This window comes from Urocitellus parryii, chromosome 4 (assembly GCF_045843805.1).
Source record: "Urocitellus parryii isolate mUroPar1 chromosome 4, mUroPar1.hap1, whole genome shotgun sequence".
Taxonomy (NCBI): domain Eukaryota; kingdom Metazoa; phylum Chordata; class Mammalia; order Rodentia; family Sciuridae; genus Urocitellus; species Urocitellus parryii.
Genome location: NC_135534.1, coordinates 76149133 through 76437490, shown reverse-complemented (window position 1 = coordinate 76437490; position 288358 = coordinate 76149133). Strand labels below are relative to the sequence as shown.

Sequence of the window (288358 nt, the reverse complement as noted above, 5' to 3'; positions counted from 1 at the left end):
CCCTCTGATATGTTTTAGCATTAAGATTCTATTTAAAAAGAAGAAGGAAGAGGAAGAGGAGGAGAAGAAGGAGTATTGGAATAGAAAACCTGTGAGTGAATCTCAATTAATTCACTTAATAGCTGTGTGACCTTGGACAAGTCTCATTTGCTTTATATAACTTCATTTACTTACCTGTAAAGAGGAGATCAAGATTCTTACTGACTGACCTCTTATCCCTTGTCAAGTGAGAAATTATTTACATGCAATGGTATCTTCCTTCAAGTTTGCTACCAGACAAGCTGGTCATAGAATAGAAAGACTCACTGACCAAATTAACAGGTGCAAATCACAAGGAATCTAAAGCAAATTTAAATTATAGTGAGAAGCAAGGAGCAAGATTTGGGCATACTAGCACTCTGAGATAGGGTGCAATTAAGGTGGGAAGGACCATACTCTCTGAGTGCTAAAATAAGCAGTGTTCATACCGTCCTGTCTGCCACAGAGACCTTCACAGTGGATGACTTGTTTATAAGGCCAGAGATAAGATTTGAACAAAGGGTCCCACAGGCAAAAAGTGCCCTGGCCAAGAATACATACTGGCTGTATTGGAAAGATGCAGAGACAAGAACATCTGGCCAATAGCTGTAGCTTGCCAATTAGCCTTCTGAACAGCCATGAGTTTCATTTGTGTTTCTTGTACAGGATGTGGAACCAGATAAGGATGCCATTGATTTACAGTTGAATTAAAACCTCATGAACCCTGGCTGCTCATATATATTTAGTGCCTTATATAACTCATGCATATTTAAATATCATTTATGTTCAGTGCCCAGTTTCCTCATGAGGTACCTTGAGAATATCAAGTATCTCTTGTCCTTCTATCCCTTTCTATCTATGTTAAATATACACATGCATGGTTTCTAAGCTATGAATTTCATAATATAATTTATTTTCTTTTGTTCTATAACACAATTGAATATTCTTAAACACTACAACAAATATTACATCATTCTATTGGAAGGCTCAAGTGAGAGAAAGCCCTTTGTAAACTATAAAGTTTTACATAATTGCAAGGGAGAAAGGAATGATACTCAGTCAGCAATGATATTTCTTTCAATAGTCATGATAACCAAGGGAGGGAATATGAATCCCATTTTATAGAGAAGAAACCTGAAGCTCAGATCTCAAGGATTATTCAAGGATTATTTAAGATCACACATCTTCTGAGAAGCATACTTGATGTAATTCTTTTTTTTCTTTTTTTTTATTGGTTGTTCACAACATTACAAAGCTCTTGACATATCATATTTCATACATTAGATTGAAGTGGGTTATGAACTCCCAATTTTTACCCCAAATGCAGATTGCAGAATCACGTCGGTTACACATCCACATTTTTACATAATGCCCTATTAGTAACTGTTGTATTCTGCTACCTTTCCTATCCCCTACTATCCCCCCTCCCCTTCCCTCCCATCTTCTCTCTCTACCCCATCTACTGTAATTCATTTCTCTCCTTGTTTATTTTCCCATTCCCCTCACAACCTCTTATATGTAATTTTGTATAGCAATGAGGGTCTCCCTCCATTTCCATGCAATTTCCCTTTTCTCTCCCTTTCCCTCCCATCTCTTGTCTCTGTTTAATGTTAATCTTTTCTTCCTGCTGTAATTCTAAGTCCAATGTGCCTGCACATTCTTTTCTCTACACTGTGCTATTAAGAATATTCTAGGTTTCTGTCTTCACTCATTCATTCCTCAATTTTTTTTGCATATTTACCATGAATTCTGTGCCTTGCTAAGCACAGAGGACATACAAGGTCTTAACCTAATGGAGCTTGGGGCAGATAAATGAGAAAGCAGTTTCAAGTGGTGCATTAAATCCCATAATGGATGCAGTACAGAGTGCCAAGAAGATAGTGAAAAGAGGCATCAAATGATCTAACTTGGGGATCAAAGAAGGCTTTCAGTAGGAAGGGACTCTTGATATTGGTATGAAATAGCCACCTTCCTCCATTGGTCACTGACAGTTTTGGGAACTTCAGAGTAATGTTGTCAGTCGGGGACATTGGTGGAAATGCTTATGTGACTGGGCAAGATTTCAGGTGACCTTGACCAGGCATGGAGCTGATCCTGATGGTCCTCTGACCATACTGTCAATCCACGGTACAGTCCCTTCAGGCCCCTTTACTCATTCTCCAAAGCTGACTGATCATCAAGCTCTAGTAGGCTACAGGTTTATTCTATTTAGTCTTTGGCTCTTTGCAGTTAATGTGCTTCTAATTCATTGTGGGTTTCAAAAATTAAATTAAAAGCCTTTGGTTTATGTTAAAGATAGATCTGGATAACTTTCATTAAAAATTACCCAGCTCTCCTGTCAGGATGGAAAAAAAAAAAAAGATTTGAGAGTTTAAATCTCAGGCAAAGCTTTAATTAGATAGATTTCAAAATATCTTTTTTTTTTTTTAAAGAGAGTGAGAGGAGAGAGAGAGAATTTTTTTTTTTAATATTTATTTTCTAGTTCTCGGCAGACACAACATCTTTGTTGGTATGTGGTGCTGGGGATCGAACCCGGGCCGCACGCATGCCAGGCAAGCGCTCTACCGCTTGAGCCACATCTCCAGCCCTCAAAATATCTTAATGTTAACAGAATATAGACCATTTGTAAAACCCCTCTAAACTCCAGTCTCTTCACCAGAAAATAAAATAACATTAATTCCTACTTGAGAATGTAATTGTATGTGGGACTAAATAATGTGAATGTTCCAATCCCAGGTATACTTTCCCTTGGAGAGACCCTATGCCCCCCCCCCACCTCCGCTTGATATATCATGTGCTGCAAGGTACATTTCCCAGCTTGCAGATCTGTAGATGGTCAATGGGAAGCACTGATGAGAAATTATAGGGTGGGAAGAAGGGAGAAGTGGGGTACTCCTCCTGTTTCCTTCCAGCAGATGCTGCTTCTCCCCTGCAGGGCTGACTTCATGTTGACCATGGTCTGGTTTCAGCAAGTGAGCCCAGCACCTTGGCCCAGGGAACACCACCTTGCTTCCTGCTGAGGGTAAGTCTGTGCTACCCCATCACTTCCTCTTTGGCTTCTCCCATTTTCTATCTTTTTTAGCCATTTTCTAGAATAACATTCTTTCTTTTTTTAGTTCTTAAATATGATTTTTTTCCTTGTAAGACTCTAGTGGCCTCTGTAAGTGAAATGTACTCACCTGATGTGATTTATTTTCTCAGTGAATGATCAGGAAAGATATTAGGCAAAAGAACATAGGTAAAGTTTAGGGGAACCTGGAGAAGACTGGTTAAAGATGCCTTGTACTTTTATTAGTTTCTTGGCTTAATGCTGGTGACTAGGTGTTCAATAAGTGATGGCCATGGTGAGGATTGTTCCCCTTCTGCTTAAGGAGAATAGACTGTAATAAGCAACATGCCTTTAATGGGAATAAAAGGGTGGAAAGACCTGACAGTTGCTGTTGACAATTAACAGCCCCTCCAATGCTCTGGAGTCAGTTTTGAGTACTGGGAAGAGCTGACTTCAGCCAGTTAGCACCCAGACTGCAAGCTCTGAGCTGCTTGGAAGGGCTAGTCTCTCTGCACAGTGTCCCCATAATGAAGAGCAGATTTTTCCACCCCCACAATATGGGGTGAAAGCTCCTCCTCCTCACCCTAAGAACAGAGGAAGAATGTTCCAAGAATATTTGCCACGGCTATTCAGCCAAGATCTTATTTTCACATTCCTGTTGACAGCTTTCCAGCCCCACTCCAGTCTGCTGTTTACATCCTGTGGCCATTTTGCTTTCATTCCCAGAACAACCCCAGAATGAGGCATCCAGAATAGGCCCCTGCATAGAGGCAGTATGAGATTGTCACAGTCTGAGACACTGAGAAGGAAACTGGACAGCTGCTGTACTGAACTCCTGGCATGGTAGGGGAAGAGGAGGTGAGCATTATGTATCTTTATAACCAAACACTCAGCATGGTGCCTGGCACCGAGGCATTGAAGGAGTACATACAGTACTTGTGATGTAGAGTCTGAAATAAACTTCCCTCCCTGGATCCCAATACCACCACACTGCCTGAGCAATGACCACATCAGTCACCTTATATACAATCTTACTAATCTTTATGATAACCCCATGGGTTGGAGTTATTGAGTGCACTTTACAGATGATGAAACTGAGGTTCTGTGAGGTTAAGTGATTTGTGTAAGGCTGCACAGATGGTCAGAGATAGAGCTAGGATTCAAAGCCATACCTTTCAGGTTCCAAAACCTATAATGTTTCAACAATTCTGAACTGCCTCCCCGACATCTTTGTGGCAGAAGTTTAAGAATATTCTGTGTAGCCACACTGCATATTTTACAGCTGCCCTCACCAAAAGCCTGGGTGGACCCTAATTGGCAGAGAGAGAGAGAGAATGCCTCTGAGCCCAGTGGAATTCACTGAGGTCAATCCCCAGGGTCTTTCCTGCAATTCTGAAGCTAAACATCAGTTGTTACCCAGGAAACCAGAAGCCATCTGCAGAGGGCAAAGGAAAAGGTTCTCTTTGATATAATTTCCATCATCCTGAGATTGAAATTGAATGATGTAAAGAGATGGCAGTTGTGGGTGCTTCAGTGGCTGGGATGAGAACAAAACTTTATTTTGAGATCAGTTACCACTATAGTGCACAACAATTAGTTTAAAAAAAAACCCTAAAAAATCAAATGAACAGTCAATGAGTACTTATTTGATATGTGTTCTTGACCTCACATGTTTATTTTTATTTGTTCTTTTTAGATATACATAACAGTAGAGTGTATTTTGACACATTATACATACATGGAGTATAACTTACTCTAATTAGGATTCCATTCTTGGACCTCACATGTTTATGATCTAATATCACAGGCAATGCAAAGGCAATCACATTTACATGTAGTACCCAGATCTCTAGGGTATGAGCTGCCACCTACTTGAAGGTAGGAGGACCAGTCTGACAGAAACCTGCCTCAATAATTTCTGAAAAGCCCCAGGGATGTTTACACATTCCAAGAATCATTACTGGTGGTTTTTCACCTAACATTCATTGCAGCTGCAGCTAGAGGGTAGATCCTCTCTCACACACACAGAGAGAGAGAGAGAGAGAGAGAGAGAGAGAGAGAGCGCTCCTTGCATGTCACTCTTGACCAGGGGTCTACAGCTTCAGCCTTACAGAATTGGTGTGGCTCATGAAAGTCCTATTTAAGTTCATGCACATATTCCCTTTCCAGCTGTGCTTCGTAACTGGCAGAGGCTATGGCCAATTATCAACTAACATTGAATCTGGAATCATGGCTCCTCTCCAGCCCTGGCCTACACTGGACCTGGCTGCCTGCCGGACCCGTTTTCTCTGATGTGTCATTTAATTACAGGAGACTCCATAGTTCCTCTTGGCAAAATTGTCTCTTATCTGCAAGTCTGTGTATGTTGTATTTAAACTCCACTGGTAAACAAAATTCAAGTCCCCTTTTATTTATTTATTTCTTCACTCTCCTAGTAAACTCCCTAGTCCTTTTGCAAACCAGTGGATACAAATGAATATAAGGGAAAAGGAGAAGTGACAGTTGTTGTTGTTATTGTTTTTTTCTGGGGATGGGGTGTGGTGGTAGTCAGGACTATTTGAAGCAGTGGTTCTTACTCAGCCAAGATTTCTTATCAAATTTAAAACACTAGCAAAAGAACCAGTGCTTAGCCAACTAGTTATAGGCTTTCAATTAGAATGATAGATTATTAGTTATGAGGCAGGAACTTAAAGATCTTTAACAGATTAGTGGTTTCCAACTTGTGAGCTGCAATCCCAGGATCCTTTTGATTGTTATACCCTAGTGCAGAAAATGCCAAATATGACCTCAATTATGAATTTATGATACTTTTCCCTACATACATAGAATATTATTTTTCAAACATATATATGCTCCTGTTGAAATTAATAAACTACAAATCCTGGGGTTGGGGTTTTGGCTCCATGATAGAGCACTTGCCTACCATGTGTTAGGCACCAGGTTTGATCCTCAGCACCATGTAAAAATGAATAAATAAAGTAAAAGTATTGTGTTCATCTATAACTAAAAAAAATTTTCAAAAAAAGAAATTAATAAACTACAAATCCATCTCAAAATTTTTACTACATTCATGATAGTTTCTAGTTATTACATATTTCTTCAAACTACCAACATAAAATTGATCTATATTCAGTGAGGGTTTGTATCATGTGTGTCATTGTCATATTAAAAATATATTTGAAACTTTTTTGTAAGCCTGAATTTCCTAGAATCACTTAGGGTGTGTCTAGATCCAGGAACCTGCGTCTGGTAGTAGAATTCAGGGACTTATATTTCAGGTTCACTTCCATTAGGACTTATCTACAAAAGAGTGCAGAACCTCAGCTCAGGTCAACCCATTCAGTATATGGGTGAAGAAATTCAGACTCAGAGGATGGAAGTAATTGGACTAAGGTCATGAAATATGGGATCAGCAGAAGCTCAACTACCCCCTGTCTGCCCATAGACAGGCAAAGCAAACTACTCCTCACCTAGGTGGGGTTCAGCTGATGAAGCCCAGAGGACCTGTGGTCCATCGACAAGGAACTGTGTCCAAGGAACAGATGTTCTCTCTCCAAGGTTTTTACTGTTCCTCTGATCTCTCACAAACTCCCCAACTCCGGCTAGTAGACTCCTTGCTGACCTTGGTATGCGTCCAGAACTTTCTGTCCCTGTCCTTTTCTAGTAATTCTGTTTCCTCATGCTCCACCTCATCTTCCCTATTGGTAGACCTCACCAGTTCTCTCAAGTCCCAGTCACCAGTTGCTATGCTCTGAAGGTTTATGTCCCTCAAAATTCATAGGTTGGAACCTAATCACTAATGTGATGGTATTAAGAAACGAGGCCTTGGGGAAATGACTAGGTCATAAAGGCAGAACCATCATGAATAGAATTTACTGTTCTTATTTACAAAGACCCTCTAGATCTTGTGTAGTACCCTCCACCATGTGAGGACACGGTCAGAAGGTACAATCTGTGAATCAGGAAGAGGACCCTCACCAGACACCAATTATACTTGTGTCTCATCTTAGACTTCCCAGCTTCCAGAGCCATTCATATGCCACCCAGTTTCTGCTACTTTTGTTATAACACCCTAAATGAACTAAGATATAGTTCTACCTCCAGTGCTTTTTAGAAGTAGCCTAAACTTATTGGTCACTTTGTGGCCTTGAATCCTCTCTGCCCTTTAATCTGAGCTGTTTCTGCATTGCTTTGTGTGTGGATGGCTAATCTGCTGTAGAACTGTATATGCAATTTCTTGCTTGAAAAATGAAGTTTGTGTCCAAATATGCATGACACAAACTCTAAAATACACACCATTCAGCCTTTTATTTACATACCATCTCTTATTGAGTGCTTTATGTCAGGTCGTGAAGATATAAAATGGGCCAAATGTAGCCTTCTCTCAAGGAGTTTGTGTGCCAGGGGTTGTTTAGATCTCTGCTGTTTTGATTTTTTTAAAGAATATCTTAGCATAAAAAATTCTGCTACACCTTAAATAAACAATTATTTTACTTTGTAAGCAATTAGTAAAATTGTGAAGAAAGATAATTATCAAGGAAAATGCAATTCCTTAATGAATAATATTATATTTATTTGATTATAGAGCACATTCCACATTCTGGAATATTTATAAATGGTATCTCATTTATTCCTCCAGGCACCACTTCAGTTATGCTGTCATTTCTGTTTTCATGTTGGAATAAATGAAGTAAATAATTTGCTGAAGATACCATCAAAAGTGATGTTAGGTTTCAAACCCAGGTTTTTGTAATAGCCAAAGCTATGACCTTTGCCACTGCTCTATTATCACCTCCCCTGTCCCTTTAGAGTCATTCTGAATATGGTTTTCATAAACACCAAAATACAGGCAGTTGCCAGAGGATAATGAACTGGGATGAGTCACTAAGGGAAGTCAGCAGATCTAGGTAATTGATGGATTTGTTATCCGTAAGTAGGGTCAAGGATTGCAAAACTGCATTGGAAATCTACTTGCAAAGCCTCAAGCTCTCAGTGAGTTGTGCAAAAAGCCAATATACATCACTATCCTATTATGAGGGCTTTGGTGTCTTGTCGAGTCTTCCTACCCATTTACCTTGAAGCTTTCTCTCCTTCGAGAGTGGCTCTCTAGAAACAGTCTAGAGAACTCAGGTTTTAAAAGTTTGTCCCCAGTCCTCCTTTGCCTGACTCATTGTGTGGTCTCAAATCAGTGAGTCACCAATCTGTGACTCAGTTTTCACATCCTACGCAGAGCTCAGAGATTGAATTTTGGGATCTTAGGGATGGCTTTATATGGAGGTGACATAAAGCTAGTGATGTACTAGAGAGCCAGAAGTCCTGGGATAGCCTTTTCTTTGGATTGTAAGAGTTGCTCATGAATGGGCCAAACTGAAGTGTCCTCACCAATGAGGGAAATCTCCATTTCAGATGATGTTGTATAAATCCTAAGTTTGGATCCTCCACTCTGTAGGTGGTTGTCTGTGGCAATGAGTTGTCATCTACTGTGCAGATGAATAAATCCTCTGTGTGAAGAAACATGAATTCACTCCAAACCTATCTTTTCTCAAATTCTACTGAAAACTGGTAGAGCTCTCTTCTTGATACAGGCCACAAACCTGCCACAGTCTTCCAGGTAAACTCTGGGATGAAAAAATTCACCTGGGATATGAGTTAGAAGTTTAGCTGATAAGGACTATAGACTAGATCTTGGGAATAACTGGGTCTTCAAGAAGACTGTAGCCTCTTTTTGCTTATAAGAAGGGCATAGTTCATTTGAATATCCTGGGAGACACAATTCCAGGTTCACACAGGAACACAAGAAGATGCTAGGAATAGGATTCTTATTGCCACTAATTCATTTCAGTCTCCAATATAATAAATATCAAGATTCAGAAATCAGTGTGACAGCAAACCCCATGATGCAGACTTGCAATAAAAAGGCTCACAGATCTTCTGGCTCAGTCTTCAGCCAGATCAAGAATAGAGAAAAAAAATGGAGAGAGAAATAGAGAAGAAGTACCTTTGGAAAGAAAGAGCTGTTACTGCCCTCTGCCTGGGGTGGGGTGAAGGGGAAAGGTGACACAGGAGAATGTGGAAAGATATTCTTGCAGTAGAAAACACAGAGGACTAGTCCCTGAGTCATGCTTGAGGAAGTAAATTGTGACTGGGACTTGGTTCTTCTCCTAAGAGACAGAGGATGAGAGGGTGACTTGCTATCTAGGGGAAAAGTGGAGTTTGCTGGGTGGGTTTGGACTGAACTCCCTGAGAATTTTTTAGGGTTAAGCATGCAGTCATTTCCTGGGCACTATAAATAAGCAATATCAGAAAGAGAACCATCATGTGATTGGGTGATTTTAGATCTTTGTCTTAAGTGCCTGCTGGAGTGAGGGGATTTTGACAGAAAGACTGAGGATATGCTGCTCCTTAATGCCTCAGTGGCAGCAGGAATAGAAATGCATCTGTCAAGGTCAAGGGAACTATGGAATGGACATCTCAGAAGGGGATGTTGGAAGACCCCTTTCATGGCCCCAGGAGCAGAGTCCTGCTTTGGCCCACGCGGGGATGCTTTCTTTGGCTAACAGCCAGGCTCAGGTCAAAGCTATTCTGTCCCCTTCCCCTCCTGTCATTTATGGCTCTGACCATGATGGATCTGAAACAGGAGAGAGAGAGAGAGAGAGAGAGAGAGAGAGAGAGAGAGAGAGAGAGAGAGAGTCAGGTGTGGGGGAGGAGGAAAACCAGGACAGGAGTCAAAAATAAATTGCATTTCTGCCATGCCGTGAGTCATGCTTTTTCAACATATTGGTTACACAAACTATAATAGATTTTTGACTGATTTTTAGTCTGTATTCTTAATTACTAATAAACATTTTCACCTTTCTCTTGGAGCCTGACCATATACCTACCTTTCCATTCATTCTTTTTGTATCTCATACTTTGTATAGGCTTCTATGACAGCCCACCATTTTGTATTATAAATGGAAGTTTACCAGTATTCCCATATTAAAAAGATAATTTTCTTATGGCAGCAGCTATTTTATCCATATTAACATTCCATGTACCCATCACAGTAAAGCACATGACTCAAATCTTGTTAAATGATTGAGTGAATGAATACGGGCATGATCACAGGAAGGACTTGGCAAAGGGGGATATATTTAGGCCTTCTGAAGCGTCTTGAATCTCCCTGGCTGGACTGTCCATAGTTCCTACTTGTAGGTCTAATCATGTTCCCTTGGGGACCTGAGTAACTCTTTGCCCATTTGGATTGGAGGGGAATCCCTATTATACCCACAAGACAGCATGTCCCTGAGGGGAATGGAGACACTGAAGAAAACAAGCTCTCCATCAGGATAAATAAAAAATGGGAACTGAGCCATGACTGCCTGACTGCAACAGAACCCTCTGTTATGCAGGGAACAGTGGAGAATTGTTCATCTACATCTCATTCCTAATGGAAATCTTCAGGCTGCAAAGTCAGTGTCAGCTTTGATTTCCTGCCCTGGGAGGAAGCTTGGTCAAAAGGCACAAAGTGGGTCTGTGCAGAGTCAGAGGAATTAATTTGGACAAAAGGAGACCCTCACACTCCATCTTTGTTCAGTGGAGGAACTTCTAGCGCTGGGGTGGCCAACCCAACCCAGACCAGCCCTAGCCGTGGGCTCCTCAGGGACCGCATCTCCCTGTAGAACCACAACAAGATCACAGGCGGAAGAGCTAAGGTCAGACCCGCCTGGGGTGAGTGCCTCAGTCATAGGCTTCTTTCTTGAAAGGAGCAAGAAATAGTACCCCAGGGGTTGTGGGAGTCTGAAGGGTCCAGGGTAGGTGAGACACAGAATTCACTCAACTCATTCTAGGTCCCCTTAAAAAGGAGACAGATTAAAATAACCCGGAAAAGGCACTTGCAGCAAAAGCAAAGCCAGTTGCTGTCTCAAAGCTAATTTTAAGAATGTCCTTTTCTCTGAAATTTCATCACCATGACTCATTGCACCACAGGCCAAGATTCTAAAGCTCTGAGTCAGACCAGGCCCTGGGAGCTGAAGCTCAATGGGAGTTTTACCTAAATAAAGCCTGCAAGCTCAGCCTGCTGTGATACATGCATTAGAAACTTGCTAATTCAGCAATGCACATGTCCTTGCACCTCTGCTGTTCACACTGTTGCCCACATGTTCTTGATGCTGTTGGTGACAGAAACCTTCTCATTCATGTGGGACACCTTCTTTTTTCTTGTACCTTCAGCTGGTATGTTTCCATATATTCTATGCTATTTAGTTCCTTTTCCATATCTAACCAGCACTTCCAGTGGTACTGTTTGATACTTGTGGCCAGAACAGGTGTGATAAAGCACACTTTCAGAAGGATCCGGGGTCCTTCAAATAAGTGGAATGACACTTAAATTTGGATGTTAGAATGTCAAAGCTGGAAGGTGCCTTATACATGTCATCTACCTTCATATATATATATATATATATATATATATATATATATATATATATATAGAGAGAGAGAGAGAGAGAGAGAGAGAGAGAGAGAAAGAGAGAGAGAGAGAGAGAGAGAGAGAGAGAGAGAGAGAGAGAGAGAGACCAAGACTCATCGATGTTGAGCAAATTCTACAAGGTAACACAGCCAATTAGGAAAAGAATTTAGACAAGAAGTCAGGGGTTAGGGTCTTCACCCATCTTAAGATCTTAACTAACTGCCTATTTTTATTTATTATATGCCCAGATTAATTCCTAGAGTCTACAAACCACACATCACTGCATATAGGAGGAGTGCAGTCATTGTTTTGCGACCTATAGGAATGAGAATGGGGGCAATATTCAGGTTGAACACCTGCCCATTGGTGTCCCATGAGTTCCAGACCAGTGACCTGAAATGGTAACTATCAGAGCCTTAGAGGCAGGTGGCCTAGAGATAGGCCATAGAAGAGACAGGGGTAGGGATTGATCAGGAGGAGCCTGAAGGTAGAAACAGAATTTCTGCTCAGGATGGTGGCAGTGGGCAGGTTAAGCAAAGCAACAGAGACAAGAAATGACCCATGAGAATACTAGCTTGTCTACTATCCATGGGGCACTTGGTAGGTGTTATAGTTACTATAAATGAATGGGGAGACATGTAGCCAGGAAGTAAGATGACTCTGGCATTAGGCTGTTGAAATCAGAATGTGAGGGGTTACAGCAGAGGCCTACTCACTCAGAGCTCGGGGTGTATAGATTCCATCTTTGCTACTTATAGGACTTGTGACTTTGGTCAAGTCTTCTTATTTCTCTGAGCCTTAGGTTCTTCATTGGTAATATAAGGGAAAGAATGCCTACCACACAAGGTTGTTGAGAAGATCAGATAAACACCCATCTAATGAACTGATGCCTTGCACATTGTGAATACCCAGCAAGTGATTGCTGTCATCCACTAGTATTAATTCAAGAGCATCCAAGTCTCCGCATACACAGCATGTCCTGACCTATGGCATTTGGAATCCTTTTTCTTTCCCTTCCTGACATTTCTTCATTTGCCCCTTCTCATCAGGGCTGTAACCCAGTGCGTGAGGATTTCACAACAGGATGCACTGGAGCCATGGTTTGCATTTGGATGTGACTTATTTTGCTCTGCTGCTGTCAATAGCTTTAAAGGGGTAGAGGGTGTGGTTTACTGTACTGCCTAATGCTATGATCTATGCTTCTTAAAATTGCTCCAGCAAAAGAAGGAAATAGTCTATGATGACACTGCTGGCTTTTATCACATAAATATGAAGCTCTGTGTTATTGTTTGGCAAAAATCCCCAAATTTCCCTCAAAAAGCGCAGGACAAGTTGAGAACCAGAGACACAGCTACAGAAATGCAGAGATATATTTAATAAAAAGCAAAATTATTTTTAGATGCCAGAAATCATTATAACAAATGCTTGGCCAAACAAATGCTGTCTTCTCTTTCTATTTCTCCCTGTCCCGCCCCCCCCATCCCCTTCCCCCCACTCCCCCCCCCACTCCCGCGACCCTCCCCGCCATGTTCACCTCTCTCCCAGTCTATACATAATGCTAGGTCTCTGCCTGGAAAGCTAAATGGGAGAGATGTCTACAGGAAAATAAAAGCAAGAGGACTAGTCTCAAGAGGAAGGAGATTGCTGGGGCCTTGAGAAATCAGGGAAAGAGTTACAAATGGGGGAAAGAGTCTACAGATGGAGACCAGTTCTGGCAGAGCCATGATGTAGACTCGCCTGTTCCAGATTAGACCAAGGAGGGGTTGTCAGGGTGAGAATCTGTATTAAAACATCTGGGTCATCCCAAAATTTTCAATAAATCTATGCCAGGACCTGGACTGGCCTCATGGGTATGTGACCTGTTTAGTAGCATAAGGTCCCACATTCTGAAGACCCCCTGGCTGGGTTTAATGTTCTACTGTGGCCACTAAATTCTTAATCATTTTTGAACAAGGAACTCAACATTTTAACTGGGCCCTAAAATATATGTTACTGGTACTGGTCAGGGAGAATTTAATTAAAAAATGCATTTTTGGAAATTAAAATTAGAAGAAAGAATGAGGTAAAGATGAAGGAGAGGCTCCTCTGAGTTATTAGGGCAGGGAGCAGGGGCAGTCATCAAGTGATTTTGGAACCTCACAGAACCAGGCAGAGGTCCATGACTATTTTCAATGGTCAAGAACTACCTCAGCAACTGGCAATCCCTGTGCCTCAGAGTGATGTACTACAGAGCACTGGCCTTAGGAAAGTTTCTCTTGTGGCTGTGTCAATTCTTACCCAATCAGCTGTGGCCACAGTGGGAAGGTCTCATGAGCAATCTGCAGTGGAGAGACAGTAGTGGAAGCAAAGAACAGGCAAATGAGTGTTCTAGACAGACAGAAATAGAAAAATAGATTCCTGATTTACCGCATACACATGTTGTAGATTAAGACTTCAGATTTCTCTGAGCCTTAGCCACTTCTTCTGTAAAACAGGGAAACAATACTTAAGACTTTCATCATAAGACTGGTGAAAAGTTTAGATAAGTGATAGTATATAAAGTTCCCACACTTTGCCTGACATACTTAAGTCTTTAACAGTGTTTCCTACTATAATCTAGTACTGATTTAAGAGAACTTGGGTTAAGGAACGTAGGTTCTAATTTATTGACCTTGACCTTGGGCAAACTACTTTATCTCTCAGCCTCCGTTTCCTCATGAGTAACAGGGACAGAGAAATCCAGTGCCTAAGAAAATGTCTTGCACATATTAGATGCTCACTACATACACATTAAATGATGAGTAAAGCTATGTGTTCTGTCACACGATGAGATCAGAAAGCTATTTGCAAAGCTTCAAAGGGCTTTGCAACTGTAATAATTACCATTTTGTTGACATCACATAATCAGATTTATAATTTTGGAGGGCAAAGAATTAAATGTGTATGAAATTATCACACGCTGAAAATAAAATAATTTTCTGAGCTTTTGCCTGCTTGGGGATTTGGCATCATCACATAGCTAACTAATTCCAATGTAAGCAAACCAGACTGGAAGTTTGTATTGCTTTCTCCCATATCCCAGAGGCTTTTCTTCCTTGCATGAAAGAGAAATGCTGTTATTACAAATATGTTATTACAAAAATCCTGTTACCACAAATCAAAAAAATGTAATTAATGACAAGATATTCAATATGCATCACCCCCATCCAATGGATTCAGAGTATGTCATATCTTTTCATTATAGCTTGTGAAGCATGAAGTGTATTTAGGGAGGAAAAAAAATTTCATTCATCAGCCTCAGAGATGCCAAGAGAGGAAATGCCTTATGTACAAATGACATAAAGCACATACTTTTCTTGCTCTGAGTTTACATATTCCATATGGGAATAAAAGGAAACCCAAATGTCACAACAATACCAAGTGCCTGAGATGAGAAAATTTTCAGCCTTTAAGAACAGAATAGCAGCATGGACACAGAAAGGCCAAAGATGAGCCTTACCAAATTGGAGTGATCTTGAGATCAAATAGATTCTGAATGCATTGCATTACATATTTCCTTCTTTGAACGGTGGCAATATGTTATGGTTAACAATTGCTACACAGGCAGACCTGGATAAGTCCACACCAAAATCTCTGCTTCTCTTTCTGTGGCATACGGTTGTCTCCCAGTACTCTATGTAGTATAATCCCCTCTTCACTCCTGAATGTAGTAGTTTGGGTTCTCTCCCTCTTTCTCACCTATATTTACAAAATATACTGATTTGTAATTTTCTCTTCTTGTGATATCTTTTTCTGGTTTTGGTATTAGAGTGTACTGGCTTCAAAAGTGGTATGGAAGAGTTTGTGAGAGATCAGTGTTAATTGTTCTTTAAAGAAATTTTGACACCAGTGAATCTATCCAGTTTAGGGCTATTCTTTGAGGGAAGTGTTTACTACTAAATAATCTCCTTACTTCATGGCTTTCTAGGAATTTGTTGATTCCATATAGATATTCTACTTTTTTTAACATATGATTATTCATAGTATTTCTTTATCACTCTTTTTTATTTCTGTAAGGTTGACAATAATATCCCCTTTCACTCCTAAATGTAGTAGTTTGGGTTCTCTCTCTCTCTCTCTCTCTCTCTCTCTCTCTCTCTCTCTCTCTGTCTAGCTAATGGCTTGCCAATTTTGTTGATCATTTCAAAGACATAATTTTTGTTGTTGATATCCTTGATTGACTTTCTGGTTTCTATTTAATTTGTCTCCCCTCAGATCTTTTTTATGTTCTTCCTTCTGCCAGCTTTGGGTTTAATTTGCTCCTGACTTTGAGGTCTTTTCCTTTTATTAGGTTATTGATTTCAGGCCTTAATTCTTGTCTTACTACAGGGCTTTCTAGCTCTTGGAAATTTTTGTAGCAACCTTATAGAAGAAGAGTATTTCCTCTATTTCCAATGTGGAAACTGGTAGAGATTAAATTATTTATTTAAGGTCAATGGTAGGGTTGAAATTATAGTGTCCACCCCCTAAGTGGGATGCAAGAGATTCAAATTCAAATATATCCCACACTCCTCTCTGCTTCTACCCACAGTCAAGAAAAATATCAGCACCCACATTTTCTTTTCTTTTTTAAAAATATTTTTTAGTTGTCAGTGGACCTTTATTTTACTTATTTCTATTTGGTGCTGAGAATCGAACCCAGTGCTTCACACATGCTAGGCAAGTGCTCTCCCACTGAGCTACAAACCCAGCCCCATCACCACATTTTCTGTACACTGTCATACACTATTCTATAATCAGTGCAACCATTGTATGAATAGGTATGAGTATGTTTTGACAGATTTTATAATCTGTGTGTGTGTATATGTTTTGAGAACTCAAGAAAAACTCATCCCCTGAGGGCAGAAAGTGTTCTGTGAAATTCTGTATTGGTTGCACTCAGAACATTAAATGGTTTAACAATTGCATACTGTAGTAATGTCTACTCATTTCCTTTTCTCGTTGTGCTATTTTATTTTCACCAAAATCTTATAAATAGTGATTACTCCTGGACCCAGAAGCTCAGAAATGTTAGCATATTCCCTGTCAGTGTTAATAATAGATGAATTATGAACATAAAGCAAGGTTCCCAGTTCCAAATTTTATGCAGTTTCTCTTCCACATATTTATTACATTAATGTAGATGAAATGAGCTGCTTTAAAAAGTGTTTCATTTATTTATTCATGTATTCCAAAAATATTTATTGAACTTGCTATGTGCTGGGCATTGTGCAAAGTATTGGTAATAAGTGATAAGCAAAATTAGATCTGGTCTTATTACTCATGTTTCTTATAGTCTAGTATGATAGATGTTAGTGAAGTGGTCACACAAATAAATGTATCATTACAATTTTGATAAATCATAGGCAGTAGACTTGCATAATGATAAGTAAATAATGAGATGTTTTGACTGATAAATTAGGTCAGGTAAGGCTTCCCCAGGAAGTACCATTTCACTGATATCTAAAGTCAAGTAATTAGAGCTAAAGTAAAGAGCATTCGAGACAGAAATAACAGCCTGTAAAAATGTTCTGTGGTGACTTCAGCTCTGAGAAATTCAATGTTTTTCTGCCATCATGGCTTTAGACAACCCTGAGACATAGTGATTAAGCACAGGAATTCTGGGACTGCAAGGCTGGGTCTGTGTTTCAGCTTCTGACACTTTCTGACAGTGTGACCTTGGGCCGATCTCTGAACTTCTTTGTGCCTCAATGTCTTCATTGCAGAATGGTCACTATACCTCATAGAATTGTTATGAGCATGTAATGTGTTCTTTCATTTCAAATGCATAGTATAGCACCTGGCACCTGGAAAGAAGTTTTTTAATAAAACTGTTTACTTTCTATGTATGTGTGCTACTGGGAGTGACATTTTGATGTATAGCTTTGAAAAGCCTACTATTGTACAAATAAATTCAGATCCAAACTAGCAATCCATATCATCCACACAGTATGGATCCTGAGCTCTAGGGCAGAGGTTCAAGTCAGTAAATTTCTGTTGTTCTAGCCACCCAGTGTGGTACTTTGTTATAGCAGACCCAGCAAACTAATGCACTAAGAGAGATTCCCAAAGGTATCTTCCTCCCACGTCTCTGTTAGAGGCTACCCTCTGTGAGTTCAAAGTGATTTTCTGGTAGTTTATTTGCTGAAGAATAAAGTCAAAATGTGCCTTTAATCTCTAGTGGAATATGCTGCTACCTATAGATAGATGACTCCTGTAAGAAATGCAGGAAAGGTAAGCCTGTGACTTGGTAACATGGCTGTGGTCTAGAAAAGCTTTTGACCTCTGACAGTGAATAAGCCCCTCAGTGGGCACTAATGAGTCAGTCATAATTCTAAGCGTTTTGCAAGGTGTAATTTGACTTAACCTTTATGTCATTCTATGCAGTAGATAGTGTTATTCTATCTATAGAATAACATTATCCCTCCTCCCATTTTAAAATCAAGCTGAGACCAAGAACTGCTAAGTAACATGCTGAAAGTCTCAGAGCTAGTTTACTGGGGCTACTGTAACAAAGGACCCAGAAATTTACAGATTCACAATTCTCCAGGCTAAAAGTCCAACATGAAGGTACTGGCAGGGTTCTTTCCTTCCGAGGGCTGTGCGGGAAGACCTGACCCAGGGTATGTCTCTTCACATTGTCTTCCCCCATGTGTGTCTGTTTCAGATTCTTCTCTTTCTATAAGATGTGTTAGTCACCTTTACACCACTATGAAAAATACCTGAGAGCATCCATTTATAAAGAGAAAAGGTTGATTTGGGCTCACAGTTTGAGAGGTTTCAGTCTATAGTGGGAGGGCCTCATCACTTTTAGGCCTGTGATAAGGCAGCACATTATGGTGGGAGTGCATGGAGGAACCAAATCATTCATGACCTGGAAATGAAAGGGAGTAAGAGGAAGGGGCTAGAGTCCCACTATGTCCTTCAGGGGCATGTGCCCCCCAGTGCCCTGAAGGCCTCCTACTAGGTCCCAGCTCTGAAAGGTTCCATCGCCTCCTAACTCTGCCTTCCTGGGGACCAGGTCTTTAAAACACGAGGCTTTGGGAAAAATTTACAAACCAACTATCACAGAAGGATATTAGTAATATTGCATGAGAACCTAATGACCTCCCTTTATCTCTATAAAGATGCAATCTCCAGATGAGGCCACATTCCAAGGTAATAGAGGTTAATATATAAATGTCAGGGAAACACAGTTTAACCCATATCAGAAGGGAAGATATAATTTAAACCACAAAAGCTTAAAATATTGTTCTAGTCCAAACATTTGGAAGAGTGTATTGCTGTACATTAATATGTCCTTCCTAGCTGAGTTCCCAGAACTTAACTGCTCCCATGAAGTTAGAATTGGACTTGTAATTTGTTTTGGTCCATGGAATGCACGTGGAAGTGACACTGTGTCCTCTCTAGGCAGAAACTCTGAGCCCGTTTGGTTTTGTCATGCTACTGCCACTGCCAATGTTTCAGATGGTTTCTGCTCTGTTAGCCTGGATCTCGAAGTAAGGACAATATCATGAGCAAAGTCCATAGTGTGAGTGAAAAAGAAGTCTTTATTTCTATTAACCACTAAAATTTGGAGGTTATTGGTTACCTCACATAACCTACACAAGATGTATATAGACTCTGACCTTGGGGCCAATTCCTGCCTGCATCATTTTTGTAAAGTGTATTAGGAACATAACCACACTCATATTTTTGCCTATTGTCTCTGGCTGCTTTCAAACTATAACAAACAGCATCAAGTAGTTGTGACATAGATTGAATGATCTGGAAACTCTAAAATATTGTCACTTTATAGAAAAATATTTTCGAGCCCCTGGCCTCAAGAATTCTTACTGGTACAATATATTTAAGGCTTTAATTGTTTTGGAGGGGGGGGTTGCTTCTGCAACATTCTACAAACTTTGATAAGTAGTACAATAATTAGCATTCATTTATGCACAATTTTAATTTATCTTTAATGTTTTTTTCAATGTGAACTACTTAAAAAAGTAGAATTACTTTTGTACTTTTGTTACTATATAAATATTATCATAGTGTGGTCAAAGAATGTGGTATTTGTGATAGTACTTGGGGGAATTTATTGAGTATTTTTGTGGCCAAATACATAGTTTTTGTTTTTAAATGATCCACATATGTTTGAAAGTCAAGCATATTTTCTTTTGTTAAATAATAAGTTCTTTCTCTGCTTCTTTCTTTTTCTTTATAATATAATAAAGATTATTAATACTATTATTCAGATTCTTTAAAACCTTACTTTTTGGGTTTTTTTTTTACTCAATCATTTCTAAGATAATATCTTAATTTCTTTTATAATTGTTAATTTGTAATTGTTAACTATTGGCATGATATTTTCTTTAGACAATGTGACCTTATGGTATTATGTTGATGTAAGTATGTTGATACTTCTTGTAACTCACTGGTTGAATTATACATTTAAAATGAAGCTTTGTTCCTTCTAACATCTTGCTTTTTTTTTTTTTAAATGTGACTCATCTGGGATGAATACTGTTACACCTGCTTTCATTTTGTTAGCATTGTTAATTGTTTCATAACATTCCTAGCTTTCAAATTTCCGTGGTTGTTTGGTTTAGGAGTATATTTTGGATCTGTTTTTAAAACAAGGTGATTTTAATATGAATGGGTCTAATTTTGTCAAAGACTTTTTCTGCATCTATTGAAATGATTACCTGATTTTTGTCTTGATTCTATTTATGTGGTGAATTCCATTTATTGGTTTGCATATGTTTACCCAAACTTGCCTCCCTAAGATGAAACTCATTTGATCATGGTGTGCAATCTTCTTAATGTGTTTTTGAATAGTTTATTTTTTAAGGATTTTTGCATCATGTTCATCAGAGATAGTGGTCTGTAGTTCTCTTTCCTTGATTTGTATTTATCTGATTTTGGTATCAGCATGATACTGACAATGAGTCTGGCAGAGTTCCTTCTCTTTCTATTTCATGGAATTATTTGAAGAGAATTGGTGTTGTTTTTTTCTTGAAAGATCTGGAAAAACTTAGGTGACAATCCATCTGGTCCTATGCTTTTCTTTGTTGAAAGTATTTTTATTATTGCTTCAATTCATTGCTTGATATTGGTCTGTTTGGGTTTTCTATATGCTCTTGGTTCAATCTGGGTAGGTCATATGTGTTTAGAAATTTGCCCTATCTTCTAGATTTCTCAATTTATAGGGATATCAGTTTCAAAATAGTCCCTAATGATCCGCTGGATTTCAAAAAATTTTGGTGATATCTCCTTCTTCATCTTTAATTTTGTTGATTTGGGTCTTCTTTCTCTTTGTTAATTTGGCTAGGGTTTTATCAATCTTGTTTATTTTTCAAAGGGCCAACATTTTTTGCATTAATCCTTTGTATTGTCTTTCTATTCTTTATTTCATTAATTTTGGCTCATATTTCCTGTCTTCTATTGGAATTAGTTTGTTTCTGCTTTTCTAGGACCTTGAGATATAGTATTAGATTATTTATTTAGGATCTTTATATTTTTAACATTGGCACTGGATGTTATAAACTTTTCTCTCAGTGCCACCTCTATAGTGTCCCAGAGATTTTGGTAGATTGTATCACTATTCTCATTTGATTATAAGAAATTTTAAATTCTAATTTTTTCTCTGATGCATTCCTCATTTAAAAAGTATTGTTCAATCTTCACACATTTATGTGGTTTCTTTGGAAAGAAGCATGGAGATTCCTCAAAAGACTGGGAATGGAACAACCATATGACCCAGCTATCCCACTCCTTGGTATTTATCCTGAATAATTAAAATCAGCATACTATAGTAATACATGTATACCAGTGTTTATAATTGTACAATCCACAATAGCTAAGTTATGGAACCAATAGACAAATGGATAAAGAAAATGAGGTGTAAATACACAAAGATGTTCTACTCAGTCACGTAGAAGAATGAAATTATGTCACAGTTGGAAATGGATATGACTAAAGAACATTATACTACATGAACAAAGCCAGACTCACAAAGTCTAAGATCAAATATTTTTTATATATGTGGAAGATAGAAAAAAAATAAATAAAGATAGTGAATCTCACAAAAAAAGAAGGTAAGTCAGCAGAGTAGAAGTATAGGACCAAGGGAGAGGGGAGAGAGGAGAGAAAGGGGAAAAAACTAGGGAATAAAGTTGACAAAACTGTGCTACATGAATGTTCACAATGCATTACAATTTTATATATAACTAGAACACAGCAGTTAAAATAAATAAATAAAATAAATAAATTAAATAAATAAATAAATAACAAATTAATGGAAGATCACATAAAGTAGAGGAAGACAAGCAATGGGAGGGAGGAGAGCAAGAAAAGAAAAAAAAAACTGGGGATTAAAATGGAGCAAATTATATTATATGTATTTACTAGTATGTCAAAATGTGAACCCCACTTTTGTGTACAACTATGATACACTAATACAAATTTTTTAAGTAAATAAACCAACATGATAGTCTTTGTCTTTTAATGGGTAGATTTAATCCATTCATATTCATTACCATTATAAATATGTTAGGATTTTTTTATATGTTTTATTAGTCTTTATATTGCTTTTTTTTTAGTTTCCCTTTTTTTTTCTTTTAATTAAATTGTTAAACTTTTCTTCATTTTTTTCTTTCATTTTCCTTATAGTGTTTAGATTAGCTCAGACTCCAATTACATTTGTCTTGGTGATGGAAGTTAGAATGACACATTCTTTTTATAACAAATAACTTTTTGCCAGTAAAATAACTGTTAAAATATGGTTTGCAGTTAATAAGGTCCCTGAATACCTAAGGTATAAATTGTAAAAATAAAGAGATGTAATCTGTCTGTAAACAAAGTTTATGGAAAATTATAACATCTAAAATGGAGATAATAATTTATTTTGCTTCCCCTGAGTCTCTGGAGGATGAGAAAAGAGAAATAAAAGCTAGCTCTATTCTGTTGTCATTTATATTAGCTGGTTATAATTCTATTCAAGCAATTATTTAAACTAATTCTCAAAGCTTTATCCTGACTTATGCCTTTAACAAGATTGGATGAATTTCTAGGCCCAAGGACAAACAAGCCTATCTCTAGGTCAATATTGAATTTTCCCCAATTTGCAAAGTTTCCTTTCTACACTGCAGCCCTTTGAATATACAAAAGGTACAAGGTAAGATAAAGAGCATGGTATGGCTGCCTCCCTCAAGGATTCCAAGTACCTTTTCTAGCAGGATCCATGAGAATCTGTGTAATTTCTTGTAAATCACCAGAGGGATTCACATCTGTTTAATATTTGCTTTGGATTTTGTTTACACAGCTCAGACTCTTAGTTACATGTCCTGGCTTTTTATTTCTCTTTTTCTTCTCTATTCATGTCCAGTTCACTCTCATAATGTTTCATCTCTCACATTTCATTGATTAGTTCATTTATTAACTTATATGGTCAAGTGAATGTAAAAATGTATCAAGTGCATATAAAAATGGCAGGTACTAACAACAGAAAGATGAACAGTAAGTCCCTATTTCCTCCAAGGTGTAAGAGCTAGTTCCTAGAGGATGAATTGTAGAATTTAGGAGGAAATTCTAAGCAGAGAGAAAAGTATGTACAGAATTCCTCTCTCCCTCTGTGGTTCTTTTTTAATATATCTGACTTTCGGGCACTAAGTGATGACATAGCTCAGGAAAGTCTCTACTGAGGAAATTACAGGAAATTTATCCTTCATCTGACCCTTCAGTGTGGGAAAGAGCCTCCTGCCTAGGATTCATTTTCTTCTTAGGAACCCTGGCAGATAGTTCCTGAAATCAGCATCAGAAACACTGAAGAGGGTGGAGAAGGGGGAGATGGGGATAGAGTTAAATCATTAACTCCTGTATTATCTGGAAAGATTGAGCTATACCCTCCAAACCTAACCCAACATGTTTTTCTATGCAGAAAAATTCTTCCTAGAGTTGGGTCATACCCAAGTTCTTTGGAGCCTGATGTTTATACAGATTAGGGGAGAGCTCTTTAAGAAAACGAACACAAGATTACAAATTGAAAAGTAGAAGCAGGACCTTGGAAGGAGCTGATACAAGTAAGGGCCCTGAAAATTGCATTTCATTAGCTTCTTGGTAAATCTGCTACTGAACAGAGATTGATCTGTAGGACAGAAGGAAATATTTGGGATCTCTCTCCTCTCTCTCTCTGTCTTTGTGTATCTGTTTCTCTCTTTCTCTCTCTCTCTCCCTGTGTGTGTTTCTGTGTGTGTGTCTCTCTCTGTGTCGGCCATGAAGACACTAGGATTTATTTTTTTAACTTGACTTACTGGATAGAGCCCACCCAGGTATCTTCATGAAATATTCTTTAATATCAATTTTATTCAGTCCTATTGGGTACCAAAGATTTTAGAATCCTGGATTCATGTAAGTGATCAGGAAGGGTGTGTTTGTGGAGTGTTACAGGGACATAAGTTTTCTCTGTGACCGTTGTTAGTTACAGAAGAACAAGCATTGTTGTTCCTTGTAGACACTGTGAGTGCCATGAGCCACCAGGGCAGTCTCCACGGTCTTCTTTCTGCACAGTAAGCTGCTTTGCTGTGGGTATCAAGCGTGTCCTCACAAGTACTCATGTGCTAATCAACTTGAGTTCTGGATTAAAGGCAGTGATTCACCTTGAGGGCAGACTGTGCTGTTGATGCTTGCAGGAGCTTAGATGGGCAACTTGGTCCAACACCTTGTTGAATTTGGAAGTAAAAAAAAAATGATAAATAAGAAGGATGTTTCTTTCTTCTCACAAAGAAAACAGAGTTAATACTTATAAAGAAGGAGGAGAGCTGTGGTGACTGGAAGGGAAGGAATGTCTATGGGAAATAGTGATCTGGTAATTTACTTGAGATCTGTGAAGTGATTCTATTTAATTTGTTTCCTTGTTTAAGAATTTTGATTGGCCTCCTATGTGCTTAGTCATTTTGTCATGCCCAGTCTGAGGTGCATAAGTTCTAGGTATTGATGCGAGTTGGGGCCACACCAGAAAATAGGTCCAGCCTTATAAGGGTCCTGCATTACAAGGAGTGTCCAGCAGAGAATCTAACCCCAAGAGTACTTAATAAATATCCACTGAAAGCAACAGGATTGGATTAAGTTAAATGAACTCATGGTTTGGGGAAGAATAAAGAATAAAAAGTATAATATCTTTTTGTTGTTGTTGTTTAGAGAAATAGGATGATATAGAGATTAAGGGCTAAAGATTTAAAGAGATTGGCATAAAAATCCAGGTGCAAACTTAGCTCTGTCATTAATCACCAGTGTGACCTGAGAAAACTGCCCAATATGCCTATCTCCTCATCTGTCAGTGAGTTTAAGGATAGTATTCACCTTCAAGTCTTGTTGCAAATTTATGAGATAATATATGTGAAACATGTAACAACATACCTGATACCTATGCTCAATATTAAAAACATTTTTAGTTGCAAAGAATTTACAAGGGCTAAGGGATGGCAGAGTAATGGGAGAGAAGAAAATCTTGTGTGTGAATGTCTGAGAGCAAGGGTGTAGTTTGGGGTAGATATGACCATTCCTGGAGGGGATGGATAAATGGAAAATTAGGTGGAGGCCGGGTAATGGCAGGAGAAGGATTAATCCTCTGCTGTCCTATCTGACTTCGGCAGAAGTAGTTTTGATGTCCTATTGGCTCTCTTGTCATTCGGAGTATGGGCAAAGTGTAATGGAGTTCTATTATGAGGGCTCTCTTTCCAATTATGTACATCCCACTATGTGTCACTCTGGCACAGTAAGATGTTAACAAACCAGCATTTTGGGGTTTGGGGATGAAGAGTCAGAGAGAGAAATAGGATTGTGAGGGAACAGATTGACAGTGGAGGAACATTCAGGTGCCTTGGGTCAGTAGATATCAACAAGGAAACTTGAGACAGCGGGACAGACAAGCTGAACTTCTTCCTAAATACTGTGAGACAAAGGGACTCCCCAAAACCACTGGAAAGATCTTTGAAGAAGAGATCCTGCAGGTGGGGCTGTGAGCTTGCAAAATTTGGGTGTTAGTGAGAACTTATTCATTCTCTCAGGTTGATGGGACTGGAAACATTTGAGTTCTATTAAGTTTTAAGTGTTCATGATATTATTTCTTCCTCTTTATGATTCTGTGAATTTTAATCATTTGGTTCACCTTTTTTAAATGATACTTTTAGAAAGAAAAACTCATTAAAATACCTTCTCAGGTTAGGTTCAGTCACATACTGTAACCTTTCAGGTTATCCTAGAAGGTTTTTCTTTTTTTACAAACAAAAAATTGAGGGTTCAAATGGGTCAAAAGACTTACTCAAGGTTACAGATTCACAGCCCTTGATGAATAATATTAATGTGTGACACAATCCCACTGAGGACCAGAATATGGTACTCCATGATGTAGTGTGGCGTGTTGAATACTTGGAACCAAAGGAGATTGGAAGGGCCTCAGAAGCTGCAAGTTCTCTCTGGTTTAAGTCTCTCTCCTGCCCTCCTTTCTTCTTCCCAGAAATAGGCCATAGAAACTAGAATTCCTCTTCTTCAAAGTAAGTCATAAAACCTAGAGATGTCACTGTCTGATCTTCTCTATTCTCCTCTGAAGACTCTCACATAACATGTCTTGTTGTCAACCTGGAGAAGGAATGCTATGCAGATGGGCCGAGAAGAATCTGAAGAGTAAGTCTTGCTGAGTTACCCCTATTTGTTCTTCATCCGATCACATTTCTACATGGAAAGTATACATACTTTTCTCTGGGTTTTTTGAGTTTTCATTTCTGAAGTCTCCCCATGTCATATAAAATATCCATTAAATAATTTTCTCATACTTTTCTCTTGCTACCCTATCTTTTGTTACAGGAGTGTCAACTATTACCCTTGAGATATATGAGGAAAAAGTATTACCTTTTCACCCTACATCACCATGGGTATGATACAACTTTTTTCTTCTCAAAAGTCTATCAGTAAACAATCATGAAACAGTGAAAATTAATAAACTTGAAGCTACTGTATTTATTATGGATGTTTATGTACATATATACATATATATGTGATTAAAATATGCATAATGTAACATTTGCCATTCAAACCATTTTTTTTGTTCAAAGAAACTTTATTTGTAATACCCCAAACTGTAAACAATTTAAATGTCTATTAACCAGGTAAGTGGATAAAAAATTGGGGTATATTTATATAACGGAATATCATTCAGCAGCATAAAGATGTGAATTGTTGATACACAGAACAGTATGAATGAATCTCAGTATGATGACATTAAGTAAAAGAAGCCACACCAAAAAAAAGTACATATAGTGAAATTCCATTTATATAGGATTCTAGAAAACAATGTTTATGGTAAAAATAAATGACAATGTTGGCATGGGGATGGGATTTGGAGGAAAGGATTAGCAAGGAACATGAAGAGGGTCATAGATATGGTTATCTTGATTGTGGTGATGATTTTATGAGTATGTGTACATGCAAATTGTATACTTAAAATATATGCAATTTTGGGTGACAGATATACATCAGTAAAGTCATTTCATAAACAAAAAGGAAAGAATGTCTTGAATATATTTCAAAAAGTCAAAGAGTTTTAAGAGTATATTTCAGTGACATTGAGTAAATTCACATTTTTGTATAGTTATCACCATCATTCATCTCTAAAACTCTTTTCACCTTGCAATATTGAAACACTGTTCCCATTAAACACTGTAATACATTTTAACATTTTTTTTAGAGAGAGTGAGAGAGGAGAGAGGAGAGAGAGAGAGAATTTTTAATATTTATTTTTTAGTTCTTGGCGGACACAACATCTTTGTTGGTATGTGGTGCTGAGGATCGAACCCGGGCCGCACGCATGCCAGGCAAGTGCGCTACCGCTTGAGCCAAATCCCCAGCCCTGTAATACATTTTAAACAAAATAAACCAAGAACATTATTTACTCATTTTTAATTCTAATAAATCATTCATGATGACCTCCATGGACCACAATCCATTTCTGTATTATGATATCTCCGCTGAGAATGCTGTTCAGCCTCAAGCCATTCAAGGCATGTAGTAAAATTCTGAAAACTAAGTTACACATTCCATGATATAGAGCATTTAGGCATTGGTTTTTCTTTTGATTTTTTTGATTTGTTCTAATTAGTTATACATGATGGCAGGATGCATTTTGATTCATTGTACACAAATGGAGTACAACTTTCCATTTCTCTGGTTGTACATGATGTAGAGTCACACCACATGTACAGTCATACATGTACCCAAGGTAATGATGTTCATATCATTCCATTATTTTCCCTACCCCCATGGTTCCTCCCTTTCCCTCTCTCCCCTTTGCCCAATCAAAGTTCCTCCATTTTCCCCATGCTCCTCACCACACCATCATCCGTCAGCATCTACTTGTAAGAGAGAACATTTGGCCTTTGGTTTTTTGGGGACTGGCTTACTTCACTTAGCATGATATTTTCCAACTCTATCCATTTAACTGCAAATTCCATAATTTTATTCTTCTTTAAGGTTGAGTAATATTCCATTGTGTATATATACTACAGTTTCTTTATACATTCATCTGCTGAAGGACATCTAGGTTGGTTCCACAGTTTAGCTACTGTGAATTAAGCTGCTATGAACATCAATGTGGCTGTGTCACTATAGTATGCTGATTTTAAGTCCTTTGGGTATAGACCAAGGAATGAGATAGCTGGGTCAAATAGTGGTTTCATTCCAAGTTTTCTAAGGAATCTTCATAGGGCTGTCTACAGTGCCACCAGCAATGTATGAGTATACCTTTTTCTCCACATACTTGCCAACACTTATTATTGCTAGTATTCTTGATAATTGCTATTCTGACTAGATTGAGATGAAATATTAGAGTAGTTTTGATTTGCATTTCTCTATAAAAGAGAAGTTGATTTTTTTTATATATTTCTTGATAGATTGTATATCTTCTTCTGAGAAGTGTCTGTTCAGATTCTTAGCCCATTTATTGACTGGGTTTTTTGTTATTTAGTTTTGGTGTTAAGTTTTTTGAGTTCTTTATGTATCCTGGAGATTAGTGCTCTTTCTGTTATGCGTGTGGTAAAAATTTGCTCCCATCCTGTAGCCTCTCTGTTCACTTCATTATTTCTTTTGCTGAGAAGAAGCTTTTTAGTTTGAATCCATCCCATTTATTGATTCTCGATTTTATTTCTTTTGCTTTAGGAGTCTTGTTAAGGAACCCACTTCCTAACCAACATGATGAAGATTTGGGCCTACTTTTTCTTCTAATAGGCACAGTGTCTCTGGTTTAATTCCTAAGTCCTTGATCCACTTTGAGTTGAATTTTGTTCATGGTGAGAGATATTGGTTTAATTTCATTTTGCTGCAGGTGGATCCAGTTTTCCCAGCACCATTTGTTGAAGAGGCTATCATTTTGCCAATGTATGTTTTCAGCATCTTTGTTAGTTTGAGATAACTGTATTTATGTGGGTTTGTCTTATATTCTGTGCCATTGGTCTACATGTCTATTTTGGTGCCAATACAATGCCATTTTTGTTATTACAGCTTTGTAGTATAGTTTAAGGTCCGGTATTGTGATGCCTCCTGCTTCACTCTTCTTGCTAAGAATTGCTTTGGCTATTCTGTGTGTCTAGTTTTTCCAAATAAGTTTCATGATTGCTTTTTCTATTTCTATGGTAATGTCATGGGATTTTAATTGGAATTGCATTAAATCTGTATAACACTTTGGTAGTATGGCCATTTTGACAATATATTTCCATCTTCTAAGGTCTTCTTCAATGTATCTTTAGTGTTCTGTAGTTTTCATTGTAGAGGTCTTTCATCTCTTTTGTTAGATTGATTCCCAAGTTGTTGTTGGTTTTTTTTTTTTTTGAGGCTATTGTTAGTGGGTAGTTTTTCAAATTTCTCTTTATGAGGGCTCACACTGATGTATAGAAATGCAATTGATTTATGGGTGTTAATTTTATATCCTGCTACTTTGCTGAATTCAATTATTAATTCCAGAAGTTTTCTGGTGGAGTTTTTTAGATCCTCTAAGTAAAGAATCATGTCATCAGTAAATAGTGATAGTTTGAGTTCTTCTTTTCTTATTCATATCCCTTTAATTTCTTTCATCTGTATAACTGCTCTGGCTAGAGTTTCAAGGACTATGTTGAACAGGAATGGTGAGAGAGGGCATCCCCCTGTCTTGTTTCAGTTCTTAGCCTCCAATTTTTCTCTTTTTAGAACAATGTAGGCCTTGGGCTTAGCATAGATAGCTTTTACAATGTTGAGGTATGTTCCTACTATCCCTAGTTTTTCTAGTGTTCTAAATATGAAAGGGTACTATATTTTATCAGATGCTTTTTCTGCATCTGTTCAAATTATCATATGATTTTCCAGAATTTTATTGAGAATTTTCTTATCTATGTTCATTGAGAATAGTGATCTGAAGCTTTCTTTCCTTGACGCATCTTTGTCTGGCTTTGGTATTAGGGTTATATTAGCTTCTTTGAATGAGTTTGGAAGGGTTCTCTCCTTTTATATTTCATGGAATAATTTAAAGAGTGTTGGTATTAATTCTTCTCTGAAGGTCTTATAGAACTCAGCTGAGAATCTATCTGCTCCTGGGCTTTTCTTGGTAGGCTTTTGATGGCATCTTCTATTGTATTGCTTGAAACAGATGTGTTTAAATTGTGTATGTACTCCTGGTTCAGTTTGGGCAGCTCATATGTCTCTAGAAATTTGTTGGTGTCTTCATTATTTTCTATTTTATTTTGTAGGCATTGTTTAGACAACACAGGGACAGAACTAGCAGTAGACCTTTGTCAACTGATAGCACATTCACATTTCAGTCCCAGGAGTGTGTGGGTTCCTTTAGTGAAAGAAACATGGCTCACTTGATTGACAAATTCTCTCTTAGCAAGGATCCTTAAATCAGTTAGTGTAAATCAGGCGGTATAGCGATACCAGACTTCAAACTATACTACAGAGCAATACTAACAAAAACAGCATGGTACTGGTACCAAAACAGGCGGGTGGACCAATGGTACAGAATAGAGGACACAGAAACCAATCCACAAAACTACAACTATCTTATATTTGATAAAGGGGCTAAAAGCATGCAATGGAGGAAGGATAGCATCTTCAACAAATGGTGCTGGGAAAACTGGAAATCCATATTCAACAAAATGAAACTGAATCCCTTTCTCTCGCCATGCACAAAAGTTAACTCAAAATGGATCAAGGAGCTTGATATCAAATCAGAGACACGGCATCTGATAGAAGAAAAAGTTGGCTACGACCTACATGCTGTGGGGTCGGGCTCCAAATTCCTCAATAGGACACCCATAGCACAAGAATTAACATTTAAAATCAACAAATGGGACTTACTCAAACTAAAAAGTTTTTTCTCAGCAAAAGAAACAATAAGAGAGGTAAATAGGGAGCCTACATCCTGGGAACAAATCTTTACTCCTCACACTTCAGATAGAGCCCTAATATCCAGAGTATACAAAGAACTCAATAAATTAGACAATAAGACAACAAATAACCCAATCAACAAATGGGCCAAGGACCTGAACAGACACTTCTCAGAGGAGGACATACAATCAATCAACAAGTACATGAAAAAATGCTCACCATCTCTAGCAGTCAGAGAAATGCAAATCAAAACCACCCTAAGATACCATCTCACTCCAGTAAGATTGGCAGCCATTCTGAAGTCAAACAACAACAAGTGCTGGTGAGGATGTGGGGAAAAGGGTACACTTGTTCATTGTTGGTGGGACTGCAAATTGGTGCAGCCAATTTGGAAAGCAGTATGGAGATTTCTCGGAAAGCTGGGAATGGAACCACCATTTGACCCAGCTATTCCCCTTCTCGGTCTATTCCCTAAAGACCTAAAAAGAGCATGCTACAGGGACACTGCTACATCGATGTTCATAGCAGCACAATTCACAATAGCAAGACTGTGGAAGCAACCTAGATGCCCTTCAATAGACGAATGGATAAAAAAAAATGTGGCATTTATACACAATGGAGTATTACTCTGGATTAAAAAAAATGACAAAATCATAGAATTTGGAGGGAAATGGATGGCATTAGAGCAGATTATGCTAAGTGAAGCTAGCCAATCCCTAAAAAACAAATGCCAAATGTCTTCTTTGATATAAGGAGAGTAACTAAGAACAGAGTAGGGATGAAGACATGAGAAGAAGATTAACATTAAACAGGGATGAGAGGTGGGAGGGAAAGGGAGAGAGAAGGGAAATTGCATGGAAATGGAAGGAGACCCTCAGGGTTATACAAAATTACATACAAGAGGAAGTGAGGGTAAAGGGAAAAATAATACAAGGGGGAGAAATGAATTACAGTAGAGGGGATAGAGAGAGAAGAGGGGAGGGGAGGGGAAGGGAGGGGGGATAGTAGAGGATAGGAAAGGCAGCAGAATACAACAGACACTAGTATGGCAATATGTAAATCAATGGAAGTGTAACTGATGTGATTCTGCAATCTGTATACGGGGTAAAAATGGGAGTTCATAACCCACTTGAATCAAAGTGTGAAATATGATATATCAAGAACTATGTAATGTTTTGAACAACCAACAATAAAAATTTTAAAAAATTAAAAAAAATTGAAAAACCAACTGTCCATATATTTCTGCTCTGAGTAAGAGAGAAATAGATTCAATATTATATGCAATTTATATTCCTGCTCTAAAGTCAGTCCTAGAAAAATAATGCATAGCCTGTGAATATGAATTGTCTCACCCCAACACTTCTTTTCCTGGGTCCTTTATTCTCATATTAAGTTGGGTGGCTAGGAGTAAGGGTCTGTCTACAATTTTCTGATCAGCTTCTCACTCAGGGTTCTTTTGGTCTCTCCTTTTCATTCTTTTCTTAAAATACAGAAGAAATATGTTTATTGGTACATGTAATATACCAACCTTATGTGAAGTTATAGTTTGGATCTGTAATCTCCTCCAAAGACCCCTGTTTTGAAGGCTTGGTTCCCAGCTGGTGGTGTTGTTGAAAGGTGGTGAAAACTTTAAGGTATGGGGCCTTATTGAGGGAAGTAAATCACTGGGAGCATGTCTTTGAAAGGTGCATCTTGTTCCTGCCTCCCACGTCTCCGCCTTCTGGATGCTATAATGAGCAGTTCTGCTCCACCACCCTCCCTCTTCCATGATCCTCTGCCTAACTAGAGACCTATTGCAATGAAACCAGCCAACCATAGGGCTACAGTAATCTTTCCTCCTTTCAATTGATTTTCTTAAGCACTGGAGAGCTAACACATATGCCTATTCCCAAGCTAAATGAAAACTCTTAGAGGCAAATGCTGGTTTTTTTATTCCTATGTTTTCAATACACAGTAATATTTGATAACAAAGTATATTAAATAAAGAAATCAAAATAACCTACTTTACTCTTGTATAAGCAATCTCTCATTGCTGGTAAAAGATCATTTATAGTCATATAATAATAATAATAGCAGGCCTACATTCACAACTAACACCACATGCTTGGCACTGATATAAGGATTTTTTTAATATATTAGGGAATCCTGTGTTCCCAAACTTCACATGTGCCAACCATATTCTAGCTAATTTCATACCACATCTGTTAGCAAGGATGTGGAAGTTACCAGAAAAATGGGTTTAATCACAACACTGTTATCATTGTATCACCCAACTTCATTCTTGACATTGAAGTTCCAAGGTAAAAAAAAAAAATGGCTCAGGCATGTGAAAGACTTCTTTTTTCTATAGAAAACTAATCATCTGGCTCTAGTTAGGTCTTCTGATTTTATAGATTCTGTGTTTCTCTCCCTCCTAGGTGAATTGTTGAACTATTGAGCTGAAAAAGAATTGTTAATGGATACTAACACACAATAAAGGGTGAGGGAGGAAAAAATAGAAGGTCATCGGATTAGACAAAGGGAAGGGAGAGGGATAAGAATGGGAAAGGCAGTAGAAGGAATTGGACATAATTTTCCTATGTTTAAATATGAACACATGGCCCGTGTAACTCCTCATCGTGTATAACCATAAAAATGGGACGTTATACTCCATGTATGCATGATATGTCAAAATACAGTCAATTGTCATGAATAACTAAAAAAATGAAAAATTTTAAAAATCATTAACATTTAAATCAAACACATTGTAAAGTCTGGTATCACTCATGATGTTAATCCATCTGAACTTCATTATTGCTCCATGAGGAAGGTACTAACTAGTAATAACCCTATTTTACAAATGAGGAAACAAAGAAGCAAAAAGAGGTTAAGCACTTGCTCAAAAACATAAACCTAGATAGCGTAACTTCAGATCTGTGCTCTTAACCCCTACCCATTGCAGTTAGGTCCACTTATATGTATTTCAAAGATATCATGTAATTGGAGTGATTAAATAAAGTATTGTTCTTATTACTTTTCCCAGGTAGATGCAATTTACACATAAAATCTTTTAAAATTTCATCCCTCATCAAAAAAAAATCTTTCTTTCAGAAATACAGTGAATATACACATGGATTTCCCAAAGAGAGACCAAGCTTCAACTACAATGGTTGATCCTCTTGCTTTCCCCATCTTCTTCCTTCTCCATGAATTTTCTTTTGTCCTGTCAGGAGCGCAAATCCTTCCACTCCTTCTCAGGCCCTCACTCTTGTCCAGATCAGACCTAGCCCTCCAGAGTGAACCATTTACAATTCTGTCATGCCTTAAGCTTCCTAGCAGGCATATGATTTTGTTGTCTCCATCTTTATAAAACCTGACTTTGGCTTAAGCATATATATTTCACCTTCTCTGCTCTCCATATAGCCCTCTGAGTGACACTGGAGAAAAGGCCTCAAGCAAGCTTATTGATTGGTGAGAAACCCACAGCCTCTGGCCTTAACTGTTACCTTGGGCCTCAGAGCCACTCTACCATGCTTTCCTGGGTTTCTGTTTTTTCATGGGGCATATCCAAACACTCCCCACTTCTTTAAGCTTCTATTCTGAAGTTTCTAGTCCTATTCTCAGTTTTCTACTTGACCTTTAACATCAGTTATCATGTAGGTGAAGTAAGGATGGAGAGGTGAAAGGAGTTACAAAGAAAACCACCACAGAAGACACACAGAGAAGAAGCCATTTTATCTGACTGATCTGACTTTGAATTCTCTTCATTGCTCAGTGATAAGAAAATAAATTAAACGCTATAAACACATTTTCACAGTATTGTATCTTTTAAGATATGGAAAGATAATCAGGACTTTCCATAAATTTTAATTGGTTTTCACCTATACTAAAAGTTATTGTGTCATCTTGCTCTCAGTTTTTGATCTTTCACTTCTGTAGCCTGTTGTCCTTTTTTCTCCAAACTGTATGGGTCAAACTGTATCATAATTGTCCATCTGCTTCAAGACTGTGGGTTGTGAGAGAACTGACCTCATGTGTGACATGGTCATGGGTTATCCCTATGCTCAGTATACTACCAGGCACAAGAGGAAGAGAAAATTCTTTAGGATTTTCTATATAATAAATCATGTTGTCTAAGAATGAAGAAAAAATTTTTACTTTTACTTTTCAATCTTTAAGATATTGTGTTTTTTTTTCTTATGGCACTGGCTTATTCTTTCTGAATGTTTAATGAAAGTGATAACAGCAGACATATTGTGGAACACAGTGGTGCATGCCTGTAATCCCAGTGGCTCTGGAAGCTGAGGCAGAAGAATCAAAAGTTCAAAGCCAGCCTCAGCAACTTATCGAGGCCCTAAGCAATTTAGTGAGAACCTGTTTCTAAATTAAATTTTTTTTAAAAAGAGCTGGTGATATGGCTCAGTGGTTAAGTGCCCCTGAGTTCAAACCCTGGTACCAAAAAACAAAAAACAAACAAACAAAAACCATTGTCTTTCATTGTAAGGAGAAAATGTTTATTATTAGGAATCACGTTACTTACATGTAAGTTTTTTTAAAATATTTTTTTAGTTTTAAATGGATGCAATATCTTTACTTTGTTTATTTTTTTCTATGTGATGCTGAGGATTGAGCCAAGTGCCTCACATGTGTGAGGCAAGTGCCACTGAGCCACAACCCCAGCCCATAAGTTTTTAATTTTTTTTCCTAAATTTCTGTATCAAATAGAAATGGTTTTCTTCCCTTCCTATTTTGTGAAGGCTTTTTAAAAATAAATGGATGCTGAATTTTGTCAAAAAATTTAATACTTACTGATCATCTGGATTTTCTCTTTTATTTTTTTAATATGATTAATTACAATAATTGCTTTATAAAATGTTGATCTACCCTTACATTTCTGATGATGGGATTTCAAACCCAATTTTGATCATAATGTATTATCCTGCTGTGTTTTATTTGGGAATATTTTGCAAGTAATATTTTCAGGTATGTTTATGAGGAATATTGATGCCCATATATTTTTAAATGTGATGTCTTTTTTGTAATATCATCTGTCCCTTTAAAACAAATTGGAAAGCATTTTTGTCTCCTCTATTTTCTGAAAAAGAATGTATAATTTAATAACATTTTCCCTTAAATGTTTGATGGAGCTCACCTGTGAAGCAATATGGACCTGAAATTTTCTTTGTAGAGGTGTACAATTATGCATTAAATTTCTTTGATATAGAGCTATTAAAATGTTTTTCTACTTTTTTGTTCATTTTTGTAAGTCATGCTTTCCAAGGAATTTTTCTATTTCATTTTTATTACTAATTTAAATGGCAGAAAGTTTTTGTAGAACAGGTTGAGTTTGGATCCAAAAAAATCCAAAATCTAAATTCTCCAAAGTCTGAAAATTTTTGAGTGCTGCAATGATGCCACATGCAGAAAATTCTATACCATAAAACTTTGTTCCTGGCACAAAATTATTTAAATCATTGTATATAATTACCTTCATACAATGTGTATTAAGTGTATATAAAACATAAATAAATTTTAAGCCTGAACTTGGATATTACCCCTAAGATATTTAATTATGTATAGGCAAACATTCCAAAAATAAAAACACCTCTAGTCCCAAACATTTTGAATAAGGGATACTGAACTTGTACTCCTGTATTATCCATTTAATAACTGTAAGACCTGTATATATTTCATTTCTGATATTGGTAATATGTGGTTTTCCTCACTCTCCCTTTTTAAAACCATCTTGTGCCGCAACCCCGCTGGGCACAGAATCACGAGCCACTCAAGCAGGAACAAAACTTTATTTTTGATAATGCCGCCAATACCCCGTACTCCTCCTGCCAGCAAGCCGGTCCACCCATGCGGTTGCCTCTCCCAGAACGGGGGCCCAGGACCTCCCCCGGAAAACCCTCCTACTATCCTTCCCCAACCAATGGGAACTCTCCAGGAGTCCCATTCGTAGCAGGCCAAGGTGAACAGCAGGAGTCCAATTTCCATATGAATGTAAATCTTAACATAATCATATCATCTCAATGGCTAGCTGGGCTCACCTTAACCAAAGGTGCCATGCATCATAATACTTTGCTGTGGCTCCTAGCAATCTTGGATAAAATTTGATAATTTTGTCAATGTTTTCAAAGAATCAAATTTTGACTTTTTTCTATTTCCTATTATTGCTTTTCTTCTTCTTTGTGTTTTATTTACTCTTCTCTTCTCCAGCAAATTAAGGGAGAAACTTATGTATTTCCTTCCTTCCTTCTCTCTCTCTCTCTCTCTCTCTCTCTCTCTCTCTCTCTCTCTCTCCCCTCCTTTCATCCCTCCATCGAGTATTTAAGCTAAAAATTTCCCTATAAGTACTGATTTAACTGCATGCCAATTTAGATAGGTTATGTTTTTATTATCATTCAATTTGGAATATTTGCAAATTTCTCATCTGATTCTGTTTTTGAATTGTGAGTTTTTTAGAAATTTGCTAACTTATTTCCCAATAATTGGAGTTTTGGGGGGTGTTTTTAATTTGTTATTTTGTTCACTCCATTGTAGTCAGATTATATACTTAGCGTGATTTCAATCTTTTGAAACTTATTACTTATTGAGATTTGTTTTATAGCCCAGAATAAAGTCTATATTGGTAAATTTCCTGTACTATTGAAAAGAAGGTATATTCTGCAACTAACTGTTTTACTTAGATGTATTGATCTACTGTTTCATCTATTACTTATATTGAAATGTTAAAGTTTCCATTTATGACTTTCAATTTGTCCATTTGTCCTTTAATTTTGTTATTCTTAATACATGTAGTTTGAAAATCTGTTACTAAGTAAAATTTATTTCATCCTTATTAAATGACCCCTTTATTGCTGATATTCTTTCTTAACTAGATTGTTATTTTGTATGATATTACTACAGCCACACTGATATCTTATGATTAATATTTGCACTGTATACTTTTTTCCATTTTAGCTTTTAATCTACTTGAGTTTTCATATTTAAAGTGAGTTACTTATAAATTGCTTTAATTGCATCTTGCTTTTAAAAAAATCTAGCAATCTCTTCCTTTGATTTCAATAATCCTTTCCATTTACATTTAATATGATTATTGCTATGGTCTAAACCTGTAATATTTCTATGTGCTTCTTTTCCCTTAGATCTTCTTTCCTCTTTTTTATTTTGGGTTAATTCACAATAATATTTTTTAAATATTTCATTGTATTGAATTTTAGCTATACCTTTTTGTAGTTTTAAAATTACTTCTCTAGGGATTATAATATGTAGCTTGAATTTATTATTGTCTATCTTCAATAATTGTTACACTTCACATATTAAAAACTTACAACAATATAATCTTATTTATTTATATCTTCTTTTGACCTAGTGTTATAGTTATCATGTATTTCATGTCTATGTGTGTTTTAAACCCCATGATATATTTTATTATTTCTCTTTAAACTGTCAAATGACTTTTAGAAAGTTTGAGTAAAGGGGAAAAGTTATTTTATTAAACCTGATATTTGCCATTTATTTGTTCTTCATTCCTTCCTGCATATATAAATTTCTGTTATTATTTTCCTTTAATTTGAAGAATTTCCTTTGGCACTTCTTAAAATGCAAGTCAGTTGTAAACAATTATCTTGACTCTCATCTATCTGAATATGGATTTACTTTATCTTCAATTTTCCAAATATTTTAATACTGGCTATAAGATTTTTAAATTTTTTGTTTTATTTTAGCCATTCCATTATTTTTTAACCTTACCATTCTGAATCAACTCTCATGCATGTTATTAGTTTCTTGAATACAATATGTACTCACTTTCTCATATCTTTTGAGAATTTCTCTTTATCTTTTATTTTTTAGTTGCTTGAAATTTGCTGAATATTCTGGGTCTATGGATGACAAAATCTGGAAAACTTTCAGCAAGTATTTTTTAACAGCTTTAAAGAGATTTAGTTCATATGCCAGGCAATTCACCTACTTAAACTGCACAACTCAATGGTTGTTAATCTACTCACATCTTTGTACAATCATTACCACATCCTACCTTTACAACATTTTTATCATCACAGAGATCCCGTACTCTTTAGCAGTCATTCCCTTCTTCTCTATATACTCCAGCTCTAGATAGCCATCAATCTTCTTTTGTCCTATATAAATTTGCCTATCCTGGACACTTCTCAGTCAATATGTTTTAAAATAATTTTCTGCTTGATGTTGTTCCATACTAAGACTCTATTTTTATTCCATCCAATTTTCTCTATTCTTTAGGTGCAGTTATTTATATTGATGTATCTCAAAGTTTGCTAACTCTATTCCATAATTAAGCTGATCCTGAGACTTTTAAAATTAAGGATATTCCTCTTTGTAGTTACAGAATTTCCACTGATTTATTCTTAAGGGTATCTATTTTTTCTGCTAAGATTTCCCTTCTAATTATTCATTTTAATCATATTTTAAGTTCCTTAAATGTATTAATAAAATTTTCTTTAAAGGAGCTGGGGTTGTGGCTCAGTGGTAGAGTGCTTGTCTAGCACATGCGAGGCATTGGGTTCAATCCTCAGCACCACATAAAATGAATAAATAAATGTCCAACTACAACTAAAAAAAATATTTAAAAATTTTTTTCTTTAAAGTTTTGTCTACTAATTCCAACATTTGGGTCATCTTGTGGTTGGGTATTTACTGATTCTTCAACTTAGTATGGGTTGCATTTTTATTTTGTTTTTTATGGATTTAAAGTACACTGGTCATTGTGGATAGTATGTTGTAGAGGTTTTGGTTTTTATCATCTCCTTCTGGAGAGTGTTGAGTTTTGTTCTAGCAACAAGATGATATAATAGTTCACCTTGGTATTGTGGAGCTTTGGTCTTAATCTTTGTTAGAGCATGTCTTTTGGGGATTTGCATTTAGTCCTAGGTTAATTTCCCTAGTCCTAGCATATAATCTTTATCCCAGACCATTGCCTTTCTGTGACTTGGATGGGAAGCTGCCATGTCGCTCGTAACTTTATGAGACTCAAACTCCAAGATCTATCTTCCTTGTCCAGGCAGTTGCTATAACCTCTAATTGGCAACTTTGGCTTTCTAACTGCTACTTCCTTTCTGTTTTCCCCTAAACAGTCACAGGTCAGTGGTAAGCCAAGGACTTCAGGGGGTTTTATTTGCACGTTTGAGGATTCCTTTCTGTGGTTCCTTCCCTACTAGGATCTCCAACCTCAATTTCTTGCTCCTCTGAAAACACCAAACTCTGCTGTATGATTTTTAAGACTAATGAGACTGTCTTTCAACTGGAACTCCTTCTGTGAGTACTGCATGTACTCACTGCTTCTATGAGTACTGATGCCCTGAGATCTCTGTCAAGGGGTTCCTTCTTTCAAAAGTCAAACTCTTTCAAATTTATATTCTTCCCCCCCTCTTCATTCCTTGGATCTTTAAGCAGCTATTTTCTTTAAAGAGAAAGCGGGGGGGATTTTAATATTTATTTTTCAGTTTTCGGTGGACACAACATCTTTATTTTATTTTTATGTGGTTCTGAGGATCGAACCCAGCACCCGGCACATGCCGAGCAAGCACGTTACTGCTTGAGCCACATCCCCAGCCCCGCAGCCATTTTTAAATAAGTTTTATCTGTAGTTTTTCATTATTATTGGTAGAATTATCAGTTTGGTATAAACTTCTCCATATATCCTGGAAATATGAACTTAATTAAGTGTAGCCTTGTCCTAAAGAATATCCATGAAATAAGAGATTTGATGTGTTTGTTATTTTTTCTAATATACATTCAATAATAATTAAAGATTTTAACCTATTTACCCATAGACCATATAAAATGAGCACAGATACTGCCTTTCATACTTCTGAAAATACTGGGCTGGATGTTTCCAAAGAACTTTTAATTCTAAAATTCCATATTAACGTCTTTAACCTTTATTCCATGGAGCACTAATGTTCCATATTTAATTTACAACTCTGCCACGAACATTGGGGGGAAAAGTAACTAAAATAACTTAAATTTTACACTAATTACTAATCATTTATTGGTGCTAACTGTATCAGGTCTGTCTAGATGCAAACAGAAAATAATGTAAGCTAACATACATAAGCAGCTAGCACTGATCCTAATAAGGTCAGACATGAGTTGTGTATCCTACTCTCTGGAAGGAATTAGAGCCATGAGCCATTGAGCCCTCCATCTCCCTATGTCACTTTCCTTATTCCTCAGTTTGCTTCATTCTTCTCACTTTGAAGATTTGCCCTTTCTGCTCTGATTCATATGGCAATTCATGCGCTTATTGATAATAAACGAGTATCTAAGTCCAATCCAGAAAGGTTCAGGAACTGTTCGAATGCATCACCAGACTAAATAATGTCTTTTTTAAAATATTTTTTTAGTTGTAGTTGAACACAATGCCTTTATTTATTTTTATGTAGTGCTGAGGATTGAACCCAGAGCCTTGCACATGCTAGACAAGTGCTCCACCACTTAGCCACAACCCCAGCCCCTAAGTGATGCCTTTTAATCCAAGAAAAGGATGAAAATGAGTTAAGTCAATTGATCAAAAGAAAAATTCCATTAGTAATGATTATAACAATCACTCCCTGAATACATATAACATGCCAGATACTTAGTAAGTACTTAACTTGCTTCTCCATACTTCTTGGGTAGCAATTCAGATATTCATTTCACAAAGAAGCTGAAACATAGTGAGGTGAAATAAGTTTACATATTCCTTTCTGAAACAGAAATGTCAAAGTAAACATAGCTGAACCTAAATGCAGGGCAGGGCTCTGGGCAGAACACAAGTCATTTGAAATAAAAGGGAAGAAAACAGAACATTAAAACTATTAAATTTAGTATTGTGTATGAGTTTGCATTTACTATATATAACAGTACAAAAAAATTGCCAGCAATTTGATATATGGAGATTTTTTCCAATAGTACTATTACAAAGTCAAAATTATAAAATTTTTCTACAGCACACAATAAATAAGTTTTTATATTATCAAGTCAGCCATTCAATGCTATAGAAGAAGAATATCAGAAAGGAAAATAACTGGTACTATGGAGAAAATTTTATATCAGCAATAGCAAGATAACAAAGATTGTACTTTAAGTTTTTATTATGTGCCAGGTGCTCTGCTAAGTGCTTTATCCTTATCAGTTTATTTGCTGGTGGCAATGCCCCAAAAGATAAGTATTATTAGCCCCATTAGAGATGGAAAAATGGAAGCACAAAGAAGAACAGAAACTTTCCCAGGAATCACACTAAGTAAATGACAGAACCAGAAGTCTTGCTTGTGAAGTGACAGAAGTTATATAAGCATTGATGGGCTCTTTCTCTGGGATTGATGAAGCACAGTCATTATGGTTATTCTGAAAAGCAGTGTTTTGTGCCAGTGTCTCAGAGTTCCTTGCTGCCCTTCAGTAGAAGACCATACTGCAAATCTAGACATTCTGAGATGCTCATTCTGGCTCTGGACCACAAAAACCACTGTATTTTCTGACCACAGAAAACATCAGCTTCCACAGCTCAGAGGCCAAGGGCTGCTGTCTATTTCTAATCTTCCAGAAGTTCTGAAGGATAGAATGTAAATAGTCCTTTACTGTAACACAACAGGGCAAATACATACACAGGCATATGCAAGCTAGAAAATTTGTTCAACAGGCAGAACTCTAACGGCAAACACAGCAAAGTAAACATGGCAATGGGAAGAAGAAAGAGGAATGAGGCTAGAGCTGCTGAATTTCACACAGAGGTTTATCAGCCTGAACATCTGGTTCCCTGGAGAGAAGCAGGGAGGAAACTGAGAGGCCCAGATCTCCCTCCTTCAAATACTTGATGACCTAATTTTGACCTAACTTACAATTTAGGCAGTGAAAATGATTTGGAGAGGGCCTTCTCTGGTCATATCATGCTTTGGCATTCAGGATGAAAACATCTTGAATGTTGATGTTTGTCCCAGCTGAGTTATAAACAAAAAGGCAAATATTGGATTTAGGTGTTCTTAACTGCTGCAGTCCGACCACAGGCAGTGTTCAGAGTAGCTTGCTTTGAACTAATGAAAACGTAGAAGAATGAAATGTGGATTAATGAAAGCCCAGGGAAATATTTCCCAAGGGATGTGCACAATACTGTGTGTTGAAGGTACTTCCTCAGATAAAAGACTGCCTCCGAATAAGGCTCCTTGAGTAGAGAAGATCCTCAAGCCTGTTTACCTACATATACTACCAATGGTGCCACCTGCCTAGGCTAGCCACCTGCCCAAGCTAATCATCTCATAAAAAACAAGTGACTTCTTCATGATTGTTAAAGTCTTGGAGGGTAGCCAATTGGTTGTTAGAAGTAGGACCCTGGATCCTCCTGGCTTCTTATTTACTAAAATAGAAAATGGCATCACTATATTAGTCAAGTACATTTGTTGGCAAGGCTGGAAATGACCCTCAGGTGAATGTTTAATAACACAAAAAAGCTAATTCTATAGGGTATAAAGAGACAAGACCAATATAAAAAGCACTCTCTGCCTGTCCATTAATCTATCTCAAGAAGTAGTAAGTCTCCAGGAAAGGGAGAATGGCACATTATAGAGGGATCTAAGCACATGATGGGTGAGTGAACTGGTTGATCTTCAGGCATCCTGCCAGTTCTGAGATTCAGTTTTTCTAAATTGTTTTGAAATATTTCTTGAACTTCCTCTGTTCTGGGAACAGCACAGTTCTGGCTGTTGTGTGAATAAAGATGGAAGATAAAGACCCTCCAGATGCATGCAGGATGGCTGGAGGCGGTGGAGGTGGGGAACAAACACATTGACCATTTCTACTGGGCATTTAGATTCTAGACCAGAATTATGTGCAGGACATTGTGGGTACACAATGGAGGGGTCACTTAGCTCAGGAAAGGGGTATTGGCAATGGAAGTGGTTGAGAAGGATATGTGGGCTGAATCCTAAACAGTGAATAGGAGACAACCAAGAGGAGATGAGGAGCTGAGGACACCATAGCAGTGTGGTCTTGCCTCAATCTGACATGGGAGCCATCAGTGAGCTGGAAACGAAGAATCAGAGATGGCAGGGGCAAGGTAATAGAGAAGAGTGTGTGAGACAGACATGACCATCCCTACTCACAAATTACTTAATTGATGCTTGAAGAGGTTAGATCAAATGTCTCTCATTTGATGTCAGTCCTAAAATCAGGTCTCAGATCTGCAGCTTGCTCATTGAGGGAACCCCTAGAAAGTTATTTATATTCTCTGAGTCCCAATTCCTCATCTGAAAACTAGAGTTAATGGTAGCATCCACTTACTAGGATTGTCATGAGGAGAAAAAAGGTGGTATAATGTGAAATATTTAACATGAGCTCAGCGCATTCTAAGTACTTGATAATGGTAGAAACTGACTTTAAAAAAAATACATATAATTTTGTTCAAAATTGCACAGGAAATTTCACAGTGTGTGGATCTGAACTCACCTGTAGTGAACAACCAAGGTGACAGTGAAGTGATCTGCCCTGGGTGCAATGAATTTAAGAACCATCCTAACACTGAATGAGTATTTGTCTGCTTTTTATTACTTTAAAGTCTAGAGAATTGCAAGCAATTTTAGTGATAAAATATTCCTCTCCTAAATATTTTTTATTGACTTAAGAATTTCTACAATTGTGGTGTGAGTACTAGTGAGTTTTAATAATATATTTAAATAAATATAAAAAACTACCATTGCCTTTGACTCACATTGTAAATCAGAGAGAGCCCCCTGGATCATAATCAGCTGGACACAGTTTTCAAATGATCACTCCAACCATCCTTTCTTCCTGTTTTAAAATTTCAATAGAGGGGGGATCCAACATGGCGGCCGGAAAGCAAGCAGCATTTTCTATACCTCCGCAGTAACAGGATCAGAGAGACACATAAATACACTTGCATGGGACCTGCTGAGGATCTTCTAACAATATTCCACTGAAAGGAGACCTGCCGATAACTAGTAAGTCTGTGTGAGGGGTCAGTTTGTCCCAGGCGACTGAATCTCGGCAATGCGGATCAGGGACACAATCCCACCGGTCACGGCGGCAGCTGGACTGGGCCCCGCAGGGCTGAGTCTGTGAACGGCCTCAGGCAGTTCAGCGCTAGGATCCACACTCCTACCACCCCACCCCCCTCCAGCCGGTTCGGAGCAACGCGGAGCAGGGACACAATCCCGCCGGTCACGGCGGCGGCTGATCTGGGCCCTGTAGGGCTGAGTCTGCGAACTGCCTCTGGTGGTTCAGCGTTAGGATCCACACTCCTACCACCCCACCCCCCTCCAGCCGGTCTGGAGCAACGCGGAGCAGGGACACAATCCCGCCAGCCACGGAGGCGGCTGGACTGGGCCCCGCAGACCTGAGTCTGTGAACTGCCTCTAGCGGTTTGGCGCTAGGACTTTGGCAGCGCTTAGGGCTGAGTTTCAGCTTTGAGACAGAGGAGAGAAGCTGTCCAGTTTGGTTCCAGACACTGGTCGGACCACAGAGGAGGACAGCAACCGCCATTTAGGAGAGATGATGTAATCATCCCCATGTTCTACTGATCTCAGCTCATTCAGCTACGGAACAGGTGATTTCAGGCTGGTAAATTTCAAAAACACAACAGTTGCACCAAGCAGAAAGAAGCGCGTGCAGTATGAAAAGATAAGGAAAGAAAGGATCACAAGCAATGCAGGTCAACTCAACTTTAGAAGAGGTAATAGCTGCAAAAGATGGAATATCAGATAAAGAGTTCAGGATATATATGCTTCAGATGATCTGGAGTCTCAAGGAAGACATGAGACAGCAAAATCAGACAATGAAAGATCACATTGACAAACAAATCCAGGAAGTAAAAGATCAATTTCACAGGGAGATAGAGGTAATAAAAAACAAATAGAAATCCTAGAAATGCAGGAAACAATAAACCAACTTAAAAACTCAATTGAGAATACTACCAGCAGAGTGGATCACTTAGAAGATAGAACATCAGACAATGAAGACAGAGTATTTCAACTTGAAAAGAACATAGATAGCTCAGCAAGTCTACTAAGAAACCATGAGCAGAACATTCAAGAGCTATGGGATAATATCAAAAGACCAAACTTAAGAGTCATTGGGATACAGGAAGGCACAGAGCTCCAAACCAAAGGATTAAGCAATCTATTCAGGGAAATAATACAAGAAAACTTCCCAGACTTGAAGAATGAGACAGAATCCCAAATCCTAGAAGCCTACAGGACGCTGATTGTGCAAAATCATAAGAGATCCACACCTAGACACATTATAATGAAGATGTCCAACATACAGAATAAGGAGAGAATTTTAAAAGCTGCAAGAGAAAGAAAGCAGATTACATTTAGGGGTAAACCAATCAGGATAACAGCTGATCTCTCAACACAGACTCTGAAAGCTAGAAGATCCTGGAATAACATATTTCAAACACTGAAAGAAAATGGGTTCCAACCAAGAATCGTGTATCCGGCGAAATTAAGCTTCAGGATAGAAGATGAAATTAAAACCTTCCATGATAAACAAAAGTTAAAAGAATTCGCAGCTAGAAAACCATCTCTTCAAAAAATCCTTGGCAAAACATTACAGGAAGAGGAAATGGAAAATAACATTGAAAACCAACAATGGGAGGTAGGACAGTAAAGGGGGGAAAGTAGTCAAAGAGGATAACAAATCAGGTTTAGTAACATCAATAAACAAATATGGCTGGAAGAACAAATCATATATCAATAATAACCTTAAATGTTAATGGCTTAAACTCACCAATTAAGAGACACAGGCTAGTAGAATGGATCACAAAACAAGACCCAACAATATGCTGCCTACAGGAGACGCATCTGATAGGAAAAGATATTCATAGACTGAAGGTGAAAGGGTGGGAAAAATCATACCACTCATATGGACTGCGGAAACAAGCAGGAGTGTCCATACTCATATCTAATAAAATAGATTTCAAGCCAAAGTTAATCAAAAGGTATAAAGAAGGACACTTCATACTGCTCAAGGGAACCATACACCAACAAGACATAACAATCATAAATATATATGCCCCAAACAACGGTGCTGCTATGTTCATCAAGCAAACGCTCCTCAAGTTCAAGAGTCTAATAGACCACCATATAATAATCATGGGAGACTTTAATACACCTCTCTCACCACTGGACAGATCTTCCAAACAAAAGTTAAATAAGGAAACTATAGAACTCAATAACATAATTAATAACCTAGACTTAATTGACATATATAGACTATACCACGCAACATCAAGTAATTACACTTTTTTCTCAGCAGCACATGGAACCTTCTCAAAAATAGACCATATATTATGTCACAGGGCAACTCTTAGACAATATAAAGGGGTAGAGATAATACCATGCATCTTATCTGATCATAATGGAATGAAACTGAAAATCAATGATAAAAGAAGGAAGGAAAAATCAAGCATCACCTGGAGAATGAACAATAGGTTGCTGAATGATCAACGGGTTCTAGAAGACATTAAGGAGGAAATTAAAAACTTCCTAGAGTCAAATGAAAACACAGACACAACATATCGGAATCTATGGGACACATTGAAAGCAGTTCTAAGAGGAAAATTCATTGCTTGGAGTTCATTCCTCAAAAAAAGAAAAAACCAACAAATAAATGATCTCATACTTCATCTCAAAATCCTAGAAAAAGAAGAGCAAAACAACAGCAAAAGAAGTAGAAGGCAAGAAATAATTAAAATCAGAGCTGAAATTAATGAAATTGAAACAAAAGAAACAATTGAAAAAATCGACAAAACTAAAAGTTGGTTTTTTGAAAAAATAAATAAAATTGACAGACCCTTAGCCATGCTAACGAAGAGAAGAAGAGAGAGAACCCAAATTACTAGCATACGGGATGAAAAAGGCAATATCACAACAGACACTTCAGAAATACAGATGATAATCAGAAATTATTTTGAATCCTTATACTCCAATAAAATAGAAGATAGTGAAGGCATAGATAAATTCCTTAAGTCTTATGATCTGCCCAGATTGAGTCAGGAGGATATAGACAACCTAAACAGACCAATAACAATAGAGGAAATAGAAGAAACCATCAAAAGATTACCAACTAAGAAAAGCCCAGGACCAGATGGGTATACAGCAGAGTTTTACAAAACCTTTAAAGAGGAACTAACACCAATACTTTTCAAGCTATTTCAGGAAATAGAAAAAGAGGGAGAACTTCCAAATTCGTTCTACGAGGCCAACATCACCCTGATTCCGAAACCAGACAAAGACACTTCAAAGAAAGAAAACTACAGACCAATATCTCTAATGAACCTTGACGCAAAAATCCTCAACAAAATTCTGGCGAATCGGATTCAAATACATATCAAAAAAATTATACACCATGATCAAGTAGGATTCATCCCTGGGAGGCAAGGCTGGTTCAATATACGGAAATCAATAAATGTTATTCACCACATCAATAGACTTAAAAATAAGAACCATATGATCATCTCGATAGATGCAGAAAAAGCATTCGACAAAGTACAGCATCCCTTTATGTTCAAAACTCTAGAAAAATTAGGGATAACTGGATCATACCTCAACATTGTAAAAGCCATCTATGATAAGCCACAGGCCAGCATCACTCTGAATGGAGAAAAATTGAAGGCATTCCCACTAAGATCGGGTACAAGACAGGGATGCCCTCTCTCACCACTTCTGTTCAACATAGTCCTCGAAACACTGGCCAGAGCAATTAGACAGACGAAAGAAATTAAAGGCATAAAAATAGGAAAAGAAGAATTTAAATTATCACTGTTTGCAGATGATATGATTCTATACCTAGCAGACCCAAAAGGGTCTACAAAGAAGCTATTAGAGCTAATAAATGAATTCAGCAAAGTGGCAGGATATAAGATCAACACGCATAAATCAAAGGCATTCCTCTATATCAGTGACAAATCCTCTGAAAGGGAAATGAGGACAACTACTCCATTCACAATATCCCCCCAAAAAATAAAATACTTGGGAATCAACCTAACAAAAGAGGTGAAAGATTTATACAATGAAAATTACAGAACCCTAAAGAAAGATATAGAAGAAGACCTTAGAAGATGGAAAAATATACCCTGCTCATGGATAGGCAGAACTAACATCATCAAAATGGCAATATTACCAAAAGTTCTCTATAAGTTCAATGCAATGCCAATCAAAATCCCAACAGCATTTCTTGCAGAAATAGAAAAGAGAATCATGAAATTCATATGGAATAATAAAAGACCCAGAATAGCAAAAACAATGCTAAGCAGGAAGTGTGAATCAGGCGGTATAGCGATACCAGACTTCAAACTATACTACAGAGCAATAGTAACAAAAACAGCATGGTACTGGTACCAAAACAGGTGGGTGGACCAATGGTACAGAATAGAGGATACAGTAACCAATCCACAAAACTACAACTATCTTATATTTGATAAAGGGGATAAAAGCATGCAATGGAGGAAGGATAGCATCTTCAACAAATGGTGCTGGGAAAACTGGAAATCCATTTGCACCAAAATGAATCTGAATCCCTATCTCTCGCCATCCACAAAAGTTAACTCAAAATGGATCAAGGAGCTTGATATTAAATCAGAGACACGGCATCTGATAGAAGAAAAAGTTGGTTATGATCTACATACTGTGGGATCAGGCTCCAAATTCCTCAATAGGACACCCATAGCGCAAGAGTTAACAACTAGAATCAACAAATGGGACTTACTCAAACTAAAAAGTTTTTTCTCAGCAAAAGAAACAATAAGAGAGATAAACAGGGAGCCTACATCCTGGGAACAAATCTTTACTCCACACACTTCAGATAGAGCCCTAATAACCAGAATATACAAAGAACTCAAAAAATTAGACAATAAGATAACAAATAACCCAATCAATAAATGGGCCAAGGACCTGAACAGACACTTCTCAGAGGAGGACATACAATCAATCAATAAGTACATGAAAAAATGCTCACCATCACTAGCAGTCAGAGAAATGCAAATCAAAACTACCCTAAGATACCATCTCACTCCAGTAAGATTGGCAGCCATTCTGAAGTCAAACAACAACAAGTGCTGGTGAGGATGTGGGGAAAAGGGCACTCTTGTTCATTGCTGGTGGGACTGCAAATTTGTGCAGCCAATTTGGAAAGCAGTATGGAGATTTCTTGGAAAGCTGGGAATGGAACCACCATTTGACCCAGCTATTCCCCTTCTCGGTCTATTCCCAAAAGACCTAAAAAGAGCATGCTACAGGGACACTGCTACATTCATGTTCATAGCAGCACAATTCACCATAGCAAGATTGTGGAGTCAGCCTAGATGCCCTTCAATAGATGAGTGGATAAAAAAAAATGTGGCATTTATACACAATGGAGTATTATTCTGCAGTAAAAAATGACAAAATCATAGAATTTGGAGGGAAATGGATGGCATTAGAGCAGAGTATGCTAAGTGAAGCCAGTCAATCTTTAAAAAACAAATACCAAATGACTCCTTTGATATAAGGGGAGTAAACAAGGACAGGGTAGGGACAAAGAGCTTGAGAAGAAGATGTACATTAAACAGGGATGAGAGGTGGGTGGGAAAGGGAGTGAGAAGGGAAATCGCATGGAAATAGAAGGCGATCCTCAGGGTTATACAAAATGACATATAAGAGGAAAGGAGGGGTAAGACAAGATAATACAAAGGGAAGAAATGATTTACAGTAGAAGGGGTAGAGAGAGAAAAGGGGAGGGGAGGGGAGGGGAGGGGAGGGGAGGGGAGGGGAGGGGAGGGGAGGGGAGGGGAGGGGGGATAGTAGAGAATAGGACAGACAGCAGAATACATCAGACACGAGAAAGGCAATATGTCAATCAATGGAAAGGTAACTGATGTGATACAGCAATCTGTATACGGGGTAAAATTGGGAGTTCATAACCCACCTGAATCAAACTGTGAAATATGATGTATTAAGAACTATGTAATGTTTTGAATGACCAACAATAAATAAAAAAAAATAAATAAAATAAAATAAAATTTCAATAGATAAACACTCCAAATGAATACACAGGGTGATAGAATTCAAGTGACTCCAGTTCTGTTCCTTTATCTTTTCAATCACTGTGCAGTTATTGTTTATTCTAAATCTATCATTTAAACAAAGGAATATGTACTTCCATAGGAGCTGAAAACATGAACAGCACCCAAAGAATGCTCAAATATTTGTGAACCATAAGAAAACTGTAAGACACTCTCTGAACTAACTTCCATGTTTGCAAAATGTTTGTTATAGAATAAATAATAAATAGGCTAGCTTTAAACTGTTTGCTGCAAGTATTTTTTTTTCATACAAACTCTTAAAGAAATGATCTGCTCCAAGGGTCAAACACACTAGGATGCCTATTAGACTGCAAGTCTGTCAGGCTCCAATGCTTATGATAATGTTTCCCCTATTTCATCCCAACCCTTATAGAGTTCTAACTGTCCCTGTGTCTATTTCTTAATCCTGGAAACCTGACATTCTTACCAGTAGAGTTGGTTATTTGGATTAAATTGTGTCCATCTAAAGACTCACAAACTTATATTCTTCTCCTGAGGTGAACAGTACCTTAGAGCTTAGTGGCCATGGTTGCTTTAGGGATTGGTTCTTTCTGTAGTAGAGAGCTCTAGATGAGGCATTAAAATAGTGGATTGTGGGAAAAACCAATGTGTGGGGAACACTACAAGAGACAAATGACTTTTCCCTCCTCATAACTGAACCCTGTGTGCACAGGAGTTGATGTTATTCTCATCTGACAGGTTATCTGAAGTAAAAGGAACATTAAATCAAATGGTATTGAGATGGATTGAGTTATGAAATAGAATGGTCCAAATGACACTAGTGATAGGACAGTATGACTATGGGGACTGCCATTTGGTTGCAGCAAAGAGGAAAGGGTTCAGTTCTTTCAAGGGTTGGAAATTGTGCCAAATGGGATAATGGTGATGATGGACTACCAAGAGAGAAGCACAGAGGAGGCCTTTGTGCCATTTGCTTCAAAGGAGATAGCAGAAAATACTCTGGGGGAAACACAAGGAAAGAATAGGGCACAAGTATATTGAGATCTTCAGAAGTAGCAAGAGTGAAATCAAAGAATTTTATGACCCACCAAGAAGATTGCTGAGACAGCTACCAGAACTACATTATAGACCAATAGGAGAAAGAGGTGGTTATTATGGAGCTGGGTGTGGAAGTACATATGATAGAATGTGACAAGGAGGTGATGGAAATGATGTAGTTATGGAGGTGTCTATGACTATTGTGGCTATAATAATTAGGCTATGGAAAGGATGGCTTGGATGACAGAATGGGAGATAGAAGAGGTATGGGAGGTCATGGCTATTGTGGAGCTAGTGATGCAAGTTCAGGTTTTCATAGTGGCCATTTAGTACATATGAGAGGGTTGCCTTTTCATGCAACTGAAAATGATATTGCTAATTTGTTCTCACCACTAAATACAATATGAGTTCATATTGATATTGGAGCTGATGGCAGAGCAATAGAAGAAGCAGATGTAGAGTTCATAACAGAAGAAGATGCAATAGCTACCATGTCTAAAGATAAAAATAACATGCAACATTGATAATTGAATTTTTCTTGAATTTACTCCTGGAGGTAGCTCTGGAATGAGAGTTTCTACAATGGGAGGCTATAGCAGAGATAGAATGGATAATCAGGGAGGTCTTTCCATATTCTTGTGTGTATTTAGTCAGGATCCTCTAGAGAAACAGAACCAACAGGATATATGTATAGGTATGATTATCAAAAGGGTATTTATTAGATTGGCTTACACAACAAGAAGTTGAATAGTTCTGCAATTACCATCTGTAGTTCAGAGAGCTGCATAGTACAAGAAACTGAAGTCTCAGAAAAAGAGGGTTTACTGATGCACCCCAGTCTGGGACCAAAGGCCTGGAAACTATAGAGACACTGGGCAAAATCTGCTTTGGAAGAGTGAGGGAGCTAGTGTCTGATGTGCTCAGATGATTGCAGCAGTCATCAAGAACTTATTGAAGAATAATAGAGCTTGCATCTGCTGTTGTTTCCTTGTTCTTCTAACTTTTCTTCCATCCAAGCCTTCAACCTATTGGACAGTACTGCCCAGACTTATAGTAGGTCTCCAGTTAGCTGTCCTACATGCCAATCATTCATAGAAACACCCTCATTGACACACCCAAAAGACACTTAATCTTATATATCTTTTATTCCAATCAAGTCAATGATTCAGATTGATCATTGCATTGTTCTTCTTCAATTCTTTTCCTCCTTGTTCTTTCATGTGTTCTTTCATTTTCATTGTAGAGGGTCTTTTACCTCCTTGGTTACATTTATTGTTAGTTTTTTTTTGTTGTTGTTTCTTTTCTTTCTTTCTTTTGAAACTATTATAAGTGGGATTGTTTTTCTGATTTATTTCTCAGCATATTTCTTTCTCAGGTACATAGGAAAGCTATTGATTTTTGAATGTTAATTTTATAACCTGCTACTTTTCTAAATTTGTTTTTTAGTTCTAGAAGTCATTTGGTGGGACTTTTTGGATCTTCTGAGTATAAGATCATGTTATCTGCAAAGGATGATAATTCGACTTCTTCCTTTCCTCTTTTTATTCCTTTTATTTCCTTCTCTTGCCTAATTGCTCAGGCTACAATTTATAGTACTATATTAAATAGAAGTGGTGAAAGTGAACATCTTTATCTTATTCCAGATTTTAAAGTAAATATTTTCAATCTTTCTCCATTCCCACACTGTAGTTCTAAGGCTGAACGTGCCCACCTTTTCAGGAGATTAATAAAACAACAGATATCTTACTTTTCCAGAAATAAGCTGACTCTTATAGAAAACTAAAGAAAACTGAGGAGTTTAGTTTTGGACATGATGAGTTAAGGATCACCTATTCTCCATTCAGGTGGGGTATTAACTAGGCAGTTGGATATGCAGTCAAGTTCAAGAGAGAAAATGAGAATTGAACTAAAATGTGAGAAGACAAATAATATTTAATTTAGCTGAATTATAAGGTGTGGGAAAGGCAGCGGGAGAAGATAAGACTGGAAATGTAATTTAGGGATAAGATGTTCAAGGATTTAAGTCAAATATATACATTCTAAGGCTTTCAGATGAGGATGTGACAAATAACTTCCTGGCTGAAGCACAGCAATTATGAGGGTCAGTACTCACAGTTGAGAATGAATATCTAAGCCCACAAGCCTTCAGCACTGGCAAGTTCAAGCTTAATGATGCCTAGATGCCTATAGACCTGCCAACTCCCTTCTACTCTGAAAGAAAAAAGAAGGGAAACAGCAACAGCTGAAATGATAATACTCTGAAACTCTGCTTCTTCTACCTCCTGTTTCCAAGGGACAAGATGTGAAATGAATCATGTAAAAATGTACCACAAGTGATCTTAACCAGAATATGTAAATGTGTTCTCTCAACCAGGGATGTGGAGCTAAAGAACACTGATACCATTTGGTGTGTTTGCTGCTAATACCAAACACCAAGAAGTATGAATAAATCAAGCATTGGAATTCAGTGCTTTCTTTGCTTTAGTTATGGCAGTATTGGGCAGCTGGGCCACCAAAATTCTTCTGCAATGGTAGGCTCATCTGTAAAGCAGCAGCAAAAAAAGAGCCCTGTCCCTTTAAGAGAACCTCCTGGTGACTATTTATTAAACTTTTTCTGCCTGATACGTCTTGTGTTAAAAACTTTATATATAGGATCCCATTTAAAATCTATAACAAACATTTTTGGGTGGCAGAGCCAGTTGAGACATAATGACTTATCTTATAGTCAATACTCCAGAACTAAACTCAAGGAATATTTTCTGAAAAGAGGACTATAAATTTAACTTTATAAAACAAAAATTTTTCATTAAAAACTTCTATATTAGTGTTGGGAGGGGAGGGGAGGGGAAGGGGGGAAAGGAAGGACAGCAGAATAAAATAGACATTATTATTGCTGTATGTATATACGTGACTGCATGACCAATGTAATTCTGCAACCTGTACACTCAGAAAAATGAGAAATTATACCCAATCTAAATTCAAATGTATGATATGTCAAGATCATTGTACTGTCATGTGTAACTAATTAAAACAAATTAAAAAATTTAAAATAAAACTTCTATATTTAAATTCATTTCTACTACTGATATGTACTGCAAGTGATCCATAAACCTACAGTTTGCTTTAGAGTTCCCTAGGGTTATGGAACAAAGAGGTATGCATTTGAAAGCTTCAGGGAAATAATTAATCATAATACTAAAGATGCATGAATGTTATTTCACGAGTTTTTGGCCTGCTTCTACTTTGTGTGGGTAGGAAAAGACTACATGCTTTTGTTTTTCAATTACCTAGGAGTGCTAAATAGTCTTTCTTTGACTCAATGTGCTATATTACTAAAATACTGATTTTTATTTTACATAGTGCATAACATTTTTGAGTACTGAATAAGCAATATTTTTACCCAAGAACTTTCTCTTCTATATGTATATAGTAACATTATTATAACACAGGGAACTCCTGTCCCAAAGGCTATAATTCTGCCCATCAGTAGGAAAAGGGGGCTTTTTAAGGGGTGATTCACCGAGAAAATTTCAGAGAAAATGAGATTAGGAAGAAGAAGATCAGAGAAAAGAAGATTAGGAAGGAGAAATTCAGGGAGAAGAAATTTGAGAAAAAGAAGGAAAAAAACATGTAACTTTCAAAGCAACAAGGGCTACAGTCAAAGCATGGAGTGAACCCCTGTTATACCCTAAGTCATTTAAAAGTTAATCTAGCATGCAAGAGATTTTTTTTTGGGGGGGGGGTAGAGTTGGGGTTTGGGAAGATATTTTGCATTTGCATTTCATTTCTTTTGTCTCTGAAACTGATGTGAAGAAAAACATCACATTCATTTGAAATCTGAACATCAATTTAGATTATATCTTTCTTGATTAACTTGTCCAATTAAACTGTTCACACCTGATTTAATTTGTCAAAATGAACTGTTTATACATGTTAATCAATATATACGTGCTTTGGATTACACACACACACACACACACACACACACACACACACACACACACACAATTTTAATTGAACCAATCTTTCAATTTAAGTTTCCTGGTGGAGAGTCTGATCCAGGAAGGAAAATCTTTAAGCCCAGGGCAAATGGAGAACTGATTTGAGTAAAAGCATCCCAGTACCAGTGAAAGTTTGGCACCTTCTAAATTCTGAAAATGCTTAGCTTCTCTTTTATTTTGCCATTAAAAATTGGAAAACAAACCTCCGAGGAAAACATGATAGGGCACGTGGAGTCAGGCACATTGGGAAATGTAAGTCTTCTGTCTTTGTTCCCAAAGCAGGGGAGCCCTACATGCCACCTGATGTGAGGCTGTGGACATGCACATACATGGATTTCAGAATGTGCCATGCCATGCTCTCAGAAACCAGTAATCCCAAGAATGGTTCTTCTGAAGTCTGCTGGGTTTTAAAAGCAAAGAGAATAGCACAGATCTAAAAATATTCTTTGAAATTTTCCATTAGTAGTAAAAACTTTAACTCTTAAAAGTGACCTTGGGCAGGCTGAATTACAAGTTTCCCACTTAGGGCAGGAAGTTTATCAGGCCAGAAGTAATTGTCACCCATTATAAACAGATCCACCATGGATCTGTCAACAATGGCTTAACAGAGAGCCTCTCTTGGGTCACAGAAGTATCAGACACAGAGTTGGGAGGAAGCTCTTTTTCTAGCTATCATCAATTACTTGTGTGACCTTGACCTTGAAGAGAACTGCCAGGTCTAATATTCTCTAATATGAGCACTTTCATAATCCATGCTTTGGAACCAATGTGAACGAGAAAATTTTATACAAGAGAGTACACAATAAAGGTATTTCCTGGCTCTAGGCCTTGGCTTTCATCATTTATAAAATGAGTTGGCGTAGAATGGGGAACTAAAATTATCTCCTGAAATGTAGTCCAGCTTAACATGTGCTAGTTTTTACAAGGAGAACACCATGTGAGAAACTTTAAAAAACAGAAACAAAACTTCTACCCTCAAGAAGGTTCCAACCTAATTATCAAAAAAATATTCAGAAACACAAATAATAAAATAGTCTACAGATAGAAATTTGGCAATCTAATAGATTTCAATATTAGCAAGTATCTGACTCTTTGAAACACTAATAATAGCAATATATAAAATGCTAAAATGTGTAGCATAGAAAATAGTGTGAAAGGTGGTAATCCTTCATTCTTTTCTTGGCTCCCCATCCTACTGTGCATTGGGTCCTAACTTTTATAAGTAAATTCCACAACCTCTATTTGCATGTAGCTCTTAGCACTGCAATCAAACTTAGGGCTTAGGGAAATATCTTGCCCATTTTTTGTGGCTTATCTCAGTAAGGTATCAATCCTGCTACTTAAGTTAGTTTGGTTCCTTTGACTTGTACCTCATTCATTCATTCAACAGAGTAGCTAAGTACTTTGCTAGGTGTTGGGAGTGCAAAGGAAAATAAGCCCAAACTTAAACATCACTTACACAAGATCAAATTATGTGATTCTTCAGTGTAGAGTGCCTGACCTCCCTGCATCTCTCTTGAAGTTCTTACAAGTTGTTATAGGCATCAGTAGTTTATTCTTGTTTTATTGCAGAGTAGTATCACACGCTGTGAATGTGTTATGGTTTGGTCAACCTTTCACTTATTGAATGGCATTTGTTTTCAGTTTTTTGCTGTTATGCATAAAGCCACTATAAACATTTAACTATTCTTGGAGGTTTGTAGTGATGGCTTATTGTAATCTAATTGGTATTTGCCTAATGGGTAATGTTGTTTAATATCTTTTCATTCATTTTTTTTGCCATCCATGTCTCCTTTTATCCACTTCATTACTGATTTTTTTCTGTTGATTTCAAAAGGGTGTGTGGATGCATGTACAGTTGTGTGTATGGCCTTTGACCTTTGTCAGATACATAATTTGCAAATATTTTCTTCCACTCACTAGCTTGTCTTTTCTTCCTTTATTAAGATAATCTTTTTATAGAGTGGGGTTTTTAATTTCAATGAAGTCTAATTTGTTCATTTTTCTTTTATGGATTGTGCATTTGGTATTATCTCTTATATCCCTTCACTTACCCTAGATCCCAAGATTCTCTCCAGTTTTTCCCCCCAAGGGTTTTATAGATTTGTGTTTCACATTTAAATCCATTATCCATTTCTGAATTTATATTTATATATAATGTAAGGTTTAGGTAAAGTTCATTTTTTTTTGCCCAGAAATATCCAATTGTTCCCAGCACAATTTGTTGAAAATAAAACAGGAATTTTGAGATGAAACTAGATTCTCTGCCTCACCAATTTCTTTTTTTAAATTTTTTTATTTGTTTTACTTAGTTACACATGACAGTACAATGATTTTGACATATCATACATTTGAATATGATGGGATATAATTTCTCATTTTTCTGAGTATACAGGTTGCAGAAAGAAATTGATGATGTAGTGCATATATATGTGACTGCATCACCAATTTCTTTCTGGGTTCTTGTCACAAATTTGAAGAATAAAATCCATGGACAATAATGGAAGGGAAGAGTAAACAGAAGAGGATTTTATTTTAAGTGAGAAGAGAACAATGTGGGAGGGGACCTGATAGCAGGAAAATCCATTTTGGGGTACTAGCCTAAGGGCTTATATAGTTTTGGGGGGTATGAGAATTGATCAAAATCTGTGTTAAACAGGCATTGGAAAAATACCAAAGTCATTGGCTGTGTCCTTAACCTTTGAGTGTTAATTTTTCCTTTAACTCCCATCTGGTTCATACCCACCTTCCATTTCCTGCTCTAAGGACAAAGGAGTTGGCTCGAATGTTCTGGCTGCTGTGCTTCATGCTCTGTACAATGAATAAGGCCTTGATGGAGCCCATTAATGTTTCTACAGGTTAGTTTAACACGGTCTTTGCATTTGAACAATACCTTAATTGGGGCCCATTACTCTGATTGCCTAACCATTGTCTATTGTGATTCAAAAAGACACATACTTTCTCCACTGAGATTTCTTTCTTTCTTTTTTTTTTTTTTTTTTTAACATCCGTGATCAACATTTAAAATTGACTTGCATGAAAGCTGTGGTCCAGGCCCTCACAGAGCTCTCAGGGAAACAACAATCATAGCAGTTTAAGATACTAGAGGGAAACAACAATCATAGCAGCTTAAGATACTAAGTTAGGAGTGGGTATGCTCAGAGTACTGGGAAAGCAGAGGAGGCTGTGCCCCAGTGACTGGGTTCCTGTCCACATTCCTGTATTGCCCTGTAGCTAAGTGCCTGGGCCCTGAAGTCTGCTTACAGGTTTAATCTGTTGCATTGGAACACTGGCTCCTGAACTATACTCCCAGATTTTTTACCTCAGATCTCTGCTCCTCCCGCAACAGGGTAATAAGACCCTCATTCTAGGTTCACTTCAGCCAACCCAGATGCTATATTCCAATGCATACACCTGCAGTTTCTGCATTTTTGTTTGGAGTTTCCTACCCAGATCAGGGAAACTAGGGTTGAGTGACATGCTGAGTAGTTTGAATTAAAAGACATGAGAAAATGTCAGAAGTAAAGTCCCTCTCTGACCTTCTCCTGCTCTTTTTTTCTGCTATTCTCCTTTCTCCCCCAAGGCAGAACATAGAAAGCAGAATTCCCCAAGGTGGAATTCTCTCCCCCAAAGGTGGCCATAAAACCTAGAGCTATTACTCTAAACTTTCCCCTACTCTCTGTGTAAGAGTTGGCCATAAATAAATTCTCTCATTTACCTTGTCTTATAGATCATAGCAGCCTCATTCAAGAAGGGGTCTTGCCTTGTATCCCAAAGGAAGGAATGCCACATAGAAAGACCCAGAAATATTCTAACAGATAGGTCTTGCTGGTTTTTCTTCTCAGCCTATTGCCATGAGGTCAGACTCTTTTTGTTCAGTCACATTTCCACATGGCTGTCCATTCTTCATTAAATGGACAGTTTTCCCTGGGTCTTTTGAGTCTTCAAGTCTTCATTTCTTAAGGCTCCTATCTTTTCTTTACTTTCTTTCTTTTTTTCTTTTTTTGTACCAGAGAAAGAACCCAGGTGCACTCAACCACTGAGCCATATCCCCAGCCCTTTTTATTTATTTATTTTTTATTTTCAGACAAGATCTTGCTGAATTGCTTAGGGCCTCACTAAGTTGCTGAAGCTGACTTTGAACTTGCAATCCTTCTGCCTCGGCTTCCTGAGCCACTGGGATTATAGGCATGCACCACTGTGCCTAGCTCCTATGTCATTTAAAACTGATTAAATATATCTGTTATGCTTTTCTCTAGATATCCTGACTTTTGTAATAAGGTGTTGTCCATGACCCTTATGAATTGGGGTAAAGAAAGGTAATATCACAATATCACACCACTCAGTTTTATTCTGAGTCTGGATTAAAGAGAAAGTGGACAGAGAACATAATGGAATGTTTCTTGCTAGACTGACAGCCTATTCCATTTAAGCTTATTGGTCCTCAATGCATAAAGTATATATTAATAACAATACAAAATAATAATAGCATAATAATAATGATAATCCATTATGTGGCCTACATATCTGGAGAGCTGGTCTTCATGGTTAAGTGGGTTAGCCACAGAATTGCTTCACTTCTCCATCTGAGGGTTGGGCACTGACCTCATTTAGCAATTTTTGCATAAGTATCTATAAGGTCTGAACTCTGAATCAGTGTTTGAAGAAAATTCATCCTTGTACAAACAACTAATGATGTTGTTGGCATGGGGTAGTTTCTCTTCTATGGTGATAGTGTCTGCTAGAAACCAAAGCACATTTTTTTTTTCTTCTGTACTAATAGCTAGAAATGTGATTCATCAATTAAGGACTGAAAACACTGGCCTCTTTCATAAATTCAATGTTCAGATGTTATTCAACTAAAGCCATCCTATTCTGTGGAAGGCTTGGCATATAGTCAAGACTTGAAAGGAAAAATTCTAAGTATGACCTATTAGCACTGAAGAACTTTCTCTCTAGAAAGATTTATTCATTAATGAATGTCTCCTGTCTTGGGATGTGTGCTAATTAGTCATAAACTGAAGAGATGATCTCTATTAAAGTAATGTTAAGTACTGTAACACATAAATGTCAAAATATTAACAGCTGAATAAAATTGAGATGCGTTTCTTACTCACTCAAATGGGTGTTCCTACATAGTGACTGATTCTGTTCTAAGTAGTAATTAGAGAACCCAGGTTCCCTCCATCTTAGAGCTCCTCCATCTTCAATATTGGCTTCCAAGATTGTTAACTTGGCAGAAAGAGCACAGAGGATTCCAATTGGGTTTTTCCTAGTGTCCAGGTCGACAACTAGCTCATATCATTTCTGCTCACAGTCTATTGACCAGAACCTAATCTCATGGCCACACTAATTTTAAGGATTCTGGGAAATGTCATAAAACTGTGCCCATGGGTAAGAGTAACAGGTTTCATGAACTTCTGATGTCTTCCATTGTCCCTGAAGTCACTGCATATCAGTGGTCTAAAACTAAACATGAAATTTGCAAATATTTGGAAATCTTCCAGGGTATACAGCTCTATAGAGAGTAGCTTGCTGAATGTGATGATAAAAATGAATGTTGGGTTGTTGATGTTGCAGAGTTCCTGATGAGCTTGAGTTTGCCACCAAAATTTTTTAATATTGCTTTTTAAAAATCTATATACAAATGGTGTATAAATTGTTGATATCCTTCCTTTGGAAATATATAAATGATGAGTGGTCATGACTATAATTCACAAATATTCACTGATAATTAATACATTGTCTAAGAATTAAGCAATTATTTTCCTAGAGAGGATATATATATATATATAATGTGTATATATATTAGGATATTAAAGTGTATATATATATTAGGATATATATATATATATATTAGGATATATATATTAATGTATATATATATATTAGGATATATAATATATATTAGTAAATATATTAGGATATATATAATACTATATATATATATAGTATTCGTATATATATTATATATATAATATATATAGTATTAGCTCCAAATGTAACCTGGAATTATACCAGAGTTTAAATTATGTCATATTCTAACTTCATTAATTAAGACTTTTTAATTGCAAGTAATAGAGATCAACAAGCTAGTTTATGCTCAAAAGGGAAATTGTTATAAGGATAGAGAGGTTTTATGTAGAATTCTGGGGTAGAAATACAGGTAGGGCTCAAAAAAGGACAGAAACTAGGAGCTGGAAGGCTGTCATGACTGTCCCCTCTACTACTCTCATTAGGATAATTTCATAATTTTCTCTGCCTGCTACACTTCTCCAACCACACTATTGGAATCTGCCTCATAAGACTCTCAAGTTTATGTGTTTCAGCCACAAGCAGAGACTTGCAGTTTCTGAATCCCAGTTTCAAATTTCTGTGTTGGGGGAAAAAAATCTGGTTGTTTCAACTTGAATTCTATGTTCATCACTGGTCCCAATAAATAATGATAATGGAGACATATTCTGTCCAAAATTAGCTTCCAGGGGCCACCTCCCATAAATGTGGGTTTAGTTCCCAGAAAAGAGAGTAAGAGAGAATTCTGCTAACAAATGTCTTATCTCTCTGGGCCTCAGTTTCCTCATCTATAAAAACGGAGATAATGCTACCTAACCCAAATAGTTATTTTGAGGATTAAATGACACAAGATATATAAAGTCCAGTATTGGCAGAAATAAGATATTCAATAATTAATTAATACATGCATATAAATCAATATTATATCACTTCATTTATCAGAGGTTGGTTATAAGCTCAAGACATAAAGCTGGATGAACAGGTAGAAGCTTTAATACGGGGGTAATTAGATTTTTATTAGAGCACTGTAGTTATACATAGTAGTTGGGTTCTTTTTGACAAAATCTTACATGCATGAAATTTGATTTCAATCCCATTTGTCCCACTTTCCCACCCCTTCTACCTCCCTCTATTCTCCTTCCTCTACTCTACTGATCTTCCTTTTGCTCATTTATTTACTTATTTTTGGTTGATACTTTCTACATATACATAAAGGTGAAATTCTCTGTGGTATATTTATATATGCATATAATGTGATTTTGTTAAATTCTTTTCATATTTCCTTCCCTTTCCCATCCCTTCTCCCTCCCTCCCACTCAATCTCCTTCTGCTCTACTGATCTTCCCTATATCTTTGTGATATTCAGTTATGCCCTTCACCCTCCCCCACACACACATCATAATCAGATTTCAACTTTATGCAACTGCAATTTTTCATGATGTATCAATGAAAACTTGAGTTATGTGTGAATGATGAAAATATTAGGGTCTGAAACCCTAATATAGATTTGTAGGCTTTCCAAGTTCCACATCTTAGCTTTTAAACAAGCACTTATGGAAGTGAAAATATCCATATTATACAGTAGAAAACTATTATTGTTAGCTCATATGACTTAATATACAACAGGTAAAGCAGAGAAGGTTTTATATAAAGAATTATTTCCCTGGCTTCTACCTGTTACTGAGTTGGAAGTTCATGACCAGAAATAGTCTTTAATGCTGTATTTATTATTCTAAACCTCCTTGAAAACAAAACAGAGTTACAGGAGAAATCCATCAAACCCTATGCCAAACACTTTGTGGCTACGCTGTAGACAGATTAGGTTTTCCTTTGTTCCATCTACCATCTCTTATGGAAAACCAAAGGCAAGATCCTTTGAAGCTATTCAGGCTTTGCTTACAGACATTTCTGAGGTAATCTCTGCATTATTTTCAAATACAACATGGAGTATCCTTTCGGAAAACATATTCCTCTCAGGAAATATCCACTATGCATCTCTCTTCCATGAAACCGACATCTCTAAATTTCACTTTCCAAAGCCTAACAGAGAGGAAGCTGCCAAGAAAATCCTTCATTGAGATTTCAATGCCCAAGGAACTGAGGCTATTACTTTCACTCATCTTACCCCTTTACTGTCAATCTCCCCCATAGAGGGGCCCTATCACATCAGTGACACAATCATCACTATGTGAGATGAATGTATAAATGAGAAGAGAATTACAGATTCCAAATAATACACGTAGATATTTCTTCCTCAAGGACATAGTAAAAAATTGGCTAATAGGCTTACCATAAGAAAAATGTCGGGGCTGGGGATGTGGCTCAGCGGTAGCGCGCTCGCCTGGCATGCGTGCGGCCCGGGTTCGATCCTCAGCACCACATACCAACGAAGATGTTGTGTCCGCCGAGAACTAAAAAATAAATATTAAAAATTCTCTCTCTCTCTCTGTCTCTCTCCCCTCTCTCACTCTCTCTTAAAAAAAAAAATGTCTATAAATCATTAGAAAAAAATAACAATATAAATATGAATATTTAAAACAAATTGTCATTTTATAGAAAAGTAATTATGAGTAGACAATAAAAATATAAAAATATTTTCACTCTCATTAGTGACAAGGAAAGCACAAATTAAGATTACAATGTAGTATTATTATTTCCCATTTGATTAACAAAAACAGTGAAACTTATTGATCATTGTTTTGTGTGGGGCTGGAAAGAGGAATATTTTTGTATACATTGATAAGAATATAAATTGCTATAACTTTAGAGGGAGTAACTGAATAGTATCTATTAAATTTTTTAATGCAAATATATATATTTTTTCCTTTTTAGAAAATCATTTTATTTTTATTTTAACTGATAAGTAATAACTATATATTTATAAAGTACAATGTAATGTTTTGATACATGTGCACATTGTGGAATGATTAAACCCACTTAATTTCCATATCCATCACCTAAAATATTCATTACTTCTTTGTGATAAGAACACTTAACATTCTCTCTCATAGCTATTTTGCAATACAGCATCCATGATTATTAACTCTAGTCATCTTGCTGTAAAATAGAACACCAAAATTTATTCCTATTCACCAGCATCTTCCCTTTCTCTGTCCCGACCCCTGCCTCTGACAACCACTATTGTATTCCCCAACTTTTTTAGCTTCAAATGTGTATTTATTGTAAATCAACACTTTCACTCCTAAGATTTTTGTTATTCGTCAGTAAAACCATGTAAGCATGCTAATATAGTTTTTAATAGAAAACAATGAAAAATCTTCCATTTCTAATGGTTGAATGGAGGAATAAATTATATCCAACTCTACTGAGGAATACTATGCAGTTATTAAAGAAAAGAAGGTAGAGCTATATGTATTGTCTGGGGAAAAATATAGGACTGATTTTTAAGTAAGTCAGAGAGCAATTGTTTGTGACATGATTCTATTAGCAGTAATGACCTTATTGGACCACAAAATCAGTCTTACAAAATTATGTAATTGTCTTTATTTTTCTATGACTGAAATTGAGTCCTATCTTGAGTCACCATTCTGCTTGATGATGAAATCGAAATCTTGGTCAATTCAGAGTAAATTCAGTCCACAAGATTTTCCACCCTCCTCTCCTCTTTCTTCTCTGGAGAACGATGCAAGGAGAGCCAAGGCTTTGAATATGTGAGGGCGGCTGGTACAAAGCATCTGATACTTAGCCATCATCAGCTACTACGTCCTTCCTGCTCTGTGCCCACATCTTCAGGCCTGCCATTTGCTGGTGCTACCTCCTCAGTGGTCACAGCACAAGGGAGGGCATTTTGCTGCTCACCAAGGAACACTGAGGGGCACAAAGACTCCATGGGCATGCAGAAACCCTATTTTAAATAGGGTGTTGTTTTCTTAAGCCTTGCACCATCATTTCTACTTCATTATTTATTCTTACTTCCATTTCTGGCTACAACAGCACATCAATCCAGACCTCCTGCTAGAAACAATGGAAAGAACTGGATAAATGTTAAAAGAAATGAACACTATTTGAAGACATTAAAGAGCCATAAGGCACCAAGGATTACAATCCTAGAGCTCAAGTCCTAGAGACAAGGGAAATACAAATAAGGTGAGCAACATACCACACTGTATTTCCTATGAGGCATTCACTCATCAGAAGCAGTAAGACATGGAAAAGGCAGAGCAGAGGACAAGCAGAAAGCAGCAGTTGAGCAGGGCTGCAATAGGTATCAAGCTAATATTCAAAAGTTGAGTTGAGGGCTACCAAGTGCTATGGATTTATGCTTGTGTCTCCCTAAAATGCATTTATTGAAACTCTAATCCCCAGTGTGATGGTATTTAAAGACAGAGCCTCTGAGAGGTAGTTAGATCATGAGGATGGAGCTTGCCTGGTGAAATTGACACCCTTTTAAGAAGAGAAAGGAGAGAGCTTATGAATCTCTTTTCTTATACCACCTACAGATACAAGAAGGTGGCATTTGTGAAGAGGTCCCTCAACAAGAAACAAATCATGGTGGTATTGTGATTTCAGGCTTCCAGCCTTTGGAACTGTGAGAATAGCTGTGTTATTTAAGCCAACAGTCTGTGGCGTTTTTTTTTTTTTTTTAATAGCAACATGAGCTGATTCAGACACCAAAGCATGCAGGACTTGAGGGGCCAAGAACCTTGAGGAAAGAAGGAAAGTGCAGAGAAGTGAGCCCTTGGGGCATTTGCCATGTCCCAGTCAGCCCCAAACAAAAACTTCAGTCTCTGATAAAAGAATTGTCGATGTCTGGGCTTGCACTGAATCACGAGCCACCACACACCTTGTAGATTCAAACAGCAATTCTTTATTCCCGAACTCACAGCCGCCTCCACACACGTACAGGGGAAATCTAAATCTCCCCCACAATTCACCTACTCCACAAGGCTATTTCCAAATCCCATTTTACTCTCACGAGAACTCAACAGGAACAAGTAGCAGGAACACCCTAATCCCAGCAGCAATAATCTTCAACCTCAACTTCCCTAAAACCCCTATTGTCTTAAACCGGGAATCGCCTTAAACCGGGAACGCCCTAAACCCAAGGACTGGGATACTTCCTCAAACCTGCAGGATACTTCCTCAAACCTGGATCCACCCTCGATCACCTTGAGCAGGGTCATCTTACTAAAGCATACATGCAATGTCCCATCAAATGTCCTCTGAGCAGCATGGGGTACGCTGGCAAGGAGATTTTGATGCGTCATTCCTACTTGGCAATGGCCCTCAGCATCGAGTTACTTAGATGAAATTTTCCCAGTGTCATACACTCAGAAAATATGAATTCAGGGTCCTCTAAAGAAGATGAACACTAGATATTCTAGATCCTCAGTTGGGGACCCAAAGGACTCTACTGAGACTTAAGTGAACAAGAAATAAGGAAGTTCTTTTTTAAAAGGATGAATTTAGGAATCCTATTTCTTTCTTTCTCCTAGAACATTAGCCCAGAAATTTTTATGGTTTTTGTTGTAGTCAAAATTCATTTTGAAAGAGTTATTCCAAGACAATTGTTTAGGTTTTATAGGCAGAAATTGCATTATGTTGATCCTCTTTTTATTTCTGCTCTAATAGGCTTACTTTGGATAATTAGTGTCAAAGTTGTTTGAATAGAGGAAGGCACCAAGCTTAAAGAAGAAAAAAAAAATCAATTGCACAAGTATGCAAATCCCTGTGTATCAGATTGAGATGATAAAGCTCACAAGCAAAGCTCGCTCTTGGAGGAACAGTCCTCCAAGAAGTATCTAATTCAGTGCCTGTGGGACTACAATAAATTATTATGCTTAAAAAACTTTTTTATGGCTCTATAAGAGTAAAGATAAGATAAGTTCTTTCCAAACTCAACCAAGTATGTGTTTGAAAGGCAGGACTAAAGTTGATTCCAAAGCTTTTACTTTAACATTGCTATATGAAATTTTGAACAGTAGCCTATGAGGATTGTTTTCTGTAAGCAGAGCCTTTGAAGTGACCACAGTGTTAAACACAGCTAGAGCTTGGTCAAAGAATCAGGGAGACTTAGAAAAGAGGTTCTTCATTCTTACCATGGCCTCAGACCTTAGAGACTCTAGAAAGTGAAGCATTAGGTTAAAAAACGCTTTCAGCTTTACAGACACTGAAAGCTTATCACATAAGATATAAAATAGGTCAAGTTTCTTTAGGCCAAAATAATATCAACTCTGTGTTAACAGGGCTTAGTTCATGCTCACCAGGAGCTTTGATTTCTTGTCAATGACATCATTGGGATTTCTAGGAAACAATGAGTGGGTGACCGATGGTTTTACGGACAGCTTTGGTGGTTTCAGTACTCCCATGAAACATGTCCAGAACAGGCATGACCCTGAACACCAGATTAGCACAATAGCTGGAGTTAGGCCATCTGACTTAATGTTTCCTTCATTATTGTAATTAGTGCCCCGACTACCATGATGTAATTCATATGATTATGCGATTCATAATCCTAAATAAAAATGACATTATTGATAGTTGCATAAAAACTGCCCCCCCCAAAAAGCGTGAACTTATTCTAATGCCATTTACTTGAGTATTACTTTTTTTGTTTTGTTTTGTTTTCAAAAAATGGAATTCAGAGAAGCAAGAAGTCTTTGGAATGTGTGTCAAGATTTGGAAACTCACTTTCCTGAAGCCCAGTTCAAGACCTTGGAAATGCTGATAGGACAGATGTACTGAGCAAAGCTTGGAGGGTGAAGTGGCAAATAAACTAGAGCTTGGAGACATTCAAAAGTAAAGGGTGCTCCAGGAGCTGGTAACTGAGTGAACAAAAGGAAGGGGCAAGGTGAGAGCACTTTTGGTGATACCTAGAAGAGCGATCCTCAGTTACAAGTGGGAGAGGCAGCATCAGGGCATTCCCCAAGCTCTTGCCTCAGAGAAGAAATCCCATAAAAGCCATTTCAACATGCCCTTTCTCAATGAATCTAAATGACAGACATGGTGAAAGATGACTATGTATTTGTTAATGCCAAAGCGAGTAAAGGAGTATATTTCTTGTTCCATAAGAATATTTTTTATTAAATACATTTTTTTATCTTTTTCTGCCTATTTAAAAAGAAAAAGAAAACATGTAAAAATAAAAGAATATACAACAAATCTGTAATATACTATTCAGACATTCCAGTCCTCAGTAGCCTGATGCATAAAAAGTACTTGGTTTCACAAATGTTAGGGATGTGAGGACGGGAAAAGAAAGCAAAGAAAATCTCAAAAGGAAATTGAATGGTTGTTTCTGTTGGAGTTCAGTATCTTTCCTGCTTCCCTTCTCTTCCAATAGGTGGGGTTGTCTGGACTTTGCTGGTATCTCCACCCTAAGGATTGTGAAGGTTACTAAGGTGGGTGGCTTAGTCTTGGAGGTAGAACTTCTGGAGGCAGGGTAAAACAACTGCCAGTCCCTGTTGGAAGACGGTACCCCAGGAATCTCCTTTGGAGTCCATTCTGTGATGTGGGAGCCTAGTCTTAGCCCCTTACATTGCCTATGGATCCCACAGTTCCTGGTCTCTAAACTTTCTCTCTCACACCCCTTGTCCCTGCCCTTTCAACTTCCCAGTCAGGAACCTCTCTTTTTAGAGGTCCTGAGGACTGAGCTCTGGGACCTGTGCAGCTGTTGTGTAGAGCTGTTCTGTTTTTGGCAGATCAGGACCAGACATTGACAGCTTCAGGCCAGGCACTTAGCTGCATGGGTTGGTGGCTGGGTAGGGTGGGAGTCTGGGGGTTGGGGAGCCAGAGGGCTCTGTTGATTGCCAAATCATCAGGCCTGGGGTGATTGGTGGATGCTGGATTAGGGAGGGAGTCTGGGACCAGGCTGTTATCCAGTCCCAGCAAGTGCTGCCCAAGTTGGCCCTAGGAACCTGGTTGGTGCCAGGCTGAGTGGCTGGGCAAGCCAGGATCAAGATGCCTTCACAATCTCTTCCAATCTACTAAAAGCCCTTGCAAGGCTTTCCTCTGCCTCTGCAGCAATATGGGGGCTATTAGTACATCTAGCAGGGAGACTTCAGGTGTAACCAAGTCTGCAGGGACCTTGGTGATGGTCTACCAGGCCCTGGCTGTTGTCCCTAGATGGAAGTGGTCATGTCCCTACTTGGTGGTGGTAGCTGCATAGTTGCTAACCTGTAGATATCTTGATGTTGGGCTTCCAGACCCCGGCCGGTGTCCCAAGCTGGAAGCTGCCCCAACTAAAGACAGCCATGGTAGCAGCAGATGTAACCCAAGATGGTAGCAGAGGTGTCCCAAGATGGAGGTAACTGCTTTTAGAGATAAGGCAGTGAGGGTGGGCTGTGTGGTGGCACTGGGCAGACTGTTTGGAGATGCAGTGCTGTGGCAGGCAGACGGCTGCCTCCAGACCCTGTGTGGTGTCCTAAGATGGAAGCTACCAGGTCAAGGTGCCTATGGAGGCAGCCACAGTGTCCCAAGATGGAGGCGGTCAGGGGAGCCCCCCATTGGTAGATGGGGAGTCAGGGCGTGGGGGTCCCGCAGGCACAGCAGCAGCAGGGGCAAGGCCCAAAGTTCCTATTACTCCATTCCCAGAAGCCCAGTTTACCAAACATGCACAAGGTGCCAAACTACAAATGAGAGTTGACACACTGTATAACACAGCATTACAAAGATTGCAACTAAGCGGAAACCATCAATTAAAATGAATAAAATTATAATTAAAAGGTATGAAAGAACAGAGAGGCACTAAGGCTCACATTTGTCTATAATCTCAAGAAAAGCAACAGTTCAAGTGGACAACTGCCTCTTTAGTAGTTCACCTGACCTTCAGATTTCTCCTAATAACAACTCAATGTAACCAGCAACATGACAGAGCTCTGACAAAGCTGAAGTCACACAAGACTGCAATACTAGAATTTTGGTGGATTTGATTAGGTAATAGTTTCAAAGTACTTTCCTTGTTAGTTCAGACCTGGAATTGGTGGTCAGGCAGGTGGATGAGAACACTTACTATTAAAGAATCGCAAGTTCTCATTCTCTCTACTTAAGTGATTGATGTTTCATACCATCTGATAGTCTAGACTTCGATGGATATCTGTCCCAAACAACTAGCCCCTTCCTAATATTAATCACTGAGAACATATAACAGCTTCCCTCTAAATTGTGTTTATTAAGAAAAAATAATGGACATCTAATAGTAGAAAGCATAAACTATCATCTAACATTAGTGTAACTGGTTTATTGACTGTTCTAATTACAATGGATTACAAGAGGAGACACCTGCATTCAATTATACTTGGTCATCTCTGCACTTCACCACCTTTGAGAAAATTGCAGGCAGATCTCAAAATTTCTAAGTCACTTTGAGGCAATGGAAGCTTAGTGAAGTACAGTTTAAAATTCTAATCCAATCTCACATTCATTTCAAAGATTCCTCCCCAAATTTGGCCTGTTTCACCTGGAGTGAGAATCTCTGGGTAGGAAGTGAGGATGAGAAGTTTATTGCTTCCTTTCCATGCTCATGCCACTAAATCTGGCCCCAGCTGGCTGAAGGAGGGAAGGCAGACAAGGAATGCAATAAGTTGAATTTTGATCCCCCTCAAAACGTGCCCTAATCCCTGAAATTTGTGATTATGAGCTTATTTGAATAGAAAGAAAGGAAGGAATTTGCAGAAGAAATTAAGTTACAGATCTTGTGTTGAGGTTACTCTGGATTATCGAGGTGAACTCTATATTCAGTGACCTCTCATTACAAGAAACACACAGAAAAGAGGAAGAGGCCATGTGACCATGAAGACTGATTGAAGTGATGCAGTCACAAGCTAAGGAATACCTAGAGTCATCAGAAGGTGAAAGAGGCAAGGAGCAGATTGTCTTCCAGCATTTTCAGAGGGACAGGAGTCTTGCTGACACCTTGACATTGTATTTCTGGCCTCTAGAATTGTGAAAAAATAAGATTTGGGCTGGAGTTGTGGCTCAGTGATAGAGTGCCTACCTGCCAATTGTGAGGCCCTGGGTTAAATCCTCAGTACTGCATATAAATAATTTAATCAATCAATCAATCAATCATACATTGACAATTAAAAAATATTTTTTAAAATGTTTGATGTTTTAAGTTACCAAGTTTACAGCAATTTGTTACAGCAGCCCTGGGAAATTAATGTAAGGGGCCAAAGGGCAAAAAGCCTCTGTATTTAGATTACATTCTTTGTAGTTTTCTCATGACTTTCAATGCCATTTGTGTGGCAGGTGTCCCTAAACTGGCTTCGTGGTTGAATGCAAGAGCATGTTTTCTTGGAAGCTTTGGGGAATGAGGAGAGAATTGGTCTGACCTTGGGTAAAAAGCTCCCTGGTTGACCTCTTGTGGTTCCAGTGGGGTTGATAAACCCCCACAGTCTCTTAATTCTGTAGTTCTCTTCCCTATACAGGGTGAGGACTATGTGGGTATCACCCCCTCAAATTGCTCAGCTTCTTTCTATGATGTTCCCTTGGTCTTTAAGAATCTGCACTTATCTTGAGACTGATTACCTCCTTTCCCACACTGATTGCTCCAGTCAACCTCTTCTTTCAAATTTGCCACCTCCAAGGCTCTTTCCTGAGCTGCCTTATGGTTGTCCTCCTTGGCAATTCCAAGTTGGGCAGCTCAATAACCATTTAGTTGGAGACTGAGACAGTAGTCTAGACAGTAGTCTGTGCTCTTACATGGAGTCTGCAACTCCATGTGTAGTTACTTGGAGGCTTCTTTTTTGTCTACCAACTCTCCCCAGTAATGATCTCTAGCCTTCTGCTCATAGGGTGGAGGTGAAAGATGGAGGATCCCTTTGTCTACTCATCACAGCACTGGGGACCATGTATGCTAACTCTTCAGTTTCTTAATAGAATATGGGATACCACCTGTGGGCCTTACCTTGGGACTTAGGCTAAAACTCTGAGCTAATAAGAAAATCCCATTCTATGTACTGTCATATACTGTAGAACAGTAAGCAAGATTTTTTTTAAAAAAATGCAAACATATTGTTCTAATTGGATAGATTTTCTATTAATTCTTATCTATTATCCATCACCTCTCATTCTGTCCAGGATTTTCATCTTCTTGACTTGGTTAGAACTTGTTTGAAATTATGATTAGATTTTTTTAAATCCACAAATTAAAGTCTATGAATTGCCATGAACATTCTTTCTATTATAGCTCCAATGCTTGGTATCTGAATTATTTATCAGATTTTTAAACTCTCCTTTCTTATTTAAACTCCCTTTCCTCTCAAAAATGAGAAAATACCTATCTGTAACATGATGCTTCTTAAAAATAAGAGGGGGAAAAAATAAGGCTTCTGGGTGTGATCACCCTGTTTTAATCATAAGAAAAGGTTTACTTCCTCAAAGGAGAGGGCTCTCCATTTCATCTGGTATCCAGCCAGCACAGGGCTCCTGAGTGTCTTCTGGCATCCAGAAAGTTCTTCCTAGGAAGCAAAGTTTCTATTCTTAGCACTATCATGAATTTATTATAAAACCTAGATGATTTCTAAAGTTCCTCCCAACTTTAGAATTATGTAATTTCATATATTTTATAACTACCATGAGTTTTAGACTGCTTCCAACTAAACTTCAATACTTCTGATTCTTAAAGAAACTCCAACCTCCACCCCACATCTGTCACATACATCTTATTGAAGCAAATATTTTCAAAGATATGTGGCAGGGTATCTTGGCTGAGACTGTTGATCGTATAAATTCTTCCATGTTCAGAGATCCTGTGATTTCTCTTAAGAAAGGTCTTAATTATGACAGGGTGCTCTGTGACTTTTGCATGCTATCTGGGTACAACTTACATTGGGGACTTGGATCCTTTTGAAGAGGAACTTGAACTTAGTTACAATTTTCTGATATTTATGTCTGTTAGGCCTTATAAGCCTACCGAAGCTTGAACTCAGAGAGGGCAAATGCCAGTATTGCAGAAAAACTATAATGAACAAAGAACGTTTATAGGATAGACTAGAATTAGAAGTAGAAGCTGAAGGAAGCAGAGTTAAGAGTAGGCATAAGCTTGTTCTGGAATCCACTTTGCCAGGACCTTTTGTGTGCTCTGAGAATATGAGAGATGCAATAGCTAAATTAGTAGAGCCTGGTGACATTCGGCTGGGAACATGCCATCTTCCAATGTGGTAAATCCAAATAAGCCATGGTAAGAGGAGTTCTAGACATTTATTCCAAACTTCCTCTGCCACATTAGGAGAGAAACAAAGGGAATCTATGGAAATGCAGAGACAGGTAGAAACAGGCAAGTTTCAAGCAGTACTGGCTAAATACAAAGCTACCCAGAGGGCTTCCGAAATTATTATTATTTTTTTTTTTTTTGAGAGAGAGAGAGAGAGAATTTTAATATTTATTTTTTAGTTTTCGGCGGACACAACATCTTTGTATGTGGTGCTGAGGGTCGAACCCGGGCGGCACACATTCTAGGCGAGCGTGCTACCACTTGAGCCACATCCCCAGCCCAAGGGGCTTCTGAAATTATAGCTGAGATCTGAGCAGAGTTTCAGCAGTGATGAGAATTTGAACAGATGGTCCCAACCCCAGTAAGCAGAAAGTGAGCAGAAGAGTCACAGGTCTGGCTCAGATTATAAAACCTTCCTCAGCCAGTTGGATTCTAAGATGTGCTCAAAATTGAGATGAGCCAAGGTCCTGGCATCTGATAGGTGGCTGAGGCTGATTTAGGTGTGAGTGAACTTACCTTCAAAGCCAGACTGGTAGAGCCCAGGGAACTATCAAATGACTCCCACAGTATCTAAAATGGTGTGTATACCAACACATTTACAGAATACTCTCAGGAAAGAATTTGTAGCATATTTATTTCAAAAAGGAAGGAAGGGAGGAAAGTACTTTAATAGGCACTTGGAGAAAGAAGTGAGGTTGAGAGTGATCTGAATGAAAAAACTTTGTAATGAGGCAGACACATGATAGAAACTTCTGTGCTACATCATTCACAATCAGGCTAAGCATAATGGGTTTGTTTTTGTTAAAACCAATGATGACTTTGGCTTTCAGTCCCGCACCACGGCTGTAGAGATCACTGGTTAGAGTTTCCAGGGTAGGTCTCTGTGAAGCTCATTGAAATTAGAGTATATATGTATTCACATTTGTCTCTTGGTGTATTAGTATGAAATGAAAATTTGCAATTCTTGATTTTTTTCAGACTAAATTGTGTAAATTAAACAGCAGCCCCATTCTACAAATAAATAAATAAAATGGTGTGTGTGTGTGTGTGTGTGTGTGTGTGTGACCATTTAAATGCCAACTATCCTCAATGAACATTCAACCTTTCTGCCTCTGCCTCTGGTCATTATCTGCCTGCAAGATAAATCAATATTTCACATTGAGATTTTGAAAATTCAATCAAATGCAATTTAACCAATGTTTATTCAGCAATTATTACATGCCCAGAATTGGAATACAGAGAAAGGATTACAGAGAAAGTAATCTTTCTCTGTAAGGAAATACAGAGGGAATACAGAGAAAGTATTAAAGTGCAAGAACTTAATATTTATTGAAGATCAATTATATGCCAGGTACTTAATGCTCATAATGACCTTATGAGCTAAATGCTATTATTACCCCCCTTTTATAGATAAAACTGAGTTTCAGAAAGATTAAGGATCACCCAACTTTTGAGTGGCAGAATTGGGATCCAAACCCAGATTATCAGACTCCAAAGAAAACATTCTTAGCTGCTTTACAAAGAACTTGAAGTTTATGTTGGCAGAAATCTAAGATAAAAACCTTGGCTTATATCCCCCTCTTTTTTTTTTCTTTTTCTTTTTTCTTTCTTTCTTTTCTTTCTTTTTTTTTTTTTTTGTAAAAATTAAAGCATTAAATAACAGGCTGATGGAGTTCAAGTCTCAAAATGTGCTTTGAAACAGCAGCATCAAGCATGTCAAAAATACAAAAGGGAAAAATAAATGAGATCTGATTATGATGCCCATAAAGCATTAAGGTCTCTCTGCAGGCCACATCACTTGTATACTGCTTGATTAGTGCCCACTTTTACCCTTTGTAAGCCACTCTTTTAGATTTGAGACCCAGTCCACAGTTCAATCTGAGGAGAACTAAATATGCCTACTCTTATGAGCACAGATATTCCTTATAGTGAAGTGAAGTGCATGTGGTGAGCAATTGGCATGATCTGGAGGCAGAGACATTGGCCTTGTGGCCAGAATTCCATTGGGCTTCACAGCCCAGTGAATGCCTGCACTATGGGCTGCCTGATGGCACAGATAACATCCATTACAATAGTAAACTACACAGGCCAAGCTCAAGACCTGGGAATCCACAAAGGAAACAAATTACATCTCTTTGGAGGAAGGCTCAGTGAATCAGGCAAAGGGATTTTAGGCTGAATGCCAGCTAAGAGGAGGGGTCCTTTGGCTAAATCTTGTGAGAAGGAAAACAAAAACCAATTGAAGTGATAATGAGCTGAAGAGAACCCAGGTTCACCAGGAATAGCCCGTTCTAATCTCACCAATTATGTAGAGAGAAAACACACTTTAAAAACATGTAAAATGAATATAACCCAAACATGAATGAGAACCTCAAGGATTCCTCCAGATTGCTGATGAGTTTTGTCCCACTAAGAAACAAGACTGTCAGCAGGGAAAACATTTCTCCCCCATTATGGTAGTGTGTCGGGACTGTTGCAAAGTCAATTAGGAAACTGGGGGATATGCTCATTACTGTTTAACAAGCTGGAGCCAGGGGAAGGAGCCAGGGGAGCAGCCGGTGGCCTGGGTCAGCTGGTCCAGGGGATGCTGAATGGGCCAGATGGGCAAATCACACCATGGACAAAGAGCCCTCCCCTCATCCTGCTGGGCCACTGCCCTGACCTCCAAACAAACTCGGAGGGCACAAATTTGTTCCCCCTTATCAGCTGCTGAGCTCAGCAGCTGCTGCCATGAGTTTCTGTTTCCGAGTTCTGCCTTTTTCCAACAGTTGCCTTTTTGTCTAACTTTTGTGTGAGAAGGGAGGAGGCGGAGAGTCTCCGAGCATAATGGAGAAATGGCGCGGTGGCTATCAGAGGACCAAGTGCTTTGAATAGAGTGTTTCAAGCGGGGCAGAAAATAGATTTTTAAAACAATCTCTGGGAAATCTGGAGGCTTAAAAACACACAGAAATTACTGGTTATTAGTTCTCTCCCTATCACTGTGTTCAAGGACAACAATTTCTTCTTGCAGTGTAGAAGTAGGGGTGTGTATGAAATGGATTATAAATGGTTTGTGCCTAAACTAGCCATGAAAATAAGGGCTAGCCTGTCAGCCAGGCTAGGAAGAAAAGTGGACCTGAAGAGAATTAGCTGCAAGACTAAATGAGAATCAAGCAGGGAGTCTGGTGAGAAATGCAATATATTGTATTTTTTAAGCCTGGAAGCAATTATGTTTGGTGAAACAGCTGCTTGAATAGAAGGCTGAATGAGTTTGAAAACAAAGATTTCACCCGTGATTTTGTGACAACTGTATGCAGAGATGGTTAAGCTCTATTAGAAATGTGGCTATTTTAAAGAGATTCTTTTCTTGTTAAAAGTAGGTATTAAAATTATGACAATGAAACAGATGACGAGAGAAAGAGAATGTGATGATACACAAAAACAAGGAAATTGTTTTCTTCTGTTACCCAACAACATTGCTCTTTCATTTCTCTCTGTGGTATTTTCAAAATGTGAGAGAAGTGTCTATTCTCAGTGAATAGAAAGGAAGAAGTCAAGAAGCCAGAGTATAATGGAACAGGGTAAGGGCTGTAAGGAGGTGGGGAGAAGGAAAAGAAGAGGAGAAATCAGTTACCCTGGAAACCACTCAAAAGGACGTAGATCAGAGGGAAAGGAAGCAGAGGCTTTGAGTCCCCCACTGTCTCCTGCACATCCATTTCACCTCTAGTTCACTATGCCACTATGTCCTCCCATCGCCAGGCCATCAAACTCAATTCAGTAGGCATTCATGGCAAATACCCTGTGCAAAGCCGTCGTGCAGGACACAAGACTGAAGAGTGACAGTAAGGGTGCTGAAGACATAAATGGAGATCAGAGGGACACTGTCCATCTGGGGCTCTCCATGCAGCAGGCCTGGCTTGGCACTTCACAAGTGTGAGTCTTCAGTGTCCTGGGACCACTGTGGTATCTGGAGCCCAAATGTAAATCCGAATCCACTTCAGGCCATTTAACTTCTCTGGTTTTGTTTTCTCCTTTGTAAAATAGGGTTAACGATAGTACTAACTCTTATCAGGGTGGGTTAAGTAGAGAAAACAGACCCACATGAGGGAAATAAATATAAAAGACTGACATCACACATGCTAGAGGGGTGAATAAGAAGAAGAGAATGCTGAGACCACCACAAATAGTCACCAAAAGAAGCAGCTCCTGAAATCAAACCTTATCTCTCACCCTGCACCAAGTCAAATTGAAATAGATCAAAGACTTAGGAATTTGACCAGAAACCTTACAACTGCTCAAAGGGTTGTAATCATATAGGGGCTGGCACCAACTTCCTCAACAAGATGCCCAAAGAACAAGAAATAAAACTGACAATCAATAAATGTGATGCCATTAAATTAAAGAGCTTTTGCACAGCAAAGGAAATGATTAAGAGCTTGAAGAGAGATTCTGCAGAATGGGAGAAAATCTTGGCCAACTACTCCTCCATTAGGGGATTAGTATACAAAATATACAAAGACCTCAAAAAAACTTAACAAAAAAATAAAAACAAAAACAAATAACCCACAATAAGTGGGCAAAAGAACTAAATAGAAACTTCTCAAAAGAAGAAAAACAAAAGGCCAACAAATATATGAAAAAAAAATGTTCATCATCTCTAACAATCAGGGAAATGCAAATCAAAACTACACCAAGATTTCATCACACTCTAATCAAAATGGTGATGTTCAAGAATACAAACAACAGTAAATGCTAGCAAGGTTGTGGGGAGAAAGGAACACTTGTACATTGTTGGTGAGACTGCAGATTAGTATGACACTCTGGAAAGCAGTGTGAAGAGTCCTCACTATCATGTGACCCAGCTATCCCACTCCTGGGTATTTTCCCCAAAGATCTAAAATTGGCATAATATAGCCTCATCAATGTTTAGAGCAGCACAATTCACAATAGCAAAATTATGGAATCAACCCAGATGCCTGTCAATAAATGAATGGATTAAGAAATTCTGGTATATATACAATGGAGTTCTACTCAGCCATTCAAAAGAAAGAATATGTCATTTCCTGGTAAATGAATGGAAATGGAGAATATGCTAAGTGAAATTAGCCAAACTCAGAAACTCAAAGGTACAATGGAAGTTAGAGTAAAATAAAGGCAAGGGGGAGGGAAAATTAGGATAACATAAAAAAACCAATACAAACTAATAGATGAGTGAAAGGAAATTTAGTAAAGTAGAGGAAGGAGAATGGGAGAAGGAAGGGAAGACAGGAAGGAAACGGGAGAAGGAAAAGGGGGGATCATGAACTGAAATCGATTTCCATGCATGTCTGAGTTTGTCAGCAGAAACCCAACTACTATGTATAACCCAACTACGATGTATAACTACTATGTATAGTTTGTATATAATTAGTGCTCTAATTAAAAAGAAAAATAGCCGTGTCGTCACTGGGGTAGTGATAATATATCGATGAACCTATGTTTCTCCCTATTCCCTTTATTGATAAGTTGGTGATCTATAAAAATGGTTAAATTTTATTTCTTAATGTAATTACTTATTATTTAAAAACAACACATGTATTTAATTGAAGAAGAGGAGGAGGAGGAGGAAGAGGAGGAGGGGGAGGAGGAGGAGGAAGAGGAGGAGGGGGAGGAGGAGGAGGAGCTGCTAGAGGAACAAGGAAAGAGAATAGGCCCATCAGAAACTGGACATGTGGACAAGAGTCCTTCTGCTAAATCTGCAGGGGCCTGGTGAAGCTGGGTTTAGCACAGGGAAGAAGGTTACAGGCTGGGACCAATGGCTGATGCTGGGCAAAGTGCTGTTGCTGGAGGGATACAGACGAAACTAACAGCAAGCAAACAAACAAAAAAAATCGCTCCTCAAAAAAAACAAGGGGGAGAAATGAATTACAGTAGATGGGGTAGAGAGAGACGATGGGAGGGGAGGGGATGGGGGATAGTAGAGGATAGGAAAGGCAGCAGAATACAACAGACACTACTATAGCAATATATAAAACAGTGAATGTGTAACTGATGTGATGCTGCAATCTGTATATGGGGTAAAAATGGGAGTTCATAACCCACTTGAATCAAAGTGTGAAATATGATTTGTCAAGAACTATGTAATGTTTTGAACAACCAACAATAAAAATTTTTTAAAAAAATCGCTCCTCTTCAGCCTTCCATCTTCCTCTACTGCTCCCTGTTGACAGAGATTAACAGGAAATCTGTGGTCAAAAGGACTAGTTTGTAGGGTCCAAGTGCTAGCCATAAGTTGAAGTGTAAAAGGGTAGATTTGGAGCTGAGAAAAATCATTTAAAATCCAACTCAGTATTTATAGAAAAATTACAAGGTTATGTGAGTTAGTATATCTGCTCCTTGACTCACAATGAGCTTGTGCCCTGATGAGCCCTTTGTGCATTGACAGTAACATAAGCCAAGAATGCATTAATATACCTAGAGAAAACCCTAGCTTAGCAAATACAGAACCTTGCAGCATTTGGGTTGTTTACTCTTGTGGTCACGTGGCTGACTGGGAACTGCAGCTGCTGCTGATGCCCAGTATGGCAAGAGAGTTTCTTGCAGCACTTTGCTTATCCTGGAAAAGATCAATATTAGGAGTACAGTTTCTACTTAAATAAAATTCTACATCATAAAGTTAAGAATCTTAAGTTGAGCTCCATTATTTTATAAAGTGCTCAGAACAGTGTCTGGCATAGGGTGAGTGAGTGCATTATAATGTGTTTTAAATAAGTAAGTACACCAAAAACCAATGTGGAAAGTAATATTAGGTTCTCAGTTTCGTCCATGAGGATGGTGAGGATTAAAGAAATCACATAAAATGCTCACTCACAGTCACATGAGTTAGTCACTGGTGGATTCCTGAACTTCTGAATCTAAAGCTGCTTACTTTCATGGCCCCTGTGAGGCTCACAGAAGAGAGGCACGTAAATGAGTAACTTCCAAGAGAGACAGATTGTAAAAGTGCAATAGGAGAGATACAAACAGCATTTGGGGGGAGCATGGTGGAGGCAGAGTGAGCTGCTAACTGGGGAATGTGGAAGACTTGCAGGAGGAGATGGCATTTGAGTAGAGTTGTAAAGAAAGGACAGGGCTTTGACTGACAGATGCTGAAAGATATTAAGCAACGATCCAGAGTGCAGGGCACATATGTAGGGTGGAGAGTGTGCAGGGTGTTCTCCAAATGGTGGGAGAGGAAGAGAGTGGTGAGGATTAATAGTCCTCACCATTCTCCTTTAGTGTTAAAAAATAATACAGTTGAAGTATTTACATATATTAGCAAAAGTACAAATTAAAGAGTTCCATTTGGGGCCATCGTGAACATAAAATATTGTGCAAATGATTGTGAATAAATTTGTGAAGCAATGGGATTAGCTAAAAAAATAATGAATTTTAAATTCACCTTCTTTTTTAAGCCTTTATGTAAAGTAATTAAAATCTGTTTTCAGAAAACAAGATTTTGTTTCAAGATAGCTGACTGAACTAAAATGTTACTTAACTCTACTGTGATATCCTTTTAACAATGTGCCAAATTAACTTTCAATTAAGTCCCCTCATTAGAAGGTTGTGCACAAATTTGCTTTATATCAATTTTATTTAATTCAACAAGTTGAATGTGTTTTTAGTGCCAGGAACTATCCCAGATACTGGAGATGCAAAGAATTAAAAACATTGGCTTTAGTCTTTAGGGAACTCAGAATCTGATAGCTACAACAGATAGATATCCAAATCTCTGTGTTCACAATGGAAAGCAAAGGAATTAAATACACTTGGAATATGGAACCTTGGGCCAGGGAGGATGGAATGAGGTTCTTTCCCTTTTACCCCAAGAAGCAGTATTACACCAATGGCAGAAATCAGTAGATGGGATGTGAAAGGAGAGAAGCTAAGACAAATTATGGAGACTCATTAGTTTTAGCTAGTGCTGAACAGACCACCAGGTTGGCTGGCTAAGAAGTCAGAGTTGTACAAAGTTGGAAGAGGTTCTAGTATGTTCCCACAGTATTAAACTTGGTTTTGGGAATCCTATGTTCAGCTCTAAAAGCAAGTAAGTTACCTTGAAACCAGAGATGGAAATCACACATGCCAATAATAGCTTATAGTTTCTGAGCAACTACAACATGCCAAACACTTTAATATAAAATAAGTATTGTATCTGGACTTCTAGTTGCTAGTCCCTAAGAATTCTACTCATCTTTTTTGCAATAGTCTTCCCTACTGAGCTTTAGTAGAGCACATACATGTTTTTCTGCTAGAGTGAATAGTTTTCAGCCTTCCTTATAGCTTAATGTGACCATGTGACTAAGTTTTCACCAACAGAATGTGAATAGAAGCACTGTATACAAGTTCCATGTCACTTACTTAAAAGAAAATGTTTTCCCCTGCATTTCTTGTTTCCCCTTTCCACTGGTAGAATCAAGTTAGTCCAACTCTTCTATGTAGAGCTTGGGAACAGCTAGAGAAGAGCACAACAGATAGAGAGGAAGAGCCTGGGTCCTAAGATATTTCTGCTGGTTTGAGGAGCCACCTCCTCTTGCTACTATCTCCTGCCACTGTACCTGGTGAACCTGCCTTTAAGCATTTTATTGCAATCAAAGAACAACAAATACAAAGAAAAACAATATTATTAGAATAATGTCTGGCTTAGTGAACATAAGCCAAGATGAGACATGCAAGAGAGTATATTTGCAAGCTGTGCAATTTTAATGATTGATGTTGTAAAAACTATATTGGTTCTCTGAAACCTTTATGATTAACATTCTAGTTTCTAGCTAAGTTTCTAATGACTGAGGTTACCTATTAAACGTCCCAAGGTGAGGAAAAGCTCATTACACTGAGCAAGGGCAGACTTGCTTAACAGTTTCTGATAAGTTGTTATGGGTCAGGTACCAAAGATGGAAACACATACAATCTCTGCCCTCAAGATGTTTATAGACTGGTGGAAAGATATGCAAATATATGAGCAGCATTAAAAGGAATTAGTTAGTACTCTTGACTGCAGACAATAAAAAATCTGACTCAAACTAGTTTAAGAATTTTTTTAAAGATCATTTATAGTCTAAATACACAGTCCAAGAACAACCCTGACTTCAGGCATTTAAACTCTACTGAATGAGGCTCCACGGATGGGTCCTGGAAATCTATAATCTCACCCCTGCCTCTATCCCTTCATTAGATGATTTTGATTCTGTTTTGGAAAGCACACTTTTATATAGATCATTTAAATTACAAATAGGAGATTGGACCAGAGAGGGCAAAAACTGAAGAAGATAATGATGCCCAACGAGATGAGGAAATCCTGAACTCAGGAGCTGCCTGGACTAAGCACATTATGTATCACGATGTCTGCTTTGTACTTAAAGTATGTGATGGGTGGGCTTTGAAGGGCTGTCAGGAGAGACTTGTGCCATTTGCCAGGCACACAGTATGAGGGTTCACAATCCTTATCAAAGAGGCTCTTACTTCCTTTTGTTCACCTAAAATCAATTTTGTGATTATATGCTAGGCACTGAGCTAAGCAGTGAGGACCAGTGGGTTTACAAGCAAAGAGCCTCTCTCAGTGAAGCTTATATTCTGGGGGGACAGACAATAAACATCAGAAAAACAAGCTAAATATTTACAAACTGTTAAGTTCTGTGAAAAGGAAAATCTCTTCATTGTGTATCCCCTAGTGGAGGTCAACATTGGATGGAGTAGAAAAAAAGGCATTCAGGCTGACAAATCAGTGGAGACCTAAATAAAGAATGGGAATAAGCAATTGTTTGGAAGGTTGTAGTATGAACATTTCATCTAAAGGCAATAATAGCAACTGAAAAGCCCTCAAGGGAGTGAATTGAGTAGACAGGAGAATCAGGGAGGAGAAGGGAAACTAGAGCTCAATGAGAGGGAAGAGGGAGTGGGATGAGCTTGAAGTTAGCAGAAATGGGGGGCTATGGGATAACTGGTAGGCCCCCCAAAGATCTGGTTTTTATTCCACACACTATGAAATATTTGGTTAAAAAGGAATCTCCTCATTATTGTGTGGATAAAATACAAAAGCAGGTCTAGATGGGCATCAAGGCCCAGGTCTGGTCCCAATAATCCAAGACAGGCTTCATATGGTCCCTGAGTTCATCCTGTACCAGCGATATCCAATAGCACTTTCTGCAAAGATGGAAACGTCCTCTGTGTACAACAAGGGGCTCTTGAACACCAGAAATGCGGCTACTGTGACTGAGAAACTGGATTTTAAACTTTATTCTATTTCAACTAATTTAATTTATACACCCTCATGTGGCTGGTGGCTATTGTATTGAATGACACAAGACAACACTGAGCACTGCACAACACCTGAGGGTTTCTTGCAGCCAGGGTGTTCTCCAAATGGTGGGAGGGGAAGAGGGTATGCTGATCCCTAGATGCTAACCAGTCTGTGCGTTCAGTCTTGTCAGGATGGAGAGTCTCAGGAGCCACCCTGAGCTTCATCTTGTTACTAGGGAGGCTAATACACACGACTGTGAGGAGCCCCACGCACGCTCTTAGGGGAAAATTGGCACTGTGCAGAAAGGTTTCAGGAAGGCTTTTTCCAAAACGCAACAGCCCCGCGACCGCTCGGCCCAGCCACTGGCGAGAGAGGAAAGACAGACCCGCAGCGCCTCGCCCCGCCTGCCCCGCAGCCGGGCCCGGTAGACACTGGCTTCACTAACGACGCAGGTGAGCGGGAGGAGGGAATTTAGGCAAACCACCCTACAGGTTTGAGCGTCCAAGGACTTCTAGCTGCGCAGTCGCCTCTGCTTCCCTGGGGTGGGGGCGGGGATGGCGCGGGCTGTCACCCGCACAAGATCTGCTTGCTCTGCTTGCTTTCGCTTTGCCTTTGGCGAGGCCTGGCACACCGCAAGCAGAATGCAGAGCGGGTGGCCACTGAGGAGGGGTGAGGGTTGGCGCTTTTAACCTTTAGGGTGCCCCTTCACGCTCCCAGAGGACGTGTCCCTGGCTCAGGCCGATTGCTCTGCTGACGTGTGGGGTACTGGCTGGCTAGAAAGCGCCCCTGACCTTGGTCACTTTCTGGTCCAGGTTGGCGCAAGGACCATGGGCGCCGCGCTGGGCACGGGCGCGCGGCTGGCTCTCCCGCCCCGCAGGGCCTGCGGTGCCCTTCCACACTGGGCACCCTCCGCACCCGCCAGAGCCTGCCACTCCAAACCCGGCCCGGCGCGCCCGGTGGCCCTGAAGAAGCGTGGATACGATGTCACCAGGAACCCGCATCTCAACAAGGTAATGGTCTGGCTCTGGGAGGGTAGGACGCTAGAGCTAACCTTTGGCTGGAGGAAAAGGGCGCCCCGCCCCCTTGGCCTGGAAAGGATCCTACAAGCGCCCTTCCCGAGGTTTCTGTTTTTGCCTTGCAGTAGCTTAATGTATTGGTTTGGCTTTTTTGTTTCCCTCCCTCCCCCTCCTACATGGAGAGAGGTGACTAGTAATGCAGGGAGCTTAATTTTTTCAGCAAAAACAATGTGGACTCAGTTAAGATCTTCACGGTGAGTGTGACCTGGAGTCAGAAGATGTTTTCTAATCCTGTTGATCTTGAAGAGTTCATTTAACCTCTGTGAGTCAGTTTCCTTATCTGTCAAAGAGATATAATTGACATAGGAATGCTATAAGGCTTAAGGAGAAAACAGAGGCAGAGTTCTTAGCACAGTGCCTGGCACCTAGGAGAGAATAAATATCAGCTAAGGTTATGATTGTTATTCTGGGGAAAAGATTAATTTGAGAGTGGGGACAGAAAGGTCTAGAATTATAAAACTTTTAGAGCTTGAAGCAGCATCAGAGATCCTAGTTCAAAACTCTCCTTTAACAGAAAACAGACAAAGGGAACATGCCCAAGGTCACCACCTAGCCAGTTCTGGATCTGCCACTGGAATCCAGATCTTTAATGCTAGGATCAAGTTCATCCCACTGCTAATACCAGTACCTTAACCTAAGAGAAGACATATTTGTGTCTGGTGATGGAGTCAGTGTCTTTGGTTCAGAGGATCAAGTTGAGAGAGATACAAGCAGGAGACCTAGATTTGAGGCCTTTCGCCCTACCTCCCCACATTAACTTGGGCAATTCATTTAACTTTTTGGAGTCTCAGTTTTCTTCAGTCTGAAATGATTATGGCAGACTCACCACTCTTATTTAACTTGGTTATTGTGACAATTAAATGAATTAATGAATTCAAAGTCATATTTTTAACTACATGAAGTGTCCAATAAATAATTACTACAAAATGAAAATGTTAATAATTGCCTTGACTCAAGATTGTGATTTAAATGTGGTAATCTGTGTAGAAAAGATGTTTTCGAGAAGTAGAAACGACTACATTATGCTAAGTTTTGTGATAGTTTCCTACAGAATTACTAAAAGAAGCTAAGGAAAAAAATCTTTCTCTCAACCGTTACATATTATACTGACCTCCTGCTCTCCCCCAAAGAGCCCTTATATACTATCCAAAGTATTTAAGGTTTGTATCAGTTTAATTATTTTGATAGTAAGTGTTAGAAAATGCAAACTTACTTTAGCACACAAAAGTCTCTTTTAACTAAAAAAAAAAAAAAATAGAGAAGAAAGGGTGAAGGGTGCAGGCAAGGCATGAGTAAGAAGTTGAGATTCATTCCTAAAGCTGCAGGTTCTTTCCACCTCTGCAATGTCAGCTTCATTGTTAGGCTCTATCTGATGAAGTGTTCTCCTCAATATGACCTCATTGCCCTATTTACCATACCACACCCACCAATTGAAGCTCCTGTGAAAGAAAAAGAATGCTTTCTCTGAAGCCTCAGAAAGTGAATCTGTCTTATAGATCTGATTGGATTCTCTTCCCATTCACAAACCAATCACCAGCAACTTGAGACATTTGGAGCCTATTCCTAGAAGACAGGGTAGGACCACCTGTATCAATTAGCTTAAATTAAAGGGGCTATAGTTTCCCTAGAGTAAATCTGAATATTGCCATCAGAGGGAAGAGGGATGGATTCTGGAGAGCAAAACAGGAAGTTCCCACTGTAGGATCCAATCATTATGGCAACAATTGCCTTAGAAGTATGGACATATTATCAACCAGCACTTACCGCCTTGTGGATAGTTAAGAAAATAAAGGCGGTTTGGGGCACCTAAAAACATACTTGTCCTTAATATAAATTATTTCCCTTCTAAGTAATATAATTAGAATGTAATTCATAAATCCATGGGGCCTGATCTTTGTGTGATGTTAGATAATGTTTTTTATATATCCCTGAAGTCAGTTGATGCAGTTCTGGGTGTGAAGAGAGTATCTAGGGTTCTGCTGAGAACCCGCTGGAACCCCCTTTCACTGGTTCTTGGGAAGAGAGGGAAGCAGCCCAGGCAGAGATATACTTTTCTTCCCACTGGACTGCCTTCCTCTGGCTGTCCTGACCACCTCCAGTGCTCACAGTCTCCAAGAAAGACTTGAGGCTTCCTGAGTTCTGAGGTTAAACAGAGCTGAAGAAGCAAAAGAGAGGGGCAGCTTCTAAAGGGTCTTTGGTACTGTGGTTAGTGGGAAGTTGTGTGGGTAGATTTTCCTCCCCACTAGAATGTGAGCTATTCTAGGGCAAGGACTGAGTTTCATGCATCTGTGACAAGGTAGTTCCTAAAGAATCTAGCAGTTAACATTAAATTCTTGGAATGTGTTTAGTGGAGTTGCATCTTTCATTGATAGATCAGGAGAGGTATATAAGTTGAAGCTTGAGAGCAGAAGAGTAGTCAGAAGGTAGAATTCTCTGAGAAAAGATGAGCTACTAACCAGAGCAAGCATTGCTACTGCCTAGGTTCTGGACTCAGCTCTGTTGTGTCCTGGCTATGTGGTCTGTGATGACCCACAAGATCCTCTGCTTCTGTTATGCCCCTGCTATGAGGATCCTAGGGAATAACCCCTGTGAAATCACTTAGAAAAGTGTAATGTGTTAAATATTAGGTATTTGTATGAATGATGCCCAGAATTGAGGTTAGAAGGGCCATGAGAGGTGCTTGTTTGGAATTGCTTCGACTACATGGTCACAAAGGAGGGAACAGAATATTAGCTTAGTGGGTCTGTCAGCAATTCATTTTTAAAAAGAAATGGATTAGAATAGAAAAAGAGCAAATGCATTTAAAATTAATAAAATAGGTCTTTTACCAAGTAACCATGTAGAAGGTCTATTTCTACTATGGATTTTAGTAAAAAAAAAAAAAAGGGGGGGGTGTAATTTAGAAGCCATTGTTCTCATCTAACATCATCATTTTCAGAAGAAAAGATAATCTAGAGAGTGAAAGGACTTTACAGAGACAATCTTTGGTTGTAGAAGTGGGAAGAAGCAGAAAGCCTTAAAAATTCCAGTCCATTGTGATGGCAGTTCACATCTGCTCTGGCTGATTCATGCATAGTCCTATTGATGACAAAATTGGTACTATATGATTCCAAGTTCCCTCCATGGGGTCAGAGTTTCTAAATGATGCAAATTCATCCTAAGTCAACTTCTAATTCCTATTTTTCTAAACTAACATTCCACTTTTTATATAATACAGTGATGATGACCTGTTTTGTTGCAACAGAGTAGATGCTTGACATCAGCCATGTTTTGCATACTTAAATAGGCAACTAACAACCCCATTTTATAGGGTTTTCTTCATATGCAGATGTCACCAAAATTTCTGGCCTCAGCTTATCTATATCTTTGTCTTTTATCTTTTATCTTTTTTTTTTTTTTTCCCCAGAGCTGGGCATTGAATCCAGGGCCTCACACATGCTTAGTGAATGTGTCCTTAGCACTCTAGCCCCACTTATATCTTCTTTTAGGAAGGGTTATCCTATTCCCCACTCCCCAAGCTAGAATTGAGTCCCTGGCATTTGTCTTATCCCTCTGTTTCCTTACTATTATGACTGATTTTTTTTTCCACCCCAGACCCTGAACACATTGAGGATAGAGACTGACTTGTCGCATGATGTTCTCTCTGCCTGACTTGAGGCACTCAGTAAATATTTGTTCTTTATCTCCGTCAAGTTGTGGCCCTTTCCCTCTCAACCTCATTAGTATTAAAGTCACTACTTCACAGCTCATTGCCTAGATAATGCCCACATGCAGCCCATTTGGGAGGAAATGCCCCTACTTTGCCCTAATCTTTCCAGACTCTCAGTCGTTTTACCAGAGGATCATGTTATTTCCCAGAGTGCACCAGCCTCCCCCTTTGGCCCCAAAACCATTGCTGACCCTTCACCTGCTTCTCTGCCTTTTTTTTTTTTAATCTCTTGAGTTTGATGTTCAGAAAAATAATGAAAAGGGTGAAAGTCAAAAATCATGTGATTGTGGACCAGCATGTTTCGTGCAGTGGGCCCTCAGATACTTCCAAGCACGGCAGGTGACAGCCCTTCTATGTGGAATAGATGCAGTTTGATTGGGGAATGTGTGCAGACTTAGTGGCCCGCAAAGCAGCTTTGGCTACACATATGAGGTGACAGGTTTCAGCTGAATCCCTTTTGCATTCAGTGGTGGTTTTTTTTTAGACTCCCACACAGCCAGGATTTGTTGTTGAATGAACTATATATTTTTGTTCAGTGAAACTTGATATTGCCTCCTTTGGGTGTGGAGAATCTGTCAACACAGGCTTGACTCACCCAGGAGATGATGATGGGTTTTGTGAGGAATTAGAAGTTTATTGATGATGCCATTTTCTGCCCTTGAGGTACATAACATAATATGTATTCCTGGAATCTCTGCTTCAAATATGATATAAAATTGGAGCTCCTGATTGACTGGGAAACAATAAGTTGTTAAGTAAACATGACTTCCATATGCAGCAATTTACTCTAGACGTGAACCTCTTGTACAGTGACTCAGGACATTGAAGACCAAATAAAATTCAGATGTTTTAGGAAAAGTTGAGCAGAAGCAGGGTGGAATTAAATCCTTCCCTGTTAAATACAGTCCTAGCTTCATGGGATGGTAAGCATTTGGTGTTGGAGCTTTATTCTTAGAACAGCTAAATGAACTTGTATTAGTCAGGTCATTTTAGCAAAATGAACCCCAAATACGGAGAATTGAACAAAATGGGATTGATGTCTCTCCTATAAACAAGTCAGGTAGGCAGTCACAAGTTGGCACAGAGTTTGATTTTGTCATCCTCACTGTGCATTTTATACTTCATTGTCTAGGAGGGCTGCTCTCACCTCCACTGCAGATTCTATACAGGAGCCAGCAGGAAGGAGAAACGCCTTTTTTTTTTTTTAATTAGATGGGTTCATTTTTAATGACCTAAGGAACATTATCAAAATAGATTTTTTGGTACATCAGTTAGAAACTGATACTGATTCTATCTATTAAAGAATAATCCTAATATGACTGATATCTTTCAAATTAATCCCATGGAGAAACACCTTTTTAAAGGGTACCATTCAGGAGTCTTGAATATCACTTTTACTCACATCTAATTGGCCAAAACTTGACCATATGTACACTTAGCTACAACAGAACCTGGAAAATGTAACTTTTTGATGGGGGCACCCACATTTTCAACAAACAATTGTATACCATTAAAGAAAGGGAGAATGGATATTTGGGAATATTGACACAAACTATTATCCCCAAACTTGTCTTCTTTAGCTGTCAGTTTTAACCCAAGCTTTAAAATCCATCTCTTTCTCAACATCCCCAACCTTGTTCACACCCTCATCATTTCATACTTACCTGTGCAAAGATCTCCTTGTTGATCTCGAAATTTCCCGTCTTTTTCAATCCACTCCTGTGTCTTTCAACCACACCCTGAGTGGCTAAGACCTTGCACATATTCCTGACTGCTCTCTTTGTATCAGGTACCATATTCAATCCACCAGAAAATCCTTGCACCATCCTCAGACTAAATTTGAACCCCATTCCTGTCACTGCAGGTTCCACCTGTTTCAAGCCACCAATATCTCTCTGCTGTATTTAGGCAGCAGCCTCCCCACTGGTCTCCTTGCATCCGCTTTTGCTCCTCTAGTTTGTTCTTGACACAACAACAGGGTGATCCTTTTATATCGTGTGTTAAATAGACAAGTTTATGATCATTATGAAGACTTCAAAAATGTTGACTTGTGTTTATGAAAGTTAATTCATCAAATCACACCACTTTTCTGTGCAAAACTTTTCTAAGACAAAGACTACAATGCCTGGCATGATGTGGTTCTCTTTGATCTCATCTTTTGCTATTCGTCTGCCTCACCCATTGCTCCAACAGCGCTGGTTTCCTCGCTGTTCCTCAAACACTCTAGGACAGCTCTTACCTAGAGCCTTTGTGCAGGCTTATCCCTCTTTGCAGAACACACTTTCCCTAAATAGGCTAAATAGCCTAAGTGGCTCCCTCGTTCCCTTCTTCCAGGCTTCTCACTTTCTCAATGAGACTCACTCTGACCACCCTAAATGAAACTGACCCCCTTAATGTGTTCACCCTTCATCATATTTGACACTTTCTAACATATTATTAAACTCACTTATTATTTATGTTATTTATATTATTATTTATATTTCCTCAGTATAATGTAAGCTCCATTTAGGCAGGAATTTTTGTCTATTTGTTCATTGATCTATCTGAGGTATTTAGTTGGTGCTCAGTTAACAGATAGTGAATAAGCGAGTCATTCAGAGTCATCTGCTGAGGCTCTCTGTTCTCATCCCTTTCCTTCATCTCTCCTATAACCAAAATCTCCTTCTTTCACTCTAGAATCTCTCCTCCCTCAACATCCCCATTGGTGGTGTTGGCATACCCATTTAGGATATGAACAAATCTCACATTGGCCCTTTTTGTGTCCAGGGGCCTATCATAGAGTGAAGTGCTGAGCTGGGGACAGAAAAAAGATGTTTGTTCTGTGTATTTCCACTTTTGTCAGCATTAAACAGAACTCAGGGAAGAAAAAGACAAAAATGGTACGTTGGAATTAGAGATGGATGGAGACAATTCTTGAGGCTCATGGAAAAACTCAAAGAGATATCTAGGGAGTGGACCAGAGGTTGGGAGGCCCTAGCTTCTGTCAGCACCTCCAGATTCCTGGAACTCCCACCCCACCCTCCACTTTGACTTCTTGGAGTCTCTGTTCCTGCTCCAAACCTCTTCAGTTTCCCTGGCCCACAGGAGCCCTGATGAAGATAAGAGAGAGCCTCATCTCCCGGGATCTGAAAGTTAAGCCAAGTGTGGTGGGTGCCAGGAGCTCAGGAGGGAGATTTGCTGCTCCTGGATCCTGAGGTTGATACTCAGAAAGTATGTTCTTATAAACATGTTGCTATAAATAGTTGAATTGTTCTCCAGAGAAAGGGTATTATGTATTAAATAAGGATTTGTGTGATCATTATGAAGACTTCAGAAATGTTGGCTTATGTCAGTGAATGCTTAATTTAAAATGCAAAATGCTAAATGGAATCTAGCATGTGTTACTATAAAAAGATGTAACTCTGGAAAAATGGTTTGGAAGTAAATGTATGAAAATGATTGCATTAGGGCAGAGGGATTATGGGAAATTTATTTCCTCTTCATAAAATTTTTTTAAATGTTCCATTGTCATTTCAATTTTAGGTCACAGGTTTTTGTTGGGAGTTCAGTTTCTAGACAACATTCAGCTTTTGGAAGTTGACCCACCTGTGATATATGGGTGGAAATCTCTCTGAAGTAATCTTATTTCAGGCTTATAACCCCCTATTTTCTAGAAGCAGATACATTTAGATTCACGTGATAACAAAATGTTAACACAAGAACCTGCTGCCTGTTCTAAAAGCAACTGTAAATAGCAATATATAGATTATGTAAACAGCGGTTCTGGAAGGCAAATCCTGTACAGAAATATATATTGTCTGACTCCAACCTGGACCACCTGGTATTTTAAGTTGGTCCAAGTCTGAGCTGTACATAGAGTTTCTTTGGATGATTTTTCAGACTTAATAGTATCCCCCGTTCCAGTTTCTCTTGGTTGTCTTTGGCCTTTGTAGGCTCTAGGGTTTGTGACTTTATTTTATTTTGCATTTTTTGTCAGTTCTACCAAATATTTCTTTTATTATCTGCCTTCTTCTTTCCAGACGCCAGTCTTATAGGGGGAGGAAGGGCAAATCCTTTTGATTTGTATGGCAATTGCAAAAGGATCACTAATGTGCAGTACTTTTGTTTGCAAAGACATGGATTACTGTCAGCTTTAAAAACCTTCACTTTGATGTGTAGAAAGCACTTTGGGAAATCCTTTGGGTTGGTATCCAACTGCCTTTCTGATGCAGAACACAAAACATGCTGTATGATCTTGTGATGAAAATCTGACGGACGTCCTCCACTTGGGGGTGCCGAGGTCAGTGGTTAAAAGCATTCATTCATTTCATACCCAGAGGGTTGCCAGGCAGCCTAGTTAAAACATGGCTCTTACCAAAAGGAGACAGGAACAAGTAAAATGCACCCAGTCATTTGAGGAGAGGGTTTTTTGATGGAAAGATCATCAGCTTTTGAGGAACCTGAATAAGAGGAAACCAAAGCTGCATTTGCTTTTAAAAGTGGTTACGGAAAACTAGAGGGATGATAGGGGGTATAGTTGAATGATAAGCAACTTGGGAATATTATTTTTTAAAGCATTTAATCTCATTCTGTATTGTTATTTATGGTCCTGAAACATTCTCCCCTGGGTGAGGAATTCTGGAGAAAGCAGACTCAGTGGAGTCCTTTGTTTTGGTTAGCTTTGCTCTCTCAGAAAACAGAAGGAGAGAGTCCACATCTCTACAAAGTAGCCTCTTTCCTGAGGTGTGGGATGCCCAGTGACTTCAAACAGGAGTGCAGGTGTACAATAGAGCTAGTCTTCAGCCAACAGCTCACAGTCTCCATGCTGCTTCTCTAAGGTTTTGAAAAAAGTATTGAGGATTCCAACCTAAATCCCTATTATTCTGAATTTTCTTTGATAGTGTTATGGAGGGAATTCAAGTAATAACTATAACAGCATTTTTCTAGGATATACAGAGTGCCAGGAATTGTTCTAAGCAGTTGACATGCATTGACTCATTTGATACACTACCATAACTTTTTGAGATAAGCACAGTTATTATTCTTTTGTTATAAGTGAGAATACTGAAGTATGAGGAGGTTAGCCCACTTGCCTTTGGTCATGCAACCCATAATGGTGGAGCTGGATCCACCTGGGTTTAGGACCCACACTTACACCCACCATACCACCCTACCATTTCCAGTGTGCAAGGTCCCTCTTACCTGGGATGACTACATGAAGTCTGATGCACTGTGGCCTTTCCAAGATAGTAACTAGAGCATTCCCTGTTCCTGCCTGTGGGTATCTGTTGTTATCACTTCCACTGGCTCTGCTAAAATCAGGGTATCATGGAGTTGGAGGGAACTTTAAAAATTACAGGATGATTCATTTATTTACATATTAAATTTATCAATAGACATTTCTGAGTTCTGATTACATTTTTAGGCAATGGAGACCTCACAGTAAACACAGAATTTCTTCTTCTGCCTTTGAGGAGTTAAGTGTAACCAAGGTGACATGAGGATCAGTGAGTGAATAAGGAGGCAGTTTCAAGGCAGTGTGTAGGTATAATTAGAGGGTCATTCATTCAAGTGAAGAAAGATGGGAGAGAGGTGCAGATACATTTCTAATGGCAGTGTTTTCAGAGCCAAGATAAATGGAAGAATCAGAGTTGGCAGATGAAGGTGGCAGAGGAGAAGCTGTTTAGATCATGAAAGAGAATGAATTCCAAGAATAACCACCCATTAATTTTGTAATTAAATGTACAGAAATTGAGCAATAGAGCTCAACAAAAAAGTTAATGTCTTCCATACTTGGATGTGATCTTTCATGTTCTTCTTTTCCTTGATTTTATGTTGCAGAGAGAGTCATTCACACTGGGCCTCTCTTTTCAAAATCTTCAGCATGCCTCAGGATTCAACCTCTGCAGGGTCACCTCTGCCACACTGTCCTCTTTAATATTGCCACAAAGAAGCAACTTGTTCATCCCCTACACTCCTTTGGTGTGTATAGGTAGTCGTGGTTCTTTCTCACACTTGGTTTCAGTGTATAGTGTTTAGTGCGTGTGCCTGTCTCCATCACTGTGTCATCTTCAGATCCAGGAGACTCTCAGATGCTCCATAGCCAGCACAATGCCCTCCTCATAGTATCCCCTCAATAAAAATGACTACATGAACTACTTCCACATTCCCTTCTCCACAAATCAGAAACTACTAGAGTGAAAACCAATGTCACACCAACTGCCATCTGCCATCTCTTCTGAAAAGATGGTGAAAAGCTTGATTTGAAAATAAAAATTATTTTTAGATCTCTCCATGCACTTGGATAATTTCAAAATCCAAGAGACATCTTTCATTCTGGTCATATAAATTTTGGAAATACATTTCTTCAGAAGAGTTTTCTGCTCTGAAGCTGGGCCAGGTGCAGTTTATCTAAAGAACAGCATCTTTATGATGAGATTATTTATTCTTATCCTGGGGCTGCTTTCAAGACATTAAATTTGGACCTGCTGTAACTAGCAACAGGTTAAAGGATTTTGAGAATGAAGGAGAGTAGTGAGCTAGTATCAATTATGTATGATCCCCCAAGAGGCATGGCCAGTGACCAGATACTGGGCAGCAGAACACAATGCCTGGAAAATACAAGATTTAGAATCAGAAAAGCCCCTGCTTCCTGCTTTGGTTTGGATGTGGTTTGAGTGTATCCCCCAGGGGGTCATGTGTTGACATTTAATCTTCATTGTCAGGAACTAAGAGGGTGGAAACTTAATCCAACTGTGTTGTTCAGAGTTTGGGCCTTTTGGAGGTGATTAGGATTAGACAGGTTATTGGGGGAAACACAATAACTGAATATTGGTGGCTGTATAAAAAGGGGGAGAGAGATTAGAGAACACTCACAAACACACACACACACACACACACACACACACACACACACACCACTCATTCCCTCTCTCTTGCTGCATAATGCCCTGTGCCACCTTGGGACTCTTCCAGCAAGGAGGCCATCACCAGATATGACCCTTTGATCTTAGACCAGAACCATGAGCCAAAACAAAACTCTTCCCACCTCAGGTATTTAGTTATAGTTTAAAAAATGGACTAAGACAGTTCTAATACCAGTTCTGTCATTCACTGTCATTGCAAAGGTCACTTCATTTCTCTGAGCCTCAGTTTCCTTGTCTGCGGATGAGGATGACAATAAAATATACTTATTTGAGAGGTTGCTCTAATGATTAAGTGAAATATTGTATGTAAAACAAATTGTAGGTGTTTAATTAATTCTCAAGTTAATCTATATATCTAAAGCTTTTGTTCCATTTTGAAGCCCTGTTTAGCCATAAAAGTCACAGACACAGTAGAGTTTTACCTGGTTCATGCCCACTTAGAGCATGCAGGAGAGGGGAAGACCGAAGGATCAACCTCATTCTCTAAAGGCATGAACAACATCTGATTTTGGCAGACTTGATTGGAGAGGAGTGAGTCAGGGAAGAGACAGGCTGGATGGAAACCTTTTTGATAACTTCTCAGTACTCAATAGAGTTTTTAAAGCCTGAATAATCTAAACATTTGTCTGAAAGAACCTTAAGTAAAAAAAAATATATATATATATCTCTGGGAGCAGAAATTCAAGGGTCATTTAAAGAGCTGGTGCTTCTGGAAGTTGAAGCTGGAGTAAAAGATAGTGGCTACCATCAGGAATCTCAGAACTTTATTCCAATATTTTGGAAACCAAGGTTTTTAAAGCTACCTTAAAAAATAAATACAAATGTATCCATCATTATAGCACTCCCAGTCTAATGAGATTTTGATAGCAATATAGCAAGATAAGGAAATGTCTCCTTATCATTTAGCATGAAAGTTATGACATTGCTTCAGATTCAGCTCAGTGGGCCATTTCTGGGCCCAGCTTTCCCAACTAGCATTCAGACTATGAAGGGAATTTTACAATAGTCCTGTGATCTCCACAGACTTTGCTGTGAGTGATCAATATACTTGCACATGCATATTTTAAATGAGCATTTCTCCTCCATTGAATGAGCATTCATGATGAGCATTTCCCCCAAAAGACTTAGAGTTCATAGTTGTCTTTGGGTAGATAATGCCCTAGCATTTGACCACCATATTACAGTAGGGTTTTAGAGCCCCAGGAGTGGAAGTTCTTTCTGCCCATGAAATGAATGGTGGATAGGGATTCTGACTGTGTCTGCCTCTTAAATCTACTGCCTTTGAAAGGCACCGCTTTGCCTGCCATTCTGAAATAGTGCTTAGAATCAACCTCAGTTGATTAGACAGAAGTACTTTTGAATCTTTCCCCAGGATGGCAGAGGCGATGTTTTACAGTAAACATTGTCATATATTGTAAATCTGAATAAACCTGCAACGTAGCTCCTGCCATCACTTCTGTGTCCATTTCTCATGCAAGGACATGTTCCCAACTCCCACTTGCTTTTTAAGTTTCTATTTATTCTTTGCGGTGACATGATCTCAAAGACGGTCCACACACTGTTTGACAGAAAGCTCAGCTCCCATGTCATAGACTCCTTTCTTATCTCTTTTTCTTCTTGGTCTCTTCTGGTTCACAGTTATTTGTTTGACTGGTAAAAAAAAAATCACTTGAGATCACAAGGACAGATAATAGCAGTGCAGTTGCTGCTGATGAAATGTGAGTAGAGATTTAGAATAGTGTACAGAAAAACCTATTAATGGCCATTTTTAGAAACAGCATTGAAATCCACCCATCAGTGCTGAAAGATTTCCAATGATCTCACACTCTAAGAGCTGATGGCAGCTTCTCCTCATGTCTGCAGAGCCTGAGAAGCGGCCTGGCCATGCCGGTGGGAGATGATGGCATGCCAATGGAGCAGCTGGCCAGGGGGTGCCAGCTGGAAGGGCTGCCCAGCAGAGGAATAGTCCCCCAGTAACCTCCAGTGACCTCTAGTACTAGTTGCCTTATAATGCCCACCATGCCAGGTGCTTTTCTGGGGGAAAAAGGGTACCAGGGATTGAACTTATTGGCACTCAACCACTGAGCCACATCCCCAGCCCTGTTTTGTATTTGTATTTAGAGACAAGGTCTCACTGAGTTGCTTAGCACCTTGCTTTTGCTGAGGCTGGATTTGAACTCATGATCCTCCTGCCTCAGCCTCCCAAGCCACTGGAATTATTGGCATGTGTCACTGCACCCTGTGCTTTTATAGGTGTTTAGAGAGATTATTTCCAAGCAGAAGAAATAGTGTGAAGAAAGTGAACTTGGCCCATTGCTCCCTCACCTCCTGCTTCCCTGGCCCCTTCCTTCCACTTTGCTATACAAGGTATATCCTGAAAGTCTTCATGGTGTCCCTAAGCTGCCCAGGACTGTCAGGCCTAATGCCATACAGTATCCTGCTTCCTCTCCTGGATCTCATCTCTTCTTTGCTTTGTTTCCTGTGCATTCAACCATCCTTCATCCAATGTTTATTGAGTGCCTACTAAATGCCAGGCACTATTCAATATTAGGAATGGCATCAAAAACTTGACCATAAATTTTCTTATTCATCTTAGTGAGAAATATAATAAATAAGTAAACAAATTATAAGATAGTTATTGGTGGTTGGTTGGAAAAAAATAAACAAGGCACCAAGGGAAAGAATAATAGATGATGTACTTTGGATGGAAAGGTAAAAGCTATTTATTTATTTATTTATTTATTTATGACAGCGGAATGCATTATAATTCTTATTACACATATAGAGCACAATTTTTCATATCTCTGGTTGTATACACAGTATATTCACACCAATTCATGTCTTCATACCTGTACTTTGGATAATAATGATCATCACATCCACCATCATTAATAACCCATGCCCCCTCCTTTCCCCTCCGACCCCTCTGCCCTATCTAGAGTTCAACTATTCCTCCCATGCTCCCACTCCCTATCCCACTATGAATCAGCCTCCTTATATTAAAGAAAACATTCGGCATTTTTTTTTAATTGGCTAACTTCACTTAGCATTATCTTCTCTAACTCCATCCATTTACCTGTAAGTGCCATGATTTTATTCTATTTTATTGCTGAGTAATATTCCATTGTGTATATATAAAGATGATGTACAATCAATCAACAAATACATGAAAAATTGTTCATCATCACTAGTAATTAGAGAAATGCAAATCAAAACCACTCTAAGATTTTATCTCACCCCAGTCAGATTGGCAGCTATTATGGTAACAAACAACAATAAGTGTTGGCAAGGATGTGGGGGGAAAAGGTACATTCATACACTGCTGGTGGGACTGAAAATTGGTACAGCCAATATGGAAAGCAGTATGGAGATTTCTTGGAAAGTTTGGAATGGAACCACCATTTGACCCAGCTATCCCTGCCCTTGTTCTATACCCAAAGGACTTAAAAGGATACAGCCGCATCAATGTTTATAGCAGCACAATTTACAATAGCTAAACTATGGAACCAACCTAGATGCCCTTCAATAGATGAATGGATAAAAAAAATGTGGTAAGAGCTCTTTAAAAGGTTGTATTTGAGCATAGACCTAAAGAAAAAGGAGCCAACCAGGGGAGAAGCTGAGGAAGAGCATTTGGGGCAGAGGGAGCAGTTCTTGTGAGTCTGAAGGTAACAAATAGCTTTACACGGCAGGTTCTGGGAACTGACAGTAGGCAGGCCAATAAAAAGTGCAATACAAAAGAGGGGGACTGCACATAATCAGGGTGGGAAGAGCTGGGGGGCCAGATGGCAAAGGGTCTGAGAGTTTGTGATGTGAACTGGGTGTCATCTGCTATAAAACAGGACACTATTCAATGGCTCTAAACAAGGAGGTGGCATGATCTGATCTACATTAAGAAAAGATCTTTCTTTCTGCTGTGTGGAGAATAGGTTGGAGACGAGCAAAAGTGGAAGCAGGAGAACTGATGAGAAGCTGGGTCAGTAATAAGAGCAAGCAAAGGTGAGGACTGGAAAGTGGGGGTGTCAGGTGAGAGGAGGGAGAGAGGAGATGTCTTTTAGGAAATGGAGTCTGAAGGTAGAAGGAACAGACAGGCCCCTGTGTCCTTCTGCAACTCACCAGGACTCCATCTATTTTCTCCCTCTTCATATCCCCCATTCCCCACCTCTATGAAGCTACCACCACTGTTTATTGCAATTACTTCTCATTCTTTCTCAGCATATTTCATAATAATAAGGAAATAGACTGTTCATGTTTTACCCTTAGAGCTCTTGAAGTATCTCGTGATCTGTCCTCTCATTTGAGCCTCACGGAAATCCCTGTGAGTTGGGTGTTATTACCTTCATTTTATAGGAAAGTGCTCTGGGACCCAGAGGACTGAGCTGCCTATAGTCTCCCAAAGAGTAAAGGGTAGAGCAAAACGCAATTCCAGATTTCCTGAGACCATTGGCTGATTTATTCAACAAACTGTTGAGTACCTACTGTGTTCAGGAGCTGTGCTGGGTTCATGGTCATTGCTCTCAAGGAACTTGGAGTCCAGAGAAGACAGACAGATGTGTGAACTCACAAATGTAAATCAGTATAATAGGTTTCATGTTATATTAAAATATGGGATTAATAATGTGTCCAAGTTATTTTTACCTTAATGGGGAAAATGAAGGGTGAGAAGGTTTCTTAAAGGGAGTAATCTTTAGTCTTTATGCTAAATTATGTAATGTGTTGCATAGGCTAAAAAGAAAAGTCTTTTAAAAAGAGGGGACTACTTTTTTTTTTTTTTTTTTTTTTTTTTTGACAATGCTAAGACCTAAAAGGTGTACAGGGATTCTCTGGAAAAATAAACTGGGGAAAAGATGTCCCAATCAAATGAAGCATATCTGCATGGTGTGGAAGAACTGTGGATGATTCTGGATGGAGGACAGTAGTGGAGTGATGGGGTTGGACAGCAGAACATGGGATGGGGCATCAGGGGCAATTCTTTGGGTGAAGAGTTTGACCTTAGTCCTGAAGGTGAGAGGGACACTGAAAAGTGACACCATGAGATTTGAGCTTTAGACATATCATCTAAACCCAGACAGGAGACAAAAACAGAGACAGGAAATTTAGTGAAAAAAGAAATCTAATCCCCATGAGGGAGTTGAGAAGGACCAAATATGATTGGTGGTAAAGTGGATACAGATAAGAGAGGCCTGAGGAAGCAGAATACTGAGTTCTTTCCAGATTACACTGAGCTGCATAATAGAAAGTCCAAGAGTTATGGTCAAAAAAAAGTTATTGTTCAACAAATTAAAAAAATCTAACAGAAACCCTATATTTATTTGTCATTAATTTATACAACTCATCCAGAATGTCCTATTCCTTTGTCTTTGCCTAGAATTAAACAAAACTGTTGACACTGGTTATCTCATGCCAGTGTCTTAAGTTATTCTTGGCAGTTGTCTATCTTAAATATCGGAAAATAAACTAGTTATTAATAATGTAAGATTTTTCAAAATGTAAAGTTCCTTAAGAGGTACTTTGGGACTGGTGAATTTGTAAGGGTTATGGACTCAAGCCCTTTTAATTTCAGGTATTTTATTTGGAATATTGTTGTCATTGGCTTTCTCTCACTAACTAGCCTCATTCCGGTTCTATTCTCACAAAGCAGACTTATCACCCAAACTGTAGAGAAGGTGCAGCTTGGTGAGTACATGATTACATTCACCCATGGTTTTGTCATTGTGAGGACATTGTGCAGCCCTCCACACTGCCCAGAAAACAAAGATACAAGTGAGACTCTTTTAACACTACAAAAGCTCAAGGGATTTCCTTCTTTTTCTCAGGCCCCTGGAAAAACAATCACTCCTTACATTGAAAATGGAAAAAGAATGTTCATAGTTTGGAAAATATATTTTCTAGATAAGAATTTTCTTTAATATTCTTGTTTGTTTATTGGTTTGTTTCTTCCTTTTCTTTCTTTCTTTTTTTTTAGAGGACTTAAATAAAAATAAGGATTTGAAGTTCATGCAATACAAACCTTTCACAAAGTTGGCTGTCTATAGATGAAATGTTGTCACTTTCTCCATTGGACTCAGTTTTAGCGTGCCTATCTCTTTGCCAAGGCTTAGTTTGTCTTTATGAACCAGGATTCTTGGAGAACGAAAATAGAAAATCAGAAGCTTGCAGGAATGATTTTCTTGGCTAGTTTGACCAAATATCAGCCTCTTTTCTAAATAAAATGCTGTTTAAAGACTTTTAAAAGGTGAAATTTTAATAGAATCAGCAATAAGAATACCACTGTAAGCCTACTCTTGTTTCTTGTACATTTTGGAGGACATCATCTGAGCAAGGTTATTTGTCACATGATCTGACTCTAACTCTGAGGCCACAAATATCATAGAAAGTCCAATGATGAGAAGTTTTCTGGAATGAAATGTACTAAGGGGCTAGTAGCCTTAGAATTGTTTCACAATTGTAAAAGATCCTTGGTTTTACACCACGGATTTTCCAAGACTTTGATCTTGTGAAACTCGCTCTATGTATTTTAACTGTAGTGTTTGTCTTTAATTCACCTCCTCTTCTAAAGAGTAAATTTGTGTAATGGAGTCTAACACTGTAAACATTTTATGATTTTGTAGTTTCAAAGAAGGAAGGCCGTACGCACATTTGCATCCATTTAGCTGATGGTTTATAGATCTGAGGGCTCTTGGGTTTCTACTTTGCATGAGGAAGCATTTATTTCTTTGCCTTTGCCTCTGAAGTACAGCTCCCATCAGCCCACTCAGAGAGGAAGCACCATGCTAGCAGCTTTGATCAGTCACCTTCCTGTGGCACCTTCCTTTGGCTTTTGTGTTATGATTCCATTTCTGTTCATTTTGCTGTTGCCTTCTTATTTTCCTTACCAAGCAAGTTAGAAAAAAAAAAGGTTTTCTCTTACTTTCTTCTTTTCTACTTGATGGAAGTAGAAAATGTATTTAAAGGCATGGTATTTAGCCCAGAGAATTGCATTGATTACTAAAAATTATATTTAATATGCATTCATTTTTTTAAGATCTGCTCATGTGTGCCTTTTATTGATACCAGTGAAACAGAGAGCATGTCACCTGTGTGTGCTCAGCCGATTCCCCAGTTAGTGAACATGATAATGTTGAACTCTAGGGAATTTGAAATGCCTTCTTTCCAAGTTTTCTTTCTGTGAGGATGGAGGAAAGGGCAACATCCTGGATATAAGATCCGCAGGACTGGGTGAGAAGGATGGATGTAAATGGGTTTATCAGTGGGGGAAACACCAAGAAGGAGAAGAAGAAGAAGAAAAAACCTGAACAGAAAAGAGAATCAGTGATAGAGACCAAGAAATACTGTGTTGTGAATCATGTTGGAGAATATAACTGAAGGTATAGCATCCGAAGAGAGAGAAGAATGAGGATCAGACCTGCAAGAGGCAAGGTCAGATAGTTCAGGATCAGAATGAGTGAATGCTGAGCACCTATGGGGAACTGTTGCTTTAGTACATCTTGATACCTCTTCAAGAGGTATAACAGTTCCTTAAGAAAATCAAATCAGACTGCACCTTCCCAGTCAATGTGAGAAGATATATTTTGATCACTTGTTTGTCAGGTGCTAATGCTGTTGTCCAAACATTGGGGTCACAGCAGGTCAACCCCACAGATCTTGGCAATTGCTCTGTGCAGCTTGAATGACTTCAGGGCTGCTGAAGTTCAAGTAAATAAGACCCAGAGGCCTTCTAGCCTTGGGAAACCCCATGTCTCTCTTTCCCTACAGGGGTGGCCCTGTGTGCTCTGTGGATCTCACCAAGCTTAAACTCTCTTGCTGAAAAATCCTTTATACCAGAAGATCCCCTTGCAGGATTTCAGCTTAAGCACCAAACAACTGTCAGGCAGTCTTATTTTTGTTGTTTCTTCTTCCTATATCAAGGATTTCTTAAATGGTTAACCTTTTCCACTTATTACTAGTCGGGGAATTGTGGAACTGAGACAGAAACCTATAGGTGAGTAAGAATTGACCTGTGTGGTATAAGTCAGTTCCAACCTCACATCCACTCTTTCTGCCCAATGGTAGATGTTGAGATCACATGGGGCTTCTCATTCCCATCAGCCCTCTTCCCTCAATTCTCTCCACCTCCATCTAACTATACCTGCATCCATTAGTGCCAAACATAGTTGGAGGATCATGTCCCAATTATCTTTCCATCTTAGCGACTTTGAACCACATACCCTTAGAGAAAAACTTAGGTTCTTAGCTTAATTTGAAAGGATATTCATATTTCTTTAACCTTGAAGTTTTCTGTATTAATGTCAAGCTTCATTGTGATTCCCTATAGCCTCTCAGTTTGAAGAAAATCCAAAGGATTTCTGTTGAAGATATCATTGAGATCCACATAACTGAGCTTATAAATTATTTTTTTTTCTTTGAGAGAAAATTACCTTTTAATCCAGACCCCGTAGAAAGCTCAGGTCCAGGCCTCTTGGGCAGATTCTACCACACAAGAGCATCCTCTGAGCCCTTTTTATGGAAGGTATCCTTATATACCAGATGCAGATGCTCAGATGTGTTCTTTTGTGCCAGCAGGAACTAGTTATGGCAACACGTGGGGGACATGTTTATCCTCAGGATAAATATTTGGGTGGGAGTTTTGTGTTTCAAGACATGAGCACTAATTATAAATAAAACCATTTTGTTGTGATTTAATCAGTTCTCATTCATCCTCTTGTAGGATCTTGTGGATGCAGATATGTACAGTAGGGAGATTCAGCTCATTCATTTCCATTGACTACATCTGCCAAAGGAAAAGCTATTGCTTCCCCAGCTCCTTTTCAGACTCAAACAAGAATAGAAATCTCATGACTAAGAAAACAAGTATAGTGAACTTCTGTAAAAAAAAAAAAAAAAAAAAAAAAAAAAAAAAAAAAAACTCCTGAACCAGGAGAATGCAGCCTGAAGTAGCTGTAAGAACACTGGCTTGGGGGAGAAAAGACATTAGTGATCGAGTGGACTGACACCTCAGCTGTGCGACTTGGGGCTTGTCTTCAGTTTCTGAGGGTTTGGTGTTGACCTTTCCTTAGGCTTCTTCTAATCTAATGTTCTCTACAGATATGGAACTGGCACTCTTTCCAGCAAGGCTGTGGAGAACAGTCGCTTGCATTTTGATAAGTTGAGCAGGAGATGGCAATGGAAGGAGTACAGGCTTTGGAATTCAAAGGACTTGAGTTTTCATCCTGACCCTGCCACATACTAGCTGCATGAACTTGGGAAGACTACTTGAGCTTTCTTTCCCAAAGTTTCCTGTCTATTGAAAAGAATAACAACTCCATCCTACTAAGGTTGTTTTGAGGATTAAAAAGAGAATAGGACTATTTGAAGCACTCATTTAACACAGTGCCTGATACACAATGAAGAACTGCTTCAGATTACTAAAAATCATATTCCATATGCATTCATTTTTCTAAGATCTGCTCATGTGTGCCTTTTACTGATAGCAGTGAAACAGAGAGCATGTCACCTGTGTGTGCTCAGCTGATTCCCAGTTATTGAACATGATAATGTTGGACTTTTGGGAATTTGAAATGCCTTCTTTCCAAGAGAATAACAACTCCATCCTCCTAAGGTTGTTTTAGGAGGATTAAAAAAAAAGAATAGGCAGTAAATGTTAGTCCTTCACCCTTTTACTAACATTAACATCACAGTAATAAGAGTTCCAGAAACTTGGATGATAACGTGCCATCCACCTTTACCCTACACTCCACAAGAGTTTCTATCTATTTGAGTAAGAGTTTTTATTTTTAATGAAGGCACATTTAGTACTACTCATTTCTTTCAGTGTGTGCTGTGGGTTATGTTTTTATTGTTTTTCTTCAGGGGTTGGTTTGCATTTGTTTATCAGAATCCATCGTAAATGCTGATTTGTCATTCCCTGGGTGGATGTAATTGCTGTGTTAGAGCTCTGATTGCAGAAATGAATGCAGCTGTGCTGTCTTGAGCCGCACGGTCCTGGGAGTGCTGCATGTGTCCAGGCACGTTGCACATCCTGCACTTAAACGGTTTGGGAGGAAGTTTCCAGTACCACAACCTCACAAGCAGTGTTTAATTACCTCAAACTCTGAGTTTGAGGTTAGCTTGGAAATGAAAAACCATTTGGGTTTACCACAGAGGAGAAGTGAGAGGATAAGGCAAGGCAAAAGGAGCCAGGGCTGGCCTTGGGCACTCCTGTGGGGAGCTGGGAGCCCGGTGGGATTCAGGCCAGGTGTTACAGTAAAGACAGAACCAATCATCTGGTTCTGTGAGTGCGTGTACACTTGTGTGTTCGTGTATTCACAACCAAATATATATCAGATATAAAATTTCTATATCTTAAGCTCAGGCCCTATCATCATTGGTGATACTGAATCTCATCTTTACTCATCCAGACACTGCTGTAGTCTCCTATTGATTTCCTTATCTTGAATTTCTTCTACCCCCAGTCCAGCGTCTACTTCAATCTCTACCTGATGAAAATTTTAAAATAGGAACTCTTTTTAAAAAAGGTTTTTGTGGATCTCTCCCATGCCTAGAACAAAGTTCAAACTCCTTACACAATACACAGTGCCTTTTTGGGAACTGGGGGCAGTCTGAGTCAGGCCTCAGCATCTCTGCTCCCCAGTATGTGCCCCGTGCCCAGCCACATCAAAGTCACAGTTCTCAAATGCAGCCCAGGCTCTCTCTCGTTCTGTGTCATGATGTGCTTTTCTCCTGCTTCTCCTAGCTCTGACAGTTCTCACATCGATTCCTTGACAGCTCCAGACCAAATATGGACTTTTTCCATGTTCATTCCGTTGCCATGACTTATCACACCCTGTAGTGAATCTTTTTCTTTTATTTTTATCTAACGTACTGTAATAGGGTCCTCCTAGGACAGTGACTACTCCATCAATTTTTGTAGCACCAAGCACCTAGCTTCCCACAAACAGCAGATGCTTCATACTATTTTTTGGTTGAATGAGTTAATGAGGACTCACTAAAAGTCCATGTGCAGAAATTAGCTATGTCTACAACCCAACCACTGTTAATCTTGAGACCCTTTGGGGATTCTAGATACAGACACTATGACTGTATTTTTTTTTCTTGCTCTATTTTGTACTTTTTTCCATAGAAAAAATCCAAGAATGATAGGGAGCCAATAACAAATCCTTGCTACACCCCTGACCAGAACTTTAGCATCTCACTTTCTCTTTAAATACATTCCTGTGGTCTCAAAGCGCCCAAAAGTCTAATCTCAAAAGTCTAATCTTAGACCTCACTCTGCTCCTTACCAGTTACTGGGTAACTACAAGAAGGCACTTAGAGAAAAATAGACACCAACAATTTTAGGGACACTGTCACATGTCTTTCTCACTTAATCCCTATAACACCTTTTAAGGTAGTTATTTATCAATTCTTCTTCTTTTTTTTTTAGGATGAAGAAACTGAGGATCTGAGAAGTTAAGTAACTTGCCCAAGATCACACACACAGCATTCAGAAAAGCCAGAGTCAAATTCAGCTCTGATTCCAAAGCTTGTACATGCTCTGCTTGACTGTGTCCTCTCCAAATCTCAGTTTTCCCATCTAAATCTCACAGGAGTAGTGAGGGAAGAATGGCCCTTCAAGTGCTTCTCTCAGGTTGCCTGTGTCTCCAGGTGTGGGCAGTATGGTCACTCTGGACTTTCACCAGGATGACGTGTCTCCTGAACCAGTGCTGGCTGCAGTGGTCAGGCATTGCTCAGTCACTACTTCCCAGTCCAGGCCATGCCCTCAGTCCCTCTCTTTGCAAGTGTTTACACTATGCCATGCAATGTCCTAAAGCACTTTACAGACATTATCTCATTTTTATACTTTATAAAAAGCCTAATGGGCAAGTGCCATAATTATTACCCATTTTACAGGCCCCCAAGGCACAGAGAATATAATACATTTCCCTTGATCTTGTGGGGGATTTAACCCAGAAAGTCTAATGCCAGACATTCTTCACTCTATTCCCCAACCACTACCATGAACCCATTTCTTCAAACTCTCAGAAACTTCAGGCTTCTGTGAGAGCCCTAGGGTTCCTTTCTGTAATTTTCATGGACTGATGAGTGGTCTCTGCCATCTCTTCCTAATGCTGTGGGCACTTTAGCCACAAGTTTTCCCAGGACAAAGAGGACCAGGCTAAACAAAGCAGACCCAGAAGAACTAGGGAAGGAAAAGATTGAGCCAAAGACAGAGATCCAATCCTAGTTCTGCTGTTTAATCAGCGTGTGCTTGTTCATCAACTTCCATAGGTGTTTCCTCATCTGTAAGATGGGTATAACATCATTAAGTTGTTTTAGGAAATGACCCATGTTCTCTATCATATAAAACCTTCATCTTGGTCAATTATGCTACCATAACAAAATCTCATACCCTGGTCTGGGTGACTTAAACAATAGATGTTTACTTCTCCTGACCCTGGGAGCTAGAATCTGAGATCACAGTACCAGCAGGGTCAGGTTGTGGTTAAGGACCCTCCTCCTGGGTTGCAGGGGGCCACCTTTCACTGTTTCCTCACATGGCCTTTCCTTGGTGTGTTTGAATAGAGAGCAAACTCTGGTACCATAGAAGGACACAAATCCTGTTAGGAGATGCCTGCCTTTGTGACCTCATCTTAGCCTCATTACCACCTCAAAGACCCTACTTCCAATCAGGGGTTAGGGCTCAACATAAGAACTTGGGGAGAATAAACATTTCAGCGCACAACAGCCCTCAACATGGCAATATTTATCTTCACAATGTTAACGAGGAGTGGGCAGAGGAAGAAGACTGTAAATTAGAAGAGGAACATAGGGCCAGTTACTGAGACCTCCAGTTTTGGAGACATATTAAGGTCACATGCAAAATTCTTGTGCTTCAAGCCCATAGGAAATTCCTGATTTTTTTGACAGTGCATGGTGACATCCAGTAGCAAGAATTACCACTTGAGGTTTTTTTTTTGTTTGTTTCTTGGTGTTTTTGTTTTATCTCAATAAAGATGGAGAATTCTGTCTAAATTAACTGCTATTGTTCCTTATCAACAATCACAGCTTCAGCTTTTTCTAGGGGAGCAAGTCAAGGATAGTATTCAAAGAAACCTTCCAAAAGGTTTCCCAGAGAGAAGACAATATACAAACCAGCTGCTATCTATCCCCCCACCCTGGCAGCATCCTGCCATTTTCAGAATAAAAACCAAAATAGAAAGACCAAAAAAAAAAAAAAAAAAAGAACCATTTTCTATCATGGGAATGTGATCCTCTCTGACTTGAGCCTTTGGGCACAGTAGACAATGCCTCAGGTAGGGGACTAAAATGCTACCAGTCATTCTTTGTTTTTTGGATAGTGCTCTTTTGTAGGCACAATAATTTATTTAAAACTCATGTCTGCAGCTTTGCTGTGAGCTAAGTGCCAAGTAAGATGGAGAATCCTGTGATGTGATTGTGAACTAAGAAGACAGGGAGTCTAGGTTTCAAGATGACCTCCCAAGGGGTGGCCGCCCACAAGCTGATGCGATCCTCACGGTGAGGATGTCAGGATGCACTCATGGCTGCTCAGGCTGCTGGCAGGTTAGAGTAAGAAGACAGTCCTGGAAGGGATGACAGTGGTTCACACGGAGAGAGGAGACTTCTCTGAATACCTGTCACAGGTTTTCCACCTTTTTCTTCCCTCTTCTCTTCCTCCCTCTTTTTTTTCTTTTTCCTTTTTATTGGTGCATTATCATTATACATCAGAGTGGGATTCATTGTTAAATCTTCATACATACACACAATATAACAGTACAATTGGGCAATTTAATTCCCCAGTACTCCCCTCTTCCCTTCCCCACCTCCTTCCTCCATCTCCTTCTACTGAACTGGCCTCCTTTCTGTTTTCACTAGATTTCCCCCCAACCTTTTTGTTTTGTCTATCTCTCTCTTTATGTTTCTACATATAAGAGAAAACATATGACCCTTGACTTTCTGAGTTTGGCTTACTTTACTTAGCATGATTTCATTCTTCTTTATGGCTGAATGAAACTCCATTGTGTATGTATATATACCACATCTCTTTAGCCATTTAGCTGTCGACAGACAACGAGGCTGGTTCCACAGTTTGGCTATTGTGAATTGTGCTACTATAAACATGGGTATGCCTATATCACTATAGCATGATGACTTTAATTCTTTAGGATAAATACTGACAAGTGGTATAGCTGGGTTACATGGTGGTTCCATGCCTAGTCTTTTAAGGAATCTCCTTACTGATGGCTGCACTAATTTACAATCCCACTAATAATATAAAAGTGTTCTTTTTTTCCCCCATATCTTTTCCAGAATTTACTGTATTTGTATTCTTATGGTCTTCCTCTTCCTTTCCCTCTTCTTCCTCTCTTTAGGTTGAAATAAAAGAAGAAAGTGTATTTAGGAGAGATTTGGGGACTGAGTTGATGCAATGTGTGAAGTTGAATAGCTGAATAAGGAAATTATGGTTGCTTTTCTCTCCTCTATCCTGGACTTGAAAGGCAGTGAGGTGGCAGATCTGCCCAATGACGTGAGCCCATGGCCCTGCACTCCTCTCAGCTTGGCCACTGAAGATAGGCCAGTCACATAACTGCTTGGAGTCCAAGTTCCCAGCCTAGGTGGTGGACATGTAACCTCACAGCATCACCATGACAACCTAATCAAATGGCAAATGTAAATGTGGCTTGAAAGACATAAAAGTGTTGTTTATATTGACTTTAATTACACCATCCACTAACACTCTTGGAGCATCTCCTGTGTGCTGTTCTAGGCATTGTACATATATTAATTCATTGATGTCTCATACCTTTTGATGTCACTTACCTTTTGCTCTTATTCCAATTTTTTAGAAATTGAAACTGAGGCCCAAAGAAGTAAATTGCTAAAGTTGAGCTGGGAGTCACATCAGAGCACTCTGGCTGTAGATTCTGTATTCTTAATCCCTCTTCTATGAACAGTATTTAATTGCACAGAAAGAAGTATGGGTGCTAATACAGTAGACAATGCCTCAGTGGTATGTACTATTCCTTGGCTTCAGTCCAGTCCACTGGGAGCTAGAAGCAGCACACAGCCCACATTCTTTGCTGCATCCCTGGGATATCACCCACCTCCAAGATTCTAAACTGTCTCAGATAAAATTCAATTCCTTCCTGCCTATTCCCAGAGACACTCAAGAGTGAACACCTTGATGCTATAACTCCTTCTATCCCTTCCCACCCTCTTGTCCATGTCCTGTGAAGGCGATAGAATTGGGGGTTCCTCTGGGTGAAGTGGGCTGGCTGTGAAATAAAGGTAAGAAAAGAAGGTGGCAATTAAACCACATGACACAGAAAGTAATTTTAGAAAGTGAGGTCAAGTTCCACGCTGGAAAGAGAGATCAAGAGCCCGTGTTTGCTTTATTTATATATGGGAGAAACTTTAAAGGTTTTCCGTAGAATGTTCTTCTGCCAAATAAGGTAGGAGGTGGGCTGTCCAGGTCCAGGGACATGTCCAATCCCAGAGCTATGAGAGCAGCCTTCCTAACCCAGCGAAGACTGAAGTCGTGCATTGTGTATCCATTAAGTAGGAGGGACCACAAAATAGCGTGCAGTGCCAGACCAAAATCTTCTTGGCTCAAGGCCAAGTGAAGACACTAAATAGCTCAGGAGTGGCTTCCCACACCACCCACATGTTCTCTGTCCCAAAATTCTGTCAATTCTTCCTTCCCAGTGTTTTTCACTTTTTGCTTCCTGGAGCCATCATTGTGGTCCATGTGTCACTGCATGCTAATTGTCAGTCCAGAACTCTTCTATCTGGTCTCCCTGCTTGCTGCTCTGCTCCAGTATCAGTTTGGCCCCACACCCTATTGCAAGATGCTTCCAAAGGCTTTGCTCTGTCCTGGATTGTCCTGTTTGGAATAATGTACAGCTTCCATTGCCTGACAAATGAAATTGTCTTCTTAGGCTGTCATTGACATCTCCTGTGATCAGACTTCTCCAGCTTAGCTCCCCCATTACTTCCTTGATCCAAGAAAGTACAACTTCTCACTCTTACTGTCCCTAAGTTTTTGCTTTTGCTTAACCATTCCACCTTCTAAAAAAACCTTCCAAACCCCTCTATCCATTTGTGTCTAGAAAGCCCTAAGGTCCTTGGTCAATGATTCCATCACGCTTCATGATTTCATCTGATGTATATGCTGTCTTCCTCCTCTGGGATCCCCTAGCACTGTTCTTTGTTGCCATCTGGCTTGGGGAGGGCATGCACTTTGGTTTCAGCATCTGCATTTTTAGCCCAGATCACTGTGTAGGTACCTTCCTCTCCTTTGCTACCACCCCAACAAATCTCAACATTATTCAACAGCCTGTCTTCTCTCTTATATTCTACCTCCATGTCCTTACTTTCTAGTTATTTTAATGTAGACAGTGAAAGTTGGCTGTTTTAGTCAGCTTTTTCGCTGCTGTGACTAAAAGACCCAGCAAAACAATTGTAGAGGAAGAAAAGTTTATTTGAGGGCTCATGGTTTTAGAGGTCTTAGTCCATACACAGCCAGCTCCAATCCTCAGAGCTCAAGGTAAGACTGAACAGCATGGCAGAAGATGTGGCAGAGTGTCATGGCTCACATGATGATCAGAAAGCAGAGAGAGAAAGACTACACTCTCTAGATACAAAATATATACCCCAAAATCATGCCCCTAATACCTACCTCCTCCAACTACACCCTACCCACCTTCAGTTACCACTCAGTTAATCTCTATCAGGGGATTAATTCACTGATTGTGTTAAGCCTCTCACAACCGAATCATTTCTTCTCCGTATCTTCTCGCATTGTCTTACATGTGAGCTTTTGGAGAACACCTCACATTCAAACCGTAACAGTGGCATTTAACAGCAGGGTCCCTACAACAAGTACTATCTGTGAGTCAGTCAGCTTTGTGTTTCTGTGACCTCAACACCTGACAAGAACAACTTAAAGAATGAAAAGTTCATTTGGGCTCAAGGTTTCAGAGGTTCAGTCCATGATCAGTGGGCAGCTCAACTCTGCGCCCAAGGTGAGGCAGACCAAAGAGTTGGCAGAGGAAAGCAACTCAGAACCTGGCAACTAGCAAGCAGAAAGAGAGAAAGCACTCTGCTCACCAGGAACAAAATATAAACCCCAAAGTCTTGCCTGAGACTTTGTGACCCACAAAGTGACCCACTTCCTCCAGCCATACCCTACCTACTTATAGTTACCACCCAGTTAATCCATCCAAGTGGATTAACCCACTGATTGGTTGTAGCTCTTATAATCTAATCATTTCATCTCTGAACATTCTTTAGTTGTTTCACAAATGAGATTTTGGGGAACACTTCATATCTAAACTGTAACAACCTAGGTTTGAATTCAGGCTTTGCCTACCCAAACTATAGGACTTTGAGAAGACTATGTAAGCATGCTGTGCTCAGTTTCCTAACTTATAAAATAAGGTTAATAATAGCCTCATGTGGCTATTACAAGAAGTAAATGACCTAATGCACCTGAAGCTCTCAGAACAGTACCTAGTATATGGAAAGTGATTAAATATCAGTTTGTCACTATGTTATGCCTGTGGTCACATCTCTTTTGTGTGACAATAAACTAATTGGTGACTATAAAGCAGCTTTAGATTTAGCAGAGAGGAGTTTCTGTGGTCAAAGACAAAAAAAAAAAAAAAAAAACCCTCAGCCAGGCCACACAATGCTTGATGGTGACTCAGTGGTCATTACTGACATACTTATCAGAAACCCACAGAATTTTCCTGTGGGAACCCTCAACATCCCAACACTGTCCCTGGGCATGGGGCCCCATGTGGTGCTCTGAGAGGACAGTGACTAAGTGCTGCCTCTTAGCCGTGGTGACTGACTCACAAATGAGAGGGCTGAGGGAAGTGAACTCTGAAAGCCCTTCGTCCCTGTACATTTCCTGTCAATACAACCCTGCTGCAGGGCCTGGGCTTCTGAGAAGGAGGAACACACAAGAGGAATTTGTGCAACTGCCAAGTGCCAAGTCTCCCGAGGGGAACTGCTCACCTTCACCACCACTCATCACCTGTGCTCAACCAAGGCCTTGGGAGGGTGGCTCTGCCCCTGTGGGCTTCCTTCCTTCACCATGGGTAGATGTTATCACTGATTTGGCCAGCTGTCCAGCACATGGCCAGAGAATCAGTGCATGTGGTGCTGGAATGGAAAGGTATAGGGCAGCTCCTCAATCTGCAGATTTGGAGACTGAAAGTGAGCAGGATAGTGAACAGAGCAGTCAAGACTGGAGCCCAAAGACTGATGCCCAAGTCTCTGTGCTTTCTAGGAAGTCCTGGTAAAGTGAAAGAGTGAATCTAGTGACTGTGGTGTGAGGAATAGGCAGAAGGAGTGCAGGGAAGCAAGCCCCAGATATGCAGCCCAGCAAAGCCTGCTCTTCCCCGCTCCACACAGTGATCTAGTTTTACTTCTTGGTTCCTCCATTTCTGTCTGGGGTCAGTGAATTTCCCTACTATTTCTCCAACAAACTGTGAGGCCCAAGTAAAAATGATCGCCCAGAAAAGGCTCCCAGCATCTCTTAAACTCATCACTTTTCAAGGTACCAGTCTACACTACCATGGCTTTGGAGTTAGGCATATCTAAGCTGGCATGGTAGCCACTTTGGGTCTGTGGCCAAGGTATTTAAGTTCTCTGAGCCTCAATTTCTTCATCTGCAAAATTCTGCAGTGCAGTGCCTATTAGTAGTGATAGTACTCATTATCTTTTAAGAGTTTCAGAAGTATCAGAATTACTTGAAGAACTTTGAAAACAAAACATTCTGATTAGGTAGGTCTGGGAAGGGGCTGGGAAATCTTAAAAGTTTACAAGGAGATTCTGATCTACATTTTGACTTGGGAACTACTAACCCCCTCGTTGTCCATAGTATCATGAGTGTGGTTCTAGTTCTTTCACATTGTTTCATTACCTACAAGTTAGAGCAATTTTGTAGGTGGTCTGACCTTAGCTTTGAAAAATACTGACTCAGGTCTCTAAATTATCTATTCTTCTTAATGAGCTACATGCCACCAAGACTTTATTGTGAGAGAAGGGGAAGGCAGGAGGGCAAAAGGTTTGAGAGCTAGGATTCAGTATTGGAAATCCCTGTCTTCAAATCCAAGCTGTCAAATATAGGCTGTGTGACCTTTGGCAAATCATTGAATCTTCCCAAACCAAGCTAAAGGACCACCATTTTGAAACTGCTTGTTAAGCATTTTGTTTTATCCCAAACCTACAATTCAGTACATAACAGCCCTCCCCCAAACCCAATCTTCTTCTATTCTTTGTTTCCCAGGGCCTCAGGCCCCAAGTCTGGGCTCCTCTTGGTCAGTCCTTTACCCCAGTGTCTTCCCTATTCTTGCCCTTTCCACCATCCTTGCCACCTTCATTGGAAATGAGGCTTTCATGAGCACCTTCTCACCACCTGCAGGCTTTCACCTTGCTCCTTTCCAGGCCTTGGGTGGTCCCAGATCAGCCCGCCTGAGAAGATCATGATTAACATCTCAAGCTTCCTTTCAAACCTGCGTGGCCTCACCTTGCCCACAACCCCCAGCAGCATTGCATGGCACCAACCTCAGGTCTGACTCAGGTCATGATTATTCAAGAAACAATAGCCATTTCTGAAGAGAAATACTGGAGGTTGGTATTCCAAAAAGACGCCAAGGAGTGCATTTTCTCCAGGCCACAGGCCTGATTTGATCAAATCAGCTTCATCCTGTTGATTTCTTTTAGCATTTGGACTTTTTTGAAGCAAACACTGCAGGAGGCTTGGTTTTTACCTAAAATTATGTTGCTTTGGGGCTTGGAAGGTTTTGTTTAGAGTACCAAGTTGATATTTAAATTCTGTCTCTGGAGCAAAGAAAAGTTCAGGAACACATTCCCAGTGATCTGTGGAAACCCCCAAATGGCACAATCCATTGTATTATGAGAGTCATGGAAAACAAAATCGAGGTGTCCAGCTCCAGCCACTGGGGTGGGAGGCCTGAGCCTAGAAAGTCTAGCTGCCTTTGCAAAATATTTCAAGCGAGTGTTGTCAGCCAGGGCCTCCTGATAGAATCCATAGTCTTGCTGCTTGCTCTTTTTCCCTTTATTGATAGCAGAGGTAGCTCAAGTCTTTTGTTCATATGCTGTTAGGAGGGCCATGAACTCTCTTTTAAAATTGGTCAAGGCAGTGAAAGTTTCATCAGGAGACTGAGATCTTTATCGGTGGCGAGGAAGACATTGTTTATAGACCCTCTGAAGATTCCTCTGGTTCTGGAGTTCTGAAACAAGTGTTTCAGACTCAGTTGTTCAGACCCAGTTTCCTCTTCTATATGCTTCATACCACCTCATAGTCATGCTGCAGGTTAGCAAAATTCAACCTCAACAATTCTAATTTAAGCTGTTAATCACATGCAACTTCAATCAAAAATTTTCACCCATCAAAGCTGGCCAGTAGTCACCAGACATCAGTAGGTGGTAAGTCCAGCCAGCAGTTCTACAGGCTGCCTCATTAAATAAGAAAGATTGCCTTGCTTACAATCTCAGATGTCCCTGGCCTCTGTCTACAGGGCCACTCTTCACCTCTCAAGATAACTATTAGAACACAAGTCTCAGAAATCATCCAAGGCAGTAAGAACTGACTTTAATATGGGAAGACAGTGTAGACTGGAATATTTTTCTATCAAAGAGGAAAATTTACGGTAGTTTTGTCCTCACACAGTGCCTAAGGCTCCAACTGATGAAGGAAGTTAGAACCAGTAAATGCACCAGTGTTGGGTAAGAGGCATGTGATGCCTCTACCCATGGGGAGGCATCTTGTCCAAAGGGGACGATCTTGTCCAAAGCTTGACATTTAGTCAACCTTCTTTTCTCAGCTGAAAGAATTATTCATTTGTTTTTAAACTGTATTTTAAAGTTAAAGGTTTCTTTAAGAAAACAAATAAATGAATACAAGGCTGCCTCCTTTTCTCAAAATGTGTTTTGAAAACCCTACAGACAAAGCCATGCCTCTGGGAATAAATAATCCAGCTGCTTTAAATGTTATGACAAAGGAATACAAGTTCAGGGACATGAACTCAGAGACGCTAGACATTCTCATGACCCCAGTGAGAAAGATAGTGGGGCTCTAGTTTCCAGGGCTGGATTTTCTTTCCCCAAAAGACAAATCATCAGTCAGACCCATTGGATTCTCTGTATTACCAGTCAGCTTTTCATAGGAACAAGGGACATGCATGTGGCTCCCAGGTCTCTCTTTGCAGAGCCTGTGTAATTGGAAGTGTTAATGCAGGACAACAAGGATTAACAGCAGACTGGCTCCAGGTTTGGGGTAATCAGATAATGCCCCATCACCTCCTTCACGTTTGATTTTTTTTCGTCCCCATTTGCCAGTGGAAAAATACTAGACCTATAGTCTTCTCTCCATGTGAAGTTTTTCCTTTATCCTTATAGACTTTTCTATAAGTAGGACTGTAAAACTGAAGCTTGGAGGCGCAGTAATTTACAGTCTGGATTTCTGTTTCCTGACTTTGGTTACCAAGCTCATTTCCTTCAAAACACAGAGAGGTGACCAGAACAGAACCATTGCTAGGAGCTCTGGTAAGACTGATGTCAGGATTGAGAAATAGGCCCCATTATCCAATAGTCTACAAACTCAGGATAGACTCACTATAGGACAATGGGGCTCAATAGTGACTGCACCTCATAATCACTTGAGGAATTTAAAATAAATACTAATGAGGTCCCACCTCCAGAGATTCTGACTGGATTAGTCTTGATATATGGCCTGGGCATTAAAATTTTTTAAATTTTTAAAATATATAAATTTTTAAAATTTGAAAGCCATTGCTTAGGAAAGACAGACCCAGTGTCTTAAAATGTGGACCTCTGCTGTCCCAAAGGCAGAACCCTGTAAATGCTCCCATGGCACCAACAGTATTAGCAGAAAAGTGAAATGGGGACAGGGAATAGGGCTCAGCCACAGCTGGGAACCAAACCGCCACACCAACTTCCCATGGTGAATGTTGTCAGAGCCAAAAGGTTGACTCTTTCTCATATGCTGGCTTATAATTGAGTACTTAAATCTTATCTCTCCAACTGAATTGTAAGTTCCCTCAGAGATAGATGCCAGCACCCCAAAGATGCCCACCATCTTCCCCTTTAAACTATATGCCCTGGTGGGCAGGACCTGAGTTATTCTTCATCATCATAGAGCACAGGACTAGGCACATGGTGACTGGGCATGGAGAGGTTCTGGAGAACATTAACAAGAGGCATAGACATTCTGGAAAAGCAATATTTCCATGTTAATTCATCCCAGAAGCCATTCTGCTTTTATGTCTGGAGTTGGGAATGTGATTTTGTGTGGTGTAACTAAAGCTGCCCTTTACTTGCAAGTCCATAGGCTTTGTGCCACACATTCAGCCTCCTGTACCTTTTCTTTGGTCCAGGTACACAGGCTTCTGCTGTACATTAAATCTGTGAGTGAGAATGGCCTTGTTATAGGAGCCATGAGCATATTCACTGGGTCCTAAGGGTTGTGATTTTGAGGTTGATACTAAATCCTTCAGAGTCAGGAGAGGGGGCAGACTTTACAAGTCAGCAGAACTGCCAAGAATGTGCTTGCCAAATGGCTGTGTACATAATTCCCAGAATCTTGGTAATTTCACTGTGTCTGATTGAAAAATTATATTTGTGGTCTTGGGCAAGGAAGAATAAAAGAATTGCATTTAATATTTATATGCATATGGGTAGAGAGATTTTCACTGTTTGAAAAAGTCCTCCTTCCAAAGTTGAACACCATAAAAGACAAGCAAATGTAGTTAAAGTTTTTAGAAATCCAGCACAGTCCTTATAGCCATGGTAGAGAAAGGGGATAGAAATGGGAAATTGAAATTTGTTGAGCATCTATTAGGTTTATACAAGTCATTTTGCAAATAGTATATCACTTAATCCTTGCTGCACTCTATTTTATTCATAAAGATATTTTAAAGAAACAATTATGAGCCCATACTCTGTCTGCATAAAGCCCTTCTGTGGCTTTCCAGAGTTTTTGGAATAGAAGCGTGAATCCTTTACATGGCCTCCAAGGTCTTGCACGAGTGGTCACATGCTGCCTGTGGCTCTTTCTGCTCTGAGCATAGCAGTTCTGGAGGGATCCTTGCACTCTCCCACTGAGGGCATTAACACCTTCTGAAACACCGCCCGAAGTCCTCATTAGCCCTTTACTTCATTAGCTCCAAGTCATCCTTTAGATCTCAAGTGCATTAGTCAGGGTCTAGGCAGGAGACAGAAACCACACCACTTATTTGAGCAGAGGGGATATAATGAGATGAATATTAAAAAAGTGTGAAGTTACTAATAAAGTAACAGAAAGAGAAAAGGAAACTCTAAACTAGGGTTGGCAAACTATGGCTAATGGGTCAAATTCAATTGAGGGCCTGTTTTTGTATGACCACTGAACTAAGAATGTATTTTATATTTGTAAATCTTCTTAGAAAAAAATGCAACAAAGATAACATGTGGCCCATATTTACTATCTGGCCCTTTACAAGAACAGTTTCCAGACCTCTGCTCTAAGTCATCAGGTGGGGGACAACCACAAGAAGCAGCTACCACTATGGGAATGAGGAAACAAGAATTGGAATTATTGAAGTATAGAAACTTAGAGAAGTGTTCTAGAGACCTGGGGGCCTGACCTGTGAAGTGGGAGGGCACCAGCTGGCTGGTGCAGGTGTCTCTGGGGTAGAATATGGTGAAATGGATTTTATAAATAATAGAAAAACTGCACACTATCCTGAGATGCTGCCACAGGAAGGAAACTGCTGCTGTTCAGTGAAAAAGTACTGCCTAGGTGCCATTCACAGATATAGGAAGCCACAGAAATCTCTCAGGAGTAGACCAGAAGGAGCAAGTTCCTTCTCTCTCTCTCTCTCCCCCAGCTTCCAGTTTCCCTCTATTGTTTCCTCTTGGCACAGCTGAACCTAAAGGTGATTTGCAAAACAAAAGTGTGGTTGCAGGATCTGAACCCTTGATATCACAACACAGACAATAGAGAAGTAGGTCTAAAGCAAAAAGATAATAATTTAATAATGAGCAAAGGAAGCCATCCCTGAACATTTTGATCTAACCAGTGTCCTCTATCATGTCTTAGTACTTTTTCTCCATTTTATTTACTACAGTTATTGAAAATAGGGGCTGGGGATATGGCTCAAGCGGTAGCGCACTCGCCTGGCATGCATGCAGCCCAGGTTCGATCCTCAGCACCACATACAAACAAAGATGTTGTGTCTGCCGAAAACTAAAAAAATAAATATTAAAAATTCTCTCTCTCTCTCTCTCTCTCTCTCTCTCTCTCTCTCTCTCTCTCTCTCTCTTTAAAAAAAAGAAGAAAGAAAATAATAGCAAGCCATATGAGCTAGCATAGTTTTAAGCCCTTTTCAAGTTTATCTTCACAAAAACCCCGTGGACAAAGATACTCATATCATGCCCATTTTATAGATGATGAAATGGAGACAGAGAGTTCAAACTGTCTTGATCCAAGGTCTATGTTCTTAACACTACACTACAGCCTTCTATTTCAGTTTTATGTTTACTTGTAAATCCTGACCCAATATCTGTCTCATTAGACTGACTCCATAAGGGCATGGATTGGACCTCTTCCTGGAGACCATTGCATCCCTGTGCCAGCCACAAGTTCTGGCATGAAGGAGGATTTTAATAAATAGTTGCTGAAAGTTGAATAAATGGAGAAGGAATCTGAGTCACAGAAAAGTTAACTCAACAATTAACAATCTATTTGACCCCAAAGTCCACACTCTCCCAGTCACAAACAGGTATATTAGTGCTTTGCCAGAGTGAGGTTGCTGATGATGTACTTGAGCCATGTAAATCCATCACTGTTCTCCTTATTGTGAACAAATGATGATGTTTCTTACGGTCTTCAAATTATTCAGAATGCATAATCAGCTACACCTTTCTATTCCCTGATCATGATGCATTAAAAAAATAAATGAATAGACACTGTCCTGTAAATACAGTCATCAAACTCAGGGAACTGTATCTCAGCTACTGTGTTAACTATAGTTAATGTCTGGTGTTGAGAGCCACAGCCAAAGCGGCCCCAGCAAACTTCCAGCTGATTCATTTCTGCTTGACAAGTGGCTCATGAATTGTGCCCAGCCAGACTGCAGCAGTCTGGAAAGGGGTTTGTCAATGAGGGTAGGAATTCTTGTATTTTGTTCCATATACTGTTCAAGTATTTGGATTTCCAGTAACAATTATACTAAAGAAAAATTCTGATAAAATAAGTGTTTGTTTTAGACAGTTTGAACTTAGTTAAGTGGTACTCTATGACTTCCGGACAGCATTCTTGCTTGCTATCTTGTCATCTTCTAATCCCTGTCCACTTCTTCTCATCTTCTCTCTACCACATGGTCCATACATATGCAGGGCTCTGCTACATTTTCTCTTTTCTCTCTGCCTTATAAAGCCACCATTCCACAATAGTATCTGAGGCACTCCATGATCTGAGCCTCCGAGCAGCCCATTGGCCCTGTCTCTTCCACTGATACCAAAGTAGAAGTTCAAAGACATCAGAGGGAAATAGAGAAATTCAGAAGAGTGGTAGGTATCACAAACATTCGTGGATCCATTCATTTTACCTTCTAACCAACTTAAACAGCTACTAAAATCTAATCACTCAGCTTAACCAGCTGAGTTTTCCACATGGGATATTTTAAAACCAATGAAATCAATCTTAGGCAGTTTTCTATAACTAGATATTCCAGATGTTACTATGAACAACAGCAGCTCCAGAAACTCTATACTAGTTGTGGCCTAGAGCAATAATCTGGTTGGATGGAACATTGGGGGGGGGGGAGGAGAATGAAGGACTGGTTTCAAAGCTAAATACAAGATCAACATATTGTTTCTTCTTAATTTTATGTTTTTTGGTTTGGAGAGGTTCATCAGAAAATTGACAAATTTTACAGCCACTGTTGGTGAAAGTAAGTGCTAACTCTGCTGGTTAAAATAAAAACAAGCTTGGTCTAGATTAAGACAAATAGAAATCATAGAAGTATGTGGCAGACACAGTTAGTGGATTTGCAGGCAGACCCCAGGGAATATTAGAACTAGGGGCTGGAGAGTCCTCAGAATCCTCTGGATTCTCTTTTGCCAATACGCCAACTTCTACTTCTGGAATTTCTCAATGGCTGCCCCACAGCTCCAAGTTTATGTTAAAATTCTAGCCTCAAAGAGATATAAGCCCATCTCTTGGTCCCAAAACTAAACTACAGAGAAAAATTGGATGTGGGTAGCTTGAGTCAGGTGACCACTCCTGGCTCAGTCAACAGCATGTACACCATAGCCTCTGGGGAGTGATAGAGCCTATATATGTGGGCAGGTAGGTGGTGGTGGTGACTTTGAAGGGGAAGCTCTCCAAAAGAGCCCTACTATATTAAGAAAAAGGCATTTACAACCTCCAGAGGAGAAATGTGTGCTCCATAACACATCTGAGCATTAGAGAGCACTTGATTACTGCTTATTATTATTATTATTGAACTAAAAGGGCCTCTGAGGATCTGTGAAATAATAGATTGATTGGGAAGAGTGGTAAGTATCACAAACATTCATGCTGTTATATCTGTAACATTACCATTTTCTAAGTCAATGCCCTGGTTATTTGACTTTTGACTTTCTAGTAGCTTCAAACAGTATGAAACCAAAAATCACATAGAAAAAGATGTATAGATCATCTTATATAAAAGACCCTGTTCTAAGCACTTCACTTTTATTAACTCATCTAAATTAATTTCAAAACAATGCTATCAGGTATTTATAATAGGGTTCTTCAGAGAAACAGAACCAATAGAATATATATGGACATATATGAAGAGATTTATTATGAGAACTGGCTTATGCGACTGTGGAAACAAAAAGCCTCACAACTTGCCATCTGCAAGTTGAGGAACCAGGAAAGCCAGGGGAATAACTCAGTCTGAACACAAAAGCCCGAGAACCAGGGGAGCTGAGGGTGTAATTCTGCAGTCTGGATGCTGGAGAATCAGTAGCTCTGATATCCAATGGTAGGAGGAGATGGATGTCCCAGCCACAAAAAGCAATTCACCCTTCCTCTGCCTTTTTGTTCTATTCAAGCTGGCCCTCAGTGGGTTGGATGATGCCTGACCACAGTGGTGAAGACAGATCTTCTTTACTCAGTCCGCTGATTCAGATGCTTATCACTTTCAGACACACCCTCCAGTCACACCCAGAAATAATGGTCTATTAGCAGTCTGGGTACAGCTTAACTCAGCTTAACTTGGCTGAGCTTAACTTAGTCAAGATGGTAAACTTAACCACCATAGGTAGATATTATTATTTCCATTCTACAGAAATAGTAACTGAGGCACAAAGAAGTAAAGTCATTTACTCAAACTCACTCTGTTATTAAGAGCTGGAGGTGGGATTTGAATACAAGCAGCTTAGCTTCAGAGTCCAAGCTTTTAATGCTTTTCACAGGACATGAAAAAATGCTTTCAGGGGGAGTGGTTGAGAATAGCCAAAATGCTGCTAAGATCAAGTTGCAAAGAAAACTAATCAAACGATTTGGTGAATTAATTCACCAAATAAATAGAAGGACTTTTTCATTGGCTGATAATAGTAGCCAGAGCTACATGAAAACATGAGAAGAGAAAAAAGAAAACATATGTATACACACACACACATATGTATACATACAAATATACATATGTATTTTTTTCTTTATATGTGTGTGTGTGTGTGTGTGTGTGTGTGTGTGTAAATAGAGACTATTAATAGAAGAGCTGGTGTGAAGGTCAGTATGGAGTGGAAAAGCCATAGAACAGAAGAGTCAGGAAAAAAGAGCCCTACCAAGTCCATGTTTTACAAATTGTATTCCACAGACCTTCTGAGCACTGATAAAAATGCATTGCACCCCTGACTGAATCAGAAAACTCTCAGATCTACCAGAAGACATATGTTTCAACAAACACTATCAGGTATTCTCATCTCACAAGAACACTGAGTGTGTAGCAAACAGTCTTTTATTTTGTATAACACCCATGACCCATGTAGATATCTCTGGATATGGTATTGTGTTCCTTTAATCTATCTACTATCATTGCTGTGATTATCTACCATGGCAGAAGGATATGCATTACAGTTTTAATGATTCCCATTGATGGGAGAGTCTAAAATAAAAATCAAGACTGCTGAATTTCCTAGCTCTGTCACAAACTGTTCATGTGATCATTGGCAGATACTTAATTTCCCTGCCTTTTAAGGTTTCTCCTCTGCTAAGGTTGTCATAGGTTGGACTGAATCAGTGACAAGTATCTGGAACATGTCTTTCCACACATGTCTTCCCACAAGTCCTGCAACTTCCCACATCATCCCCTGACCATGAAAGACATCATTCATTCATCAATCATGACACTCCTTGCTATGTCCCAGTTGACTTCTCAATATAGCATTTAATGCAATACTCCAGACATCCACTAACAATTGCTTGAAATTGGTTATTATAGTTGAAACTTTCTAGATTAAATAATCCATAAATTTCCCGTAAGTATAAAAAATGTAGTTCTTTTAAAAATAAAATAATAATTTCATGTTCTGTTTTAAAGGTTTATTCTCATTGATATGAAAGTTCATTCAGCAAATATTTTTATATTCTGACTTATTTCAACTCTCATGCAGACCTTCTATCTCCCTATTATTCAGTCTAGATTATGATTTGAATGTTGCTTCTCCTAAAAACCCTCTAAATCTTTGTGATTAAATTATGCTAAGAGGTTGAACTAACATTACCTTAAACTTATGTCTTAGGTCAGCTTGAATTTTCATACAGCCCCATTCACAAAACTACGTTTTAAAGTTTGGGAATATGGTATAAAAGAAGGAAAGGAAAGGAAGGGAGGGAGGGAGGATAGGAGGGAATTTAAAAGGTCATTATGAAAAAAAAAGTAAATAAAAACTTGCTAAAATGATGAAACCAGTCCTGGCCTGTTGTACTCAAGAGAAATTCTCAGACCAATTGTAAATAATTCAAAGTCCTACATTTTTGTTTGAGAATCATGCTTACAAATTAGCAAAGACTAAGGGGAATTTTTTTTTAAAAAATAATATGGTGCAGTTGACCTTTATTGTTCTCATGAATTCTTTGCCAATAATAACAATTTTTTCTTTCCATTGGTCTTAGACCTGGATTGATATTACTGAAAATGGTGCTTTTCTTCTTATTAACCTCAAGGAACATTGTGTCAAGATGGGAAATGAATATTTTAAGCAGGCAAACAATTTTCTCAAAGCAATTATGGAGAAATTTGGAGATGGCACAAATAGGTGGGTTTTGATTTTCTGATCTGGACTTGATACAGAAACATTTTGGTCTGGATGCTCCCTTGTGAGGTCTGGAAGAATTCCTTGGACATCAACTGAACCCTGGATCCAAACCCAGGCCTTGTTCCGGAGGAGGCCTGGTCAGAATCTTGGACCATGTTCCATTATTTAACCAATCACAGGCATGAGAAACCTAACACTGATGGGAACATACATCAGGACAAATGCACAGAGGTCAGATGGAACCCGTTTGGTAAAACCTCAGAGAATTGGACAGTGGCCCTGGAGGACAGAGAGGTTAGCTGAACTAGCAAAGTGTCTGAAGTTTAAAATAGTCAAACAAGAAACATGTAAGGTATACAAGTAGCTGAAACTAACTTCTCAAAGTGGGTTATCTGTTAGAGGTTCCTGTATCTGAAGAAATAAAGGTGACCTCTTTATAGTCAGTGAGATCAATGTGCAAGTGAATCTCATGATGAACTTCTTTAAATGGCTGTTCCTTTATGTGTGATCAACATTTTCTCTACAGCCTTATGGTGTGGTGGAGAAAGAATAAATTTTCAATCCAAAGATCTGAATTCAGATACTTTCGGAAGTCCCTGCAGAAAGCCTATTTACTCTGATTTTTAGAAGTTGTTCTAACCATTTGCATCTCTGGTTTTCCATACACCATATTAGAAAAGGGTAGACCTTTAAAGGAGGTAAGATAATAGCAATGATGGCTAATGCCTTTTCAACAAGACAAGAGAGAAGACTTAAAAATCAAGCTGAAAAAATTCAAAAATCACAGATCTGAGACCATTTTACAGAGGCAAATTGAGACAGAGGACTTCCTTCACATGAGATGAGATACAGTTATTGTGCTCAGAATAATGACTGAGCACAGAATAAAACCAGATCACTTTCATTAACTATTCAAGGTTAGAAATATGCATCATAAAAATAGTTTTAATAAAACATTTATTGAACATCTAGTAGGTATCAGACATTGTGTTAAGTGCTATTGATTTGAAAGAAGATAAGTCATCTGTTTGTAATCTGGAGTATGAAACAGTGGAAACAATTTTATTTTTGTCCAAAAATATTGAAATTTTAGCACTAAAAGGGCAAAATTTATTACATCGGAAAATTGTTTAGGTGGAAAATCTCTTTCTCTAGGTAAAAAAATTTGTTGCTGTTGGAATCCTGTTCTTTTAATTCATAATTAAAAGAATGTTAGTCAGATGATCCGGTTCCTACCCCAAAGTTAAATTTGATGCCTTCATTATTGTATGATATTTAATCCAAACCCTTTCTTCTCTCCACTTCCAAAAGGGATCATGTTAACAAGTAAGGTAGAATTTAGCAGCCAAAAGGAAGTGGACGCTAATCAAAACCATGTTATTTATTTATTTATTTTTTTTTTGAGAGAGGGGGTTACCTGGGATTGAACTCAGGGGGCACTCAACCACTGAGCCATATCCCCTGCCCTATTTTGTATTTTATTTAGAGACAGGGTCACACTGAGTTGCTTAGCACCTCACTTTTGCTGAGGCTGGCTTTGAATTTGAATTCCTCCTGCCTCAGCCTCCCAAGCCACTGGGATTATAGGTATATGCCACAGTGCCTAGTAATACCACAGTTTTAATCCTCAATTTAACACTTTATTATTTTATAATCTTCATATGAATAGTGTTTTCAACCAAAAAGATTGAAAATTCTTTGACATTGAAAACAAGTTCATACATGTGAACAGCTTGATGCTGGATGTGTTAAGACCTAGACTAAGATAACATTTCTTCTTAGATTCAGCTAAGTATTCCCTCCATGTGCGCTATATGCAAGCATTTTTCACATACATTATCTCACGTAATCTTTGTATTAACTCCACAAGAGTCTTCAATAGATATTATCACATTTTTTTGGAGTGAGGAGACTAAAGTTAGGTGTTAGGTAGTTTATGATAATGTACCTCTTGGCTGGGACAGTGGACTTGAACTCAGAACCTAAATTCCAGGTCTAAAGGTATTGATAGCAGCTTCAGCCATATCTTTTCACTGTCTTCTACTGCAATATAATATCAGATCAGAATATTTTTCATATTTGAGTTATTTATTTTCCATGTGTCATTTAGAGATCAGGTTTTATTTACATCCGTGCTGCAGTTTCGCACCCAAAAAAGAAATTATATATATGAAAGAGCCAGGGTGTATTTTTCTTTATACTTTGGTTATTTTTCCTCTCCTGCTCACATAGCTTGTGGTTAAATTATTTTCCTTAGACTTTCATAGTAAAATAATTTGCCTTTGGATAGAGGCCAAGCATAGACCATTTTCATTTCTCTAAAAGATTGTTTTTCTAAGCAGCTCAGATGAAAGAATTCCATGTCTTACAATGAGTATCTGTAAGCTGGTTATTTTTGGTAATCATTGCTAAACTGTAGAGTGTCTTCAAAAGCTTGCATCTTCTCACTACATCTATCCTTAAGAAATGACCCCAAAACTACATAGAAAACAAGAGCAGCAATACAAAAGGACACATCAGTTACCATTTCCAGACTCATGTAACAGTTTGTCTCCTTAATGTTTTAATGAGGCTATTTATTTATTTTTATTTTTTTTTACATAGCCATGTATTTCTATTTTAAAAAATTCTTAATTACCTTAGAGGAAAACTAAGAAAGAAGCCTCAAACAAATAAAATGAGTGCTCACTTTATACCAGGAATAATGCCAAGTGCTTTATCTGTGTTGTTAAGACCTTATAACCTCCCCACCCCCTGTAGCCAGTAATTTTCTTCACATATAATAGATGAACTGAAGCTTAAAGAAATAATTTGTCCAAGGCAACTCAGCTATAATAAGTGCCAGACCCAGGATTCAAAACCAAATCAGACTGGCTCCAGAACCCTTGTTCTTCATCTTTTCTTTTTTTCTCTTTAAAAAAAAAAAACAAAAAAAACAAAAAAAACAAAAAAAAAAAAAAAAAAAAAAAAAAAACCTCTTACTTTGGACTATCTTAGATTTAATTAAAAAAAAAAAAAGTTGCCAAGATCTTCAGAGAGTTCACGTGTGCCCCTCACCTAGCTTCCTCACATTGTTATCATTTCCATAAAGCACTTGTTCAAACTAGTTGATACTGGTACATTGCTGTTAACTAAACTCCAAACCTTATTTGGATCTGACCAGTTTACTCTCTTCCAGGATCTCATCCAGGGGATACATTGCATTGTTTTCACATCTCCCTAGTCCATCTTGCAGTGCCTCAGTCTTTCCTTATTTTTCATGGCCTTGGCAGTCTTGAGTACTGGCCAGGTGTCCTGCAGAATGTCTCCCAACTGCATTTGCCTGATTTTTTTTTAAGAGAGAGAGAGAGAGAGAGAGAGAGAGAGAAGAGAGAGAGAATTTTTTAATGTTTACTTTTCAGTTTTTGCTGGACACAACATCTTTATTTTATTTTTATGTGGTGCTGAGGATCGAACCCAGCGCCCCAAGCGTGCCAGGCAAGCGTGTTACCGCTTGAGCCACATCCCCAGCCCCTGATGTTTTTTTCTAATGATTAGACTGGGGCTGGGGGCTTTCTGAAGGCTTATCACTGAGATACAACCTTTGTTCTTAACCACTTTGTGGTGCTGCCACTTTCAGACCAGCTCACATCATGACTGGGCAGGGTACTTGCCATCTTATTTCCTATCCTAACAAAGGACTAGACCTTGGGTACAATTTAGAAAAAAAATAGTTCTTGAAAAGAAAATGCATTTTAAAATCCCATGATAACTTGACAATTTCCATAATGACAATTAACAGCTTGAAACTTAATGTCACCATGTGAAGATAAGTTCTAGTACTTTCATGCTGAAAATTTTTCCAAGAAAAACAAGTAAATATCACAAAAAGGTATTTTTCATGGAAAAAAATTTATACTGTTATGATAATGAAACATTTAAAATAGCATAAATGCTAACCAGAGGAATGTTTAAGAAAATTATAGCATATGTGCATAATGGTATGTTATCAAGCTTTTAAAAGATATTTACAAAAGGTAGATCAAAATATAGACAATATTTAGTGGGAAAAGCAGGATATAACATTGCATTCTTTTTAGTCGTGGCTAACAATACCCATATTGTCCAAAAGTGACTAGAGGAAAATGTAACAAAATGTCAGTAGTGATTATCCTTGGGTGGCCAGATTATAAATTTTACTTTCTTCTATATTTCCATATATTCCATGCAATTAAGATGTTTGTGTTTTCTTTTTTGTTGTTTGTAAAAATTTTCTCAAAGGAGTAGGCTCTTAAACCACTGCAAGAATATTTTGTGACTCCAGGAGGTGGTGATACAAGAGAATCCTTGAGAGTCAGATCCATGAATTAGGGCTTCATTCTGTCCCAACCCCTAGATACCTGTCAGGGTCTGGATGCTAACATGTTCTGACTAGGGGAGTAGAGAAGAGGAAGAGGTGCTGCAAGACCTCACACTACCACCAACAGTCTGTGCACTTGTACACACTGCTCTGCTGCCACAGCCCTGCAAAGTCAAATGCAGACTCAGACCCAAGTGGATTCTTTCTAGCTCTGTGATCTGCACTGAGTCATCCCACCTCAAGGCTCTATTTGTGCCTCCTTCAAGAGGCACTATGAAGAAGTGAGCAAGTGGAGTGCTTCTATCAGGATTTGAACCTTGTGCAGTTCGTTTAACTCTGTATGCCTCTGTTTATTCATCTATAAAGTGGGAACAATAGAAGTATCTGCCCTGTGAGATTTGGGGAAGGGAGAAAATAAGTTAATGTGTGTAAAGTGCTTGACATAGTTGCTCATGTAGTAGGTTGGCAATGGATAAAACATGAGTGGTGCTTTGTTTTTGACCAGTCAATCCCTTGTTTTTGACTAATCAGTTTCACCAGGAATTTGAGAATCCTTTACTAAATGATTTATCAGGTCACCTCCAGCTCTAAAATACTACTCTTTCAATGACCCAGAGATGATAGCTTCTCAAATTGTGGCCCTAAAATATGTGTATAGGGTCCAAATGTAATCAGAAGCTCATTAACATTTAGTCATGTGGAAGAATAGTTCATAAATTTATTTTGTTTCCAGAAATTCAGAAAAGCATGTCCTGGCCATAGCTCTTGCCTTTTCATGTTGGGGATTATATATATATATATATATATATATATATATATATATATAGAGAGAGAGAGAGAGAGAGAGAGAGAGAGAGAGAGAGTTTGTGTGTGTGTTTGGTTCTACTAGGATGGGTGTATACTTACAGTGAAAAATCCTAGAAGTCCTCTTGTGGCCACATGTTACATGATTTAGCATTTTAGACATTTTATGAGGTAACTCAATTTAGTTGAAATAGGAAGTGGTATGTAACTGGGAATACCAAACGCTTAATATTTAATACAATAATAAGAATAAAAACAGTATAAAAGAAGTGACTAGACCTGTTTTCAGGTTAGAGGGATACAAAGAACATATTGAAAAGCTTAATTTCAAGAGCACTTAGCTCAGGGAAGTGTTTGGCAAATGGGGTGAATATTTGGGATTTGAGGACTTACCTTTGGGAGACCACACACACACACACACACACACACACACACACACACACACACAATCCTTAGGCACCTTATTAGTGATTATCACCAAGAAGCAGAGAAGACAGGAACTAAGAACTCCCTGGGGATCAGGAGACATGGGTGCCCCAGGAAGGCTATTTTTCCTTTGAGGGGCCCTTTAAAGTCTACTTGGCCCACTGAGAGTACAGTCAGAAAGGAAAAAAGATGTGTAGTCTGCTCATGGAGCAAAGAGTTCCTGGACTTAAAGCAAAAGTATCCATAGCCCATGATTTTGGGATTAACCTATCATGTTTAGGCTCAATTTAAATGCCCCTTCCTCCATGGAATCTTAGGCATGATGTCTCCTTCCTTTGAGCCCTCAGGGTATGTAGTTTCTGCTTATATATCACTTTCTTCGTTATGAAATATTTCAGATATAGAAAAAAATTATAATGAATGAAAAAATATCTATGCACCAACCATCTAGCTTAGGAAATGAAACAGTATAAATGCATTTGTTGCCCCTTCTATTCACCTCTCTGGTCACGTGTCCCTTCCTTTCATCACCCCTAATGTAATTACTATCATAAATTTTGTGTTTAATGATTCCTGTGCCTGTTTTTATAATTGTACTACATTTGCATATGGTTAAGCATTTTGGCAATTATATCAAATGTAGGTATCCTTATTTGATTTCCTCATTTCTGGGGTGGACTTGGTGATGATTCCTATACTTCAAGGTTGCTTCAAGGAAAAAAAATTAATTGGTTAAGACATGCCAAGCACACAAGTTAATGCCCTGTACACAGTTAGCGTTAAATAAGTATAACATCAATACATTTTTTGCTTATTGTGTTTTTAGAGTCATCCAAATTATACATTTAGTTTTAGATCACTTATTTTAATCATTATGTAACATTTACTGTGCCAGTATACTAAAATATATTTCTCCAGTCTTGTGTTGATGAACATTTAAGGTGTTGTCAATTTTCAGTATTATAAACAAATTTTCAATCAATATTCTTGTACGTTTTCTTGCACATGGGCAAATCTTTCTGTCTTATGTGAAAATGTGGAATTGCTTTATATATTTTTCAATATATTTTAACTTTCTTCTGACTATCATACTAGGGTGTGTGTGTGTGTATGTTTATGTGCACAAATTTTATCATTTCCAGAAGATCATAAGCTCCTTGAAGACAGGCCTAGTGGAATTCAATCTTTCTATGATTCAGCTGGCAAATATTCATTTAGCACTCAATGAAGGCAGCATACAGGTCTAGGTGACAGGATGCAAACGTTAAATGGACTGGGTTGTCTCCTCAGGAGTATTTATGCTATTGAAATCTCACTCAAGACACAGGTAGTCAGCATTGTTTTGACAGAGGGGGAGGGAGCTGGTTTTCACTGAATGTCCGTGATGGATCAGGTACCGCATATATATTTTCATTCACTTGCTAGTTTCGTGTCACTTGAAAGTTGTGTTCCTGGGACTACTCAGTAATCTTGCTGAATCCAGTTTCCTCTAGTGAGAAAACATTGTTTTGTATTTAACTTCTCTAAATCCCTGCTCCCTGGATTGTAAAATGGTGTTAATTGTAGAATTGATCTCAAAGGGGGTTTGTGAAAATTACAAGAGAAAATGTAAGTAAAGTGTTTATCCAGCACCTGACACATAAAAAGTACTCAATAATTGGTGACTATAATGATGATCATGTTGATTCTACCATCTACTAACCAAAAGATAATGTACATTTTTAGAAGTCATCATATCCAGGAAGTCATTATGATTTTTTTACATTCATTGCTGCTATAATCAAATCAGTTATAATCAAAGTATCTAATTTAAAGTTTTAGACTATTACCAGTTTACTACCTCTCTTATACAAGTGTATATTCACAATGCATTTGATCTCAGCCTTGCTATATTTACAGAATGGGGAAGTTTTGTTTTGCTTTTAATGTTTTCAACTAACAGATTTTGTTCGAGAACCAATAATTCATCTAGACTTCCCTCTGGACACTGGGGCAGGCTTCCAAGTCCCCTAGTTCCATTGGCAACTACACACCTCAACCTCTAGAGGGAGCTTAGAGAGTATTTGAGTCCAGTTGCTCTGACTCCAGGCAAAACCCCAACCTGAAAACATCACTATTGTAAGTGGATCCTCAGAGAAAAATTCCAAGATCATTTTCCAAACTCAACTCAGACACTGCCCAGACTGCTTTCTTCCCATGCATACTTAGTTTTACTAGAATTGGGTTTCATTCCAGAATGATCTCCAGCTCCCCATAGTGGCCCCTCCTAGGAATTTTTCCTAAATTAACCAAGTGTGGGTGGACTCATTATTTTTTGCCTGCCCCTTCGTCCTTCTGCAAGAAATAGGTATAATACTTCACAAATAATAAGCTGCAGCTGAACTTTAATCTTCAGGATCCATTGCAAGATGTTTGGAACATTCCCTAAGAAATACCTTCTAGGTTTTTTGACTGTTTTCTTTTGTGTTGCAATCTTCTACTTAAGCAATGTACTGCTTATTCTTGTACTGGAATCCATTCTGTAACAAAATGTATTTACCCTCTCTAACAACTTCTTGCTGCCAGACACTTAGGAAATACCTGATAGGTACATTTGGCATAATCCTTTTCCTAGCAGGACAGAAAGAATGATTCCAGGACTCTCATTGTCTTTTAGAAGGACAGAAGACAGATGAGAGCCTTTCTCAAACATCTGGAGGATCATCAATTAGTATGGAAACTTATTTTGCTTAGTTCTGGAAGTCGGACCAAGGACATATTAAGTGGAGATTATTTTAAGATCAATTTTTGCTCAATGTAAAACAAAACAACCCACATGCGCGTGCGCACACACACACACACACACACACACACAAACTTTGTTTAAAAAAAAACTAGCTTCTGTATCTCTGGACATGCATGCTTTGAAGCTAAAAAAAAATCTATTGAGGATACTACAGAAGGGGATGGGAATAACTTTCAACTTTTAGATTCCATAAATCTCTTATTAGAAGGACTTACTAGCTTGCCTTTTTTTTCTGATGATATTCACTTAGCTCTTTTTAGATGTGCCCCTTTAGTGGGGAAAAAAAAAAACCTATGTCTCTCAACTCATTGGTTTGTGTTCAGTTCTGTGGAATCAGGAGGGATGGATAGTAATGTGCATGATAAGGATAGGAGAAGATGAGGCTAGGGAGATTTCTCAAACTTGAGAGCATTGAAGGCTAAGAGGACTTAGAGAAAGTTGGGAGTTTCCAAAGGGAAGCTATGAAAAGACCAAAGAGCCTGGTTCATTCAAAATGGTAAGGGTAGAAGTAGAAGTTAATAAGAAAAGATGATATTCAAAGTATCTAAATGGCCAGTGTGGTATGGATCTACCAACCAATAATAGAAACCAGTTGATTCAGAGTGCTATGGAATAACAGCTAAATATCAGTCTGGCCACTAAGGCTAAAAAAGCAACTTGTGGTCAGAATATCCCAAATAAGGAGTAGCACAGTTACATTTGTATTCTACAAGGATCTCTCTTGGGGAGGACAGGTTTCTAATGGCTGTGAATGTATTAAGTCAATAGAATTTATTTAGCAAGTTGTTTCAAGAAATAATGCTGAGTTTAATCATAAACCCAGCTCTGAAAATAAGCCTGTCCTACATTCCAGAACAACAAGAATAACAGCAACAAAAACAAACCCCACAATGTGCCAAAATGAAAATCAAGTTGTTGGCTTCCAAGAAATGCAACCCTATCTCCTTTTCTTGCTGTTGGTGACAGAGTGGTTTTAGGGCAATGCCTGGTTTGGCATTGATTGCTGAGTGAATTTGCTGAAAACAGCAACCTCGCATATTTATATTTCCTTCTTCTTGTGACGCTTGGATTCGAAAAAGAATTGGGGTTGATTAAGACAGAAAGAGTAAGCATCAATTAATCCAAAGCCAGATTTTCCACACATAAGGCATCCAAATCAAAAACAGTGATCCAACCAAAGGCACCGTATCACTCCACTGAAATCCCTCTACTTCTATGTACTGGAAGAGTCATCAGCACTGAACTGTGGGTCACTTTCTAGTGTACGATGCAGGATTTTCCCATATCCACAGGAGAACATGAGTCCTAAGCCGCATCTGGTGAAAATCAAACATTGGGGTTGTCTGAGATATTTTGGGGGACTCTCAAGCTCATGGAACAGAGAAGAAGGCCTGCATAATGGATTGTGAGAGTACCCAAAGCTACCTGAAATAGGCCACCAATTGATTCTGTAGGGTCAGGGCTAATATTCTGAATGGCATTTGTGTGTATGGCTGTAAGTAGCACCCTCATCCCTGTGCTGTCCACAAAGAGAAACTTTTGCACGTTCCTGAGATATTTTCCCAAACTCCAGTTCAACCCGGCTCATCAAAGGCTCCAGAAGAAAATGGTATAAGCCAGGTATATGACCATGGGCAAGTTACCTCTCAGCCTCCTCACCGGTAAAATTAATCCTCAACTAATTTATAGAATCACTGTAACAAACCCATAAGATAATAGAGATCAATGGGTAGATAAACTGATCATGTGAGGGTCACGTGATATTGTTATCTGCTCAGGTAGCCTTGGGGAAGGAGGAGAAGTGAATTCTCCTCTCATGGATCTGATTCCCAGGTTCTTCAATGGGAGTGATGTATGTGGGCTTCAGAAGCTCTGGGAAAATAGGTGGAGTGGAGAAACAGTCAATTTTTATGGACAGACAACTTTTCTGGAAGACCCACAGGTCTGTATTAGGGGAAAATAAAATCAGGAAGAGAAAAATCATTGAAAAACAGAGACTCAAAAAAGAACAGAGGTTTTTGGTGTCCAATTGTCTGAATTTCAGTCATTATTCTTTCCCCTTTGGCTATATGACCAGGGAAGTTACTTGTCTCTTCCATCTATAAAGTAGGCATGATTTTTAATAAATATATTTTAAAGAATTGTTACCAAGATTTAAATAATATAGTTAAATAGAACCTAAAATAGACAGCAACAATGAATAACAATTACTGAAGACTACTGACTCTGATGTAATTCAGCAAAAAGTAATTTTCACAGAGAAAATGCAAGTCATTGATTGTTAGGACTAGAAGGGACTCAGACTTCCTCTGAATTAATAGGTAGCTGAGACCCAAAGAGACTGGTCCAGAGTCACATAGCTGTTGGAGGCAAAGCTAAACCCAAAAAAATCTTTTGCACCCAGAGTAATTTCTTCTACCACTTCTAAAATCCTTTCCAGGACCAATACCTGGTCATATTCTCAGCTTGAAGGCCTCATGACTCAGAAGCATATTCAGTCTTGTAACTGTGGAATAACAGCATGTGCAAGTGCTCCAATGGGTAACGAGTGATGCACATGAGAAACCCTGCAGGTACAGTTGGGCCTATGGTCCTGTCCATCAACAGATGGATAAACAGACCAAATGTCCATCAACAGGTGAATGAGTAGATAAATAATCTGTAGTATATATGGGGATATTACTCCACCATAAAAGTGAATGGAGTACTAGTGAATGATATGATATGGATGACCTCAAAAACATTGTGCTAACTAAAAGAAGCCAAACACAAAAGGTTACATATTATACAATTCCATTCATGTGAAACATACAGAATAAGTAAATATGTAGATACAGAAAATAGACTAATTGTTGGTAAGGGGTAGGGGCTGCGTAGAGCTTAGGAAATAAGAATCAGGAAGCAATTGATGACTAAGTAGAAAGTTCCTTTGGAGGGTAATAAAAGTGTTTTGGAACTAAATTGAAATTGTAAGTGCATTGTAAGTTGTACTAAATGCTACTGAATCATTTACTGCCGCAAGCCGGCTGGGCACAGAAACGCAAGCCGCCACAACTCGGCTGGGCACAGAAACACAAGCCACTCAAGCAGGAACAAAGCTTTATTTTTAAAAAAGCCGCCAGTCCCCGTGTGTGCCTTGCTAACAAGCCGGTGGACATACGTGTGTGTCCTCACCGGAACCGGGGGCCCACCACCCGGGGGCCCCTGGACCTCCCCCGGAAATTCCCTCCTACTATCCTTCCCCAACCAATGGGAACTCTCCGGGAGTCCCTTAACAGGAGTCCCCCCCCCCAGGTGAACAGCAGGAGTCCAATTTCCATATGAATGTAAATCTTAACATAATCATATCATCTCAATGGCTAGCTGGCAGTCACCTAAACCAAAGGTGCCATGTATCATAATACTTTTGCTGTGGCTCCTAGCAATTTACTTTAAAATGATTGATTTTAAATTAAAATACAGGTAAGTATAATAAATTGATTCAGTTTAAATTACAGTACCAGTATATAAATATTTAGCAATAATTTTCTAACTGCTTATTAAGATGTGGTTTCTAATCTAGAGGTTTGTATTCCAGATCACTCACACTCTGTGATTCAGTTTCCTGATCTAAAAGTGGAAATAATATCTGCCTCATTCATGTGTTGGAAAGATTAAATGGGTCATAGATTTAAATTGATGTGTATACGTTGATATCAATTTACATGTATATAAATATATTTATGATTAAGCATGCTTATATGATTGCTATTTATAATTTATAAATTCCCCACATTTATCCTGCTTGCAACAAAATAAGCACTTATAATAGGCAGAGAGCATTAGTTTTATGGGGAAACCTTCTTTGTTCTTGTTTTCTTCTAAAAGATAGCCCCTACATAGCAGGGTATACTTTCTTGCTCAAAGGCATTTCCCATGTAGTCAATTAAGCCCTCAGGTAAAATGAACATGCTGTGTCTAAGCATGCATATGTTCCATCACAGTGCTCAAGTAGGGTGGACAAAGAGCTGACAGAGATCTATTCTCTAGGACTTCTATTGTCGTCTTTCCCTCATGGTTGCTACTTCCCCTCATTCTTTTGATTAGTCACATGGCCCCAATCTATCCACAAAGCATATATGGAAATATTTGGAAGTGTGTGAATTTATTTAGATAGCTACTCTCTTCTACACTGTTTGGGGATAGTTGAAGGAACTCTAGGCCAGAAGTTCACTGCTAGTTGTGCCCTGACCTTGTAAACTTGTTCCTTGGTATTGAGCTCCATATTTTGATTTCAGCTACTCTGGGTCTGTCTGGCCACGTCTCTGCCTTGGTTCTATGCCTCAGGTTTTTAAGCTCTAATAAGTTGTTCTTGACAACAGAAAGCTTTTCAATTCATTGTACACAAGTGAAGCAAAATTTTTCACTTCTCTGATTGTACATGAAGTAGAGTCATAACGTTTATGCAATCATACATGTACCTAGGGTAATGATGTCAATCTCATTATATGTCTTTCTTATCCACCTATCCCCTCTCGTCCCCTCCCTCCCTTTTGCCCCTACCAAGATTCCTCCGCTCACCCCATGCCTTCCCCCATTATGGATTATCATCCACTTATCAGAGAAAACATTTGGCCTCTGGGTTTTGGAGATTGACTTACTTTGCTTAACTTGATATTTTCCAACTCTATCCATTTAACTACAAATGCCAAAATTTTATTCTCTTTTAATGCTGAATAATAGTTATATATATATATACCACAGTTTCTTTATCCACTAATTTATTGAATGGCATCTAGTTTTATTCCACAGTTTAGCTATTGTGAGTGGTGCTGCTATAAACACTGATATGGTTGTGTCACTATAGTATGCTTTTTTAAGTCCTTTGGGTATAGACTGAGGAGTGGGGTAGCTAGGTCAAATGGTAGTTTCATTCCAAGTTTTCTAAAGAATCTTCATACTGCTTCCTAGATTGGTTGCACCAATTTGCAGTCCCACCAGCAAATATGAGTGTGCCTTTATCCCCACATCTTCACCAACACTTATTATTGCTTGTATTCTTGATAATTGCCATTCGGACCGGAATGAGATGAAATCTCAGCGTAGTTTTGATTTGCTTTTCTCTAATTACTAGAGATGTTGAACATTTTTTATATATTTGTTGATCAATTGTCTATCTTCTTCTGGTGTCTGTTCAGTTCCTTAGCCCATTTATTGATTGGGTTGTTTGTTTGTTTGTTTGTTTGGTGTTAAGTTTTTTGAGTTCTTTATATATCCTGGAGATTAGTGCTCTATCTGATGTGCATGTAGTAAAAATTCACACCCATTCTATAGGCTCTCTCTTCACCTCATTGATTGTTTATTTTGCTAGAGAAGCTTTTTAGTTTAAATCCATCCCATTTATTGATTCTTGATTTTATTTCTTGCACTTTAGGAGTCTTGTTAAGAAAGTCAGGGCCTAATCCGACATGATGAAGATTTGGGCCTACGTTTTCTTCTATTAGGTGTAGGGTCTCTGGTCTAATTCCTAAGTACTTAATCCACTTTGAGTTGAGTTTTGTGCATATGTACTTCAGTTCTTATGATGAAGACTCCTACACTGAAATACAATTTCAGTGGTTTCTCTTACCCTTTGCTTACTTGATCTGTTGGCAGCACTTCTATGACCTGATGTCAAATTCTCTGATCTAAATATAGTATACAGACTCTGTATAAAGACCTTTTCTGGCTCTCAGTTACCAGAACCTTCCCTCTACTGCCTTTAATTTTGCTGTTCACAATCTGGCCTGCTCTGGTTTGGCCTATCCCATCACCACACAAGACCTGGTCTATCAAAGGAAGTGGAGAAAGTAAGAAAAAGACAGGAGAGTAGAGCAGAAAAGAGGCAAAGTTATATAATTAGTGGACATTACACAGAATGGGGATCAAGGCTAAACTCAGTCATTTCTTACCTACATGACCTTTGCCAAATCTGAAATTCTTTATTTCCTCATCTAGAACATGAAAAATTAGACCATATTATCTTTAAGGTCCCTCTGGCCCTGGCAACTTATGACTTTACATGAAGAAGAAACTTTCTTGAAGGCTCTTGGACTCTTTGAGGGTAATGGAGAAAGATACAAGCATGAGCACTGAATGGAGGTAGTTTTCTTCTTCTCCTTCTATTTTGAGTGGGAATTATTTAGGTGTAACTAGTCCGTATAGGTAAATATTTTCTTGGGCTTTCCTGAATAAATCCTGAAACCTCTACTTTCAAAATGGAAGAAGGGGAGACTTAGCTTTAAATATATTCATCTGAGCGTGATGAAAGTATTAAAATTTCGTAAGCAGGAAATTTATGGAGCACTTTTTCTTCTGCCCATTTTTGCAATGGTCAAAAGAGACTGAAATTCAGTATGTTCTCAGATTAACTAAAGAAACTCCTTGTCAAAGTCCTCTCAATCCATCTGGTTAGTATTATTAAAGCATTATGGGGTATATGTGCTTTCCATTGGAAAAGAATGAATAATCCCTTCAAATATGTCATTTCATAGGTTTGAAATATGAAGGCAACTGTTTAGGGAGCTATCAAAGCAGTCTGAAGTCCAGTGTGAATTATCAAGGGAAAAATATAAAAGAATTTTCAATAACTGGAGGTTCAGCAGATTCTAATGCCAAAGGTTGAGATTGTAAGAACATTTCTTAAAATCCTTAAAGACTATTATTTGTTGCATGGAGTCCTCTGAATCCAAAAGGTAAACTCTGAACCACCTGGACCATATTAAAGTGTCTGGGGCCTGGTGCAGGGAGGGAGCACTTGAAGGTGCCATTCAACATAACTGTCCCCCTAAACACAACACACTGGAAGCTTCTCTTCCCGCTGTGGCCTTTTGTTCAAAGAAATTGAAGCCTGTGCCAACTATGCCCCATGCACTTCAACCCAAGTGAGAAAACCCTTTCCTTTAAGCAGGATGTAGTAGAAAGGTGTACTTGAGTCCAGATAGATCTTAAGCCAGATTCAACTTCCTAACCCTCCCACTCACGAACTTGATGACGTTGGGCCACAACAGTGCCTATTTCATAGAAGTCAGTTGATACATTCCTCTTGATCTGACCTGTTGAGCCAGAGCAGTTACTATACCAAATCATCAGTTTCCTACTTTTATGATAGTGTTTAAGGGTGGACTCTAAAGGGAGACTAATTGGGGTTAGATCCCGACTTTACAAGTACTTTACTATGTTCAATTTCTTCATCTGTCTAGTGGAGACAACGATGGTATCTAGTCATAAGTTGAAAATGCTTAAAACAGTGCCTCATACATACTAAGCCATGTGTGTGTAGATAGATAGATAGACACACACATACATAGATATTTTTAAAATTAATGAGTATTCAGCAACTCAAAATGGATCAAAGACTTAGGCACTAGAACAGAAACCCTGTACCTAATAGAAGAAAAAGTACGTCCAAATCATCACCACGTCAGCTTAGGAACTGACTTCTTAACAAGGCTCCTAAAGCACACAAAGTAAAATCAAGAATCAATATATGAGATTCAAACTAAAAAGCTTCTCCTCAGTAGAGGGAGCAATCAATAATATGAAAAGAGAGAGCCTACAGAATGGGAGAAAATCTTTACCACCTGTACCTCAGATAGAGCATTAATCTCCAGGATATATAATGAAATAAAAAAAACTCAATACCAAAAAAACCAAATAACCCACTTAATAAATGGGAAGAGGAACTGAACAGACACTTCACAGAAGAAAAAATGCAATTGAGCAATAAATATATGAAAAAATGTTCAACATCTCTAGCAATTAGAGCAAATCAAAACTAAGATTTCATCTCACTCCAGTCAGAATGGCAATTGTTAAGAATACAAGTAATAATAAGTGTCGGCAAGGATATAGGGAAAAATGTTCACTCATACATTGCTGGAGGGACCGAAAATTGGTGCAACCACTGTGGAAAGCAGTATGGATATTCCTTAGAAAACTTGGAATGGAGGGCTGGAGATATAGCTTAGTTGTTAGAGTGCTTGCCTTGCATGCATAAGGCCCTGGGTTCAATCCCCAGCACCACAAAAAAAAAAAAAAAAAAAAAAGAATTACCATTGGGCTCCATTGTGGCTCAGAGGTAGAGCACTCACCTACCATGCATGAGGCACCAGGTTCAATCCTCAGCACCACATTAAAAAATAAAATGAAATAAAGATATTGTGTCCACCTATAACTAAAAAATAAATATTAAAAAAAATTGGAATGGAACCACCATTTGACCCAGCTGTCCCACTTTTCGGTTTATACACAAAGGACTTAAAATCATCATACTATAGTGATGCAGCCACATTCATGTTTGTGACAGCTCAATTCACAACAGCCAAACTATGGAACCAACCTAGATGCCTTTTCCACAGAAAATGTGGTATATATACATAATGGAATATTATTCAGCCTTAAAGAAGAATTAAATTATGGCATTTTCAGTAAGTGGATGGAGCTGGAGATTATCATGTTAATCAAAATAAGCCAATCCCAAAAGCTGAAAGTTTTCTCTGATATGCCAGTGGGAGGCAGGGGGTGCTTCTAGAGAAAATTTGAAGTAGTTTGGATTAGGCAGGGGGGAGTGAAGGGAGGGGAGGGGGTATAGGGGTAGGAAAGAGAGCAGAATGAATCAGACAATATTGTCCTATGTACATATATGATTACGCAACCAATGTGATTCTACATCATGTACAACCAGAAGAATAAGAAGTTATAGTACATTTATGTATGGTGTGTCAAAATGCATTCTACTGTCATGTAGAACTAATTAGAACAAATTAAAAATAAATAAATGAATATTCTGTAAGTTTCTAACACCTTGAAAATATTATACTCATGATAATTTTACACATATATGTCTTATTTTAACTTTGCTCATTCTTTACTATTTTGTTTACTTCTTTTTATATATTTTCCTATATTTTAAGTTTTCCTATATAAATTGCATTTTTATATATGTAGCCCTTTCATTATAAGCCTACATCAAAGTCCTCAACATCCTCCTAAGACCTCTTTGGAAACGCACAAAATTCCCTCTATTTATTGTTAAGTTCTTTGCAGCACCAAATATGTTCATGAGAGAGCCTCTTTGACCCCAACTTCAAGACCCCTGCAGAGATCACCTGGCTTGGCCTGCCTAACCCCCCAAAGAAATCTAGCATTTGGGTGGAGAAGCTCACTGCTCATTTTCTGACATGATGATCTTCTCTTGCTACCTTTGGGGACTACGTAGCAGGGTGTAGGAGGTGATTCCTCTGTTGCCCTCCCTGCGGTGGAGCTGGGATTGTTCCTCACTAGAGAGATAAAAAGTCTTTGAAACTTGACATTTGGAGAGCACACTTTGGATGAGAATTCAAGCATCTCTTCAATTTACTTGTGTTTTGTGAGTGGGTGAATATGTGGGAGAGGGAAAGGGGGAAATTCTTATGGACAACAACATCACCATTAAATATATGAAGATAGCCAAAAAAATTTTTTTAATTGCAAACTTGATGAAAATGTAGCAAGATGGCTACTTATGTGCTGATAGTGGAGTTGTAAATTACTCCTGTCTTAGTGAAAGTGTTTTGGCAACACCCAGAGGGACTTAAAATCATTTACATCTCTCCAGAAAGTAAGCTTTATGAAAGCAGAAATATTTCAATGGTTTTTCACTTTTTTGCTTTCTACTCTATTGCCAATTTGGAATGGTGCCTAGCACTTAGTGGGTGCTTATGAAGAATTTGCTGAATGAATGAGTCATTAGTCTCTTAAGTCCACTTACAGTGGTTCAACCTAAAAAAAAAAAATCACAATTGCAAAGTTTCCTGTGTGCTCATCACAACAGAACTTATAATAGTGAAGGTCTGGAAATAATTATAATATAGAAAATGGGAACGATCAGATAATAATTTGTACTATTTTTCAGTTTTTAAGAATGTTTTAAGCTGAATTTTTAGTATGCAGAACATGCTAATCAGATCATTATCAGTGGAAAAAAAGAAGCATATGACATTTTGTTTAAACAAAAATTTTCTACTTTTTTAAGCATAGAGAAAAAACTGAAGGAAATGGATCAAAAATGATACAATGATCATCTGTCTCTGGGTGACTTTAAGGTGTGATTTTATTTTTTTCTCTCAATTTTTGTGTGTAATGAGCATATATTAATTTTAAACTTGGGGGAAAGATGTTACAAAGTTCCTATTGAACTTAGGGAGATGGAGACCACTCTTGTTGGTTGTGTGTTAAGGTTCCAAAGCCTCTATGGGGCTCACATGTTATGTGTGAAAATATTGTTTGAAGAAGCATAAAACCAAAGTAGAAAGCGGTAGCTTTTATTCCTGTTCTTATTATTCTTGTGGCAGGTGTCACTTTCTGAGAGTGTCCAAAGCATCATCAGATCTTACTGTGACAGATTTAAAATCCCTAACAGGTTTTGGAATGACACTTTCAGTTCATGGAGGAGGGAGTCTGTCTGTTTTGTAGTGAGTGCCTGGCGTAGTGTAGGTGATTGTTCGTTTTTGCTGAGTGCATAAAGGAAGGTTGGGTAGTTGCTGATCCTCCACATTCATTTGTCAAGGTAACCATGAACTAGAGAAGAGAGTCATTTTCCTGGCAGTGCTAACCAAGCCACCATCATCATCTCTGTGCAGTTCTTTTGATCTTCTTTCATACACTGAATCCTGTGTGTCACCCTGTCAATGTTACACCGGGTATATAGAGAGGAAGCTGAGGGCAACAGAAAGTTGATTAGTGGTCTTAAGGTCATATATTTAGTAACCAATGGAGCCAATTCAAACTCAAGTCTGTTTGGCTTCTAAGCTCTGTGCTTTTCCCCCTCACTGTATCCCTTTCCGGAGGAGTGACTAGGCAGTATGTACCCCTCATCTGAATTGGGGACTTCCTTGGATATTTCATTTTATTAAATTAATTAATTAATTTTAATTAGGTATATATTACAGCAGAATGCATTTTGACTTCTTGTACCCAGTTGCAGCACAACTTTTCATTTCTTTGGTTGTACATGATGTAGCGTCACACCGTATATGCAGTCATACTTGTATAGGGTAATGATGTCTATCTCATTCTACCATCTTTCTTGCCCCTATGCCCATTCCCCATCCTTCCCCCCCCTTTGCCCTATCAAATTTCCTCCATTTTCCCCATGTCCCTCCATTATGGATCAGCATCAACTTATCAGAGAGAACATTTGGGCTTTGGTTTTTTTTGGGATTGGCTTACTTCACTTAGCATGATATTCTCCAACTCCATCCATTTACCTACAAATGCCATAATTTTATTCTCTTTTAATGTTGAGTGATAGTTCATTGTGTATATATACCACAATTTCTTTATCCATTCATCTATTGAAGGGCATCTAGGTTGCTTCTACAGTTTAGCTATTGTGAATTGAGCTGCTATAAACATTGATGTGACTACGTTACTATAGTATGCTGTTTTTAAGTCCTTAGTACTCCAGCACAGACACAGACATAGACCAAGGGGTGGGATGGTTGCGTGAAATGGTGATTCCATTTCAAGTTTTCTAAGAATCTCCATACTGCTTTCCAGATTGGTTGTACCAATTTGCAGTCCCATCAGCAATGTATGAGTGTGCCCTTTCCCCCACATACTCATCAATATTTATTGTTGTCTGCATTCTTGATAATTGCCATTCTGAGATAATTGCATGAGGTAAAATCTTAGAGTAGTTTTGATAGAGGAAAAAGTAGGCCCAAATCTTCATCACATCAGATTAGGCCCTGACTTCCTTAACAAGACTCCTAAAGAGCAAGAAATAAAATCAAGAATTAATAAATGGGATGGATTCAAACTAAAAAGCTTCTTCTCAGCAAAAGAAATAATCAATGAGATGAACAGAGAATCTACCTTTTGGGAGCAAATTTTTGCCACATGCACATCAGAGCACTAATCTCCAGGATATATAAAGAACTCAAAAAACTTAACACACACACACACAAAAAAAAACCAAGCAACCCAATCAATAAATGCGCTAAAGAACTGAACAGACACTTCTCATAAGAAGATGTATACATTCGATCAACAAATATATGAAAAAATGTTCAATATCTCTAGTAATTAGAAAAATGCAAATCAAAACTACTCTAAGATTCCTTAGATATTTTAGATTGTGCTCTTTCAGTGCTTTCTGTTGTTGCTATCCAAAAACAAGGAACATTTGGCATCTCCAAATCTGGAGGGGAACCGGTTAAAAGGTTCCTTTGTTTCGGGTTCAAGGAGCAATGCTTAGATAATCTGGTTAGATCTGGAGACAGACCTAGTCACATCCAGCAATTGTCTGTGAAAATCCTGTCTTCCCACTGCTTACAATGAGATTCCCAAACAGCAACTGCATGTTTACCTAATTAAGGCCACAGGCTCACACTTCTCTCTCTTTGGATGTAACAATGAAGTCATCACAGTTAAAGGGAAGCAGGTTTTATGAAGTCCCCTTGACCTTTTTGATGGCCTTTGCCTCCTTGAAGATGGATTTCATTTATGTATATTACTGTTATAAGTGGCATTTCCTCCACAAAGTTCAATAGTCATTCCAATTAAAACCAAAATACCCAGCCCTCTAAGAAACTGGTTCTAAGCTAGTACTAGAAACTGAGTCACATGAGTTTGTTTGTTGTTTTATTTTTAACAAACTGCTCTTTAGAAAAAAAGCAGCAGCCTAAATGTATTAACCCAGCCACATTCTTGTTTAAGTGACTGAATTCCCCTGGTTCACCTGCCCATCTTACCTACCCTGATACGATAATGATGGAATAGGCCAGTGGAGAAGCTGGATGATCTGAAGAAAAATAAAATTAAAAATTAAAAAAAAAGAACCATGGAACATGGTCCCAATTCCCAGGTGAATCCTTCTATCCCCTGGACCAGGCAGGGTACCCCAGGTGAGATTTAGTCACAGGGAGTGTATTGGTTTACTCAGGCTATCACAACAAAATTTCACATGCTTAAACAAGAGAAATTTATTTTCTCATCACAACACAATTTATAATAGTGAACTCCAGAGGCTAGAAGTCCAAATTCAAGGTGCCAGCAAGTTTGGTTTCTTCTGAGATCTCTCTCCTTGGCTTGCAGGTGGCCACCTTATCACATGCATCCTCATGTGCTCATTCCTCTATGTTGTCTGAATCATAATTTCCTCTTCTTAATAAAGACAAAAGTCATACTGGATTGTGTCACACAGACCAACCCATTTTAACTTAATTATCTTTTTTAAGACTCTATATCCAAATATGGTCACACTCTGAGATACTGAGAGGTGAGGACTTGAACTTATGAATTTTGAGGGTACACAATTTAGCCCAATATGGAAGCCCATGGAGAATCAGAATAGAAACATATTGCTACATTATGAACCATGAGGACTGATGTCAACAACTCCTCTGTACTGGGATGGTTAATCTCACCCCCAGGAAAGAGACAGCATCTTCGAGACCCTCAGTACTACAGCACAGACACAGAGCAGTGCTCAGAAACAAGGACCAGCCTCAGTCTCCTGGGCTTGAAACGTCCAAGGCCTGCACCACCGCTCAACACACAAGGAGGAATCACGTCTTGCTTCCCCTCCCTCTTATGTGGAATCTGAATCTATCCCTTCTTTCCACTGTCTCCTCTGCCCTGCCCTAATCTTCTTCCTTCACAAGGACTCTGGAAACAGCCTTGTGACTGCCTCACAGCCTCCAACCTCTGCCCCTCCCGCAGCTGTCAAGAACTCATTTAAGTGAAAATTGGGCCATCTTTGCCTGCTGGACTTCCTTCCCCATTGCCTTCAGGGTCATCAGTCTTTCCTTAGATTGTACATGAAGCCATGCCTTAATAGCTTCACAGGCTCCCCAGCGCCTCTAGAGTCAGATGGTGAGTGAGGCTTCCAGGGATCCTTTCCATCTGGTCTGACCTACCTCCAGCCTCCCTGCCTGACAGACATAGCCTTGTCAGCTGCACCTCCCAGATGGTCCAGCACCCCAGACCTCCTCTTCCAGGAGGTGCCCTGTGGCTGGTGCCTCTAGGCCGGTCCACTTTCCTTCTGTCTCCAGTCTTGCAGAATTGTCCAAGAATAGGACCCAGTTTTAGTGTTGCTTTTTTGCTAAGCCTTCCCTACGCTCTCCCAAGTCCTCAAGGAGGTTATTTCTCCTATTCCGCTGCCCACAGCACTTGTACATTGCTGACTGAGCTGCTCAGCATCTTGAATTACATAACCTTGTAATTTCTTCACCTCGCCTCACTAGGATGTGAGCTCCTGGACAAAACACTTTCTCCTACCACCTCTATTTGCCAGTGCCTCACAGAGCCCCATGCAGAGCAGGTGCTCAGTGGGTGGGCATGAAATAAGCAGGTAAAGGAAGTCATGGGAGTTCCTCTGCTACCTTGTAGATGGCCCATACTGTAGGATGGTCTGCACACTTGATCATCATACAAGGTCCACACACTTCAAAACCAGGACATGTGGATACTAAGCAGCATGCAGACAGTTAAAAGTGAAGTTCCTTATTCATATCATTGCTCTGGCAGCCTTCCAAGAAGAGATGCAGAAAATTTTCCAGCAATGGTCAAAAGCTGAAGCAATACAAGTACAAAAAAAAAAAATCTAGCCCAATTTTTTTTGAACAATTCTCTCAGACACAGAACAAAACAAGCAAACAAATTCTTTATTCAAACAAAATCACAAATAAGGAATCTGGTATATAAGCTGACATATATTATAAAAGCTGGGTTAAAGCACAGGTGGAAGAAGAAGACAGGTGTGTTACCATGACACACCTTTTCCCACCCCCAACCTGAGAACTCTGTGGAATATCTGAGGACCTACGAGATTTGTGAAGTCAAAATTGACATCTCCTAATCAATTTGTCCAACCTTGGAGCCAGTTTTGTTCATTTATTTATACTCCTTTCCTGCCTTCTATGTCTTTCTCTCTCTCTCTCTCTCTCTCTCTCTCTCTCTCTCTCTCTCTCTCTCTCTCTCTCTTTCTCTCTCTCTCTCCCTCTCTTTCCTTTTCTCCCGCCCCCACCGCCCCACCCCATCTTATTCAGCTCCTATGAGAAGCCAGGCACTACAGTAAAAATAAACAAGGCACAGTATCTGCCAAGAGTCTAAATGGGGACACAGACTTGTAAACAAACACTTGGAGTAAACCTGACAAATATTTTTAGAGCTCCAGGGCTGGGCAGGTGACAGCGAGGCTACCAAGAAGGGAGAGGGCAATGGATTCTCCAGTCCGTATCCAAAATAAGATTGACTGAATTCCCAGACAAGAGCTTTAGTCACCACCCTCTGTTGCTGCTAAAGGAATAACTTAGGAAGCTTTTCTGTTAAGAGCCTCTGCACCCGCTGGGGCCTTACCTCCTCTGTTGTCCCCAGCACTGCTAAGTGCACAGAGCAAGCCCTGGGAGGCGAGGGAGGCCTGGGGAGGAAATCCCTCTCCAGTGTTGTGGACACACAGCTGTCACCTCCCCTCACAATGCTCAGGACCAGCTCCTCAGCCAGATTCTTTTGTCCAAGGCCACTGGGGATTTAAGGAGGGCCTTGTGCCCAGTGGTCTTTAAATAATGTTGTCACTCATGAGTAAACCTTAGGGAAACCCAGGCCTTCTTTCACCAGAAATTAAATGAATTGAAGGCTTTCCTCTGCCTTTCATTTTTGAGTGGATGGATGGGCTGTGGAGAATGTCAGGCATCTGCACTCTGTAGCCTCCTTCCAGGCTCCACTGGAGGCTGCCCTGTTTTGCCTCCACACTGCCCAAGTCCTGGGACAATGGCTTGCCTGCCCTGCAGCTTGATGTGTTTGCACTTTCTGCTCCAGTGAGCCAAAAGTTTTGAGGTTTAAATGTGTGACTTGATGCTGCCATTTTTCTACTGGGTCTCCTTTGACTTAGGAGCCCCAGTAGGACATGAATTTAGTCACCTTGTCATAGTTTTCTCTGTGCACCAACTGTCATTGTGTGGGCCTGATATTGTTCCTACCTACAGTGAGAGAGCCCCTGGAAATTTCTGAAATAAGTTAACTAATAAGTGTTAGTGAACAGTGCTTGTTGCTTTACTTTTTGAGAGAACTTTAGAAAGGAAAGGGAACAAATGTGTGCCCGCGGTGCAGCCTGAACAAGGTGCCTGGCCTCCTGTAGTGCTGGCCTCCTGTCATGCTGACCATGAATTGTGATATTGTTTGTCTCTCTCGCTCTCTGGTCTGTAACTCCCATCTCACGCACTGTCATATCCCAGCTCTGAGCACAATACCTGGCACATCAGAAGACACTTAATAAGTATGTTGAATGAATCCATGAATGGTCTCAGGTGATCTCCTGATGACCTTGATGAATTAGTATTATTACCTCCTTTTTTACATGAATAAATTGAGGTTCTAAGAGGTTGAGACACTTCTTACAGCTACACAATCATTAAGGCAGACACCATTAAGCCATGGACTTCAAACAACCCTTGTTTCTGTTTGAACCTGGGGGCACTCATTTTTGACAGTAAAGCAGAGAACAGAAGGAAATCCTTTTTTCCAATGCTCGAGGAACAACTCAAGTCATGCTCTGTCTTCTTTGTAAATAAGAGAGACATTGTTCTCCCATAGTTATGACTGTGTGCCCCACCTAGTCTCTCTCTGGCTTTGTGAGGAGGATGCTTGCTGACTCAAATGATGGTAAATGGTGGCCATCCCACCTCCTTTGTAGCCCCATGCAATTAGCTCCCTTTCTCGGACCCTAACTCCTTTATTTGCACCCATTTCTCTATCAGACTTTCATGTCTGTACATCCTTGTCCCTGGCCTAGCCTTCCATTCCCTACCCCATTCCCCTCTACTTTTCAGAAAAATAATACTCTCCTGTTTATCTTCCATCCCTTCCATAATGTTCTCCTAACTCCATCCATCAACTAAAACATACTCTGCACCCTGAGTTTACTGCTGCATCCAAACCTCTCTCACGTGGAGGTGGTTTCTCTTTGCACACTCTTCGGCCCCCCAAGTCAGGGCACAGGTAGGTTTCCTTTCATTCCCCAAGGCCACATTTAGAACTGTACTTCCCATCAACTTCTGCCATAACAGAACTTGCATTTCTGTTCCTTTTTGGAGTTGTGCTATTTAGAGATACTGACATTTTGTCCTCTTTTATTCACTGACGATTTAGGTGCCAACAGATTGACTTTCCCCATCCCAATCCTGCCATCATCCTGAGTCACTACAGATCAAGATGACTGATTCTTCCAATACACTGGCTTCACCCAACTGTAATAATTTTCCTAAAGTACTCCCTAGTCAAACTCTAGACCTGAACATCATATGAAATTCCTCCAGGTCATAAATGAGTGACTTTAACACATTGTGACCACAGATGCTGCTTGGTCAAAATTGTCTGTCAGCTCATGATAGTGGTCCAGCCCACTCAGCCATCTACTTCACCCCTATGCATTCACTTAATCCAGCCATCATCTCTATCCACCCAGTCCATAACCACAATCCATTCTTCCCACTTTTCCTAATAATACCCTAAACTTTTTGCCCCTGTGTTTCCCTCATTTTTTGAGAGGTTGGGGGATACCAGGGACTGAACTCAGGGGCACTCGACCACTGAGCCACATCCTGAGCCCTATTGTATATTTTATTTACAGACAGGGTCTCCCTGAGTTGCTTAGCACCTTTCTTTTTGCTGAGGCTGGCTTTGAACTCTCAATCCTCTTGCCTTATCCTCCTGAGCCACTGGGATTACAGGCATGTGCCACCGTGTCTTCCCCTCTTGAGGACACATCCTATTAGATTTAAACCAGCTTAGTTCTCTCCACCTTAACCTACTCAACTTTAGGAACCAGACTTCTTGACTTACGTGCATTTGCTATTTCTATTTCCTCAACTTCTGCTCTTTCTTCAAATCACTCTGGTATAACTGCATCATCTTTTCCTGGTACCTTCATTTTGCTAAATCCAATAGAAAGTTTTCCATTCTCATGTTATCCTGACCTTCCAGAGAAATTCAGCAGGGTTATCCACTACTTCCTTCCTGAAACACTATCTTCTTTTGTCACCTGGTGACAACCCTTCTTATGGGTCTGCCTTGTGACTGTTTCATCTCAGTCTCCTTCATCAGCCTGTCTAACCTTGAAATGCTGGGTTTCTCAAAGTTCAGACTTGGGCTCAGTGCTCACTCTAAGCTCCCCTCAAAGAGTAATATGTCCCCACTATGGTTTCAATGGCCATTCCTTTGCTAACAATTATCAAATTATTTCTCTAACCCTAAGATTCAGACATATAGATATCTACTGCCTAAGTGGTATTTCAAATGGATGTCTCAAAGGCAAGCGCAATGTATATAAAGTAAAATCTGAGGTAAGTTTCTTTCCTTCTACTCCCTCCCAAAATAATCCCAGTTCTTATCATTAGTGTCCCATCTCAGTGAATGCCACCACCATCCATCCAATTATGATGGCAGCAATCCTTGACTCACTCTACCCCAAGTCTTATCTGTCACCAGATCCTGTGCATTTTATATCTCCATACATCTCTTATCCTATTTCTCTCCATCTGGGTTCTGCCATCCTGGCACAAGCTGCCATTACCCCTCACCTGGGCTATAGCAAGGAACTCCTAACTTATCAGCACATCCTTAGTCTCCTCCAAAAATTCTTTTACTGCAACCAAAGTTAATTAGGCATTTTCTGTTTAAAACTTTTAGAGACTTCCCATTTCTCTGAAGTTTCAAGCCTCAATCCTCAGAAAGTTTGCGCTCACATTGCACCTCTTGGGTTGGTCTGTGCTCCTTCCTTTTTCCAGAGCTTTAAGCAAGTTGTCTCTTCTCCAGCTGGAAAATTTCTCTGCTAGGGGCTGGGGTTGTGGCTCAGCAGGAGAGCACTTGCCTAGCACATGTGTGAGGCCCTGGATTCAATCCTCAGCACCACATATAAATAACTAAAATAAAAGTGTTGTGTTCAACTACAATTTAAAAATATTTTTTTTAAAAAAAAGAAAGAAAGTTTCTCTGCTGGACCTCTCCCCCCACCCCCCCCCCAACCACTTGGCCTAATTAACTTTGTTGTTATTGTTATTTTATCTAAATATATTTTATTAGCCTTCATCACAGAATTTTTATTATTATTATTATTGTTATTATTATTGAAATGAAAAGCACCCCGTTTATGAAAGACCCCCGTTTCCCTGTCCAAGGAGAATCACACGAAACACTGGCTGCAAAAGCACGAGGGGGTTTATTGGGACACAGGCGCCTGCGGGTGTCCAGCAGAACCTCAGCCGGAGCTTTGGTGAACTGGCACACCGGGCTTGGGGATACAGAGATTTTTATAGGGTTTGGGACAGGTTTCGCGCGCGCGGGAAGCAACAGGTTTCTTATTGGTTTGTTTAAATCTAGCATATAGGCCACCTAGGGGGTACAGGTCTGCATTCCAAAAACCACAGGTCTGCATTCTATTCTTTCTGTTCCTGCTTATCTGTTCCGGTTTATTCATTCATGCCTCAGGATGCGGGTGCTCTGTTCTTCAACCGGTTGTCCGGAAAGCATGCCAGGCGCCTGAACCTGTTTATGGCCTGCCTGATATCTTGGTTTCATATCTTGGCCTTAGGTAACTGGGCTAACTGGGCTAGGGTCTTTCAGAAAGAACACTCCATATGAGATCTACTCTCTTAGCAAATTTCAAATGTACAATGCTGGATGTTATTATAGACACTATATTGTACAGCACATCTCTAGAATTCTTCGTTGTGTGTAACTGAAATTTTATACCTATTGATTAGCAACTCCTCATTTTACCTTTTCTGCAGTCCCTGACAACCACCATTCTATTCTTTGCTTCTATAAGCTTGACTACAGGAGATCCTTCAAGTATTCCATGCCTATATTTATGTTTCTGTTACTGACTCATTTTGTTGAGCATAATGTCCTCGGGGCTCATCCATATTGTTCCATATCATAGGATTTCCTTTACTTTTAAGGCTGAATGCCATTCAATTGTATATACAAGCTGCATTATTTAATCCATTCATTTGCAAGGGATATTTAAATTGTTTCCATCTCTTGGCTGTTGTGAATAATGCTGCAGTGAATATGAAATGCTCATATTTCTTTGAGATCTTAATTCAACTCTTTGGCAAATAACTGGAAGTGGGATTTGGATTCCTGGATCATGTGGTAGTTTTGTTTTTAATTTTTTGAGGAAGCTCTATAGTGTTTTCCATAGTGACAGCTCCATTTTACATTTCCACCAACAGGATACAGGGTTCCAGTTTTTCCACATCCTGGACAGCATTTGTTTTTTTGTGTGTGTTTTTTTTTTTAATAATAGCCATTGTGATAGGTGTAAGGTAATATCTCATTGTAGTTTTTATCTGTGTTTCCCTGATGATTAATGATATTATCTTTTCATATGTCTGTTGGACATTCATGTGTCTTTGGGAAAATGCCTGTTCAATTTCTTAACCCATTTTTAAATCAAGTTATTAGTATTTTCATTTTTTTGTCATTGAGGTGAGCTCCTTACACATCTTGTTTATGTTCACTCATTCTCTATATCATCTTTCCATTATTTCCTTTGCTATGTAGAGTCTTTTTAGCTGATGTCCATGTGTCTGTTTTGGCTTTTGTTTCCTGTGCTTTTGACCCAAAAGTCATTGCCCAGACCAATATCATGAAGCTTTTCCTTGAAAGAATTTTATAATTTCAGGTCTTATATCTTAATTCTTTAATCTATTTTTGTGTATAAGCATTCAATTTCATTCTTTTATATGTAGATATTTAATTTTCCCAACACTGTTTGTTGTTTAAGATAATTAATTCTATGTTTCATTTCATTTTGAATGTGCCTTCCTCCAGGAACCTCTTCTAATCACATACCCACCTTGCAAAGAAAACCACATCAGGGCTCCCTGAGTTCTCTATAGACTATAGCCTCCTCTGTTACTATATTGTAATATTTCTTCCAATGACATAACTATTTGGGCAATTGTTTATTTTTCTTTAAACCATTTATTTATTGTCTTCCCTGTTAGGACGTGAGCTTCTATTTTTTTCCAGCTGTACTCCTGCCGCCTACCATACTGCAATATGCAAAGTATGTGTTCCACAAACTATGGAACAAATGGTATCCCTTAGTTTGGAATTTTGTTTGAATGGATGACAAATCATTTCATTTTGTATTTTCTATGTCAGTTTTCTCTATAAAGAGTGAGATTTGGGCTTTTTCATCTCTCTTCCACTGCACCCATGTGCATCCTGCAGTATGCACTCACTGAATGAATGGATGAAGAGTCATGAATAATGACTAGGAATGAATGACTTGGAATGAATAATGACTAGGCTGAGTGAGCAGGGCAGTCCCGCTCCACAGACACAGGGCAAGGAATTCATTCTAACTCCCTTATTTGCAACTTTCAGCCATAAAAATGCTTCAGGGGTAGGAGTGTGATTCAGTGATACAGCTTGTGCTGAGTGTGGATGCAGCCCTGGGTTCAATCTTGCGCGCGCTTATGCGCGCGCGCACACACACACACACACACACGCTTCAGAGATTTGTTTTCTATAAAAAAGTCATCCTATAGTCTTGGTTTCTCACCAAATTTTAACTAATCCTAATGCCCAGATCCTTAGCTAGACGCTTCTATTCTGCCATCTTCCTCCTCCTCCTCCTCCTCCTCCTCCTCCTCCTCCTCCTCCCCCTCCTCCTACTGCTTCCCTCCCTCTTCCTTCTCCTCCTTCCTCCTCCTCCTCCTCTTCTTCTTCATCTTCATCTTCTTCTGTCTTATTCTTTATTTCTTCTTCATTACTATGAAAAACAGAGAAAGCTGTCTGTTTCAGACTTGATGTAAACAGCCCCGCTTCTGTCTCCTCCATCAGTGCAACAAATGATTTTTTGTTATGACCATACCCAGAGTAGGACTCTTATCAGAGTTTGCAACTATAGATAAAAAGACCTTGCTACAGTAATGTCAGAGCAGTACCATTGTTGTGCTTTTGCAGTGTGCGGTTTCATATTTTAAGGCAAAATGTTAATTGATAATCATATTAAATAGTGGTATTTTACCTTCTCATTGCTGTTCAATAATAAAGACATAGCTTTACCAAGAAGTCAATGCTTCTCTTCCCCTTAGGAAAGATTTATAATTAAATCTCTATTGAGATATTTACCAAGGACCTTTACTCCTGAGTTTGTGTGTTAAGATTAGAGTTTGTGAAAACCTTTTGTCTTTCCTTTTAGTACAGTCTCTCATAATCACTGGGGTGCTTCTATAAAGCCCTGGTCCTGCTGAAATCAGCACTTAACAGATGAGGTACAAGCATTTCAAATATAAACCAGCAACAAAGGTGCTCCTGATGTACACTGAATTTTGAGAATCAGTGTTAAGTATAAATTTAAGTCAACATCCTCTTCACTCTTTAATCCACTGCAGTAATTCGAAGACAACCCCAGAAGTGCATTTCTAACAGAGGAACTCCCATAGCATGCTCAGAGGCATGTAAATGCCTGCTTCCTCTGGGAACTGGCGAGTAGTTTGCTATGTTGAAGGCTACCATGGTGGGGGTGGGGGGGTGCTACTTAAAGGAGGCTTTAAATATTGACTTTTTAATCTCAGAATATAGGTTTTAGAAGAGCCGGTAGCTAAATGGCACTAAATACAGTTTCAGGCATAGAGTTATGTTTATGTTGAGGCATTTGGAAGAGAGGTCACCCTGCAAGTCTCTGAGAATATCGACATGGCTTCCTTCAGAGTAGACAATGTCAATTTAGAACAGCAGAGCACACTTGCAGGGATTCCAGTAATTTTCCTGGAAATCAAGAATGGAAAAAAATGATTTAACTAGATGCAGATAGTCCCTAAGCATACAGGTCCCAGGGTTAATCGTGTTCATAAAATGAGAAACTTTTTGAAAAGACACTCAAATGCATTAAGTGCAAGGATTAAATTTTATCTCCTCATCTCAGGAAGGAATTTGAAAAACAACTCAATGTTGATTATATAAACCAAGAACTGGTAATAAAAACAATTCACATGATTTGAAACTCTACATTTTCCTTCCCTTTTCTAACATAAATCTAATTTAAATGGGAATGTCATTTTAAATGCATTCTTGAACTTTCAGTTTTTAGTTCAGTCTCCTTCGAGTTTCTCTCATTAATTATAGATCTGCAATAGGTCACCATCACCAGTCATCAAGCACCCAACTTTAAATTCCAAAGAAATGGTATTCCAATTCTGAGAACCAAGGAAGACAGGTTGAACGGACTGAGGGTAGAGGTTAGAGAGGGAAGAATCAAGAGGAAGAGGCATCCTGAAACCTGAGGCTTCAATTTGCGTGTTCTGCCCAGTGCTCAGCATGTAGTCAGGGCCAGTCAGAGCTGTGTTTACTGGGTGCTTCAGGCATGTGGGCCACTATCCAGGCACATCACACAGAGGGAATTCAGCCAGTCCTCAGGACAAATTTTGAAATAGATATTACTATCTCATTTCTATACCTGATGAAATTGAGGATCAGAGAAGCTTAAGAGAGTTGTTCGTGATCCCACAGCTGTTGGGCCTAAGTCACAATTTGAATATCAGGACCAATTTCAAGGCCTGTTCTCCCTTCTCTGTGGTCTACTGTCCCTCCTGGGAATGTCCCTTCACACCTGAGCTCCAAACAAACAAATAAACAAACAAAAAAGTTATTTGTGCAAATCTGCTGAGCACGCTAACCTGCCAAGCCACATAGTTTCAAATTAATTCTTAAATATGAAGATATGTAAAGAACGTTGGTTTGAATTAACAGTTGGCAGACTAAAACTCTATGGAGGTAGGAACCAAATATATTTTGTCTCTCATTTTATGCCCAGTGCTTGCTATATGGTCTGCTCTTGAAATATACTCATTAAATGAGTGATTACATAAATCACAGTGAAATGGAACTCAAGATTCAAGTCTCATTTCTCGCTTTGCTAGGGCCCTGATCTTAGGCAAATTTTAAAAATTCTCTTAGCCTCTGTTTTTCTGATCTGCAAAATGAGGATGATGTTTTCACAGCCTACCTTATAGGGTGGGGGTTCTAATAGGTAGCAAAGTTTGGGAACCACTATCATAGGAAATAAAACTGTTTTGTAGACCCTAACAAGGCAGTGAAATGGAAACAACTCTCTTTATTGTCATGTATATCTAAAAAGAACAAATTTAAAAAAAATTTTTTGATGGAAACAACTGTAACAAGCCAAGTCCAAAATTGACTTTAGACCTTAGAATCCTGCCTCCGGTGTCAAGACAGAAAGAAAGACTAGTCATTCTCATCTGTGTGCCACAGTGGCCACGTAAAATGACCTTCCTGGTTCATCTGGTAAGGTGACAGAGTTGAGGTCAAGGCCTAGGAAAGCAAGGATTTGGTCAACATTCAGGCTGGGAGAGTGCAACGCATCTGTGGACAATCACCCTGTCAGACGAGCTTGCCCTTGGCCATCTTACATCCTGTTCTGGCACCCCACCCACTCATCTGCACGCACCAGGCTTGCATGTACAATGCCTATTCTGAGACCCTCCCAAAGCCTGTCTGTTTGTTTTATTCCTTCTGGTGGTAGTTCACTTTTTGACCTAATCCTCCTGGGCTGGCCCATCAAAGTGCAGTTGTGATGTTGGAGGAAGGAAACTGCCTCCCTTGTTCTCCGCTGCTCCCCTGTCCATAACCTTCCTCTGCTGTTACCCTGTTGAGGTTCAGCTGAGTCAAAGGGCCAGCAGGGTGCCAAGAACAATATTATCTAAATTTTAAATAATAGTCTCTTGGGACTAAAAGGTCATGAAGCATTTAGACTGTCACAGGGAAATTTGCCAGGAGAGTGATTCATAATCTTTCCAACTATCCACCTCTGTTTCCTTGTTGGGTAAGGACAAAATCCTATCATTGCCAAGTATTTAAGAAGCAAATTCTTCTCTCTTCCATGCTGATTCTTATTCAACAATTTTGCATAAACTACTCTTCCAAAGGCAAAAGAAAACAATTTCAATAGCCACTATTCTCACATGTGTTTGAATGGCATTGATTAGCCACATGCCCTTGGCATGTCATTGACCCATCCGAATTTCAATTTCCTCTTTTTTAAATGAGGACAATAACACCTGCTCTGTCTAGAATCAAATGACATAAGCCATATATGAGAGCATTTTAGAAATAATAAAGCAGCAAAAATATGCAAGGTATTCTTATCATTGGCAAAGATACTGGGCAAGGCACATAGCCACTTGTGTAATGAATTTTATTTTTATGAAACACTTGAGTAAATAATGTGGATGCAAAAAATTGTCCACTTTTTAAAAATTATAATTCTTTGCACTTTCCCACCAGTGGGAAATTCACTTTGATTTATATGCTGCATGAGGCACAATCTTGTTAATACCAGTATTTTGCTGAGTGAGGTTTTAGGAGCTGTCTGGAGAAAATAGTGGCAGCCCTGGAATCTAGCAAAGTACCCAGCCCTCTCCTCTCTGCTGGGAAAGGAAGACATTGGTCAGAAGAGCAGCCTGAGCCTCCAGAAATACAAAACCAGGATGGGCAGTCTTCTCATTCTGACTAAGGAGGGTACTGCGAGGACTCGAGCAGGGTTGTACATATGGCCCTGGAGTCCCCCTCAGCATTGCTTTTCTGATCCCCCAGGTGAGCAATCTCTTTGGATTAAAATGAAGCCAGAGTTGTCTGTTTCCTTGTTGGGTAAGGACAAAATCCTAGCATTGCCAAGTATTTAAGAAGCAAATTCTTCTCTCTTCCATGCTGATTCTTATTCTCCCCTTCTTTCTCCACGTGATTATTGAAGCTTTTCATCTGGGTCCTGAAGCACAGATGTCTCCATTGAGTGGGAGCAGGCGAGGGAACAATCCTGTCCAAAAAGTGGTGAAGTAAAAAGCATTCCATCCTCGGTTCTGCCAAGACAGGAATCCTGGAGATTTGGTTGCCAATTTGAGGGAAACATGGCAAAATTAGACTCTGAGCATAATGAGATTAAATCAGGTTTAAAAAAAAATCCAGCCCAGCTAGTTCCAAATCTAAACAGTATCAGTATCAGAATCATCAAAGGGAATTTATAAAGTTATAAGGTTCTCTGATTTCCAAGACTGATGTCCAGTCTTTGAAGCTGCTTTCAAGTACCTGATGGTCTACCTTGGTTATCACACTAAATAAAGCAAATTCTTGTTCCATCCTTCACAGGAATTTCTGACCCCTCCTTCCTCCTCATAGGTTTTCATTGCATCTATTTTTGCATTTAGCTATTCTTTTAAAAAATTTTCCCCATCATTAATTTTAAATCACTCACTGTGAAAGCTGTGCTGCTCTTCAGAAGCTTCCCCATAGCCTCCCATCATTCTGCTTTCCTTCTATCACTCCAAGACAAGGATCCTAAACTCCTTAGAAGGTCTCTCCTGCCTGCTGCCACTCAGGTGCAGTTGCATGTTCTCAGGGTTTATGCCTATCATTAAGTTCATCTCCAGCCCTTATTTCTCCAGCTCTCCGCGGCCTGCTCCATAAAACAAATCATCATTCTCTGCATCAAGGTAAATCAAGGTGTCCCTGTTATGTGGGCCACAGGCAGGAACCAAGGCCAAGGTTCTGATTCCTGGTTCCTACACTTTCCCTCAGGCCATGCTGGGAGTGAGTCCCAATGTGGCAACAATCTGCACTATCCAGGATAGTATGTGCTCTTTATATTTAAATTAACTAAAATGAAAGAAAATAAAAAGTTCGGTTTCTCAGTTATACTGGCTACATTACAAATACTCAATAGCTAGATGTGACCAGTGTCTGCAAATACAGAACATTTTCTTCAGCACTGAGCCGACAAAGTGTCCATAAAGTACCAAGGGCAGGTTGCTATTAGCTTGCCATGGGAGTGGTTCATCTGGGGCCTCCAGAGAGCTGGAACTTTCCATGTCTTTTCTTAGGTTCCCCATCTAGCACATAGGAGACTTTTAATATTTTTTGTTAAATGAATGAATGAATTCACTCCCCCGGCAACATGTGTGTTTACTGAATGCTTACCCTGAACCAGTTACTGTAACACGGTTCATTGATACTACCTCTGTCCTCAAGGAATATACTGTTTTAGCAGGGAAAAAGGGACAAGAAAGGAAATAAATACCATCAAATATTTTGTCAATTATGCTAATTGCTTATAGTCCTTAACCTAGAACAATCTGAAACTGATAGTCACAGCCTTTGAAAAATAGTTTGTTTTTTTTTAACTACATCTTTGAATGTACAGGGAGATTTCAACATCCATGTTCCCATTTGATACAGCAACCCAGTGAAGACAGTACTCTCAGAGAGGTGAGGTAATTTCTCCAGAATCATACAGCCCATGAAGAATCAAATGTAGAATCTTTGTCTTTGGTTCTCTTCCCTTTCCCCATCCTGCCTGTGTGAATGCAGTACCTCTCCCTCCTGGCTCTAAACTCCTCAGACAGAAAACAAAAATGTATCTCCCAACAAGAAGTGAATTTCTGTGTATATCATATCTGGAAGGTCACAGGCAGGCTCCACACACATGCAGCCCATGGCACCAGAGCCTAGACTTTGAGCCCAAGATTGGGTTGGGCCTTGTGTAATGAATAGAGTCTCCTCTGTGGAATTTACAATGTGTTTCTGGATCTGTGATTTTGCACCTGATTGCAGAAGTATGTCTGGGAGGAAAGCTATTCTCAGGTCTCTGCTGGCAGAGTCTTCCCAATACTTGTGTTTCTGAGACCACCATATATTCATTCCAGGAGTGTGTCCAGGGCCTTCATAAACCTGGGATTCAGAGAAAGAGAAAGAACAGCAGTTTCAGTAATCCCACTTCCTGTCTCCAACCAGAAATCACATCACCCTAACTCTTTAAACTCCAAAAATAGAGTCAATAAATAATCTGCAAAAGGATGAGAAAATGCCTTCCAGTCCCTTAGCAGCTAATCATCTTTAACTGTAGAGCTTCAGTACTGGTTGCCCAGAGCTGTATCCCACTAATGGCTTCTCTCTATACTGTTAAGGTTGATTGATGAGGAAACTGGTTACCACATAAGCCATTGGCACAGAGCATGACATAATGATGTGTGGAACAGAAACTGCTAATCCTTCCTTCCAGTAATGATGCTGGTGAGAAAAAAATGCAGCTATGTGTGTGCTATGGGCCATGTGCATCAAATTGGAGGTAGAGGCACACCTGTTTGCAAATGGACTGAGTGGCCTATTGCAAATACAGAGGAACACTCAACAAGAGCTGAAATTATTAGGATCTAGTTCAACATGTAGAAACAGAATAATCACATCCCTGATTAAAAAAAAAAAAAAAAAAAAGCCAACTCAGTCAACAACTTTTTATGTCTGTCCAGTCTCAGGAGTTGTTGGTTAGCTCAAAGGAAAAGCGTTAACTTGGAAAACATCTGGGCCTTGGTTCTACTTGGTTTTCTACTGACTTGCTGTATGACCTCAGGTGCCCCAGTCTGGCTGGGCACAATTCAGGAGCCACTTGTCAAAAGAAACGAACTTTATTTTTAGAACACACACACCACACCACACAGCTCCTCAGGAAAAACCCTCAGAGCCCAACTGCCACCACTGGCTTCCCACAAGCCTCTCAACCTCCCCGACTCCTCCTGCTCTTGAGGCCGATTGGCTGGGTCGCATGGGCGGAGCCCAAAAAAAGTCCCCCAATGAGCAGCTCTGTGGTCTGAAAGGGCGGGGAAACAGCCCAATGAGCATCACCGCAGAGGAGCCAATCAGTTGGCAGCTGGAAGTTTGCTGGGGCCGCTGTGAGCCAATCATCAGCTGGCAGCTGGAAGTTTGCTGGCAGCTGAAATTTGCTGGGGCCCCTTGGGCTGTGGCTCTCAACACTCAGGCAAGTTCATTACCCTTCTAGCCTTAGTTTCCTAATGTATGAAATGGAGTAATAATCACAATACCATCCTGTCAGGGTCACTGTGAAGATTAGATAAGATGTCAAGTATAAAGTATCCATATCTCAGTGCCTGATCCAACCTCATAGGTGACCCATATAGGGGAATCATTGCTGTTCTTACAAATAGTGACATTATTGTGCTAAAACCTTGTGTTAGCTTCTCAACACATCTGCTTCCTCACCACCTTGAGCTTATTATCTAGTAATTAATGCTCAAGAATCAAACAGACAACACATTGCATGTGCTAAACTATAAGACATTGGTTGCTGTGTGAGATGGAGAGTCAGAGAGGCCTTCCAGAGCAGGGATTGGAAGTCACAGCAGGGAAGCAGTCAGAGCATGGTGCATAGGGCACTGGTGTGAGCCAAGCCTGAGAGCCAGAATGAGTGTGGCTGTGCGGGCAGAAGGCACGGAGCTGCAGAGCCTGGCCTGAGCCCACGGACAAGCAGTTGTGGCCACATCACATCGGCTCCTATCTTCCAGTCTTTTTGCCAGACTAGCTTTAAACTGCCCTACAAGGCTCTTCTCCAGCATCTGTTAATAAGCTCTCTTGTGCCACCTTCCCTTAAACAAAAATGACAATAAGAATAAGAAGAACGGCTGATGTTCATTGAGCATTAGCATTTCCTATATGACAGATCTGTGCTAAGCATTTCACATGCATTATTATTTTTTCATTTAATCCCCCAATACATGAAACAGGCAGCACTCTGTTTTCCAGGTGGGAGAAGTAGCCTTCATAAGGCAGAAAGCCCAGGACTGCTCTTCCATGTTAATCCACATATTCTTTTGTGATTTCCCAGCCTAACATGGCACGCCTGGCATAAAGTAGGAGCTCGTGAATGCTTATGGAGTAAATGAGAAGAGATCTTCAGGTACATAGCAGGGCCTTAGGTCCAGAGACCCTAGGCAGATCACTAAGTAGGATGGTTATACTGAGTTTAGATAAAGCTCAGCCATAGGAACAAGAGCGGTGGGAAGCCTGCATCCCAGAACTAGAGGAAGCTAGGATAGGGGCACAATCTAATAGGCTTGCTGTCTTTGAACCCTACCATGGATGGTGGGATCTATTCAAATATCCTCTCTCTGATGCCATTAAGTTTTTTCCTGGGAACTGGGGCAGATTGGCCCAGGGAAAGTTCGGTGGTTGGGCTGGGGAAAGGTGACAAAATAGGTAAAATCAGGGGTGATAAGAGTAAACCTGGCATGGCTTAGGCACTGATCAGCTGGAATTGCCATAGGCCTTGAGTGCTAAAGTGGGGGTTTTGATGCTCCCCACTTCGCTAGAAGTTAATTCATTGGTTGTTGGATCCTGGAGCATCCAGTGGTTCCCTGGCAGAAGTCAGAGCAGGTGGAGAGGCACACTCTGCTACAGGGAGTGGTCAGAGCAGTAGCTCTGTAACACCCGAAATGTTTCATACTAGTACCAACTGGTAAGCCCCTGCCAGTAGATCCTAGTTAAATTCCACAAGGACATGACATTTAAATTTAATTATGGGAGACAGCCATGTTTCAAAAGCCACTCGTCCTATTTCAAGGGTTTTGTTAATACTAGATAATATAATCTGCCATTCTCTTTATGATGCACACAGAAACTAATTTCTCAATGTGGTAAGAAAGAGTAAGTTGATTTCTTCATATTGTACCCTACCTATGCTTGCCTCAGGACCCCTGGTATACCTCATGGGAATTGTGATTCTTTGACATATAGACCAAAAGCCCAAGTGCCAATTAGCAAAATGTACTTCTTCTGTAGATAAATACAAATTCTCAGGCTGGAGTTGTGGCTCAGAGATAGAGTGCTTGCCTAGCATGCATAAGGCACTGGGTTCAATCCTCAGCACCACATAAAATCAAAATAAAGGTATTTTGTCTACCTGTAACTAAAAAAGTAAATATTTTTTAAAAATAAATAAAAGTTCTCAAACCTTTCCTCTCTGCCTTACTGAATGGTCTTAAAAGTGCCTATCCTCTTTTTGAGGCATGATGCCCTTAAACTGCCTGCACTTCTGCTTTACAAATTTGTAAATCTGAAGTCACCTTAACATTTCCTTCAGGATGAAAAGAAGCTTCTGAACATATTTTATTTAAATCCCTGAAATTACCAGTTGCTAAACAGTCATTCTTTTTCCTCAAGTACAAAAGAAGTTAGTGGACGCTAGCCAAGAGAAACACTTAGCCTTGCAGAGAGAAGCTGACTGTTATTAAAACCACAGTGGTCATTAACAAAGATGATGTCATAATTAAATGTCTGGGCTCCCCGGGGCCAAGGAGAGGTGATGGCAGTTTTTACCAGGACAGTGCACAGTCACCTATAATGTCATTTGGTGAAAGTGTGCAGTCTCCAGGGTGAGGTGGTTTCCTGCAGAAGGATCCAGGAGCTTCAGTGTTGCTCCATGCTTACAAAGGAGGTGGCCATCACAGGGGATTATGAACTGATGACTTTGGGCTTTGAAAAAAAAAATTTAGAACTTTGTGTAATATTTGGGAAGTTTCTGTGAATCATGCTTTCAAATTGAGTAGGATCTGTTTTAACATAGATCTTTCATACAGTTCCAGCAGTTCTTCTGGGAGGAGGAACAATTCAAGATTTATAGAAGTCAAATTATCATTATTAATTTTTAAAAAACTAAAGAGAATTCCAGTATTAGACATCCCCATATTACAAAATGAAGACAAAGAGGAAATTGGGAGTAGCCAAGGAGTCTTTCATTCTCTTCGCCAACCACCCCCTATTTCTTTTTTCCTATACCTCCCTGCCACCCTTCCATTCCACATTTCCTAAAGTTCTTGGGAAGATATTCTATGGTGGAAAGAATGCAACCTGTAACCAAATCTTAGTTCTTCCTATTAGCTCTAGTCAAAGAAGATCATGAGAAAAAAATAATGCCAAACATACTTGTTGATTATATGATGCATTCTAGGAGCATTAAGAGACCTCTCTTGCTTAGCCTTCTCATCTGTGAAGTGGAGGTTGTAACACGTCTCTCATGAAGCAGTTTTAAGTGAAGTATAGAAATTGGATATGCATGAGAGCTCCTTCCTTAGAGCCAATAGTTAGCAACAACTCTAAGGTGTGAATGATTGATATATATATTTTAATCTTTCTATGGTTGCTAACACCCTACAAAAGAACTTCTAATAGTTATAGATGAGATTTGGGCTAGCAGAGGAATGAAGCATCAGAGTTCCCTACCTTTGCAATTTCCTTTCCCCAAGAGAGTCTGGGGGAAACTAGACTGCCAGCATCATAGTTGAGGTCTCCCTTATTACATGTACTGCCGCCTTCTCTTTTAGGAAGAAATTTGAATCATTGATATTCATTACAAATAGAGGACTTATCCAGAGTTGCCTGGTATCATTAATCTTGAATACAGAAGTCACAAGTAAACAAAATTAATTAATTCTCAGTCCTCCACATAATGCCCCCATGCAAATTTGGCTCCCTTCTTTGATGTCCACCACCCATGGAGCCATTCAGTGCTGGCTACTTTGGAAGTGGACGATGGTAATGGGTAGCATGAAACATTGAGAATGTATTTAATGACAATTATATGCTTAAGATGGCAAATTGTATGTTTTTTATGTTTTACCAAAACATAAAATTTTAATAATGTAACATATCCCAAACTGACTATTATTGATATTGCCAGGCCTTTTTTGGAAAGAGTGAGGAAGTGTCCAGAAGTTTCTAAGCAGTGCCAGGGCAGCCCCCTCTCCACCGGGGTCCCCAGAGCTCTTTAAGAAAAGATCTGTTTTTCAACAAGCATTGCACTTTATAATCTGGAGACAGCTTGTGTACCTATGTCTCCTAGTATCCTATATAAGGTCAGTTCCTGCAACTTCTACCCTCAAACACTCTCCTGTGAACCAGGCCAAGAAGCAGATTCTAAGACATCCTACTTATGCCCCATCTTTCTCTGCAACAATTCAAACTAGAAAATGCTGTTCTGTGAAAGATACAGCTAAGATAATTAAAAGACCAGCAACACACTAAGAGAAATATGTATAAAACACATATCCAATAAAAAGCTTCTATCCAAAATGTGCAAAGAACTCTTTTAAATGAAAGATTTTATTGAGATATAATGTATGTACCATATAATTCTCCCATTTCAGGTTGTATAATTCAATAGTTTAGAGTAAATTACATTATCAACTTTTCAAAGTTTTGTTAAAATATATAAAACAAAATTTGCAATTTGAACCATTTTTAAGCATAATCAAATATTGCTACATGCACTCATAATGTTGTATAGCTATAAACACCATCCATCCAAGGCTTTTTCTTACCTTAAACAGATACTCTGTAACTATTAAGCAATAACTTTTTATTCCCTCTCCCTTCAGCTCCTGGTAACCTCTTATTTACTTTTCTATGAATTTGCTTAGTGTAGCTATCTCATGTAAGTGGAATTATACAGTATTTGTCTTTTGTGTCTTGCTTATTTCATTTAGCATAAAACATTCAATGTTCATCCATGTGGTAACATGTATCAGAATTTTATTCTTTTTTGTGGCTGAATAAATTTTTAGTGCATGCTTATACATTTTGTTCATCCATTCATTTGTCAATAGACACTGGGTCAATTCCACCCTTTGGCTTTGTTGCTAGTGCTTTTGGTGTGAATAATGTTGCAGTGCTCATTGGCATACATGTTTCTGTTCAAGTCCCTGCTTCCACTCCTTGGGTATATACTGAGGAGTGGAATTGATGGGTTTATATTAGTTCTATGTCTATCTTTCTGAAGCACAAACAAATTATTTTCTATAGAGACTGCAACATTTTTCATTCCTACTATCAATATATGAAGTTTTCAATTTCTCCACATCTTCACCAACACTTGTTAGCTGGTTGTGTGTGTGTGTGTGTGTGTGTGTGTGTGTGTGTGTTTAAATCATAGCCAACCTAGTAGGGCCAGTGTTCCTATAAACTATCAAGGTCATCAAAAATAAGGAAAATCTGAGATACTGTCAAAGACTAAGAAAAGGTGATAACTAAAAGTAGTGTGGTTTCCTGGGTGAGATCCTAGAACAACAACAAAAAAAATGTAAAATGATATCTCATTGTCATTTTGATTTGTATTTCCCTACTAATAATGTTGAACATTTTTTTCATATGCTATTGGCCATTTGTATATTTTGTTTAGAGAAATGTCTATTTAAGATTTACTCATGTTGGATTGGGTTGTATTTCTTTCTGCTGTGTTATTTAAGTTCTTATATATTCCGGATGTTAAAACACTATCAGATTTACAATTTTCAAATATATTTCCCATTATTTGTATTATCTGTTTACTTTCTTGATGGTGTCCTTTGGTGCAAAGAAGTTTTTCATTTTGACACCAAATTTATCTAATTTTTCTTTGTTGCTAGTGCTTTTGGTGTTATATCTAAGAATCGATTACTAAATCTAAGTTCATGAAGATGTACACCCGTGGTTTTTCTTAGAGTTTTGGTTTTCAATCTTCTATTTCTGTCATTGCCAATTTTAGTTAATATCTGTGTAAAAAGCAAGTTGGGCTTCAATTTTATTCCATTGTACATGAAAATTTAGTGGTCTCTGCACCATGTCTTAAAGAGTCTCTTCATGCCTCACTGAATGGACTTGATATCCTTGTCAAAAATCAATTTACCATTGATCTGTATGTCTGTTCTCAAATCAATACACACTGTTTTGATTACTTTGGCTTTGTAGTAAGTTTCAAGATCTTTTTAAAACTTGTTTTGGCTATTTAGGGCTGCTTACTCTTCTGTATGAATTTCAGGATCAGCTTTTCTATTCTGCAAAAAAAGACCATGAGAATCTGAATAATAATTGTATGAAAACCGTACATCAAAGAACTCTTAAAATTCAACTACACAGAAAAAAAAATGATAAAATGAGCAAAATAACAGAACAGATATCTCCCCCAAAAATATAGATAGGAAGTCAGCATGTGAAAAGATGCTTAATATCATATGTTGATAGGGAATTGAAAATTGAAGCAATAATGACATATCACTACCTATCTATCAGAATGACTAAAATTTTTACAAAACAAAATGACAAGTTCCTGGAGAAGATGTGGAGCAGTCAAAATTCTTTCACTGCTGGTAGAAATGAAAAATGGTGAACATTACCTTAGAAAATAGTTTCATATAAAGTTAAAAACATCACCTTACCATATGATCTAGCAATCACAATCCTATATATTACCCAATTGATTTCAAACTATGACCACACAAAAACATTCACAGAATATTTATAACAGCTTTATCTGTAATCACCCCAAACTGGAAACAACCAAGATGTCCTTCAATGAGGTAAATAGAGAAACAAATTATGGTACAAACATAAAATGGAATATTATTCAGTGATTAAAAATAGAAATGAGTTGTCAGGTCATGAAAATACATGAATGAACATTGAGTGCCTATTTCCAAGTGAAAGAAGCAAGTCTGAAAAAGCTACATATTCTATTATTCTATGACATTTTTAAAAGGACAAAACTGTACATATAGAAAAGATCAGTAGTTGCCAGAGATTTAGAGGAGGAAAGTAGGAACAATAAGTACAGCCTATGGAATTTTTGTGCACTGAAATGATTTTGCATGATACTCTAGTGGTGGATGCACAAATTATATATTTATCAGAAACCACACAATTTTACAGCACAATGCCTTAATGTATTTGTTTTTAAAAATCTTTTAATAGGTTGGGGGATCCAAGGAATATATGCAGACTATATGACAAGAAAATTGTCATGCCTGTGTTATAAATGTACATGACAATCTCAGTAAAGTGGTTGGAAGAAAAAAGTAACTTGGGAAACAGTGGGGTTTGTAAGACTGATGGCAAAAGAAACTGTGCCTAAGTCCTCCAGTTTACAAATTTGCTTCCATGATGGCACAGTTAACAGTTTTGACACTATCCTGGTGTGTATACTGGAACTGAGCAATTGATTAAACAGATGGCAGATGTTGGGAGTCAGGCTTCTTGCTGTTGGAGTGAGAATTTACAGATCAGGCCAGATTTGAGCCATGTGGTCATGGATTAGAGTTGGAGACATTAGTATGAACTGATTGAAACTTATTGTAGGTTCAGATAGTTGAATACAAAAACATCTACAGATATGTGTTTATGCCCAGGTTTGAACAGACACAAGTATATCACCTTGTTCTCTCTGTCAAGAGGGAAAAGAAAATGAAACCCTGAGTAAGGAGCATAGTGGTAACTGTAATGCCCAGATTTGGGTTACCAATACCATGCCAAAAGAAAAATCAGGGCTTCTTGAAAAAATGGCTGAAGCTAGGACAAGTCCAGGCAATACATCAGATGAATCTGGAGCATCTTTTAGTGCCAGAAGTAAGGAATCATTCAAAAAAAAAAAATACTACATTATGGGAAATGTCAAAGGGACACAGAAGCCAAGTGAAAAGCCTCCCATTGGCCCAAGCTGAAACAGTCTAAGCATCAAAATAAATAAAGCAGTATTGTATTATAACCCAAAGTATAAAATAAATACTCATGAGTCTATTCTAATATAAATAAACGGTGACAGAGACAAATTTCCTTTGCAGCATAATCCCAAAACAGTGGTAACCTTTCAGTAGAGAAATCCGACAAAGCACTAACGTGGTCAGCTGGTGAAGACTCAAATCAACAGTGATAAATCATGTCTATTGTGTGTGCCCTTGACCTGATGTCACAAATATGGCACTTTACCTCTGTGATCTTCCCCTGAAAAACCCACATCTCTATTGTAATCATGAGAAAATCATAAGACAAATTCCCATACAGGGACATTGTACAAAACACCTGACCAGTGTTCCTCTAAACTATCAAGGTCACCAAAGATAAGGAAAATCTGAGATACTGTCAGAGATGAAGAAAAGGTGATCAACTAAAAGCAGTGTGGTTTCCTGGGTGAGATCCTAGAACAACAAAAAATAAATAAATAAAACAAAGACAACATTAGGTTAAAAACTAAGGAATAAACTATGGGCTTTAGTTATAATAATGGGTCACTATTGGTTTGTTAATTCTAATGAATGTATCACACAAATGTTAAGAAGTTAGTAATTGGAAAACTGGGTAAGGAGGGTATATGCAAACTCCGTTCCATCTTTCCAGTTTTTCTGTAAATCTAAAACTTCTAAAAAGCAAATTTTAAACAAATCAAAAACCTGATGATGTAGGTATTTTTGTCATTTGTCTAGTGAGGGAACCTCAAAGTAACTGGTGCAAGATTGCCCCCTACTTCAAGGGCAGAGGTACAATTTGAGTACAGGGCCCTTTCTACTAAATCTCACTGACTTTAGACTCTCTGTTCTCGGCTTCCTGCACACCCATTTATCTATGTGTGTGTTTCTTCCCAGGGTATGGCCTTTACACTTGAAGAAAGGCTGCAGCTAGGAATCCATGGCCTGATTCCCCCCTGCTTCCTGAGCCAGGACGTCCAGCTCCTCCGGATCATGAGATACTACGAGAAGCAGCAGAGTGACCTGGACAAGTGAGTGCCTGGAGTCTGTCCCCTCTATCTGATTATCGGGCTGAGCTGCTGTTTGCATATTCTCCAGCTAGCAAAGGCTGAGAACTCTGAGAGACCCCAGACCCAGCCTGTCATTAGAGTGATGGTGTCCCCGAGAGAGAATTATAATGTCAGAGTCATAGCCAACATGTTCTTGGAGAACAGAGAAGGGAACATGAACTCAACCAGTGGTACCTGGGAGGTCTTTTGGGAAGGCAGGAGAGGAGTCAGCCAAGAAGCACAAAGACTTCAGCAAACAGCAATGGGGTTCAGTAAGGGCATTTCACTGAGAAGGAAGAAATGAGGTGAAGATGTATAAAGAGGCATGTTAGGAAGTGGTACTTGCAGTATGGTTCCTGGAATACAGGGAATGTGGTGGGGGATAAGGCAGATGGACAGGGACACCTTGTCCTGTGTTGGCAGTTGGATAGGCAGCAGTCAATAACCCTGCCTCCTCTCTGAATCTTCATCAGTAGAAAGGTAGACACACAGACCCCATGTGGGAGACCCTGGGTCAGTTTAGCAGCTTTACTAAAGAAAGTAGTCACCTCTCCCATCACGTGGCTACAAATTGGCACAGCCAGGATTTGTACACAGATGACTGAATCCAGAGTCTATACTTTAAACTTCTCTATTATATGCCCCAACTAAGAACAGCAGAACCTAATGGCTATAAAACTAGACTCTAGTTCTAAACTGAGTTCAAATCCATATTCCACTGCTTAATAACAAGTTACCTCACCTCTCTGGGTCATTCTCCATCTACACAATGAATATGTCAAAGGTACCTAACTCGTAGGGCTTAAATGAAGCTAAAATGTGTTAGTCTTTGTGAAGTGCTTGGGGTAGTGCCTGACACATAGTAACTACTGTGTGAGAGTTTGTTAAATGCATGTGTCACATGGCTATGGGGTCTAGAAGAAATGTTGGAAGAAGACAAAATTTCCCTCTATGTCCTTAGAGCTAAATGACCAAGACTTTGGATCAGATGGTATTGCCACCCTCAAGAGCAGAGGTCAGCAGCACCTCACAGTCATCCTACACCTATCTCCCTATGTTTTCCACATATCAACCATAGCTTCTGAGAGGTAGTGAACAAGCAAGCCTCAGCTCACCCCCACGCCCAAAGTACTAGATTCTAAGGATTTTACTCACATTAACTCTAAGGCCCTACTGCAGCCCAGGTCAAATATTCTCTCCTTCTTGATCATTCCACTCAGTAGCCATGTCACTTGGAAAAGCAAACCAAAAATTATATAACAAATTCAACTGATAACATGAAACATACCCCAACTTTGAACAATCTGAGCCTCCCCCTCTTCTGTTAAATTCATAAAAATTAAAATAAGTCCAAAGTGAGATTTTCTTTATTAAAGATATTGAACTTTAAAAATTAAACTCCCCAAGTCCTTCCCTCCGTGGTTCTTTCCAGCTAGATAGGTCTCACTCATTTGCCAGGAAGGCACTGGAGGCTCAAGGAGAAATGGGAGTGCCCACCCCTGCGAGCTCTAGAAGGCTCACTCTGAATGCTGTGCTAACTATTTGATCCACTCATTCCCAGGACTCCCTCATTTCAGCAGGTACTTCAAAAAATGCCAAGAAAGCTTCTCAGCCTCCTTTGGGTAAAGGCAGTGTGGGCTGGTAAATGTTTAATAACTGGCTGTCTTTGGGAGTGAGAGGAGCAGAATGTAGAATTGAGAAGAGATGTGCCTAGATGGCTACTGGGTATGGGAATCCTCTACACTGGCAATGAGTTGAGATCCTGGCCATCCCTACTGTAAGTCTTCCCTTCCTAAAAACATTGTCCAAAATGCAGAGTTCAGTGTCTTTCATGAAGAAGAAGGTGCTGAGGCTCCAGGAAGTCACAAGACTTCCTCAAAGTCACACAGCTAGTAAGTGGCAGAGCTAGAAGTCAAACCCAGAGTGCCAATGCCATGTCCAGGGTTCATTCCCCTACAGCCCAGGTCTCTTCCCCTACCAGGGCATCTCCCTCAGCCCACTCCATGCAAGGGCCTCCAGTGCCCCCACCCTCTCTCCTAAGTGGTTGTCCAGAAAGACCGATTCAGCAGCCAGACCTCAATGTGAACCTCAACCCCTGAGTTTTCTCTCCCAGGGGTTTTTGCATTTTTAGGAGTATGGGTGAAAGGCTCTTTTTCTAGCTTAGTGATTTCAGGCTTCTAGGAACAGGTAAAAGAAAGATTATTTTCATATTATTCCTCTTGAGATGACTTGCTACTGAGCTGTTTGTGCACTCTGCTCAGGACAGAAAATAGCCATAGGTGGTAGGAAAGGACAGTTTGTATGGCACTCCTGCCTAGTACTTCACTGGGCCTACTTGACCTCCAGAGTATTTTTGTTCTATTTTCATTAATCAATGTCCATATAGTAATATCACTATCTCACACATTGTTTGAGGGCACATACTCTGGCATCAGACTGCTTTGGTTCAAATCCCTACTCTGCCATGAAATCTTGGGTTAGTTAATTTCTCTGTCCATTAGACTCTTTATCTCTAAAATAACATGAATTATAGTACCAATCTCGCAAGTCACTGGAAGCTTTCATGAAACCTATTTTGGACAGTACCTACACTGCGTACAGTGATAAAAAACTGAAGGCAGCTCATATTCTTCACATTTCTTAGAGGTCAATTCCCAGACTTAGGGGAGACGGATAATTTGTCCCTGAATGTCCCATGGCAGCTGAGCCAGACCCAAACCCTGGCTTCACACCAACCCAAGTGGCCTCAGCCCTTTCCATAGCAGCAGTATCAAGGGCCTGCGGTAATCCTGAGCTCAGCTTGCTGCTTCTCTCCCTTTCCAAGGTACATCATTCTCATGACGCTCCAAGACCGGAATGAGAAGTTGTTCTACCGAGTGCTGACGTCTGACGTGGAGAAGTTCATGCCGATCGTATACACACCTACCGTGGGGCTGGCCTGTCAGCACTATGGCCTGACCTTCCGCCGGCCACGGTGAGCGGATCTGAGGGGTCATTCCACAGAGGGCAATAATGACATGTTATTAGGCAAAAATATTGGCATTGCATTTCCTTCCAGAGCTAAAGAATTTGGGGATGGTTTTCTAAAGATGTCACTTTTTTGTCTTGTTGAGTTCATTTTATATATATATATATATATATATATATATATATATATATATATATAATTTTTTAATAGGAAAAGTGGGAAGATTTTCCAAAGAGCCCTCAGTGCCAAGTGCCTGATATAGAAATACACAGTTCTAGCACTAATGATTAGTGGTTATTAGTGTTATATATAATGGAATATTACCAGAGAATATTATTACTGTGTTAGGATATGTAAACATACAATGTACCATGTATAGATGTGTAATTTACATTTATATAGAATTTCTAAATCAGGGTTTATAGTTGATGTGTTCTAGGGGGAGCAGGTAATCATGGGTCTATGACAGCTTTTTAAATTTGTGCTGTCATGAAAGGTGAATGCAAAGAATTGAGACAAAAAAGCATTTGTCTACAGTGATCCAAGCATACCCACAGATTCTGACTAGAATGCATGGGCTCTGGGACTCTGTAGTGGTGAAACAGGAGAGTAGAGGAACTGAGTAGAATTGACAAGGGATTCTGCCCAATAGTGAGAGTCCTTTGTCTCCTTCACACTAGGGGGTTGGACTAATAGGGGACTGCTTCATACTGTTCAAGCTTCACTCAAGGTCCTCCAAAAGGTCAACCACAGACATTGGTGTGGCAGCAGTGAGGGGTTCCATGCAGGTAGAAACCGGCCTCTGCCAATCACTTGCTCCCAGAGAACCAAGTTATCCTTCGGTGGAGGTAGACAAGTGTATTGCAGAAGCTAGAAGCACAGCATAGGAAATGAGTATGAAACTGACCAAGCAGGGAGCTTATAAATGAACCAGAACCAGGAGAAAATCATAACTGTCAAGGCCAACTATAATCCTAAAATCTTTACATATCTTATTTAATTATCACAGTCCCCCTGTAGGTAGGCACTTTCCTATTTACAGATGAGGAAGCAAAGGACAGAGAAGTAAGTTGCTCAAAGTCACACAGCTTATAACTCTCAAAGCCAGGTCTCAACCACCCGTTGGAACCTGAGTACATCAGGTGGACCCATAACCATCACAGTATGCTGCCTCATGGTTCAGGTCTGTGCACATTTGGTGGGCATTCAGGGTGGGTGCCATTGAGCTCCATGTATATTTGACTTCCCAGGAGTCTAAGGTAGAGATTACCAGGTACCATTTCCAAAGCCTTCCTGGGAGGAATTGATTCAGCCAGTCCTGGAGCATGCAGCTGGGTTAGCCTGAGGCCAGCTCGGGCAGACTGAACCATCTTCTTGGATTAGTCCCTCCCCTCTTGGTGCAGACTTCCCACATGTGTTATGCACAAACCCTTCTTCTGATGATTACCCAATTAAGTCATTTGACATTTGCCATTCTGAGCTGTTGCTCTAGGTTTCCATCTGGCTGCTTTCCAGGTGTTGATTTCACACCTGCCTTGTTCCTGGGGGAAATGAGCATTTGGCTCCACCCCAGCCCTGAGCTTCATCTGAGGCCTGGTTTAGAATGGCTTTATGGATTAGCATCTGAAGGGAGGACAGCCCTGAGGCCAAGAGGAAGAGAGCCAGGACTTCTCGGTTTTTGAAAAGATAAACATTCCTGCCAGGTTCCTGGGAACAATGGAATCCTCTGTGAAAGGGCCTGGCCCCCCACCAAAGCTAATTAAGTCCAGCTGATCCTAAAATTGAGTCTCCAACACACTTGGGCTCTGCCATCACCTCACAACCAGGAAGAAGATGCCAGAGTATCTCAGGGGCACCTGAGGGTCCTGGGCAACTAGATACAGGAGAAGCTTCTGGACTCTGTCGGCCCTTCCTGTCTTATATTTCTCTCTCCTGGCACATTCTCTCCATGTGCCTTTATGGGCCTGGCTTGCAGGAATGCCCTCTGAAAGTCACCAGCATGTGACTTAGAAATAATGAAAGCTAGCTCTGACAGAGGCCAGGACAGAATTCAACCCAGAAGATGGGTGTGGAGAGGAAGCTACATGGTATCCAGTGTCAGTGAATACTCTTCCTCCCCAGGCCACCTCCTCTTGACCAGCATTGTCTTCACCTTCTTCATCTTCTTAGATTTCAAAGTGTACATATTTGTGGAACTTAAATTTCCAGTTCCAGTGTGAGATCTAATTTGTATGGGTCATAGCGATGTTAAAAAGACTTTCAAGATACCTATTAAAGATGGTGAAGCAAACTGTATTCAAGGGGGCCATGACCAGAGGTATAGGGACCACTGCAACAGAGTGCAGTGGTTACAGAAGTAAAGAAGAAGACTGGTCTCAACTCCAACAAGGACAAGTAAGGTTCTATAACAGTGAGCCTGATGGGAGTCAGTGAATGAAAAATTATTAAAATTACTAAAAGGAAACATCAAGAATAAGGAATTCCTGGCTAAACTGTCTGATAAGATTATTGCTGAAGGCAAGCCAGGGTGATAAGTTTTCAAGGTGGTTAAATACTAAGGGTGGGAAATTTTTGCTGAACTTAGTAAGATTCTTACACAAAGTGGGTACTTCAAGGACAGAAAGAGAAGCTCACCATCTAGCCTAGTCAAAAAGAACTCAGTAGCCTAACTAAAAGTTTGGTCAAAGTTAGGTTATGGTGTGAAAGGAGGTTGGACTTGGAAGTCAGGAAATCTTGACCTTGACTCTCAACTCCTGATGACATTACAATTAGCTAGTGCCCCCTCAGTTTTTTCATGTGTAAAATGGGAATGCTACCTATTCATGTGGCTTCTTGTGAAGATTTCATGAGATTCAATATGTCAAGGGCCTCGCCCTAATAGATGTTCAGTAGCCATGAACTGTCTGACCCATATCCCCAGCATGGGGCATCTGACTGAAACACCCCACCCAAAAATGTAAACCATAAACCCACTGAGAGCATCTCAGTCCCCTGAAATATCACTGTCTTCTGTTTTGGGATTCAGACTTCAAATTATCTGTACTTGTGCTTAACTAGTAAATCCATTAGAAAGTCCTGTGAGGAATTAGACAACAGACTGTAATGAGTTAAAGAGGTCCGGAAAGGAGTGGGTCATGGTTGGAGGCTCGCTCTGTTGATAATACCTGAAGAAATATTTGGATTTGGATAAAGCCAGCAGCCCTTGACCCTAAGCCAATTTGCTATCTACAAACAGGTGGGTTTCTGCATATAGGCCAGTAACCCAGCAGTAACAGTTAATACACATTATTAACAATTGCCATTTACTGAATGCTTGCAACAATCATGGTGGGCCTTAGGATAGGTACTTCATGTACATTTTATCTGAGCCCTACAACAACCCTACAAGGTGCTTTATAGAGAATAAAAGTAAACTAACTTGTCTAAGACATTATAGCTGACTCAAAGCCAATTCCCTGTGCTTTTCCTGAATATGCAAGCCAGCTTTGCTTGGCTCTGGTAAACTTGGTGCCTCTGACATAAACATTTGCAGGCTTGCCTTCTTATAAACTCCCTTGTTTGGTGAGTCTGCACACAAGAGGGACATGGGGAGACACACAGACACACACACATACACACACACACACACACACACACACGCACACACACACACACATACACACACGCACATACACACACATACACACACGCACATACACACACGCACATACACACACACACATATACACACACACACATACACACACACACACACACACACACACACGGTAGGGGCAGGATACCATGATGAACAGAGCAATGGGGCTGGAGTCCAGAGTCCAGAGTCCATGGGTCAGTCTCTAATAACCTGTGTCCTGTTACTCCACCTCCAAGGGGGTTTTTACAAAGGTCAGATGAGTAAATGCCTGTGAATATACCCTATCAATTGCAAAGTTCCTCATAAATTTAAAGGGTGTTACTTTTTCATCTCTTCTTCCTCATCCTAATCCTCACAAAGTTGTATGGTTAAGGCACACATTCTCCTCCTTGTAGTTTCTTGCTTCCTGGTCAATACATCTGGTGAACCTCATTTTCTTGGAACATTTTTCTCTTCAGCCACTCTACCGCCACCACCCACAAAAATACACACCTACAAAAGGAACCCTGGTAAATGAATCATGTGCTTCTGCTTCCTAAATATCCACTGGAGCCCATTTATAGTCACATACAGAAAAAAAAAGTCTCTCAAATTATTTGGCTCTCAGCAAGCCAAATAATTGAGTCCCATTTCCAACTTCCCTCATGTCTCAGTGACAGGATTTGTAGAACAGGGGAGTCACGTCCTCCTCCCTCCCTAGGCTTCCTCCTGCAGCTCCTATCACCACTCTCCCAACTTGCACCCCCAGTTTCCTGGCTCTCCTGTGCCATTACCACTTTGTAATGGAAATAGCTGCCTACCCATCTGATGCCAACAACTGATGAGATAGAAGCAAACATCATACTCAAGGGTGAGCTATTTGTGCAAATATGTCACTGGGGTGGCCTGCCTCTAAAAATGAACTGGCCAGTTGCAGTCCTTTTGGCGAACTTGTACTAAGACATGGAAAAAGCTACATAGAAAGAATTTTACAGTTGGGAAGGGAAACAAAGGCAGAAGATGCTTTGGTTTACATTTTAGAGTCAAGTTATGGTGGACCAAAGGTAAATGCCAGTTATGAAGGAACAGAAAAAGAACAGGAAGTAAAGGAGTGAGCCTGTGGAGAGAACTGGCCAGATGAGAGAGAAGAGATGGAAGACAGAGGCAGAGACTGATTGGTCCCCAGAGTTGCGTTGGTTCATGACAGTTTTCCACACTAATTCATGTTCACAAATTTACCATACACCCTCTTTTTCAAGAAGTAACTCAACCTCCAAATTGGGCATCTAGAAGAGCTAAATTGAAAAAGACCTGTGAAATCAGCTGGATCTGATTAGTTCCTAATCCGCTTGTTAATAGGTTGTATAAAGCTAACACATTAAAGTAAAGCATCAGGGAATCATGGAGTACTTGCTAAAATACAGAGTCAGCAAGGCTGGGAAGATGCCCGGAAACTTCATACCTAACAATATCCAGATGATACTGATGTTGCTGGTGCAAGAATCACCCTTTGAGAAACCCTGGATTAAAGTAGTTCACTGTAAAATGTAGAGAGCATCTGATGGAAGCAGAGGAACAGGTACCTCCAGTCCCAGCTGCACATTAGTAGAAAGAGCTGAGAGTTATGAGATATGGGTTCTGGTCCCAGTTCATGTTACCTACTAGGAGTATGAAATTCCATAAATCCTTCCCCCTTTCTGGACCTCATCAATAAAGTGAGGGAACTTTACTAGGTAATCTCAGGGGTTCCTTCCAACCCTGATAGTCTCTAATTCTTGGAGCAGACTAGGACACTATGGCTATAAATTTGCCTCTACGATTTCTGGCATTTTAGAGAAAAGAAATGCAAAAGTACAAGAAAACACATGCTTTTCATTTTCTGACAAGAAAAAACTTGCAGGCTTATCTGTTGAAGTGTCATTTTTACCGAGAGCTCTGATTCAAAAATGGGTGCCTTCCCAGAAGGCCAGCAGGGGAGTTCAGGATCTGTTATGGGTTGTTTGGTGTTGTGGCTTGGGAATGGATGCTGGAATAGATCTAAGAAAAGTGGCATGAGGAGCCCCTCCAAAGCAGGAGGAGGTTGTTCAGCTATTATTTGACAGGAATGTCACATGGAGTAAGTTAAATTGTTCCTGGACCCCACTTTGCTGAAACACGTTGGAATAGCAAGAAGGAACGTTTATTTTTATGTCTGAGTCACATGGGTTTCAATCACTGAGAGAATTGACTTGTTCTTTTTCAAAGGAAGTTTTGAGATTTACTTTCAAAAAAAAGTATGTACTTAACGGACCTACTCAGCAATGAAGCACCCAAAGGATTTTCTTTCTCTGTGGGGAGGACAGAGGACATTCCCCAGTCATCCATGAGTTTGGGTAAAGAAGACTGAGAATGAAGGTGGGGATTCAACTGCTGAAAAGCTCCTCACGGAGGCAAAGATGATATTTTCCTGGAGCAGGGATAAACTTTATTAAGTAGAACAGGATGTTCTGAGTTTGACTTCCTTTAGCCAGAGGCAGATCTCCCTGGCAATTTAAACAAATGGATTTTGTTTCTTTTTTTTAATCTGGCACTGTCTTTCCCCCTATGTCCCTGCCAATCCTAGCCGTAGTGATCAAAAGAGTAAGTGTGGGGAGAATTTCCTTACTCCGAGAAGGAAATACATACATACAAGCAGGGGTTGAGTAGACCTTTCCAAAGATAACCTTGATCTCCCACTGACCTGTAAAATGCACTGAGAGTGGTGTCCACTCACACTGAATTTAGTCCAGCAAGCATGGCTTCTTCAGAGAAACTGTAAGCAGTGCAAATGGTTTGAAAGTTCTGGGCTACAGAAGAAGTAAAGGATCACGGGTACAGAACTTGCGGGCTTATCTGTTGAAGTGTCATTTTTGCTGAAAGCTGTGATTCAAAAATGGGTGCTTTCCCAGAAGGTCAGACCAAATGAACCCCATCAGCAGCTGGCCAGTCCACAATGCTCCTTATTATATTGATGTTCTGCTCTTAGTCCATTTTACCCATAGTAATCCCTTCAAATTTCCCAGGTGCCCTGTTGGCATAACATTGAAAACTTCATTTCTGAACTTGATTTTTTTAGAAACTCAAACTAGCATTTCTCAAGCTAGTAGAGAATGGAATTTAGAGAGGATAGATATTATCTGAAATTGAGAGGGGCCTGTCTGGAGTGCTGTCTTTTACAGAAACAAAGCTCTGGTAGGGTGACATCAGCATTGTTCAAAAGGTTACTGGAGGGGAACAAGTGAAAAGATTAGAAGGACAAGAAAGAGTGTGGGTGGTGGAAGATGGATTTCTTCAACTTGGGACATTTAAACACTCTCTTCTTCTAAATCACAGGTTTTGTGGGAGAGGAACTGCTTGTTGTTCTTCCCTGAATCTCCTGTGGTGCTGAGCATAGTGTACTTTTAAGCAATTAATAGAGAGAACAACTAAAGACAATCTTCTGGGTGTGGGAGTGAGCTCAGTGGTAGAGTACAGCATGCACAAGGCCCTGGTTTGGGTCTTCAGCAGCAAAAACAAACAAATAAAACAAAACTTCTGATTAGATTCCACAAGTATCAGTTGAGCACCATCTTTATGGTTGGCCACCATGAGCACCTGAAAGATCCAAATGAAATAATGAAGTAATTCCGTGGTCCCTAGCCTTGAGGAGTTTATGATCCAACTAAGAACAATTTTAGGCAACATAAGCCAATGAGGGATGTGGGGTTCGGATCATCTAGTTTACTTTGTGAGTATTGATGAAGTAATTCTCTGTGGTTAAGAAATGTCCCCACTGAATTGTTGTGGGTTGTTTTTTTTTTTTTTTTAATTGTTGGTTCTTGATCTATTCCTTGAAAGGATTTTGATTCACATTGGGAAGATGGCCCAGCACAGTCCCTGGTACATACAAATTTATTAGATGGGTTCCAAGTAGGAGAAACTGTGTAGACAAGCTGTATGACTAGAACAAACCGAGAACCATAGACTCTCAGGACTGGGAGTAGGAAGGACTCTGCTGGGTTGCCTTTTCTTCCTTCTTAACATCCCCAGTTTTTCCCTCCAAATGGCCACATACTTTGAGTCTTGGCTCTTTCAGAACAAAGCAGTGGGTCAAAATTAATCTCTACCTATCTTGGTACTCTTGTCTCTTGCCAGTGATTCACTTAGGAGTAGATACATGACCCCCAAGTCTGGCCAAAAAGATGGGAAAATGGTCTGCCTAAAGACTTTGGGGAAAGGTTTTTCTCACTAAAGAGAGCCCCTTTTCTTTCCTGGAAACTCTCATATCTGCTGGGACACCGGGAACCTGAGGAAAACAACCCTAGGGCCAAGTAAAATGCCAAGGATGAGTCTGAGTCATTGATGACATTGTTGAGCCACTAAATAAACAAATTCTGCAGCACTTACCTCTGAACTTCTTGTAATATGAAATAAATTTCCTGTTTTCAACCAATTGGTGTCTGTTACCTACAGATAAAAGCAATCCCCCCTCTCTGATGGGTTTTTGAATCGCCTCTGTCATATAACAATAGCTCACATCTATTTATGCAATGGCACTCTTCTGTGTGCTTTACTCATTCAAATCTACAACATCTCTTGTGCTATGCAATATCAGTCCCATTTTCACAAAGAGGACACTGAGGCACTGAGAGTTAACCTGACTTATACATCTGGTACATGGTAGAGTCACAGTTTATTCCCAGGCTTCAAACTGTAAACCCTTGTCTTCTTCCCATTTCATGAGCCTCTCTCCGGTGATCACCCATCTCCAGGACAGAGGACTCTCCATGGCATTGACCTTTGCATGTGCAGGGTATGTAAGGAGATCATTCCACTGACAAGGATGGGGAAGATAAGGCTGGATGTAAGGCAAAGTGAGGAGTTCAGATTGGGCTAGCCACTTTTGAGTGGAGGATACTGTCATGGAAGCATTTCTTGAGTTTGATAATTCTCAGAAGACTAAAGAGGAGAGCCCAAGGGAAGCTATTGTATTAGCTAGCATGCTCACAAGAGCCTTAGTGACCTAGATGGGGAAATGAAGGGTGAAAACTCAGGATGCCAAGAAACAGAATCTGCAGTGCATGCAGACTGGTTGGATGTGAAGGTGAAAGTGAGAGTTCTCAGATTATGAACTGTGTTGTCATGGACTGAGAATTGTGCAAAGTTGAACTTGGGCTCCAGAAATGGTACACTGAGCTGAATTATAACTACAACTACTACCACTTGCTTTTATAGAGTGGTCAAGTTGCCTTTATTATCTTTGAATCCCCATCAGTTTCAAGAATTCAGATTGTATCATGGTCCCAGATCAGAGGTTCAGAAGTGAAGAGAGACTTGCCTAAGGCCATTGCCGTTAGTAAGTGGCAGGACCCAAACCTGTGTCTGTCCTATTCCAAGGTCTTTTCCCACTTCCATCTTGAAACTATGGTCCTACATTGTTAAAACTCAGCATTTCTGAATCATGTGTATTCCCACAAATGTGCCCCAACCCCCCTCTTTCCCCAAGAACAAAAAGCAAACACATTTGTATACTGAATGAAATTAGCAACGGGTACCTACAGAGAGTCCATGTGCTTCCTTCTCAGGACTAGAGAACCTTGCAGTCAGAGGAGATGAGTGGAGCTGTGAATTGCAGTGCAAAGTCAGGGTACTTGATTAAAGTGCCTCAGGGGAAAACGTCAGGATTTGCCCAGGTTCTCACACCTGCTCAGGCACAGCCTTTTAGGCACATAGCAAGGATCCTGAAAGCTCCCACAATATTCCTTTGAGTTGGTGAGAGGATATTTAATGGCCTGTACATTAAAAAGACCCCTGTGTGGCCTGTGGAACATTCTAGCCAACACAAATGTTACCTATATGCCCCTGTAGCCCACTTGCAAGCACTCCCAGATAACCCCACATTGGAGTTCCAAGACAGACTGAGGAATTTGCCTCCTAAGAGACCTTTGAAAGCAGTAAAATCTCTTCAAGAAGCAGTATATGGAACCCTGTCTTTGAATGGATGGAGTTGGTGGACATTAAGAGACCCTTGAGTTCTGCATTTCTGCAGGCTTGCCTCTCCGTGTAGCATGCACTGGCAGGATCACAGAGCTATAAATCAAGCAGCTCAAATCAAGGCCAAGAGAGGAAGTAACACACTGCCCACCAGAGACACAAGTCAGTAGAAATGGTAGGACTAAAACTCAGATCTCTTGCCTCTTATTCCAAAACTCTTTACTTTTCTCCATTTTTACACAGAGATATTATTTTTACAAAGAGATACTATTCCCACACTATTTGAATCAAACTTCATTCACAATTGTTATTTATATTTGTATAATGTATCAAAGTTGTAGAATGAATTCAAATACAGTCCTTTCAAGTGCCCTATGAAACAGGGGAGCCTCCCTTCACACAAAGAAAGGAGAAGTCAAGCAGTTAAGTGACTCCCCAAAGCTGTATAAATAGTAAGAGAAAGAACCCAGCCTAGGGTATGGAGCTTTCTCTTTGCATCCAGGACTCTTTCCACTTCTGGGCTGTAGAATTCCAATAAAGAGGAACCACTATTGTATACCCAACACCCAGCACAGGGCTTGCCACAGGGTCCTTGTTAGATGGAAAGGAGGATGGATGGGAGGATCCATGAGTAGACAAAAGAATTCAGGATCTTATTTTCCTGATGATTTTTAATAGAACCCCTGGGAGTGAATTTCTATTATGAATGGCTCCACTTAAAGGCAAAGAGTAATAACTCTCTATAACTGTTTTAAATGCTTGGGTCTTAAATTTTTGAAACATTAATGTAAAAAGTGGTTTAATTACTTTAAGAATTTTCAATAAGAAGATTGCATAGTATACACTCAGTAAATGTTTCTGGAATTTAATCATTTAAATGCTAGAATGGGGAAATAAAAGTAGTTGAAGAGTCTCTATGTTACTAAGATAATTAAAGAATAAACTTTACTGATTATTTGAAAAATAACTTGCCCCAAATTCAAGCCTATTGGGAAGAAATAAATAGCTTGAGTGAAGTGAGATCGTGACCTGCACATCCAGGATCTTTGGTTCTGGAGGGTTAATAACAATGTCCAATCCTCATCACAAATGAGTGAAGAGATTGCCCTTGCTTGCTGGTGCGCAATGGACCCTGGGTGAGCCAATCCGTGCTTCTCATGTGCAGCCAAGCAGAGGGACATAGAAGTGAAGTTGTCATGGTAACTTTTTTGCTGATTAGAAGAATAGATGAAGCTGGAGTCACCCTCTTTGCTTCACATGGGGGTGGAAGTCAGGCTATCCAGTAACGAGGAGCAGTGAGAATTCTCTCTAGACAAAGAAAGTACAGGAAGTTTTAATTTAACAAATAGTAGAACAAATGCAGGTCAGATGCTGACTAGAATCATTAAGATGCCAGGTAAATAGCTTTGATTATCAAACTGAGGAGGCGGTGGTTAAAAGTTGGTCTCTATCTAGGTCTGTGTTTTTAAACTTTCCTAATGTTGTGGGGATAAATGAGGCAAGGCACCAAAGATAGCAGTCAACAGTTTTATTTGGCTGCAGCCAGATTCAGAGGGCAAGCTTTTGCTGTAATCAATCAATCCCCGGAACCCCAAGTTCAGGTAGTTTCAGAACTTTAAACCCAGCATGTAAGGGGAGGGGCTCAGAAGCTCACAGTCTGCAGAAGTTCACATAAAAGCAGCTTTTTCTCTCACTGTTTTGGGCAAGTTAACCCTTCAAGGATAATACTGAGAAAGGGAGAGCTTCTTCTCCCCCTTTTTCTCTCCCCTTGCCAGCTGTTACCATGGGGCCCAGCTGGTAACTTATCTTAAAAATGTGGACATTTCTGTGAAGTCCCAGCTCAAGGCCAGAGGCCTTGTTTGCACATTTCTACAAACTACTCTACTGGATATGTTTGTGAAAAATTAGTAAGGGGGTGTCCAGCACCTGGAGTGCTGGTATCTTCTTGGCCAGTGGCCAAGTAAAACAGGGTGGCATGAAACTAGGAAATTTATCTTCATTGAACTATTTTGCAGAGGCTCTTTTGCTGACAGTCCTAAAATCAGCCATGGTGAAGATTTTTGGAGAAGCCCAGTTAAGACTTTTCTGTGGAGAAAAAGGGTGCCACTTCACTAAGAGTCTACTTATGAAAAATTACAGAATCCAGCTCCTTTTCCCAAGCTTCTGATCTATCATGTCAGGAGAAGAGTCCAAGATTTTTCATTTAAAAACTATCCATACCTTCCTTCTCCAGCAGAGATCTGATGGAACCATATTCCCATAAACCCTGCACTAGTAAGCATAGAACATCAGAGAGAAGATCCAAGCTGGAGCCCACTCAACTCTTCTCACCTCATGGAAAAACTTAGGGCTAATAAAGCCTGTTTTTTATTTGAGTCTCATTTTAAAACAAAACAAAAGCAGAGTTTGAATAACCAGTGATTTATAACAGTTTCCAAATAAGCTACTTTAGTTTATATATTGTACTTTCTTTTTTTAAATTTTATTTTATTTTATTTTTTGTTGATTTTTTTAAATAAATGATAATGGAATGCATTACAATCTTAATACATGAACACAGCACAATTTTTCATATCTCTGGTTGTATATAAAGTATGTTGACACCAATTCATGTCTTCATACATGTACTTTTGGATATGATGTCTATTACATTCCACCATCCTTACTAATCCCCTGCCCCCTCCTTTCCCTCCTACCCCTCTTCCCTATCTGGAATTCATCAATTCCTCCCATGCTCTCGCTCCCTACCCCACTATGTGTCAGCCTCCTTATATCAGAGGAAACATTTGGCATTTGTTTTCTTGGGATTGGCTAACTTCACTTAGCATTGTTTTCTCCAATGCCATCCATTTACCTACAAATGCCATGATTTTGTTCTCTTTTATTGCTGAGCAAAATTCCATTGTGTATATATGCCACATTTTTTTTATCCATTCATCCACTGAAGGGCATCTAGGTTGGTTCCACAGTTTAGCTATTGTGAATTGTGCTGCTATAAACATTGATGTGGCTGTGTCCCTGTAGGATGCTGTTTTTAAGTCTTTGGGGTATAAACCGAGGAGAGGGATCGCTGGGTCAAATGGTGGTTCCATTCCCAGTTTTCCTAGGAATCTCCATACTGCTTTCCATATTGGCTACACCAGTTTGTAGTCCCTTTAATCTTACATTCTGCCTTATACTTTGTTAATTGACAGAAATTTAAAAAAAAAACTCTTCAGTTTGCCCAATGACATTCCTCTACCTTATCTAGGTGACAAACCCTGCTTGTTCTTTAAAAATTCATCTCAAATGTCCATCTCTTGCCACCTCAAACTCTGTCCTCCCTCCTTCACTTGCAGAATACTTTGTTCCCTCTTAGACACGCACAGCACCCTCTACTAATACCCTACTGTAGAATTTACTGCACTATAATTCAATAGCTATTTACAGATCTGTCCTGTCACTCTCTGTTCTCTCACGCAGGAAGCTCATTAGACAGCATGTGTTTTATGTTCTTTGTATATTTCCTTTTCTTTAACTCCTTTGCCATAAGGTGAAATAATGAGTGAATGACTATATAAAGTAGATATAGGTTCCATGTAGGCAGGAATTTTTCTCTGTTTTATTCACTAGATAAATATCTCAAGTGCTTAGAAAAGTACCCACTACATAGATGGATCTATTAAATAATTATTGAAATAATAAATGAGTGGTTTAGTTTACACAAACCAATAGAAACGAGAGAGTTGACCTACTATGTTCCCAGCCTAACGATATGACTTTTTCATTGCGACATCAATATTGTCATAGTCTCCTGAACAGATTAAGATTGAGATCCCTATTTGACACTCCCTTCATTGACTAGTTTGGAGTTTGGCTGGGTGGACCTAAGGTATTCTAATAGAGAAAAAGCAGTAACCTTGCAAACATTTATCTCAAACCCACATAATTTAGAGCAAGTCAACTGTTTTTATTTTCAACCTTAGTTATTACATTCCTTTACTAATGGTAATACTGGAATGTGAAGAATCCTCTAGGATTGTTTACAAGGAATAGCAATCATAAAAATAACTTCATTTATTAAGAATTTACTAAATATTCTAGGCAGTCCATTTATTTGTGTGATCTTCAACTTTTTTCATCAATGTTTTATAGTTTTCAGCATACACATCTTTTACCTCCTTGGTTAAATTTAATCCTAAGAATTTTCTATGCTATCATAGATGGGATTTTTTAAAATTTCTTCTTTACACATTTCATTGTTAGTATATGGAAACATTACTGATTTTGTGTGTTTATTTAGTATTCTAAAACTTTATTGAATTCGTTGATCAGTTCTAACAAGTTTTTCAGTGAAGTCTTTAGAATTTTCTATGTGTAAAAACATGTTGTCAGCAAAGAGAAATAATTTCACTTCTTCCTTTCCTGTTTGGATGCTTTTTCTTTCTTTCTCTTGCCTAATTGCTCCAGCTAGGCTAACAGTACTGTGTTAAATATAAGTGGTATGAAGTTAGCTTTCTGTCACTATGACAAAATACCTGAGAAAAATCAACTTAAAAGAAGGAAAGATTTATTTGTCTCCCAGTTTTAGAGGTTTTAATCCACGATAACTTGGCTCTGTTGGTTTGAGGCAGATAATGAAGCAGTGTGTCATGGTGGAAGTACATGGTGGATGAAGTCCATTCATCTCATGATAGGTGGGCAGTGGGGGAAAGGGAACCAATGTCCCAATATTCCCTTCTAGGGCATGATCCTAATGACCTAACTTCCTTCTAGTAGCCCCCATGTCCTAAAATATCTATCACCTCCCAATAGTGCAACTTTAGTCTGCTAGTATTTTGTTGAAGATTTTTGCATCTATATTCATCAATGTTTTTTGGAACAGATTGAGAAAAAAATGTAGTAGCTCTTCTTTAAGTGTTTGATAGAATCCAAAGCCATTTGGTCCTATACTTTTCTTAGTGGGAGATTTTTATTACTAATTTAATCTCTATACTTGTCATTAATCTGTTCAAAATTTTTATTTCCTCATAATTCAGTCTTGGTAGGTTTTACATTTCTAGCAATTGATTCATTTCCTCTAGGTTCTCCAATTTCTTAGCATATAATTGTTCATAGTAGTCTCTTATGATCTTGAATTTCTGTGGTATCAATTTTAACAATTTCTATTTCATTTCTGATTTTATTTATTTGTTTTTTCTCCTTTTTTCCTAAGCTATCTTACATAGCTAGGGGTTTGTCAATCTTATGTTTTCAGTTAACTAATTCAGTTTTGTTGATTATTTCTATTGTTTTTCTAGTTTCTATTTCATATATTTATGCTCTGATCTTTGTTATTCCTTGTCTTCTGCTAACCTTGGACTTAGTTTGCTCCTTTTATAGTTTCTTGAGATATGACATGAGTTGGTTCTTTGAGATCTTTCTTCTTTTTTGATGTAGATATTTATTGCTATAAAGTTCTCTCTTAGAACTGCTTTTGCCACATCAATTTGTGGTATATTGTCTTTGTCTCCAAATGTTTTTAAAGTTTTCTTTAAATTTCTTCTTTGACCCCATGGTGTTCAGAAGAATATTTCTTAATTTCCACATATTGTGAATTTTTGAAAATTCTTCCTATTGTTGATTTCGAGTTTCATACCACTGTAGTCTTAAATTTGTTAAGACCTGTTTGTGGCCAACATAGGATCCATGCAGGAGAATGCTCTGTGTGCGTTCGAAAATAATATGTTCTTTTATTGTTTGATGAAATGTTCTGTTTATGTCTGTTAGGTCTGTTGATTCAAAATGTAGTTTAAGTCCAATATTTCCTTATTGATTTTCTGACAAGATGATCTGTCCATTGTTAAAAATTGGGTATTGAAGTCCCCCACTCTTATTATAATGCTGCCTATCTCTCCTTTCAATTTCCGAATATTTGCTTTATATATTTAGATGCTTCAATGTTAAGAGCTTGTGTATTATAATTGTTATATCCTGTTGATGAATTGACTCCATATCACTATCTTTTTTCTTTTTCTTTTTCTTTTTTTTTTTTTTTAAGAACTGAAGATTGAACCCAGGGGCACACAACCACTGAGCCACATCCCCAACCCTCTCTCCCTTTCTTTCTTTTCTTTCTTTCTTTTTTCTTTTTGAAAAAGTATCTCACTAAGTTGCTTAGGGCCTTGCTAAATTGCTCAGGCTGCCTTTAAACTCACAACCTCCTGTCTCAGCTTCCTTAATCACTGTTATTATAGTCGTGTGCCATGCCCAGCTATCACTACCTTCTTCAAATCTGTTTTTTTACAATTTTATACTTAATGTTTATTTTCTTTTATTTTATTGATCTCTACTCCTTTTTTTAAAAAGAGAGAGAGAATCTTTTTTTTTTTTTTTTTTTTTTTTTTGCAGTTGGACACAACACAATGCCTTTTTTTTGTGTATGGTGCTGAGAATCGAACCCGGGTCACGCCGGTACTAAGTGAGTGCTCCACCGCTGAGCCATAATCCCAGTCCTCTACTCCTTTTTGATTTCCATTTTTATGTAATATTATTTCCATCCCTTTGATTTCACTCTGTGTGTCCTTAAAGGTAAAGAGTCCTTTGTTGGCGGCATGTAGTTGGTTTTTATTTTTTTACCTACTTGGGCACTCTATGCCTTTTGAGTGGATAATTTAATTCATTTACATTCAGAGTAATTATTGATGGCTAAAGACTGCTTACTGCTATTTTGTTAATTGTTTTCTAGGTTTTGTAGACTCATTATTCCCTTCTGTCTTCTTTTGTGGTTTGGCAGTAGTAGCATGCTTTGAATCTTTCCTCCAGAGAATTAGGTGCTTTTGCCAGGCACAGTGGTGCGCAACTGTAGTCTGAGAAGCTTGAGCAGCTGAGGCAGGAGGATTGCAAGTTCAAAGCCAGCTTCAGCAACTTAGCAAGGCCCTAAGCAACTTAGTGAGACCCTATCTAAAAATAGTAAATAAATAAATAAATAAATAGAAAGGATGTGGTTCAGTGGTTAAATGCCCTTGGGTTCAATCCTTGGTTTAAAAAAAAATAGATTATTTTAATCTAAGTGAACCAGGCATTGTGCTCACCGCTTTGAATTGTCACATATAACTTTATTAGAAACATTTATTGGCCTTATTTTACAGTAAGGAAACTGAGGTTCAAATGTGATAATTTCCTAGTTTGCTCAGCTACTAATATAGACCTGGAATTTAGTTCAATTTAGTTCAAAGCCTCTGTTCTTAAGATTCATAATAACATTGGTGTTTTGCAGATTTGAGAGGGCTCAGTTGAAACTTATTTCTCACCATTCCTGCCATTTGAAAGCAAATACTTCCTTGGCCTTGAAAATTCCTGATCTGAACATTCTGAGATTCTTCCTTGAAAGAGATTTGCAGTTTGGGGCTAAACTTAGTCAAAACAACAAATTAGGTCAAATGTGTCCTTCTTCCCTCCTCTTGCCTAATTGCATCTGATGAGTGGCCCTTTCAGACATTTAGTTCCAGGCACTTAGCTGTCTCTTACATTTGCTTCCAGTGATCAGGGTCCCTGCGATTTAAACATATGTTTTCCCAGTGAACTTTTGTCCTCTTTGAAACTGCATTCTGTTCTCTCTTATTAAATTCCAGCTTTCATGACTAATATGCAATGATAGCTCCAGAAATGTTTATGTGATAAATTAAAGTGGGCAGGGTCTTCCGCTTACAAATTGCTTCAAGATAAGACTCAGATGCCTGGCCATAGAATTGCCTCATAAATGCTAGCGTAAAATGGATTTCGAGCTTTTACAACTTCAGCCTTGGCTTGGGGGCCTATTGTTTCAGCATGTCTTCACAGGGTTCTGAGCTCCTAGCCTATTTCTCAAATTGAAACTGTAGAGATTTATGACTCAGTGGGAAAAAAAAAATGTGTGAGTAATTCTCAAACCTGCTTTGGAAAAACAAGCAGATAGGATTTTTTTTCCTCTCTTTATTTTGTACATACATATAAACAAGTGACTCATTGTGCCCCTGAGTCAGGGGGACAACAATTTCAGAATCTCAGGTCATTATTAGCTTTAGATATCAGACATTTGCGTTAGAACAGAAACTTGTTCCAAAAAATTTACTGCCCAGAGACCCAGATTAACCAAAAGCCTTGTAGGCAGCAGGAAGATGTTTGTTTTATAAAGTGGAGACATGTGTGGGTCTTTGCCATGTTCACAGCCATGAAAGAAAGTAAAGAGTGCTAAGTGTGACTTCTCAGGGAAAGGGGGCCTGAAGCCTCTGTGATTATTATTTCTGGAGGAGTAAATATTTCAGTGGAAAAAAAACTCCTTTGTACCAACTCTGAGTTTCTTGGCACATTTGAGCATTTCAAGTAACAGCTGAAACTACATTAACCTTCTTTGTTCTAATTGAAAGCATCTGTGAGTTACAGAATTTGAATTTTCAGATTCCGAAGTGATTTTCTACTTGAACAGGAGTGTCAATTTCAGCTAAAATTCCCATCTATGGGGCCTTTTTCTCCTAATTATAAAGTGTTCCACTGGCTAATGATGCCATGGAGATACAGGGCTTTTCTATGTGTTCATACTTTGAATGAAAACTTCACTTGTTTGCCTCGTTACATACCTTATCAGGATCCTTCTTATTCAAAGAGAATAGATGGAGAAATTCCCCCAATGCTTGGAATTCAACTCATTAACTGCCAAAAACTATCTCATAATCAACACAGAGCCTGCAGCAATAAATGATATTTGCAAATTCCAGGAAAGAATAAGAGAATAATAGCAAATTAGAAACCTATTCTAGTTTTTCTGCATGTTAATAGAGGCCTGTCTTCTAAAGGGCTGTGTGTTTTACAGATTCCCCTGAAATGTTAACAGGAGACACACAGGAGGGCCTAGTAGCTTCTTTCCTGCTCTCCCCTCTATTGGCTACTCCTTACCTCAGTAATATAATCCCATCTCATTGAGCCCCACTACTGTCAGGTGTTAGTAGGGACAACAATCCTTGCCTCCAGGCTTGTGGCCATAAGTTAATGCTGCAGCATTTGTAAATGTTCCCAGTAGGTACAAAATAAATGTTGATTTCTTTCTTTCTGACTTTGTAAATTTGACATAAAGTAATAATAACATGACTTACCTGAGGCCAAAGATTAGGACCCCAAGGAACCAAGACCAGGCCTGAGGGATGCTGATCTAACACCTTTACTACTTCATCATTTTTGTCTGTGTTGAAAACTAGGCAGAGTTTAGCAAATAGTGCATTACAGATGGTACTGTTAGGGAACAGACATATGAGGACGGTGGGAACACGAGGTTAAGAGCATAATTCTGTAAAATGGGCCCACTGTGCTGACCCCCACATGCTTTATTTTCTAAGAAGCAATTTACCTACAGCCCTGCCTGGCCTCAGTGGACAGGATATGTTACATTCCTCAGCAAACTACCTGTTCACTGAAGGAGAAATGCAGGCCCAAAATACTGTTGATAAGAGGAACCCAAGTTACCCCAAAGGAAGAGACTCTTGTGACTAGATCCTGAAACTCTGGGAGATAAAATAGTTCCTCCTAACCATAAAATCTGTAAGAATGTATGGTTAAAAATCCAGTTAGAACCAGTCAGCATGGGCTAAGGTGACCTAGAGTTGCCATGACAGTGGGGATTTTTTTTTTTTTTTTGGTCACCCTTTCATCAGTCAAAAATCAAGAGATGGACGTGCGTGGGACTCTCTGGAAACTTTTTCTCTGGGATCCCCAATAAAACTAGAGTGCAGGTGATGCATATTGTCCCTCTCCTCTCTGAAAGGACCCACTCTCTTCCTTGAGAGTGCTCCCTTTACTTTTTCCTATCCCTTCAATAAACTCATTCCTGTTACTCTGAACGACATGTCTGAAATCCTGACTTGGTTGCAAGAATCAGGGTTTGAAGAGGTGGTCTTCACAGTGCCTCGGCTTCTCAGAAGGCCCCAGCTCCATAACAGGATCAAAAAGGCACAGACTTTGGGTGATACATTTTGCATATGTTTTGTGTTATTACTAGGATTCTGATGAATAACTAACGACACAGGGAAGGGGTTCCAACAATGCCACCAGAAGAATGAGTTTGACCTTTTATAGTTGACACCCAATAAATGTTTGTGGTATTGAATTTAATACAATGGATCTGCAGATCAGCAGGTTCTAGAGAGTGAGAAGGAAAACAAATAATAATTCTGTCAAGACCAGGGAAACCAGAGTTTCCATGAGATGAAATTCTTGTTTCTTGGAGGGAAACTGACATTCATTTCTTTGGCAAACATTTCTAAAGTTCCAATTTAAATGTATCAAGAGGCTATTTTATGACTGACACTGTACAGGTACGTGAATATGCTCACACGGACTGAGTGAGACTGATTTAGTCATGACAGCTTCATTTTACTGATAAGCAACCGAAACCCAGAGAAGTAAGTTTGCAAAGTGAATAAGGATTGGATCTGAAATTCAATATCGAGTCTATCTAGCTCCAAATCTGTGTTCTTGCAATGATTCTATGGATATCTGTTGGATCTGTTCCATGGATTGCTAGATTATAGACATAGAATTGAAGAATTTTAGAGGTTATCTGATCTATTTCTTTCATTTGGGGAATGAGGAAACATGTTCATAGAGGTCTAGTAACCTTCTGAAATTCACATGTCTAGATATAGTGGTGAAAAACTTCTACTGCTCTGTCCTAACTGATTCATTCCCACAATTAGGGAAGAAGAGAAAAGAAATGCCATCTATTTAGAAATCTCTTTCTCGAGTAGATTTGGTATGTACAGGGCTACATTAAGGGAACCTTGGAAATCAATGGAAGTAAAGGATGTGATCCTTACACTTGTAAGGTTTCAAGTCTACTTGGGGAAAACCACCCCAACAGCAAGAGGAAGGCAGAGAAAGGGGAAGGCCAAAAGGCTCTCTGCTGCTCTCTGGCTCTGTGATCCAGCCATTCCAGGTTTGCTTATCCTGTGGTTTTCCTCATTCCTACACTAATGTCTCTGTTAGAACCCATTTTACTGAACTTTTATCCTGATCTGCCTAAATCAGAAAACCCTTCAGGTTTAGACACAAAGTTGTATTCTTTGTGTCCCATATGCCCAGCATAATACCTGACACAAAGCAGAATTCTTAAAGTCCCTGCGGGGTCAAGGTAATTGTCCATAAAATCCAGGAAGCCCTGCCCACTCCAAGGTCCCACTGATGGCACCAGCTGGACAGACAACACTATCCATACCTTTAAGCCTTACTCCAAAGATAGGAGCGCTTCACATCCACTGTTATCTGGGAAGGTCAGGAGGAAAGGGGACCTCCAGCAGGCAGGGAAAGGGACGTACACCCAGTCCCTTTGTAACGTCCCACCTCAGAGGGAAACAGGATGGGCCGTCCAGAGTGCAGGAAATCAGCCATGGTGGTTCTGTGTGTTTAAATAATCCAAATGTCCTCAAGAGAGAAAGTAAAACCCAAAATGGACTGTAGGTGACCAACCACTGTCCCAGTGATTGATCTATAGGCACCCATCGCCCACTTCAGTCATACTACCCTGAGGACATTTCAGACTGCAGTGTGACTGTTCAGTTCCTCCAGGCATGGCAGGGACCTCACTGCAGTCTCTCAGGGCTTTGCCTCTCTAGGTGCTTTGCTTGTAGATTATTTCTTAGACCTACTTCCTGGTCTTCTTAGAACTGCTCTCTCCTGCAATGCTGCTGGCTTTGGAAGGCTGCTGCAAGGCTTTAAAAATAGCCTCTGTGGGTTTTTGGGGGACAGGTTCCCTTCCTGCCAAAAAATGTGTGGAATGGTGCTTTTCCACGGCAACAGCAAGTCTTTGTTACAGAGTTGAAAGTACATGTCCCTCTTCTGAGCCTGCTGCAGTCATTTGCCTAATGTCATTGACCCTGTTTTAATTAAGTCCTCTTTTTGTGTTGGACTTGGTGCCAAGAAGCCTAAAGGAACACTATTTCAATGGGTTTTGTTGTTGGGTCTTTTTTTTTTTTTCCTAATTCTATTTTAGGAAATTTCTAAGGGTCACTCCTCTGCAGGCTGAGATAAGGCCTAAGAGTCTTTTTCTCAAGAAATAACATTCCCTTAAGTGAACATTATCTTTGTTTTTCTTTCTCATGTAACTAAGTTCTGAAATTCAAGAGAAGTTTTCTGACTCCTGATGGAAACTGGAGATAGTGATGTAATTTACCAGCCTTCCTTGAGAGGAAACTTCACCTGCACTTGCCCTTATGAAATTCCAACAGATTTGAATTTAAAGGAATGTACAGACATTCCTTTAAATGACTTTTACTAGTGGCTACTACGTTAGTAGTGCATATTAGCTTTCTAGGGATACTATAACAAGTAACCACAAACTGGGTGGCTTGGAACAACAGAAGTGCATTCTATCACAGTTTTGGAGGCTAGAAATCTGAAAGTGAGATGTCAGAAGGGCCAGGGACTCTCTGAAACCTTTAGGGAAGTTCTTCCCTACCTCTTCTGTCTTATGCTATCTTCTGGCAATTCTTGGCATCCCATTCCTTGTAGGTACATTGCCACCATTTGTACCTCCACATCACATGGTCATCTTCTCCCTGTATGCCTATATCTTCCTCTTGTAAAGATGACAGTCCTATTGAATTAGAACTCAACCTAAAAACCTCATCTTAATATGATTATTCTGCAAAGACCCTATTTCCAAATAAGATCACAGGTACTTGAAGTAAGAATGTCAACTGATTTTTTTGAAGGCAGGAGGGACAATTCAAATGGCTTTGTACCTAAGAAGTAGGTAGACTGTAGTGTGATTTTTCAATTCTTCCAAGGAACTGGAGTCCTATGTTAAATACCTTCATGGAAACACCTTGGAATTTTATTATAAACCAGTTTATAACTGCAAAAAAGAAGAAAAGACCCAAATCTGTCTCACTTCAGCACCACAATCTAGACAACACATGGTACCTAAAGCAGATATTGCCTATGGAGTGCCTCTTGTATGCCTGACTCTGTGCTAGGCCTGAGGTTACAGCAGTGAATAAGACAGATGCTCTCCAGGCCTCCTGGAACTTACAGGGTAGTGGGAGGAGATATGTGTTACAGATCTAATCTCCTAAATCTCAATTACTAATTTCCAATGCCATAGCACTGCTTCCAAGAAGGAATTCATTTCCTTTTCTGTCATTGCCAGAAGTCTGTTGAGGTATTTAATGGCTGCTGGGATGAAAAGGAATGAGAAATCCCTCAAAGGGGGGTGTCCTTTGTTTCTGTTTTAGGCAGAGACCAATATTTTGTTTTATATATTGAGCATCTCTGAAAGATTTTGTTAAATTATACCAAGGTCAGCTTATGCTGTGGAATAAGCAGCCCTGAACTCTCAATGCTTGAAATAAAGTTCACTCTGTGCCTCTACATTATGTACATTTGCTTTCACACATATGCATGTACACACACACACACACACACACACACACAACCACCTTCACCACCACCACTATCACTACCAACCCCAAACCTAATTTGGGGACTGTACTCTGTGTCATCCTCATTCCAGGGACTAGGCTAATAAAGTAGCCTTATCTGGAATGTACAGGTTGCAATGACCATGAGGAAAAACAAGGGTAGATCACGCAATGGGCCTTAAATACTTCCACCTAGAAGTATCTGGTTGAATTTACTCACATTTTATTAGCCAAAGCAGGTCACCAGGCTGTGTTTCAGTTCAGAAAATCATGGAGCATTCTGTCTTGTGCCTGGAAGAGAGAGCATACGATGTTTTTGGAGGGCAGAGTTAATTGCTTCCACATATGATTAGAAAGAAGACTTTCAGTCCTATTCCAGGATGAGCATCCCACAACAAATATGCCTTTCAAATGAACTAAGTACATGAAAGAGCAGAGTAAATATTCAGCGTGGGTTTTGTTCAGCACGAACGTCTTCCCTTCCCTCCCTGCACTTACCCTTAAGTGGCCATGCAAGAGAAGCCATGTCCCTTCTTGGGATACCTCCTCTCAGTTTTGTTCAGTGGGCCCTGATGACTATGTATCAGATAACAGAGAACTTGTGCTCTGTTTTTAAGGAAGTACAGAATGAAAATCCAAACTTGAGGAAAGCCATAAATCAGATGCTATGGTTCTATTAGGCAGCTTTTCATCGGTGTGACCAAGATACTGACACAAACAACTTGGAGGAGGAATGGTTTATTTTGGCTCATGGTTTCAGAGGTTTTAGTTAATGGTTGGCTGATTTCAGTGCTCTAGGCGTGAGGCGAGGCAGAACATTATGAAAGAAGGGCATGGCAGAGAAAGCTGTTCAGCTTATGGCAGCTGGGAGGCAGAGAGAGAGAGAGAGAGAGAGAGAGAGAGTAAGAGGAGAGAGGGAGGGGTAGAGAGGAAAGGAGAGATGGAGGAAGAGGAGGAGGAGGAGAAGAAGAAGAAGAAATATATCTAGATATATATTCCCCTCAAGTTCTAAAATTGCTCTCCTGAGGTAAACAGGAAAAACTTGGGAGAAGTCATCAGTACCTAAATTACTTTGTCTTTGTGCTGTTTCAGTTAGTAGCTATTAACAGAGATTCCCATGAGTGCCTCTATCCCAGATGCCCATCTCTGCAGCCCCAGGAGTTCTAGTTACTCAGAGGAGCCACCAGCCTTGAAGAGTACTCAGGCTGCATCTGCTTCCCACAGGATATCCAGCACCTGGGGATCCCCAGGCAGCCTAAAATTTACTCCAAAGCTGGAGATATCTCTGGGCTCAAAGCCAGGCGTGGGCCTTTTGGAGCGTCCCACCTCCCTGCTTCCCTTCATGCCTCCAGCAGAATGGTAACATCACACTTAAAATGAGTCACACAGCTGTCAAAGGGCCCCTCCAGGCATCATTCATTCCCAGGGTTTTGGCTCCTTTTCAAGGACAGAAGGTTGAAACAGACCCAGCTACGGAACACAGAGCGCCTCTTGGCACTTAAGTTAGTACCCCCAAACATCTGGACAGGACTACCAAGGAAGCATGTGCTCAGAGAGTCTCACATTAGCACTGCTGCTCAGGCTTACCATATTGGACGGGGTCAGACAAATATTAAATTTCATAAGCCTGTAAGGCTTTGCGTTGGGTGGAGGTTTGCAAACCACCTCAACTGATCCTCACAATCATTCTGTGATGGATAACACATTGTCCTTATTTTACTGATAAGAAAACTAAGGCCCAGAGAGGTGAAATGACTTGCCCCATATCACACACCTAATGGGGTCATGTTTCTGAGATCCATGTGTGGATCTCAGTTCTCCCTTTATGATGCTGCCTCTTCATCTCATCTGTAGAACGATGATGTTGCACTGCATAAGCAGAGTGATGATGTACACAAAGGGTCTGCCAGGGTCCTTGCAACAGAGACACTCAAAAGAGTTTATTGACCAAATCAATGAATGTCGACCTTTTTTGATTTGTTTTCCCTTTCAAGCTGTCCTTGACCTCATTCTCATTGAGTATGAGCTCTTGCAGCCAATGTAGAGAACTTTTAGTCCCAACTGTGTATCACTGAAGGCCCTTTTTATTTTCCCCCCATTCACTGACCCATATAATGAAAGATTTTCCGCCTGCCACACTTTATGACCACCTTCCTCTTTTACCAGTAAAAGCCACATATAAAGGTCAGTCATGTCTTCTGCATTGATGGGGTAGCATTCTAGTTAAAATACTAATTTATAATTAGATACCATGAGCCAGGCGCCTTGATGAACATATTGTCAGCCTTTGAACCAGGATGATCTGACTCTTGATCACACTATTAAATCCTACACTAAGTCAGCAACACAAAGAGCTACTTACCATTTGTTGAGTTTTCATCATGTGCCAGCAGACACTATAATACATGCATCACCTTATTTAATCATTATAGCAAAGGTAAGAAGTAGGTGATGTTCCTTCCTCCAATCTACACTGAAATGAAGGATTGTCATCCAGGGCATGTGCATTTAACCCCCTATCTATGCTTCCTTCCCTTTGACATTTTTTTCTAAAATTTCACTTGAGTGGCTTGCAACTTCTTTGCTGGTCAATATTTTATATTATTGTAAATAGATTGAAAATCCCCACTCCAAGCTCTGTGTGTTTGTGTTCTCAGAGTGGAACTGTGCAGAACCAGGAGGGAGTACTCCTGAGGCACCTAAATGTTCTTTCTGAAACCACTGAGAAGGAATGCAGAGGGGTGAGTTTCTGCACTCTTCAGCTGACCAGAACTTCAGTTGTAGGCTTAGGTACACTTTGAGAAGTGGTAAAAAAAAATCTCTTAATATATCTCAAAAGGTGATACTTTTGAAGCAAGATAAAGTTATAATTCAGAGCATGAAATTATAGATACAAAAAAAGACTCTTCTGAAATTTTTAGTTGCTCAAGTTTAAATGTTAAAAAAAAAGTTCCTTTCAAGTATTCCATCCTCCCCCTTGCTCTTATTAACAAAGATGGCTTATTTTAATGTACTAGATAATTTCAGCAATCACACTTTTCCTGTGTTTACAATGAAGCACACCAAAGCTTTGCTAAAGTCTAAAATAGGACATAGATCTTAACTTCTCAATATGTGACCTTTTTTCTGAGCATCTTACTGAGTCTCTATCTGGGCTCTGGTCATAGAAGGAATGTTGAGAATCAAGGTTGTTTGGCTGAGAGATATTTCTAGAACAGGGCCAAGTTAAGAGCATCCAGAAACCAGAAGTACATCCAAGGATTGGCTAGTGTTGATTAAGTGACTTTCCCAAGGTCGGTCTGGAGGTCATCAGTGAGCCTGGGGCTGAGACCCTTTTCTTCTAACTTAAAATAATTAGCCTCCTTGTTAGTGTAGGAGAGTAAATCTAATTTACTGTATCTTCATATTTCTTAGTTGGGATGGACCCCTGTAAGCACAGACAGATTAACAAAAGAAAAAATTAAGAATATATATACCTCTGGGAGAAACCCAGAGAATGAGTAATTCTCAAAGATCTGGCTTTTGAGTTCAGACTTCTATATCATTTTGCACTGAAACAAAGAAAGAAGATTTTTGGACAGCCAATAATGGTGAGGTAACTAGGAAACAAAGGTAAGGCTGTGACATGGGTTAAATTGATGCCTCCTTTATTAATAAGAGCTTCCAATGATTTAGAATCATCATCTTCCTGATACAGAGATGACCTTCTTGCAAATGAGACTTCTTTTGTAGATGTAAATTTATCTTTAAACAAAATAATTTTTACTTGTTTTTAGAATTTCTCCTTGTGTTTGCAGTTTCTCAAAATAAATAGCTTGAAATAATCCTCAGTAGCCTATTTTGGGGTGGCAGAGTCTGGTCTCCTATAGTCTATATGAGACCAAGGTCCAGCCACTTACTGCTTGAAAGTCAGTACTTGAGAGCTGACAGTTGATAAGAAGGAAATCCATTTATTTACTTTAGGTCCTAAGAAGATGGAATGAGCTATCATCCTCAAAGCTCCATCTTGGAAAACTCAGGTACATGAAAGGGGCTCATTCCATCTTTGTAGGGTGTAGGGATTAACAGGTAGGAAACCTACATGCTAGGGGGAGTCTTCCTCAACCACAGTGTGTCTCCTTTTCTCTTCTTCTCTGACTAGAGAATTGCAATGGACCTTGACCTCTGGGAGCTATTTTGTATAGTTCTTTAGAGAGACCTATTAATTTTCTGCAAGTTAAACCTCATAGCAGTTGACATGCTTTGTGTTAGTTTATGTACAGAAATAAGGAATAAGGAGGGGCATTACATATTCTGATGTAATCTGAGGGTCACCAGATGTTCTGGGTTCTGTAAATCTAAAGAAAGATTATTTAGCAGTTTACATCTTCATTATTTAGATGCAGCTTCTCTTTAGGATTTACAACGCTAGGCAAAGAGAGAAGGAGTAACCGTGCAAAGGACAACCCACAAAGGAGTGCCCCACTGGTACACAGTCATGGATATTTGGGGTACTGTATTCTTGATGTCCTACATTAGTATTATCATCCTGTGTGACTATGCTCTAGATGAACTGGCAGGGAAGAAATATTAAAGCCACATCTATGGGTGAAAAACAAACTCATATGAGAGGTGTCTCTAGCAAGACCTCCTCAAGTCATACCTCAGAGTGGCAGCTGAAAAGACCTGGCCTAAGAGTTCTTTAAAAGGTTTTAGGTTTATAGGTTCCACTTGGCTCATTTATCCTACTGACACCCCTACCCCTACTTAAACTTCAGAAACTTATGTGTAACTATTATTTTCATCCAGGGAAATCCTTGAGACTCATTATTATCCACACAGTATAATTTGCCAAACTTAAGCTTCATAGAGATCATCTTTTGACACAAGTTCCAATCCAATGCTTAGTTTTTGTCTTAACTGATATGTCATTTCAAAATGACCTGGCAAATACTTGTAAAACGGAAGGGAAAAAAATCTTTTCTGCTATGCATCTTGTGTTCTGAAGCTGAGGCCCTATAAATTAGTCTGACCAGAGACAAATTAACAAGAGAAAAACAAAAAATATGTCCATTCTGCACTGGAGCATTCATGAGTACCCAAAGGGGTGGAAAAGAATTTGGAATTTAATACTATTCTAGATTAAAACAAAGGAAAGGGGGGTTGGGGCTTTGGAAGGGCAGGGATTTTAAAGAGGTGTCCAGGAAAAGTATGGCAACAAGTTCTATTATGTAGATTTAAGTCAGTGCCTTCTTCACTGATAAGAGTCCTTCTTTTGATACAGGAGAGGGAGGTATTTGGTCAAATAGAAATTTTTTTATGAATGCAAATTTCCTTTACAGAAATAAAACTGTACCCAATTTTTAGAGGTTTTCCCACATCCCCGATTAATGCAAAGTAACAGTTTGTTGGGAGCCATGTGTGAGCCGTGTGTGAACTGGGCAATGTTTGATTCATTAAGGCAGGGAAGCCGCTTTTCCGGGAACTCCTAGGTGAAATTCCCCAGTTCAAGAAAGCCCAGATCATGCTGGCATTCTGAACTAGATCACAGCTCCAAGTTCAAACACAGCTGCTGGAGATGGGCATAACCTGCCAAGCACCAACAACCTGTTTATCTCCACTCCCATCCTGTTCCTGCTGAAGGAGATCCCTATCCATCCCCTTTGATCTGTACCAATATAAATAAAGCAAGTGCAGGCCTTTTCTTTGTTAGAAGTCAGACCCCTCTGGTCAGCTCAACTGTCACACCCCTGCTCTGCAAATATATAATTCTTGCCTTTTCCTCTTTATTTCTTGATATATTACTTTCATAACTTATTTCAGAACCAGCCCATCTCTCCGATGGGTACTTACTCCCTCGCCCATGCAGGACTAAAGAGGCATGCTTTGGGGTGGCAGACTCAGGTACCCTTCACTTGCAGCTTGCTCTCAAACCTTATGAGTAAGTTAAGTCAAATGCCTACACTGCTCCCTTCAATGTAGTGCATAACACCTTTTTTAATCAGCTTTTTTATCACTATGACCAAAAGGCCTGAAAAAAAATTTTAGAGGAGGAAAAGTTTATTTGTTGCTCATGGTTTCTGAGACACAGTCCATAGTTGACTGACTCTATTCCTCCAGGCTTAAGGTGAGGTAGAACATCACAGGGAAAGGGTGTGGAGGAGGAAAGCTGCTCAGGAAATGGCAATAAGGAAGAAGAGAGAGAGCTCCACTTACCAGGGACACGGAAAGCATGCCTCCAGGGACCTATCTCCTCTGGCCACACCCTCCCTGCCCACAATTACTGCCTAGTAAACCCATTTTGGTGGATTAATCTACTGATTAGATCATACCTCTCAAAGTCTAATCATTTCACCCCTGAGAATTCTTGTGTTGTCTCATTAACTTCTGGGGGACACTCTAAACCAAACAGGGCCCTGAACCCCACATCTTGAATGTTTTCCTTTGCCTTTGCCCATCCACCATCCTCCAGGTGTTTATTTCCCTGCTACAAGATAGCATAGCATTGTCCAGCACCACCCAGCACTAGCCAGCACAGTGCACATGACCTTTGAGTCGGATACAAGATAATACCCCTGCAAATTGCCTGTGCTCTGACTCTGATCCAACTTTATTCAACACTTTTCATCTTTATCCCTCAACCATTGTCGTTATTAATTTATTCACCTCTCCATTTATTAAAAAATTTGTCTTGCACATCTGTTATTGACTAACCCTGGTGTTACAGTGATGTACACTATCAAAAATAAGTGCAGACCTTGCCTTCATGAAGCTTCTGGTCTAATTGGGGTGTGAGGGTGTATTACCTGAGTAGCCACAGAAATAAATGTTGTAAGTTTGCATATGCAGGGATGAGGAACTTGGAGCACATCACAAGGACCCTCTACTTTGGTTTGGCATTATCAAAAGTGTTGAGACCCACAGCCAAAGGGGTCCCAGCAAACTTCCAGCTGCCGGCTGATGATTGGCTCACAGTGGCCCCAGCAACATCTAGCTGATTGGCTCCTCTGCGGTGATGTTCATTGGGCTGTTTCCCTGCCCTTCAGACTGCCAGCTGATGATTGGCTCACAGCGGCCCCCAGCAACATCTAGCTGATTGGCTCCTCCACAGAGCTGCTCATTGGACTGTTTCCCTGCCCATTCAGACCACGGAGCTGCTCATTGGGGGACTTCTTTGGCACCGCCCACATGACCCAGCCAATCGGCCTCAAGAGCAGGAGGATTGTGGGAGGTGGTGAGGTTTGTGTGGGTGAGAGGCTTGTGGAAGCCGGTGGTGGCTGTTGGGCTCTGAGGGTTTTTCCTGAGGAGCTGTTTTGTTTGGGTAGCAATTAACTAAAGAAGAATGAGAAGTGGCAGCTGTACCAGACAGAAAGAATAGTAGATGAACTGCCCTGAGGTAGAAAGAACATGGCACTTGAAGGACTGGAAAGAAGGCCCGTGTGGCTGAAGAGTAGAGAATGGGAGGAATGAGTCTTTTCTTTGTCTTGCCTTTGAGTCACAAGTGGTGGAAGATTAGATCATTAATTTTTCAGGTGTCCTAAGTATGAAGTCGCTTTGACACACGTCAGGTAGACAGTTAAATACAAAGATCTAGAGCAAGGACTCTAAAACCAAGAATGATTTTATTCTCCCAGGGTATATTTGCTAATATCTGGAGACATTTTTAGTTGTCACAACAGAGTGTGAGGTGCTACTGGCATCTAGTGGGTAGAGGCCAGGGAAGCCACAAAACATTCTACAATGCACATGACAACTCCACTCCTCAAAGCAAAGAATTGCCCAACCCAAAATATCATTAGTGCCAAAGGTAAGAAATCCTGGTTTTCAGATATCTGACAATCATTGGCCAAATGCTTTGACATTGATGAGATCACATAGAGAGAGAATAACAGTGAGAAGGAAATGTCTCTCCTGATCAGCAGTAATCAACATTTCTGCTCAGTTCTTTCAGATTCCAGATGCAATAGTTTGGGGTTTTGTTTTTGTTTTTTCCCCAGTCCCCCTGTATATGCAGAGTTCAACAGTCAGTGACTTGGGAAGATTTAATACACAGATTTAGGAGCTCATCCCCTCTGCAGCTCCTTCCCCTTCAGCATTTTCCCCCTGCACTTCCTGGCTGTTATTCTACCCAAGCTCTATTCTCTGATACCTCAACCTAGTAAAACCTTCACTTTCTGCTGCCCTAAGTTTCTTGAAGATTGAACTGCCCTTGGGCAAAGAGCTGCAAATTCACAAATTTCAAAAGGTGTAATTCTCCAAAGAAAGCTAACCTACATTTGGCTAACCTCCATTGCCATAAACACACACACACACACACACACACACACACAAACACACACTTCATAACATAACAATAATATAATTGCTTAGTTATGAATAATTTTATAATTGTTATCTGCAGGAAGATTATTCTATATAAGCTACTATGTCACTATCAGAAGCCAGAAGTCTTGTCTTTGTTTTTAGGACAATAAAGACTTGGGCATGTTTAATGGATGATGACAGATCATGGGACATCTACTAGAGTGAGTGAGAGAGAAAGGAAGCCCCACACACACTACTGATCCCAGGGCAGAAGACTCATATCCACATACTTTAGGTCTAAACATTTAATGTTCTAAACCAAGCTAATAAGCTATTAAATAAAATATGTTCTACTAACTTACTTTTAGAAACATACCTTCTTGATGGGCTGGAAGGCCAAGTTTGAATTTGGCCAGTGATGCATAGAAAACTATCCAATGACTAGAACCCCATCCCATTTCCATCCCTGTTCCATACCCCATTTCAGAGACTGCATGCACATGAGTCTTGATATCTCAACCTACATGTCCAAATTCTAGTCATAGCTCCAAGTCTAGGAGTCCAACCACTGCAGGGTGATCTGTACTCAGGAGGAGGGACCTGGGGAAGAGAACCACAGTTTCTGAAGCATCTTTAGGGTCATTCAGTCTGTTAATTCTGGGGTCCTGGGTACCTGGTATAGAGGGAGAAAAAAGGGTGCAGACTCTGGAAAACACAGGCTTTGGGGGGGCACATTCCTTGGCCCCATGGGCTCTAGACCCCATGGAGAAGAACAATAGGAGGAGGGCAAGAATAAGACCTTCCAAATGTGTGGCTTTGGGAAGGGATCACTCTTACCCAGGTCTATGGGCAAAATTAAGTGATGCAATGCCTAGCACTCATGATCTTTGCTTTGTTCCAAGTCTGACTGCCTGGTTTCTCTGTGTATATGTGTTTGTTTCCCTAGTGGGCTGTTTATCACCATTCATGACAAAGGCCATCTTGCAACAATGTTGAACTCTTGGCCAGAAGACAATATCAAGGTATGATCCTATTTTCATTGCTATTACTCTAATGTTGGGTGAATCCTTTCAACTTGCCATCAGTCATTTCCGCCTATAAAATGAGGATTATGATACAGAAGGATACATACTGCACACCTTTCTCAAGACCAGACCAGAGACCTGTTATAGCAAAACCACAGAGCAGAGATTTACCTTAACAAGGCACCCATATGAAATTGCCTATCATCATTGTCACCACCATCATCATCATCCAGAATATATATTCATCATATCTGCTAAATATATAGTGTCAATTTCCATGATGAATACGGGGGGAAATCAGACGGTATTTTCAAGTAGCTGCCATGCCATAAAGGAGATAAAATATACACACTGTTTTAGTCAGCTTTTTCGCTGCTATGACTAAAAGACCCAACTAGCACAATTGTAGACGAAGAAAAGTTTATTTGAGGGCTCACAGTTTTAGAGTTCTTAGTCCATAGAAGGCTGGCTCTATTCCTCGGGGCTCAAGGTGAGGATGAACATCATGGAGGAAGAGTGTGGCAGAGGGAAGCAGTTCACATGGTGATCAGAAAGCAGAGAGAGATGTCTCCACTTTCCATTTACAAATATATACCCCAAAGACATGCCCCCAATTCCCATCTCCTCCAGCCACACTCTACCACTTTAGTTCCCACTCAGTTAATCCCATCAGGGGATTATTTCACTGATTGGGTTAAGACTATTCCAACCCAATCATTTATCCTCTGAACCTTCTTGCGTTGTCTCACATGTGAGCTTTTGGAGGATGCCTCAGATCCAAACCACAACACACACCAAAGACTAGCAAGGCAGAACTTGACCAGAGAAAAGTGAAGTCTACAGGAAGAACTAAGGGTAGACAAAGAGACTACTTTTAGCTCAGGGGGAGTCTTGGATGACTTCAAGAGGAAAAAGACATTAGAAGAGGGCCTTGAGTTTGGACCAGTCAGGCATTGTAGACTGGGGCATAGCTGAGGATCTTCTACACAAAGCTTCTAGTGAGCAGTGTTTTCCCTCTCGGGTTCATGGACCCCAGGTATACACGACAGTAGGGCTATATATACAGAATGACAAAGCAAACCTGGAACTTCTTCCTGGAGTACCAATTTTAATTAAAAAAAAAAAACTTAGGGAGAAAACATTTTTATATAACAAACAGGATAGAATATGGAATGCAACTGTTACATTAATTTTTTTAACATAAAACATATATAACTTTGCAGAAATTTATTAGCCTCTGGCTAAATTCCAGATCTCCTCCTGCCATAAGGATTTCTATGGACAAGTTTGAGGGTCTCTACCATCAATGGTCATTGTCACTTCTGAAAACAACATGAGTGAAAGAAAATGCAAAACATCTTCTGATATACCTAGTGAGGGTATATCTGGTACATGATCCAGGAAGCACTGGAGCTAACCAAGTGTGGTACAAGTAGTCCTTAGGGCCGAGGCTCACACCACCCTGCCTCCACTGGGAGGCTATGGCACTCCAACATTATTTTCTCACCAGGGCCTCCCTCCTCCCTCTATCCCTGCCAGTTTGCCTTCTACAAAAGGCACCAAATACAGCTTCTTTTTCCTATCTGTGTTTGTGTTCCACCCACTTCTGACCCTCTCTGGGAAGTGTTATATTGAAGAACCACAGCAGGTAGGGGGATGGTGGAGCAGGACTTCTGTGTGCATGTAATTTGCCCTGTGCTTCTCTTTCCTGCTGATCTGCTTAGACTCCAGTTATGTGTAGGCCTTGGCCTTGCAGGTTTGGGTCTCAGTCCCAGGGAATCCATTTTCCAGGGCATGTCTAGGATGAAGCTATCATAAAATCTTGAGAACATTGAGAAGAGCCAGTTCACTCGAAGGGGAGTAAACTCCAGGCTAACCTGAGTAGGCATTGCTGAGGGCCTGCAAGCTAATCTTTTTCACATTCCTGGACAGTGCAACCATGGGAAACCTTGGACATAGTAGGCACTCAGGAAATGCTTCTGAGTTGAATGAACTCAGTCAACAACTGTGTTGAGCAACTTCCATGTATCAGGCACTGTGCCAGGAACAGCAGAGGGGTCCCCATTAATAAACAGTGTACTTTTTTTGTAAATTACAAGTAAATAGAAGAAGGAAAAGTTCCCCCCATGCACACCAACTTAAGCAGAAATAAAAAGGCACCCATTCATTTAGGCTGGCACTGGGACTGGATTTCAGGTTTCAGTTGCTTCGTTTCATAGGGCACAATTTGTAAAAATGTTACCAGGGCCATGCTGCGAGAGATGCAAAATAAGAAAAGCATGAACTATGCCCCCAAAATGCTTTATATTAGGGTTGGAAAACCATGATATGAATTCAAAATAGAAACTTAGGGGGCTGGGGTTGTAGCTCATGGGTAGAGCACTTGCCTAGCATGTGTGAGGCACTGGGTTTGATCCTCAGCACCACATAAAAATAAATGAATAAAATAAAGGTATTTTGTTCATCTACAACTAAAAATATTTTAAAGAAATAAAGAAAAAGAAACTTAGGAGCCAAATATCCACTATTTCGCTGAACATATTTTGAGACCCTTCTAAATATGGAGTGCTAATTACCAGAGAGATGGAGACAGTGATTTTAGAGGAAGAGAAATGGAGGCTTTGGGATCACCCTAGAAGAAGTGGGACTCAAACAAGCCCAGAGAGACATCCATACCCTTAAGAACAGTGTAAGTTATGAGCAGATCTGGGCCAGTGAGAGGCATCTAACTCAGTTGCACTTGGTCATCATTCAATAAACACCTACTCTATAAGAGTTCCTGGGGACTAACCCTAATAATGTGTGTGCACATTGAAGGGAACTTGAGTGGATATTATTATTACCAGAGGTGGCAGACACAGCTGTAGCACACAGAGCCTAGGGGCCACCGTGGAGGGGTTCTTACCTGGGAATCAGAGGCCACAAATGAGCAGTAGGATACATCAATTTGGTCCTGAGTAATAGTTGAAATTTTTGAATTTTTAGACAAACTTTCTTGCAGATTTTTCAATTTTTAAATGACATTTTAGACACATCCAAAATGCTTTTCAATACAGAATTTGGAAACAGGCTAGAATATTCTGCGGAATACAGCTATATAGTGAGTAGAGAAGGCTTTCAAAGTCATTCCCCTTTTCACGTTTTTTTTCATTTTTTTCATTTATTTCTTATTGATTCTTTTTAGTTATTTATAACATTAGGATACATTTTTATATAATCCCAAAAGCATGGAATATAATTTGCTCTAATTCAGTCCCCAGCACATGCCCTCTCCCCTCTGCTCTCTCATCCTGCTTCCCTCTCTCTACTGATCTTTCTACAGTTTATTTATAGTATTTTTAAGTTAACGTCTTATAAATATACTTGATGTTGAGATTCACTGTGCTGTATTCATGGATGTACATATGAAAGTTCAGATTCATTCCATTCTTCTTCCCTTTTCCTGTCTCTCCTTCCTCTCCCTCAATCCCCTTTGTCTATTCTACTGATCTTTCCTCTATTTTGATGGAATCCTTCTCTTTTTTATTTCCTTTCTCACTCTCTTTCTTTCTTCCCTACCCCCAACCCCACTTTGGATTAGCTACTATATATCAGAGAAAACGTTCAACCTTTGAGTTTTGGGGACTGGTTTATTTCACTTAGCATGATAGTCTGTAGTTCCATCCATTTATCAGCAGATGCCATGATTCCATTCTTATCTATGGCTGGGTAATACTCCATTTTTTATATATGTCACATCATTTTTAAATAAGGTTGTTTATTTTAAAAAATATCAAAATCTGTGGATTTCTGGGTCCTCTGAGAAAACCAAAAGCTCTGAATATTGAACCTATAGTTTGACATGTAATCAAGCCCACTATGGCTGATTGGACTACACCTGACACACACCAGACCCCAACCCTGCCCCACTCACTGGGCTTTTTCTGAATGTTCCTTCTCCCTCTCACAGGGTACCCTTTCAGAGACTCAGAAAGTTCTAAGTCATAGAACTTTCTTGTTTTCTGATGTGTTTCTACAGTTGCCTTAATAAGAGGCAACAGTCTCCCTACCTAGGTAGGGGATCTCTGTCCATTGTCCTTTGCATGGCACTTTGGAGCTCATGTAGGACTTCACCATTTGATCAGATCTTCATAGGCACTGTGATCTGTGTGCAGTATGGACTGCTTCTGAAACCCCCGAGGTGGGTCTTGAAGAACAGAGAGTGTTTTGTTCAGATGAGCCAGCTGAGGTTAAGTGGTGTGCCCAAGAGAACCCCTAAGCATCCGTGCCCAACCCAGACCTTGCTGCTCAGCAGCCTCTCCCCCAGCTGCAAGCTGGGGAGGCAGAGTGTTTCAAGGTTCAGGTATCTTTGGACCCTGGTGTCACTGACTTCCTGGTGGGAAAGGAGGGCAGATTTGGAGGAGTTTCTGAATCAACGTGGAAGGTAAAAAATGACTTTCTGTGATTTCTCAGTGAGAAAGCAGAACTGCAAACAAGAGAAGTAAACTGTGAGGGAAATGGGGCCAAAGCCCAGGACTGAGGAGTGTATGAGGTTTTGTGGGACCTTCTTGTTTAGGAAGGAGGAGGAAGGCCACAACAGGCCACCCAGAACTGTCCAGCATAAATCAAAATGAGGAGTGAGAATTGCTTTTCTGACTCTTTCCCACAGTGGCCCTTGCCTGGAGCCAGAGAAAGGCTCAGCTAAGAATCATCCTCCTCCCCAACACTTTTCCCAGGCTCCTAAATCTCCCCCTCACCCAATCTCAACAGTTTCTGAGAAGAAAGGCTGAGAGGTAGATGGGTAGGGAGCCCAGGAAGCATCCTCTGCTGCTAGGCACCAACCACAGAGATATTTCAAGCTGGACCAAATTGCTAGGGCCAAGCTTACCTGTCACGCACAGGACAGGCTTGTGTTAAGCCCCACTCTGAGCTCAGTGTCAAGAGATTGAGATGTTTCTGGAAATGTCTCTGAGATAGAAATTAGCATATTAGGTAGTCAACACACGTGGAAGGGAAGGAGGCAATATAGACCAGAAGGAGAGGCTGGACTGCACTTTGAGAGTGCAAGGAAAACTAAGCTGAGCCCAGAGGAGACACTGGAGCTAGAACAACCCCCTTCAAAGACATCCTGAGCTGGAGCCGGGGAGTGGGCCTTCATACTCCTGCAATGATCAGTCATTGGTAGCAGGCTATCCTTGGAATGGAGTGTCATGTTGGGCAAGATGACTTTCTTCACTAGACGAAATTCCTCAGGTAGACCGACAGCTGAAAGTAGCAATGGGGAAAGATCTTTCCATAGGACCATCTTGGGCAGCACATCACCATATCCACCTCACAGTATTATACTAAGTAAGTTTTTTATGTAGATTAACCCACTGAATTCTCCTGACAACCTGTGATAGAGGTCATTATTATTGCTGCTTTACAGATGTAAAAACTAAGGTTAAGTTTTTTTCAAGTGAGGAGTAGAACCAAAATTTGAAACTAAAGTCTATGCATTGTCTATGTTGTGAAGGTGAGGAGAAAGAAAAAGAAGAGGAAGAGGAAGAGGAGGAGGAAGAAAGGAAAGATGAGAGGGAAGAATGAAACAAAGGAAGAGGAAGGAGAGGGTTGTACATATAGTGTTGCAGGCAGCCCTTGACCATAGCTACAAGCCATAGAAGCCCCACAGCAAACAAAGAATCATATCCTCAGGTCAGTCTTGGGTCAAGCCCATTGAGTCACCTAAGCCAAGTTCACTATAGCTCTGAGGTCGGTGGGCAAAGAAAAAACGCAGCATACCACCCCCAAATCTCCAAATCTCCCACTAGTCATCTGAAAAACAAGGGAGTTATGAGTTATAAAACTTCCAAGCAAGGAAAATGTGATTCTGTCATTCCATAAAATTGCTGCTGGGCTTTACAACTGAAAGATGCTGCCCAGGTTTTCCCTAAGCCTTTTGATGATCTACAGAACCCTTGGGAGACAAACCCTATGCAAAACTTAGCAAATAAGAAGTTATCTATTTACTCAACATTAGCTCCATTGTTGTCATGGAAAATGGGGTGTAGCATCTGTTCTCTGAACTTGTAAATCTTCACCAACTCTGAATTTCTGTCCAGTGCAGAAATAACTTTCTGCTCTGTGTTGTATTTATTACATTGTTCAACGTTTATTGAGTATGTATCAAGAGTTTAGAGGTACTATAAAGGATGAGGAAATGTATATAACTGTAAATTAAGAAGATGATGAGGGAAAATTCAAAGGGTAAATTGGGCTTACAGAAAATCTAAATGTCAGTCTAAGTGGTTTAAGGATTTTTTATAGGAATGGAACAACTGGATATTTGGGGCAAGAATGTGGTACATCTAGATGTGCTTTGGAAAAAAATTTAATGAAATGGGGCGGGTACAAGAATGGAGAGAAGAGCTAGAAGACCAATGTGTACACAACTGAGAGGTGGACAGCAGGTCCACGGAAGAAGCCCTGGTATGAAGACTATGAAACAGATGTCATAAATATGAAGCAGGTGAAATCAGCAGAACATGGTTGACAAATGGCCATGGTTGACTAATGACAGAGAAGAATCAAAGCGTAGATTGTTTAGAACTTGAGATATGTGGGGAAACAAGAGGGAAGACAGCAGAGTAAAAAAGTCAGAAGGAGTAAGAAGGAAAAGAGAATTTGTTTGCTAGGGACTTTGTTTGTTTTGGAATTTGTTTGTGGAATTTGAGAAGAACATTGCACATCCAAGGGGCAGTGCCTAGCAGTTAGCTACAAGCGTCATATACTTAAGAAACAACAGCAGAAGCCTTTGGGATGGATGCAGATGTCAAGTTTCAAATGCTGTTAAACCCACATAGCCAGACTTTCTTAAAAGTTGCATTTACCACAGTCCCCCTGCCCTTAGTTTCTCTTAAATTCACTCACTTGACAGATAATTATTACATGTTTTTTCTGTGGTAATTCTGAACTTCAGAGATTGAAAAACAATTTTGAAAACCTAATGTATAATCTTTGCTCCAAATGATAATCATCATTATAACCATAAGAGCAGTGACCATTTGCTGGTCACCTTTATTTTATTCAAGGCACCAGGTTTAAATGAGACATGTACTATTTCATTTTATCTTTATAACAATATGAAAAGTTAGGTATTATTATTTTACCCATTTTGTGGAAAATTAAAGCTAAGAAAAGTTATCTACTTACTCAAGTTTACATATGGCACATTTTCAAGGAGCCTAGATTCAAATAATTCCAAAGCCCCTTCTGTAACCTTTAGACTATTTAGTAAGATAAAAATAATATGCATTCTAAAAAAATGTTAAAATGATGTATTATTCCATTTCCCTAATGGAACCCACCTGAGGCTGGGTTATGTATAAAGAAAATAGGTTTATTTATCTCTTTTAGTTTGGGACATTTAAGGGCATGGTTCTGGCATCAGCTCAGCTTGGTGAGGACCCCATGACAGATGGCCTTATAATAACATGATCATGTGTGGAAGGGAGGGATCACATGAAGAAACAGGAAGCCACAGAGAGCGTAGAGGGACCAGCCTTAGTTTTTTTATAATTCACTCTTATAAACACTGAGATCCCAAAAGAACTACTTTAATCTTGTTAGAGGAGAGTATCCCCAATGACCCAAGAACTTCCCACTAGGCCCCACCCTTAAATATTCCACCTCCTCTACATTGCCACACTGGAGATCAATCCTCCAAGACATGAACCCTTGGGAGACAAACCCCACCCAAAACTTAGCAAATAAGAACTGAAATGTTATCACCATCCAATGTTTAAGTAGCACCTTGTGCAGGTCTTGGCATCCAGTAGGTAATTAATAAATATTTGTGGAAGGCAGGCAGGTGACAGAAGTGTGTAATGGATATAACAAGTGTTAACTTGCTGAGAGCCATAGCCAAGTAGGAATGAAGCATGGCATTTTTTGTTGAAAGTTGACACCAGCAAGCCATTGAGATGATAATGATTATGTTAAGATGTGCATTAAATTGGAGATTAGACCCCTGCTGTCTGCCTAGGCCTGCTACTTTGGAGCTCTTGCGGGACTCCCGGAGAGTTCCCATTGGTTGGGGAAGTGCGGTAGGAGGGAATTCCAGAGGAGGGATTTCCTGTTGGTAGTGTGTCCTGGGAGAAGGCCGAGTGCGTGGCATTGGCAGGAGTTTTGGAAATAAAGTTTGTTCCTGCTTGAGTGGCTAGTGATTTTGTGCCCAGCCAGACTGTGGCATTAACTTTTCAGGGGAAAAAGAAAATGCATTATATTTTAATGGAGGATTTGTGCTTTTGGAAAATGGGGAGAAGTCAAGAGGGATATATGGTAGGTGCATCTGGGGAGAGTCTGGAGAGACTGAGGAAACCACTGGCCAGAAGATGCAACTATATTCAGCTGTATATACAGAGATAAGTTTCAGAAGATATGTTGGGTTCAGGTCATTAAAGAGTTAGATGTATTTTTTACTTTATGCTATAGATAGAAGACACTAAAGGTCTCTGAGTCTGGAAATACCGCAATGATAGTTTTTGGTACACTGAATCTGACATTGGTTGGCAAGGAGAGATTAGAAGGAAGAAAGTACGAGGGGCAAGCAGTCTGTGAAGCTATTGCAACAAACCAACCATTCCACCATAAGATTGAGGATGGACAACAGGTGGAGGTGAGGCATCCCCTCAGAGGGGATGCAGCAGAATGCCCTTGGACACTTCCAGGGTGGGAAGGCACCTCACCATCCTAGGGTTGTAGGGACAATGTCCTGGAGTACCTGAGGTCCTCAGTTTAATTTCAGGTCACTCACTGTCCCCTCTGCAGATAGAAAGATTCTGAGAGAACCAAAATAAGGAAGCTTTGATTAGGAGAGATGGTAGAAAAATGCTCAGAGTTCCAGCCCTCAGAGGCAGTATAAGGACACAAGCTCCTGCCAGGAGAGCTGCCAAGATGAGGTCAGAGGTGGGCTACAGAGAGGGTGATACTGAGGCAGGATATGACTTTACCAGGAACACAGGTGTTTCACCCAGTGGAAGGGGGCAGTAGATGGAGCCTTGAACCAGGAACCAAAGCCTGATTAGAAGTTTGCCCTGACACATACACAAGCAAAATGACCTTGGTGAGATAACCAATGTGAAAACATCCAGCCCAGTGCCTGGCACATGACTGATACCTAACAAATATGAGTAGAACATTAAGCTCTTGAGCTTCAGTTTGCTCACCTGTAAAACAGTTAACAGTCTCAGACATTTCTACCTGCCCAAGCCTTTGGGAGGGTCAGATGGGGTGTGGGCTGTGAACACTGTCCACAGAGGTCACGGACCAGGGACATCATGATTTCCATGGGTCTGTTGCACTCTCCATAACCCTCTTTCCAGAAGTAGAGAAGTGTTTTTTGATATTGCTACAATTCTACCAAAAGGCAGCACCAGCCCTTATGCACTCTCACCCCTGGAGAGAGAGAACCAAGGTGAGAAGATACCATGGACCCTTTGGGTACTGGATCATAAACTATTTCAGGTCAAGAATGGATCTTCATTTCCTTATTCCTGGTGCACTCAACATTGTCACTCCATAGATTAATCTAAACCCTGTGGGTACCATGCTTGGGACCAACCAGGATATTCATAGCTTGAAGCTGGTCCTACGTTGTGGTCCAAAGCCAGGTTCCAGTGGAGGGATAGTAAGCTAATCTATAAACAATTTCACTGACACTCTGATAGGTTGTTGTTGGCCTGATTTCACTGTCTGATTTCTGCCTGACTTTCCATTCTTTCCTTTCATGTAAGCTATACCTCCTAGTTCTTCCCCCTATATATTACATCCCCCACCTCTACCCTGTCTCTTTTTATTCTTATTGGTGCGTTATAATTTTACATAATAGTGGGATTCATTATACCATATTTGTACATGTACATAACAATTTGCTCAGTCTCCTTCCCCAGTACTTCCCTTTCCCCCCTCCCCCAATCCATTTACTCTAGTCTCATCTCTCCTCTATTATTATTGTTGTTATTATTATCATTTTAATTAGTGCATTATCATTTATATATATGTATATGTGTATATATGCACACACATATATGTGGGATTCAATGTGGTATATTTGTACATGAACCTAGCATAATCTGGCATATTTTATTCCCCAGTACTTCCCCATGCCCTCCCTTCCTCTGCCTCTCTCAATCTCCTTCCTCCACTCTATTGGTCTCCTTTCTATTTCTGTGAGATTACTCCTTTTTATTCCTTCCCCCCACTCTCTAGTTTCCATATATGAGGGGAAATATTCAACACTTCACTGACTCTGACTTATTTCACTCAGCATGATGTTCCCCAGCTCCATCAATTTATCAGAAAATGCCATAATTTCATTCCTTATAGCTGAATAAAATTCCATTGTGTATAAATGGAAAATTCCATTTTCTCTATCTGATTGCCTGTCGATGGGCATCTAGGCTGGCTCTGTAACTTGGCTATTGTGAATTGCATTGTTATAAACATGTCTATTCTATGTCTCAACTTGCTTTGCATTAACTGATCACCCCCCACCTGCATCCTCACAATCCCCCCCTTGTCCAAGGTCTGGTATATGTGCTCCCTCACCCACAAAATCCTTACCTATGAGGGATAAATCTCCCATCTCTTAAACTCTGCAGCCCTTTGTGCTGGTCTGGTGCACTCAGGACTCCCTCCCAAAGTCATCATTGTTAACATCCACATTCCATCTCTCTTTCAGCCCTATAATTCTTTAAAGGCTGAGTTCATACATACTTGTTTTTGTAGATGAGCAAACTGAAGCTCCTTCCCCCAGAACATGGCACAGTATCTTAGGCAAAGTACATGTTTCATAAATATGTGTTAAGTGAACAAACAAAAGAACATCCATTCTAATCATATAATAATATTTATCATCACTATCAGTTTCATCCTCATTTGTTAATTTACAGTATGAAACCTTGAACCTGCACTAATACATGGACCTCCCCCAGGTCCATGTGTTTGCAAAACACAAAAGGTAATCCCAATACAACTCCATATGTTCCTGGTTTCATGTGAAACAGTGATCCTAGGAGACATAACAAGGAGCTCTGTTCTTTGCAAGTCGGATTTATCAGAGCCCAGGAGCAGGCCAGGGAGCACTTACATTGGTCTCTAAACCCAGAACTGCAGCCGCAGCTGAACACTTGTTTTTCATTTTCTCCTTTCCTTATGTCCTTCCCTCCCTTTCTTGCCCTCCCCCACCAAGTCTCAGGCTGAGAGCATCTGTTTAGTTTCTTTGAGGGAGAGTGACTAGATGTGGTTTCCCTCCAGCTGTTTCTGAAGCCCCCACCCCAAACCTCAGAATGCAGGGCAGGTGTCTTTCTGTCATTTCGCTTCAGTGGGATTTCTCATCAGCCTGACAGAAAGGAACAGCCACCTGCAGTTGAATGAGGCCTTATTCCAGACAAGCAGTTTCAGCCCCTGCAAAGTCAGCAGGCATGCAGTTGTCAAGCCTGACATGCTGGGGCATGGAAATGAGCACTTTGTCACAGGAGGCTCTGACCCTGATTGATGGCACCTGCTGTGTTTTTCAGGCTGTGGTAGTGACTGATGGAGAACGCATACTGGGCTTGGGAGACCTGGGCTGCTACGGCATGGGCATCCCTGTGGGCAAGCTGGCCCTGTACACCGCGTGTGGAGGGGTGAACCCACAGCAGTGCCTCCCAGTCCTGCTGGACGTCGGCACCAACAACGAGGTAACGGGCTGTCCGGGCCAGGAGCTTGGGGGCCAGAAGGGCACAGAAGGTGGATGTGGGGGCTGCCTTTGCAGGGTGATTCTATCTACATAGCAATGGGCCATTTCTTTCACACCCCCTCCCTTGACCAGGGCCCTCCCCCTACACAGTTGTGGAGTAGAGGAACTTCCTTCTCCCTAGTTACCAACTCCACTTTTCTCAGCCCTCCTCCACTTCTGGGTCCCTTTGCTCCTTCCTCTACCTCTGTGAAGACTTCTGTGCTCTGCTTGGGTTTTCTTTCATCCCTTACCTCCATGATTCTACCCTTTGTATTCCCCATGAGGCCACTCTCTAACCTATTGGTTGAGAGAGCAGCCCATGGAGTTGAAAGTAGGTGTGGTTTTCAGCATTTTCAAATTAAGCTGCCTCAGGAGAAGGATTAAAATTGAAAGCACCATCTCCAAGGGTTGAAATGCCTGAACCAGGCAAATGAGTGTTCTGCAAGCAAACCAGTGAAAGAAACTGAGCCAAGCTGAGGGTGAGGTTTACCCACAGGATTCCAGGTGGTTTGGGATTGAACTCAAACCCCACCAAGCATTTGTCTGCTCGGGGCACAGTAGGACATGGTATTTGTACATGTCTATGATTCTCAGCCCTATGTCTGTGTCATAAAACATGAAAAAGGCACCCAAAAATTCCTCATCAGAGACATTTATTACCAAGTCTGAGACTGGTGTATATTCACCTTTTAAAATTAAAATCCAGTGGGATGGGGTGATGCACACTTATAATTGCAGCTACTCAGGACCCAGCAACAGTGTGTTGAGTCAGGAAGACCCTAAGTCAGGAGGACCCTGGGCACTTAGCAAGACCCTGACTCAAAATTTAAAAACTACAAAGGGCTGAGGCAGGGTGGCTTAATGATAGAACATTCCCCTAGCCTGTGCAATTCCCAGTACTATGAATAAGTTATATTAATTAATTAATTAAAATTAAAATACAGAAAAGCATTAGAAAATGAAATATGAGTCATATGATCAGTGCTAATCATTTTTTAGATTTTTGGTATATTTCCTTCCAGTCTTTTTTTTTTCCCCTAAAAGCACTTATAAAACCAAATTTGGGGTTATATTGCAGGTACAGTTTTTGTATCTTCCCTTTTGAAGCTTAAAGCATGAAAGAGTTTTCTCTCAGGTCATTAACCACTATTCCACAATGTCACTTGAAAAGCTGACTTATATATCTTTATGTAAGAAATCCCCCCACCGTTGAATATTTACTTAATTCCTAGGTTTTCTGCAGAGATAAGTTGTGCTGATACCCATTTTTTTTCATGTCAATCTTTGTCCCCATCGGTGATTCTTTTCTCTTAGGATAAATTTCTAGAAACAAATGTTGTGGCAAATAAAATTGTCACTTTTTAGATTCTTGATTCATATTGTCAAAAAAAAAAAGGTAACACATATGCTTTCTTCAGTGATCTCTCTTCAGAGAGAGACTTTGCTTCTCTAGAAATCATGTTCCCATTTCTAAACATGAATGAGCACTGTAGCTCCTGGAAAGAACAATGCTTCATCAGGTTTTATCCACAGATACCATCAAAGAAGGGAGCACCCGGCCGACCTTGCTTAAGAGCTGGGAAATCATGGAGGTGGGATGAGAAGAGGGAGGGCAAGGGGCATGGGAAAAGGACTGGACTGAGAAGCCAGGACCCTGATCCTGGTACAATTGATGAGCCAGGTAAGTCACAGTACGTCTGTAGACCTGATCCCTTCCCAGAGCACTGAGGACCTAGGTGTTGGTTAGCTCTAGCAGATTTATTGGGATTCTTTGTTGTTGAAGGTTCAGCATCCAGCAACAGTGTGTTGAAGTTCAAGGCTGACCCCAACTTGTAACAAACCCACCAGAAACAAGAAGCCTGTCATAATCAGAGACCATACCTTTATACCCAATTTAAGTCTTATAATAACCCCATGAGCAGAGCATCTGTCATCTACCCTCTTTGTCCAGTTGAGGAACCTGAGGCCTGTAGAGTTTAATTTGCTCAAAAAATACTTGAAGTCACAAGACTAGAATTCTAACTAGAGCCTATGTTCCTCTTCCCATACCATACTCCTGCCTGGGTTTCTGTTGCTTTATAAATAAAGATAATCTCTTGACTTTTAGAATTTGTATTACTAAATATTTTTTTAATTTTTGTTACTAATTTTAGAACATTATTCAATTTTTTCAAAGAAAAAAGAAATGGCATTTCTCCCACAAGCTGCATTCATGTGCCCTTCTAATATCTGCATAGATATACTTATTACCTAGTTGCAATCATAATGTACCTGTGATTTTGTTCTAATTTTTTCAATTAAGATTATTTTATGAACACTCTCTCTCTTTACTTATTTAGTAAACGTTTATTGAGTGTTTAGTAGGTGTCAGGCTCTCTCCTAGGCATGATGGAGATAAATGGCAGCCGGACCTGGATGGAATATTCTACTTGTCAGAGTTTCAACACTGTCACCTAATTGATTATTTTCATGGGTCATGTATTATATCTACTCCGAGTTGGCTTCTCTCTCTGAAAGCTATGCTCAGAACACAAGAATTCAAAGTTGCAAAATTACCAAGTTTAGGAAGATGGTGATTTAGCTCTTCAAATGGATTTATTACATCAGCTCCCATACTCCACTTTCTTTTAAAAAAGAATTTTTTTACAAGATTTTCTCCCCAGAAGTCTTGAATACATCTGTTGCTAGAGAAAGACCGAGCTATAGAAGAGAGAGGGTTGACCTTGCGACTTTTATCTGTCACATCAGGGCAGGGAAGATACTATTGTGAGTTTTAGTGTCAGAATAACTAGACCATCTGTGTGTATGCCTCTATTAAACTCCTGAGGCAATGGGAGCTTTAATCAGAGTCAAAGAAAACACCCCTCCAGGTTTCCTGTTGAAGAAAAACATCTGCTGTCTACAGCACTGAAACTGAGTCACTTTTACCTGCCAACAGCAAAGAGGTTTGGAAAAATAAACATTTTGAGCCATGATCCCATAAAAAGGGGACATCCCATGGATCAGTTTCAAGGGGGCAAGGGAAAGGAGCCCCTTTCAGTGTCAGCTATTTGTAAATGAAACAAAATACATGATGGTCACACTGTCCATGAAGAGATCTAAAACACTATCTGATATAACTCCCTTCCCTCATTTTACATAGGAAAAGAGACCCAGAGTGAAAATGGCTCCCCCAAGGACTGGCTCCCAGCCCTGTGCTCCTCCTTCTCCAAGCCAAGGTTCTTCAGGGCAACACCCTGGAACTTGGCTTTACCATGATGCCCCTGAGCCTTGGAGTTCTTCTCCTAGCTGAAGTCTTGGGACTCTATAAATTCACACAAGGAGATGCTATGTGGAACTCCGGAACTCACAACTAGGCATGTCTACAGACACAGGAGCAGACCATGAGCAGAGCCTCCTAACCATGCGTTAGAGGCTGAGTGGATTGCTACAGGAGCATAGGGTCAGCAGCTAAGCTGGGTGTTGCAAGATTATGATCACTGCCACTAATAAACATTCCGCATTCACCTCACAGAGCCATCAGAGAGCTCTTTCTCTCTCTCTCTCTCTCTGAACACACGTGACCAATGAAGATGTACTTCCTGGGATCTTTGTAGCTTACTCCTGGGCTTCACTGAGCTTCCCAGGAAATTAGCAGTAGGCATAACTGCTACCCCAAAGGAAGGGAGTTATGCCTACAGCATAAACCCAGCCCCACAACCTCCCAGAACCACAGATGCTCTGCAAAACAACTTGGTGTACCTGTTGCTATGCATCATAAATATTTTCTAGACCAGGAAGTGCATCTTACTTCCAACTTAAATCCAACACTCAGAGATATGTCCAGTGAAAAGAAAGAAACAATTTTGTTTTCCATGTCATTCTGTCTCCAAGAAAAACCTTAGGAAGGCAGAGCTAGGCAAACAGCCCAAAGGGCATATTCAACCCTCTAACTCTTATGACAGAGGAGGAATTCTGGTTTACCTGCTTTGGAAAATGCCCTCACCTAAAAATTGTAATCATTGGTTCATTTAGTTCCAAAGGGAACTTGATAACTATCCAAGAGAGAGAAAATATTCAGTTATTCAGTTAATAACAGTTGTAAGGGAACCCTTCTGGACACCAGAGCTCGGAATGATCCAACCCTGGTAACCTTTCTTTGTCCAGAAATCATGGTTTCTTCTCTGTTGTTCCTGCCAATATTTTGTGACCTTGGACAGCTCATTTAACCTTTCCAAGACTCAGAAATTCATTTGGGGGAAGCTGGACAAAGTGATTTCTAAGACCTTCTCACTTCTTCATTTAGCATCTTCTTAACCCAGCCCTGGGACTCATGCAATTATTATCAATAAATATTTTTTAAAAGCTTTACCCATTTGCTGGCACTGTACAAATCTCTGGGGAGATGCACATGAAGAAGGATGGACTCTTTTCTCAAGGAACTTGCATCATGGGTGACAGGCATTATTGTGCCTTTATAACAGAGAAGAAAAAGAAAGCAGAGAGAAGGTAAACATTTTGCCCAAAGTCACAGGGCTAATTAAATGAAAGAGCATGAATTGAAACTCAAGTCTATCCAATCCAAAGCCCAAATGCCTTCACCCCATACTGAGTTACCCAGAGGGAGTACCCTGAGATAAAAACCACCAGGACCAGCAGCACCTTTTCTCTGCTAGATAGTCTCCTAACTAAGATTCCTTCACCCTCTATCGGTAGGGTTATCAGATTTAACAAATAAAAAATACAGGACATCAGTTATACTAGAATTTCAGATAAACAATAATAATTTTAGTATACATATGTTCCATGCAATACTTGAGACATAAACTAAAAAATTTTTTTAAATTATTGCCCATGTGAAATTCAAATTTACCTGGGTATCCTGTATTTTACTTGGCAATAATACATGCTCAAAACTTCTCTTCCAAATGCTTACATGAGGAAGTCAGGGGAGGGGAGGACTGCAAAGATGGGTCCAAGCTAGTTAATACTCCTACACCTCACTACTACAATCGTTCTTGTGTCCAAATCAGGTGGTGAGAACAGGGCAAATGCCAGGTCATCAGGGAGCTCCACTCACTGCTGTTTGGAAAAGCCATGCTCACCTCCTGCTGGAGGACATCAGCCACTTGGCAATGAGGATGTGGGTTTTCCCTTGGTTCTATCCCAGCTTTCTCTGATCCCCATCCTGGTCTGTAAGATGTGAAAATCTGAACCCCTGAACCTTTCCAGCCACTACTGAGTTCTTCAAGAAAACCAGACAATGGGCAAGGAGCTGCTGCCTAGTTCCATGATCCCCATAACATCAAGTGATGCGGAGGAGCAGGCACTGCCATGATACCCCTTTAGAGTAAGGCTTCCAGTCAGCTTAGCCACCTTCTGGCTCTATGATTTGGGCAGTTTATTTTAACCCTTTAACTCCAAGTTCTGTGTGTGTGAAACACAAATGAGAATAGGTCAGACTATTAGAAGGATTAGAAGGTTCAAATAAGTAAGTTACTTGAAAGCTCTACACAAATATATATATATATATATATATATATATATATATATTATAATATATATAATATATATATGTATATATATACTAATATATATATGCATATATATGTCATCTAGTATATAATATTGGTGTCATCTAGTATACATAATATATATTAATATATACATATATGTATATATACTTCAAAATATATATAATATATATGTACATATATGTATATATTAGTATATATGTATACATAAATATAGATGCATATCTATAATATTAGTGTCATCTCAATAATGAAATTGTTTCCATTTTGGAGGTCAGTTTTGAAGTATTTGAGGCAGAGAACATTTTATTACAAAAATAAATATAAGGACTTTTAGAAAACTATTTTAGAGCCACTCATATCTCAATAGTATCTCTTTGTGGTTGACTTTTTTTTTCTTTTTGGTACCAGGGATTGAACCCAGAGGCACTTAACCATTGACCTATATCCCTATCCTTTTTATTTTTTTATTTTTAGACAGGGTCTCACTAAGTTGCTAAGGCTGGCTTTGAATTTGAGATCCTCCTGCCTCAGCCTCCCAAGTCACCAGTACAGGCTTCATAGTGCCTGGCTCATGATTGAGCTTTGATCTTCACTGAGATATAATGAGAAACCTTTGAAAAATCAAAAAATTATTTCATGCCCCTGGAGAATTTGACTCACCCCAAAAACTGCATATTTGGCACTGAGAAATTCATTTTATGCTCCCTGCGGCATCATGATTCAAATCTGTGACTTGGAAATATTACAAGTTATAACTTACCATGAATCCTTCTAATATTTACATGAACTCAAAACATGAATATTTTCTGCAAATACCAGGAGTTGCACTATTTTCAATGATTTCTGTGTTTGTCTTTCTAGGTTCTACATGTGCCTGTGTGGATGTGTTTTTAGATAGTTGTAATCATGATACCTGTATGATTTGGGCAATCTTGTATTATGCTTTTTCCCTTTAAATAGTCTCATCCACATTTGTCCAGGTGGCTGCAAAGTCTAAAAACCCATTTTAATGACTGCCCAGCTGTCCATGGAGTTGTTACACCATCATTTACTTTATCATTCCTCCTCACTATGTGTTTACTAAGAGTCCTTTAGATGGTTGCTTTGAAAGAGGCATGTGGAGGGTGAGCACCAAATATGTCCCACCTTCAACCTTTTATTTGTTCCCCACTACACACACACACACACACACACACACACACACACACCTAACAAGAAAGAGCCCTAACAGTTTCAAGGATCAATCCAGAGAACAAAGAGAATGAGAGAAGGAGGTGAGGATCCACTTTCTAAATGCAGACCTGTGATACTCTAACAAAGTGCTAAATCCACAGATTATATGGACCCAGAACTGGGGATGAAGGATTGTAAAGGCAAATATTTCCTGTTATTTTCTGTCCCTGCACCTTTCCCCACCACCTCCTCCAATGACATCAAAATAGGACAGAAGGAGAGCAGAGGGTTTAAAAACTTGTAAGTCAATTTTTGTTGATATACCAAAAAGCCACCAAAGCAGCATGGCTGCATGTTGACACCGTGGACTCAGGGTTTGAATCTTGACTCTTGCCCTTACTAGTTCAAGGTTTAGGGCAAGTTGCTTAACCACTCTGTATCTTGCTGCTGCATTTGTAACATGAAAGAAAGTAATGAGACCTGTCTCTCAGATCCTTTGTAAGAAATTCCTAGAGAAAACAAAAGTAAAGTGGGAGGGCTTCCAAAGTCATAGGAGATAGGCAGGATCTTCAGACTACTAAACAGGTCAGACTCCTATGAAAGGAGAGAAGGAAGGATCTAGAATTGAGTAAGAACAGTTCTGACTGCTTTGCAGCCCAGGGACAGGAAGTCTGGCCAATTGAAAGTCCCTAAGCAAAGACTGCCTCAGGGGAATCTCGGGTGGGCAGGAATGGCCCATCCCAACCCTGCACAGTGACCAGTCATTGAGCAGCTTAAGGTTGATACCAAATACCCTCCCTTCAGCAGGTTCACCTGTGAGCTTCACTTTTCCAATGGCTGCCATGACTTTAGGCTGCTAATTGCTCTAGACAGAACATGGTACATAGGAACACTATGAAAACTGCAACTGCTGCTATTATTTCATAGCATGTGTTATAATCCACAAAGCTCTTTGGTGTTATTTCACTCAATCATCACAACCATCCTCTGCAGGTAGTATTTCATTCCCACTTGGCAGATGAGAAGGAGGCTCAAAGAGGTCACATGCTTTGCCCAAAGTCACACAGCTTGTGGATGGTAAGGTGAGACTCTACACTAAGCCCCTTGAGGGTAGTAAGGTGCCATCCTGATCTTTGCATCCTGCAGTAGCTGCTCAGATAGAGATGAAGATAAAACAACTCCTGTCCTCCTGTCCTGAACTCTTATTTTTGGTGATCCAAATACAAAAATAGGTAATTTCAGAAGACCATAATTCATGGAATTACTTCACATTCCCCAAACACACCAGGTACTTTCTTTATTCTTATGCTCCAGCCCCCAACCTTTCTTTGTGCCAACACCTCTGCCTAGAGGGCCCAGCCCACCTGCTGAAACCTGCCAGTCTTTCAGTGCCTGACAATTTTCTCTGTAACACAACCCCACATCCAACAGCCAAGGAAAATTACCACACTCCTCTGTGCTTCCATGTGCCTCACTTTGTTCCAAACACTGTCTCCCTACCCTGCAGTAGAGTTAGTTTACCTGCAATAGACTGAGCACCCTGAAGGCAGCAACCATTTCTCACTCACCTCCAAACCCTCTGGGGGCCCCTCATCAGCAGTAGTAGAAGATCAATAAGTGTGTCCTCTTTATTATATGAAGTTGCAAACATTTTAATGAAATTCTTTGTTTAGTTTTGAACTTTGTATTTTGAAATCATGTGGATTAACATGCTGTTTCAGCATGTGAATAAAAGAATAAGAGAGATCCTGTATACTCTTTATCTAGTTCCCCCAATGGTAACATCTTACATAGTTCTGTACAATATCACCACCAGGAAATTGACCTTGACACAATCCATAGGCTTTATTCAGATCTCACCAGTTTTACATTCGTGTGTGTATGTGTGTGTATGTGTGTGTGTGTGTGTGTGTGTGTGTGTGTTTAGTTCCATGTAGTTTTGTGACATGTGTCGATTCCTGCACCATCACAGCAGTATATACACAGAGCAGATCCTAGCAGGGATATTTCATGCTTCCTTCTATAACCAAGCCCACATTCCTTCCTTTCTCTCCCCAACCTCTGAAACTACTGACCTATTCTCCATCTCTATAAGTTTGTCATTTCAAGAATGTTCTATAGATGGAGTTTTGTAGGATGTAGCCTTTTGGAATTAGCTTTCTTTCACACAACGTGATTCTCTTGAGATTAGTGCAGGTGTTGTTATGTATCAGTAGTTTGTTCCAATAATTTTATGAGTAGTATATTCTATAGAATGTATGTGCCAATTTGTTTAACCATTCACCTTTAAAGGACATTTAAGGTTTTGTTTCCAGATTTTTGGCTCTTACATATAAAACTTCTATAAAAATTCAAATAAGTAAATAAAACACACCATGCATGAATGAGTTTCCAATTCATAGGGGATAGAAAAGGTGGAAACTCCAGTGGGAGAGGTCCTTCAGACCAGTGTAGACACAGCAAATGACCCAACAGTATGTGACTGCTTTGACAGCAAGAACTGCAAATGGCAGAGTGGTCATAGGCTAGGGCTTAAGGTGAGCATCTTTCTTGAGCTATTTCTGGTTGTATCATTCTATATATTTGTATCCCATGTGTGAGGCATGTGGTAGGTAAGATTTCATTGAAGGAATGAATGAATGAATCAATCAATCAATCAATGATTTTCTAAGTCCAATCAGGAGCTTTGGATGAGGCCCAAAACTTCAATACAAGACGCTGCCTAAAGTCAGCTACAATGATTCTCAATTAGTGGCAGTTTCACCTCCAAGAAGACCTTTGGCAATGTCTGAAGACATATTTCATTGTCATGACTGGGGATGCTGCTGGCTTCTACTGGCTAGAAGCCAAAGATATTGGTCAATCAGCCCTTGTACTAAAGAATTATCCAAGCCTGGGGCTGGGGTGGTAGAGTACTCACCTTGCACATGTGAGGCCACAGAAAAATAAATAAATAAAATAAAGGTATTGTATCTAACTACAACTAAAAAATAAATATTTTTTTTAAAAAAAGAATTATCCAAGCCAAGATGCCAATAGTGGTACTGTTGAGAAATCCTGAAATAAACCCAGAGCCTACAGTCAGGGTTAGAGGACTGTGTCTGAGAGGCTTGCCTTGTTCAAAGCATCATTTGTTCCTAAAGTGGGGACCACTTGGGAGTCCACCTTCTGTCAGTGGCTTGGCCTGCAGACCCTTCCAGAATTGACCCCTTGGTGTGGGTGGAAGGATTCTCTTCCTCTTCCACCTACTTGCTCCTTCCCACTCAACCTAAACACTTATTTTAAAAACAATAGTAACTCAGTGAGACACTGTCTCTAAATAAAATACAAAAAAGGCCTGGGGATGGAGCTCAGGTGTTGACTGCCCCTGTGTTCAATCTCCAGTACCATCCCCCCAAAAGAACCAATAATAATAATAGTAAATCGGGAACAGTGGGAGCAAGTAAGTAAATGGGTGCTGTCTGTTCCAGGAGCTGCTCAGAGACCCTCTTTACATCGGCCTGAAACACCAGCGTGTGCGTGGGAAGGAGTACGATGACTTGCTGGATGAGTTCATGCAGGCTGTGACAGATAAGTAAGTAGGCCCAGCTTTTTTGAAGGAGGACTCTTTTTTAAAAAATTTTATTTATTTATTTTAGTTAGGTATATATGACGGCAGAATGCATTTTGATTCATTGTACCCAAATTGCAGCACAACTTTTCATTTCTCTGGTTGTACATGATGTAGCGTTGCACCATATGTGCAGTCATACATGTACCTAGGGTAATAATGTCCATCACATCCCATCATCTTTCCTGCGGAAGGAGGGCTCTTAAGAGCTACTATGACTGATGTCAACCCTGGTTTTGTTAGACTCACAAACAAGTGTTAGAAGACACTTACTTTCTGGGTGGTCTGAATATTCCAACTGGACCCCACGTATTGGGAAGACTGGAGGTTGAATGGGCTCATTCTCTGGGAGAATCTTTGGCAGTAGAGAGGGGAGTGGAGGGATGATGGCCAATATCTCTGTAATCTGGAGGAAAAGTATGTTTTTCCAGGAAGAAAACTCTCTTGGTCTGAGGTGTTCATAGCTCTTGGCATGAATAAGAATGTTGCAGGTGGTTAAAAAAGGATACTCCTCTTGTGACAAAATGACCTTGGAAGGCAGCTTGCCACATTTATCATCACTCCACCACCACCATGTGAAGACAAGGCAGTATTAATAAACAGACCACATGGACTCTGGGCCAGCTAGATTTATGAGGTGTCATCTCTTCACTGGGGTGCACAATATTGGCAGCCCCACCCAACTTGCCTGCCCCATCTGTCTGGCATCTTGGCCACACACTCACCCTGCCATAGCTGGCATGCTGCTGGGATGGAGTCCTGGTAACAGTCCAACACAAGCTGGGAGAGTCAGGGTGTCTGCAGTTCATTGGGCCTCTTAAGATAAAGCAGGTCCCCTCATTTGAAAAAAAATCATAATAATATTGTGGTCATATAGGAGGGAATGGTCCTGTAGAGAAGTCAGTGATGGAATGTAGGATGGGGGGGAAAAGTTCTTGAGTAGGCTAGAAGGCAAGGATCCAATGCACAGTTGGAGAGTTTATTCTGAAGAGCACAGAAACCAATCACAGGGAGAGAGGGAAGGAAGAATATTGGGCACAGAGGGAGAAGGTGGGTAGACATGGTGGAAGGAGCATTTGGGAGTCCAGTCTAGTTGTAGATAAGGTCATCAGTAAGTCTGAGATTGGAGAAAGAAGTGGTAAAGCTTTAAGGATGGAGGAGGTGTGAGCTAGTTATCTAGGAACGTGGGGGAATTTAGACCTGGGGACTGAGGTGTGATTCTGAGCAGCTCCATGGACCCACCTGAAGCTATTGGTCATGAATTTAGTCTAGGTCAGTGGTATGGTTTGAATCTGTCCCCGAAAAAGCTTGTGTTGGAATTCCCTTTTAACAAGTATCAAAGTTAAAAGTACAAAAAAAATCTTCTACAGATATGGGATCTGGAAGCCCTATTGGATCTTTTTGTTTGTTTTGTTTTGCTTTTTATTTGTTCTATTTAGATATACATGACAGTTCAGTGTATTTTGACATATTACACATACACGGAGTATAACTTAGGATCCCATTCTTGTGGTTGTACATGATATGGAATTTTACTGGTGGTGTATTCATAAATGAACGTAGGAAGGTTATGTCTGATTCATTCTACTATCTTTTCTATTTCCATCTCCCCTCCTTTCCCTTAATTCCCCTTCCAATTCTATTCTTCCCTCTACCCCTCCCCTTATCATGTGTTAGCATCCACATATCAGAGAGAATATTCAGCCTTTGGTTTGGGGGGATGGGCTTACTTCACTTAGCATGATATTCTCCAACTCCATCCATTTACCTGCAAATGCCATGATTTTATTGTATTTTAATTCTGAGTAATATTCCATTGTGTATATATATGCCACAGTTTCTTTATCCATTCTTCTACTGAAGGGCATCTAGGTTGTTTCCACAGTTTAGCTATTGTGAATTGAGCTGCTATAAACATGGATGTGGCTGCATCACTGTAGTATGCTGATTTTAAGTCCTTTGGGTATATACCAAGGAGTGGGATAACTGGGTCAAATGGTGGTTCTTAAGAAAAACCTATATCTTTAATGATAGCTTTCAGATAGACCCACCCAGTTCTAAATAAAACCTATAAAAGCAAAAAAAAAAAAGAAAAAGAAAAAGAAAAAGAAAAAGAAAGAAAGAAAGGAGGCGGAGAAACAGGAGGAGGATGAGGAGGAATACTGAAAAATGTCTTGTGAGTTCAGTGTAGTCTTTATGGAGGAAAGTGAGGGGCCTGTCCTTGTACTCCCAGTGATATTTCTCTTTCTCCAGTGGCCCAGGTTTCAATCTCCAGCCTTAAGGATTTGTGTGTGAAGGGCACGTTTTCATGTTTCCAAAGTATTGTGGAACCTATGAAGGGAGGGTCATTCTGCCTGTGCTAAGTGATAACCAATCTTGTTTTCATTTTAAAGTGATTTCTTCTGCTGAATTCCTTTCTCAAAGATTCTTTTCTCAATAACATATTTGCATTTTTCTTTTAATAGAACTTTTCACCAAGTTTGTTGTTTGGTCTTAGATATTTGTTCAATAGAACTGAAATACAAGTACTTTCAAACACCCATCTTATCAATTAACATAGAGAAACACTTTTCAAACTACATTTTCAAGGATTCATAGTCATTTCACCTGCCCTTGTGGCATTTTTCTGAATTGTAAGTAAGTTATAATTTTTAACTTATATTTTAAAGTTTTTTTAAGATTTACAACAGAAACATACGCATTTTGAAAAATAGTTTTAACTTATCAGAATTATATAAATTGAGAATGTCACAACATTTTTTATATTTTCATGTATTCCCCTCTTTAAGGCAGATTGATGATTATTCTTGCCAGCCCTTTCCTTTGCACACAAATATGTACTAAATTATCATACTCTTTATTAAAAGTGGGATCATACTACACATATTGTATAACCTGTAATTTTAAAAAAAAAAAACTGTATATATTTTTATAGCTTATTTTACTGGAAATAAAGCATTATTTCAAATTGAAAAAAAAAGTGTGTGTTGGAACCTTAATCTCCTATGCACCAAATCCTGGGATGTGGAGCCTAATGGAAGGCATTTAGGTCATGAAGGCTCCACTCTCACAGATGAGTTGATTCCAATTATAAAAGTACATGGACATGGTGGGGCTTCTGTAATTCCAGCAACTTGGGAGGTTGAGGCAAGAGGATTGCAAGTTTGATGATAGCCTCAGTAATTCAGTGTGACTCTGTCTCAAAATAAAAAATAAAATGGGCTGAAGAGGAAAAGTGATAGAGTGCCAGGGATCCCAGCAGCCTGCAGCAGGGCCCCGGAGATCCAGGCCAACTGATTCGCGTGGCCTGCCCTGCGGCTACAGAAGGCGTGGCGCCTCAGTGAAGCCATTAATTGGCAAGCAGGGAGGTTAGGGAAGGCCATTAGGTGGAATCCCACCAGCCAAGCCCACACGGACCCTTGGGCCGAGCACGGGTTCTCAGAAGGGGAAGGAAGCGGTACAGTCCCATCCCCCACAGCAGACACTCCGCCGAGGCAGTCAGCGGCCACCATCCGGGAAAGCTGAAGGATACACCGCCACTCTCCTTCAGAGTGCAACATCAAAACAGCGGACACTCCATCCAGGCAGTCAGCGGCCACCATCCGGGAAAGCTGAAGAATACACCACCACTCTCCAACAGCTTGCAACATCAAAACAGCCAGCAGCAGGACCCCGGAGATCCAGGCCAACTGATTCGCGCGGCCTGCCCCGCAGCTACAGAAGGCGTGGCGCCTCAGAGAAGCCATTAATTAGCAAGCAGGGAGGTTAGGGACTGCCATTAGGTGGAATCCCGCCAGCCAAGCCCACCGCCCACGCCCGGAACAGGCCCAGCGACCTGCCAGCATTGTAGTCACGACACCCCAATTGGAATAGGGACAGAGCAGAGCCGCCTTCCACTCCCGGAACAGGCCCAGAGAGCCGCCAGCGTGGTAGACACGTCACCCCAATTGGAGTAGGGGCACAGCCGCCGCCCGCACCTGCAAGGGAAACTTTTCAAGTATACAAGAGCAACATAAATAAATAGGGGGTAAATTTCAAAACACAACAGTTGCACCAAGCAGAAAGAAACGCGAGCAGTATGAAAAGACAAGGAAAGAAAGGACCACAAGCAATGCAGGTCAACTCAACTTTAGAAGAGGTAATAGCTGCAACAGATGGAATATCAGATAAAGAGTTCAGGATATATATGCTTCAGATGATCTGGAGTCTCAAGGAAGACATGAGACAGCAAAATCAGACAATGAAAGATCACATTGACAAACAAATCCAGGAAGTAAAAGATCAATTTCACAGGGAGATAGAGGTAATAAAAAACAAACAAATTGAAATTCTAGAAATGCAGGAAACAATAAACCAACTTAAAAACTCAATTGAGAATACTACCAGCAGAGTAGATCACTTAGAAGAGAGAACATCAGACAATGAAGACAAAGTATTTCAACTGGAAAAGATCATAGACAGCTCAGCAAGTCTGCTAAGAAACCATGAGCAGAACATCCAAGAATTATGGGACAATATCAAAAGACCAAATTTAAGAGTCATTGGGATACAGGAAGGCACAGAGCTCCATTCCAAAGGAATAAACAGTCTATTCAGTGAAATAATACGAGAAAACTTCCCAGAATTGAAGATTGAGACAGAATCCCAAATCCTAGAAGCCTACAGGACGCCGAATGTGCAAAATCATAAGAGATCCACACCTAGACACATTATAATGAAGATGTCCAACATACAGAATAAGGAGAGAATTTTAAAAGCTGCAAGAGAAAGAAAGCAGATTACATTTAGGGGTAAACCAATCAGGATAACAGCTGATCTCTCAACACAGACTCTGAAAGCTAGAAGATCCTGGAATAACATATTTCAAACACTGAAAGACAATGGGCTCCAACCAAGAATCGTGTATCCGGCGAAATTAAGCTTCAGGTTAGAAGATGAAATTAAAACCTTCCACAATAAACAAAAGTTAAAAGAATTCGCAGCTAGAAAACCATCTCTTCAAAAAATCCTTGGCAAAACATTACAGGAAGAGGAAATGGAAAATAACATTGAAAACCAACAATGGGAGGTAGGACAGTAAAGGGGGGAAAGTAGTCAAAGAGGATAACAAATCAGGTTTAGTAACATCAATAAACAAATATGGATAGAAGAACAAACCATATCTCAATAATAACCCTAAATGTTAATGGCTTAAACTCACCAATTAAGAGACACAGGCTAGTAGAATGGATCAAAAAACAAGACCCAACAATATGCTGTCTACAGGAGACGCATTTGATAGGAAAAGATATACATAGACTGAAGGTGAAAGGTTGGGAAAAATCATATCACTCATATGGACCGCGGAAACAAGCAGGAGTGTCCATACTCATATCTAATAAAATAGATTTCAAGCCAAAGCTAATCAAAAGGGATATAGAAGGACACTTCATACTGCTCAAGGGAACCATACACCAACAAGACATAACAATCATAAATATATATGCCCCAAATAATGGTGCAGCTGTGTTCATCAAGCAAACTCTTCTCAAGTTCAAGAGTCTAATAGACCAACATACAATAATCATGGGAGACTTCAACACACCTCTCTCACCACTGGACAGATCTTCCAAACAAAAGTTAAATAAGGAAACTATAGAACTCAATAACACAATTAACAACCTAGACTTAATTGACATATATAGACTATACCACCCAACATCAAGTAGCTACACTTTTTTCTCAGCAGCACATGGAACCTTCTCAAAAATAGACCATATACTATGTCACAGGGCAACTCTTAGACAATACAAAGGGGTAGAGATAATACCATGCATCTTATCTGATCATAATGGAATGAAACTGAAAATCAATGATAAAAGAAGAAAGGAAAAATCAAGCATCACCTGGAGAATGAACAATAGGTTGCTGAGTGATCAATGGGTTTTAGAAGACATCAAGGAGGAAATTAAAAAATTCCTAGAGTTAAATGAAAACACAGACACAACATATCGGAATCTATGGGACACATTGAAAGCAGTTCTAAGAGGAAAATTCATTGCTTGGAGTTCATTCCTCAAAAAAAGAAAAAACCAACAAATAAATGATCTCATACTTCATCTCAAAATCCTAGAAAAAGAAGAGCAAAACAACAGCAAAAGAAGTAGAAGGCAAGAAATAATTAAAATCAGAGCTGAAATTAATGAAATTGAAACAAAAGAAACAATTGAAAAAATTGACAAAACTAAAAGCTGGTTCTTTGAAAAAATAAATAAAATTGACAGACCCTTAGCCATGCTAACGAAGAGAAGAAGAGAGAGAACCCAAATTACTAGCATACGGGATGAAAAAGGCAATATCACAACAGACACTTCAGAAATACAGAAGATAATCAGAAATTACTTTGAATCCTTATACTCCAATAAAATAGAAGATAGTGAAGGCATAGATAAATTCCTTGAGTCCTATGATCTGCCCAGATTGAGCCAGGAGGATATAGACAACCTAAACAGACCAATAACGATAGAGGAAATAGAAGAAACCATCAAAAGACTACCAACTAAGAAAAGCCCAGGACCGGATGGGTATACAGCAGAGTTTTACAAAACCTTTAAAGAGGAACTAACACCAATACTTTTCAAGCTATTTCAGGAAACAGAAAAAGAGGGAGAACTTCCAAATTCATTCTACGAGGCCAACATCACCCTGATTCTGAAACCAGACAAAGACACATCAAAGAAGGAAAACTACAGACCAATATCTCTAATGAACCTTGACGCAAAAATCCTCAATAAAATTCTGGCGAATCGGATTCAAATACATATCAAAAAAATTATACATCATGATCAAGTAGGATTCATCCCTGGGATGCAAGGCTGGTTTAATATACGGAAATCAATAAATGTTATTCACCACATCAATAGACTTAAAAATAAGAACCATATGATCATCTCAATAGATGCAGAAAAAGCATTTGACAAAGTACAGCATCCCTTTATGTTCAAAACGCTAGAAAAATTAGGGATAACAGGATCATACCTCAACATTGTAAAAGCAATCTATGATAAGCCACAGGCCAGCATCATTCTGAATGGAGAAAAATTGAAGGCATTCCCTCTAAGATCTGGTACAAGACAGGGATGCCCTCTCTCACCACTTCTGTTCAACATAGTCCTCGAAACACTGGCCAGAGCAATTAGACAGTCAAAAGAAATTAAAGGCATAAAAATAGGAAAAGAAGAACTTAAATTATCACTATTTGCAGATGATATGATTCTATACCTAGCAGACCCAAAAGGGTCTACAAAGAAGCTATTAGAGCTAATAAATGAATTCAGCAAAGTGGCAGGATATAAGATCAACACGCATAAATCAAAGGCATTCCTGTATATCAGCGACAAATCCTCTGAAACGGAAATGAGGACAACTACTCCATTCACAATATCCCCCCAAAAAATAAAATACTTGGGAATCAACCTAACAAAAGAGGTGAAAGATTTATACAATGAAAATTACAGAACCCTAAAGAAAGACATAGAAGAAGACCTTAGAAGATGGAAAAACATACCCTGCTCATGGATAGGCAGAACTAACATCATCAAAATGGCGATATTACCAAAAGTTCTCTATAAGTTCAATGCAATGCCAATCAAAATCCCAACAGCATATCTTGTAGAAATAGATAAAAGAATCATGAAATTCATATGGAATAATAAAAGACCCAGAATAGCAAAAACAATACTAAGCAGGAAGTGTGAATCAGGCGGTATAGCGATACCAGACTTCAAACTATACTACAGAGCAATAGTAACAAAAACAGCATGGTACTGGTACCAAAACAGGCGGGTGGACCAATGGTACAGAATAGAGGACACAGTAACCAATCCACAAAACTACAACTATCTTATTTTTGATAAAGGGGCTAAAAGCATGCAATGGAGGAAGGATAGCATCTTCAACAAATGGTGCTGGGAAAACTGGAAATCCATTTGCTCCAAAATGAATCTGAATCCCTATCTCTCGCCGTGCACAAAAGTTAACTCAAAATGGATCAAGGAGCTTGATATTAAATCAGAGACACGGCATCTGATAGAAGAAAAAGTTGGTTATGATCTACACGCTGTGGGATCGGGCTCCAAATTCCTCAATAGGACACCCATAGCGCTAGAGTTAACAAATAGAATCAACAAATGGGACTTACTCAAACTAAAAAGTTTTTTCTCAGCAAAAGAAACAATAAGAGAGATAAATAGGGAGCCTACATCCTGGGAACAAATCTTTACTCCACACACTTCAGATAGAGCCCTAATAACCAGAATATACAAAGAACTCAAAAAATTAGACAATAAGATAACAAATAACCCAATCAATAAATGGGCCAAGGACCTGAACAGACACTTCTCAGAGGAGGACATACAATCAATCAACAAGTACATGAAAAAATGCTCACCATCGCTAGCAGTCAGAGAAATGCAAATCAAAACTACCCTAAGATACCATCTCACTACAGTAAGACTGGCAGCCATTAGGAAGTCAAACAACAATAAGTGCTGGAGAGGATGCGGGGAAAAGGGCACTGTTGTTCATTGCTGGTGGGACTGCAAATTGGTGCAGCCGATTTGGAAAGCAGTATGGAGATTTCTCGGAAAGCTGGGAATGGAACCACCATTTGACCCAGCTATTCCCTTCTCGGTCTATTCCCTAAAGCCCTAACAAGAGCATGCTACAGGGACACTGCTACATCGATGTTCATAGCAGCTCAATTCACGATAGCAAGACTGTGGAACCAGCCTAGATGTCCTTCAATAGATGAATGGATAAAAAAAATGTGGCATTTATACACTATGGAGTATTACTCTGCATTAAAAAATGACAAAATTATAGAATTTGGAGGGAAATGGATGGCATTAGAGCAGATTATGCTAAGTGAAGCTAGTCAATCTTTAAAAAACAAATACCAAATGACTCCTTTGATATAAGGGGTGTAAACAAGGACAGGGTAGGGACGAAGAGCTTGAGAAGAATATTTACATTAAACAGGGATGAGAGGTGGGAGGGAAAGGGAGTGAGAAGGGAAATTGCATGGAAATGGAAGGCGATCCTCAGGGTTATACAAAATGTCATATAAGAGGTAAGGAGGGGTAAGTCAAGAGAATACAAATGGAAGACATGATTTACAGTAGAAGGGGTAGAGAGAGAAAAGGGGAGGGGAGGGGAGGGGAGGGGGGATAGTAGACAATAGGACAGACAGCAGAATACATCAGACACTAGAAAGGCAATATGTCAATCAATGGAAGGGTAACTGATGTGATACAGCAATTTGTATACGGGGTAAAAGCGGGAGTTCATAATCCACTTGAATCAAACCGTGTAATATGATGTATTAAGAACTATGTAATGTTATGAACGACCAATAAAAAAAAAATAAAAAAAATAAAAAAAAAATGGGCTGAAGATGTAGCTCAGAAGTTAAGAGCCCCTGGGTTCAATCCCCAGTACCAAAAAAAAAGCAATGGGGGTCACAGCTGTGATTTCAAGCTCTTACTTTCTTACTCTCTTGCCCTTCTGCCTTCCGTCATGAGACGATGCAGTATGAAAGCCCTTACCAGATGCTGGCAGCTTTATTTTGGACTTTGTAGCTATACTGTGTGGAATAAGTTTCTTTTCTTTGTAAATTACTCAGACTATGGTATTCTGTTACAGCAGCACAAAACAGACTAAGACAGTCAGTTAAACTGTTTCTGTATTTCTCTACCTAGGTTCAACTGTCTGGGTATGTGGCGGGAAGAGACGGAGAGTAGGATATCATCAGGGTTGGGATTTTGCCAGGCAAGATAGAAAGGGAAAGAGACAGGAGTTGAGAGTATATTCAAAGGAATAATTCTAACAATGTGCCAGAAGGTCTAGGCTGAGTAAAAAGGGACATGTGGATGTGTGCAGCAGGAGAAGTAAGGTAGAAAAGGTGACAGGATTGATGGACCATAAGTCCCGGTGAGGTCTGGATGCAAGGTGGAATAAGCTGGAAAGAAAGGAGGTAGTGATCAGAAAGTTCGGTGATTTCAGTTGATATTATGGAGGAAGTGCATTGGGATGTGGTCACCAGCAAAGTTAACTCAAGACTCAGCAGCCATTAATACAGACAGAGTATCTAGAAGGGAGGTGAATGCCTAATTCATTCTTCCCCTTTCAAATCATCCTGAAAACCACATTTAAGTCTAACAAGGTACATCAAGGGTCATAAGTTACCTAAAGCATCTTTGGAGAATCATAACAATGATTGTGCTCTATGTGTATCAGAGTTCAGTACTAACTCCAGACATCTAAAAAATGTTCTTTCAGAATAGTATTTCATTCAATTCTGTGTATTCAGCAAAGAAGAACCAACTGGTAAGATGCCAACAGAGGCTGTTTAAAGCACAAAATAAATCAGAGCCATCTCACAATATACTGCCCTCTGTAAGAATGAGATCCCCATCACAGAGAAATTCCAGGATAGGATTCATGACTTACTGGTGATGATACTATAAGAATGAACTCAAAGATCAGATGCTTCTTAACATGCCTTCCCACCCCATTATTCTATTCTGACCTCTTCAGAATCTGTGTGGCTGGAAACATGGGTATTATTATTACTGTTTTTATAGAAGAGAAAACTAAGACTCTGAGAGGCCACAGGGCCTGTCCCATGTCATCCAGTACCTAGTGGGACTGTGAGCTGAACACCAGTGTGCTGTCTCTGAATTACCTGAGAGAAGGGAATGAGATTGGTTTCACAGCCTGTTTTTAGTTTCCTGTTTCCAGGACTCCTGCCTTATCTAATGAGTCAGTAGTCATTCCATGATTCCCCAAAGAGAAGTTCTGCTATGCATGTGAGAAGGTTAAACAAACTAGGATGTAAGAGGCTCTTCAAAGGATCATGAAAATCAGTTCACAGCTTTACACACTCACATGGGCCACCCAGGGGTGCACTCCTGGGGAGGGCTGAGCATCAGACATCAGGAATGTGTCTTTAAGCAGAAAAGATGAGGGTTGACGGGCGGGTGTTTTGACTTTCTGATAAGCTAAAGCAGATGTTCCTGTGGATACTGTAGGTGGGGAATGAGCTAGTCTCCCCAGGCACTACTTGGAAATATAGTAACCCCAAGATGGAATGCCTGGCCTAAGGTGACTCAAAAGTCCTGAAGCCCTACACAATGTATTTTAAGAAAAAAAAAACTTGGGAAATGTTGACTCCTGCCTTCAACATCTCCAAACATCCTGCTAATAAAAATCTTCATCTTCTTACCCCTCCCCACTCATTGGCAGATGTCTTAAGGGGTTTTTTGGCCTAAAAAAAAAAAACTCACTGTGGCTCAGTTCCTGTCCTGGGTTTGGCCACTAAGGAGGACAGAGGGAATCTCCATTTAAGTCAGTGATTCACAACAACAGAAAGCTGGGAGCATCCTCCTCAAAGCTGAGACCAAGACTGAAGTTCCCTGGCAGAGATTAGTCATCCCATCCTTCCTGGGCTTACTTTGCCTTGCAGGGGAACCAGAACACTGCACCTGAGCACCATATCCTGCTGTGATAAGTTTCCAATTTCATTTCTGTTACTTACAGCAGAATTGTGGGGGTTATCTATCTTAAGTCTGGCCCCGGAGCCCCAGCTGTCTAATAACTGGCCTGGGTTGGACAGAAGCTTGATGTTACCTGCAGCTTCAACCTTTAGGCAGGCCAGGAAAGGAAACCACCTCCTTTTTCTCTAGTTTCCCAAACTCCACATATAGGGATTCTTAAGCTGTGAAGATAAGAGTGATAAATAAGAAGGAACAACATAGTTAAAGAAACTCTACTGGTGGCACATGCCTGTGTTCCCAGCAACTCGGGAGACTGAGGCAGGAGGATCATGAGTTCAAAGCCACCTTCAGCAACTTAGCGAGGTACTTAGCAACTCAGTGAGAACCTGTCTCTAAATAAAAAAGAAAATCACAAAATAAGGCTAGAAATGTGGCTCAGTGGTTGAGTGCCCCTGAGTTCAATCCCCCGTTACAAAAAAGAAAAAGAAAAAGAATTTTTTTTCACTTTTTAAAATATGTCATTTCCTTTTTAGCTCCAGGAAAGTTTATTTCTATTTTTCTGTCTGGTTCCCCCACGGCGTGCTCCCCCCGCCCTTTTCTCTTTCACACACACACACACATTACATGAAATTCACACAGTAGTGGAAGTCATTAGCTCACTGTTAGTTTTCTTTGTAGAAGAACTTTTCAAACAAATTTAGACAGCCTTGGATCTCTGTTTCTGGAGCTAGCTACTACATAGGCTCACCTCTTAATGCTACCTTTCAAATTTTATGTGAGCCCCTGCCCTTCCTGAGCCAACCCCAAGATCTCCAGCATGCATTCCTCATGTCCCTTCAACTTCAATGGGACTCCCTCATCCCATCTCCCTTCTGCAGCTCATTCCATTGTTTCTGCCCTTATGTGTGTTAAGTACTCCAAAGATTTCCATTCAGAGATACTAAATATACAACTAAGTATGTCTCCTGTGTCCTGATCAGATTGACAGGGAGCAAAGAAACAAGTGCTTGTCCAGTCTTCATACAAAGCAGAGCACTCAAGTAAAAACTAGAAACAAGGAGGTGTGATTGCAAGACTGTTAACTGTCCCCTAGTCTATGATATCAAGGCACACACCTCCATTTCTATTTCTATGTAACAAACCACCCCAAATCTTAGTGGCCTAATGTTTTACTTGATCTTGATTCTTGTAAACTGAACTGACTCAACTGGTGGGTTCATCTGCTGGTTTGCCAGTGATCATGTTTAAAGCTGCTTTCAGCTAGAAGATTTGCTGGAATCAGGCTCAGCTGAGACACTGGAAATATGCTTTTCCCTATATGTATGGAGTCTCAAGGTCTCTCTGTCTCTTCAGGGCCTCTCCATAAGGCCTCTTCTCTTAACAAGATAGCTAAACCTTCTTACATGGCAGTCCGGGAATCCCAAGAACACAACATAGAAACTGCCAGGCCTTCTCAAGTATGACACCCCAGACTGGCACAGTATAACTTCCACCACATTACACTGGGTAAAGCAAATCACGGGCCTATCCTGGGTTCCAAGCAAGGTGGACACAAGGACATAAATATCAGGAGGCTTGGTTCACTGGGAGCCACCAATACAACAGCCTGGGAGGGACAAGAAATGGGAGCACCAGCATTATAGGAAGATGCACCCTGGAAATGAAAAAAGAGCAAAGAAAATAATAACATATTATATGAATACATATATGCAGATTTATTTTAATGTATATATATATATATATATATATATACACTACACACAGAGAGAAATATATTATGTAAAATCGATGGACATTTTAACTTAGAACCTGCTATATGCCAGATACTAAAGTAGACATGATGAGAAATCCAACAGTGTTGGGGGGTTGGGGGAACCAGTCCTGCTCTCAAAGAGTTTTGCAGCCAAAAATATTTCATATGTCTACTGGAGTTTAGATAAACTGATTACTAAACTTTCTTTGCCTCTGAGTATCTATGTAAATCTGGAGCTCAAGAATTTTGAGGCGGAAATATATAAAGTTGGGAATTTCCATCCCGTAAATGTTATTTAAAGTCAAGGGAAAGATTGAATTCACCTAGGAAAAGAAGGTAGAAACAGAAGAGAATATGGCACATCACCATCTCTGAACTGTGCCCTGTGGATAACTGCAAGTCCCAGTGCCCAACATAATTTAGGATTCAACTGGGCTTTTATTGGTAGAAATGGCAATGAAGGTAAACGATTTCATTCTTTGTGCTGGTCTATGTTAACAATGCACCTGCCACATTAATGCCTTCCTTCTACTTTGGAGTGCTTCCAAGCAGGACTGTGCCCCTGGTTCTGCTGGCATGCCTTTACCCCAAGGACCCTGAGCTTCTTTCATGCCTGGCAGCACTGCATTTCCATGTTTAGAGAAAGCACTCGTGCATCTGGGCACCCAGGTCAGAAGACACATCGTGGGCTAGAGTCAGGCCTGCCTGACTCATGAGCCTGATTTCCTGGGCTCATCCTTGACTTCATGACAGCTAACAAGCTTGAAAACAGGAAATGGCAAACATGTGCATCAGATGAAGACAATGGTGATTGCCTTGTTCAGGGAATTTCTTCCAAAAAGCTTCCTGTGGAAAAACAGAATATCACACCACACTCCTAAAATTTATCAATTTTTTGGAATTTTCAAACTGGAAAGGGTAAATGTGTCCCATGAAGTCATGGATGTATTTTGCTGGCAAAGAGATAGGAACAGTAGAAACTGCTGCCAGAACTCTGAGAACTGAACTTTATTTTCACACCAAGGTGAGAAAACTCTGAGATGCTAGAAGCAACAAACGTTCATAATGTATCTTATCATCCATTGCCAGGATTCTTGAGTAATTACAATATGCCTACCACTCTTTTAGACACTGTAATGAGACTCAAAATAATTAAAAAGACATGAGTTGTGCCCTTAAGGATTGTATGGTACATGGCCAGGTGCAGTGGCACACGCCTGTAATCCCAGCAGCTCAGGAGGCTGCAGCAGGAGGATCGAAAATTCAAAGCCAGCCTCAGCAAAAGCGAGGCACTAAGCAACTCAGTGAAGCCCTATCTCTAAATAAAATACAAAATAGGGCTGGGGATGTGGTCAGGTGCCCCTGAGTTCAATCCTCAGTACCGCCCCACCCCCCCAAAAAAAGAATTGTACAGTCTTTCTGAGAAAACAATGTTTTTAATAAAAATAATTAGAGAAGATTTAAGTACTTAACTGTTTGGTATTGATCTTCAGTTAATGGAAATTTAGAAAAGAAACAATCAGCGATAACTGGGGAGGGATAGACATTGTCCAAATCTGAGGCCAAACTTGGTAAAACAGTAGGAAAAAGAATGCTGTTTCATGTAGACAAAACATCATAAGAAAAGCAAAAACACAGTAAAACAAGGTGAACACAGAAGACTCTACAAGAGCTACAAGACTCACCAACTAGAGGTAAATGCTTACTGGTTGAAAATAAGATTAAATAGAAGTGAGACAAACTACACATATTATTCAGGTTTCTCCAGAGAAACAGAATCAATGAGAGATGGATAATGATAAATAAGAGGGAAGTGTCTCCTTCGACCATGGAGACTAAGTCCTATAATAGGCAATAGATCAACTTGAGAATCAGGGGAGTTGGTGACCAACTTCAGTCCAAATCAAAGGCCTGAGAACCTGGAGTGGGGCTGGGGAAGGGAAGAGGGGCCACTAGTACATGTCCTGGAATCAGAAATAAAGGTAACCTAAAGTTCTGAAGTTCAAAGTCAGGAGAAAATAGGTGTTCCAGATCCGGAAGAGAGCAAATTCAACTTTCCTTTGCTTTTTTGTTCTATCCTGACCCTCAACCAATTGGATGGTGCCTTTCCACTTTGAGTAAGGGTAGATCTCCCTTATTTGGTCACTGATTTAAATGTCAGTCCTTCTGGAAACACCCTCACAGACACACCTGGAAATAATACTTTACCAACTATCTGAGTAACCCTTATTCCAGGTAGGTTGATATCTAAATTGATCATTGCACTATAATAGGCCTTGAAACCCACAGAGAAGGTTATCATTTCCAAAGTGGAAAAGGCTTCAGTCATCTAATTCAGTGTTTTAAAATACAAGCTTCCTAGAGCCCAGGACTCTACAAGTGTGCATCAGGGATGCTAGAAATGAAATATTTTCCATCAACCATAAAAGATCTAAACTTGAAGAAATACTATATTACCTTATTTTTAATTTCTTTCTGTATCAGGTTTCTGCTCATTTTTTCATTAAAGGATTCTGCTGAAAATGTTTGAAACCTACTGATCCACATAATACCTTATGTGGGACTTGATACAGTGAGCAATAAGAAGTTACAGGATGTTCCTGAGCAATAAAAGTAGTGTATTAAAATTGACAGGATGTGAGAGGAGACCAGAGGCAGAACACATAGCAAGGTCCCAATTCAAATTCTGCCCAACATAGGGAAATCAACCCTGACCAACAAGACCTGAAATTCTTTCCCTGTTTGTTATCTGATGAAATACATATTTCACTTACTAAATATTCATATACCGTATTGTGACATATATAACTGTCAAGTGTTTTTTTAAGGTTTTTGTTTTTGTTTTTGTTTGTTTCTTGGTACTTAATCTTTCACAGTCAGAGAAAAGATTGGGCACAGATGTGCCTGAACCAATGTAAAAGTTTAAAGTATTGAAGTGATCTGGAGTGGGTGGCCTTTATAGATCATTCCTCTCTCGAGTCCTATCACTACCAGACTGATGCTTCCTAGGGCACATGGTTTCACTCTAGAGGGCCCTCAGGAACTGGCGAAGGTGGGGTTGGTTGATTGACTCATTGACTACTGGGTCAAAAGACTTTGCCGAGGCTAGCTATCAATTAGAATGTACAGAAGGCCGTGAATCTGACCACATCTGAGGAAGCTCAGAGGAAGGAACTCTGGAACTCATTCTGGCTTATTTGGCCTCTGAAGAAGAAGCAGTCTCAGCCTGACATGGCTAATTGTTGACAATTTAGTCCCTACATATTCCCATCAGAATGGGAGCCAAATGTTGCATGATGGTGGACTCCCAAGCCTGCAAGGAATCTGTCCTGGGTCACAGAAAGGGCTAGGAGACTGTATCAAAACGCAATTGGCACCAACTCTCTAGGACCTATTCATATTCTTGATGGTCAAGTAGAGTGAATAACTGAGAGGGTTTGCACTTTACTAGTTAAAAGTCTAACCTCAGGACTGAGGCCAAATGTGCTAGAAGAAACCCATTGGCCAGGGAGATGGACTCAGTGATGCCAGCTGGCTGTTTCCTTTTCATTTTCTTTTAGCAGCCTGATTTTATAGCTTGACTTCAAGAATAGGAACAAAATCATGTCCAGACCTGAAACTTTCAGGTTATAGCAGAGGAGATGAAGTAATAGAAGGGTGTGTTTTTTGCATATGTGGGGAGAGGGAAGGAATGGCAGTTCTGATTTCCCTCAGTGGATTAATAACAACTTGTTGTTATACACACATACACACACATACTATGTGTATAAGCACTCCTTACAATATTTTTATTAAATTATTTATTTATTCTAATTTGTTATATATGATGGAAGAATGCAATTAATTCATATTACATATATAGAGCACAATTTTTCATGTCTCTGGTTGTACACAAAGTAGAGTCACAACATTTGGGTTTCATACATGCACTTAGGGTAATGATGTCCATCTCATTCCACCGTCTTTCTACCCCCCATGCCTCATCCCTTTCCTCCCTCCCCTTTGGTCTACCTGAAGTTCCTCCATTTCCTCCCATGCTCCCCACGTCCCCATTATGGATCAGCATCCTCATATCAGAGAAAACATTCAGCATTTGTTTTGGGGGGAATTGGCTTACTTCACTTAGCCTAATATTCTCCAACTCTATCCATTTACCTGCAAATGCCATGATTTTGTTCTCTTTTTAATGCTGGAAGTCCCTACAACATTAACTCACCTAGTTCCCACAACAACCCTATTATGTAGGTACTATCATTAGCTTCATTGTAAGAGATGAAGAAACTGAAGGTTTTAAAGTATAATTATCTCACCAAATACAGGGACCCATGGAAGACCCCACTATTAACCGTGGTCATTAAAAGCATGAATTCTAAAGCTAGACTAAGTTGGAACCTCTATTAACAAAGTACTTATTAATACACTACTTAACCTATCTGTGCTTCAGTTTCCTCAGCTTGAAAGTGCATTTTTTAAATTCTCTTTTAGTTGTAGATGACACATACCTTTATTTTATGTGTTTATTTGTTTTATGTGGTGCTGGAGATCAAACCCAGTGCCTCACATGTGCTAGGCAAATGCCCTACCACTAGCCACATCCCCAGCCCTTGAAAGTGCATTTTTAAGAATAAGTTGTAGAGTACTTATGATGGCTAGCTGAAACCATCTACATAAAATACTTAACATTCACCTAAATGATTGTAAACACGTAGAGTTTACTATTAGACATTATTATTATTACTGTTAATTCAGGAAAATTCTAGAACTCCTTTTTAGGCAGTGGTTTAGTGATATTTTTACATTCCTATATCCATGTCTGACATCACTGCCTTCCACAGTGCCCCCACCCATCCATCCTCTCCCTTCCAATATTACTTTCTCTTTCCCAATGCTGAACTTAAATAGGAAAAAACAAAAGCAACAGTCCTGAGTGTAACTCATATCCATTTTAGATCCCTGGTATGTACAATTAGTAAATATTGTTCCTTCCCTACTGCCCTCCACCCAGTGGAAAAATTGTGTAAACCCAACCCATGTATACCCAGAGAGCGGGAAGGTCCATGTGCCCAAGAGGGCAGGGTCTTCTCACACTTTGTACCCTTTTTTTCTGATGAGTGTTGTTTCAGCCTTGCAGACCTACCAGTCTGAGAGAATTGTCATCTTGCATAATCAAACACATGATTATTATGACACAGACACATTTCTTGGTACAGAAATGAGAACTATAAACTTGCCCAAAAGAAAGTCACTAACCCATCCAAAGCCCACCCACTGCTACTGACTTACTAAAAGATTACACCTATGGCAGCCCCAAACTTTGCTTCCAGATCTAGAATGATACTTTTGATGACTTCACCTCCTACCACCCTCTCCCTTGATCTCTGGGTTCCAGTTACTGGTCTTCAGGCTGCTTTTTAAACACATCATCGTTGTTACGTGCTGTTAACTCTCCAATCGTGAATGTCCTTCCATTTTTATGGCTGTTTCTCTCTCATCATTCCAACCTAAAGATGGGTCCACAACCAGGAAGGATCAAGTGTGGAGTTCTGAACAACAGGGCACAAAGGAACAGAGTCCTACCAATAACTGGGAGCCTCACATGGCTGTCCCCAACTTCAAGAGGAAATAGGTCCTGGTCACCAATCTAGGGAAAAAAAATGTGAAAGAAACAGGAGAAACCAAAACACCAAGCCTCCACCACATTGGGGATTTGGAGTTCACATTTACAACATCTACTTGGAGCAAAAATTCCTGTTAAGAAATGAATATAAAATGTTGCCCCTTGCCAGTGATATTTCTGGGAAACCTGGCAACAGGAAAAGTAAAACTTGTCCTTAGGGATACTCCCACAGCCCATGCTACAAAGAACTTAATTCCCCAAGGAAAGTGCACACATGAGTCATAACAACCCACAGGCAAATGGTCCACAATGTGGGAAAACCAGATATGCAACCAGTACAGGAATTAGAACCCTAAGAAATAGGAATGTTTCACCAGGAAGACTTGATGAAACAGAATGTTTCTGGAGGGAAAGAAAGTATAGATAGGTTCAGGAACCCCCCAAATCCCAGCCTCATGCGGAAAGAATGAAGCAGCCCCCACCCACCCCATGGCATAGAGTGTTATTCTCATCTTCTCTTTCTCCATGTCATGCTCATCCATACACACACATACAGCTTCTTCTTATTCTGTTTTGTTGTTTTTATTAAGATTACCAGATGTTTTTTAATAAAGTTGGATCACAAAAAAACAAAGTTCCTAAAAACAAATGATTTAATCAAAATAAGTTATGTAAGGAAAAAAAATATCTGGATGTGTATACACCAAACTGTTAATAGTGATTACAGTTAAGGAATGGGATTGCCAGAGATTTTTGTGTTCTTAGTCATTCATATTTGTAATGTTAGATTGTTTATGCAGAGGCATTTCTTTTGTAATTAGAAAAAACAATGAATTTTGAAATAATGTGTTAAGCAGTAACTCTTACCCAGAGATAGTTTCTTGCATTTAAAAAAATTAAATAACTAATATAGCAAGCAGACATCTTACCCTTCACCCTGTGGTGAACTGGGCACTAGGCTAACCTAGCTTCTATGGACAACAAGGAATTCACATATATCAATTTATTTATCATCCACTAAAACACTGTGTTAGTCAACTCTCCATCACCATAACTAAATACCTGAGAGAATTAACTTATAAAGAGAAAATGTTTGTTTAGATCATGGCTTTGGAGGTTCCAATCCAAGATCAGACAGACTTATTGCTTTGGGCCTCTGGTGGGGACAATGGCAGGGCACATGTGGTAGAATAAAGTGCTCATCTCATGTCCCTCTGGGGTCCCAATGCCCTTTGAGGGTACAACCCCTATAACCTAATGTCCTCTTATAAGGCCCCACCTCTTAAAAGTCTACATTACCTCCCAGTCATCCCACCCTAGGGACCACCAAACTCTTAACACAAAGACCCTAGGGGGACGTTCATCCAAACCCTATTAAGTGAATAAATTATCATCCTATCCCACTAAAATACAAGTTCTAGGAGGGAGCTTTATATTTTGTGTTTACTATTCTATCTCAAGCCCCCAAACCAATGCCTACTACCATTTGAAGTTTCAATAAATATTTATTGAATGAATGCGCATTTTACAAATGAAAGGCCTGGGGCACAGAGAAGTTAAGGAAGTTGCCCAAGGTCATGACTTCACTAAACAGTGGACACAAACTGTGAACCTAGTTGATCTAACTCCAGAACTCACCCTCTAAATTGGATTTTCTCTACTTCTATTCTCTTCCATAGGAAAAAAAAAAAGACATCCCAATACACTCGAGACACCTTCTTGATATAGTAGACAGTGAGTATAAATGGAAGGAAGATCTTTGAAAAGCATTCTACTTACCTTTTTTATATGTGTTCTCTCTGTGTGACTCATCCAAGGGCAAGGTTAGTGTTCCACCCATCCTCACTATAAGGGAACAATGGAAGGCTGGTCATCAGTTCCCATTTTCTGGTAGAGAAGGAAGTATTCTCTTAATTAGCCCTTGTCCATTAATTGTTAATTGACTGGCTCTTCTGATCTTCCTTCTTGATTACTTAAGGGCCAGTTGTCCAGTTGCCCCATAATTTACTAGAGCTGAGAACCTCCTCTGGACTCTCAACAAACCTCGAACCCCAGCCAGCTCAGGCCAGACCAGGGGGAAAACTGGGGCTCTCAGGCTTCAAGTTTCTTCTGTTAGTTTTAAAGTAATATAAGCAAAGGAAAACCCCTAAGCTTATAGCATCCAGGCTACAACGAGAGTTTGAGGGTTTTATTTTAATTTAAAAGAATATAAAAATATTGCTGTTAGCCCTGAGCCCTGATTGCAATGTCTCCAGGAGATGTGCACATTCTGAATCTCTCTCAACAGAAGTATTCACTGTTCAGTATTTCCATATGCACCTAAATTTTAGGAATTCCTTTGTGATTCAATCTATATGTGACCATTCTATTTTTCCTACCTGGGCCTCCATGGGACTAAAATCTAACAGTCTTAGAATAAATTGGCAAGAAACAACCTGTTCATTTGATTCAACTCCCTTACATTATAGGTGAGGAAACTGAGACCACAAGAGAAAACTGTTTCCCCAAGGCCAGATAATGAGAAAAGCAGTGGGAATCAAGGGAAAACTAGCTCTTTGCTCTCATTTATATAATTTACGAAATTTCCATTCATCCTGAATTTAGTACATGCCTTCTGTATGTCCTACAATGTTGACTGATACAAAGAATGTGGTTTTCTTTGATCATGAAGAATTCAAATTTCCCTGGGATTGTAATATGGACACATAAGATAATCATAAAATAGTTCAGGGCTGGGGGGCTGGGGTTGTGGCTCAGTGGTAGAGCACTTGCCTAATATGTGTGAGGCACTGGGTTTGATTCTCAGCACCACATAAAAATAAATAAATAAAATAAAGGTATTGTGTCCATCCACAACAAAATTTAAAAAAAAATTCAAGACAGCATGCCATTAGTTGAATTTTTATTATTATTCATATAAATAATATCCATCCATTCATCCACTGGACCAACATTTATTGAATATAGCAAAGTCAAAAAAAGACTTTGCTGCCAGGGAGCTTACAATCTGCTTGGGGGGGGGGGAAGAGATGCCCAAATAATTAATGCTGTGTTTGTGTAGATTAATGTGTACCTAGCTAATATCCCTGTCTTCAGTTTTGTCAAGGGACAGGGGATACTTACTTGGACTTAAAAAGTCAGTCTTATTCCCAGGAAAAAAACTTTTATAGAGCATCTACATTTTGCTGGGTGTATTACACTTAATTATCACAGCAACCCTGAAACCAAAAAACTGAAGTTATAAAGGTTATAAGTAAACTTTCCCAAATGACCCAGCTAGACTCTCAAATTCACATGACTACAAAACCCAAAGCTTTTGACCATAGAGGGTCCATAGGCCTTCTGCTAACTAGAAAGATGTGCCCTGCTGGTGGTGCCCGTTCATGTGAACTTGAACCCTTTGGGCACAAGGAAGAAGCCTCAAATATTATAATATAGCAATACTTTGTCATCAGGCTTCTAGAAGAGGAGAATTTGGCTTCAGGGGTAGCTGGTGATATCATATGAAATGTGCACAACTGGATACTCACGGGAGGGACTGTTCTGCAGCTTGCTAGCTTGCTTTCTGTCTTTCTTTTTTGTTGATTGTTCAACAAATATTGACCGAGCCAGGAAAGCATAGGGTAGCAGATAAGTAGCAGAATGTTTTGTCCTCAACACAGGTGTCTGAGACTGACCTGTCCTGAGCAGGAGGCAGAAAAGTGAGTTCATTAAAGCTCCCTCTTTAGCTGCCATTCAACACAATAAAAAGTAAGATAGCGCCTTGCCTTCTAGAACTCTGTCTACTGCCTGCTTCAATCCAGAGCATTGCTTAACCTGGACTGGTCTTTTTCGTTTCTTCCCCTCTCTGACTTTGGCTCATTTGGGTGTTAAAAGCCCATACACACAGACTAGGTTTCCCTACTTTACCATCTTTTATCCCAAGACTAACTATCATAATTCTAGTTTGACCAGTTCTGTGAGACAGTCAGACTCTGAAGAGGATCTGGATGTTACAGCATCACAGACTGTAGTGCAAACACTAAGTACTAGACTGAATAGAGAGATACAAATGGGCCAGACTATTCATAGAAGCCTCGTCAGTGGCTGTATGACATCTGGGCACATACAACTGGTTTAACTGAAGCCCCTGAGCTAACTGGTGAGTTGATATCTGAAGAAAGCACCTGAGCTTTATGAGCAGGAGTTTGAGAAGTGAGTTCCTGTGCCCTAGAAAGAAAATTCAGCACAGGCCATTGACCTATGAGGGATTGAGAGGTCAGCAGACTAGCTACCACCCTCTTCCCAGCACTGGTACTCCTGACGCCATGGGTGTGCTTGCCCCGGAACTCAGACAAACAGGGAAATTCGGGAGGAAATCCTCATGTTCTGAAGTGTTTTCTGTCTGGCCTACACTCGCCATCAGAGCAGTAACTGAGGAATGGCCACATTCTTCTGGGGCTTTGTTTAGAAATTGCTACTTCCTGTGACTATCTTGCTAAATTGATGGGGGTTTTCCCCCAAAGGCCAAAATGCCAGTCACAGGAGCCTGCCAGTCTGGCTGCCAGGCAAGCACACCAGGGAATCTCCCAGTCTGGGAGCTGGGAAGGGAAGGACCTCAGAGGTCCAGCCTCACGCCCTGGGCTGGAATCCCTTCCATGACTTCCTTGCCAAGTAGAGCTCCAGTGACCACAGAATCACCTCTAGTGACCAGCGGCCTCTGTCTAGAGTGTTTAAAATCTCTGCTTTATATGGTACTGAAATCTGGGTCTCTCTGTCTCCCACCTCTTGCTCTGCTTTTTCCCTCAAGACTATGCAAAAATAGGTCAACTTAATTCCTTGTCCACAGAACAGCCCTTCTATGAAGTGAATCACTGTGCCTCATTCCACTCTGTCTTCTCATTTTCAGATTCAGTATCCTCTCTCTCCAATCCACGGATTCCAGCTTCCTCACCAACAGAACATCCTTGTGGATGCCTGCCCAACACCCACCTCCCTACTTCCCCCATCCCCAATGAGTCATTCCCTCATATAATCTGTGGCTGAGCTGGGGCGTGACAGCTCATATCTGTCCCATGGTATCTGACCACATTTTCACATTCCAGCTGTGCTCTAGCTCTCACCCCATCCCAGGCTCTCCCCATCCTCTCATTCCTCATCCCTCATCCCTCATCTCTCATCTCTCCTCCACACTGGGGAGGAACCACACTGGTTCCTTTATCCCATTATGTACCCCTCTCATCTCCAAAACAAATCTATCCTTCAGTCCTGCATTCCCCAGTGGCTGTCACCCTGCCCTACTTCAGAGCCAAATGTTGAGATTCTCCGACCCCAGAGAGATGGCCTCACCCTAAATCCATCCAAACTCACTTGAACAAAGTTCTTTCTGCAGAGAATCATGTCCTTCAAAGTGTGCTCTACCGTATGTGGGGATGAGGAGTAGGCAGAGGTGCAGTAGGGGAAGGTCTCTGGTCAAATAAGCTTAGATAAGGCTGGGTCGAACAGGTTTCTTAATGCAGGATTTTTCAGAGCTTTTGAAATACATTATATAAGCAATACGTAAGATAAAGAGCATTTAAACTTATTTAACCACAGAATCTCTTTCTAAGGGCATCTCAAGGGCCCAGAGTTTAATGGAATATGTAAAATTTTTAAAAGACCTAGAGTTTCATGGTTCTATCAGCTCTAGTTCCTGGAAGGAAAGAGAAGAGATGAGAAGAAAGAAACAAGAAAAATGGGTTTCTGGGTATGTTATTCTCACTTTACACACTGCTGTGGAAGTCTTGCAGGTGTTTTGCATTGGAAGAACAGAGCAGACGCCCATGGAAATCTGAGTAGTAGCTTTTAGTCATTCTATTTGGAAACAGGCTGAGCAATTTCACCTGCTCCTCCCAGGTCCCTTGTGTTTATTCAGGCCTGAAAGAGGTCAGACTCAGGTGTTTGAAAGAATGGTGGGTCCTGACCTCTGAACAGAGAAACCAGGTCTGTAGTCCCTGGAATGTTTGATTCTTGCCAATAGCCCTTGCTCTGCATTTGGTCAGCTTGTGAGGGGAAAGGCAGAACACCTCTTACCCCGGGGGCTGTATCCCAGGTATCTGGTGCCTAGCTCTGTTGGCCCTGACCTAGGTCTCATCACACTGCCACACAGCTTGCTAGGACACCCAGACTCAGGTTAACATTTGCAAACTTCCTCTTGCCTTAGCACTGAGGGGGTGGGGGGCCGGGGGAATCAAACATCCATCCAACATCCTCTCTTTAAGTGAGCTCTAACCTTAGAATGCCTTCCCTGCAGCTCCAAGGCCATTTCCCCATGAGTCCCTGGGGTCAAGAGGTCTAGACTGCTCCATGTGGCTTGGGGAGGTGCCCTTTCTCCATTTCAGGAATTATTCACTGGAGAAGCATCAAATGTTCCTCCACTGCTGCCAGGGATACAAGGTGAAGAGTTCAAAGGTGGAAAGGGGGACAGATACCCTGGAACCTCCCTGGTAAAGGGCAGCTTCTGAAAGGACAGGAGTACAGCAGCACATAGCCAGCTCTAAAATCAGGAAATTGCCCAGAGCCTCAGGGTAGGGGTTCCTGAGCAGGCCTCTTGGGAGGGGGCCCTGTGACTGCTCCCACAGCCCTGGAAGGTGGCCACCTGCTGATCTGGTTTGTGTAAGCACAAAGAGGACTCTAAGACACCCACTATCCAGATTCTCCTGCCCCCTGTTGCTCATGCTAAGAAGGGTCAGACCTCCCACTTAGTCTCCTAGAAAAATCTGAGTGAAGTTCCTAGCATGCCCACTCCAACCCCAGACACTAAGTAGCTTATGCTCCTCCTCCAGCAGGTAGATCAGGAGGTTGATAGAAGACCATTTTCTGTCTCCCTGTTTGATGTATGTTTTTCCATGTGGAAAATGAAATCCAGCTTTATTACCTGTTTAATTTTATCTTCTACAAATCTGTATTGCTTTTTAAAATTAAACAAAGACAGATTCTGTAGTCAGATTAGAGCCAAATCCAAATTCCAGCTTCACCACCTACCAAGTGCAATAGTGTAAACAGCCCCTAGGCAAATAACATTCCTTCTCTGGAAATGGCAACTGCCTCATAAGGTCATGCAGCGATTGAAAGAGTGATATGTAAAGAACTTAGTGTAATGTAATGCCCAGCAGGTAATAAATATTTAATAAAGATGATCATTTTTTACCATTGTTCTTAGCATTTTGGCGAGTATATAAATTAATTGATAACTAACATTTAAACTTATGTTATGAAGAGAACCTATTCAGATGTGTATGGATGAATGGAGAAAAGTTTTTTTTGATCTGAGTCATTTAGATTTTCACTTTAAGCTTTTTTATCTTACTTAACTTTTAATTAGTTTACAAATTCATGATACTACATTTTCACCAGCTCCTTCATTATCTATTCTTTCCTGAAACATTGTTGAATTATAGCATTAGCTCATCACCAGTGCTCAATAAATGTAGATGGATAGCAGAACAAGGGGTGGATAGACAGATGGTGGATGGATGGTGCTGAGACGGTGACTGAAGTAAACACTCTTGATTCAGACTGTCCTGGTTTCATGAAATGCAATAAGGAAGAGGCCAAGGGACTGGATGATGTGATTAAGGACCCAGAGGTCTTGATGCAGAGCAGAAGCAGCAAAAGTGAAGGGAAGTAGTGGCTGCAGTCAGAGGCTGAAGGAGGACAGTGTGAAATCCTAGAGCAGGGGTAGTTCCTGGTAGTGGAAGGCCCAGGGAGCAACCCTAGAGATGTGTGTACAAGGACAGGGTCCTAGAGGTTCTGGAGTCCTAGGGAACTCAGTCTGCATCATTGGATGGTTGGTCCCTAGGCCTTTTGTGCAATTCCAAGCTGGGACTAAAGTGACCTGAGTTAATGAGGTTTTACTCTATATTCTATTAAATTGTTCCATCGGAAGGAGGAGAATATGTAAAATTGAATTAAATGTAAAACAGTAACAATACACTGCACAATGGTATTTATAATGCTTGCCTTATTTTTACCTTGGCAAATGAGTGGTGGTGTTGCTTAAGGGTCATGTGTGTGGTGTGTGCAAGAGAATGTGCCCCACTTGCTTTGCTGTCTGACCTTTTCAATATTTTAGCCCCAGGTTAGTTGTGAAGCAACTTATATAGAGTAAATTGTCACCAACAACCAAAGACACTCTGTTCCCCACTTCCACTTCAAATACTTGAAATTCATATGCTGAACAAAAATTCACAGTAAATGTTGCTTGGCAAGCATGGCATTAAATTTGTGCATGGGAGGTTTTATTTATCATTTCTAGTCATAGTACAATTTTCCCTCAGTGTCCAAGGGAATTTGGTTCCAGAACCCCCTGTGGATATCAAGGTCAATGGATGCTCAAGTCCCTTATATAAAATGGCATAGTAACCTACCCACATCCTCCTGAATGGTTCACAACATCTCTAGACTATTTATAATACCTTATACAACATAAATTCTATGTAAATAATTGGTATACTGTATCTTGTAGGGTATAATAACAATGAAAAAGTCTGTAAATGTTCAGTACAGATGCATTTTTTTAAAAAATATTTCCAATCTAGGATTGATTGAATCCACAGATGCAGAACCTGCAGATATGAAGGTATTGTATTGTTGAGTACTTATGTATCAGGCACTGTTCTTGATACTGATTGTTAAAGGATTATCAAATCATGGAGTGCATTATTGAGACAAATTATGAGATGACTTTCTCTTTTAAAACATTTTTTAAATGACAATCTATATTTAGTTATGCACAGAGACAGAGAGATGGAAATATTAATGATTGTACCTAATGATTCCAAGATGACCCCAAAGAGATACATCTTATAACCCTATCTATAACTGACCTATTGAGGTGCCCAGGGAGGAGTCATAAAGTCAGCTCAGGAGCTCACAGAAGTTCAAAGCAAGTGCTTTATGCTTTCCATGGTCCAACCCAATATCTTACACCTCATTTTCCTCCTAAACTTTTCTAGAGTCTTCTGGAACTGGATTTGTGAATATATATACACCCAATATTCTCATTCCTCTGACAACTCCCTGTCTTCCTGGTTTTGTTGAAATTCAGCTTTCCCCTGAGGCCACTACTTTCTCTGTAACTTCTCAAGGCTGTGTGCTCTCTCGATCCAACGATATCTCAAGCCTAGGAGCTGGGCTGAGTATCCTTTCTGCTACTGTTACTAAATAGCATCTGTGACCTTTTCTCTCTCAAAATCTCCTGTACAAAGAGAAAATAGCTGAACAGTAGGTCAGGAGACAGCAAGCCCCCCACCACTGCCACACCCTACCCTACCATCCCACCACAAACCTCATGAGCACTTACTCTTCATTGTAGATAAGAATTATGGCTAGAAGATTTCAGTCTAAAATCAGCCTCAGACTATATATAGGTAATAGTGTTATACTGTATACTTGAAATGTGCCAAGAAAAAGGACCTTAAGCTTTCTCACCCCAAAAATAATTTTAAAAAGATAACCATGTGAGGTGTTAACTTACTTGATTGTGATGATAATTGCACAATGTAAACATACATCAAATCATCATGTTGTACATCCTAATATATACCATTTTTATTTATCAATTATACATCAGTAAGCTGGAAAAACATATCCTCAGCTTTCAGTCCTCAATCAGAGCACAGAAAATGGTCAGGCAGATAGTGTGCCCACTGAAAAATGAGAAACTGAAGCAGAATGAGGGTGACGTGACAGGTACAAGGCCACTCAGTTGTCAGGCCTTCAAGCCTCCTGATCCAAGCCTGGAAATCTTTAGCACTAGATTACAGCAAGCCACCACCCCTTCGTTTCCGCCCCTGTAACATGACCCCATTTCCAGTGCCTCCAACAGCAGCTCTGACCAGCTAAGGATCTGAAAAAAAAAACCATAGCAGAAGCAAATATTTACCCATTCACTGGCATTTGTGCTGGACAGGGTAGGCTGTGCCAAAAATTATGAGGCTGGAAAAACTGCTTTCTGGATCTTTCAGGGCAATCCACTCCCCCACAGGCACTAACCTCACCAGAAAGATGCCTCAAGAGCCTAGGAAGCCCGCCACATAGGTGGCCCACCCACCTCTTCATCTCAAGAGGGCTTCAAGCCTGTGGTTCACACCAGGTTGGAAATAGCAAGCCTCTTCTCCCTATCACATACCCTGACATTCCTGAATTTCATGTGGATCAATCAGGACTTTTTTCTCAATGAACATGATCTCAGATACCATTACTCGATCACAAATTGACCCATGAGATGAAAATTATTTTTGTCCATGTGTTAAGTAATTTTTAAGAATTCATACATGCCTGATTCCATAAAGACCAAGACACCAATAAAATTACCAAATATCAGAATCAAAGAGCAAGCATGAAGTAAGAGGGAAATCTGTGGGCAGAAATCTCAGACTAAGGATGCCTATTGTAAATAGATGGGAGTTTTTCTCTCAGCTTCCTGACAGACAACAAATATTAAAAGGAAAAATAGGTTATGAAACTCTAATTAACCAAGCCCCCCTTCCCCTTTTTAAGGAAGATGGGACAATCTAGACAGCACTGCCTCACAGATTTCCAATAAGGCCCATGAAGCAGCTTATTGGGCATTGTCTTCATCCACCAAGGCAGTGTTTCTCAAAGTTCTCTAGACGGCAGAATTAGAACAATCTGGACTGCTGGTTAAAATGCAGATTCCTGAGCCCCATCCACCTTCTGAGTGAGGCTGTGAGATGGGCCTGGAGATCTGCATTTTAAACGCACTCCCTACCTGATTCTCTTCTACTTCTGCAAATTGGAGAACAACATCACCAAGATGTAAATAGATGACAAAGGTTTCACATGCTGGCCTTTCCCAGCCTTCCTTGCATCATGTCAGGGACCAATGACTGAACTTTGAGGAGTCTCCAGTGATGGAGCTCCTGGCCTCCGGGTCTGGAGAGGGAGATATTTAGAGGCTGTAGAAGCTCCCCAACCATCTCTGGTGGGGAAGCCTGGCTCTCTTTATGCATTTGAGCTTGGAGTAGGTGAGCTTTTCTGCTGGCAAAAGGCTACAGACAAGGCAGCTCCATCTCAGCCCTCTTGGCATGCCCACTGTCTGCCATGGAAGCCCAAGGGAGCCACCAGTCCACCTTAGATACAGTGATGTTGGCTTGGCTGACAACTAAGCCAGGTGCCCCTACTCTCTCCTTTCCCTATCCATATGATGGGATAGGCAGAACTCCAAGCCCAGGAGTTCCAGATCCAGCCAGATGGCAAAAAAAAAAAAAAAACAGATGAAGGAGCCATGTTTCCCTCCACCTCCTGTTTGAGCCTACCCACTCTCCCATGCAGGCTGTGACATGCAGGGATTTGTCTTAGGGAGTCAGTCATGTGCTCCTTCCTCTCTCTCCACAGGTTTGGAATAAATTGCCTCATTCAATTTGAAGACTTTGCCAATGCCAATGCCTTCCGCCTGCTCAACAAATACCGCAACAAGTACTGCATGTTCAACGATGACATCCAAGGTAGGCTTCCACCCTACAAAACCACTGGAGATTAAAACCTGCCTTTCCACAAGGCTCACCTGGATGCCAAAGCAGGGCAGAGGTGTCACCTCATAGCTGGTTCATTCCAAGCAGCTGTTGGAGACAGAACATTAGACTTGGATTCAACTCCCACTTGGCTAACTCTTAGCTCTATGACCTTGAACAAGTCTCTTAACTTTGCTAAGCTTCAGTTTGCTTATCTACAAATTGGAGATCATTACTACTTCAGAGGTAAGAATGATGTGATTTAATGAATGTAAGAAATTCCAAACAATGCTGCCATTTACTAGTACTTGAATAAATCCCTTCTCTGACCAATTTTATTCTCTAATCTATAGAGATGACAACAGTCACCTCAGGAGAATTTTGTGAAAATTTAATGAGCTGATATAGAGAATGCACTAGTACCTACGACTCCATCAGACCAAAACCTCTTGGATTTTCCAAATACAAGGAGTGTTCCAATCAAGGAGTCGAGACTATTCCTCCCCTGAACTTGGCTGGAATATGTGCTGCTGAAAGGATAAGCCTGAGAGACCCTGGCACCAGGGACCTAGAGCACTTCTAAAACCAATGTGAAGCATCTTCTGTTTTAGGGTCCACTTGGCCACCTATTATAAGGCCCAGAAATACTTGAAGGCACTTGCTTCTTGCTGTGGAGGTGCCAGTATCTGAAGCTGGAACAGGCAGGGTGGCCTCCCAAGGATGATCTCATCCAATCCAGAAGTTTCCAGTGAGGAGCACTGGGAACCATTACTAGCATTTTGTAAGGTCCAAGAGAACACTTGATGGGTCCACATACGTTATTATTTAACAAATGAAGTCTGACCAAAAAAAACCTGTTAAAACCAAAGACACACATCAAATAAAAAGAATGAGTTGGTGGGAACAAGTCTTGGTCCCTGAGAGTAAAACATGGGTCAACATCTCATTAAACACGTTTCCTCTAGAGTCCCAAAGAGGTCTCAACTTTTCATCAATAGAATTCCCTAACTCCCGAGACCTGAGGGAACAGCCGAGATGAGCTAGTAAAACTAGTTAAGGTTTATAGTTGAAGATTTATGATACATCAAGCACTGTTTTAGGAACTATATACATTTAATCCTATGAGGTTTTGGCATCTGTGTCTTGTGAATGAAGAAACTGAGGCACAGAGAGAATAAGTAACTCAGCCATTGGAGTGTACAATTGAAGTTTGAACGCACACTTTTGGAATCTAAATTCCAAGTTCCCAACTACTTACTATGCCATTCTAGAGTTTATACTCATCCCACAAAACCAAGAACCTGTGGTCCATATGTGGGGTATAAGAAATGTGATAAATTAGTGTTTGGTTTTTTTTTTAGATTTGTTGTGAATTTTCAAGAGGTAGAATAGCATAGTTATAGTACATTGTTAGATAATTAAGTTCAAATACATGACTTCAGTGCCTGAAAAGTGAGTGTCCAGAGACAGGGAGACCCAGAAAGGCAAAGCTGGGCCATAGCTAAGCCCCTGTCCTCACAGCCTCTCCATTCTGTCTGCCCCTCACCCTGATGGCTGAGCCTGGGACAAGGCAAGCCCAGCCTCTCCTAGACAAGCCATCACACAGACAGGAGAGTCCAGTCGCAGAAGCCATCCTCTCACTGCCTGCCAGTCACTTCACTGTCAGTCCAGGGGAAGGGGTGTGCCTGTGGCCCTGGAGGAAGCACCTGCCAGCTAGCCCCATCATAGCACTCACCCATGAGTCAGCGGCAGGATAGCCATCCCCGTGCCTTTGTGCTGCCTAAGCCAGAGGGGAGGAGTAGAAAACAAGTCCATGTGGGCGGCACACCTGGTGCACAGACTCCAGATGTACAGACACACAGCACTGTGTGTATACAGCCTCATAAACGTGCACAGGAACATACCCAGCTGGCCCTGCCATCTATCAGCTTCCATCTGCCCCCACACTACTGCCAGAATGTAACCCTAAGATGGAAACACTAGTCTGCTACCCCTTGTTTGTTCATACTCCTTCACTCAAGTCTATGGCTTTGAGGTCTCTCCTCTGTCCTCTGACTCTCCATTTTCACTCCTATAATCTCCTTACCAGTCATTTCTCTCTGCCATGTGAAAGTCCGGCTTACCCTTTCCCATCATCTTTGCCTGAGTAATACCTTTACCCTTCAAGACGCAGCTCCAGGTCTCCTGCCTCTGTTCCTCTGAAACAGAAGGTGCTTCACATTGGCTTTAGAAGTGCTCTAGGTCCCTGGTGTCAGGGTCTCTCAGGCTTATCCTTCCAGCAGCACATATTCCATTCAAGTCCAGGGAAGGAATAGTCCTGATTCCTTGATTGGAATACTCCTTGTATTTGGAAAATCCAAGAGGTTATTATGGTTGTGAAAGACCATTTTTTTTATTTTTTGGCAATGGATGTTTCGGTCTGATTTGGGGGCCCACTCAGGTGATCCCTCTGTACAATCTCTTCCCTCACTGTACCTGGGATGCCTATATTGTATTGTTTCCCCTACAAGATGATAAACTTCCAGTAGTAGCAACCAGATCATATCTCTTCTTGTTTCCCAGCTCCCTGCACAAAGCCTGGCACATTATAAATGTTACTAAATGTTAAAAGAGTGAGTGAATGATGTCTCCACATACAAATGGACATTCTCATAATTTTACCTACTCATTCATGTGGGCATGTCTACACTGGACACCTGCTCCACGGCTTCTCTCTTATCCCAGTGATCATACATATACTCATGTATAAATGCACCCCCATGTGCTCTCATGCTCAGATGTATGTATATATTCACCTGTGCACACCAACATGCACACATAGGGAGATTTTTAAAAATGAAATCAATTCATTTGTTTAAATTTGTTGGTTTTTATGTCCTACCTATGAACTCCCAGGCAAAGCCAAATTGAATAGTTTTCTGGGCCTCACAGAAAAAGAAAGAGAGTTTTTCCATTCTCTTATCAGAAATAAAGACTGAAGACATTCATCTAGAACTCAATAGAACCAGAATGGCAGGAGCTCTATTATTACTCCTGCCTTTGATGAACACAGTCTGATATTTAGGTATAACCACATAATTAACAATAAAGACATGGTCATGGAGATACACCACCCAGATACTCCTTCAAGGAAAGAACTGTTACCCCAGCTCACTGTGAGGTTACCAGCACATCATGTAGAGGCTCAGCTATAGAGATCCACCTTGCCCGTGGTCCTACCTGGCCAGAAGCTACCCTTACTCGGTGATAAGTTAATACCAAGGCCCAACCATTTCAGTCCAGTGCAGGACAGAGCTCCCAATGGGGGCCAAGATGCTAGGGCCTACATCATAACTGAGCTTCTCTCTCTGTCTCATGTTGCTTCCTTCCCCACCCTCTTAAAAACATCCTGACACTCATGTCTCAAAATCTTCCCAGAGGATACAAACTGTGCCACATAATGCATTTTGCATGGACATGAAATTTCAGGTTTCAGAGTGCTTCTTGTCCATACTATATCACAAATTCTTGGCCATACCCTGCTTCTCCTCACGGTGGGACAGAGGTTGCCTTCCCACGTCACTGGCGAGGACACTACAGTACAAGGGGTGAAAGCTTGTTCCAGGTCACTTAGCAAGACAAGCACAAAGCTGGGACTAGAACCCAGATATTTCTGACAGAATTCTCCACTTTCTCCATGACATCAGGCTACCAATTGCTCCCCAATATGTGAGATGATGGGACAGATCCTCTTGCTGAGGGTTGCATTCCAGACTCACATGCTGTAGGCACTGCTGCTCCCTCCCCATAGCCTGCTGCTGTGATCCTCTGAATGTGTGAACACTGGATGTGTGAGCTAGGACAGGCCTAGTTCATCCCCATAGGTCCTGGAGACAGATTCTCAGAATCTTCCTGGAACCCACAGACTTCAGGGATTAGAACCAAGTAGCCCCCATGAAAATGAGATCATGCTTCCTTCTCTGAACACCAGCCTGGACTCACATTCTCAGTGAAACAAAGAAAGAACTGAAGTCCTCAGGAGCCTCCAAGGCTGAGCTCCATGAAGGCAGGACTGTGGCTTGGTGCTGCATAGGAACTGGGACACATTAACTGAACTGTCTCCCAGCAAGACCCACTGCACCATGCACCTCAGAAGCACTGCCCCCATAGGGCTGGCCACAAGGCTGGGCCACTGCACTTGGGGGTAAGAGCTCCCCAGGGCTTTTGGTTGTCTCCTCTGCTCCCACCCCAAATCAGACTCAAGAAGCATCGGGCCAGGCCAGGCTGGTCCTTGGTGAGCTGGGCTGCTGATGCTCTGACTCATTGCTGGCAGCCTCTTCAGGAATTTTGGAATAGGCAGAATCTCTGGTGACTTTTGTTGTTTCAGCTGGAACCAAAGAAGCATCTCTACTCTTATGGGAGGAAAGAGGCCTGGAAGGGGAAAGGCAGTAGGAATGGTCATGCTGGGGGCAGGCCAGTTTTGACCTTGGCAAGGAGAACATGCAAGGAACCAGGTACTAGGCCAGAATGCTGCTGGCCTAGTGTCCTTGGGCTGCAAGCTGACCACACAGAGTGGCTGGGGTCAAGAAAGTCTGGTTGACTTATCTGCTCCAGAGGATCCTCTACCCCACCAGCCCTCCCTGGACTTGCCTTGGCCCCAGTCCTTCCACATCCCTGGAGCCAGAGAGCTTGTTTGTCAGGGTGTCCTTTGCTACATCAGGCCTGTGTCACTCCCCTTCATACTTTTAAGCCTTAATTTGTGAGCCTGGATGTTCAACAGTCAGATGTTGGACAGAGGCAAGTCTAGATCTGAATCCTTTCCACTTTGTGAGTTTGACCAAGTGGCCTAAATTCTCAGAGTATTCTTTTCCTCACCTGCAAAATGGACAAAATGGTGTTAAGAGCCATGTCTACCAATCAGCTGGTACCACCAGAATGGCCTGGATGCTTTCCAAAGGCCAGCATCTGTTCTGTTTAGTTGACACCTGTGCTACTTCATTGTTAAGTATTTCCGGTATCACTCTCCACTTACAATACCAGTTGTGGCAAGGATTGTAGGTATGTATAGGCAGGGACAGGCATGTAGCAGTACTCAGCTTGTGGTGCATAAGAGACTCTTGACATGAAGGATGGATTGAGAGCCCAGACAGAAGTTCTGAAGGAGATGAGGAGAGGCCCAGTGTGTGCAAAGGACACGGGAAGCCTGAAGGAAGGGCAGGAGGGCCCAGCTCACTTTCCTCCACTTCCCACATATTCCTCCAGCACATTACATTACTCATTGATCTGTGAGTTTTCTGCCAAGTCTATAATATTGAATGTGCTTATCCCTCTGCCTAGAACTCTCTTCCCACTCATGGCTAATTTTGGCTTGTCCTTAGTAGCTCAAGTATTACCCCCACCAACCAGGATACTGCATCCAAGGCCAAGCTACAGATGTCTGGACGACCCCACCTTCTCCAGCTCTCAAAAGTGGTACCAGGCAGTGGGTGCCCACTTTGCAGGATACTTCACAGTTCCTTGGGGCCACAAACGGCCAAGAGATGTAAATCATATCACTGAAAGATGACACCCTGGGTAGGGGTGGGAGAAGTCCAGTTGGGCTACAGATGCCATGGTAGGAACAAGCAGAATGACATGAATGGCCCTGTTCTGAAGACTTTGTCCAGCTGGTGTGTTTTGTTCATAAATAACCAGTAGTTATTTATGGTTGTCAGGGGTCCACTGCCTTCCTTTGACCCACTTCACACATCACATACTGAGCAACAGTTCCAGGCCTTGCCTTGGTCTTCCCCACAGTGCAATTCCCCCATGGTCCCCCAATCTTACCTACTTCCCAGTCCACAGAGCCTTCCTTTCACTAGATCCTGTCTGCCAAGGTAGTGCTCTGCTTCCAGAGCTGCCCCAGTCCTAAGGTTTACATGGACCTCGTATATCTGGAGATTAGTGCTCTCTCTGATGTGCATGTGGTAAAAGTTGGCTCCCAACATGTAAGCTTTCTCTTCACCTCATTGATTGTTTTTTTTGCTGAGAAGAAGCTTCTTAATTAGAATCCATCCTATTTATTAATTCTTGATTTTATTTCCTGTGCTATAAAAGTCTTGTTAAGAAAGTTGGGGCCTAATCCAACATGATGAAGATTTGAACCTACTTTTTTCTCTACTGGGTCTCTGGTCTAAATGCTAGGTCCCTGATTCACTTTGTGTTGAGTTTTGTGCATGGTGAGAGATAGGGGTTTAATTTCATTTTGCTGCAAGTGAATTTTCAGTTTTCCAGCACTATTGTTGAAGAGACTATCTTTTCTCCATTGTATGTTTTTGTCACCTTTGTCTAGTATAACATAACTGTACTCATGTGGATTTGTCTCTGTGTCTTCTATTCTGTATCATTGGTCTATGTGTCTATTTTGATGCCAATACCATGCCATTTTTGTTACTATAGCTTTGTAGTATATACTGTTTAAGGTCTGGTATTGTGATGCCTCCTGCTTCACTTGTCTTGCTAAGGATTACTTTGGCTATTCTGAGTTTCTTATTTTTCCAAGTGAATTTCATGATTTTTTTATTATTATTTCTATAAGGATTGACAAAGGGATTTTGATTGGAATCACATTGAATCTGTATAGTGCTTTTGGTAGTATGGCCATTTTGACAATATTAATTCTGCCTATCCAAGAGCATGGGAGAGCTTTCCATCTTCTAAGATCTTCTTTAAATTTCTTTCTGTTCTCACATATCTGAACCTGGCTCCTTGGACATCTCTTTTAGCCTATTGGGCAACTAACAATCCCAGAGAAGCTGCGATGATGGCAATTATTATTATTAGTAGTAGTAGTAGTAGTATCCCTCTGGTTCAGACTGTGGCGGAATAGGCCTAGCCCTGCCTTCTCTGTGGGCCAGAAACTACCATCTAGAGGATTCAAGGGCTCTGGAAAACTCCTTCATGAGACAAAAATAGTGTCAAAGTATTTTACAAGGCCTTTGCTTGGTGTTCAGTAAGGGGAACTGATTTTTCTAGACACTTTCGGTGGCATCTCCTGAAGAACAAGCCTATTTCATTCCTCTTTATAGATTCAAAAGTTTGTCCCTTAAAGGCCCAGAACAAGTGATAAAGAGGCACTAGCGACTAATTGATGGCAGTAGCTGGCTGCTGTGGGAATGACTCTTGCAGACTCCTGCATGCCTGGCTTCATGGCAGAGGCTCTCCAGTCCAGCAGGGGCCCAGGCTCCAAGGCCACGTTGGCCAGACCCTGATGGAGTGGTACTCTGCCCGTCCTTGTTGCCTGGCTCCGTGGTGTCGCCTTCTCCTGATAAGGCAAGGAGTTCCTCCCCTTTCATCCAATAATCTGTTGATCAGCCCAGAAACTCCTTTAACTTTGTTGAATGTGACTATTAAAAGCAGAGACTACGTACTTGGCTTGTGCTTTTGTGTTATTTCCTGAATCTACAACCTCAAGTATTCAGTTTGCAGGAAATGTAATTATGGAAAGCTCCCTCTTTAAAAGAAAGCTTGTTTTTCTTTCATCACAAATGGGAACAACCAGTCACGCTTTCAGCTGCCCACGACATTTATGAGCACAAGCCATGTTTCTGTACATCCCTGGACCCCCAGGCCTCTCAGGGTGGTTACCTCCAAAAAGCTAAGCAATTTCCTTCCTATGCATTTTTAAATTCTTGACAGGCAGCCCAAGAACCACCCCCACATAACACTTAACGAAAGTTAATGATGGATGTGATAACTTTATTTGCTAGAATTTATAATTTGGGTTTAACAACTGCAGTTTTGCCTGATAAGTTCTGGTCCATAATTAGGATAACTTGCCACCTCAGAGAATGGCCTCAAAAAAGGACTCCAGAAAGGAGATCATAATGAAGTAGCCACAGGTAGACAATGAGTGTGGAGTTTCAGAAATTAAGTGCAAAAAGAGTACCCCAAAGGAAAGGATGGGCAACCAGATCAAGTGCTGCTGACAGGTCAGGGAATATAAAGGCTAAGACCTGACCACGGAATTTGGCAAGGTGGGGGTGCTTGGTGACGTCAAGAAGAGGTGGGTCAGTCATTTGATTAGATTCATTTTCACAGAAAAATGAAGAAAAGGAAATCAAAGCAGTAAGTATATTCTGCTCTTTAGAAAAACATGGCTATAATGGGGAGTAAAAAATAAGGTGGAACTTACATCAGGCCAAAGGAAGGTTTTTTAAAGGTGGAAACTTTACAATATATTGGCATCCCGATAGGAGTGACCCAGTAGAGAGAGAGATATTTAGGATGCAAGAAACAGGGAAGAGAATCACAGGAAAATTCCTTGAGCAGACAAAAATGACGGAATCCAGTTCACAAAGAGAAGTGGCTTTAGCTAGGAGCAGTGATAGGACCTTTATGGTTACAACTGGAAGCATGAAGTACATGGACATGAAAAAGAGTTTGCAGACTTGGTGGTGAGAGCATCACAGGTTCTGTCCTGATTGCTTCTATTTCCTTTGAGTCTCATGGTCCTCTGCTGAGAGAGAGAGAGAGAGAAAGCAATTGTGGGGACATGACAGAACCTACTTGGTAAAGTTGTTGTGAAGATTATGTGAGCAAAGGCAGGTAAGCCCTAGCATAGAGCCAAGGTCATGATAAGAGGGATCAATAAATGGTAGCTGCCTTTGTGTTCTTGTACAGAAATGTGCAATTCTTTCCTCTCCATTGTTTTGTGTTCCCCACTTTCCAGAGTCACAGCCAAGCATCTGAGTGACGTCTCCTGCCTAAGTTCCCTTCTCTCTGCCTCCACTGTACCATTCACTTCATAGTTCTCCCCCAGGAAAAATTATAATGTCCCTTCACTACCTCCAACTCCAGTCAGGAAAGGCTATCTGGGCTTCAGACCCTAAATGGGCACAAGCACCTCTCCAAGTTTCCCTATTTTACTTCCCCTTTTCTCTCTGACCTCAGTTTTCTCATCTGTACACTTAGAGGATGTTGCAATCTCTAATTCTCCTCCAGCACTGAATTTCTGCAGCTAAGTTCGGTTATTAAACCTTCAGGTTCTATGTAACTCCAATTGATATTTGACACCAAAAAAAGAAAGGACAAAATAAAAACGTAAAGAAAATTGGGTCGTTGAGAACTACTCTGAGAGAATATCTTTAGCGCCATCTGGTGGCATGTGTTTTGCGCATCGCCTCTTCTCAGGCAGAAGGCTTTGCTGAAGTAGAACTCGATGAGCAGAAAATTCCTTCTGTCCAAATGACAGGAAACTAGTACTTCACCAAGAGAAGCCACCCAATTCAATGCATCTCAAATTTGAATTAGCATGAAAATCATCTAGAGATCTTTTGAAACACAGATGCTGATGCAGTAGATCAAAAATGAAAGCAGGTTTTGAGGGACTGGGAGAGTAATCAGGATAGGATTATTTACAGGGAGGCACATATGGAGAACAGCCACCACAAGTGGACTTTGGCAAAAACGGACAATGGAAAGAGATTATATAATGAAATAGTCCTCACCACCTCTTTAAATAATTGATTTGATTAGTTTAAATTATTATTTAGATTTGCTTTGTTGGCTGTGATTTTTGGACGGTTTGTTGTTGTTGTTGTTGTTTTGTTTGTTTGATTGTAGTATAGTGCTAATTCTGGATGTGTGATAGCCTAGCTTTGTTCAGGTTGAATAAAATGTAAATATAGGGGAGGAAGGAGTGACTAATGATACCTGGGGAAGCAAAGAAGATCATCTGAGCTAAGTTTTAAGGAATAAATAATGAACTACGGAAGCTCCTCTAGATCATGGGTACAGCATGAACAAAAGCTAGGTGCAATGTTTAGGAGCCATGAATAATGCTACTGGTATATGGAGGCATGAGGCTACAAAAGTAACTTGATAATATATTTCTCTATTCTTAAATTACACAAGCTAATTTACAAACCTCTTTATAACACTTTTCACATTTGTAATCATTTAATCACTTCTTTCTTTACATTTTAAAGTGAACCTGGGGAAAAAAGAGTGAACCTGGCCTATTTGGATACCTGTGGTACCCTCAGTATCCACAGTCTGGTTCATACGTGCTGCTCACTAATTAAATGAATGTAACTATTTCCAAAGACCTCTGATTGCTGATTGTTATAGTTATTGTACCAAAGCCTTGGTAAGCAGGGTATTCCCTGATGGCAGGGGTTATGTCAGAGTCTTCTCTTTCTTCCATAGATTTTTGGTAGGCACACGGAGCATCTGGTAGGCACAAGGAGCACTCTGGGAACCTTTAGAAGGAACTGGGAAATCCCACTAGTCCTCACCCATGCCTCTGGGACCTGCTGACAGCTCAGTAGTTTCCCCAGGCCACAGCCATGTGAAGACAAGAAAGTCTGCACCCCATCTTCTAGGGAGTGTGTTCCTGGTTAGAGTCCTACTTCCTGATGTCCACAATGATGAATGTGCACTTACTAGACTCCAAATGCTTACTAAGCCCCTTATCTCAGCCCAACACAGAGTCTCCAAGCCAGGCATAAGTCCAACTCTTGTTCTAGAAGAAAATCCCACTCCTGAGCCAGCAAAAAGCAAACCATCTGAAAAACTAGAAATAGAACACAGAAGATTCACTTAAACCCCCAGACTGCAACTGTATATTTTTGGAGTCCCTTCTGGATTCTGAGTGTGTGTGTGTGTGTGTGTGTGTGTGTGTGTCTGTGTGTGTGTCTGTGTATGTGTGTTAGGATTAGAACCATGATATGTGTGCTATTTAAGGTTCTCTTCTTTCCAACAAATTCAATAAAGCAAAAGTTCAGTGGTTAAAGGCATAAGCCCTTATAGTCTGATTCCCTGGGTCCAAATCTGATTTGTGTTATATGATCTAGAACAACTCAACAAACTAAACTGTCCATTTTCCCACTCTGTAATATGGGGATGATAGAAGTTAGGATTAAATGAGCAAATATATTTATATTAGGACATGTAAGGCACTTAGAAAAATCTCTGATGTTACTAACTCATAGTATTTTTATACTGCTTACACAATCTTCATTTTTAATAGCTGCAAAATATTCTACTGAGTGTCTACACCAGCCGATTTGATCATTATTCCTTTGTTAGATGTTAAGGTAATTTCCAGCCACTCTGCATCACAAATAACATTTTATAAATGTCCTAGAACATATATTTCTAATTTTTTATACACAAATTCCCAGAAGTAGAAATATGAAGTCAAAGGGCATGAACATTTTATGCTTTGGTCTGCACCAGGAAATAGTTTTCCAAAAAAGGATTGTAGCCATTCAAAATGCAAAGTGTGTTGGAACATTTTAGTTTTTACTGCTCCCTCACCAGCCCTAGAAAATATTAGGGTTTTTTTTTAAATTTGTGCAAATTCAACAAGCCATAAATAGCCTCACTTTAATTTCCTTTTCTTTGCTCATCATGGAAACTTAACATTGCCAACTGTGATTAGGTTTTTATTATGAACTCTATCAGTCAGGGTCTACACCATTTGCTTTGACAGAGAAAATTAAATAAAGAATTGTCAATTCTGTATTAAGGAATTGAAAAGCAGAAAAGAAACACTAAGGTTCTGCTGCCACCCCTGAGGCTGAAGGAACAAAGGAAAGACTAGGTGGTAGCCCGCTGGCATTAGTGTCTTGGGGTGGGGTTGGAGAGGCTTGCTATGAGGGTAAGTAATGGACAATCTGCAGACTGGACTCAATTGCTGCTGTGGAGGGGCAGAACCAAGGCTGCTCAGTTGAATTTCAATATGAAATAAATAAGAAAAACTTTCTTAGAATATGCATGCTAATGTTGCAAGGGTGTGCTTGTACTAAAAAATTACTTGTTTACCTAAAATTCAAATTTTACTAAGTGTCCTGCATTTTACCTGGCAACTGAGGCGATGCAGAAAAAGTGTCCTCACTACCCCACATCTAGCTTTCCAGTCTCCCTCTGGTGCCAAATCCCAGCACAGAGCCAGTTGGCAAAGTTGAACAGGGTTTGCAGATCAAACAGTGTAAGAGAGGGTATATTTGGAGCTGAAAAACAATTACCCAATAAGTGGCACAGTTCACCTTTTTTGGCTCTCTTTAGAATCCATGCACATTATTCTACACATTCTTACTCCCAGACAACAAAAACTACTCTAACAAAATGCAACTATCTCCAAGAAATGAATACATTTTCACCTTCTCCCCAAAAAGGGATGAGACAGTCTCAATAGTCATTTTATTCATTACTGGAAGATAGTCATACTCTTCATCTTCTGGAAAGGATTAACCACTCTTAAAATTCAGTTATAGTCACACTTATAAACTCAGTTACTCAAACACTAAAGCAAAGAAGTAAACCTCCAACCAAATGTGTATAACATAATAAAGGGAAGGGAGAGGGAGAAGAAATTATCTAATCTATACTATTGTTATAGTTACGTAAGAATTAAGGAAGAAATATGCATGACTGTTACATTTCTTATTTTTTTAACTAGAAGTGAGGCCATAGCTGATATCTATAAATTTCTTCCTCAACCTCCTATTCCATGTTTTTGTTTTTGTTGTTATTGTTGGGTTTTTGTTTTGTTTTGTTTTATTCTCAGAGAGGACCTCAGCTAGCCAGGGTCCTCAGTCTTTACCCAGTAGATAAAAACTTACCTTCAGTTTTAAGACCTCTGAATCTTTAGTATTCCTGCCTCCCTTGAGTTGCAATAGTGTTCATTGATATTTACTATTGAGCATGGAAATACTAAGACACACCTCAGAGGATCCCCTCAGTGCCAGATGTACTCCTTCCTGCCCCAGATTTCCTGTTGGTTACCAGGATCAATCACTACAACTAGATCAAAAACCTCTTTTTTTGCCCACTGGTGTAGTGGTATAAAGAGTTCCAAATGGTCAAGTGGTGGTTCTCAACTCCTGATTCAACATGCTGTGTATCCTAGTATAAGTACTTCTCTCTTGGAAACTAAAACCTTCAATTCAGTGGGACACAAAGGAGAAAAGACAGGAAATAAAAATTCTGCAAGTGGATTATTAGGGAAAATGGGATCACTTTCACTTCCAGACTCATGTATTCTGAGAAAGAACCCAATATATTATTTTCTAAATCAGATTATATATTGTATCTTTTAAGATAGAACATCATCTGTATAGGGTGTTGCCTCAACCCAACTCTTTCTCCTTGGTCAGCTGGCCACTCTACTGATCTGTTAGGTCAGCTGCTTCTAAGTGGTTGGGAATACATTAAGACCAGTGAATTCCTTGAGCATGAGCCTTCTATTGCACTTCTTTTACTGTGAAATTAATTTCTTTATTATAGGAGCCTTGTTTGGATTAAAACAGGATGATGAATAAGTGTTCTAAACATCTACAGATGATGATACTAGCAGCAGCAAGATAGACAAGGAAAGAAGTTCCTCTCTGGACTAGCTATGTATTCCAATGCTTGTCTATGATGGAAGGAGTCCAAGTTAACCAGCCATCCACCAGATGGATATCAGAAGTTCAACTTGGATCTCTGCCATTGACAAATTAGTCACTGAGCAGTATCAGTAACAGATCAGCATTGGTAAAAGGAAGTCCATGCATAGTCTCCATCCTTGGCCACCATGTCTACTTTGTATGTAAGCCCATTAGGCAAACCCTAGGTGGCTGAGAAAAGAAGCTGGCGAGCTCATATTTAGATAACATAACATTTTATCTGCTTGGTGATTGAGAAACTATTCTTATTACATCCTTTGGTGAGTTTTCACATGAGGCATAGGTCTCGTCACACTCTATTCCTATTCAAGAGGTCATCCTCATACCACTTCCCAGAACCATTCATCACCAATCTTATTTTTTTTTAATATTTGATTATAGGGATTTTCCCTCTAATTTTTGTGGTAAATACACATAAGTTTTGACATTTAAACACTTTCAAATGTACAGTTGAGTAATATTAAATATATTTAAGGTTATGCAATCGTCACTATTATCCACATCCAGAACTCTTTTCATCTTTTTTTTTTTTGTGAATCTTTTTTTTTATTGTTGGTTGTTCAAAACATTACATAGTTCTTAATACATCATATTTCACAGTTTGATTCAAGTGGGTTATGAACTCCCAATTTTGCCCCTTATACAGATTGCTGTATCACATCAGTTACCCTTCCATTGATTGACAAATTGCCTTTCTAGTGTCTGATGTATTCTGTTGTCTGTCCTATTCTCTACTATCCCCCCTCCCCTCCCCTCCCCTCCCCTCCCCTCCCCTTTTCTCTCTCTACCCCTTCTACTGTAAATCATTTCTTCGATTTGTATTATCTTGTCTTACCCCTCCTTTCCTCTTATATGTCATTTTGTATAACCCTGAGGATCGCCTTCCATTTCCATGCGATTTCCCTTCTCACTCCCTTTCCCTCCCATCTCTCATCCCTCAGAACTCTTTTCATCTTGTAAAATGAAATTCTATGCCAGATAATGATTCCCCACTCCCCAGTCATCACCAATCTTATAATTTTGTTCTCTCCAAGTCCCTGACCACCCATCTCAACCATTAACAACTGATCATGAATCAAATGAGATCCAGGGGATGGGGATTAGCTCAGTGATAAAGCATTTGCCTAGTATGTATGCAGCCATGGGTTTAATCCCCAGCACCCCCAAAAAATAAAAGTAGAACCAGACATCTTTTGGATCAAAGAGAACAACCAGATTTACCATTGAAGTCATGTCTGTCCACTGCCCTCTGCCATTATCTTTTATATCCACCTGTGAAGCTGCAACCTGACACTTAGTTGGTGCCAATATAGCATTAAGAACAATCTATAAACTGAGCCTAAGGTTTTTTTCCTTCCTGGACTGTAGTCTAAAAAATTCCCAATAAGTCCTTAGATGTGGACTGAGGAAGAGGAAGTGATACAGCAGTGGCTTTATCAAGTCTCAACTACCTGCTCATGCAACTTATTTATTCCTTCTGGGCATACTCAAGCCATTTGTTGATAATATGCTACCAGAAACAACCAATCTTATGATTTGATGGAAAAGCTCAGGACATATGGTCAGGACATATGGTCTCTTAATGTCTGATGGTTAGGCTGTCCTCTCATTTTAAAAGATGTCTTTGTCCACTTAACCTTTAAAGCATTCTGGAGACTTACACTTCCTTTTGTCATCTATTAAATTATGTTTATCCTGTTATTTCATTTATGGACAATGGCAGTAGCAGAACCTGGCTATCTGGTCATCTCTCCTGCAGTCAAGAAACAATTAAGGATCTACCCATCAGAAGAACAGTTATCTACAAAAGAGGGCATGGCTTTAGGCTTTCATGCCTTTAGCCTTGACATACATAAGGGCTGAAAAATGTTGTTTCTTCCTGCACAGGTCCTAAGTGTTGTAAACTCTGTCAAGGGTCTTCTCTTGGAGGTTGGGAGCCAATGGCCAGAGTTGATCACAGTCCACTCTCTTGCAGGCACAGCCTCTGTGGCTGTGGCAGGGATCCTGGCTGCTCTGAGAATCACCAAGAACAAGCTCTCCAATCATGTGTTTGTTTTCCAAGGTGCAGGTGAGGTAGGTGCCACCAGGGGGTCTCTACTGTTGTTGCAGTTGAAAAATAAGAATGCATGGAAGAGAATCAAGAAGGGTGGTGTTCAGTATATTCTGATCATCTCGGCTGCCTGAACCTCAACAATTGAATTTATCAATGCAAGAATTTACCTGGGCCTCCTGGGAGCCATGGGGCTATAGGAAAGAATAAGGGCTTATTTTGGTGAGATATCTGATCCATGCTGAGCAGCTATTTCTCCTATGTCTAAACATTTTGTTTATGGTACCTCTCAGGCAGCTATGGGCATCGCCCACCTTCTTGTCATGGCCCTGGAGAAAGAAGGTGTACCCAAGGCAGAGGCCACAAGGAAGATCTGGATGGTGGACTCCAAGGGACTGATTGTCAAGGTACTGTCAGTCTGGAGACCTGAAAGTTTCCCAAGAACTAAACTTGAAGAGTTCCCTAAGGGGTGAAGTTCTCAGAATAGAGAAGGAGAGCAATGGCAATGGCCTAACCTCCAAAACAAAAGATTCATCCCAAAGTAGCCTTAATTGCTCTTGTTCAGACATTCTGAATTTGTGTGTGTGAGTGTGTATGTGTGCTCCTTCCAGCCTTACCTCCCACTACTCCTGTCTTGCACTAACCTTCAGCCATATTGAATGGTAGTTCTCCAAAAGTCAAACATTCCCTCTCTTCCACATCTTTGCACATTTGTTCTGCCTGGAATGTTTTTCTCCCTTTTTCCAAATACAACTCTCAATCCCCCTTCATAGTTTCCTCCTTACCTTCTGATTGAACTCAAATATTAGCTACTCCAGGAAGCTTTCTGAGAGCATTAGGTTTTTTTCTTACATCTATGCTCACATAGGCATTCCCCTTCCATAGGCTGCACCCACCACTTTATAAAACAGATGCTTTTTACTTGTCCACTAAGCTACCAATGCCTGGCACCTGGTAAGCACATAATTAATGTAATTAATGTGTGATGTATGAGTGAAAGAATGAGAGAGAGAAACAGCTTAGTTTCTGACTAGAATGTGGAGAGGGACACAACTAGATGACCTCTCTCCCTTAGAGCTTGACTCATAGCTTCATCCTTTAACTTCCAGAATTCCACTAGCATGGAATGTCAGTGAGAGATGAAAAACAATGAGCATAGTAGGAATGGAGAAGTGCATAGGATCATATACCAAGAATAGCAAATACCCTCCTCAGAAACTGGCCTTCCTATAGAGCCAGATCACTGCCGTAGGAACTTAGGCCTGAAGATTCCTCCTCCCACTCTATGTCATTCCAGAGCATAATCCAGTCACAAGTATAGGTTGCCAAAGCTTGCCACTCTTGACCATTTTTCACCATAATTTGGTTCACCCCATGGAGCTCACCCCTGCCCAAGGAACTCTCAAGCTGACATAGTCTCTCTGTTTCTCATGAGGCCAGCTGGTCCAAAGGAGTCATCAGAAATGTTTGTGCTCATTTATTAGTAATCATGCCAGCCTGTCCCTCAAGGACCTCTATTTGGGAAAATGGAAGAAATATAGAGTCAGTCAGCTATTCCAAGCCTGTTCTGGAACTCAGCTTAGTATTATTCACAGGGAGGTTAATGACTCATATAAAATATATTCACACTAGCTCCATGAAGAAGAAGAAGGGTTCATCATATGGAAGACAAAAACATGCTATCATTACTGCCCCAAACCCAACTCTAAACTCCAACTTCTGGTTTTCTTCCTGGCTCCAGTGCCAAGGATCTTTGGTCCTGGATGGTTCAAGCCCCTATCCCTTAGCTGGGCCTGGGTCCTGGATGTCTCAGGGCAAAGGGACTTGGTCAGACTCAGGTATTTCCTTAGAAGCTTTTTGTTCTAACCCAGCTCAAAGAAATGCCTTGTGAATTCTCCTGATGTGGTCTGGGTTAAAGAAACACACACACACACACACACACACACACACACACACACACACTACATGTTAAGCTTTACTGGGAAATCTGATCAAGAGGTCAGGCCCTAAGCCTTCTGAAAGATCAAAATTATGGGGCTCAGCAGGGAATGCTCTCAGAGTTTCCAAAAGCATTCTTGCCCCTGCCCAACAGGTTCTCAGCACCACAACTTTTTCATGAACCTTTTTTCCTGTAGGGGAGAAGCCACCTGAACCATGAGAAAGAAATGTTTGCCCAAGACCATCCTGAAGTGAACTCCCTGGAGGAGGTGGTGAGGCTGGTGAAGCCCACAGCCATCATAGGTAGGAAGATGCAGGTGATATGCTGTATAGCCCAACTAACTCTATTGACTTGCAGATGGAGAGACTAAGGCTTATCCAGGAAACATAAGTAACTTATAGAAATGCAGCTCTATCCCCAATTCAATGCCACAAATTTCTATGGAAAAACTACTATATAAAAACCATAGAACTAAGCTACCAGAGTTGGGGCTTATATAGTATAGTAGAAAAGTGCAGGGCTGATATCTCTAACCCAAATGATATGAGCTTTCCCCAAACCAAGGCAGAGATCCTAGTATCTCTCCTTGTACTAAGATAGCAACCCATTTTCAATGGCAAAGCCCAATAACATCTTCAAGATGCATCTAAATGGCAGGAAAGTAGACTAGTAGTCCCTTAAAGATGAACAGGAGGCCTCAGGCAACTCAAGCAAGAATATGCTCTTCCCTTCTTCTCTCTCAATCTCATTGGTACATGCTATCCCCAAGACTCCTGAGCCTTACATGGTACACCTAGTTTCCCCAGGAGAGGAATGGGTTACTAATGAAGAGTAGGTATCCCCACTACCCCACTTTTCCCTGTAGGTGTTGCTGCCATCGCAGGAGCCTTCACGGAGCAGATTCTGAGGGACATGGCCTCCTTCCACGAGCGCCCTATCATCTTTGCCCTGAGCAATCCCACCAGCAAGGCCGAGTGCACAGCTGAGAAGTGCTACCGGGTCACCGAGGTCAGCGGGGAGTCCTTCCTTCCCCCAGCTGAGAGGACATAGTAACAATAACCATAAGTAACCCTTTGAGGGTGAAAAAAATCCTCATCATCAGTAAACTGAGGTTCAGAAAGATGAAGTAACTTGCCCACAGTTACAGAGCTAATATAGAGCTGGTCCTCAAACCCAGCTCTAACTCCAAAGCTCTTACAATCAGGCAATGCTGGACAAGTTTCCCCTAAATAACATGAAGCTTTGGCCAGAACCCAAGGCTCTTATAAACTCTAGGATACTTTCATGGCTGTCATGTCCTGAGTTGGCCTTCTCAGGAGATGACAGGTAAAAGGGGTACGATGAACTCTATCAACTCTCAGAAATTCTTGGCGGTCAGATAAATTGGGGGTGGGGGACTGAGCTTTCTAATCAAATGAATAAACATGCTTTGAGTACTTGCCATGTTCTCGGCACAATGCTGGGCATTTGGGAAAGGATGAAGAAGGGTTCAACATATGGAAGACAAGAACAAGTTATCATTACTGCCCCAAACCCATCTCTAAACTCCAACCTCTGGTTTTCTTCCTGGCTCCAGGGCCGAGCGATCTTTGCCAGTGGAAGTCCTTTTAAGAGTGTGACTCTGGAAGATGGAAAGACATTCATTCCTGGGCAGGGAAATAATGCCTATGTGTTCCCTGGAGTGGCACTGGGAGTCATTGCTGGCGGGATCCGGCACATCCCAGATGAGATCTTTCTCCTAACAGCAGAGGTATCTTGTCCTTGCTCCTTTGAATGCTTTCAACAGAGCCTGGGGGTTAACACTAGGTCCTACACTGGGTCTCTAAAGATTCCTCCTCTTTTTGTCTCTTCTACCTGCCTGCTCCAAATCCTGGCAATGGATCCCCAAAGTACTTAAACCTCAGGCATCTTTCTAGATTATCTCAGGCTTGACCTTTCCAATTGCATGCAGGCTTTTAAAGAAGGATGGGAAGTAGTTGGAAGAAGAGCTATTGTCAGAAGGAACCAGCAGTGAAGGGCTATATCTAGTACTGCTCCCCACCTCCCAGCGTGTCATCTAGATGCCTAGATAGAGATGTAACTAAAGGTACCTGAAACTGGGAACTTGTGAACCATGACAGATGATGGATTTTTCCAGCCACATGCATTGGTTACATCATTGGGGCAACTGGCAACAGTTAGCCCCACTAGGACACTTTCCACAAGAAGCAGGTGGAATTCTGAGCATATACCTGTTCTGAGCATCATACAAGAAAAAGCCCCAGAATGGTTCTTTACTGGAAGAAATGGTTTCTTTACAATGAAAAAATTCATTAAGGATGACATTTCACATATATAATAATGGTTATGAATAACAATTACATTGCTGACATTATCAAATAACCTGCACTTGACATTTATTCTCACTCTGAAGAATCCTTTGCCTAGAAATGTTTTTCTTGAGTAGGGGAGGATTAAATTAATCAAAGATATATATATATATATATATATATATATATATATATATATATATATATATAATTTATATATATTAAATATATTTATACTTCTAACCTGTAAATAAATTTATACTCCTAACCTCCTCTGGAATTCCTTCTCACCATGGCACTGGTAAAAAAAAAAAATTAAGCCAATGAGGCATGAGAACTGCTTCCATGAATCTCTGTCCAGATCCACCCTATGAGTCCCCACAGGGAACTGTACCACATCCTAGATCCCTTTTTACTGTGTCTTGTCATTGATCACCTGCACTGCAAGGCCGTAAAGTAATGTTCCCTGAAGAATTTTAAGCCACCTCCCATGCTATGCACACCAGTTATGACCTTGTGCCACAGCCCTCTGTCCATCTTGTCTGAGTAACCTGCATTCATATTTCTTCCTATTGCTGTAACGGGTGTTCTTGTCTTATGACTGTGGGCAGAGCTGTTTTGAAATCCCCTTTGGATGAAAAGAGTCACTCTTGCTTAAAGAGAGACTACAAGTAAATTTCCCTGTTGTGCAGAAACATAGTTGCTATAGCCTTTCCTATAGGACCCTGAGACATCTGCACACCCAACACCCTGTGCCATGGAATACTTCAACTCCCTCATTTCATGATGAGTGTGCATTGATTCTACAGGAAACTCTACTCATTAAGCATCTGCTATGAGCAGGATAAACTTTATCACGTTTTTTTGTTTTTGTTTTTGTTTTTGTACCAGGGATTGAACCCAGGGGTACTTAACCACTGACCCACATCCCCCTGCCTTTTTTTGAGAGAGAAAAGGTCATTAAGTTGCTTAGTGTTCCACTAAGTTGCTGAGACTGACCTCAAACTTAAGATTCTCCTGCCTCAGCTTCCCAAGGCACTAGGATTACAGGCATGAGCCACCATGCCCAGTTCCACTTTTAGGAGCTGACAGTCCTATCTTCAAATCCCTGACAGCTTATATTTCTGAAAAAGATGCTTTTCATTAAGAATATTTATGTTGAGGGCTGGGGTTGTAGCTCAGTGGTAGAGCACTTGCCTAGCACATGCAAGGCCCTGGGTTTGATCCTCAGCACCACATAAAAATAAATAAATAAAACACAGGTATTGTGTCCAACTACAACTAAAAAAATAAATATTAAAAAAGACAATTTATGTTGAATTTTATTTTCCTATGGAAAATTAATATAGATTTTAGGAGATTTACATGCATTACCTCATTTCATCTTAACAATTCTGTAAAACTAAGTATAGAGTGTATCCTTATGTTATAGACAAGGAATATGCGGCATAGAGACTTTAAGGAACTTTCCCAAGATCTCTAGGCTTGTGAGCCATAGCACTAGGATGGCCCAGGCTACTTGACATCATGCTGCAAGACGTTACCAGTGCCCTGCACCTTAGAAGTGCCCATAATACCATGATTTATCTCTTCACAGGACAAGTTTTCTATATGCAGATCTAGTCATGGCAATCCTGTTTCTTTCTAACCAATCCATCTTCTGTACCTCCACAAAGAGAACACTTCAAACACAGATCAGGCCAAATCTCCTCTAATTTCATACCTTCGTATGGCTCTTTTTTGCTGCTGCAACAGAAAGACTTGACCAGAACAACTGTAGTGGAGGAAAAGTTTATTTGGGGCCTCATAGTTTCAGAGGTCTCAATCCATAGACAGCAGGCTCCATTCCTTGGGGGCTCAAGGTGAAGCAGAACAACATGGTGTAAGAGTGTGGTGAAGGGAAGTGGCTCACATGACCATCAAGAAACAGATCAGGAAGAGGTCTCTACTTACCAGATACAAATATATACCCCAAAGCCACACCTCTAATTCCCACCTCCTCCAGCTACTCTACCTCTTCAGTTACCACTCATTTAATCCCTATCAGGGCATTAATTCACTGGTTGGGTTAAGACTCTCACAACCCAGTCACTTCTCTTCTGAACCTTCTTACATTGTCTCACATGTGAGTTTTGGGGGGACACCTCACATCCAAACCATAACAGGCTTCTTGAATTTATAGAATAATATTCAAACATTTTCCTGTGGTTTTCATACAAGGTACTTCATCACCAGGCCCTCATTTCCTCTTCTGCCTTTCTTGTAGCCTCTCCCTATCCAGCGTGCCTTTTTCAGCCTCAGGTCCTTGCTCTCTCACCTACAAGTATTTGCATATAATTTATACTTTCATGTATCTCCTCTTTTCCACTATTTCCTATTTAGTCCATCAGCTGTCAGTCTCTGAAACTTCCTCTGGGAAGCCCTTTCTGCATAGCACATGAGACTCTGTCTTCCTCTTTGTCTTTATGCCCTCTCTCATTGCACTCCCCACTATAATTGTTAGAATTGTTTCTATTTGCCTTCTATGAGCAGTCTCTGTGAGGGAAAAGTCTTTTCACCTTGGGTCCTCAGCACCTAGCACAGAGCTCATCAGGCTGTAGAGCTCAGTGAATGTGTGCCTGAATGAAAGGGAATGGGGGAAACTCACTCCTTTGAAATAATGTCTGCAAACTCTAAGGTGAGATCAACTCCATTGCCCTGTCACTTCACAGACAAACAGTTCTCAGAGAACACAAGGAATCTTCTCAAATTTAAATTGGACACAAGAAGATAAGGTAGGAGTATTTTCAAAGATACTCATTTAAAAAGCTGACCTGCAAAGCTGACTGGGCACCAGAACCTGAGGCTGGAAGGCTTGCAGAGGTTTCGTGCCATTCTCTCACTGGAGAAAAGGCCTTCCCCAGTCTGAGACCGTGTCTGGGAGAGTTCATGGAGCCCTGATTACAGGAATGTTTCTTAGATGGACACTCAGGATGGTACCAAACATGGGAAGAGGCTGAAAGCAAGGAAGCGAGAAACTTAGGATCTTTGTACAATAGACTGGATGAACCAAGAAGAAATCCCATAGTCTTCGCTTTGCAAGCCATGATTTATTCATCTTAGTAATTTTCCTTTAGAATTCAAAAATCCCCATGTTTTAAACCTCAACCAGTCTCACAGTACAGAAAAGTTTTGTCCTTGTTTAAGGCCAAGCATTAAGCTCCCTTGGTGCCACATGGCAGCAGAGTTAACAGTAGAAACTGCAGCATTTGACCACATGTGCAGGATTGGGTGAATCTCTGAGGTAATGGGTTGACCTTGTTCTTTGAAAGCAGAAACTCAGCTTATTCCTTTTGGTTCTCTCCCTCTCTCTAGCATATTGCCCAGGAGGTCTCTGAGCAGCACCTATCCCAAGGGAGATTGTACCCACCACTCAGCACCATCAGAGATGTATCTCTGAGAATCGCCATCAAAGTAAGAGGCATCTTACACCTATACATGGGGAGTGATGCACAAACACTTTCTCTTTGTGACTTTAGAAAGACAAGGAGACAGCAGCTCTGGAGATATACTTAGCTCCTCAGACTGCATTGCATACAACCCGGAGGGTGGCTAACAAACTCCTGCCTGAAGCCTTCCCAGGCCAGTTCTGGAAAGCTCCTGGATTTCCCTTCAAAACAGCAGACAGAAAAGTCATGAAAGCCCATGGTCTTATGTGCCAGAACGTGGGTGGAATTTTTTTTAAATGAATCATAATCACCCATTTATAAGAAAGGTCAGCTTGCATTACATGAGGAAAAGGGCTTGTGCCTTGGGGTCCCAGCTTTGTGAATCAACAGTGAAGCAAGCTTGGCCCAATCACTTCACTTCCCTGAACCTCAGTTTCCTCCTTTTCCAAAGAGGCCAGTAATGCCTGTCTCCCAAAATTCTAGAAAAGATTGATAGAGGACAGTAATAAAGCTCCATAACCAGTGCCTGCCTGGCCAGAGGAGATGTTTATTCTTCCCCTCTCAGAATGACTGGGCCATAGAGTGATCATGGTCCTGGAATATTCCAGACTATGAAACTATGAAGGGTGATGGGTTTTCAAAGAACCAGAGCATAGTCCAGTAAATACTGGCCCCAAATGATAATAGTTGACAGTGGATAGCGAATATGTAAGGATTCAATATGCTATTATTTCTGTTAGTGCATATGTTTTTCTATAATTTTTAAAAATAATTTCAAAAAATGCATTGCCTAACAGTACACAGTCTCTAAGAGTTGTTCAGTGCAGGGTTTTCCCTCATTTAGTTCCTTCCTTTGAGGATTTATTTAGATTCACATTCTCCTGAAGCCAAATCTAATACCTAGAGAAGGTGTTCAGGATGTTCATCCAGTTCAACTCCCATCCAAAACAAAATTTGGTAATTTTATCCTCACACAACTCCAGATAAAAGCACCATTCCCTCACTTTACAGATAAGGAAACTGAGGCTCAGCAAGGATAATATCATGGCTAGGGACTTGTGGGCAGATACAAGCAAGCAGAATTTAGGCTGGGCCTCTTGACCCTGGCCCAGGATTTATTCCACTATGTCAAAGCTGCCTTCTTAGGCAGAAAGCTTAAAATCCTTTCTATCCAGTGGTTTCATGGGCCAAACTCATGAGAGGAACATGATTGGCTAATCGGAATGTATTCTGCCACCCCAGGCTCTCAAGCAAGGGCCTTTAGGCAGGTTTTTCCTTAGATCCAGTTCTTCAATCACACATGTTTTTCCCTAGGTCCTCGACTATGCCTACAAACACAACCTGGCTTCCTGCTACCCGGAGCCTGAGAACAAGGAGGCTTTCATAAGATCTCTCGTCTACACTCCAGACTATGACTCATTTACACTGGACAGCTACAGTTGGCCCAAGGAAGCCATGAATTTTCAGACAGTCTGATGAGTCTCAAGGGCTGGTACGGGGCTGGATGAAGCCCAGAGTAACACCCACAATATAAATAGGTTCCAAAATGGTCATCCTTGTCTGTGTGTGTGTGTGTGTGTGTTTCCTTTGAGTATTCTGATGTAAGGGGAGATGCTGAGGCATACAGTGAATGACAGCCTTGTGCCTAAAGGTCCTGGGAGTTCACTTTCCTATGACCCTTTTCAGAATTCTTTCCCAAGCATTTCTTCATCCACTAATTGCCAACTATTGTCTAGGCCTGGTGGGAAATACCGAATCCTGCCTAGAATCCCATGTTTATAGAGCTCAGGACCTAGTAGAGGAGATTGAACACAAATCATGAAAAATGTGCAGGTAGAAGTCAAGGGTGCTCACAGAAGGGAGAAAATACTTCCTATGAGCACATAGGCTCAGGGAGATGGGAGCAGTTTTTTGCACTGAGTCCCAACAGTGAAGGATGGGTGGGAGTCATGGTGAGATGAGGAATATAAGCACAGTCACTAGCCAGAAAATGTGGCCCACCCATTAGTCCCTGCCAGAGGGACTGAACACTGCCCTCAAGAGTCAGCAGGGTATGAGGGCTGAGTAACTGGAGGTAGTTCAGTAGCTAGTTAGGAATGCTTACTGCCCAATAGACTGTTGGGTAATAAACATTCTTTTTAGGTTATTACTAAAAGAAAAACCAGAGAAATGTGGGTGTGGAGGGTCAGCATACCAGTGAGTGAGGGGGAAGAGAGGCAATGAGGTGAGAGTGCAATGGGAAGTTCTAAGGAACTTCATTTTACTGGCTCTGGAATGCACTCTCTCTTCCATCCTTTACACTCTGAAATAATTGAGCAATCAGTAACAGCTTTCCTGTAGAGGTGATGTCAGACTGTCCTAGGTATTTTCTGTTTTTTTGTTTTGGTTTGGTTTGGTTTGGTTTGTTTTTTTTGTTTTTTTTTTTTTTTTTTTTTTGCAGATACTAGGGATTGAATTCAGGGGCACTCGACCACTGAGCCACATCCCCAACCCTATTTTGTATTTTGTTTATTTTTTAAAATGTGTTTGTTCTAATTTGTTGTCCTAAGTATTTCTTAGACCAAGTTCAGCACTAACCACTTCCCTCATGTCCAGCAAAGCCCACACCATGGGAAGTAAGGATGAGATAGAGGTTGCAGCCCCTGCTAAGATCTATGGGGATAGCAGCTTCCAATCTCTAATTTCTTTGTATAAATCACCTTTAGGAACCTGCCCCTACTACCACCTCAGCCTTAGGTTCCCCACTTCCCACAAGGAGTAAGTCCTACATGACCACTTCTCAGTGACAAGCAAGGTGGACTATTACACTTCTAGAAGAGTAATTAGCAAAGCTATCAATCACCTCTTTCTCAAATTTCATTCTGTTTAACATCTGCGTCCTTGGTTCCGGTGTTCAGCCAAGAATATCCTAAGAAATTATCCCTCCTCTATTATTCCTGAGCTCACACAGAATGAGAAACTATTCAGAAGAGGGTTTAAAGAATGAAACCAAAATCTGAACTTCAGAGAACTATTTACACTATCTTCTTTGCCATCATGTCCCAAACACCCACAAGGTTTTTGTCTGTTTTGCAGAAATTGACAAGATGATCCTAAACTATATATGGAAATGCAAAGAACCAAGAATAGCCACATTTTAAAAAGAAAAAGAACAAAGTATACACTATTCACTTTCAAAACTTACACAATTGTACAATGATCAAGACTGTGTGGACATTTAATGAAAAAAAAACTGATAGTTTGAAAATAGTCCTTAAAATTATGGTAAATTGATTTTTCATCAAAGCTACTGAGATAATTTGATAGGAAAAGGAGAGACCTTTGAAAAAATGATGCTGAAGCAACTGTATATCCACATGAAACTAGGAAAGAAAAACTTTTGACACCTCATACCACACACAAAAATTAACTTGAAATGGATAGTATACTAAATGTAAAAGCTGAAACTATAAATTTCTTGAAGTAAATAAAGTAGAAAATCCTTGGGGCTTGAGTTGAGGAGAGTTGTTAGATGTTATTTTAAAAGCATGATTCATAAAATGAAAAGTGATATATGTCATCAAAATTTAAAATTTCTGCACTTTGAAGCATAGAATTAAGAAAAAACATCAGAGTAGGAGAAAATATTTCCAGTTAATTTATCTAATATAGGCATTAGATCCATAATTTATAAAGAACACTTACAACTCAATGATAATCCAGTTTTTTTAAATGGGCAAAATATGTGTGTATGGATAACAAGCACATGAAAAGATCATTACTCAAATGAAAAGTAAAACCAAAATGGAATACCCTTATCATTAAAAAAATAATAATGTATTGAGGTTGTGGAGAAATTGGAATTTTTTCCAGTGTTCTCTCTTAAGCACTAAGGAAATTTTCATTCTTGCTTCTCAGCTTCTGATACATAGCCCCAGAATTCAACAAATGTTATGTAATATAATGGATGCTGTGGTGGCACCACTCAGGTTTGAAATTCTCATAACCCCACTTAATTACTACCTGAGAGCTCATAGCTGCAACCCTCTTTGGGAATTGCTCTTACTTAGCTAAAGGAAGATGCTTCACCCAAGGTTCCCAGTTGTGGCCTGCATCCAATGATGGGCTGATTCTAAATTCAAAGGACCTTAGTTGCAGATGTCTCTAAGAAGCATCCCATTTGCATCCATGAAAGGGAATGAACTGTAACTATGTATCAACCATTCAACTTCCTAAGCCCATTCCGCTTCTTTCAATCCCTTCACAGGTGTTATCTCTGAAAAGACTCCCCAATAAATCTCTGAATGCAAATCTCAGATTCAGTGCCTGTTTCCTGGGGAACTCAACTTAAAACAATGGAAGAAACCAGTCAGGCTTTTCAAATTTCCAATTTTTCTGCACCAGTCCCACATGACCAAAAGCTTTTCTGGGTTTCTCTTTACCCCAGGAGAGACCTTCTGCATAAACCAAGCCTGATCCTTTTTAGTCCATGTCCAGAATAGTAAATAATGCAGAAAAGAAATTTTTCCTGAGGTTGATTGCCTCAGGAAGGTTCCTCCCTCTCTGGAACTCCTAGTCACCTAGTCCTAATTGCTTTCATAGCTCTCACATATCTTTAAATCTATGAGTTTTGTAATTTTTCCATATTTTTCTGGTTGTTGCAGTGTGCACCAACTTGGGCTTCCATAATGTAATAAAGCCTGACTAGAAGTGAAAGTCTCTAGACAAAGATTTTTCAAAATTAAAAATGTATGGATTTTTGGTTTTTGTTTTTGTTTATTTTTTTGGAGGTGGTGCTGAGGATTGAACCTAGGGCCTTGTGCATGTGAGGCAAGCACTCTATCAACTGAGTTATATCTGCAGCCCTTTATTTCCTTATTGACTGATGGTCTGAAAAGGTTATTCTGAATCATTCAAATATTTTGAAATTTGCTTATAAATTTAATAAACTTTTTAAATATTTCATATACTCTTAAAAAGAACACATTCTCATACTGTTGAATGCAATGCTCCTTCAATATTCATGGGATCAAACTTGTTTTGTTCAAATCTACATCCTTACTGATTTTTGTCTATTTGTTTCTGAAAGTTATAGTAAAATTTCCCACTGCTATGGTAAACTTTTCTATTTTCCCTATAGTATTGTCCATATTTGCTTTATATATTTTTGGATTAATGTTATTAGATGCATAAAGTTTAGAAATGTTGTAATTTCTCATGAATTCAAACTCTTGAAACTTTCAGTTGTGATTTTCCTCATATCTAGAAATACATTTGCTGCTACTTTTACCATTATTAACATACCTATGTCATCTTAAAGTCTTTCACTTGCAATTCTTTATTTAGATATATAAGCTCTTGTACTAGCTGACAAGTTATTTCTCTCACAGAACTCTACCATTTATTCCAAAACAGTATGAAAATATGGTTGTATTAACATTAAAACATATCACCATTTTATCAATCTCATAATAAAAGTAATTATCAAGTATCCCAATATTATAGTTCAAAAAAGTATATAAAATTTTAAAGTTCTAATTAATTCATTAGTAGAAATCTACTTTTTTCGTTGGGAAGACAAGGAAAAATATCACAGTTTAAACTAAAATAATAGTTAATAAGTAACTTCCAATGGGTATGGGGAAGAATTACAAGATTTTCAGAAATTTTATAATTAAGCATTGTTTACCTTTTCTTTTTAACTAAAGAGCCTACTGTCTACTTCCTATACAAGACAAAGGCAACATTTTACTAGAAATATTTCATATTCTCCTCCCATTCTGTCTGTCTTCAGGTCCCAAATGTAAACATTTACTATAAAGCTTCTTTATCTGAAGACATTAAACATATATGCTTCTGTACAATGTGGATTTTGCATGAACTTTTAACCAGAAGTTGATTTTCCAAAATGGAGGATTTCATAACATGAGATCTACAGAGACATAAAATAATCACCATGAGACTTGGTAATAATTGGACAAAATCAATTGTTGCACAAATCTGATGTATACCCATACACAAGTGAGGTGGTAAGCATAAAGAAGCAAGCAAATAACTATATAGACCCTACTTGCAATGCTGAAATAACTGAAGGAATAAATCACATAAGGTCTAGAGTGCTTATAGTTCCTGGGATTTTAATTCTGTATAACTAAAAATATACAAGTATTGTGCTGGGTATCTTGGTACCTCATATCTCACTAAATTTCTTATATATTGTTTCTGGCATGGGATAGTAGTAAGAAAAACAGAGGTTGCAATTTTGTCAAGCTTGTGGCTTTTCAATTTTCCTATGGAAGCTTCATTAGACTTATATTCACTAAGCCTATATGATGACTAACATGTACGATAAATTAAGTCCTGTCTCAAGCTCCACTTTCAAGGCAATGGCATCAGCCAGCCAAGTTTTATTGAACGCAACAGTTGTTTCTGTGACCATTGGAGTCTTTGAAGCGCAGCCGCATTTTAGAACGATATTTCTCCAAATATAAAAGTTGCTTGCTGTTAAAAGCTCCGCGCCGCTTTT

The 288358-nt window shown here is 39.9% G+C and overlaps 2 protein-coding genes and 1 pseudogene across 5 annotated transcripts in view; 2 read left to right on the top strand and 1 right to left on the bottom strand.

Annotated features, from left to right (window-relative positions):
* Positions 1–51723: 51723 nt before the first annotated feature.
* On the top strand, positions 51724–52728 carry LOC113191689 (heterogeneous nuclear ribonucleoprotein H3 pseudogene; annotated as a pseudogene).
* A 31645-nt stretch (positions 52729–84373) lies between these two features.
* Positions 84374–283404, top strand: Me3 (malic enzyme 3). Of its 2 annotated transcripts, none has more exons than XM_026401517.2 (15): positions 84374–84639; positions 85000–85197; positions 170840–170973; positions 173816–173965; positions 206202–206277; positions 217818–217979; positions 228177–228280; positions 258600–258709; positions 274103–274200; positions 274471–274584; positions 276313–276418; positions 276982–277124; positions 277693–277866; positions 281780–281878; positions 283168–283404. In XM_026401517.2, exons 2-15 carry the CDS (start codon positions 85015–85017, stop codon positions 283327–283329), a joined length of 1815 nt encoding a protein of 604 aa, XP_026257302.2. In that variant the 5' UTR covers positions 84374–84639; positions 85000–85014; the 3' UTR covers positions 283330–283404. The 2 variants fall into 2 exon arrangements, with proteins under 2 accessions (XP_026257302.2, XP_077653008.1); XM_077796882.1 differs by lacking the exon at positions 84374–84639 and adding an exon at positions 107300–107324 and having other exon boundaries at positions 85112–85197.
* A 4835-nt stretch (positions 283405–288239) lies between these two features.
* The window catches only part of LOC113191708 (protein tyrosine phosphatase type IVA 1-like), a 522-nt gene continuing 403 nt past the window's right edge, over positions 288240–288358 (bottom strand). For all 3 annotated transcript variants that reach the window (XM_026401527.1, XM_026401528.1, XM_026401529.2), the window contains one exon: positions 288240–288358. This exon is cut by the window's right edge. In XM_026401527.1, coding sequence (XP_026257312.1) covers positions 288240–288358 — 119 coding nt within the window.

What these genes read in the sequence shown, in the direction of transcription:
- Me3 (XM_026401517.2), top strand. Translation starts at nt 85,015, where the DNA reads ATGGGCGCCGCGCTGGGCACGGGCGCGCGGCTGGCTCTCCCGCCCCGC. An exon ending in ATGCAGGCTGTGACAGATAA is followed by an intron (nt 228,281 to 258,599) that starts GTAAGTAGGCCC and finishes CTCTCTCCACAG; the next exon opens with GTTTGGAATAAATTGCCTCA. An exon ending in TCTTTCTCCTAACAGCAGAG is followed by an intron (nt 277,867 to 281,779) that starts GTATCTTGTCCT and finishes CCCTCTCTCTAG; the next exon opens with CATATTGCCCAGGAGGTCTC.